The sequence below is a fragment of the Phacochoerus africanus genome, chromosome 12 (assembly GCF_016906955.1).
Source record: "Phacochoerus africanus isolate WHEZ1 chromosome 12, ROS_Pafr_v1, whole genome shotgun sequence".
NCBI classification, from domain to species: Eukaryota; Metazoa; Chordata; class Mammalia; order Artiodactyla; family Suidae; genus Phacochoerus; species Phacochoerus africanus.
Window position 1 is genome coordinate 31,460,158 of NC_062555.1, and position 288,358 is coordinate 31,748,515.

The 288,358-nt window shown below is 40.4% G+C and overlaps 1 protein-coding gene across 3 annotated transcripts; it reads right to left on the bottom strand.

Annotated features, from left to right (window-relative positions):
- Positions 1-42,430: 42,430 nt before the first annotated feature.
- On the bottom strand, positions 42,431-193,175 carry ERCC6L2 (ERCC excision repair 6 like 2). Of its 3 annotated transcripts, XM_047754776.1 has the most exons (20): positions 193,063-193,175; positions 192,246-192,380; positions 164,716-165,140; positions 147,473-147,595; positions 142,149-142,342; positions 133,763-133,924; positions 132,000-132,207; positions 127,366-127,506; positions 126,245-126,358; positions 124,188-124,307; positions 117,915-117,986; positions 117,170-117,315; positions 109,484-109,579; positions 99,416-99,515; positions 88,182-88,334; positions 83,726-83,806; positions 80,910-82,068; positions 75,118-75,284; positions 51,652-51,833; positions 42,431-43,555 (listed from the first exon to the last, which is right to left on the bottom strand). In XM_047754776.1, the coding sequence occupies exons 2-20, from the start codon at positions 192,283-192,285 to the stop codon at positions 42,595-42,597; spliced, it is 4,644 nt and encodes a 1,547-aa protein (XP_047610732.1). In that variant the 5' UTR covers positions 192,286-192,380; positions 193,063-193,175; the 3' UTR covers positions 42,431-42,594. The 3 variants fall into 3 exon arrangements, with proteins under 3 accessions (XP_047610732.1, XP_047610731.1, XP_047610733.1); XM_047754775.1 differs by lacking the exons at positions 192,246-192,380; positions 193,063-193,175 and adding an exon at positions 170,419-170,856; XM_047754777.1 differs by lacking the exons at positions 164,716-165,140; positions 192,246-192,380; positions 193,063-193,175 and having other exon boundaries at positions 42,432-43,555; positions 142,149-142,298.
- Between the last annotated feature and the right edge of the window lie 95,183 nt (positions 193,176-288,358).

Here is a 288,358-nt window from a genome sequence, read left to right on the forward strand (position 1 = left end):
ACTTTATTTTAGCCATAGTGGGTGTGAAGTGGTGACTCAGTGTGGGTTTGATTGGCATTGTCTTGATGACTAATAACATTGAGCATCTTTTCATGTGCTCATTGGCCATTTGTATGTCTTTCTTGGAGAAGTCTATTCAGATGCTTTGATTTGCTTTTTTCTGTTTTTTTTTTTGTTTTGTTTTGTTTTGTTTTGTCTTTTTTTAAGGGCAGTACCTGCGGCATATGGAGGTTCCCAGGCTAGGGGTCAAATTGGAGCTGTAGCTGGTGGCCTACACCACAGCCATAGCAACTCCAGGTCTGAGCTGTGTCTGCAACCTACACCACAGCTCACAGCAATGCCGGGTCCTTAAGCCACTGAGAGAGGCCAAGGATTGAACCCACATCCTTGTGGATCCTAGTCTGGTTCATTACCTTTGAGCCATGACAGGAACTCCTTGCTTTACTCTTTTTTTTTTTTTTTTTTTTGCTTTTTAGGGCCTCACATGGAGGGTCCCAGGCTAGGGGTCCAATCGGAGCTATAGCTGCCGACCTACACCACAGCCACAGCAACATGAGATCCAAGCTGCGTCTTCGACCCACACCATAGCTCATGACAACGCCAGATTCTTAAGCCACTGAGCAAGGTCAGGGATCGAACCTGCAACCTCATGATTTCTAGTCCGATTCATTTCTGCTGGGCCATGATGGGAACTCCCCACTCATTGTTAAATAAGGTTATTTGTTTTTTTTATTTTTGAGTTGTAGGAATTATTTACATATTCTGGATACAAGTCCCTTATCAGACATATGATTTTGAAGTATTTCCTTCCATTCTGTGGACTGTCTTTTCACTTTTTTGACGGTGTCACTTTTCACTTTTTTTTTTAATCACAAAAGTTTACCATTTTATTGATGTCCAATTTCTGTTTTTTTCTTTCGTTGTCTATGATTTTGGTGTTATATCCAAGAATCCATTGCCAAATCCAAGCTCATGAAGATTTACCCCTACGTTTTCTTCTAAGAGTTTTACAGTTGAGCTCTTACATTTAGGTCTTTGATATGTTTTGAGTTCACTTTTATTGGCAGTGTAGGTTCATTTACATGTGGCTATTGACTTGTCTCAGTAGCATTTATTGAAAAGACAATTCTCTCTGCATTGAATTGCCTTGGCATCTTTGTTCAAAATCAATTGAACATAGATACATGAGTTTGTTTCTAGACTCTCAATTCTTTTCCTTTGATCTGTATTGTTATATCAGACCACAATGTCTTAATGTTTAGGGTGCAGCCTTTAATGGCACTCAATCTCCCAACTAATGACCTGCTCAGATCAGGGCCCCACCCCAGGGCCCCACCCCAGGCCCTATCTCCTGCACTTAAGGGTATAGTGAGTGCCTTTTAAAGTAACCGCTGGAGTTCCCATTGTGGCTCAGTGGTTAAAAAACCTGACCAGAATCCATGAGGATGCAGGTTCGATCCTTGGCCTTGCTCAGCGGGTTAAGGATCTGGTGTTGCCATGAGCCATGGTGTAGTTTGCAGCTGCGGCTCAGATCTGGCATTGCTGTGACTGTGGTGTCGGCCAGTGGCTGCAGTTCCCATTCAATCCCTAGCCTGGGAACCTCCATATACTACAGGTGCAGCCCTAAAAAGACAGGGAAAAAAAAAAAGTAGCTGCTCTGCCCTAGGTATCAGGACCTGGTCATATCACTTGCCATGTCCTTTGTTTCTCTGCCTTTCTGTGGTCTTTGTTGACCATTCCATCCCTTGAAGGATTCCCTTCGGACCAAGGGAAGTGGCTCTTGGTGACGTGAAGCAGTAAGAAACTTGGTGTGGGGCGCTGATTGAACTCATAGTCTGCAGGATTTGGGAGCTTCCTCTGCACCCCCTGACACAGGTCTTTGGAGGTGGAGTCCCCTTCACTTTTTCAGTTCTGGTTTGAAAGTACCAAAGCTGAAGCCAAGGTGTGAAACAGCCTGATGAGACATGGAAAAGCTATTCCAGAAGTAGGGAAATAATCCCTGCGAGGGAAAAGACATGGGCCCAGTTCTTCAATCCTTAGGCCTGTAGCCACCAAATGTTTCCTAACCTTCCATCGCTTTGAAGGGAGGTTAAAAAAACAGATGCTGAGCAGTGAATCCATTTGTCATCAGGAGTAACATGGCTTTGAAAACCCTCCTCAACCTGGGACGTTTCCAAAAAGGGAAATTTTACAGACTCTCTAGGGACATTATAGAATCTGAAACTGGAAAGGCAACTAAAAAGAAGCAAAGATCACTGCCCTCAGGAGAGAAATATCAGGGAAAGGAGACATCCCAAGAGAGTATGTTTCATATGGAAAAGGGGCGTGCGGGGAGCTCAGGTCATACATCTCCAGAATGAGGTCACTTCAGGTGCTTTGCTGGGAATCGAGGAGACCTTCTATGATCTGGGAATATCTTTAATGAGAGCATCACTGGCGATGATTTTAGACAGAGGAAATGTTGGTTAATATTTTTCATCTGGAGCCCAGCTGCAATAGGTTGGGGTGCAGGAAGAAGTCCAGAAACATCTAGAACGGCCCCTTTGTTTCCTGGATGAGTAAACAGCCAACACCGTTTTGCAAATAGGAAAGTGAAACATAAAGAAGGCAGAGACCATGCCAGATTTAAGCTGGACGATCCAAATTCCAGAGTCCATATCAGCACTATCACCCCTTGACCCCAGAGAGTATGGGAAGGAGAAATGTAAAAGGCATAGAGTCAAGGCCTGGCTGACCCTGGCCCATCCTGTCCAGGGTAGCTCACCTTGGCCTTCTCTGCTGGGACACTGAGGCCAGTCTTTTTTCCTTGCTGAAAATAGTGCATATTTCTCATCAACACCAGGGTAGCCAAGGGATGGAACGAGGACTCTAAGGGCCTGCTTTGCACACAAATGGGCAAAATATGACGAGAGCCCTATAGAGTTGTGTCTTGTGGGGACCCTGGGCATTTGGTCTGTCTCCAAGGTGTTATAAACTGGATTTTTTTTTAATATCTTAGTAATTTTTTTAACATATTAAGTACATGTCGATTTAAATAGTGCAAGTAACCAAAAAAAAAAAAAAAATGAGGACTACCTGGAATTCTTCCTGATAACTATTGATAATTTTTTTTTTTTTTTGGTCTTTTTGCCTTTTCTAGGGTCACATCCGTGGCGTATGGAGGTTCCCAAGCTAGGGGTCCAATCGGAGCTGTAGCTGCTGGCCTACGCCAGAGCCACAGCAATGCGGGATCCGAGGTGTGTCTGGGGCCTACCCCACAGCTCATGGCCACGCCGGATCCCCAACCCACTGAGCAAAGCCAGGGATCGAACTCGCAATCTCATGGTTCCTAGTCGGATTCGTTAACCACTGAGCCACGATGGGAACTCCAGATAATATTTTTATATCTATTTTCCATGACTTAAAAATATACACTCACAGAGGCACATTGAATTCTTCAAAAATTGAGTCTTCCTGTAAGGTATTTTTCATTCAACTATGTATTACAAATATCTTCCCATCTCTACTATGTATGAGAAATATCTTCCCTTGACAACTGGCATCTTTCACATCATTTTTAGTTCTTGCTTAGTATTCCATCCCATAAATGTATTGCCTTCCAGTGAGTAGTATATTAGATCTATAATTATAATCAGAGTAACACACTTTTTCTTTTTTAAATTTAAACAACAAATTTTATTATATTTGTACAATGATAATCACAACCAAGTGTACAGCATCTCTATCCCAATCCCCCAGCCCATCCCTACCCCGCCAATCTGTCTCCTTTGGTAACCATAAGTTTTTCGAAGTCTGTGAGTCGGTATATGTTCTGCAAAGAAGATCATTGTATCCTTTTTTTAGTTTCCACATGTAAGTGACAGCATATGACATTGGTGTCTCACTGTCTGACTAACTTCACTTATGATGGTCATTTCTAGGTCCATCTATGTTGCCGAAAATGCCATTATTTCATTCCTTTTTATGGCTGAGTAATATTCCATTATGTATATGTACCATATCTTCTTGATCCACTCCTCTGTCGATGGACATTTAGGTTGTTTCCATGTCTTGGCTATTGTAAATAGTGCTGCAATGAACATCAGAGTGCAAGTGTCTTTGTGAGTTGTGGTTTTCTCTGGATAGATAGATGCCCAGGGGTGGGACTGCTGGATCAAATAGTAGTTCTATGTTTAGTTTTCTGAGGAATCTCCATACTGTTTTCCACAGTGGTTGCACCAATTTACAATCCCACCAACAGTACGAGGGTTCCTTTTTCTCCACACCCTCTCCAGCACTTACTGTTTGTAGACTTTTGGATGATGGCCATTCTGGCTGGTGTAAGGTGGTACCTCAGTAGTTTTGATTTGCATTTCTCTAATAATGAGTGATGTTGAACATCTTTTCATGTGTTTTTTGGCCATCTGTATGTCTACTTTGGAGACTAGAGCAACACATTTTTGACTCTCCTGAGAAGATCCAGGACAGGGCTTTCTGTTAGACATCCTTTAGCATCTCCTAAATTTTCTTGAAGAAACAGGAGTCTATAAAAAGGAGGACAAGGGAAAATAGTGATCCCATGCCAGGCAAACTCTGATTCCTATTTGAGAATTCCTTAAAATGATTTCCTTAAGCTCCAGTGAAATTGATGGCTTTCTTGAAATAGACAGTACCTAAGTAAGATAATACATTTAAAATGAACTGTAGGATATAAAATTGCCATATAATTATAATAATCATGATATGATAATGCAATAATCATAGCATTTTTATTAGAAATTAGGCTCGAGCCTTTGTGCCTACAGTGGGAAACTACAGAAACTTCAGAATTATGCAAAGCACTATTATTTCACTTTAGCCATATGTGCTCTTGAAAGATTGGGACAAACCAAATATTTCATAAATTAAATCATATGTTCACACTTGAACTTAAAAAAAGGCTTTATTTTCCTTTCTAATTAGGTGTTCAATGCTCTCTGCTCTTGAAACCTGAGTTTAAAGTTCCCCCAACAGGTTAAGTTTGGGTGAACACTTGAACCTTCCAGGGGAACCTCCTAGAGGACTGGTCCATGTGCAGGGCATCCTGTTTGCCGCCTTCCCCTTCCCACCATCCACCCCCCCACCCTCCTAACCTGCCCCTGCCTTGGGAGTCTGTCTTGTGCGGACTGTGTTTAACAGCTGCTGGGTCTTCAGGCTGCTGGGTGGGCTCGGCCACTGGGGACCCCAAGAGCAGATCGGAGAGAGAGGAGGGGGGTCCTGGGCATTCCTTGCTCTGGCCTCCTCCCTGCAAAGTCACTGCTCAAGGACGCATCCCCCTCACAACTCCTTCCAAGAGATCATCACCTCTCCCTTCCTCAACACATTAAGTCTGGCATTGATAACAGCTCCACTGCCCTGGCCTATACCTTGTAAGCAGACCCTTTATAAAGAAACCCTCTTCTAAGTATGGTGATTTGAGTGTGCCTTCTCTTTCCTGTGAGGGCCCTGCCTGATGAAGTCTGGAGGGCTCAGGAATCTTTTACTAGTTGATTGTGCCCTTCCTTCATTTGGTGGCTAGAAGCCAGTGGAGGCTTTACTGTTTCTTTTAGGACTCTGTGAGTTAAAGAGCAAGTGGCATCGAGGATCTGAGCTAAGCAGAAATGGTGAAGCCCTCAGGGGAAGAAGACCATAGGGCTTAGGTATGTAAGCTTTGAGGCCTCGCTGCCTGGGATCAAGCACAGCACATTTCGAGCTCATTGTGGCAGCCAGACTTGAAGAAGGCCTCCAGGGACCCTGCCTCCTGTACCCTGCCCCTGTGCAATCCCCTTTGAGTGTGGGAACCTGCAAGTGCTTCTAACCAATAGAATATGACAAAGGTAATGAGATGTCATTTCCATGATTATGTTGCATAGGATTGTAACTTCTTTGCTAGCAGACCCTCTCCCCAGCTGGCTTTGGTGATGCAAGCTGCCATGGTGTGAATCATCATAAAAAGAGGCCCATGAGGCAAGGAACTGAGGTGGAGTTTGTCCAACATTCAGCAGGGAACTAAGGCTTTCACTCCATCAGCACCCAAGGATCTGACACCTGCCAATAGCCCTATGAGCTTGGAAGTAGATCCTTCCCTGGTTGAGTCTCCAGATGAAACCCCAGCCCTGGCTGATGCCTGGATTGCAACCTCAGTCAGATTGCTCAGCTAAGTTGTGCCTCAGTTCCTGGCCCACAGAAGCTACGAGATTATTGCTTTGTTTTGAGCCACTAACTTTGTGGCAATTTGTTGGGTAACAAAAAATAACTAATATACTTACTATTTGTGTAACTTCAGGGAAACAAATTTTTTTCATAGTTTCCTCATCTTTAAAACCAAAATTGGAGTTCCTGTCATGGCACAGTGATTAACAAATCCGACTAGGAACCATGAGGTTGCAGGTTCGTTCCCTGGCCTTGCTCAGTGGACTAAGGATCCGGTGTTGCCGTGAGCTGTGGTGTGGGTTGCAGACATGGCTCGGATCCCGCATTGCTGTGGCTCTGGCGTAGGCCGGTGGCTACAGCTCCGATTTGATCCCTAGCCTGGGAACCTCCATAAGCCACAGGAGTGGCTCAAGAAATGGCAAAAAGACAAAAAACAAACAAACAAACAAAACCAAAAAACAAAATTAAGACAGTAATCATATACTTCTGCTTTGTAGGGATGGGATAAGGATGAAATGGGTTCACTGTAACATACTTAAAGCAGAACCTGTGGTGGAGGTGGCTGGTCATATAAACATTTGGCTAATATTTTTCGAGCAGACTCTGTAGCCCCTTCGGGTCTATACCACCTTCCCTGATAGTAAGATTCAATTGACCCTGAACCCCATCTTTTCTCCCTCCTTTGTCTCTTCAGTAAGTCTGGTGTTTAATAACAGGGTGTCACAGAGTAGAAAGCTTTCACAACCTTGAGGAGCCTTAGAACATGAAAGCATTGCCCTGAACCTTTTCCAAGACTCAGTCACACTCTCTGTCATCCTTTCTATGGGCGACTGTGATCTCTGGATTCCTTAGAAAACCAACAGGAGACACAGTTTGGCTGACTTGCAGAGCCCAGGATCAGAGCCCAAATCTGGATGACTCGTGGCAAAATAGAAGGAAAACACAGCTGATCAAAAGAGGGAAAATGATTCCCCAGATTAGCCTCTAGCTAGTGGCCATCACTCTAGGAGTAAAATCCAGGGGTCCTGATCCAGAGTGGACAATCAGATGGCCAAGCTGGCCTGATGGCTGCGTCCAGTCAGCTGTGCCATGGTTTTGGTTACTTTTCCACCTGTCCAGTGGGACAAGCCCAGCGAACTGGAAACCCCATGAGGTAGAGGCTTCCTCAGATTTACATTCATTAGGACAGCTAGCTGGAAGTGGAAAGCATTTGGGAAATACAGGTTGACTGGAATTTGTTGTTTCTTTCAGGAATGAAGAGGCTGGCGCTCATCTGGAAAAACAGCCCACACTTCCGGATGCAGCCTTTCCAGGGGGTGCATTTCATGCATTCACAATAGCTGTTTACCTTTGAGCACGCTGCCAGCCCTCAGGGGCTCTGCTGCATGCGTTTGGTTTCAATGCCAGGAAAAAATGAATCTTTTCATTGCCAACCGTGGTTTTTTAATATGCGAGTAAGTGGCTCCCCTGCATCTTTTAAACCTCCCTCTGCTGAGCGCTGGGCTGCAGCTCTGAGGAGAGGAAGGAGGGGAACATAGACTGGATTTGTCCACAGTGGTATTTATTACTGGCAGCAGAACTGCTCTCTTTTCACCCCCACTAACTACTTTTTTTGGCTGCATTTGAGGCAGGAGGAAGTTCTGGGGCTAGGGATTGAACCTGCGCCACAGCAGTGACAACGCCGGATCCTTAATCCACTGAGCCACCAAGGAAGTCCCTCCCCCATTTTTTGGTGGGGGGTGGTGGGGTAGACGCAACAGTCCTGTGAGTGGGTGGGCAGATGACTGAGTGGATGGATAGACGAAAGAGGAGGGAGTTTCCTTCTTGGGATTCTCCTAATTGGTCTGTGGTTTATATCCCATTCATCTGCAGGGTGCTGATATTAATCAGAAACAGCTTGAGCTGAAATTCCCTCAACTGTTACAAATATGCTGAACTCCAGGCAGGGGTTTTGTTTCCTTCCCACCAATCAACTTCTGCTTTATTTTAAACAAAATTCCCACCAAGTGTCCTTAATCTCAGGTAACCACCATGTACAGTTCTTATTATTTAAAAGAAAAGCAGTTATGGGAGGAAGTGAATGCAGTCAGAAGTCAGGTACCTGTGCCCTGTCCCCACTGCCCACACCAGCGGTCCCCATGGGAAATGGGATCTGAGTGATGGACTGACCATAAGTAGTACAGCCCCTGGTCCCCTGCTGCCATGGAGCCCTGGGCTGTCAGCCAGGCTGTGGGACCTCAACAAAATGCTTCAAGGTTTAAATGAGGCAGCTGTTCATTGGACAGTTACTAGCCATTGGCTAAGCCAGGCCCTTGTCTAAACCCTCATAGCCCTGCAAGTCAGGTTTTTCTTTTTGGTCTTATTAGGGACACCCCTGCGGCATATAGAAATTTTCAGGCTAGGGGTGAATAGAAGCTGCAGCTGCTGGCCACAGCCAGAGCCAGAGCCACAGCCACGTGTGATCCGAGCTGCTTCCACAGCCTACACCACAGCTCACCAATGAGTTTAGCCATCGAGCCCATATCCATATGGATTCTAGTCAGGTTCAAAACCCGCTGAGCCGCAACGGGAACTCCCCTAAAAGTCTGCTATTAATACTCATATTTAGCAGATAGGAAGCAGAAGCTAAAGCTAGGAAACTGTGTTCCAGAACACGGAGGAGCACGTATAAGCCAGGCAGACAAACTGTGAGCCAGGGAGGGAACCTGGGTGGCAGGCTAGGGTGGCTGGGGGATGGCTCCAGCTGGGTCAGGGGAAGCAGTGGCATTATAAGAGCACTTTGGGCCTTGTCTTCCTTGAATGGGGCTATTGAGTGGTGGATCCATCACCCTGGAGCAGACTGGACTCTTGCAAATCCCTTGGCAACCCACTTGGCAGGCTTTCCCTAATGGAACGTCCAGAGAAAAAAAGTCCCCTGTCCTCCTCCGTGTCCTCCGGCCCCGCCCCCGGGGACCCTGTTTGCTCTGGCAGACAGGGAGGCCATTCAGAGCCCTTGGGGTGGCACAGGCAGGATCTGGCCCCGGGGCCTGGACCCCCCGCGTCTGGTTGAGGTAGGTTAGAGGAGCTTCTGGAAGCCTCCTTTGGCTCGAATGCGGGAGGGCGCCGGCTTTATTCTGGCCAATGAGAAGATCCGACTTGACGGTCGCTTCTTGCCCCATAAACCAGAAAGCCATTTCCAGCTGGTGGAACCGGGCCTGGTGGGCGGGTGCCTGAGGCCACCCTGCCAGGGGGAGGGTGGTCAGCGGGGCAGGCTGCGGTCCCTGCCGATCACAGAGAAGGTGTTTCTACAGCTACCAGCAGACCCAGAGGGTGCCAGGCCATGTCCTCAGGGACAATATTTGCTGTCCTAGCCCTGGCTTGGGACACCCACAGCTCCCCAGCTTCATAAGTTAATTCTGGTGCCATTAGAGAGCTTGGGTTTTATAGAAGGAGAAGCAGTTTTCTATTTTTCCAAGGATGGGAAATACGACCTTCCCGCAGGCTCAAACCACAGTGGATTGTGGAGGGGCGGTGAGTGAATTCCACGCAGGCTGCCACCCACCGCCCCAGGGATCCCCCCCTCTCGGAGCCCACCCGCCCTCATTTCCAGCTCCTGGCGCAGCAGCCCAGCCCCCAGAGAGGACGAAGCCTCGCTGCCCCCTGGTCGCCCTTCAGAGGAACGTCGCGGCCACCCCGAGGAAGGACATTTCGCAGCTTTTCTCCCTGCTTCAGCCTTCCCGTGGGTCACGGCTGCGCACTCCTGGCTGAAGGTCGTTAGGTTTAAATATTCCAAATGCTTGGCTGGCTGCGTGGGCCTCTTGGCTTCGCTGATAGGAACAGGCTGCCCGCAGCGCCCTTTCAGCCCTCGGCAGTGGTTTGGAAAGTGGACAAGGGACTCATTCAGGGACGCGCAAGTCTGACCCGAGCCAGGAATGAAGCATGGATTTCATGAAAGGAGGAGCAGCCTCGGACCACACACGGAGACGGCCCCGAACCCGCGCCCGCCCGCGCCGCCCATCACACACACTCTCACACACACACACACACACACACACACACACACACACACACACTCCCTCTCCCTCGCTCACACACACTCACACACGCGCGCGCACACACACATTTTCTCTCTCACACACACTCCCTCCCTCTCATACACTCACACACACATACACACACACTCTCTCCCTCTTTCTCACACCCCCACACTCCCTCTCCCTCGCTTACACACACACACGCATTCTCTCTCACACACACACTCTCTTGCTCACACACACACTCCCTCCCTCTCATACACACTCTTTCTCTCACACACACACACACACACTCTCTCTCTCTCCCTCTTTCTCACACACTCCCCCCCACACTCCCTCCCTCTCATACACTTTTACACACATACACACACTCTCTCCGTCTCTCACACACATACCTTCTCACACACACACACACACACACACACACACTCCCTCTCCCTTGCTCACACACACTCCCTCCCTCTCATACACTCACACACACACTCTCTCCCTCTTTCTCACACACATACTCCCCCCCACACTCCCTCCCTCTCACACACACACTTACACACACATACACATACTCTCTGTCTCTCTCACACAGACACTCTCTCTCACACACACATTCCCTCCCTCTCATTCACTCTCTCCCTTTCTCTTTCTCTCTCACACACACACATTCTCTCACACACTCTCACACACACACACACTCCCTCCCTCTCATAAACACCCCCCACTCTCTCCCTCTCTCACACACAGTCTCTCATACACACACACTCACATACACACTCACACACACATACACGCTCTCTCTCTAGCACACACTCTCACACACACCACACTCTCACACTCATGCATTCTCATAACACACACACACACACATATACACACACTCTCTCTCTCACTCCCTCTCCTCACCCTGACCAACGGCCCTGACTGACAGCAGGAAAGCCCACCGGCTGGGTCCACAGCCCAGCCCAAGGCCAACGGGTGGCCCTTTGTTAGCAACGAGCTGATGAAAAATGGATCACTACAGTGCTTGCATCGCATCCGAGAGAGAGTCACACGAAAGCCAGTGCCACCTAGAACAGCAGGGAATTGTCGACATCACTTTTGTGTGGGGACGCCAGAAACCTTTTGCTGCAGAACGAGAGCTGTTTTGGGGAGACTTGTCCAGAGTTCAGTGAGTCCCAAGGATGCCCCTCCCCTCCCACCCCACTCCCCGAAATGTGAGCTGCCCCCAAATGAGATCATGGGAAGTCTGCTTCTAGGAGACACAGGGACAAAAGGATTTAACCTCTCCTTGCTGTTTCCCTGCCCTTGACTGCAAATTTTGTGTGGGATGAACTGTCTGACTGGGGCCCTGTTTGAAGTTTGGAAGATCTTAGATTTTTTTTCCCCTTTTGAACTTTTATTTAAATGTAGTGTACCCAAGAAGAATGAAGCAGTTACATTCAAGAAGTATAGTTATATATTGTCTTTTTAGGGCCACACCTGCAGCATATGGAAGTTTCCAGGCTAGGGGTCGAATTGGAGCTGCTGGCCTACACCACAGCCACAGCAATGCAGGATCCGAGCAGCATCTGTGACCTACACTGCAACATGGGATCTTTAATCCACTGAGCGAGGCCAGGGATCGAACCCGCATCCTCATGGATACTAGTCAGGTTCATTACTGCTGGGCCACGATGGGAACTCCTCAAGAAATATTTATGGTGTTTCCCTGGTTCAGTGAACTGGGTTATTCGGGGTGGAGGCAGCCTGGATGGGGTGAGGAGGCACAGCGCAGCCCGAGTCCCAGTAGGTCCCTTAGAACAGCTCTTTATAAGGGGTTGCTCCCCACAGCCTCTGCCCAGGCAGACATCTCTACCATATCTCACTTGGCAAAGACTATAAGGATTTTTCATGGTTTTTGTTTTTCTTCTCTATCCACTCCCTCATGCCATGGAGTGACTGTGCCAGGGGAGGTGGGGAGCAGAATTGCTATCACCTTCTAAGGCCGTCCCTGCCTGCCTCTCACTAGGGTGTTTCAAGGAGAGCCACCTGGAGGAGTTCCCGTTGTGGTTCAGTGCTTAAGAAACCGACTAGTGGAGTTCCCGTCATGGCTCAGGGGTTAACATGCCTGACTAGGAACCATGAGGTTGCGGGTTCAATCCCTGGCCTTGCTCAGTGGGTTAAGGATCCATTGTTGCTGTGGCTGTGGCGTAGGCCAGCGACTACAGCTCTGATTAAACTCCTAGCCTGGGAACCTCCATATGCTGCGGGAAGTGGCCCTAGAGAAAGGCAAAAAGACAAAAAAAAAAAAAAAGAAAGAAAAAGAAAAAAGAAACCGACTAGTATCCATAAGGACACGGGTTTGATCCCTGGCCTCGCTTAGTGGGTTAAGGATCTGGCATTGCCATGAGCTGTTGTGTAGGTCGCAGATGGGGCTTGGATCTGCCATTGTTCAGATCTGCCATTGCTGTGACTGTGGCTCTGATTTGACCCCTAGCCTAGGAACTGCTATGTGCCACAGGTGCGGCCCTAAAAAGAAAAAAAAAATAAATAAAATGTTTTTAAAAAGGAGAGCCACCTAGAGAGAAGACTTCTGTGCCTTCTTTCTTCTTACACTCACACTTTTTGAAATGAGGAGAGGACTTTGCCAAGAATAAATACAGGGTTGGATGCCCAGGGGTTCTGGTTTGGGACAGGAAGCACACGGTTCCAGGGGGTCTCAGTGGGGCACACAGAGTCTTAACCTCAAGCAGTGCAGATGGTCAGAAGAATGAATTCTCTCTTCGGAGCTTTCTCGGCCTTTTCCTGGAGCTTCCTCTTAGTCAGTGACCATGCTGGTGAGAGCGTTGACCTCGGCTTCCCTAGCCCAGAGCATGAACCACAGAGATGAGACAAAGGCCGAAGTTTCCTTGCTGAGTGGTCACTTCACATTCAGAAAGATTTCCTTCCTCCATTCCCTTCCTGGGTTGATGGAGCCAGCAGCCCGCTGATGTCAGGATGGTGTCACCTCCCACAGTAAACTCACTCACTCTCTGCCTCAAGAGATGCTCTTTAATCCTTTTGCCCTCTACCCCGGGGAATTCACGTCTTTGCTCCCTTGCTAAACAGATGCCTACCTTCTGCTCTCCTGGTATCTTTGCTCCTGCACCTCTGCTTCCCACTGCCTTCAGGGCACCAAGTGAACAGAGGGCTGGCCTTGTTGCATAGATGTGTCCACCTGGAGACCCAAAGGGGCTACATCCAAGTCAATCCTCCTCCACAGGCTTCCCAAGAGGGGCAGAAAAACACAGCTTCCCCAAGCAGTAATGCAGAGATCGTGATTGTGATCTTGTAGGACAACGTGTCAATCAAGTGAGATCCACCACCACCCCCTGTTTATTTATTTTATTTTATTTCATTTGTCTTTTGTCTTCTTTAGGGCTGAACTCATGGCATATGGAGGTTCCCAGGCTAGGGGTTGAATTGGAGCTGTAGCTGCTGGCCTACACCACAGCCACAACAATGTAGGATCTGAGCCGTGTCTGCAACCTGTGCCACAGCTCATGGCATTGCCAGATCCTTAAGCCACTGAGCAAGGCCAGAGATCATGCGTCCCTGCGTCCTCATGGATGTTAGTCAGATTCATTTCCGCTGAGCCATGATGGGAACTCCAACCACCGCTCCCCTTTTAAAGTCTACAAACGTTACCAAATATCTATGACATTCCAGGTACAGAAACATTTCAAGGTCCCAGTTATTTCGTAAATATTCTGGACCCCATCAGCAGAACAAGGAGTAACTTTCTGGACGCTATAACCAGATGTGAATAGACTACAGTGCTAGCCAATACCTGCTACCTCTGTTTCTCTCCTCCTGCAGCACACACCCTTGGAGGCTACATGTTCCAGTCTCCCTTTCGGTCAGGTGGAGCCATGTGATGGGGTTCCACCAATGAGACCTGAGCAGAATCCTTGTGAGCCCTGGCCAGGCCCCGCCCATAAGAACCTCCCAGCTTTACGAAAACAAACTCAAAATGGATCATAGACTTAAACTGTTTTTTTTTTTTAATTTTTTTATTATTTTTTTTATTATGCTTTTTAGGGCTGCACTTGCAGCATATGGAGGTTCCCAGGCTAGGGGTCGAATGAGAGCTACATCTGCCGGCCTACATGGGATCCAAGCCACATCTGCAATCCCAGATTCTTAACCCACTGAGTGAGGCCAGGGATTGAACACGCATCCTCATGGATCCTAGTTGGATTCGTTTCCATTGCACCACAATGGGAACTTCCAGTAATCTTAATTCTGTCTGCGTCCTGAATTCCCTTCTGGGTGGAAGGTCACACATTCACCGCTTCCTAGGGTTAGGAGGAGACACTCAGACCTAGCATGCCGGTCCACAGCAAAGTGAGAAAACGACAGTGTAGTGATTTTCCCATGAAGCTAATTTGCTTTGAAAATCACTGTTTTGATTTGTAATTTTGGGGAGTGGATGTTAAATAGTATAAAATGTCTTTTTGAGGAAAAAAAAATGAAAAGTTGGCAAAGTGACATTTTCCTGGTCCATGAAGTTTCAACTCGTGGGAAATTATGCTTTGGGCCAAACAGTCCCATGGCCATGCTCCCCCAGAGTGTCACCAGCATGGCAGCCAGAGGCTGGCAAACTTAGGGGGTTGCTGAGGGACCAGGCATCCTGAAGAACTGGCCGCTGACTGAGAATCATGAAGATATGAGGGGTGTCAGTGACAGGTACTTGCTATCCCATCCAGATCAGGTCGTTGTTCGGTACCCACACTGAGCTGAGGATTGGGGGTCCCGGCTGTGAGCAATCACAAGAGGCAAGCTGATGTAACACGTGTCACAAGCCTTCGCTGACAGGTGAGGCAGGAGGATGTATATACACACTTGTCTGAGGCTGATGTGATTCCATGAATGGACTCAGGGGACTGTGTGGTCTTTGAGAAACCACTCAACCTCTCTGATCCTGTTTCCTCTGAGTCATCAATTAAATAGAGAGCACAATACCTTCTTCAAGGTCATTATGAGGTTAAGTGAGATCCTACGTGACAGGAACTTTGTGTAATCTACATACTTACACTATATCAACAAATACAAGTTTTTACCTTGCCGTATGCAGAATACTCTTGACATTTTTGAGGGTTAAAAATAACTGTGATCTTTAACACACTTTGTCTCTTGGGTTTTGCCACTGTCGTTTGTTTTTAGAGAAACAAGTTAAACCAGAAACAACTTTAAAATAGCTTCTAAGTCAGCATTTCAGTTTCAAGATGTTGATAGACAAAATCATTCAAGAGAGAGGCTAAAATCCAGCCATCGACAAGTAGATGAATTTAGTCCAAAAATTGTGTGTTTATAATACTGGCAAAAAGTTTAATAGTCTGTTGGTTCCACCGGTAAGAATTTACCTACTAGTGAGATCTTCTAAAAGATGAGAAAATAATTTTTTTTGGGGGGGGAGGGTGCGCCCACAGCATACGGAGGTTCCCAGGGTAGGGGTACAATCAGAGCTACAGCTGCCAGCCTATACCACAGCCGTAGCAATGTGAGATCTAAGCCATGCCTGCGACCTACACCACAGCTCAGGGCAATGCCAGATCCTCGATCCACTGAGCAAAGCCGGGGGTCAAACCTGCACCCTCATGGATACTAGTGGGATTCATTTCCACTGTGCCACAACAGGTATTCCTAAAAGATCAGAAAATAATTTAAAAGGTTAAAAAGACAGAAAGAAAAAAAGAGAGGGTGAGAAAGAGAGAGAAAGGCTCGTTTTGGCTGACTGGCTTAAAAACCACAACAGCTATTTTATAGTAGCAAAATTAATATATAGTTATTGGTGGATATGTAAACAAATTATATAAAGGAGAAAATAATAGTCACTCTTATTCTCACAACCCAGAAATAAACACTTGCTAATATTTTTTGTATTCCGTTCTTTTGCTTCTTTTTTAATCAGCAAGAATAAAGTGATTTGCATACCATACTGCTATCCTACAGAATCTTCCCAATGAAGATAACTGATTTTATTTGAACAACGGAAGAATTTTGTGAGGTTTTTTTTTTTGTTGTTGTTGTTGCTATTGTTGTTGTGGCTGAACCCTTGGCATATGGAAGTTCCCAGGCCAGGAATTGAATTGGAGCTACAGCTTCGACCTACACCATAGCAGGGGCAATGTCAGAACCTTTAACCCACTGCACAGGGTCAGGGATTGAACCTGTACCTCTGAAGCTACCTAAGCCCCTGCAGTTGGGTTCTTAACATTGTGCCACAATAGGAACTCTGTAAGGTTTTTAATTGTTAAAACACACAAAAAACCAAAAAACTAGGAGTTCCCAGCATGGCTAGTGGTTAACAAATCTGACTAGCAACCATGAGGATGAGGTTCGATCCTGGCCTGGCTCAGTGGGTTAAGGATCTGACGTTGCCATGAGCTGTGGTGTAGGTTGCAGACGAAGCTTGGATCCCGCGTTGCTGTGGCTGTGGTGTAGGCTGGCTGCTATAGCTCTGATTAGACCCCTAGCCTGGGAACCTCCACATGCCTCGGGAGCGGCCCAGAAAAGGCAAAAAGATGGAAAAAAAAATTATTTATTTATTTAGGGCCACACCTGCAGCATACGGATGTTCCCAGGCCAGGGGTCGAATCAGAGCTGCAGCTGCTGGCCTACATCACAGCCACAGCAATGCAGGATCCAAGCTCCATCTGCGACCTATACCACAGCTAATGGCCATGCTGGATCCTTAACCCACTGAGTGAGGCCAGAGATCCAACCCCCATCCTCATGGATACCAGTTGGGTTCATTACCGATTAGCCACGATGGGAACTCTGAACACAGCTTTTAGAAGCACATTGGGATTCATCTATGGCCACAGATGCTGAGGAACCCAAGGACAGTGAAGGTAGGGAGAGGGGAGACACCTGAGTCTTGTTCCCCTTCTTTCTGTCCTTGGGCATTTACCTCCTGAGCACTCCGGGAACATGGTGGCTGGGGCTTAGCCCTGGTCCCATCTTCTACTCACCCTCCTGATCTGCTAAGACTGGAGGGTTAAACAACTTTACAAATTCTCTTGTACCAGCATATCTGCATGTGTTTGAGTTAACCACTTGGGTACCTCTGTGACAGGTTGGAAGATGGGGGAGAGGTGGGGTTGGCACCTGTGGTTTCCGTGCAGGCTTGTGGGTGTCGGGAGGCACGGGGACTTCCACTTAGCTGGGATGGCTGGTAGCAAGCAGATGTTGCACCTGGACCCTGCTGCTGTAATGGTTGTTTCTTTTTGTTGTTGTTGTTGTCTTTTTAGGGCCACACCCATGGCACATGGAAGTTCCCAGGTTAGGGGTTGAATTGGAGCTATGGCTGCCGACCTACACCACAGCCACAGCAACACTGGATCCAAGCCACATCTGCAACCCCCATCACAGCTCACAGCAACACTGGATCCTTAACCCATTGAGCAAGGCCAGGGAAAGAACCTGCATCCTCATGGATACTAGTCAGGTTCATTACTGGTGGGCCGCCATGGGAACTCCTGGAGTGCCTGTTGCTTGATTATAGAAGAAGCAGCAACTCTTTGGTGGCTCAATTCTGCAGAGTGGCTTTGACGATCATTGCTGAAAGCTCTTTCAAGGATGGGTGGTTTTTCAGGTCTCCTACTGATTCTATAAGCCATTTTGCTTAATTAAGCCCAACTCACACTAGCTAGAGTGGATTCTATTCTCTGCAGCTGAGCCCCCGCTATTTTATTGGATTGATCTATTTGAGCACCTGCTATGGGTCCACATTGCACTAGGCAAGAAGGGGCCCATCACCGAAATATGTAATGGCTCGCCGTGTGCTGCACCAAAGTTACATCCGTCCTGTCAACGGCCTTGAGAACTAAGTACTATTATCACTCCTATCAAACAGAAGAGGAACGTGATGGATTAACTAACTTGCCTGAGAGAGATTTTCAAACTGGAACTCAAACAAGGGACCACAAATATCTAGATTCTCTTATGTGTTCCCACATCTTCATGCTCTCTTTCCCACCCCTCCCTCCACACCACAGCCTCAGCAGAACAATATCTCAGAAGATGCCTGTTTAGCTCTTAGAAATTGACCTCTTTGTGTCCTGCATTTGAAGTCTGGAATATTAACCAAATAGCGCCACTGCAAGGAGTTCCTGTTGTGGCTCAACACGTTACAAACCCGACTAGTAGCCGTGAGGATGTCAGTTCCATCCCTGGCCTCGCTCAGTTAAAGATCCAGCGTTGCCGTGAGCTGTGGTGTAGGTTGCAGATGTGGCTCAGATCTGGCGTTGCTATGGCTGTGGTGCAGGCCAGCGGCTACAGCTCCGATTGGAACCCCTAGCCTGGGAACCTCCATATGCAGTGGGTGTGGCCCTAAAAAGCCAAAAAGAAAAAAAAAATAGTGCTACTGCAAAAGACATTTTCAGTCTGTTCCTAAGAGAGTCGGAGTTCTTGCTTTCCTTGTAGGGAAGATTCGCAGTGGGAATTGCTTTTCCTTTCATTCTTCCATAGAGTTAACTTATCACTATTAGATGGGTTGTATATTTCTGGGGTTGCTTGGTTTGGCATTGCATCAGACACCCAGACTTTTGCCAAATTCCATTTACGTTCTGCAGGAAGTGCAGCCAAATATACCAATGTCTTCCAGAGAGCAGGTCATAGTCTTGTTAATAACACTCTCCTTGGGGAGTTCCCGTCGTGGCGCAGTGGTTAATGAATCCAACTAGGAACCAGGAGGTTGCAGGTTCGATCCCTGGCCTTGCTCAGTGGGTTTAGGATCCGGCGTTGCCATGAGCTGTGGTGTAGGTTGCAGACGCGGCTTGGATCCCGTGTTGCTGTGGCCCTGGTGTAGGCCAGTGGCTACAGCTCTGATTCGACCCCTAGCTTGGGAACCTCCATGGGCCGCGGGAGCGGCCCCAGAAATGGCAAAAAGACAAGAAATAAAATAAAATAAATAAAAAACACTCTCCTTGGAGCCCACTTACCTCTGAGCCTGGCCATTGATGGGTTCAGTAGTTCCAGTTCATGATTTCACTCTACGCATCTATGTCACCCCCCACCCCCACCTCTAGCCTGCTCCATCCAGCACCAAAAGAGGCAACTTGACAGAACTGAAAATGCCAACACCACACAAAAGAATGCAGGCCTGGGTATAGCACTCATGCACTAAGTCTGAAATTCCCCCTCCCCATGAGTCCTCTCCAAACAAGACCAGTCCTGAAAGCCAACACTACCTTAGCCAGGGACGGGCCGATGGTGCCATTAGAAATTCTTGCCAGTGGTTATCTCAGACAATGTAAATCCAAAACTGGTGCTTGTGTTTATTTAAAGTTATTGGCATCAGGCTCATTCCTGGTAGACGAAGATTATCTTGTTTACAGCAGCATCCAGATGATGGACAAGACTGTATAACATACATTAAACTATGCGGGGGGAGGGGGGACCCGTTAGCATAAACAAGCTCCCTCAAGCAAAACAAATCCTGCCCGGACAAGCTGGAATTCATTTATTCTATAGCTTCAAGTTGACTTGTTTCAACATTAAACAATTGCTAAAGCAGAGGGATAAGAACTGAAGTCCAAGGGCATTACAAGCCTGTCCTTTCCCTTCTGGATTTTTTTTTTTTTTTTTTTGGAAAAAGTTCTTTCTGGCTTGGACATGTTGCAGGGTTCACTCTGCACATGTGCAAATGTTTCTCTGCAAAAGTGCAAATGTTGTGTCATCACTTCCCAGAATGGCGTGGCTGTGGATTCTGCATGCATGTAGAAGGCAGGAAGGGACAAAGGGGCCACCTGGAGCATTGTCATTGTCCTTTCAAAAGCACTTGGCTTGGTCGATAAACCAGGACGTGGGAACCTTCATGTGTTTAACGATATAGGGAGATATTAGGATTTCAGGGCAACTCTTCCCTAATTTAGTGGGGAGTCAAGGTTGGTGATGAGCTCTGCCTCTTTCTAGGGTCTGGACTTGCTGGAACCCATGAGAGGGTTTGGCTGTGATTTATTCACAGGAGGAACAATGGGGCATCCTCAGAAAGACTCACCTCAGTGAAGAGAGAATCCAGCAGACAAGCCAGCCCTGGAGACAGGAGTGGCTCTAGGTCCTACCTGGTGACTCTGCAGCAGAGACCCTCAGCAGGAAGTCATGCCTGGAGAATGCAGCCATCCCCCCAGAAAAAAGGGGGTGTGGGCAGGGGAAGGAAGAAGGGCAGCGGTGGCTGCTCACCCAGGGGGGCACCCAAGGCAAATAGGACAAGAGAAAGAGAGCAGAACCGTGGAGGAAGGAATGGAGAATCCCTTTGCCCAGCACAGGGCAGGTGCCCCAGGCATGGGAAGGGCCCGTGGGACTTGGCTTCTTTGGGTTTTTCTCCCTTTGCTGTCTGCTTCTCCTCTAGATTTGGGAACCCTTCTTCATCTCAGTGTCCCTGGTGTCCTGCAGATGGTGGGATCCAGCACGGGGTGTGACTCCCCATCAGCCCACCTTCAGTCTGCTGCCCCCTGGCTGTACCATCTTCCTGGCAGCCCTCTTGGGTGGTGGGATGGAGGGGCATCCTGAGTGCAATCCTTGGCTATTTACAGTCTGTTGTGGCTCCACTCTTTGGAAAAATCTCCCCAAACCCTCAAGATACCCAGAGATGCCAGCTTTACCCCTGTCACCTGTGAACCACTCCTTCATCCATGTGAAGACCTCTGGCATCTGAAGGTATGTCCCCCCCCAACACACCATTGTCCTAGGTGGTGTCACTGCCATGAATTTTAACTCCACTGTTCTCACCTTCTCTTAACCTTCACCCTGTCCACCCTGAACCATCCATCCTGAACCAGATCCACCCAAACAGGTTCCCCTCAAACAGGAAATCTGACTCCCCACATGTCACCCACTCACCCCTACACCTACGCATATGCGCTTTGATTCCTCCAGGCTTGTGACTTCTCCATCACCTGTGACGGGCCTTCTGGCCCCACATCATTCTCTTCTCATGCCACCAATCACCCTCACCTCCTGCCTCTTTGACCCCTGCCAGGGCCCACCTGCCAAACCTTAACCCTGGATCTGTTGCACTGTCTGCCCTCTCTGCTCTCACACCTGAGCAGCATATTGGTTATTAGTTGTTTGTAATAAATTACTCCAAAGCTTAAAACCCTAAGAGCACTTATTTTTCTTTGTTTGCTTTTTAGGGACATCCACAGCATATGGAAGTTCCCATGCTAGAGGTTGAATTGGAGCCACAGCAACGCCAGATCCAAGCCACATCTGCAACCTACACCACAGCTCATGGCAACCCTGGATCCTTAACCCATTGAGCGAGGCCAGGGATCAGACCCACATCCTCATGGATCCTAGTCAGGTTCATTAACTGCTGAGCCATGAAGGGAACACCCACTTAGTTTTCTTTATTTGGTTTCTGTGGGCTAAGCTGGGTGGCTCTGGTTCAGGGTCTCTGGTGAGGTTGCAGTGAAGAGGGTGGCCAAGGCTGCAGTCATCCGAAGGCTTGACTGGGGCTGGAGGGTCTGTTTCCAAGGCAGTTCCATGCATGGCTGTTGCCAGGGCTCTCTGCAGGGTGGCTTGAGCATCCTCAGGACCTGACATCTGGCTTCTTCCAGAACAAGTGATCCAAGAAGGAAGAAGGGCAAAGGAGAAGCCACAAGCCTTTTGTGACCTAGAATTAGAAGTCACACACTGTCACCCTCACTTCTGCTGCATTCTATTCCTTTGAAGCAAACTCATGTTGGTTCCTGCCTTTATTTATTTATTTATTTTATTTTATTTTATTTTATTTTATTTTTTTTTTGTCTTTTTGCTATTTCTTTGGGCCGCTCCTGCAGCATATGGAGGTTCCCAGGCTAGGGGTCAAATCGGAGCTGTAGCCACCGGCCTACGCCAGTGCCACAGCAACGTGGGATCCCAGCCGCGTCTGCAACCTACACCACAGCTCATGGCAACGCTGGATCGTTAACCCACTGAGCAAGGGCAGGGACCGAACCCGCAACCTCCTGGTTCCTACTTGGATTCATTAACCACTGCGCCACAACGGGAACTCCTTTTTGTTTTTTTGTTTGTTTGTTTGTTTGTTTGTTTGTTTTTCCTGCCTTTTTTTAAAGACAAAATAAAATAACAATGCATCCTTGGCCCAGTCTCTCCTCCACTACTACAGGTCACACACAACCATCAGGGACTGTCCTGTGTCTCCTCCACTTCACAACTGAGCTTCTAGAAAGGGTGTCTCCCTCCCCGCCCCCACCTCTTAACTCTTGGCAACCTGGCTTCTACCTCCCTGGCCACCACATGGCCAGCTCCACAGGTTATCCTGTGTTGCGTGGCCTCCATGCAGCCCTGGACTCCCTGTCAATCCCTCCCTCCCTCTCTCGGGCACTCACTCCCCATCCCCTCCTGGCTGCTCCCTCCCCTCTGGCTCCTCCACTTCTTTCTAGAGTGTTCTTTGTCTCTCTGAGAAATCTCACCACACTCACGTCATGCTCTCTCTGGCCTTGTACAACTGCCGTTTTAGCTGCATATTCAATTTTTTTTTTTTTTTTTTTTTGCTTTTTAGGGCCGTACCCACGGCATATGGAGGTTCCCAGGCTAGGGGTTGAAATGGAGCTACAGCTGCCGGCCCACACCACAGCCACAGAAACGCAGGATCTGAGCCACATCTGTGACTACACTACAGCTCATGGCAACGCCAGATCCTTAACCCACTGAGCGGGGCCAGGGATCGAACCCACAACCTCATGGGTTCCTATTTGGATTTGTTTCCTCTGTGCCACAATGGGAATTCCAAGCTGCATCCTCATTAAGGAGCTTACAACTTACTGCCCAAGGCCCAAGGCCCTGTTCCACCTGGAGGTCCTTGACCTTGTAGACCTTGACCTTAACGCATCTGAAACTAGACTAACCACATTTCCTCCCAAACTGGGCACCCCTGTCCACGTGGTCCCTCAAACCAGAACCTGGGAGCCTTCCCATTCATCTCCCCCACATGACCAATCAATTAAGTGATCTTGGGCAACAGAACAAAACAACAATAATCACAGAAATGGCTGAGGATATATTGCCTGGGGCTCATGGCTGCATTGGCCACCCCCTGACCTGCTGACATGGGGCAAGGCCCCCAACCTCTGTGCCTCTGCTTTCTCATCAGTAAACTGGGCATAATGACACAACTTCATAGGGATGTCGTGCTGGCTTTGTGAGGAATACATGTAGGACCAGAGAGTAAGAGTGCAGTAAAGCTTGGCTCTGCCCATCACTGCTCTTCAACCCAAGACAGACAAGGCCCAAACATGACCCAGGCAGTGCTACTCAAGGACTGGTCCACAGACTGGGGCCACTTTGGGAAATGCTTGTTAGTGGTCTGCAGTGAGATGAGCGCAGAAGTTGAGAGTAAGCACTTTAAACTGTTATACTGAAAAATTTAAAAATTTTTTTTTTTTTTTTTTAGGGGTGGGATGGGGAGGTGCTGCTCCCACAGGATGCAGAAATTTCCTGGGCCAGTGATTGAACCTGAGCCTCAGCAGTAGCAATGGCAGATCCTTAACCCACTAGGCCACAAGGGAACTCCCCATTTTATTTTATTATTTTTTTTTATGGCCACACTTGCAGCATATGGACGTTCCTGGCCTAGGAGTCAAATTGGAGCTGCAGCTTCTGGCCTACACCACAGCCAAAGAAACACCAGATACAAGCCAAGTCTGTGACATTCACCACAGCTCATGGCAACGTTGGATCCTTAACCCATGGAGCAATGCCAGGGATTGAACCCGCATCCTCATGGATACTAGTTCAGTTCGTAACCCACTGAGCCACAACAGGAACTCCTAAATTTTTTTTTGTTAAAAATTAGGGCTTATAGTTTGTATGGTTTTTTTTTTTTTCCATTTTTTTCCTCTGGTAATACATTTTACAAAAGTATCTGTCCAAGAAGGATTGGGAAAAAACCAAAATGGGTCCTTCACACTACAGATGCTTCCAGAAGCTCTGCCCTGAGTCATGCTCTCCTCCGTTCCTTACTGGTTGGCTTGCCTGCCTGCTCACCCCTTTCAATCCATTCCTCATCCTGTGGCCACCGTGAGGTTTCTAAGGGGCTAATCTAACTCCGTGTCTTTTTTTTTTTTTTGCTAAGAAAATTAGGAAAGCATTTTTTCTCCTCTCTCTTTTTAATTAATTATTATTATTTTATTATTATTATTAATATTTTTAGGGCTATACCCACGGCACATGGAGGTTCCCAGGTTAGGGGTCCAGTTGGAGAGAGCTACAGCTGTCGGCCAACACCACAGCCACAGCAACATCAGATACGAGCCGCGTCTGTGACCTACACCACAGCTCATGGCAACACCAGATCCTTAACCCACTGAGTGAGGCCAAGGATCGAACCTGTAACCTCCTGGTTCTTAGTCGGATTTGTTTCCACTGCACCACGACGGGAACTCCGCTCTGTGTCTGTTTTGGGCAAAGTTCTTCAGTCCTTTTTTTCTTACTTCGAGAAAAACCTCCCACTCCTCAGCTGGGCACCCAGCCCAGCTCATGGCTCCTCGCCCTCTGGAAGACTCTGCCAACTCACTGAGCATCCTGGGGCCTCTGTGTCTCCTGGCAGGGGCCCTGGCCGCCCTTTTACTTGAAATGCTTTTGCCCCTATATCCCATCCATCTAATTTTGGCTCGTCTGTCAAAGGCCACCTTTGCCAGGAAGCCTCCTCTGACGGGCTAGGAAACCACCAGGAGCATGATGAACCATGGGAAAATGAGCTTCCTTGGCACCGACACAAATTGCAGAATCTGTAAAGTCAGAGGTCAGGTACTTTGGTGTCCTAGAGGAGGGAAGCTTTGGGCAAGCCTCTACTTACTCAGCACTCCTCAAATTGTAACCCAGGAGGACCTTATGGGGCTCTCCCAAGACAGACCCCTTCCCTATATCTGCTGTGGCTCCTTGGCTGTTTTTTTTTTTTTTTCTTTCTTTCTTTTCACTTTTAGGGCTGCATCTGCAGCATATGGAAGTTCCCAGGCTAACGGTTGAATTGGAGCTGAAGCTACCGCCCTATACCACAACCCCAGCAATGCCAGATCTGAGCCACATCTGCAACCTACACCACAGCTCATGACAATGCCAGATCCTTAACCCACGGAGCGAGGTCAGGGATCAAATCTGCATCCTCGTGGATACTAGTTGGGTTCATAACCCTTGGAGCCACAGAGGGAACTCCCTGTAGCTTCTTTCTGAAATACCTAGATAATAGTATCTGATGTGTAGTTCCTGAATTTTTCAGATGTTAAAACCACCACCAAATGGAAGAAACTAAACTGCTTGATGATCGTGAGCCCCCAGACCTCCTGGCATCTAAGGGTTGACCCCCATCAACCAATCAGAACTATGTACAAGCGGATCTCACACCCTGGGATGCCCCTCCCTCGCTTGGCCTTTAGAAATGCTTTGCTGAAATCCTTTGGGGAATTTGGGGTTTTTTGAGCAGCAACCACCCGGCTCCTTGCCTGGCTCTGCAGTATGCCTTTCTCTGCTCCAAACTCCAAGGTTTCAATTTATTTGGCCCCACTGTGTGTGGGGCCCCAAACTTGTGTTTAGTAGCAAAATGTTGCCTGAAAGTCCTTGACTGCTTGCCATGCGTTTTTGTGTCTCCCACAGTTCCCTCCTCCAGCTGCTTTAGCAAATCAGGGGTCTTTCCATGCTGGTGGGTGCCAGGCAGCTGGATGGTGTCAGACACAAGCTCTGAGCTTGTGAAGTTCTGGGGAGCCCCAGTCGGGACCGCCCTCTTCCCGTTCTGCAAGGCATGGGGACCACAGTTGGTGAGAAGAGGTGGGGCCTCTCAGGTCTCCAAAGAAGCTCTTGATTCCTTTCCACCTGGGAGAAGAAAGAGAGGCTTCAGGTCAAGTTTCTGATGTGCTTCCCAGTAAGCAGGGAGTGGCCCAGTTGGAACTGGCCAACACAATCCAACCCGCTTGGCTGGGCAGACAGCAGGCCCTTCCGTGGGTGCTTCCTGCTGACCGGTCCTGTGGTGGCCTTGACCTTCCCACCCCATCCTGTGGGGAAAGCCCACATTTCCTGCTGGCGCTGGCCCATATCCGGCTCCAGGCTCCTGGAAGCAATCCATGTGCCCAAACCCACAAATGCATTTTTGTCATCTGCCCAAATGGGAACTGCCGACAGCAAGGGGCATCTCTTTTATTTCACTATGGCTACAAGAAAGGGCAGCTTGGTCCCAACAGCCTTCCTTCCAGCCTCCTCATGTGTGTGCTGGGAGTGAGGGTGGCTTTTTCACATAACAAATATATATACATATATGATTATACACAGATCCAGTGTAGAAACTGGGAATTATTCATGGCTTCCTGTAATCCTCCCAGGTATAATATGTCAGATTCAAACTGGAAACTAGGCCTGGGATGAAATCCTACTTAATAGAGATTATTTGTGGTTGGTATTAATGACTGGTGACTGGCAGGTTTACACAAACAAAATGAATATTATAATTTGGTAGGTAAGCAAATAAATTACATTTATAGGGTTTAGGCACTTTCCATGGAAGCTTTGATTTATCCTAGAGGCGCCTATGCATACAGGTTGTTAAATCACCAACTTCCAATCTTTGACGCCCTGTTTGTTTGTTTTTTGTCTTTTTAGGGTCACATCTGTGGCATGGCATTTGGAGGTTCCCAGGCTCATGGTTGAATCATAGCTGCAGCTGCCGGCCTACACCACAGCCACAGCAACGCCAGATCCAAGCCATGTCTGTGACCTACATCATGACTCACGGCAACACTGGATCCTTAACCCACTGAGCAAGGCCAGGGATGGAACCTGAATCCTCATGGGTACTAGTTGGGTTTGTTACCATTGAGCCACAGTGGGAACTCTGAGGCCTGGTTCTTAAACAGGAGGCTGGGTCTGTACCTCTGAAGACTTCCTGCTTATGTAGGGAAATAGAAAATGCCTAATAAGTAGAAAGATTCTTTGCTGAATTTTAAGCCACTCAGGACCCCTTAAGACTTTGAGAGTTGATCTGTATACAAGGGAATGGAGCTTTTCAGAGGCCATTAAATGTCTGGCAGAGTTTGTGGAGGACAGTGACATTTTACAGATGGCCAACATTGCATCTTTTTAAAAAATTCTTTTTAGGGCCTCACCCACGGCATATGGAAGTTCCCAGGCTAGGGGTCAAATCGGAGCTATAGTGGCTGGCCTACACCACAGCCACAGCAACTCAGGACCCGAGCCAAGTCTGCAACCTGCGTCATTGCTCCCGGCAATGCCAGATCCTCAACTCACTGATCGAGGCCAGGGATTGAACCCACATCCTCATGGATACTATTCAGGTTCTTAACTACTGAACCATAACAAGAACTTCCCAACACAGCATCTTGGCCACACAAAAGCTCTCTCCGGCTCTGCCAATCACAGGGTCTCTGTGAGATCTCTGCTGGTTTGAATTGCTGGGAGGTATGAGCAGGTCCCTGGGAGTTTTCATAGTTCTGGAGCATGACAATACTGACAGATAAAAAGACTCCCTCAGGACAGGTATCAAAGCTGAAGGGCTGTGTTTGTATAAATACCCCAAACAAACCCACCATAGAGATACACTGTGAGAGACAAACTCTCAGAACCTCAGGCAAAGATAAACAAATCATTTTCAGCGACAGAGCCAGATCATCACTGGCTTCCTAGGAAATGTTCTCTGAAGAACTGTCACTGGAGCCAACCCTCTGAGAAGAGAGAGGCTATGGAAGAAGAGCCACTTAGCAGGTCTTGCTTGGCCCAGCCCCAGCTGCCCCAAGTGAGATGGATCTGCTCCATCCTGGAGGAACCAGGGCGGACATGGGAGCGACAGCTGAGACCTGGCGTCTCTGGTCCTTCTTGAATGAGGGGAGGCATGTGTTGCTCAGTGGGTGTGTGGAAGGTTCCCAGTGTGAGATACCCTGGCCCAGCCCAGGAGCTTTGCAGAAGAGCTGTATGGAAGCTGCCACCCCTTCTCTGCCCCGCGGCACATGCATCACTCAGCTGCCTGCCTCCAGGCAGACCTGTGCCCTGTCAGTGACCCCTAATGTGCCACCGATGGGTTGTCCAGGGTAAGTTCTGTTGCTCACAACTAAAAAGTGACATATTCCAGGGCGCAAAAATGTCAGCGGAGGGGCCAGCATCCCAACCTGGGAGTTTCCTAAATGCTCCTTACATTGGAATGGATCAAGAAATTGTGGTGGGAGTTTCTGTCGTGACTCAGTGGTTAATGAAGCCAACTAGCATCCATGAGGATGCCAGTTCGATCCCTGGCCTTGCTCAGTGGGTTGGGGAATCCGATGTTGCCCTGAGCTGTGGTGTAAGTCACAGATGCGGCTCAGATCCTGTGTTGCTGTGGCTGTGGTGTAGACTGGAGGCTTTGGCTCTGATTGGGCCTCTAGCCTGGGAACCTCTATATGCCATGGATTCAGCCCTAAAAAGACAAAAAAAAAAATTGTGGCGTATCCACACCATGGGATACCAATCGGCAATGAGAATCCCCTCTCTTCCGCGTGTGCAATGATATGCATGCATTTCACACATAGAATTAGAGAAAACAGCTAGGTACGATAACGAATCCATTTCCATGAAGGTGAACCCCAGGCAAATCTAACCTAAGCTATTCGTTGAGGGCCTGTGATTTAATTTTTCTATCTTTCTTTGATTCAAAGTAAATGGATCTGGGTCACTTTGCTGTGCAGCAGAAATGGACAGAACATTGTAAATCAACTATAATAAATTAAAAAAAAAAAACCAAGCAAAAAAAAAAAAAGAACCTGGATCTTAAAAAAAAAAGAAAAAATGGTAGAACTGTGTGCTTTTCATGTAGATGAAGCTAGCCGCCTGGCCCTTCTGGAGTGGGTCCACATGAAGGGACCCCAGACCGGGTCTGGTGGAACAGGGATGGGCAGGTGAGGAGGCAGTCAGGTCCCAAGGAAGGCTTGCATTGCTGCTGAGCTGAACCAGGCAGTGGTCCCCAGAGATGGGGAGCAGAGAGGGCCCCGGGCTCTGCTCCCTTTTTATTTGCAAACAGTTATGTAAACACTGTGCAAACTGGTGGCTGCCCTGAGGATTCTGGCATGTAGCCAACCCATCCCCCCCGGGGTTCCGGTGCTTGGGCACCCCAGCTTTACAGCATTTGGAAGGGCAACTTGATTGGAGCAGGCTGTGGAGTTTGATGACGAGGGAGGGGGGATTAATTTCTCTTGGATTCAAGCCTGCCTTTGCTTGTGGAGAAAGTTTATTCTGGGTGAGCACTGGCAGGGGATACGTCATTCTGGTTATTTTGGATGCGTTCAGGCACCCAGCACGGACCTCTGGGTCTCCCTGGTGAACAAGCAGCAATTCAGGCTCTGGGTCAAGTGTCACCTCCTTAGGAGAACTTCCCTGGCCAGTCTTCCTAAAAACTCTCCACTTAAAAAAAATGTACAATGTGAAAGTTGAGAGTAAGGCTTATTTGGGGTGAAATTAGGCCTTAAGCCTAGGAGATAGCATCTCAGGTAGCCCTAAGAAACCCCTCCGAGAAGGTGAGGGGGGAGCTAGGATGTATGAGTTTTTGTAACAAAGGGAAGGTAGTAGGAACAAAAGATTTACAGATAACCAGATATGGAAGCAACATAAGTGTCCATCAACAAGTAAATGGTTAGAAATTCCTGTCATGGCACAGTGATAATGAATCTGACTAGTATCCATGAGGTTGTGGGTTCTATCCCTGGCCTCGTTCAGTGGGTCAAGGATCTGGCATTGCCATGAGCTGTGGTGTAGGTTGCAGAAGTGTCTCAGATCTGGTGTGGCTGCAACTGTGGTGTAGGCTAGTGGCTACAGGTCTGATTAGACCCCTAGCCTGGGAACCTCCATATGCTGTAGGTGTGGCCCTGAAAAGACAAAAAGCCAAAAAACAAAACAAAACAAAACAAAACAAAACACCACACAGACCAAAAAAATGCACAACCTGAAAGTCGAGAATTAAAATTTTCATTTTGGGCAAGATTAGAATCTAAGCCCGGGAGTCAGCATCTCAGGTAGCCCCGAGAAATTGCTCTGAGGAGACGAGAGGGGAAGCTAGGATATATGAGTTCTTGCAACAAAGGGAAGGCGGTAGGAACAAAAGATTTATCGAAAACCAGATTTACAGAAAAAAAGGTTTACCGAAAACCAATTTCTAGGGGAAGAGGTGAAGGTCTGGATTCACGGGAATCCCTCTTCTGATGTGACCCTCAGCTGTGGGCCAGTCTTCTTTGTTTCTTTCCCGAGTTCCCTCAGGGCTCATGGGCCCACCCTTGGGAGTGGCTGTTCTCAGGGGTGACCGTGACATCTTTTGCTTGGCCCACTAACTACAGCCCAGGAGGCAGTATTTCTGACAGCTCTGAAATATGGCCCCAAAGAGGAAAGGGGAATGACAAGATCTAAGTCATAAAGGGCGCAGTTCCCGTCATGGCTCAGTGGTTAACGAATCCGACTAGGAACCATGAGCTTGCAGGTTCGATCCCTGGCCTTGCTCCGTGGGTTAAGGATCCGGAGTTGCCATGAGCTGTGGTGTTGTTTCCAGATGCAGCTTGGATCCTGAGTTGCTGTGGCTTTGGCATAGGCCAGTGGCCACAGCTCTGATTGGACTCCTAGCCTGGGAACCTCCATATGCCGTGGGAGCAGCCTGAGAAACGGCAAAAAGACAAAAAATAAAATAAAATGAGTCATAAAGGGGAAGGGGGAGGGGCCTGCAGCCAGGCACGCATTTCACAGACATTTGCTGCTGTGTCTCGTGAAGGCTCCTACTAGTCACAGACATCACTCAACATTGAGGGATTTTAGTGTTTTTCTAGATATGAGAGGATGCAAGCATGGGGCTCATAAAATCTTCTCCTAAAAATACTTAACTCTCTGAAGATCTGCTCTTCCAGTTTTCCCAGAGCACAGAGTGCCTCCCTCCTGGTCTCCACCCTGAGTTCCAGGCAGGAGCTGCTGACAATCAACAGCTGCCGTGTCTCTTGTTCATACGGTCACCACTCTATCCCCAGGGGCTAAAACTGTGCCTGAAATATAGTTGTTGCTTTAAAAAGTTGTGGAATGAGGAGTTCCCATCGTGGCGCAGTGGTTAACGAATCTGACTAGGAACCATGAGGTTGTGGATTCCATCCCTGGCCTCACTCAGTGGGTGAAGGATCTGGCGTTGCCCTGAGCTGTGGTGTAGGTTGTAGATGTGGCTCTGATCCCGTGTTGCTGTGGCTCTGGCGTAGGCTGGTGGCTACAGATCTGATTAGACCCCTAGCCTGGGAACCTCCATATGCCACAGGAGTGGCCCAAGAAATGGCAAATAGACAAAAAAAAAAAAAAAAAGTTGTGGAACGAATGAATGTATTTTCAAATGTACACAGGATTTGTTTTTAACAGGTGGGTAGGACAGGCAGAAATGCCTTGTATGAAGGAAAGTCTATATTCACAGATCCCTAGAAACTGGAGGCACAGCATATCATGCAGGGCCATGTGGGGAAGCACCAGGATCCATCAGGAGACAGAAGGAGAGAGGATAAAGCTGGGAACAGGGCTTTATGGTGACATTTGTGGGAAGAAATGGATGAGGCAGGATAAACTGCTAAAAGCTTCAAGCTTGGCTAGTTTGAATACTTTCTGGGCTATAGGGGTGGTCCCTCCTTGTCTAGTATTTGGTGATACTGCCACAGGAATACTGCCTCTAGGAACATAAAAGCCAAAGAGCAGGTGGTTTGGAGGGTGGACTCTGGGTGGGTTAGTTTACATAAGAAAGACAGGCAAGCAAGTTGGGAGGGGGGAGGGGAAGTCCCTCACTGCACCCCCCCCCCAAGCCCCTAGATATCAAAGTATCATAAAACATAGACAATAAAATAGGATTAATACAGAATGACTCTCAGACATGCACAGAAATGTGGAAGCTAGAGGTGTGATATTTAGAGAATGTGATAACCAAACACATTTAGAGTAAATTAAGACATCCGGGGCTATCCTATTTCTACTGGTCCTGAAATCAACATGTTCCCTTTGTGCGGTTTTGTCAATGGAACCCTCAGGGGAGAATGATCTTTTCTTTTTCTTTTTGGGGCCACACCGCAGCATGTGGAACTTCCCAGGCTAGAGGTTGAATCGGAGCAGCCGCTGCCAGCCTACACCACAGCCACAGCAATGCAGGATCCAAGCTGTGTGTCTGTGACCTACACCACAGCTCAAGGCCAGATGCTTAACCCACTGAGCGAGGCCAGCAATTGAATCTGAATCCTCATGGATACTAGTTGGATTCTTTTTTTTTTTTTTTTGTCTTTTTAGGGCCGCACCCGCAGCATATGGAGGTTCCCAGGCTAGGGGTCGAATTGGAGCTGCACTTGCCAGCCTACACCACAGCCACAGCAATTCAGGATCCGAGCCATGTTGGTGACCTACACCACAGCTCACAGTAACGCTGGATCCTTAACCCACTGAGAAAGGCCGGGGATCGAACCTGAATCCTCATGGATACCAGTTGGGTTCATTAACCACAGAGCCACAGTGGGAACTCTGAGAATCATTTTTTCTGACGCCACCCCTCCCATACTTTTTATTGGAGTATAACACACATGCAGAGGACTGCATCAACTGTAAGGTACAGATTCATCAATCATAAACCTTCACACACTAAACACCCCCAGGAGGCCAAGTACTCAGATCAAGAAACAGCATTACCAGCAGCTGGAGGCCCTTTTGTCCCCCCATCATTTCCTGTGGCAACCACCACCCTCATGTCTGATAGCTTATGTTAGTCTTGTCTGGTTTTTACCTTCATATAAATGGATTCATATTGTGCCTAACTTTTTTCTCTAATTACATTTGTGAAATTCGTGCAAGTGATGCAAACATGGAAGAGAGTGGATTCTCATTGCCGTCTGGTATCCCGTGGTGCAGATACACCGAAATTTATTGATCCATTCCAATGCAAGGAGCATTTGGGAAACCTTCAGTTTGGGACTCTCGCCGTTCCTCGGACTTTTTACCCACTGGAGTATATATAAGTCAGTCTTTTAGTTGTAGGCAACAGAACTTACCCTGGACATCTTGGTTCAGAAAGATGGGTTTTTCGGGAGTTCCTTCGTAGCACAGTGGGTTAAGGAACAAGCATGGTTAGGGTAGCAGCTTGTGTTGCTGCTATGACACATGTTCCATCCCTGGCCCAGGCACTTCCACGTCGTGGATGCAGCCAAAAAATAAAAATTAAAAAAATACGTGTGTGTGTGTTTGTGTATATATAAGAATATATATATATATATATATATATTCTTAAGAGTTCCCATTATGGCTCAGTGGTAAGGAACCTAACTAGTATCCACGAGGGTGTAGGTTCAATCCCTGGCCCTGCTCAGTGGGCTAAAGATCTGGCATTGCCGTGAGCTGTGGTGCAGGTCACAGATGAGGCTCAGATTTGGTGTTCCTGTGGCTGTGGTGTAGGCCAGCGGCTGCAGATCGGATTCAACCCCTAGCCCGGGAACTTCTATATGCCTCAGGTGAGGCCCTTAAAAAAGCAAAAAACCAAAAACAACAACAACAACAACAACAAAAACAGTGGGTTTACTGGCACAATTCTAAGGAGCTTGCAGAATAGAAGAGAGGGGACAGCCAGGCCTTGGAAAGGATGTGAATCAGGACTCCCTTCCTAGGGGATGTTGATAGCAAGAGAGTGTTTAGATGGAATAGTAAGTTCACCCACCTGCACAAAGCAGGGTTTCCTCCCTGTTGTGTGGAGCCATTAATGAATGGCCCATAGGAATTTTACAGCGTGGCATGCGGTAAAAACAACGCTGTGGCTAAATCAGTTGCAAAAACTGGTTAAAAAGGTTGTCCTTCTCAGGATCTTTATTGTAAAGAGGGTATATTTTAACTTCCAGTAGGGCACCATTTCCCCAACTTGATGTTTTTCCCTCGGAGCATCTTTTATCTTTTTTTTTTTTTTTTGCTTTTTGCTTTTTAGGGCTGCACCCGTGGCATATGGAGGTTCCCAGGCTCGGGGTGGAATTGGAGCCGCAGCTGCCTGCCTACACCACAGCCACAGCAACGCAGGGTCCAAGCCAAGTCTGCAATCTACACCACAGCTCATGGCAATGCCGGATCCCCAACACGCTAAGCAAGGCCAGGGATCGAACCCGCCTCCTCATGGATCCTAGTCAGGTTCGTTAACCGCTGAGCCGTGAAGGGAACTCCACATCAACTTCTATCTTAAGGGGCACTAGTGTTCCAAGGAAGACAATTTTGAGAAAAGCTGATGCAGAGCAGAGAGTGAATAAGGAGGAGCAGTAGAAAATCGGCTTCGGGCTGAGTTTTTAATGCAAAGATGGGGATTTGGGATTTTTTTTTTTTCTCTAGAAAATAGGGGACTTGGAAAATAGATGATCAGTGTTATATTTCATGAGTAACAATCTAGGAGTTCCCACCGTGGCACAGAGGAAATGAATCCGACTAGTATCCATGAGGATGTAGGTTCCATCCCTGGCCTCATTCAGTGCATTCTTCTTTTTTCAGGGGAATCTAATCTGGTACCAGATCTCAGCATGATGCTGCTGGTGGGTCTTCTGGGCTATTGCCTAGAATGATGGTACTTGTGAAAAGAGCATCTTGATCAGAGATGAGAACAAACTAGGAAAGCTTCTGGAAAACATCATGTGCTAATAATCTTTAGCCCACAGGCCGTTGTGCTCAGGGTGCCTAATTTTTAGCTTACGTGGCTGTTTTTAGGGTTCAGTTAAAACAGGGAGAAGCGTAAGGAAGGGCTCCAGGCTGTTCAATTTTAAAGTATTCATTATGTGTAATCCTGAGAGGGAACCAGGATCCTGCCCCAAGGCTGTACCATTGTTTCTTTCTACCCTTGTCTCTGCATCCCCTTCCTTCCCTGAACAGCATCTGTCTGAACCTGCCGCTTGGAACTCAGGGAAGGCCAGGGAGGGTGCATGAGGCCCATTTCCTAAGAAATGGGGGACCCAGAAAGGCTTTTGTGCCCAGGAACCCCATAGAGCCCTGCTTGGTTAAAAACACATTGGGACTGATCAGGCAGATTTTAAATAATCCATGATCCTGGAGTTCCCATCATGGCTCAGCGAAAACGAATCCGACTAGGAACCACGAGGTTGTGGGTTCGATCCCTGGCCTTGCTCAGTGGGTTAGGGATCCGGTGTTGCCATGAGCTGTGGTGTAGGTTGCAGACAAGGCTCAAATCCCGCATTGCTGTGGCTGTGGTGTAGGCCGGTGGTTACAGCTCCAATTGGACCCCTAGCCTGGGAACCTCCATATGCCATGGATGCGGCCCTAAAAAGATAAAAGTAAAAATGAAATCATCCCTGTTCCTGATTTCCCATCATCCACTTTGCTTATACCTTTTCCTCTTCCCAATCAGTGGTGCCTCCACCAAGGGGTGGGAGGGAAAAGAAACCTAGTCAGGGACTCTGACTGGGGAAAGGAAAGCTTTCAGAGGGCTTGGTGATGTGGCTCTGCATAGTCTTTATGAAGTCACTAGATGATGGACAGCCCGGGAGCTGAATCAGCTTGGTTATTGCAGCAATAGTTAGTAGCCCCTTTATAGGTAGTTGCTTCCATAGGTATAGAAGCAACTATCTATAAGCAGTAGGTAGCAATTAGTGTTTAGGGCAACTGAGAATTAGACAGTCTTTGGCATGTAAATGCTGATACTAAACACCCCTCACCAGAAAAGTAAAAAAATTCTATCTTGAGAAAGAGAAAGCTACTCTCGCTTGATTATGCTCCCTGGTTACTTCTGCATCTGATCAACAGACAGATGGTTAGAAGGAGTAGTTACCACAGTTAGAGATTCCTACCCCCAGAAACTCTTCCCATGATGATTAAGTCTTATCTAATCTTATATATTTCACATTCTCCTGGATTTCTTTTCTTTTCTTCACTTTTTCTTTTCTTTTCTCTTCTCTTCTTCCTTTCCTTCCTTTCCTTCCTTTCCTTCCTTCCTTTCCTTCCTTCCTTTCCTTCCTTCCTTCCTTCCTGCCATTTAGGGCTGCACCCACAGCATGTGGAGGTTCCCAGGCTAGGGGTCAAACCAGAGACGTAGCCACCAGCCTACACCACAGCCACAGCAACACAGGATCTGAGCTGCATCTGTGACCTACACCACAGCTCATGGCAACGCCAGATCCTTAAACCCACTGAGCAAGGCCAGGGATCGAACCTGCATCCTCATGGATGCTAGTCAGATTCGTTTCCGCTGAGCCAGGATGGGAATTCCTCTCCTGGATTTCTTGTTCTGCACCCAGAGGTGATTGGGGAAATACTTTGGTCTCTATTTAAGGAGGACACCTCCTCATTTCTGCCCCAGCATCATTTGATTGAGTAATAGAGTGTGTGCCATGGGCACATGGAGAATCTCAGCCCTTTATTCTCACTCTGTGCTGATTCTTTTTCTTTTCTCTTTTCAAAGCATCAAGTAATATATGTTTTAGGTGTTAATAGAGGAAATGTTAAAAATACAGTTAAAAGAAATGAGGCATGTTTATAAATGTGTGGGCTACTTCTGAAAATAGCAAAAAGACAAAAAAAAAAGCAGAGATTCCCTGGAGATGATGCACATCAGGTGGCCCCTGTTTACTGTCTCTGAGTCTCTGCCCATCTTCTCTCAGCCACAGAAGGGCAGGTGGGAGGAATCATCCTAACTCTGAGACAGGCGATGGGAGCTACAGACCCTTGTGGTGCCATCGTGGGTCTCAGAAAGGGAAGCACTGCTGACACCTGATTTCCAGCCACTTATTAATGATAGAATTCCCACCACTCCTGAGACAGAGGCAGGCCAGCCTAGGCTTCCTTTACTCGCAAAGGAAATGGCCAGAGGCTGAAGCTTGGCAGGGCTGGGATGGCAGTATGTGTGTGTGTGTGTGTGTGTGTGTGTGTGTGTGTGTGTGTGTGTGTGTTGGGGGGAATGGGTGTGTGATGAGGGTGGGGAGACAGAGGGGAATGTGTAGGCTGTGGAGGGCTCTGAGGAGCCTGCGTTTGTGGCAGAGTGAGGAGAAAGTCACAAGTCGGTCTTGGGGATAGGACATCTGTCGTGTCTCCAGGATGCTGCCAAGCAAGAGAAGCAGCTTGAGGATGGGTAGCAGAGTGCCATCTGTCAGGTGAGTGCCAGGAAGAAGAGCCAAAAATGGAGACTCTTCTAACTTGTCCACGCCCAGAAACGTAGACCACTATTCAGTAATATCCACCTGCCCCACGCACTTAGTGCAGCTGTGTTAACAGCTGGTGCTGTGGTCAGTCCTTCCCTGTCAGGGATGGAAGTACAACTGAGCAGGACCCTGTGGGGCTCCTGGGCACAGAAGCCTTTCTGGGTCCCCCATTGCTTGGTTTAAGGAAATGGGCCTCCTTCAGCCTCCATGGCCTTCCCTGAGTTCCAAGGGGCAGGTTCAGACAGTTGCTGATCAGGGAAGGAAGGGGATGCGGAGACCAGGGAGGAACAGTCAAGAGACACTAGCACAGCTTGGGGCACGATCCTGGTTCTGCCTCAAAGGGTACACAGAATGACCTAGGCATCTTATACACCTAAGAGAAAAGTTCTATTCCTCGTGCTTCTTTTAGAAATGAATACTTAAAACTGAACAGCTTAGGGCCCTTCCTTGTCCTTCTCCCTGGCTTTATTGCCCCCTAAACACAATCACCCATAAGCTAAAGATTAGGCCCCCTCAGCACAATTGCCTGTGCGTTAAAGATGATGAGCAGGTGATGTTTTTCAGGCACTTTCCTAGTTTGTTCCAACCTCTGATCAACAAGCCCTTTTTGCAAGTCCTGTGATTCTAGGCAATAACCCAGGAGACCACCAGCAGGATCATGCGGAGATCTCCTGACACCAGCTTTGATGACTAAGATTCCCCCAAAGAAAGAAGAATGCGTGTCTGCCCCAATCCTGATTCCTATCTGAAAACCCGTTTTTCTCCCTTTTACTATAAAACTCCCTGCAGTTCTTCCCAAGGGAGGGCACAGTCTTTAAGGCGTTAGTTAGCCTGCTATGGCCTCCTTTGCCCGGCAAAGCAAAAAAAAGCTATCTTTTCCTCCATCGTTCAAATCAGTCTCTGTGTTTCTATGTTGCACCAGTGGACAAAGGCTGCGTTTCAGCAACAATGACTGTACTTTTTTTTTTTTGTCTTTTTGCCTTTTCTAGGGCCGCTCTGGCGGCATATGGAGACCCCCAGGCTAGGGTCTAATCGGAGCTGTAGCCGCCAGCCTTCACAGAGCCACAGCAACACGGGATCCAAGCCGCGTCTGCGACCTACACCACAGCTCAGGGCAACACCGGATCCTTAACCCACTGAGCAAGGCCAGGGATGGAACCTGCAACCTCATGGTTCCTAGTTACATTTATTAACCACTGCGCCACAAGGGGAACTCCAACAATGACCACACTTAATAACACCTACGCCAGAGGGTCGTTGAACAGTCAAATGAGAATATCCACTTGCAATGTTTAACAAACGACGTGGTAAGTGCTCAACAAAAGAGAGCGGATGCCCTCAGAACCTGTGGTCCTTAGCCTGCTTAGGCTAAGGAGGTTTAAAACGTCCTGGGTTCCATGTGCTTTCACAGGCTCTTGGCTGAAGCAGTTTGGAAAATGGACTAGGGAGGAGGAGCAAGTCATTCCCAGGAGGGGCCTGCAGGCATCCACATGGGAGGTGGAGGGGTGGGACCCTGGCCCTTGGCAAGGCCATTCCTCTAGGACTAGATGACAGTCTGGGAACGAGGCCCTGGGCCAAGAGCGGGGCTCTGATGGCGGGAGGAAGGTGGAGGGTAACGCGGGCATTTACAGGAATGATCTTAGAGTCGGGGGTGTGTGCAGCCCTTGAGGCTTGGGACTGGAGACAGAAGCTGCAGGCCCAGAGGCAGGCTGTGAGTACCGGAGTGGAGTTCGGGCTGGACGTGGAGTGTTTTTGCACGTGGGAGGCCTGCTTCCCCGAGCAGCTGGCCCTGGTCTAGGTGCTATGCGAAGAGGTGTTAAGCCTGATTTCCTCCTCGGACAGTCGGCTTCGCGGTTCTTAGGTGTGTCCGGGCCAAGCTGCCCAGGGGCACTCGCTGGCACTGCGCTTGGCACTGGCTGGGAGGAGTTCCATCTCGCCCTGGCTTCTTCCCTCCCTCTCTCCGCACCCAGAGCTCCGGTTCCTCCAACCTCCCAGGCGCCTCCGCCCTTCTGCTTCCCTGACCTCAGTTAGATGCGCTGGGGGTCAAGTTGAGGCTGGTTTTACAGCCGGCCGCCGGCCGGCCAGACGGCCGAAACCGCCACCGTTCACACCAGGCGGGGCTCCGCGGCCCGAGCGGGACGGACGCGGGAGGCGGACACCGGCCCCCGCCTCGGCCTGATCTCTCAGCTCCCGCGTGGCCGGCGGAGGGTCTTGTCTTTCACCACCCGTCGAGGTCTGACCCCGCCGGCCGAAGTGGGGTCTCCGTGCCCAGCGATTGCAGGCTGTGAGCGCGCAAGGGGAGTCCGCGCTGCCGCCAGCCCGCAGGGTCTCAAGGTCCCACTCGGGTTCCCCAGACCAGGGTTGGGGATTATTATGCGCTCCCTGCGCTTGGAACCTCGAGGGGAAGCAGGACCCCACAACGAGCTGCCCCTCTGCCTTCCTTGCCTCATTTTTCACAGTGGACGAGCCCCCTGGGGCCGATGGAGAGCGACCACCCAGCGATTACTGCAAATAGAGGGACTGGGGACTTCACTGAGGTTGGCGGCTGAAGGGAGATACGAACGCGCCCTCGAGGCGAAGTCCCTGGAGGTTGCTTTCCTATTTTCCATCAGTACAGCCAGAGCATGATTTAATTAGCTATTCCCCAAAGGGAGAAAACGAACCTGATTCAAAGGAACAGATCGTCTCCCCTGTGTGGAGGCGGTGAATCCCGGCTTGACTTTTGTGGCACCCAGCGGGGGTTTCCAACCACTCGGCGGCGGGTGGCCTTCTGGACATTGCTTAGAGGAAAATTCAAATGGGCTCTACTTTATTTGAAGCAATGTCTAGATACATACACTCGCTAATATTTGCTTGCCCGGCTGGAGGGGAAAGCTGAGCCAGGAGCGAGGCGGGTTCCCCAAGGGTGATCCCGGGAAAGGGGGCTCCAGGGCAAGGACTCCTGGGCAAGAGCGTTCCTGGGTAGGGGCTTACAGGAGGGTGGAGAAGGCGAGTGGTGGGAAGTGGGGGCAGAGCAGTACATTGGCTCTGCACCTGGGTCAGTGGTCCAACCCTGCAGGGCAAGCTCCTGGTGCCTGACGCTATTCCAGAGTAACAGGAGCAAAAGGGAAAGCCAAAGAAAGGGAAAACTGGGCTGCTAGTTGGACATTCAGTCTCTCCCTCCATCCTTTTGACTCCCGCCCTTCTGGCATATCTTGAAGGTGAATTTAGTTGTCAGAAGCAATTTTTTCTTTTGCTTTTTAGGGCCGCACCTGCAGCATATGGAATTTCTCAGGTTAGGGGTTGAATAGGAGCTGAAGTGGGTTATGAAAGCATTAAAAATCACACATACACAAGAGTCAAAAGGACAACAGAAGAGAAAATACCAAAGGATGTCATGTGCCTTAAATAGTATTTCATAAACACTTTATTTCATTCATATATGTATTAACACATATGTACTGGGTCATGAAAATATACTTCACAGCCCTCAACCTTGCTCTAAAGAAAAACATACTTGGCCATTCAGTCCCTTGAGAAAAAAATTTTCCTTGCTTTTTTTTTTTTTTTCCCATTTCTGAGCAACGGCTCTATTCTGCAATGGCTGGGTACTTCAAAGACCCTCTCCCCTCATCTCAGTCCCAATTCAAAGTGATTTCTGAGCATCACCATTTCCTGATTCACTGCTATCTTCTGGACAGGTCCTCCTAGCATAGCCTGAGGAGCTCAACTGAAGGAAAGCTGTCACACTCTATCTGTGTGTGGGTCAGCAGAAGCCTCAGGTCCTGCTATCATGTGCCAGGGGCTTTAAAACAGACTCAACTCTTTACAGACATGGCTCCTTTGTTTTCCTGGTAGCAGAGCCTCACCTATACACCCCTGGCACCTAGCATGGTGCACACACAGGCTAGGTTTCCAACTAAGTGCACTCAACAATGAGCATGTTCCATTGGTTATAAACCATATAAATTCAATTCAACAAAATATAACAATTTAAAAAAAATCAAATGTTCACTCCTTTCTTCATACTTAAGAAATACAAAAGTACTATGCAAAGCTTTATATAGTTGTATATAAAGTTGAGGCACTGGTGTTCTGTGGCGAATGATAATAATTGTACTACTTCAGTGTCAGATAGTAAAGTTGTTCAACATTAACCCTTTGATTTTGATCACTTATAAACTTTTTTTTTTGTTGTTGTTGCTTTTTAAGGCCACACCCGAGGCGTATGGAGGTTCCCAGGCCGAATTGGAGCTGTAACCACCAGCCCACACCACAGCTACAGCAATGCAGGATCCGAGCCCTGTCGGCAACCTACACCACAGCTCATGGCAACGCCGGATCCTTAATCCACTGAGCGAGGCCAGGGATCGAACCTGCATCCTCATGGATACTAGTCAGATTCGTTTCCGCTGTGCCACAATGGGAACTCCATAAACTTACTTTTTTAATACACATCATATATTCAGTACTAGTTATTACTTTTATACAAATAATTTCATAATTGTAGCACATGACACTGAGGGAAAAGGAAAACAGTTAATAATTTTTCAAATGCTAGTAAAAAAGAAACACATCAATATAATCTTGATTTGGGGACTGAGCATAATTTGGCCTATGACTTAATGGAATCCGGGAGACTGAACCAAACCTTTTTTAAATTGGAAGGACACTCCTGTTGATCAAGTTCAAACCTTTCATATTTCATATCAAGAAATGACTACACACCAGGCTAAATGATTTACTTAAGGTCACATAATTACACAATAACCGAAATGCCCCAGGTCTCCTGATAACAAATCTAGAATCCATTTCATAACAGAGGTTTATACTACAACACAATCATATTAAAAAAAAAAAAAAACAAAACACACACACAACCAAATCAGGTATCAAAGAAAACAAATACATGATAACATTTTTAAACTTAAAAAAAAAAAAAAAAATCCCTAGGAGTTCCTGCTGTGGCTCAATAGGATTGAAAGCATCTCTGCAGCAGCAGGATGCGGGTTTGATCCCTGGTCTGGCACAGTGGATTAAAGAATCTGGCATTGCTGTAGTTGTGGCATAGGCTGGCTACGACTGTGGCTGGGATCTGATCTCTGGCTCAGGAACTCCATATGCCATGGGGTGGCCAAAAAAGAAAACAACAACAACAACAACAACAACAAAAAACCCCGCAAAAAACCCTAAAGCAAGAGTTTATTAAAAATGTATGTTGACAAATATATAACATAATTAGTGTTGTAAACATTAACAGCAGAAGTTCATTGGCTGTAGTAATTCGTTTGTATGTGTATGTATTACTCTTGTATCTTAGTTGTGTTTTCATCTGAAGCACTCGAGTTAAATTTTTTCCACAAAAATTTCTCATTTGATTTCCAAAGAGAAGCTTCGGGATCCTCTTTCCTTTTGGAGGATGAGGCCAAGGGCACTTTTTCACAAAGAGTCTCTATTACTGCCAAGTCGGTGAGTTTCCTGAGACTGTCGTCATTCTGCTCATTCAGGATGTCCCAGACATCTTTTGGTCGCTGTTTTGCTTTCTCCGTGGGCCCTGAAAGAACTTTCTTTGGACTGTTCCCTTGACTTTTAAAGAGGTCATCCAGAATAGAGGTATCACCAAGCAAACCTACCACAGAAGGCTTTTCTAACGCTGGACTTCCTATCTTCTTGTTTTCCCCTTTGAAAAGGGGTCCATTTCTTGAAACACTCAATTCTGTGAGGTCCTGTTGGTCTTTCAGGGTATCTTCTATCTTTTCTAACTCATATGCTCCAGACTTACTACTCAGGGAACAGGATGCTACAGGATCTTTGGAAGCTTGGCTGTTTTTCCCATTGGTAGTCTCTTGGGTAGAGCTTATAGGTAATTTTTTTGTTTCCACATCTTTAGAAAGGACTTCTTCTCTACGGAAACTGTGATTCCGGAACTTAATTGATTTTTCTTTATATATTTTTGGGCTGCAAATTTGCAACTGTCTTTGGGTAGAATTTTTAAATGACAAAGCTTCAGAATCTGACAGCCTTTCTTCTCCAAGAGATTCTCTATTTTCAGACTTATTCCTGACTCTCTCTCTTTCCTCAGAGGCATCTTTAATGAATTGCGAAGGAGCAGCCACCAAAATTTCCTTTACTTCTGGATATTGAGAAGCATAAAAGTCTCTTAGCATGTTCTGTCGTTCTTCTGATGTGGCATTAGTTATTTGGTTAGCAAATTCCTTTACAGAAGGTATCTTAAAGTAGGAAGCCATTTCTTCAAATTGTTTCCTGAAGATTTAACGAACAAAACCAGTGGTTATTTTTTATTACATTTTATTTTTAAGAAACTTGTCAGTCAGTGTGAGGCTATGCAGCGACAAAACAATGCAGTCTTATTCCCTTGGCATATATTAGCCACAATGAACACGCCTTTTGCACTGAGCAGAATATGACCTCTTTCCTCACACTGCTGGAAAAAATACTTGAGCTCATGAAATCACCAGCTTTTCAAGTTATTCTGATTTATACTATGAGGTATTTCCTGGGAACGGTGTGATCTCAGCATGCTACTCCTCCAGTCAACCACTTTATGACTTACCTGAGAATCATAATTTATCTAATCTGTATTTGAAAATCTATATTGAATTCAAGACCTATGAAATAAAACTGTCAAAGAAGGGTCTTGACGACTAGAAAAGAGAAAATGCTGAAAAATTAGGAAAGCATTTTTTCCTCCTCTCTCCTTTTAATTAATTAATTTATTATTTTTTTTTTTTGAGGGCTGCCAGTGTGGCATATGGAGGTTCCCAGACTAGGGGTCCAATCGGAGCTGCAGCTGCTGGCCTACACCACAGCCACAACAATGCCAGATCTGAGCCACGTCTGCAGCTTACATGCAGCTTGTGTCAATGCCATATCCTTAACCAATTGAGCAAGGCCAGGGATGGAACCCGCATCCTCATGGATACTAGTCAGGTTCATTTCTGCTGAGCCATAGTGGGAACTCCTCTCCTCTCTCCACAAATACGGCACAGAAATTTCACACTTTTTGATGAGCTTAAAGGAAAGTTCTAAACTGACAAGCCTAGAGTCATTTTTAGTATTTAATTTTTTTTTGTCTTTTTAGGGCCGCACCCACAGCATATGGAGGTTCTCAGGCTAGGGGCTGAATTGGAGCTGTAGCCTCTGGCCTATGCCACAGCCACAGCAATATCACATCCGAGCCCTGTCTGCGACCTACACCACAGCAATGTCAGATCCTTAACCCATGGAGTGAGGCCAGGGATAGAACCTGTGTCCTCATGGATGCTAGTCAGATTCGTTTCCCCTGAGCCACAACGGGAACTCTCTCTTTTTTAGTATTGATCTGATTGATCTGACTTCAGTGTAGACTGCTAAACTAATATGTCAGGTTGAAGAAATGAGTGTCAGTGTTCATATAGGATAGTAATAAAAGCTGTTATATGCATGCACGAGGAAATGCACCTTCTGAAACCCTGCAAAGATGGAGGTAGAAGAGCTTGTTTAGGAATTGTGGGCGCTAGACTCTGCTCTTTCCCCCCGGGGGAAGATGCTATGGACTGAATTGTGTCCCCCCACCCCCCAATTCTATGTTATAGCCCTAATCCCCAGTGTGACTGTATCTGAAGAGGGGCTTTTAGGGGTAATTAATGTGAAAAGAGGTCTAAAGAAGTCACCAGAGAGCTCTGCCATGTGAGGACACAGTGAGAAGGTGGCCCTCTGCGAGCCAGGAAGAGGGCCCTTGCCAGTAACCAACGCAGCCAGGACCCTGATTGTGGACTTCCCAGGCTCTGGAACAGTGAGAAATAACATTTTTATCTTTTAAGCCCCACTCTGTGGTATTTTGTTAGAGCAGCCCAAGCAGACGAAGATAAGAGGGGGTATTTCTTTGCTGATGCTGAGTCAGGAGAGGCCAATGTTAATAAACTCTTTTTTTTTCTTCTTTTTTTTGCGTTTTCTAGGGCTGCTCCCGTGGCATATGGAGGTTCCCAGGCTAGGGGTCCAATCAGAGCTGTAGTCACCGGCCTACGCCAGAGCCACAGCAACTCGGGATCCGAGCCGCGTCTGCAACCTACACCACAGCTCATGGCAACGCCAGATCCTTAACCCACTGAGCAAGGGCAGGGATCGAACCCGCAACCTCATGGCTCCTAGTCGGATTTGTTAACCACTGAGCCACAACAGGAACTCCAATAAACTCACTTAAACAAAAGCCATAGATGGTGTTATAGCAATGATTACAAGTCCCCCAATTTAGAATTATATCGATTTTTTATATTATTTCCTTAAAACATGCATTTATCCTATGCAACAAATATTTACAGAGCCACTTTTATAGAGCTAAGCACTGTAGAAGGAACTACGCAACAGTGAACAAACCCTAGTTCCCTGTCCTCAAGGAGCGTACAGTTGAGGGAGACAGATACACGAAAATCAAACCAGAAGGGAGTGATAAATCCCAGGCTGGAGGTAAATACGGGCCCTGGTGGCGCCCACAGAAGAGGTACTAAGCCAGTGGTTGGTAGAGGGCAGGGTAGCAGAGAAGGCTTTATCTTTTCTTTTTTTGCTTTTTAGGGCCACACCCGTGGCATAGGGAAGTTCCCAGGCTAGTGGTCGATTCGAAGCTACAGCTGCCAGCCTAGACCATAGCCATAGCAACGTGGGATCTCTGAGCGGCATCTGCGACATGGATCCTAGTCAGATTCCTTAACCTCTGAGCCACAAAGGGAACTCCGAGAAGGCTTTTCTGACAGTAAGCCAGTCAGTGAAGATGAGAGGAAGCCTTCTGGAGAGAGAGGGAACAGAGGCCCAGTTCTGAGAAGACCTGGTGGGAGGGGAAGGAGAAACTGTGGAGGAAGAGCCTGAGAATCATGAGGGGTCCCTGTGCCAATTTCAGAAGTTTGAATTTTATCCTGTACACAACAGAGAATCCTGGGGCGGGGGGGGAAGATAAAATTTTTGATATGTAAACAGGAGCTTTATTTAAAGCCACTGTTATTTTTGCCACCCAGACCACGTTATGTAAAGTTTGTGTTGCCTTTGATTTTAGTGGCAGTCCACACTGCACACTCTTGACTTTCTTTTGTGGCTTCTGATGAGCACCGTGGCTTCGAGTCCTCACCACACTGGTCCGGTTAATTGTTCTAAATCCAGGTACTATCAATCTATGCCTGATCAACAGCGACTCTCATTGCCAACAGAATATGTGATAACACAAAAACAAGTTTCCAAATTTCTGTCCTGGAAATGGCTGATGTTCTTGTTGGAAAGCAACAAGCATGTTTTCAAAGGTTTCAGTTTTCACTTCACATGAAGTAATGAAGTATCGTTACTTTGTTTATTAATCATCTCCAAATCCATTTTCATGGCCTCACTAATAAATATTTGTGCTGTGAAGATTAAGTTATTGGCCAGGTCAGAGACATCCATCAGCCGATGTTTTATTCATCTGAGACTTGGTGGTGTCTCAGTAGTTGCCAAAGCATTTTTGCCTTTGCTGTGCTGACCTCACCCATGACCCTGCGGTTCCACCACCTCTGGGAGGAGAGGTTGGTCAGACCTTATTCTACCCAAGCAGCATGCAAGTAAATTGGGCTGTGTGGCTGCCCTTTACAGGATGAGTTATGATTACAATTCACTTTACTTTTTTGCCTTCTAAATGTGCTTTTGTGATTCTTGGTCTTTAAAAGAATTTTCTCTCAATATTTAAGAAACTGCAAGGTACAACCAGGGGATATAAACTAGCCACTTTGCAAGGAAAATTTTGTAGACACTCATAAGCCACTTAGAGAAAGGGAGAGAAAAAAAGGAAACCAGAGTTAAGGTATCTTTCCGTCTTTGAGCAAGTCTATCAACGGTGGTTATGGATACAACTCACTTTAGCTCCCTTTTTGAGGAACTGGGGGAGAAGGGATGGAACACAGGGAAAATCATCTTCTTTCTGCCTGAGCTTTTGAAGTGAAGGTTGGATCCAAGGGGCTGCAGCATCGTACAGATTCTTCTGCCACATAAGCAGGATGCTTAGCAGGAAAGAGGTGTTAGCGGTTTGGACACTGTTCCCTAGTTCAGATGTTGGCATTCTAATACAGACACCACCCATCTTTTTATTTAGCATGAGGCATTTATTCCCTAAGCTGGGTATAGGAAAAAAAGAGGCAAAAACTAATCACTGTTAATACTTTTACTTTTATATACGGGGGATAAGACACTTGTTCTCCTTAAAAGGCCAGTAAGATGCACACGATCGGCTTCTTAGCCAAATAACTGTCCACAGGAAACTGCCGAAAATTTACCCTAAATCATTGTTGTAAATCTCTTTGTGAGAAGCTGGGAGTGGCTACAGCAGAATGGGGTTATCACTTTTCTGGGCAATGGTGGGACATCTGAGAGGCTGCTCCAGTCAGCTGAGAGGATGGTCCAATCAGCTGAGAGGCTGCTCCAATCAGCTGAGAGGATGGTCCAATCAGCTGAGAGGCCTGCTCCAAAGCTCCAGTCAGCTGAGAGGCTGCTCCAATCAGCTGAAAGGCTGCTCTAATCAGCTGAAAGGTCTGTTCCAATGCTCCAATCAGCTGAGAGGCATGCTCCAAAGCTCCAATCAGCTGAGAGGCTTCTCCAATCAGGTGAGAGGCTGCTCCAGTCAGCTGAGGGCCATGCTCCAATCAGCTGAGAGGCCTGCTCCAAGGCTCTTGTCAGCTGAGTGGCTGCTCCAATCAGCTGAAAGCCTGCTCTAAGCAGCTAAGAGGCCTGTTCCAATGCTCCAGTCAGCTGAGAGGCATGCTCCAAAGCTCCAATCAGCTGAGAGGCTGCTCCAGTCAGCTGAGGGTCATGCTCCAATCAGCTGAGAGGCCTACTCCAAAGCTCCAGTCAGCTAAGAGGCTGCTCCAATCAGCTGAAAGGCTGCTCTAAGCAGCTGAGAGGCCTACTCCAAAGCTCCAGTCAGCTAAGAGGCTGCTCTAATCAGCTGAGAGGCTGCTCTAAGCAGCTGAGTGGCTGCTCCAGTCTACTATGCCAGCACTCAAGAAACTGAGGGACCAGTTCCCTGGGAGTTGCCAAAATCCTGAGGGAAGCGTTTAGAACACCACGATTTTCCTGTTGTCCATAGAAGCATACCATAGAAGCATTTGGAACATAACAATTTTCCTATTGTCCATCAATAGGAAATTGTCCAGGTCTTCTCTCCCTGCTTACCTCAGTTGCTACTCCTCAGCCACCCATTACTACTGGCTTCTCACCCCTTCCCAGTCTCTGCATTCCTGATCTAGCCCCCTCCCCATCCTTCTAGACCATTCGTCAGTGTCCCTGGAACCATGTCCCTCTGTCCCCTCCTGATACTGTCACCTCCCATGGAGCCCTTGCAAGTCAAGACTCTTATACCTCACATCTTAACCTCAGGGTTCATGCTTCCCATTGCTGCATCCAGACCATTTTTTCTTTAAAACTCCTTTCCCTGTTAAGTTTTATGCTATCCAGCTTAACCATTCATACCCCTCATCTTGTTAACTGACTTCCTAGTTGCCTCCTGCTGGTGACTAAACACTCAAGATCCTGGATTAATGCCATCATTTCCCATCTCCTGCCATCATCTTGATAACACTGGTATCCATGTGGATGTCTCACCCAATTCCTGGCCCACCAATTTCTCTACCTGGCCTCCAAAGACCTGATTCCATGTCATGCCCCTACTCCCAAGGCCACATACCATTAACATCATTACATTAACGGCACAACCTCTAAATCCCTGCATTCAAACATACCATAGTCCAATTCAACTTCTCAGTTATTCCAGTGATAACAATGCTGGCATATACCTTTCCTCTCATCAAGTCCTCCAATTCGCAGACTCTTTGGCTTTCTCACTATCCTTGGCCTCCCCTTGTTCCAGCTTAGGTTCAATTTTATAATCACTCCTTTGCAAACATCCTTCAGCTTCCTTGCTTCTCTCTCCTTCTCCTGGTGAAACCCAGCTGTTTCCCCATTCTGTCTGCAACTGAGCAGCTGAAGCTTGCTAAATGAAGTTTGCATAACTGCACAGATGGTTGGTTTTGCTGGAATTACTCTCAAGCAGGGATCTAACATCACCTAGGAATTTTAGTTCCACTAAGCTTGCTTTCCTACTTTATAAACAACTTCTTTCATAATTTCTTCCCAAATCTCTCTGTGTACTGATGACTTTCTCAATTAATTGAAGGAAAAAAAAAATCACCATATCTGTGCCTGTCTTCATCCCTCTCAAAGGCTAGACCTTCACCAGTGGTCTGGATCCCAGCCTCTCCTGCCTCCAGGACTTCACTCTGTCATTATCACCTCTCTGGCATGATCTCTTTTCTCCCCTCAACACTGAAACAGGTTCTATTACCTTACCAACTTAAAAACAAGCTAACCCTTGATTCCACAGTGCTTCCAGCTACTGCTAAGTTTCCAGGTCCAAACTGAAGGAGCAGTCCCAGGGCCTTGCCAACCTCACCCTGGCATCTGCCTACTTAGACTGCAACCAAAGAGGTCTCTAGCTCCAGGGGTATTTTCCTCACTTCATCTGATTCTAGTTCTCAGCAGCATTCACTAAAGTTAATGCTAATGTTAATTCACTAAAGTTAATGCTCTCTTCTTTCTGAAATTCTCAGGACCTTACACTGGGCCTACCACATGGTATGGCATGGTCACCCTCCAGGCTCAGTCCTGGTTGGGGCTCTTCTTCTCTCTGTGCTCTATTCCTAAGCTGTTCATATAGTCCATGGCTCTAAAAATTTATAATCTATGTATAACCTCTATGCTGATAATTTCCAAATTTATATCTCCAGTCCTCATATCTCAGACTAGCATATCCACTGCCTATAGGACATTTCCCTACAATCTCAAATTTAACACAAGTGAAAGAGAACTCTTACGTTTTTTCTTTTTTTTTTTCAAACTCCAAATTCGTGTCTCTCCTAGTTTTTCCCATTCAGTAAATCCACTCTGCTGCTTAAGACAGAAAGTTAAAGTTGGGAGTAATCCTGTCTTCTCTCTTTCTCAACGACCAGTTCAACACCAAACTGAATTCATTCATTCAATTGCCTCTGTCTCCATGGCAACCACTACTGCAAACCACCATCACCTAGTTCCTTATGGTTCCCCCTATCCTCTTCTACACAGAAGCTGGAACAATCCACACAGATTTAGAAACATACATCAGAACAAGTCATGCTTCAATAGCTTTCTACTGCAATTGGAAGAAAATCCAAATTCTTTCCTATCATCTACAAGGCTTTGCATGCTCCAGCCCCATTTTCTCTCCCTTCATCTCACGCCACTCTCTGCTTGATTTATTATCACTAAGTACACCAGTCTTCTCTTAGTTCCAGGAAAAGACCAAACCTCCTCCCTCTTCAGAAAGTTCTTATTCTGGTTCTTTGCCTGATTATCCTTCAGGTCTTAAACATCACTTGTTTAGAAAGGTCCTCCCTGACTACCCAATAGAAAGGGAGTCGTCTCTCTCACAATCCCATTAGTCTCTACAAAGGGCGCCTGTCCATTTCTTTCCTATGACACACCATTTTATAATTCTTTATACTTTTTTTAACTTTTGAAAATTTTATGGCTTGATGCCAGCCCCCACCCCATTGTACCATAAGCTCTATGTCTCTTTTTTTTACTCTGTATATTCAGGACCTAGCACAATGCTTGAGTGCACACTAGGTGCTCAATAAATTTCAATGGCTGAATGACTATAATGTACTTAAGTACTTATTTCATTTATCTATATAAAATGATATTTAAAAAAAAATCAATTCAGGAATTAGCTTTCTTAAAAACACTAAAACATTTGGGATTTTTTTTTTTTTCTTTTTAGGGTCACACCCATGACATGGCATATTGAAGTTCCCAGGCTAGGGGTCAAATTGGAGCTACAGCTGCCGGCCTACGCCACAGCCACACAACACCAGATCCAAGCTGCATCTGTGACTTACACCACAGCTCATGACAACACCAGATCCTTAATCCACTGAGTGAGGCCAGGGATCAAACCCAGATCCTCATGGATACTAGTCGGGTTCGTTACTGCTGAGCCACAACAGGAACTCCCCTAGTCGGTTTCTTAACCTGCTGAGCCACAATGGCTCTAGGAACTATTTTTCAAAGTGTACAAATTTAGATTTTTCTGAAATATTCAGATGCCAGGTATAGTTAAAATCCAATAATTTTATATTTTACTAGGAAATTATAATTCAATTTTTTTTTTTTTTTTTTGCTCTTTAGGAGCACACCCGCAGCCTATCGAGGTTCGTAGTTGTATTTGCTTCTGCTGCGCCACAACGGGAACTCCTAGGAAGTTATATTTCTTTCGAGAATTATTCATAAATTCCAGTGTTGTTATAATGACATACCTTCGGATACCTTTTGGTGTTTCTCCAATAATGAAGGTAGTCTGGTCTGTCCGGTAGACTTTCTTCTTCTTCTGGCTGACGGGGTGTGAGATGTAAAGGGGAAAGGAAATGGCTCCTTCATTTGGTTGTTGACATTCCTTTGTCTGTGTTAATGTGTCTCCCTTCACTTTTACCTTACGTGCCTGAAAAAAGAGATGAAGGCAAAATCTAAGTTGGAAAAAGTAGTGATTTTTTTGGTCAAATAAGGAGATTGTCTTACTTTTTTCCCAATGCTCTTTACAATCTAGTATATCATATTCTCCAACTGGTATCATTGTCAGATCTTGTTAGATCTTTAAAAGGAAAGATATTACTTTTAGGAGTAATATGATGTTTCTATTATATCTATTGCTTAATATATATACTAAGATATGTCTTTTTTATACTTTTTTTTTTGTGTGTGTGTTTGCCTTTTACAGGGCCGCACCTGTGGCATATGGAGGGTCCCAGGCTAGGGTTCCAATCGGAGCTGTAGCCACCTGCCTATGCCAGAGCCACAGCAACGTGGGATCTGAGCCACATCTGTGACCTTTCTTAAAGATATAATGAAAGTAATGCCAAATGATGTTTCATCAAGATTGTGGGTATACTGATATTTATGCTGATATCCATATCCACACTCCTAAATAAGGATAAAAATTTATGATTATATAAATAATGGCATAGAGTGGGATATTTAACATTTTTAATTCAGTAATTTCAATATTATTAAGCAGACTTTCAGTTATATAATTTTAAAGAAGTAGTCAAACTTAAAAAATAATCTTCTTTATATGATACTGAAACCAACTATTTTCATAAATCCTACTTCAATCTCTACTGGGTTGCAAGAATGTTTTAGTGATTAAGATATTAACTATCTTAATAGGTTGAAACTATAGACAGAATCATATTTATTTTACAGACTAAGAGTTTCTTGCTAACATAAATTGTTAAAAGAGTGGATCAAGAAAAAAATAATTTTAAACTATATGGTTCCAATTTCCCTGACAAAATGATATGATGAATATGTGGAAAGTCCCTATCTCAGTCCAAAAAAAGAAATACTGTATGTAATGTGACAAAAACAACAAAAATGTATTTGTCCTCAAAAGTAAGAAAGGAAAATCTCTAGATGCCAAAACCAAAGAAGTAACATAGCGGTAAGTGGTGGCCGAAGGTCTGCAGCCCCCAGGGAGAGGGTCTTAAGTTAGGGTCTGCAGGACTCCATGTGTAGAGGGAAGATGAAAATGATTTAACTCTCTGAATTCAAAAGCAAACCAATCAACCAAAAATATAGCAGGAATTAAGAGGATATCAATTTGCATATTCAAACTAGGAAAGCTCAGACTGGGGACATAAAATAGAAACTGGCTACCTTCTTGCTCTAGGTAGACTCACTGGTGAAAACATAGAAAGCCCAACCTGTGCCATTTATAGAATCTGATTTTGTAGCATTTGCATGGTATGGAGAAATTTAAGCTAGAAACCAACATTAAAACAAACAAACAAAAACTGGTCAGAACCAGTGGAAACACAGATCTCAATGAAAGATGAATACAAAAATAAAATGAAAGAACATCTTTTAAAATGCAGAGAATGCATGCAATTCTAGTGGGGGAAAAAAAAGAGGAGTTCAGGTAAAAATTATAAAACCCACCACCATGAAAGTGGGCAGATAGAACAAATGTGAGAATCCATGTCTGAGGAATTATAGATAACAAAGCAACCTGAAAGAGACTTTAAGTAATTAGCATGTCCAGAAAGATAAAGAAAGAACTAGGTATTGTGAAATACCAGATCTGAGAAAGAACCAAATATAAACTCTAAAAAGGAAATATAGGTTAAAAAAATAGACATAGTAATAGCCTCAACATATAGACTAAAGCAGCAGACTAAATAGCCTTACAATGATAGCTATAGACTGGTACAATAAAGTTACTCAGAATGCAGTTCAGAGATTAAACAAAATTTAAAAAGACAAAGAAAAATAAGAGAGAGAAGACATACCAAAATTTCTAAAATACTAGAAGGAGAGAACAAAGAAAATGGAAGAGATAATGCTGACAAGATAATGGCAGAGAAGTGAAGAAGGCATGAATCCTCAAACTAAAAAAGAGAGAACTTCGAGTGGGAAAAATGAAAATAAATCTGTGCCTTTTTATATCACAGATAAAGAGAATATCTTAAAAACTACGAGAGAAAAAAGGATAAACTACCCCACAAAACATAATAATCAAACTAAAGGCAGACTTGTCATCACCACCACCACCACCACCACCACCACCAGAGGATTGAAGATAATAGTCTTGTCATCAATCTAGAATTCTATCAATCTAGAATTCTACACCCAGTTAAACTATCATTTAAGAAATTTTCAGTCATACAAATACTACAGAAATTTACTAGGCACAGAATGTATTTTTTTTTTCTTTATAGGAGGTCACTGGGATTGAAGTGGCACATATCACTGAATGTGGGTAGGGATCGGCTCTCATTCCATAAATATTTACTAAGTACCTATTATGTTCCTGCCACAATGCTAAGTAGTTGAGAACTAAAATATTTACATATACAAAGAGACTCTACCCTTAAGGGCTTAAAAATGCCAAGCCCAACCTCTTCCCTTTTTAAGGATGGCACAGTTAGTTTTTTTCCTTTTTAAAATAAGTAATTTCTCTTTAATTTTTATTCAAGTTTATTTTATTGAAATAAACTGAATAAGACATAATTATATGTTCTTTAATAGTAAGTCATTTCTACTGAAAAGAAAATGACTTCTTCAAAATCTACTGTGGCTTAGATGGACAAACACAAAATGCCAGGTTGCTGGTTTGAACCAGGGCTTTGTATCAGTCAGTCAAGTTGAAAGTATTTTCCTCAAAGACATCATTTCTTAAATATGAAAAATTATTAATAAAGAGAGGAAAATGCTGATCTTGAAAGATGTTTGATGCATTTATTTTACATCACAAGAAAACAAGATGAAAGTTAAAAGTTCCTAATAAAAAACCTTTGATGATTCCCAAGAAAAAAAAATTATCCATTATTATAAGGAGTCATGGGAATGTTTACAAGAGGATAAAGGGAGTAAACTGAAGAGAAGGAAACAGGCCAACCAAGAACACTCCCTCTTCATATATTGCAATTTCTGAGGTCATGGAGAAATCATGCCAGACAATGGCAATTTTCAATTATTTACATGATTACGCTGGGTCTTTCTGACCCTGGCAGCATTACAAAGCTCATATTTTGAAAAGATAATTTTTTTCTTAAATCACTTAGTTTTATAGATTCTTCAGGAAAATTCAACTTTTCCAATCATAGCTATCAGACATGGAGATCTTTAATTTATGCCAAATGTTCTATACTTTAAAACCTGAATATTTTAGACAATAAAAAAATATATAATTCTTTCACATGGGCTCAATATCCCATCTTTTTTTTTTTTTTTTTTAAATCTGTCTAGGTTTGGATTTCCATTTTAGTAGGTAGTTTAACACTACTCAAACAAGGCTGTGAAACAAAATTTTGTTTACTAATTAGTTTAATAAACACTTTGATACTCTTGTTATAAAAGCTGGTTTCACTATTTTATAGTAAAATAGTATCCTTTATAAGAGCTGATATAAGGAAAATAGTGATAGTGCAGTTGCAATTGGAGAGAGTTATAATTTATTATAAAGCAAAGTACAAGGCCTTTAACCAAGATGAAAAGATTCCAGACTATGTAAGATTGGACTCAAACTCATTGACCACTAATGACAAAGCTGGGAGTCATATGACACCAAGGCAACATTGAAGTAGACAGTAATGAAGGGTCAAGTTATGCAAAACCCAGTAAAATGAGCTGGATTAGGAATTTAAAAGATAATATTATCACTCCTTATTATGGTAGAGGGTAAGAGTGCTTGCTCAAGAAAGCAAAGTAAATCCACTCTTCTTTCCACCGGAGAACAGAATGGCCAACAACTGGAACACTGTCTGTATTTGATAGGAAATTTTGAGATCATAACATAAAGAAAGCAGAAAGCCTAGTGTCTGCAAAAGCCCCTAATTGTTCCTAACTTTTTCCTGAAGAAGTTTCTTCAAAATTATCCAAGATTTGCAATGAGGAAGTACCTCTACACTCCATAATTCTAATGATTTCCTTCATCTTAAGATTTATGGTTATAATAATAAGGAAGGACTCATGAAGACAAGAACTTTGTACAGTATTTGTATAGTCTGCTAATAAGAATTTTAGAAAGCTTCACACTGTTAGAGTATAATTTATAACTCAGTAATTGCTATGTTCATGATTATTTTCATAATTTATTGGATATTAGGTTTTTCTACTATGGTATTTTTATGAAAAAATCAAATTCAACTTATGGAATCTTTATTAAAAATAAAACAAAGTATAAAGATGGCAGTCATTCTTAGGCAATGTAAACATACAGTTAAAAATCAAATGGATTAATATTGGAATAATAATCTGAATTTATGGGTAGTAATATGTCTTCCTCCTTTGGACATATATGTACTATACAGAACAGTCAGTTGAAAATTGAAAAGGAAAAACCCTCCACCTTCAGTCTAGAGTTAAAAAGGTCTAAAAATGTAAAAGGTAGGCCGTGGCTAAAATCTAAGTCCTAATCTGATTTATATAATTGAAATTTTAAAAGATGTTATCTTCACAAAAGTAAAAATAAAAATAAAATTCAGAATTTAAAAATTATTTAATTCAACTAAAACATCAAGTACATATTATTCCTATAAATAGTAATTGTTTAATATATTTTGGCCAAAACAATCTCTTCTCCTATCCACAATTAAAAGTTTAATGTGGAAATGGCTCACCTCAAAGACTTCATGAATATCCTTCTTATTTTAATCAAAGTATAGTTGATTTACAATATTATATTGCTTTTAGGTGTACAATATAGAGTTTCAATATTTTTATAGATTATATTTTACTTAACGTTATTATAAAACCAAGGCTATATTTCTCTGTGCTGCACAAAATATCAATGAATATAGGCTTTGACTTAATTTTTATAAAGCTGTAAAATCATTATTCACTTTTCTCATGTCTCTGAAAAATATATTTGAAAATACATCATAAAAATTACTATTCAAACATGTATAAAATATAATACTATAAAATAAAAGCTATAATTTTAAGTTGTGAAAGATATACATTAGGATTATAATAAATAGGAGGGAAGTTTTACAGGGAAAAATTCCTTCTTTTAGAGTAGCCAAAATGAATTTACACCAGACCCAGTCAACTGTACATAGTCTGTACAACTTATTTCTTACTGTAAAGTTCTAGGTTTATATTAGTTTTAGCAGGAAAGTTTATCTTTAGACCAATAGTATGAGACATTCAAATGACCTCTGCTAATAAATACTTTCTTTTTCTTTTGAACCCAAAATATACTGTATTTCAAGGCATTAGATTTAAGCCAAATAGCATTTTTAAAATGAACCAATTAAAATAATTATTGAGGAGTTCTCACTGTGGCACAGCAGAAATGAATCTGAATAGCATTCATGAGGATTTGGGTTTGAGCCCTGGCCTTGTTCAGTGGGTCAGGGATCTGACGTTGCCATGAGTTGTGGTATAGATCACAGACGTGGCTTGGATCCTGAGTTGCTGTGGCTGAGGCGTAGGCCAGAAGCTGTAGCTCCAATTCAACGCCTAGCCTAGAAATGTCCATACACCAAGGCTGTGGCCCTGAAAAACAAACAAACAGAACAAATAAAATAATTATTGAACTGATAGTTATTTCTTGAAAGGTAGAACTGAAAAAGTAAGATAAGGTATACATACATATTCAATATGAAAGAATAAGAAAAAAATTAAACTGACTCTTAAAGAGTTTTGCAGATAGCAATCTCTGACGTCAGTGTACTGAGAAAAGGAAAAAGGGAATAATACCCTCCCTACCTCACAGCCATATAATTTCCTTAGCATTTTTCCATTTACTCTGCTACATATGAAATTTATCTTTATTTACTAGGAAACTTTATTGGAATAATGCAGAGAATGTTTAAGGAAAGAAACCCTCTATGAATAATTTTTGAAGTAAAAAATAAATTACTACATTTAAATTACTAAATTACTAAAGGTAAATTACTAAAGAATTATAGAGGGCACCTCGGCAGGAATAGCAAGGAAATGAGAAAAGTTGATAGGAATCAGTGTTTCCCATTCCCAACCATCTGTAACAAATTGGGCAGGAAATATCACAATCTGGGAGATTGAGTTTCAAAAACAACCACGAATAGCCTCTAGTTCTCATTTTGGCAGGAGAAACACTTTTGTAATCTCTGCCATCTTTCTCTACCTCTTTGGGGATAATTATTGGAGACATGTCCCAAGCTGATGCAGGTAATGCTGATTCTCTTTCCTCTGCTCATCCATATTCTCTGTAAGTAGAAGAAGCTTGGAGAGAGACAGCCTACAATGAAGAAGGATAACCTGATAGGATGGGTAGCCTGTCCATGGTGGCCACCAGAATTTACTGTAATCTTTACTAAGCAATTTTGGAATGGATTTGTCTGCTGAGCTGGTTTCTCTAGAAAACACCTTACAGGGCATACATTACAACAAGGAGCAGTGTAGATTCAACTGCCTGAATCACTGTTTCTTCAATAACCAGATGGTTACCTTGACTAGTCATTGAGAAAACTGGAAAAAGGAGGATATTTTCAAAAGCAGTGGAAAGTCCCAATGGTTCTGACCCACTAAGAAGCCTGAGTGGAACGATGGATTCTAGGATCACCAGAGCATCTGTCTGCCCATTACAGGAAAGCTCTCTGGTTTACCTTGATCCTGAGAATAGCACAGAGCTTATGGTCACCACCACAAGTGGGCACACTGGGTAGACAAAGACCCTTACACTGGCCTGATAAAGACAAAAACAAACAAACAAACAAACAAACAAAAACCAAAAAAAAACTACAAGCGCTCTTTCATTTTTTCTTCATTAAACCTTAAATAGTGAAGTCTGAGAGGCAGCAATGCTTTTGTTTATACATCTGTTCAAACAAAAGTTTAAAAAGAAATGTCTCTTTGGGTAAGGGCTAAACTCTGTAAACACATAAAAAGCCATAAACTTGCTTGTCTTTGCAAAGCAGGGAATCAGGAGTACTAGAAAAACACAGCACATGTAAATAAATTCACTCAGATGGCATCTGAGAGTCTAAAAGGACAAAAACTTTCAAGGATCTTTGCACAAGTGTGAAAAGGTCCCTATCCTCAAAGTACTCATTCAAGATTTCTGCCCAGAGATAGGAAATATTACCGTAAATGCAGGTTTCCAATACCCAACAAAAACCTAAGGCAACTCTGAGCTATCCCCAAATTGTCTCCACTCAGCCTCTGGAGAAAAGCCAGCTGGTTAGAGGACCCACCACAAATAGATACTGAAGTATAATTTTCCACGTATGTTTAAAAATGTCATGCAGATCTGAAAAAAACAAACACTTAGATTCAAATCCAAAACCTTTTTTTTTTTTTTTTGGTGGGGAAGAGAGATTGAAGTTTGCAATTATGTTCTGTTTTCTTCCTGGAAGAAGTAATAGCTACAATTCAGTTTTATATATATATATACACACACACACACATATATATAACTGTTCTGTGTAACAGCTGTATATGTTATATATGTATATGCAACATATAACTGTTCAGTTATATATATATAATCATTCATATATAATAGTTTTATACATTTATATTTCTTTTTTGATAGTACTTTGCTTTCCCAATGAGCCATGGAAGGACAATTTTATATTGGTCGCTCTGAGCTTCCTCTTTTATGTACAATGGTTCATTTCTCATTGTCCAAGAAACCCATCTTTTAGATAAAAGAACAGTGATGGCCTTGGGAGTGCAGGTGAATACTGTGGGGGCACACGCTACAAACAGAAACATAAAAGCCCTGTCTCCTTGGGATCTGTGAACATGAAAGCACTGCCACAGGAGTCAACCTGTGGGAAAGGGCCAGGTGAGAGGGCGGCAATTACCTTTAATAAAGCCTGCAGACCAGCAACAGGGCGTGTTTGCCACTATACCCTCAATTCTTCCTGGGACAGTGGTCAGGGAGTAAATGCCCTTTAATACTTGCCGCAGACAAAGGCTAGAGTAAGGTCCGGGGCCTTTTGGGGTAGCTGTCAAAGCGCTAGCTAGACTCAGTGCCACAGGCTCTGGGGTCCAGGCCTTACTTGGTCACTTATTGTATAAATTTGGGGAAAGCTCTTTTCTTAAAACAACAACAACAACAAAAACCTTTTGAGCCTCGGATAATGAGGGATTTAGTATGTCAGGATCTAGGGGATAAGAATCTGGATGTGGGACTCCCATCAACCTCTTCCATATTTAAAATTCACAATTCTGCTAGTCTTTTAGGCTCTCCATAAGTAGTAATGAACATCAAGCCTTGACTCAATTTTAAATTTTTATATGTATTATTTATATTATCATAAAAATGTCTCTAAGACTCTTGCAGTTCCTATACTAAATAATACCTGTTAGTGAAAAGACCACGGAAGGGTGGTGCTGATGGAAACATTTTAATTAGTCTTTCTTGGCAGGCACCCACCCCTGCCTGCCCTTCCAGTGGCTGGCACTTCCCACGGGGAGCTTAAGCCCTCACTTCCTTCCTCCAGGCCTCCAGCTGGAGTCAGTGTAGGCTTCCGTGTAGGCTGATTCAGTTACAAGGCCATGGATGGCTCTCCAGTATATAGGGAATAACATTTCAAGCACCCTGCCACGAATGACACAGGGACATTGCAACTAGTTGTGAAGTTTGATGCAGATGATTATTAACGGGAAAGAACTGAAATCTGTGACTGATTCACCTTTTTAGTAAGTTAGAGTGGATTTCCAATAACCACATCATTTTTACTCTCTTCTATTCTGATATGCTTTCCTGAATCATATCTGTGTAGGAGAGGAAGTTAAGTTTTCACACAGAGAAAGGCCAAATGAAAGGCTATTCTACTAGAACTAAATTTAATGATCAGGCGACTCTGTTCATGTGGTCTAAGATGGCAATTCCGAAACTTTTCGGCCTAGAATTCTAATTATTCTTTTCTGATACTTTATTAAAATTCAATTAAGGTTAGTTTCATGTAATATCAGGAACCAAATCAGTGAATTTCTTATATTGTTAAAATTAAAATTCATTGATATATTTTGTATTTTGGCTGAATTTTTTCCCACGTATGATTTTGTAGTATCATTAACTGGTCATTTGGAAAATACTAAGTCAGTTATACAGATCTTCAAAATGTTGACACATTCAATTATGCAACATTGGATAATCATATTCATTGTTATCGTCACCTATTGCATCAAGAATATCTTTAAATATTGGGAAGGGTTCGTGGTCATGGTGGCAGATATGTTTTTCACTATTTTAATTTTCACTTTTTCAAATGAAATTTTATCACTGGCAACCAGTACTGTCTGTTGTTTTCCCTGAAGTGACAGAAAGTAGCTACCAAATACACAAGTCTTAATAACCACAGTTTGTCAGTCATTCTTTCAAGTACAAATTGTGTTCCATTAAAAAAAATGTGGTTAGTTCAGTTTGCAGTTTGGTTAAATAAGTGCTTGTATATACTTCCTATTTCGGCAAACAGAATATTAAGAAGATGAGTGCCAAAGAGTTGAGATTTAATAAAATTAGTAATTTTTACTGATTCATCAAGGATATTCTTAAGAGAAACTAAAACTAGTTTTCTTTTCTACAAGTATGTGGTGGTAAATACTCGTGGCCCAAATAATTTTTATGAACAAAGTGAAAAGTTCTTTCTCACCTGGCCACAGTAACAGGATGCCTTAAATACTGAATAAAAGTCCAATGTGGCTTTCTAATTCCAGTTTTAAGCAGTTAACGCTAAACAGTCATAAAAATTGTTTATGGATTAACTGAAATTGAATTCTGATAGTAACTTGGCTACAAAATGACTGACACCTTTAATAAAACATCACCTTACCAACAATTCTGCTGTAAATGCTGTTGAGAGTGGACTCTGGTTATGTTAAAAGAGATTCTAGCCTCAGCAGGAAATTTGCAAAAATATCACAACTTCTGTATTAGACCAAGGATCACAGTTCAAAAGCCAATCTACACATAAGAATCCATGTTTATACTAATGAATTAGATGAATTCTTCGCATTTCCATGTACAGAATCTCTTTAATATTGACAAGAAACTGAATTAAAATCAGTAAATTCTAACTGATTATCTATGTAGTAGGCATTGTTTTAGGTCCTGGGAATAAAAGATAGAGGAAGATTCAGTTTTTTTGTGTGTGTGTCTTTTTGCCATTTCTTGGGCCACTCCTGCGGCATATGGAGGTTCCCAGGCTAGGGGTCGAATAGGAGCTGTAGCCGCTGGCCTACGCCAGAGCCACAGCAGCGCAGGATCCGAGCTGCGTCTGCAATCTACACCACAGCTCACAGCAACGCTGGATTGTTAACCTACTGAGCAAGGGCAGGGATCGAACCTGTAACCTCATGGTTCCCAGTCAGATTCGTTAACCACTGCGCCACCACGGGAACTCCAAGATTCAGTTCTTAATGCAAAAGAGTTTAACAGTCTAACCAGAAATATAGTGCCAGACACTGTTGATTGTCTACCAGTGCCACTGCCTCCCTTTTTGTTGTCTGAACAAAATTGAGACTCTCTTAGAAATGTGCTCAGGGAAAGTGGACTGCCCTCTCAGTTTTTAGGGGATAATCTGAGATTAGTCAAGCCAATTATGTTCTGCCAGATATATGAAGAAAAGCACTCCTTCCTGTCTTTGGATACATTTGTATGAGGAAACAAGTTCTTGAGATGCAGCAGTCGTCCTGCAACATGAGGCAAAAGGCCTCATGGGACTAAAAGTTAACTTACTAAAAGTGGAGCAGAAAATGAGAGAGCCTTAATACTTATAATGTCATTGGGCTACAGCACAGAACCTGGGGATACCTCCCTCCAGACCTGCTGTCATGTGAATTAGCTCAAGAGCCTACTCCATAGGCCGTTTTTAGATGGTTATTCTATTCCTTGCAGCTGAAAGCATCCTCTAGACATACATAACCACATATTACAATGAGATAAGTGCTATAGCAGAGGACATGCACACACACAAATAAGTAAAGATGAATCTGAAGAAAACACTTAAACTGCTTTGGAGAAGACTTAGGGAGAACTGCCACTGATAATACAGGGGGCAGGAGCTCAATAGGCAGACACAGGTGAAATGGAATTTTAAACAAAAGAACCAAAAGAGCAAAGACATGGAAGGTAAAAAGTACTTGGAGACTGATTCATAAACTGCAGACTGACTTGCAAGAGCCTGTTTATCTTTCTTTTCTTTTCCTTTCTTTATCTTTTTTCTCTTCTCTTGTCTTGTTTCTTCTCTTCTCTTTTTGTCTTTTTAGGGCCGCACTCATGGCATATGGAAGTTCCCAAGTTATGGGTCAAATTGGAGCTGCAGCTGCCAGCCTACACCACAGCCACAGCAAGGCCAGATCTGAGCCACATCTGAGACCTACACCACAGCTCAAGGCAATGCTGGATCCTTAACCCACTGAGCAGGGCCAGGGGTTGAACTGGCATCCTCATGGATACTGCTTGGGCTTGTTATCACTGAGCCACAACGGAAACTCCGAGCCTGCATCTTTCTATCCCTAGGGTCTAGCACAGTGCCTGGCCCACAGTTAGTGTCAAGAATCCCGAATAAGCGTCTTGGAATGAGATTAGAAAAGCTGGCTAGCACCAAACTGAGATAGGCCCCATGTGCCACGGAAAAGAAATGCAGTGAGTATTTTTTTTTTTGCTATTGTTTGGGCTGCTCGAGCAGCATATGGAGGCTCCCAGGCTAGGGGTCAAATTAGAGCTGTAGCCACTGGCCTACGCTAGAGCCACAGCAACTCGTGATCTGAGCCGCGTCTGCAACCTACACCACAGCTCAGGGCAATGCCGGATCGTTAATCCACTGAGAAAGGGCAGGGACCGAACCCGCAACCTCATGGTTCCTAGTCGGATTCGTTAACCACTGTGCCACTCCGAAATGCAGTAAGTACTTTACAGAACTTTGGAAGACAGAAAATTATGCCCCAAAGTGACTGTTCAGATTTGTTACTGCCACCTACACAAAGTCTTGCACGGGTAGGGATACCTTCGGACACCATTCTCCACGTTCTCTCTTCATGAATGGGTTTGCTATACCAGTACTATGGTCAATAGCTGAGAAATAAGGAGTGAAGATGAAGAATACCAGCATTTATGCTGCTATAAAATGACTAACATCTTTACACGATCTGCCAGTATACCATCTTTAACAGATGGAGCTATAACACCTTTAACTTGTGGAGCTAAGAGTTAGGTAGCCTTTACTCATTGTGAAAATTGTTATGGGGAATCTCCCTTATGTAGTACTTTCCTTTTTCTTCTTCTTCTTCTTCTTTTTTTTTTTTTTTTGGTCTTTTAGGGCCTTACCCATGTCCTATGGAAGTTTCCATGCTAGGGGTTGAACTGGAACTGCAGCTGCCAGCCTACACCAAGGCCATAGCAACTCCGGATCCAAGCCACATCTGCCATCTATACCATAGCTCATGGCAATGCCGGATCCTTAACCCAGTGAGCAAAGCCAGGGACTGAACCTGCGTCCTCATGGATACTAGTTGGGTTCATTACTCGAGTCATGACGGGAACTCTTACAGTACTTCCTTGAATTACCCAAAACAAATGTTTTCTGAATTTCTACTCTGTGCTGTTTGTTGGTGAGTGCTGGTACTTATGGATGCGTATGCTATGGTCTGGATCCTTAAGCAGCTTGTAACATACATGAGAAGAGAGCAAATAATAATATGGTGTCTACAATGATGATTGCCATAGAGAATGGGGTGTGAAAGGAACTTGGAATAGAGTGATCTCTGAAGACTGAGGCTTTATGGAGGAAGTAGAACTTGAATTGGGTTCACATGGAGTGGAAGATCAGCCGGTAGATGATAAAGTGTCGACCGAGCAAATTTATCAAAGCCCATGACTTCCAGGCAAACCTGAAAATACTTCTAATTCAGATAAGGAGGGCTTGTTTCCCTGGGCTGATTAAATATATTCAGTAGTAGCTCTGAAAAATGTCAAGTCATTGCCAAAGACTTTTCAGGGAGACTATGAAAATTGTTCATACAAAAGCCAGTTTAAACCACTTAAAAATTTTCAGAACACAGTGATGGGGTTCATCATACTTGACAACAAGTGAAAACATAAATTTATTCAAAAAGCATCAGTTATACACACGATAACTATTTTAGGTCTCTAGAGTTATCAAATGTGAGTCAGAGATAGGACTAGAAAAGAAGAGAAAGATGTATAGTTCCATAACTGTGATACATTTTTGGAAGTCATATGTTAGAACAATAAGCCACATAAAGTACTATCAGGTGAGGCATTAAAAGTGTAAGAAGGAGGGCAGCTTTCTTCCAGCTTGGGGAGGAGGGACTGAGGCAGGCTTTGTGAAGGACTGAGGCATCTGAGGTAGATGCTGTTGAGGTAGAAAGGTTTGGAGATCTGAGAGGTTAGAAAATTAAGGCTGAAGGTTACTTCTGGTTGAGAAAAAACATAAAGAAAGAGAAAAAAAAAGTTAAAAAATCATACCGTTGCCAAATCTTTGACAGAGTAGATACTTTCAAGAGTCTTACTGTATTTCTTGAGTCCAGATAATTTTACCAGCCTAAACAAATATTTTTTAAAGGGAAAGGTGCATTCGGTCCATCTGAATTTTTTGTTTAACTGTGAAAGCAAGGGTAATTTCACAGGCAAGTTACCTTGGAAAATTAGACTGATGTGTCACATTGGAAAAGTAAAGTAGAAGAAGAAAGTCAAACCTCCAAAACAAAACAGAAACCAAAGGAACTGAGGGAAAAGCACAAGAGAGAAGGCTCAAGAGGCTACAGGGATTCAAGCTGACTGCCACTGTTGGACCTCTCATCAAAGAAAAAAAAAAAAAAATCAGTAAAATATTGTATTTGCACTAAACAGTTTCTAAGAACCCTTCAAATTCTGAAATACTATGATTCTCTAACCTTATAATTGTGCTTTATTCGTCCCATAGGAATTCAGAATTCATACGTGTAGAGGCAGGATTCTCAGATGACAAGGCAATAGGTGTTCCATTAAGTGGCCATGTCCAATCGATACCATGGTTTTCATAGGGGGATAAGACATAATTTGAAAAGGGCTGTTAAATGCTTAACATTCTTTAAGTCACTAGGTGGAGTCAATCAGAGTTCATTGAGGCCTTATATCTCTAAGCTTCTATGTTGTTACTTAGAAGGCATTATTTGAAGAAATGCTATTTTAACACTATTTGTAATCTTCCAACTATTCTAAACAGAGAAATTGTTCAAAGAAGCCATGTCAATCTTCTATGCAGTTGGAACAATGATGAGAAGGAGAGTTAGAATCAAGCTACTTCCTAATAAGAAAAAAAGAATATTTTTATCAGTCCAGGCCATTGTCAAATTAGTTTATAATTCCTGTCAAATACATTTTTTTTAATAAATCAGGCATAGTTCAAAGTGGGTCCCTCATTTATAAAATTAGAGGACTGGACTATGTATCTTGTATGGTATTCTAACATATTCTATTACTGGTGCTTCTAACAACAAAAATAATAACAGGTCATGGCAGAGAATAACAGAAAGAGTTCCACTCACTACCCCTACTAATAAGCAATACTTATAAATACAATAGTAAAAATTTATGCCTTTCTTGCCAGGAGTTGAATGTGTTTTGTACACATCAGCTCATCAGTGTCATTACTCCATTAATCCTGTAACATCACTGTGAGGAAGGATGTCACAGCTTCTCATTGCCACCAGCTAGGAAGGGAATAGGTGTATGTGTTTATAGTTAACAGATTCTCCTTCCTCCGACTAGGTAGGTGCTCTTCACAGACGGCATGCCATCTCTCTGAATGATTCCTAGTTCTAAGGATAGAAGCATAAAAGCCTTTTTTATGCCAACACTGGCCACATAATTTCATACACGCACATACACACACATGCAAACAACTGAAAAAATCTGATCACTACTAAAATCACTTGAACATTTCTTTTTTTTCTTTTCTTTTGCTTTTTTTTGGGGGGGGGGGGCACATCCATGGCATGTGGAAGTTCCTAGGCTAGGGGCTGAATTGGAGCTGTAGCCAGCGGCCTACACCACGGCCACAGCAACACAGGATCTGAGCCGCGTCTGCGACCTAATCACAGCTCATGGCAACACCGGATCCTTAATCCACTGAGCAAGGGCAGGGATCAAACCCGCGTCCTCATGGATACTAGCTGGGTTTATTACCGCTGAGTCACCATGGGAACTCCCAAAAGAGTAAATTTCTGATACAAATACCATAAAATTAACATCTAGCTATAGAAAGAAAACTAAGACCAGGAAAAATCCCACTCAGTAAGAGTTAATTCCCCTACATGCTGAAACCACAAACCTTACTTACTGTACTGCTTCATAAACCAGTCATTTGTGCACAATTACTTTAAGCCATCATGCCATCCACCATCCTGAAAAATAGGATAATGGAATGCTCTATCTCCCCAAAGTCTGCTCACTGTAAACAGTCCATCCCTCCTTGCTGACTCCAAAAGCTGTGTCAACATACTGCAATCAAATCCACCCTAGCACATAGAAATCCTTTCTTTAAGTAATCTACAAAATGCCAATCTAATGCAAATACAAGAAAGAGAAGTTCTTACTAAGACAACATGTTGTATTTACAGTATTCTGGAGAGTGCTTAAACCTGCACTGGTTACATAAAAGGCACTCTCCCCCGTGCCACCCCCGCTCCCGCCCCCGCCCCCAGGCTGACGGCATGCTTAGTTCTCTCATTTACACCACACTGCAATAACATAAAGAAGGGTTTACTATTAATCCAGGTTTTACTACAAAGTGACCCGTTATTTCTCTGTCAAACACTGGCAAGAGTGCCAAGTGTCTGTCATCCAACTCAGGGGATTAAGTCTTCTTTTACAGTCTGATACTTGTACCCATTTATAAAAATACAGATATAGTGTCTTCGAGTTGGTCCCAGTCTACATTCTGGCTTGGACTCAGGCAGCAGAGGTTGCCTATGACAGCTGGCAGGAAACTGAGGGGAGAATACATCCTCCCCTTTCAGTCACCAAGTCTCGGTTGCCATAGTGATTAATCCTTAATTGAATGCTGTCTTTGTACAATTCTTTTCAGAAAACTTTAAGTAAACTTCAAGTTGAAAACATGAAGCTGATTGAGAAATGAGGAACCCTATCACACCCAGGTATAGCTTAAGTTTGCTGACATACTTCCATATATGAAAAGGACAAATTAATGCTAATAAAGGCATTGTCAGTTTCTTCCAATGCTTCAAACACTTCCTTTTGGTCTAGGCTTAAACCTAAATGTTACAGGTTTTCCCTCTTGTTATTAGACATGTTTTAAACTAAGCTGTCTTCAGAAATGGCTCTAAAATAGCCACGTACAATTTAAGGCAAAGGAAGTTCTTACTTTATTTAACTTGCATTGTACAATTGATAGGTGTAATTAGAAAATTACTTGTAAGAGAAAGAGGTTTTAAGACATCTATCACATATGTTCTACAAACAGAAATTAATTTATAAAAGTTTAAACTGTAAGAAACCAAAAGAAATATGGAAAAGAGAGATTATTTTAGAACTTTTCTTAGCAGACAGTTGAATTTTATTTGATTCATGGATTTTGTCATTTTAGTTACTAATAATTACACCAAAATGACTGAGAAGTTCTAAAAGACCATACTATTTTATCTATGGTTGCAGAGTATACATTCCTTCTTTTTGTAAGTTTTCCATTTACTATATTCCTTTGCAATTTAGTTAACGGCTCTCACTGAGACCCAACTATAGTATCCCTTGGAAAGTAAAATACTTGCATATTGTAGTCACTGTTAATCTTGTGTTGCCTTCATACAAATAAATGGGATTTGTTTTGTTTTCTTAGGAATTGAGGCAACAGATTTGCATCTGGCGGCAGACACACACACACAGACCACACACAGGCATGCGCGCGCACACACACACACACACACAATCTTTTCAAACACAAAGGTCTCTAATAAAACTTTGATGACAGACGTGAAGCACTCAGAAGAATTTTCAGTAATCAAAAAGATTCTGGATGTGAGCCCCAGATGAAAGATACTGTACTGGAGGGTGGGAGGTCTAGGGATTTTTGGAGACTTCAGAAGCCGGGTTGTAGACATCTCTAACCCTATGGCTGAGTCTTTTTGCCTTCATCTCACTTCATTTCCCTTCACCTTAGTTTATTCTCTTTTCTCCCCATAACCACTTAAAATTTTTTCCAAAACGGCAAATTCACCAGGTCACCCACCACCACTGCAAGCTGCAAAACCTCACTGAGTGACATACATATCTCTAAAGATAATGCTGTGTTTCAGTGATTTACTCACGAAAGATTTTGAAGTATTATCAATGAGATATAATGAAATCAGTGGTTATAAACGATTTTTCCCTAGAAATTCCGTGAGATGGCTTTGAAATGACATCAATATCTCATCTACGAGAGAAGATTATTTTAAAAGTCTCTTTGAAAATTTTTAATTTAATTATCTTTATATATTGTTTTAGTACAGAGAAAAATGATACAAACATCACTCCATCTCCTTGACATTATTAGTTTATGGTTTCCAGGAGAATTATAATGAGGAGAACCCAGAGTACTACGTGTAGAGATGCCAAAGGACTAGTTGGATGGCAGAGTGCTGGCTCACTCATCTGAACGTCTGTCAGCAGCTATGGAGATATGGTGAATGAGAAGCAGTCACCTGAACTGATGACTTTAAGCAGCAAATAAATCTATCAGCTTTAAAGAGAAAAGTTACTATTAACTTCCACCCTAATACAATAAAAGTAATATAAAATACTGAGTGATTTTGTTTTCATAAGCAAAAACGTAATAGTTACATTAAAAAAAAAATCTGAAAAATATGGAGTTCCCATTGTGGCTTAGCAGGTTAAGGACCTGATGTTGTCTCTGTGACGGTGTGGGTTCTATCCCTGGCCTTGCTCAGTGGGGTAAGGATCTGGCTTTGCTGTAAGCTGCTGCAAAGGTCACAGATATGACTTGGATACAGTGTTGCTGTGGTGTAGGCTGGTAGCTGCAGCTCCGATTCAACTGACCCCTAACCTGAAATAGCCATGCCCCAGGGGTGTGACCATAAAAAAAAGAAAAAAAAGGAAAAGAAAAACATTCTACAATAAACATTCTTTTTTTTTTGTCTTTTTTGCTATTTCTTGGGCCGCTCCTGCGGCATATGGAGGTTCCCAGGCTAGGGGTCTAATTGGAGCTGTGGCCGCCAGCCTACGCCAGAGCCACAGCAACGCAGGATCCAAGCCACGTCTGCAACCTACACCACAGCTCATGGCAACGCCGGATCGTTAACCCACTGAGCAAGGGCAGGGACCGAACCCACAACCTCATGGTTCCTAGTCAGATTCGTTAACCACTGCGCCACGACGGGAACTCCTACAATAAACATTCTTCTTCGCTTTTTTTTTTTTTTTTGTCTTATTGCCTTTTCTTGGGCCACTCCCGAGGCATATGGAGGTTCCCAGGCCAGGGGTTGAATTGGATAGGAGTAGAATCAGAGCTGTAGCCACTGGCCTACACCAGAGCCACAGCAATGGGGGATCCGAGCTGCATCTGTGACCTACACCACAGCTCACCACAATGCCAGATCCTTCACCCACTGAGCAAGGCCAGGGGTCGAACCTGCAACCTCATGGTTCCTAGTCGGATTTGTTAACCACTGAACCACGATGGGAACTGTTTTTTTGTTTTTTTTTTTAAAGGAGGTCTAAAGCCCTACATGGACTAGTATCACTCATTTTTTATTCACAGTTCAATATGGTCACAAACAACTGTTTATAGAGTATTTGTCTTTGTTGATCCTTACCCTCTAGGGGAGTTAAAGACTTGACATCAGTCTTATCCACTGGTTGCAATAACAGTATTTATTATTCATTGGCTGCTTACTTTTTGGAGCATTTTACAAGGTATTACCCCATTTAGTCTTCACAACAATCTTGTGAGGTAAGAAGTATAATTATTTGTATTTTTTTTTTGTCTTTTTGTCTTTTGAGGGCCACACCTGCGGCATATGGAGGTTCCCAGGTTAGGGGTCTAATCAGAGCTGTAGCCACAGGCCTACGCCGCAGCCACAGCAGCAGCAACGCCAGATCCGAGCCGCATCTGCCACCTACACCACAGTTCACAGCAACGCCTCATCCTTAACCTACTGAGCGAGGCCAGGGATCGAACCCACAACTTCATGGTTCCTAGTCGGATTCGTTTCCATTGCACCACAACAGGAACTCCTAATTATTTGTATTTTAAGCACGAGAAAATTGAGGCACAGAGAAGGTAAGCAAGTCTTTCATGGTCACACAGAAAGAATAAGGTAGAGTGATAATTCCACCTGATATTCTGAATAAAGTCCATGTTATAACCATCAAAATTCCTGCTGTCTCTAGAAGATTACAGAATTCAATGAAATAAAGATGAGTCTCATTATATGAGCTCTCTTATTTATTTCTAATTAAACTAAAAGGAAGAAATTATGAGATGGGCCTCAGGGTTATAGTTTTGGGTCAAAAATACAGTAGGTTTAGTTGTGGATGTCGGTGAAAAACTAAGAACGTCATAAATACGTATGATCACTATTTTGAACTCTGACTTTCCCATGACAAGACCTTTCTTTTTTGATGGTAAGTTTATAAGACCGTCCTCAAGTGATTTTTGTACGCAGGTAATACAGTTTTCAAGAGGCCAAAGTACAACTATATTATTAACCTGATGTATTAAATGGTATAGGTCAAATCTGAGGAATTGAATCTCATTTTGCAATTATTTTACTATATCAGATTATTGAGTTAAAAGAAGTTAGTCACTGAAATGAGTATGTTTATAGAGATTATTCATGGCCTGCTAGCATTGGGAGCATAAGATTGAATTTCTTGCTTAGTGGCTTTAAAACTTCCCTTAAATATTTTATACCCATCATGATTTAGTCATTAAACACCAGACTTCTTCATATTCCCTGAAAAAGGTCTACAGAGTTGACCTATGTGTGGTGGGGGAGATATAGGGCCTCAAAGGACATACTAAAATTACAGGGGCTGGATATTCCAATTTGTTTCCTGGGAAGAAATGTACCTCACTCTGAAAATCAATGTGAAGAGACAGTTTCTGATGAGACTGTGCTGTCCACCTCAAGAAGGCTGGGGCTGAAAAAGGTTGAAAACTACTGATATTGCTAGTGTAAGGATGAAGGAACTCACTTTGCACCCCTTCATCCTCCATAATAAACACTCTTACCAAGGAAGGGCTATCTACAGTACTGGTTGAGATGTGGTGTGTTCCTCAATCAAATGAGAATGTTAAAAAAGTGGCAGAATTATGAGGCAGGAAAGACAGTGCTGGGTCCAAGGACAGCCTCCTCAGTCATAGACGTTGGGTAAAGAGATAAAACGATCTCCTTGTTGATACTTTTTTTTTTTTGTCTTTTTGCCTTTTCCAGGGCTGCTCCCATGGCATATGGAGGTTCCCAGGATAGGGGTGTAATCAGAGCTGTAGCCCTGGCCTACGCCAGAGCCAGAGCAACTCGGGATCCGAGCCACGTCTACAGTCTACACCACAGCTCACAGCAACACCGAATCCTTAACCCACTGAGCAAGGCCAGGGATTGAACCTGCAACCTCATGGTTCCTAGTCAGGTTCATTAACCACTGCGCCACAACAGGAACTCCCTCCTTGTTTATACTTAGTGAGACCATGAAGAATGGAGGAATAGCGTCAGCAACAAGAACATAAATTAAACTTTGACTAAACTTTGTGACACCTGAATAGGGAAGCCTGATCAGAACACCCAGAGAGCACATCAGAGCATGTGCAATAGAAATGCCCAGCCTGCAAATGACCACTATACAATATGCTGCTTGACTATCAAGGGAAAATATAAGGGAAATGGCTTTTAGAGTGCATGTGTGATGACTTTAGGAAACAGGAGTTCAAAAACAGAAGCTGGTGTAAACACGTGAAATCATAGCCCTGCCTAGACAGTGAATATTCTGTCAGTGCATATTCCAAACTAATGCGAAATAACAAGGGAGGTAGAAAACCCCTCGGGGTGTTCTTCACTGGCGAAGAGAGCTGCATCCTTCTCCAAGTGCTTACTTGTGCTTTTGCATTTTAATAAACGGCTTCTTTGCTTTTCTCTATGCCTCAGCCTCTGTGTGTTTTTCTTTTATAGTCCTCAACTAAATTCTTTAGGGTGAAAAGAGCAAGAGCCTGGACCTTTAATTTAGCCCGCCCAGTATCACTTGGGTCAAGAAAGAATGCTTTGGTGAGTTGCATTTTGGAATCGGGCCTTTGAATTACATTGAAAAATGCTAAAAGCACAGCCTTTCAAAGCTCAATTTTACATTATTAGTATCATAATTATTATTACATTATGATTATCCTTAAAGGAAGGATATCATAAGACAACTGGCTCTTCACTAGTGATGCCCATTTAAAACTCTACGTGACATGGAGTTCCCATCGTGGTTCAGCAGTTGGCAAATCAGACTAGCATCCATGAGGACGCGGGTCCAATCCCTGCCCTCGCTCAGTGGGTTAGGGATCTGGTGATGCCGAGAGCTGTGGTATAGGTCACAGACACGGCTCGGATCCCGGTTGCTGTAGCTGGGGTGTAGGCTGGCAGCTGCAGCTTATATTTGACCCCTAGCCTGGGAACCTCCATATGCCGCAGGTGCGGCCCTTAAAAAAAAAGATTAAAAAAAAAAAACAAAACCCTCCCCAAAACTCTGAGTGACAAGTTTCCATCAAATTAAGTTCTAGGAAAAGATCTGCTCTTCCTTAGAAGAGCTGTTTTGTTTTGTTTTGTTGTTGTTGTTGTTGTTTTCCTTAAGGACAACCATTTAGCCCAGTGCTTCTCAGCAGGGTGTCACAGCATTTTGGGCAGAACAATTCTTGGCATGTGGGATGCTTCCCCATCTCCCAACCCTGGCCCTGCCCCCAACATCTGCCATTTAGCGTCCCTGGTCTCTAGACATTCATACCAGTGGGACCCTCAGTCATTTGACCACCCAAACTGCTCAACATTTCCAAAGGTACTAGTTGACAGAACACTACATTGGTTTCCTTCCTTGGTTTTGTCTGCCGGGAAAAGCAATCAAATTTGTCATTTAAAAAAATACCTATACATTTGGTTAAATACAGTATACCCAATATATCTGCATTCTAACTTTCTTCCACTCTTGAACTTCTTTTTTAATTTATATTTTCCTTCATCCTGTATTCCATTGTGTATTCTGATTTTATTAAGACCATTCAAAATCTGTCAGACTAGACGAGAAGGCACAAATAAATGAAGATAGCTTGACAGTTCAGAGTCGTTTCCCCCTTTAATTATTAAAAGTTGCGCTAACTTGAAACAGAGGCATTGTTATGTACATGGGCATTTTTCACTTCTGTATATAAAGTGGTAGAAAAACTACTCTGCAGACACTTAGCTCTGAGGAATTCAGAAAGAATAATAAGCCAAAGAAGAGAAAAAATTTTTTTAAAGCTTTTGACAAAAGTGTGTAAATAAAATACCACTTCTATATAAGGTTTATTTCTATATAACAGCAATTTTAGATGAGATGAGCTCATAGGAGTATTACTCTTAACATTATAAAAACCCTTTTGTTAAAAATATAAATTCTATTTGAAGTTAGTTTTGGGGTGTGTCTTCATTTTAGATGAATAATTTCAGAGGAACTCTAATGATATACTTTCCTTTCTCCATGTGAGAGAAGCAGTTTTTTTTTGTTTGTTTGTTTTTTTGGTCTTTTTTTGTCTTTTTAGGACCATACCCACGGCACATGGAGGTTCCCAGGCTAGGGTCAAACCAGAGCTGTAGCCGCCAGCCTATGCCACTCGGGATCTGAGCTGCCTCTGTGACCTACACAACAACTCATGGCAATGCTGCATCCTTAACCCACTGAGCGAGGCCAGGGATTGAACCTGAAACCTCATGGTTACTAGCTGGGTTTGTTCACCACTGAGCCATGATAGGAACTCCGTGAAGCAGTTTTGATTTAACTGCATGAGTCCCTCAGATTCCTCAAACTTTCACTGAGGGAAATTATTAAGCAACTCAACATTTTGAGGCATTTACATAGAGATTTGTCTTTTAATATAAAACATCTTCAGTGAATATAGCGCCCCGAATGAAATTCTGTTTTTCACACTTATCTGTGTGTCACTTGTGTCTTGTTGGTACTTTTGAGGGAGAACAGGGAGAAGATCCTATTGAGGAACTGCTGGGAAAATGAGAAAAAACATCCAAAGATACATTACCCTACGTTCTTCCTTAGAAGTGCAAATGGCCACGTTTGCGGGAAGCTGGGAAAACTGCTGCAATTCAAATACATCACGTGCTGCCCATCGGCTCATGTGATTTTCAGCTTTGCTTGATCCAATCACATTCTGGTTTGAGTGAATGTAAGCCACTTCCTGAACACCATCTAGGAGGGAATTGAGGTTTATTAAGTGATGTCTCATGAGGAAGCAAGATAAAGTATACTTTGTCTCATGGTCCAAGGTATACTTTAAAAATGATCAGTAGCACATTCAATACAGGTTATGCTTATTCTATTTTTAATCCTCAAAAAAAAAATTCATCTGTATGTCAATATCACAGTATTTTTTTTTTAATAAAGAGAAAATGTTCAAATAAATTGGTCTAGGTTAAATTAAAAATGACTTTTACCTCTCATTAATATAAGAGCTTCTGGGAGTTCCCGTAGCGGCACAATGGAAACGAACCCAACTAGTATCCATGAGGATATGGACTTGATCCCTGGCCTCGCTCAGTGGCTCGGGATCCAGCATGGCCATGAGCTATGGTGTAGGTCACAGAGGCGGCTCGGATCCCATGTTGCTGTGGCTGTGGCGTATGCTGGCAGGTGCAGTTCCGATATGGCTCCTAGCCTGGGAACTTTCATATGCCCTAAGGAAAAAACAAAAAAACAAAAAACAAAACAAAACAAAACACCAAAAAAAAACCCACTTCTGAGATTAGGTAACAAGTTTTAGATTTAACCCTGAAATGAGGGTTTGGGCCAAGAGGAAAGTCACAGTGGCAGGTTGTCTCTATGAATTTGTTGTCTCTGTGGACTTAAAAAACTGTTTACTAAATTAAAGAGCAGTGCTAGTCTCATCTGCTCCTTTAAACATGTACTCGATTACAATGATGAAGCAGGAGCATAGGGTTTATGACCAGGGAGTTTGGTTTGGTTGGCTTTGTTAAGTTTTACTGTTTGTATACTGTCTTTTTCTGTACTTACGCCCAGACAATGTCAAGATTTGGAGGTTTTTAGGAAATGAAAAAATTAACTTACAGCTTTTATCTGAAAGAAGTTTAAAAAAATAGCTACGTTTTTTATTACTTTGCTTCTAGGCACCTATAATTTACTTTTAAATTGCAGTCATAAAAGGGAAGGCTAGAACTGAGGTCTATAAAATCTCCTAACAGCTCTGGCAATGAACCTCAGTTATGACCTTCAACACTTGTGCTGTTTCGGGCTCAAACCTCTCTCAACCAGAATTGCCAATCATGAGAAAACAAGATACTATTCAATCAGACCACTAAAAGAGCAACTAAGATAATATTCTCCTTATATTTCAAAATACCAGGTAGTGTGTATAGCAACAGTTTAAAACCTTCAAAAGCATTCTTCTGGTAGAAAATCTACTCAGATTTTTCTTAATTTTGATGACATGCTATGCATTATTCAAAAGAGCACCAGGTCCATTCTATTGCCACTTTTTTTTTTTTTTGGTCTTTTTGCAGCTGCATCTGTGGCATATGGAGGGTCCCAGGCTAGGGGTCAAATCAAAGCTGTAGCCACTGGCCTACACCACAGCCACAGCAACACTAGATCCGAGCTACGTCTTCGACCTACACCACAGCTCATGGCAATGCCAGATCCTTAACTCAATGACCAAGGCTAGGGATTGAACCTGCATCCGCATGGATGCTAGTCAGATTTGTTTCCGCTGAGCCATGACGGGAACTCCCTATTGCCACCTTTTATACAGTAAAAAACAAAACAACAAAACAAACCTTAGCTGCTCTTTTAAAAAGAGTTTATGCAGTAATGCCTCAAACCTAAAATCTAATTGTAGCACACAAACCAAAAGACAGTCCAGTACCAGTATCCCCCACTTCTTAAAAGTTTGCTTTATGCCAATTAGCTTTTCCAAAAGACCTGCATTAGTACCTGTTTTTGTTTCAACAGGAAGAAAGCCAAAGAAGACCACTTTTTTGAAAAAGGGCAAAAGGTGAGAAAAGTGTTGCACTATTTATTGTGCAGCTAGCTGTTCAGGAGGCAGCCTGTGCACTGAGCAGCAGGAATGCCATCACCAAGATCCTTCCCTAGAAACGACACTCAGTATCCCGATATCAAGCCATCGTAGCTTTGGACTCCGTCTGTGAGCATCTTGCTTTATCTGGATTTATTTTGTGCAACCCTTAACAAGACCTGATCTAAGGAAATTGCTTCTTTGCTTTACACCATTTCTGCTTACAAAAAGTTAACATAAAAAGGCTCTACTTTTGGATAGCTGGGGAAATCTGTACTTAGTTACAAGGGTATCAAAATATATATCACAATGAACTTTTGTTTTTCTTGGCTGTACCTGTGGCATGTGGAAGTTCCCAGGCTGGGGACTGAACCAGCTCTCCAGCAGCAACCCAAGCCACAGCAGTGACAACACCCGATCCTTGACCTGCTGAACTACAAGGGAACCCCTCATAATGAACTTTTAGATGAGACTACTAATAACCACAAAATAAAGCTTGATTTATAAACAAGTCAAACGCAATTATTAAGGGTTCCACATCAAAATATCCTTGCTTACATGTCAGATTCTTTCATGTAGTTTTTGGGGAATGAGTCAGACACTTTTGAAAGCAATGCTAACTCTTAAAATCACTAAACAGATTCTCAGCAGATGGTGGTAAGGGAAGCGGTTTTTGACTCTCTAAATCTTCCACACGAGAACACCAGCACAGCAACTAGACTGTAAAACCAAAAGCCAAGGACAATACTTACAACAAAGTTAGATGATAAAATACTCTGGTGAGCCCTAAAATACAAGAAGGTAGGTACAACCCACTAATAGGCAGCCACACACTCTGCATGGTGCCTCAGGGACTGTGTGAAGGAAGAAGGAGGGGACAGGGTGGCATCTGATGGGTCTGAGAACATGGCTGCCTAGAAATCAGCAGCTGGGTCTGGGAAGGTTTTCCACTTTCTAAAGCTGAGTACTGGGTACAGGTGTTAAGGGGCTGGGCAAGCTAGCCCCAAAGACCTCCCCCACTGACCACCCAGGGCTCCCAGGCCAGGGCCACACAATGAGGAAAAAGTTCTGGGATGGAATCAAAAGGAGCAGGAAGGCAGAACAGGGATGAAGAAAACAGATGGTCTAGAGCAAAGCAAGGGAAACAGACAGAGATGGGAAATTCCACCATAGTTTTGAACACTATAGAAAAGTTGTAGAAAATTTCTAGAACATTGTAAACCAGCTATAATGGAAAAAAAAATAAAAATCACTATATATATATATATATATATATATATATATATATATATATATAAAAATTGGAGGAATGAGTCTCTGTGAAATTAGAAAAGATTTCCCAAACGCGGCCTCATTTTTAAAAATTCAGGGAAAAGAACTTCTATAAAAAGGAGCAAGAGGTCATATCTCATAAAAATTCCAAGAGAAAAGAGAAATAAGCAGCAGAATAGCCCTACAATAAAAACATGCCAGAAAGATGTGCTTACAAAACAGAATAAAATTGCAACTGATTTCAAAATTCGATAAAAGACTTGAAACTCATACATTGAAGACTTAATTCCCAGTGGGACAGTATTTGGAGGTCAGGCCTTTGGGACTAGGTCGTGAGGGTGAAGTCCTAATGAATGGGGTTGGTGCCCTTATAATAAGAGACATGGGAGAGATGGTTTCTCTCTGCCATGTAAGGACACAGTGAGAAGGCAACCATCTGCGAGCTGGGAAGAGAGCCCTAGTCAAGGACTAATCATGCTGGAATCATGATCTTGCCTCAACTGCCAGCCCCCGGAACTATGAGAGATAAATGTTGTTTACACCACCCAGTGTAGTGTAAGTTGTTACAGCAGCCTGAACTCATACAAACACCCAAATATAATCTAGTAAAATTACTGGAACATAATGAAAGGAAATAAAATGCTTTGGGCATTTAGGGGAAAAAAAAATATTATGCCAGAAGAAAATGAGGCCTCATATTTAAAATACTTAAGATAGGGTACAAAAAAAAAAAAAAAGAAAAAAAAAAGAAAATAAAGTGTAAGTCAAAGGTTTTATACCCAGCAAAAATGACTTTTTTAAGTATAAAGGGCACAAACTGTTATTGATGAGAGTCTCAGGGAATATTACTCTCATTAGTATCTCCTGGGATCTACTAGAAATAAGTGATCTATTATAAGCCTCAGAAAACAACTAGAGATATTGGCATAAGGACTAATGAGAAGCATTAAATTTACAGTTACCTGCAAACCAAGAATAAATGAAGTCTAAGGAGAGGAGAGTGTATAATGCAATATTCATGTGCTCTGACAATGAGGACATGGTATACCCATTTTAAAAATGGGCAGAAATGGGAAAGCATATGCAAAAAACCCCCAAAACTTTAATGTTTCCAGGAATCATACTGCGATAGCATCAATATTTTTATTCTTTGACTTTTCTGTTACATGGACAAAACACGAGTAATTATGGGACATTATAATTAAATCATTCCCTGATTACATGCTGAAGAATCAGGATTATCAGTAGGGAAGAAATAGTATATAATTGTGATAGAGAAGAGGTAAAAGCTCCATAGCCCCAATTAAGTATCAATATACATACAGAAGTGTCAATATGAACACTTTTTTATCATCATATATAAAAATATATTATCTCTCTAACTCTCTATTTACACACACACACACACACACATATATACACACAAGTGTGTATATATGTGGTCTTGAAACACTTTTTCACTAAAAGAAACAAAGACTTCTTGGAGAAATGACTAAATCTAGGTCTGAGGCAGAAAATACATGAAATGATCCTGGAGTATCCTGTAATACTAGATGGGAAACAGAGATGATTAGCATCCACATCAAAGATCTCAGGAATCAAAATGGTCATGCCCAAAGGCTCTCTCTGTCCAAAGAAGGGACAACTGAGCCTCAATAACATTAACCTACACGATTTGGACCCATTAAATGTGTCTGAATCAATTAATTCATAATGATTTTAAGAAAATAATGGGCCATCCTCTTAAGGATGACAGGAAATCAACTTACTACTAAAAGCTGGTAAGGAAATCAATTACTTTCCCTGGCTTCTCTATATGCACTGTACCACTGGGTAAGTAATAGATGAGGGGAAGTATCTCCTTACAGAAGCATCCTAACAAATGAAAAAGAGTAAGAGAAGTAGAAATGAAGGGGATGCAGGAAGAATCCTATACATTAAAATAAACTATACACACATTTTTTTTTGGGGGGGGGTGTCTTTTTTTAGGGCCACACTTGCAGCATATGAAAGTTCCCAGGCTAGAGGTTGAATAGGAGCTGTAGCCGCTGGCCTATACCACCAGTTACTCTGGATCCTTAACCCACTTAGCAAGGCCAGGGATCAGACCCACATCCTCATGGATATCAGTCGAGCTTGTTACTGCTGAGCCATAATGGAACTCCCTATACACATTTTTTAATTGAGTGAGACTAAATTTTAATGTCTAGGGATAGCCATTTGTGTATGCATCAAATGTATACACATTTGATAAAACCATACAAATGCAAAAAAGTTAGAATACTTAGTGTAGGGGGCAGGTTGTGTTCAGATGGGCCACATGGAAGGGGTCCTGGCGTGGATGACAAAGTTCTCTATTTTGACCGAGGAGGGGGTCTTCCCTTTATCCTGCCTCTACCTACTTCCTCACTTGTGTCTCCATGTAGCATCCTGATTAAATGGCTAACTCAAGAATCTCTTACAGAGCTATTTGACTGCACAAAACAAATATGTAACGAAAAGCTTGCTGTTACCTAAAAACTTATCCATTGATTCACACATCTGCTCTTGACTGACAGTGTTCTCATTTGAAAATTTCATGGGTTTTCTTGGTATGGAATTGTTGTTTTTCTCATGGCTAGTTAATTTTGAAGAGAAACTGATTTTGTCCTCCACAGTTTTTAGTCTGTGGTTCTGTTTAGAGAGACTGACGTGGCCAACAGATAAGTCGTCATCTGAGGATGAAAACTCATCAATAGCCTGAGAGTTACAGTCTTGATCTGCTGCACACAGTTGGTTTGTCTTCCTCAGTGTTTTAGTATAAAGTTCCCTTTTATCTTCCTTTTTTCTCTTAAACCTCAGAGAACTAGTAGCTCTTTGCTTTCTTACTTTTGACGTGGAGGCAAGTTCAATGTCATCGGATTCGTCACTAATATCACTACTGCCTTTTCTTTTCGTGATAGAGTTCAGGGCTGGATTCTCAGGATTTGAGTGTTTTGAAATTAGTCCATTTCCTCTGACACTGGTCCTTCTATCATCACCGTTATTTTTTACTTTTACAGGGTTTTCTGTTTCAGAGTCTTCAGAGCCATGCACAGGTAGCTTAAACCTTATATTCTTCTTAGGGAATCCCTGAGGTGTATATTGCGTGGGAAGGATGACATCACTATCTTCTGAGTCACTGATATTCTGTAAAATGCAGTGGCGGTCAGCTGGATTTTTACAAATTTTCTCATCATCAGACTCAGAAGAAATATTCTGTTCTAAAATCTTCTCACTTTTACCCAAAATACATTTTTCACTTGGATTTAGGGGGCTAGCTAATCTCCGAGGTTTTGAAATACCAAGAGAGCCTTGACTTTTCTGACAACCAGCATCTTTCGCTTCTGTTGAAAGGCATGTGGGCTGTTCATCAGAACTTTCATCGTCAGAGGCAGTATCTCCATCACTATCCTCAACTGCTTTATATTTTGTCTCAAACAATTTGGAGAAACCACACTGGAGTAAAGTAAGCTGTCCAGGAGAACCTGACGTTTTATTTGAGTCGGATGCTTTGTTTTTAGCAGTCTTTACTATTGAGTTTCCCAATTCATCTTCACTGAAATCACTGCAGAAGTCACATGCTTCTTTTGCCAGTAGTGGTTCTGCAAGTTGTTCTGGACCTCTGTGTTCCGGACCGTCAGGCTTCCTAGCCTATATGAAGAAGCAATGACAGAAATATTAGGAAAGGTCAAGATACTGATATCGAATCTGTCATACTGGAAGGGAATTAGATTTGAGCAGATAATTTATGTATATCACTTGGTATTTTCTAAAAGTATTATAACATTTAGTAAACAAGTACAAAGGATTTAGTATTACAGTGTGGTACACTCTTGTCTAGGTGAATAACTTCCCAAATAAATAAAAGTTTAAACTAGACTACCAAGTGATCACATTATTTATAAGGAAAACACAGAGCAGAGCTGTCAAGCTTCTAAGATGCAGGGAACGATTCTGGCCTCAAAGGGAAAACCACACAGCTTATTGCTTATTACGTATTACAGTCAGCAGATACTTTTCAATTATGCTTTAAAAACAAAACAGATTTGTAGGAGTTAAAAAATTTGCAACTAGGAAATGGTTCTACTTGATTAAAAATAAATTGGATGGGATCTTAACAACCAGAAATGAAGGCAATATTGAAGCTATTTTGAAGTAAAATTTGCTACAAATTTAAATCCAATTTTTATTTTTTCACATCAATTAGAGCTAAATACCTTCTTCAGTCTGGAAACTGAGACTTTTTTAGTGGAAGATACTGGTATTGATATTCATGTATTTATATAAATTTAGAAAAATATCTCATATTGGGTGATATAAATTTATAGGGGTGGTATAAATTTAGTTTCATTGCATATAGTTACCACAGTTATATAGTTATATAATATGCTGTTTTATATATATATATGTATATATATATATACACACATATATATGAAATGTCATGACACAGTTATCATATAGCCCATTATATCATTTTATCATTGGGCTAGTATAAATTTATGGTTAAATCCCTAAAAAAGAAAAAAATATCAACATCAGTTTTAAAAAAACCTCCTATGTATATTCTTTACTTTTAAAAAACCTTCATCATGGAGTTCCTGTTGTGGCACAGTGGAAACGAATCCGACTCGTATCCATGAGGATTCGGGTTCATCCCTGGCCTCCTTGCTCAGTTGGTTGGGGATCTGACATTGCAGTGAGCTGTGGCGTAGGTCACAGATGTGGTTCGGATCCTGTGTTGCTGTGGCTGTGGTGCATGTGGCAGTTGCAGCTCCGATGATTCTACCTCTAGCCTGGAACTTCCATATGCCTCGGGTGCTGCCCTAAAAAGGAAAAAAAAAAAATTATTTATGATGACAATACAGATTTTGTAGTATGTGACATGACATACTACTAAAAAGATCACAAGAAGGGCTCAAAATATCTGCTTGAGTCAGAGAATGAGTATGATGTTTGGACTTAATCTTCAACACATTGATTGCTATTTTTCCATTTGACTAGTTTAGTAAAACAAATTATTTATTTAGGTTAGATTGGTAATCTACACAGTGTATTTAATTTTGGATATATAGTCTGGTATAGACAAAATCCCAATTTGGATGTAAACATCTGATGATTGCTCCTGATTTTGTTTTTATTATATGAAATGCTAGTCTAAATTATTAATTTTACCAGTAGGCCTCTAACGTTGTGTCCTTGACTTTTTCTTTACACACTGAAAAATGAAGAAAAAAGAAAAGAAACCTAAAATTATCACATATATGTTTCCTAGCAGTTCTAGGCTACAGATTCAAAGGTTACTTACAGTTTCTGGTTTGTGTACTGGAGGTTCCTCTTTCAACCATGTTGAAGCTGTCATGACCCCCGCTTCCACCTGGCCTTCTCGCTACAAAGAATGCAAAAAAAAACTGCATAAAACATGGGGTAAAAACAACCATCTAGACAAAAGCAATGGTATGCTAAAACTGACAAGAAAACTGAGTACAGCTTGCTTTAACTCAAATTTATTTTTCCATTTGCTAATTAAGGAACTCATATTTCAAAACACTCGTAATTTTTAGGTAGTAGAGAGGCACAGTGGAAACCTGCTGGGCCCTAAAATCCTCTTATTTCTTATCATAAGCTTACTTTTTCAGAGAGATAACCAATAACACTTTTCAGAGAACTCCACTAAAAGCCCTAGTAGAGAGGGAGAGTGAAAAAAATGTTACATGTGTATCCAGCAGTGATATCAATAATGACCATATCTATACAATAATCTTATATAGCTATTGTATACATGTAAATATTATATAATAAAGCAATAACTGTAAGGATATACTATCAACACTTCAAACACCACAGATAATGTCAGGTATTGGGAACTTGATATTCTAGCTTCTATTGCTAGTGTGTTTATCATTTACATTCATTAAAATGTTTATTGATTCTTTTGGTGCAGTAGACATCAAAATGAAAACATCCATTTAATATAAAACTAAAAAAAACCCTCAATTATATAAGAGGCTTTCTACATCTTTTAGGTAGGTATGCTTTTAAACTTTTGCTATATCATTTAGCAGAGATATTTAATAGCCTAGATTCTAGCATATTAAATTCTTCTTCAAAAGGATATACATTTACTTCTCTTTTCAAGACTTTATTTGTTGATAGAACAAGAGGAAATAATATTATCATCACTAGAGGTGCAAATATCCAATTTACGAATATTCCAATGTTCACAATATACCAATTCCAACTACCTGGTATCCACGGCAACAAGTGAGCATCTCCCCCATGGAACTTGAAAGAATGACTAAGAGTGCCTGAATTGCCATGAGATCCTTTCTCTCAATCCCTAGAGGCTATTACTATAAGGGAGTGGGGAGCCTCCTTCCTAGTACTGCCTATTATTTCTTCAACAGATGCTGCCTGGCTACAACCTGCAACTGGCAGACCAGAAATCTTCAAGCTGTCAGAGTCCCTCTGTGAAAGATAAATGGCAAGGCCAGACTTCTGTTGCTCAATCTAAAAACCTTGCAATCATTCTTAACTCCTTTTACCCTATATCTGATCCATCAGCAAATCCTGTCAGTGCCACCTGAGTAATACCTACAGAAACTAGCCACTTCTCAGGGCATCTACCACTACACCTCTGGCCCAAACCACCATCTCTTGGCTGGATGGTTGCAGTATCGTCCTACGTGGCTTCTTGCTTCTGCTCTTGTACTTTTATGATCTACTTAATATTTAGACAGTGTAGATTAGAACTCAAATTGCTTTCTGTTCTCCTTCAAAGCCAAAGTTCCTGCGTGACCTTGTTTCCTGTCATCTCTCTGGCCCCCTCTTTTGCTCTCTTGCTTACTCCACTCCAGCTACCTTGGCCTCCTTGCTATTGTGAAATCATGGGGCATGCTCCTCCCTCAGGGCCTTGGCATTTGTTCCTCTGTCTAAAACATCTCTTCCTTCCTTTTCGAAAAATCAAAATCAAATGCAACCTTGCGGTGCGTGCTTCCTTGGCTACTCCATCTAAAATCATAAAGCTTTGGAGTGGATAGGCAATGAGATCTTGCTGTATAGCACAGGGAACTATATCTTGTCCCTGGATGGATGGAACATGATGGAGGATAATGTGAGAAAAAGAATGTATGTATACGTGTGACTGGGTCACTTTGCTGTACAGTAGAAACAGACAGAACACTGTAAACCAATGGAAAAAAAATGGAAAAAAAAATCGTTAAAATAAATAAATAAAATACAATCACAGTGCTCTTTCCTTGACAGTGTCCCTATTCTTTTCCTTGCTCTATTTTTCTAGAGATATAATTTATATACAACACTGTATACATTTAAAGTGCACAAGGTGTTAAATTGATACATTTATATATTGTAATATGATTATCATCATAGCTTTAGCTAACACCTCTAACATATCACATAAGCATAATTTCTTTTATGTGGTGGGTAACATTGAAGATCTAGTCCTTTAGTGATTTTAAGGTATATAATATTGTTGACAATATTCACCATGCTGTGAATTAGGTCTCCAGACCCTATTCATCTTTTACTTGCCCTATTTTTATCTTTAAACTCTGTCAGCATGTATATGCTTCAGTTATTTTTTTCTTTATTATTTGTTTCCCCAAATGGAATGTAAATTTTTCGTAGGCAGGACTTTAGGTGTCTATTTCACTCATTTCTGTATGCTAGCTCTATGTTGTATAGTACTGAATATTTAGCATATACTCAATAAATATTTGTGAAATTAGCTCTCAATATCTATCTCTAAAGGGAAACTATTAATAGAAACCCATTGCAAAATAGAACTAAACTGCTCAGAAATCATCAGATTAAAACTGTTCTATGAATTCGAATTTCTACATCTTAAACCACTTCAAAAGGGATTTTTCTACAACCTTTAAAAACTAAAAATGTATCAGAGGAAATGAAATACTTCCTTTACTTATGATAAATGCTTCCATTATACAGGACTTGGAATAATAATGTTTTATTTATTTATTTATTTTTGTCCTTTTAGGGCCACACCCACGGTATATGGAGGTTCCCCGGCTAGGGGTCTAATCGGAGCTACAGCTGCTGGCCTACGCCACTGCCTCAGCAATGCCAGATCCAAGCCACGTCTGTGACCTACACTACAGCTCGTAGCAACACCAGACCCTTAACCCACTGAGCAAGGCCAGGGATCGAACCTGCATCCTCATGGTTCCTAGCTGGATTTGTTTCCACTGCACCATGACAGGAGCTCCGGAATAATAATATTTTAAAACATCATCTAGCCAAAGCCATAGCATGAATTGACTAAATTTTTGTTGATAAGAAGCAATTTTAATTCAAAATTTAATAACTGAGTGCCAACAATGTGCCTAGCAAGAAGCTAAGCATATTTTCCCAGAAACTAAAATATAAGACATGGAGGATCCTATCATTAATAAATAATCACGGTGGAGGACCACCAGAAAATAAGAGAATTTTCCATTTAATAATTTGTCATATGGAATATCTGATAACAAAGAGAACTACTTGCTATCTAGCAAAAAACAGGAAAATATAATACTAATATATTTTACAGATAATGATTTCAAATTAGAAACTTGAGAGGCTGGTATGTTGGATAGTACTCTGAGATGGAGATAAGATCGGAAGGGGCCTGGAGGACAAACAAGGTTACTGGTTAGAGAAGAGGTATGGGAAAGAACAAGTCCAGGAGAGAAACAGCATATTCAAAACAAGAAAAAGAGAAAAGGGGACTTTAAATGGGCCACTCAATTTAGGATCAAGTAGTTACTATAAAAACTCAGCAATATTTACATTAGACATTGTATAATAGTTGTAATATTCACAACATAACACAAAATATGTACCTTTTCTTCCCCATCCACTGGTGATCACATCTGAACTGATACTGAACTTGCTTATCAACATATGTTACTGCTGCTATGTAAATGCTCTTTTCTACCTTCCACCAGAATGGTCTAGGCTGTTTAAGGACAGGGACCAATTGTTCCTTGAACTGTTTTTATGGTACTTATTAAATAAATGAAGTACATGAAGGTTTAACTACAAAGTCCTGGAAGTTAAGGGAACTAGCCTTAAGTTTTTCAAGACTCAGCTTCCTCAATTGTATGATAAAAAGGGTTGAAAAAGATGATAGTCTGGGATTTTATGATATTCATATCATATTAACTAGAAAATGGGTTAATATTCTTAGTATTCTGGTATATTAAAGAATTGGAAAGATTTTGAAAGGATATAAATATCCTGTTAAGAATAAGAAACATCTGTATGCTGAGGATGAACACAATTGGAAGGTTTGAAATACTGGTGTGGAATTTTTATTGGGAACACAAAACAAAAATCTCTATGAGACATGAGAGTGCATCTCAGGGAGTATTTGGTAACTTTTAATCAAAACACGTTTTATATTTTTATTTAGGAAAGTCTCTTTTTCAGTTCCTGACTTTAACAGCTGTTTTCAAAGCAATAAATTTTTCTTTACCAATCTGAAAATGGCCTTGGAGGTCATACTATCTTGTACACGTATCTGAATCTGTGTATATACATTATTTATAACTGTGCATGGGAAAATCTTAGTTTAGAGGTACAATAATTCATTTACTACTTCTCTAAAAGTAGAAATCCTAAACAGAAGACATTTTTTTTAATGAAGAAAACAGAAAATTTCTCTGCAAAGACACTAGCAATTTTTCTGAGGGAGAAAATCATGTTTAAAATATTGAAAAGATCAGAGAAAAATATCATACCTCCAAAATGTCCCTTGTAAGACAAGACCCTTGGGACCTTAGTTTGAAGAGATTATAGACCCCAAAAAGCTCTCCTTGATGCTTTTTTGATCCTTGAACTGCTTCAAAATATCGCTTGGCATTTTCACTTCCAACCACCACACAGTGAAGTTGCTATAACAGAAAAAAAAAACAAAAACAAAAAAAGCAAGATATTTTTGCAGTGTTTGTTCCAACAAAATGTCAGAATTTCCTGGCATTCCCTGTATATACACAACTTTAGCTGGAGCAAGCAGAAGCTCTGTAAGGAGAAAATTTTATTTTAATTTCCCTGGCAGATGTCACCATTATGAAATAATAATAATCTAGCTAGCCTTATTGAAGAAGAAATCTTACATTTACTAATTTATCTGTTTTCTAAAACTTACTCAAGATTATATCCCTATGGAATAGCTACCTGGTCTAAAATGAAAAAGGCATACATTTGAACACACTTTTCTCCTTTCTAGACTCTTCTTTCAAAAGAAACTATGCCATATGACCCAGCAATCTCACTCTTGGGCAAATATCCAGACAAAACTTTCTTTGAAAAAGACACATGCACCCGTATATTCATTGCAGCACTATTCACAATAGCCAAGACATGGAAACAACCTAAATGTCCATCAACAGATGAATGGATTAAGAAGATGTGGTATATATACACAATGGAATACTACTCAGCCATAAAAAAGAACAAAATAATGCCATTTGCAGCAACATGGATGGAACCAGAGACTCTCATACTAAGTGAAATAAGTCAGAAAGAGAAAGACAAATACCATATGATATCACTTATACCTAGAATCTAATATACAGCACAAATAAACCTTTCCACCAAAAAGAAACTCATGGACTTGGAGAATAGACTTGTGGTTGTCAAGGGGGAGGGGGAGGGAGTGGGGTAGACTAGGAATCTGGAGTTAATAGATGCAAACTGTTGCCTCTGGAATGGATAAGCAATGAGATCCTGTTGCATAGTACTGGGAACTATATCTAGTCACTTATGATGGAACATGATGGAGGATAATATGAGAAAAAGAATGTATATATGTATGTGTGACTGGGTTACTTTACTGTAGAGTAGAAACTGACAGAACACTGTAAACCAAGTATAATGGAAAAAATAAAAATCATTAAAAAAAAACCTACTTATTGAAAATGATTATAATAACGGCACATGCAGTGTATACTGTGTGCCCAGGTCTATTCTAGGCAAAAAAAAAAAAAAAAAAAAAAAAAGGAAAAAGAAAAAGAAAAAAGAAAAAAGAAAAAAAAGGTACAAACTATGAAAACTGGTAGAAATAGTCCTTACATCATCAATGTTAAATTATAATCTAAAGTAACTATATAATAACCATGTTGGTATCAAACTAATTGAGGCCACAGTTACATTGTCAACTAACAGCAAAAACCCAATCATAGTTTAGAAAAATTGCATCCCTGAAACAGTTTTGAATACCTGGAACCCTTAAGGACATATACCATTTTAGCATCAACATTAATGTGCCTATTTACTAGAAATTTTATTAAATACAATGCAAATACAATTTGATTAACCCCATGTACACTTTAACTTTCTTGAAGGAAACAAAGCACATAATGAAAAATAACTTTGGTCAATAGTTAATGGAAGGACTAGTAAGAAGTGATAATTGCGATTCTCACCCTGATGATTTATACTATAATAAATTATGTAGGCAACTAAAATTATTCTTAATAATAGATACTATTTATTGAACATATGTTAACATTTTTACATTCTCATTATTCCTACAAACCTATAAAATATCATCTCCCTTTTAGAAAAAAAAATAAATTTAGAGAAATAAAGTGTCTTGCTCACAGCTGCTCCACTAGGAAGCATCATTTCTAGAATTTATACCTGAGTTAGACAGAATCCAAAATTTATACTTTAAAATTTTTTATTTTTTTAGTTTCTTTTTAAAAAATTACTCAATGAATTTTATTACATTTCTAGTTGTACAGTGATCATCTCAACCCAGTTTTATAGCATTTCCATCCTAATGCTCCCCAGCGCATCCCCCCACCCCACCACCTGTCTCATTTGGAAAACATAAGTTTTTCAAAGTCTGCGAGTCAGTATATGTTCTGCAAAGAAGTTCATTATGTCCTTTTTTTTAGATTCCACATGTAAGTGATAGCATATAATGTTGGTGTCTCACTGTCTGACTGACTTCACTTAGCATGATAATTTCTAGGTCCATCCATATTGTCGCAAATGTTATTTCTTTCCTTTTAATGGCTGAGTAATATTCCATTGTGTATATGTACCACATCTTCTTGATCCACTCCTCTGTTGATGGACATTTAGGTTGTTTCTATGTCTTGGCTATTGCATATAGTGCTGCAATGAACATTGGAGTACATGTATCTTTTCAAGTCATGGTTTTCACTGGATAGATGCCCAGGAGTGGGATTGCCGGATCAAATGGTAATTCTATTTTCAGTTTTCTGAGGACTCCCCATACTGTTTTCCACAGTGGTTGCACCACTTCACATTCCCACCAACAGCGTAATAGGGTTCCCTTTTCTCCACACTCTCTCCAGCATTTATTGTTTGTACACTTTTTGATGATGGCCATTCTGGCTGGTGTAAGGTGGTACCTCATAGTAGTTCTGATTTGCATTTCTCTAACAATTAGGGATGTTGAACATCTTTTCATGTGCTTTTTGGCCATCTGTATGTCTTCTTTGGAGAATTGTCTGTTTATATCTTCTGCCCACTTTTTGATGGGGTTCGTTTGTTTTGGTATTGAGCTGCAGGAGATGTTTATAAATTTTGGAGATTAATCTCTCATCAGCTGATTCATTTGCAAATATTTTCTCCCATTCTGTGGGTTGTCTTTTCGTTTTGTTTAGGGTTTCCTTTGCTGTAAGAATCTTTTAAGTTTAATTAAGTCTCATTTATTTGTCTTTGTTTTCATTGTCACTACTCCAGGAGGTGGGTCTGAGAAGATATTGCTGTGGTTTATGTCGGAGAGTGTTTGGTCTACATTTTCCTCTAAGAGTTTTATAGTGTCTGGTCTTACATCTAGGTCTTTAATCCATTTTGAGTTTATTTTTGCGTATGGTGTTGGAGAGTGTTCTAATTTCATTCTTTTATATGTGGCTGTCCAGTTTTCCCAGCACCACTTATTGAAGGGGATGTCTTTTCTCCATTGTATATTCTTGCCTCCTTTGTCATAGATTAGTTGGCTGTCCAAAATTTATACTTGTATCAATTTCTCATCTCCAGATGTCCCTCTTAAAACAATACCCTTGGGACCTAATTTGGAATAAGTTATGGATCAACATTCAGACTTGGTCAGTTTTATACCACCATCCCAGCAATGTGGGCTATAGTCCTGGGAATACAGAATCACGATGGCAATTGATGGACTTGATGGCTGAGTTACTGATGATTTTACACTTGCTATTGACTCTTCCTTAAACACTGTATTGTCAGACTTCTGGACTATTAAATATAATCACCAAAGTAATTTGTAAGCATTAATCTGAATCTTTATAAATTCCCTACCAAAGTTTTATCACAAAATTTATAAGAGGCATATTATTTTGTACTTAAAATACATTTTCTACAGTGGCTCCAGTAAGAGTGAAGGCCAGATGCATCCATCTGTAGCCTGGCTATAAACAATCAAGTCAGAACTCAAGAAGGCAGGGGGACAAAATCAGTAATTGAAAAATGTAGCTTGGTTTCCAGCTTAAGAAAAAGCCCAAACGAGGCTACAAAGTGCCTGGATTTCTTAACAATATATATGATATACAAGAAGTAAAAGGGAAAGAGGGAATATTCTTCATGTTAGAGTTCATGACCTCTTCTTCCATCTTCAAGGCCAGTAAATGAGGCATCTTCCCATCACTCTCTCTGACCCTCTGCTTGTGCCATCATACTGCCTTCTTTCCTTTTTCTGACCCTACTCCCTACCCTTCCCTTTGGAAGGGCCCTTGTGATTATGCTGGGCCCACCCATATAATCCAAGTGGGTACAGAGGATTAGGAGGTGGATATCTTGGGGGGACCATTATTCAGCCTACCACAGTAAGGAAGAGAAATAAGCATGATGAGAGCTTGTCAAAATAACAAAGCAGTCACTTTGAAGCAGTTCTCACTAGCCAAAAAGTGAGACAGTTTGAACATAAAAATAATTAATGATATTCAATGGGTTCCTGAAATCTGTTACACTATCCCATGAGTGAGTCCATACAGTTTACATAGAAAGGAAAGCTCTTTTTAATTTTTTTTAATTAAAGTATTGTTGATTTACAATGTTGTGCCAATTTCTGCCATATAGCTATGGTAGAATGCCAATAAATATAAAAGAAGCAATAATGGAAATAGAAAAATCACCATCACAGCGGTAGCTGATTCAGTGAATCATCAGTGAATGCTGAGGCTGATGAGAACAGGCTTGATGAGGAAGAGGATACGGTTATCTCTCATCCCCTGAGAAGGATTGGTTCCAGGACCGCCATGGATACCAAAACCCATGCATGCTCAAGTCCCTTTTATTAAATGGCATAGAATTTGCATATAACCTATGCACAACCTCCTATATATTTTTTTATTTTTTGGGGGAGGTGCTTTTATCTTTTTATGGCCACACCCGTGGCATATGGAGGTTCCCAGGCTAGAAGTCAAATCAGAGCTGTACCTGCTGGCCTATGACAGGGCCACAGCAACTCCAGATCCTTAACCCACTGAGCAAGGCCAGGTATCAAACCTGCATCCTCATGGATACTAGTCAGGCTCATTAGCCACTGAGCCATGATGGGAACTCCTCCTATATACTTTAAATCTTTTCTAGATGACTTATGCTACCTAATACAATGTAAATAGCACATAGCAAATTCAAATTTTGCTTTTGGAACTTTCTGGACTTTTTTTTCCTTCATACTTTTGATCTATGGTTGGTTGAATCTGTGGATGCAAACACATGGATACAGAGGGCTAACTATATTGGCATGGCCTCTAAGGATCTCCCTAGAAAATATTTATCACTTTACAAATGAAAAAAAATGGTGACTCTGCAGTGGAGAAGGCTGGCAGACACAAACTTGACAGGTGATCACATTAATATCACCGGTGGTGGGGCAGGTCACCACCAAATGCCTTTGGACCAATGCAATGAGAGAGCACAGCACTCTTTCTGTACTGTTCTTGCCAAACTTTTTGTCATGAGTTGGGACATGAGAAAACATCAAATGGACCTACACTGAGGGAGAGCATACACATGGAAACGCTTTACTTTTTAAACTATCAAAGTTAAGAAGGACCAGGAAAGCTGGGTAAATGTTGCAGGTTGAAGAAAACTAAAATGAAATGTAACTCTGATCCTGGATTAGATCCTGAGCCAGAAAAGAGAAAGGAGACATTGCCAGGAAAGTTGGTGAGATCCGAATGGGTTCCATTCAGATGTAACAGATTACAAGGTAATGTTGTACAAGTGTTAGTTTCTTGATTTAGGTAAGTGCATATTCAAGAGGAGAGTGGGGGAGGGGGAGAGCAAGTTGCAGAACAATATGTAAAATGGAGTGTTGATAATGCATAAAGCTATTTTTATTTTTTTGTCTTTTTTTGGCCTTTTCTTGAGCCACTCCCACAGCATATGGAGGTTCCCAGGCTAGGGGTCCAATCAGAGTTTTGGCCACCGGCCTACACCAGAGCCACAGCAACGCGGGATCCGAGCCGAGTGAGTCTGTGACCCACACTACAGCTCACTGCAACACCAGATCCTTAACCCACTGAGCAAGGGCAGGGATCGAACCCGCAACCTCATGGTTCCTAGTCGGATTTGTTAACCACTGTGCCAGGATGGGAACTCCAAAGCTATTTTTATATGTATGTATAAACAGGAGACTGTCCTCGTTTGGGGGAAATACACACTAGAGAGTTTAGAGGTGATACATCTGCAGCTTTCTCTCAAATGGTTCAGAAAAAGAATAAAGATCATGGCTGAGAGAGAGAGAAAGCAAATGTGGTAAAATGTTAACAACTGAGGAATTTGGGTGAAGTTGATTGGGAGTTCTCTGTGCTGTTCTTGCAACCCTTCTGTAAATACATACTGACTTCTAACTAAATTACACATATGAAAGATGAATTTCTGAATGCCAAACTTACACGCCATGCTCCAAACCTGAAGGAGCACAGTTGCTCTAGATATGATGTTTTTATTTTTAAAAAGTATGAAACATCTGTAGGCATTATCACAACATATGCACACAAAAACATGTAAGTTCAAGTCCCTCCAACAATAGAGACCATCCCTTATCAGTCTAACCAACACTGTATGTTTAGGTTTAATCCTTCCTAGATCTTTTTCGAGGCAGTTAGAACGATTTACATATATATAGAAATAGTTTTATAAATGAACACAATTGATACACTTGTTCCACAAGTTACTTTTTTTTTGCCCTACTTAAAAATGTCTTAAAGATTGTGCCACCGTACATTTGCCCTAAAATTTTTTTTTAAAGGATTTTGGTGCTGAGGAGTATTCCATAATATCAGAATTCATGTAATTATTCTGCTATTCTTGGACGTCTAGGCTGTTTCTTTTTTCAAACAAACGCTAAGAGTTCTGAATATAAATCCTTGTCATCCTTCACCGTGCATGCGTGTGAGTATTCTGCCAAGTAGTTAAAAGTGCCTTTTAAAATGCTGTTACATTAGCTTCTAAAATAAGCGCACCAAGTTGCACTCTCAAAAATACTATATCAGCACCTCTTTAAAAATACTTTAAAAATATCCCCACCAACAATGAACAATGCCAATCTCCCCACCTCCTTAAAGAACCCCCACAGAACCAAACAAAAAAGTCTTTTTGCAGAATGTGCAGAACGCAATCTTATTTTATTTTGTATTTTTCAGTGTGGTCATTGCTGTGGCGTGGGTTTGATCCCTGGCCTGGGAACTTCTACATGCTGCAAGTGCAGCCAAAAAAAAAGTAGTCAAATTTACAGTGTCTGCTTTAGAGGCTCTATCAGTTTCCTAAGGCTACTGTAACAAAGTACCATAAACTGGGTGGTATACAACAACAGAAATTCATTCTCTCAGTACTGGAGGCTAAAAGTCTGAAATCAAGATATTGGCAGGGCTGTGCTCTCTCTGAAGGTTCTAAGGGAAGATCCTTCCTTTCCTCTTCCTAGTTTCTGGGAGTTGCTGACAGTTCTTGGCATTCTTCAGTTTTTAGCTGTATCACTCCCATTTTTGCCTCTGTCATCACATGGCATTCTCGCTCTGTGTCTGTATCCAAATTTCCCTCTTATGGGAATATCAGTTATTGGATTAAGGACCAACCTAATCCAGTGTGACCTCATTTAACTTCATTATATATACAAAGACCTTACTTTCAAATAAGATACCACGCACAGGTACCAGGGGTTTGGGACTTCAACATATGCTTTTAATTTAATTTTTTTGGGGGGGGGCACAATTCAATTTCTGACAGAGGCTTTAAGATTTTTACATTTATGTTCATGAGACATACTTGTCTATAATTTTCTGTTCCTTTTTTTTTTTTTTTCTTTTTAGGGCTACACCTGCTGCATATGGAAGTTCCCAGGCTGGGGGTCAAATCAGTGCTGCAGCTGCTGGCTTACAACCCAGCCACAGCAATGCGGGATCCAAGCAACATCTGCGACCTACACCACAGCCTGCAGCAACACCAACCAGATACTTAATCCACTGAGTGAGGCCAGGGATTGAACCTGCATCCTCATGGATACTAGTTGGGTTCATATCCTGTTGCAGCACAACAGGAACTCCCTATAATTTTCTGTTCTTGTAATATCTTTGCCAATTTTGGCATCAGGATTCTTTTATCCTCCTAGAGTGGGTTGGAAGTGTTCCCTTCTCTGTTCTCAAGAAGAATATTAAATATTTAATAGAATTTATCAGTAAGGTCATCTAGGCTAGGATCTTTCTTTATGGAAAAGTTTTGAATTAAAATTTAATTCATTTTCTTGGACAATATAGAGCTATCACTTTCCCTCCTTTGGAGTTACGGTTCCTAAACATCTAGTATCACTAATAAGAAGTTAGCTATTTATCTAATTCTAATTCTTTTGTAGATATTTTTTTTTTCCCCTCCATAAAGTTTATCTCTGGAAATTTTAAGGATTTTTCCCTTTATCCTTGGTGTTTTACAATTATGGAAAGACAAACTAAGTGTGGATCCATATTTATTTATTCAATTTAGTACTCGGTGGGCCTCTATAATTGTGGACTCTTTGTTTCCTACTTTTAAAATGTTTCTTCCTTTTTTGAGGCTTCTGCCTTCTCTTTCTTCTGTTCCTTCCTTCAGCTGAAAGAGTGATACCGGAAATTCTAGATCAAGCCTTCATTACTCCTAACTTTTCTTACACATGTTCTGTCTCTGCCTTTTTGGTCTGGAATCAAGAACAATTGCTTGGCTCTTATTTTTAGATGAAAACTTTGGCCTTTGCTATTCAGCCTATCATGGGAGTATTTCATTTTCTGAATCTCTTAACGGATTTTTTCCTAGTAGTCTTTTCTTGTTTCCAGCATCTTACAACCTCACTTACTTTTGCATATTTATCTCTTTAAAAATCGCTTTTACTCTTTTCTATTAATTTTGTTTTCTCTGAGGTTAATTTTTTTTTCTAGTGCCTATATTAGTTCCTACGTTTCTTGTAAAAAATCATAAACCTGGTGGTAATTTATTCTCTACAGTTTTTACAGGCCAGATGTCTGATATCAGTATTACTGGAATGAAATAAAGATTTGGCAGAGCCATGTTCTCTCCACAGGCTCTAGGGGGAGATCTCCTCCCCACTTCTTCCCACTTTTGGTGCTGCCAGCATTCCTTAGTCTGTGACCACATCCCTCCACTCTCTGCCTCTGTGGTGACACTGCCTTCTCTCCTGTCTGTGTCAGATTTCCCTTTGCTTCCTATTTTTAATGACTCTTGTGCTTTAGGGCCCACCTAGACATTTCAGGCTAATTTCCTCATCTCAAAAAATCCTTAACTTAATCACATCTGCAATGACCCCTTTTTTCCATATAAAGTAACATTTTACAGGTTCCAAGGATTAGGATCTGGTATCTTTGAGGGCCATGTATATAGTGTTTCCTAAACTGTTCAATACTAATTACTTTTGGGGGAGAGGGGGTTTTTATCTGTCTTCAAATGCCTTACAAGCTTATCTCAGCCAACTGTAGTAAGTATTCAAAGTAAGGGGAGGGGGTGTTTGCAAGTTACTTATTACTCTGGGCAATGGGAGGGACTTTCTGATATCAGCAAAAATCTGGAGCTCTGTCTTGCTTCTTTCAGTATTTCTACTTATTGTTTCTGCTGGAGAGCAGACATTTCCATTGGCTGCAATTTGGTACAATGGGGAAAGAGTGCAAGGATTAAACTATCTCATTAGATCATGAATAATGCCCCAAAGAGGGGGCATCACAGTTAACCCAAGGCGCCTTTCTTTTTTAAGTATCTGTTGACCCTAAGCTTGGAATATCCACAAGTTACACCTACCGTTTTCAGTAGTCTTTTCCTGAATTTAGCTAGTTTTCTTCCTCAGACTGATCTCAACTGCCTTTTGTCTTTCAGGATTTCATATCATTTCCGGTCCACAGAGCAAAATTTTCTTGCTTTCTAACATTTTTATAGGTTTCTTCCAAAACATAATTTTGGATTTTTTTCCTCCTCAAGAGATATAAAGAACAACTGTGAGACTAGAGTGTGTTTGCCATTTGCACCCTTGGTTTATACTCCAATCAATCTTTAAATCACATTCATACCATTTCCTCACATAATTGTCATCTTATCTGGGCCTACCAAGTTGCACAGCTGAATTGCTCCCTAAGAGGCTTATTTTAATAAGCAATTAGATCATAACAAAGTTCTGAAAACTTAAATTACCCTTATCTCCTGAAGACTTTTTATTACATATTATCATAAAATATGTTATATAACAGGCCATTTTATTTCATTAAATGAGTCATGAATAGACAAAAAGGAAATATATATAGTGATGGGATTGAGAAAACTTACTACAAGATTGAGAAAAGACTTACTTGCGACAAGTCAAAGGTAGTATTCTAAGGAGCTGCTCCTAAGATGAAAAAAAAATACTATCCTATATTTTTCAAGATTAGTTAAATATGAGTGAAATAATAATTTTCAAGTAGTTGCACTTACCAAAGAACAAAAAGATTAAAGGTTTCTTATAGAGCTAATTGCTTTAAGAAAAATAAAAACTGCTGTGTACAATTCTATTTTTAGAATTAAGAAAATAGCATAAATTTAAGATTGGATCATTCTTAGGTTAACTACCACCACATGTGGCAGATGTTTGCTCTTAAATAGATTCCAACTGAATATATAGGGAGTAATTCAAATTTAACATTTATAATTAAACTTGAACCTCATTCCAGATCTTCTCAAGTGGGCAATTATAAACTAAATAAACTTTATTTAGAGGCACAGATAGGGTAGTAATTGATACCCTAAGGATATTAAAGAGTTAATGCAATTTTAGATGAATATTAAAAGCACCAGCACAGTAGTCAGTGCACTTGAGTTCTATTCCTATAATTCCATTTAATGGGGTTCCCCAGGTCCCAGTTTCTTTATATACAACATGAAACATTTGCATTAGGTATCTCTAAGGTATTCCTCCCCAGTCTTCTTCATGTCATGACACACAAATGGTAAAACATCAGCATCTACTTGGAGAGGAGGCTGCTCAAGGCTGGAAGCTGGCTTAGTTAATCTTGCTGCCCAGAGCACTAAAGGATGTGTGGGTGCACCTGTACCCATCTGCAGCATATACTTCTGTCTTGGCCCACAGTCTGGGGAGCTGTGACCTTGCTACTCAAATTGTGGTCTGCAGACTAGTCATGCTGGCACTCCCAGGAGCTTTTTAAAAATGCAGAATCTTAGGTTCCACATAGAACTACTGAGTCAGAATCTGTATTTTAAAGATTCCTTAGTAATTCATGTGCACACTGAAGAAATACTGCTCTAGGAAATTTTCGGCTCTAAGATTCAATGAACCTAAAGAAGTAATCTGTTTTATAGAAATGGATTCTAGAGCATATTTCCTAATCTTATTTAGTTCTCATTAGCTAGACTCAAGTAAAATATTTTTACACAAATTCATTACTAATTTTTGAAAACTGAGAAATTATTTACTTTTTAATTAGAGAAAGGGAAATGTATTTACCTGCTTGTATAACTGCCGTAAGTACATGATCTCCTCCACAGTTCCCAAGGATATCAGCCTAAGCACTTTGACATCTCTGCATTGCCCAATCCTATATGCTCTGCAAAAAGATTACAAACAAAAGGCAACTAAGATCAAGCGAAACAACTTTGGGTTCAGGAGGTGGCTTTTTGGATATAAAAATGAAACATTACTAAAATTTTACATTAAAAAGACCTATTTTATGTTGAGATATGCTATATTATTTAGTAATAATATAAAAATAGAAATGCATATAAAAAGGCCAGCCATTAAGGAATAAAGTATCATAGAAAAAATACACATGTCGACTTCATTTCTGTTACCAACATCATGTTCCACTGCCCAGAAACTGTTCCTAAATTCAGATTTTTCTTTTCTGGTGGTCTAGAACCTTATGAAAGATTCCATTTATATCAAACTCTCAAAAATGCAAACTAATCCACAGTGGTTGCTTGGGAACAGAGGTCTTGGGAAGTGCAAGAGGGATGGATTACAAAGTGGGACAAGGATAAATGGGGGGGGTTATGGATATGTTCACTATCTTGATTGTGGAAATGCTTTCATGATGTATACCTATATCAAAACTTAGCAACTGCACACTTTAAATATGTGCAGTTTATTGTATGTTAACTATACCTCCATGAAACTTAAAAAAAAAATTAAAAAAAACAGCTGGGGAACAACAGTCAACCAAATGGCAAGTCTATGGAAGTACAGATTTATATAGCCCTTGTCCACACAGATTTCTGAGCAGTCTGTGACTGGATCACTTAGTTGATTAGTACCCCAGGTGTTTGATACGGACCACAGTGCTAATTAAAACTCTAACCTGACTCACCACATTAGTTAACTATAGGTCTAGTACCTTCAGCTTTTCCCAGGTGGAAGCTTTACTGGATGTTCTGAATGAGGTCACCTGTTTCTAAATACCTGTTACAATCATGGGGGGAATCAAGAGCAAAGCCATACTGCCTCATGCTTGAAAATGCTACAATTTGGGGGAAATTTAATTTTGACCTTATAAAGTCACACTGGGTTGTAATATTTGGTGCTCCCTCTGCCTCCTTCACCCACTCCTCCTCACAGAGAAGGGCTTTTACCAGAGGCAGTTTTAGGGTCCTGGAAACCTTGTATTTCCAGAGAAGAATGGGGGCTCCTGTGACACAGCAAAGCCAGGAGTAAGTTACTGCATTCTCACTTCCATCCTATGGTCTAGAGAGGAGCTCATAATCCCTTTCTCTCTCACAATGGATTTGGGTCTAACAAAATTAAAAATGGATCTAAGGAAATGTCTTTTGGGTGTAAGCCCAATGTTTGCTGAAAGGGATAGATTCTGTTAGAATACATATTATTTAATCTCTACAGAAAAATACTCTATAAAATGTTACACTAGATCTTCATCAATTTCTTTTTTTTTCTTTTTTTTTTTTGTTTTTTTTGTCTTTTTGCTTTTTCTAGGGCCCCTCCTGCAGCATATGGAGATTCCCAGGCTAGGGGTCTAATCAGAGCTGTAGCTCTGGCCTACGCCACAGCCACAGCAATGTGGGATCCGAGACACGTCTGTGACCTACACCACAGCTCATGGCAATGTCAGATCCTCAACTCACTGAGTGAGGTCAGGGATCGAACCTATAACCTCATGGTTCCTAGTCGGATTCATTAACCACTGAGCCACGACGGGAACTCCTTCATCAATTTCTAAGTCCATAAAGTATGGATATGTAAATGGATTTTTATTATGTAAAGACAAGTGTTGAGAAAGTGTTATACAATGTGGAGGTCAGTATCTTTGTTACTCTTTTTGGTTCCTCCTGTCAATCAATAGGAGGTGAGGGATGGGAAGAGAAATGTTGTTCATTTAGTTTTATTGTCAATGAACTTTCACTGAATGCCAAAGCACAGTGAACTGTGTTTTGAGAGAACTCTGAGATAAATAAGATAGGTCTTGATGGTGAGAAAAAGAACAAAATTATGACAAGTGTTGTTAAAACAACATTTGAATTTTGAAACAAAAAGAAATGGAGATACTTTCTGTGGATTTCAACCGACCATTTTCCTGGGCAGTAGTCAGTAGCAAGAGGCTAGTTAAAAATGCAGGTTCCTCAAGGCAGACTGTGTGGATTCAAATGAGTTCTATATTAAATTGACACCAAGTTAATTTCAATTGCATTAAAAAAATACTCCTTTACAGCTCTGCCATCACCTTTTTATCTTATGTCATAAATTGTATCTTTATAAGTCATATATCCATTAAAATAGACTTACACTTATTTCATGCATTTGTCTTTTAAATTCTATAGAAAAAAACCACAATTACAAACCAAAATTATAATAATACTGTTTTTTTAATGTGTTATGTGCTTACCTGTATCGGAGAACTTTATATTTTCATATGGCTTTGAATTAGAGTTTTTCATTTGAAAGTGAAACTTTTTCCCTAACATTTTTCCTTAGTATAGACGAACAGAACAGAATAGAGAGCCCAGAAATAAACCCATGCACCTACAGTCAACTAATCTATTTCAAAGAAGGCAAGAATATGCAATGGAAAAAACAGTCTTTTCAATAAGTGGTTCTGGGAAAACCAGAAAGCCACATGTAAAACAATATGAATAGAACACTTACCAAATACAAAAATAAACTAAAATGTATTAAAGACCAAAATGTAAGAACTAAAACTTAAAACTCATAGAAGAGAACACAGCCAGAACAATCTTTGACATAAATCAAAGCAACAGTTTTAGGATTAGTCTCCTACGACAAAAGAAACAACAGTAAAAATAAGCAAATTGTACCTAACTAAACTTAAAGGCTTTGGCATAGCAAAGGAAACCATCAAAAATCGAGAAGACAACCCAAGGAATGGGAGGAAATACTTGCACATGATATGAGTGCCAAGAGGTTAATATCCAAAATAGCTCATACAGCTCATTAAAACAAAACAAAAAAAGCAATATCCAAGAAAACCCCAAACCCCCAAAGCAAAACAAAAACATCAAAAACCCAAAGCAACACAATCAAAAAATGGGCAGAAGACCTGAAAAGACATTTTTCCTAAGAAGACATATATATAGCTATCTGGGACATGAAAAAATGTTCAATATCACTAATTATTAGAGAAATGCAAATCAAAATCACAGTGAAATTTTACCTCATACCTTTAAGAATGGCTATCATCAAAAATACCACAAATAGCAAATGTTGGCAAGGATGTGGGGGAAATGGAACCCTTGTACACTGTTAGTGGGAATGTAAGTTGGTGCAGCCACTATGGAAAACAGTATGGCGGTTCCTTAAAAAACTAAAAACAGATCCATATGATCTAGCAATTCCACATCTGTTTATATATCTGGAAAAATTGAAAACATTAATTCAAAATTATACATGCACCCCAATGTTCACAGAAGCACTGAAATACAATAGCCTCTCAGTATCCATCAACACACAAATGGATAAAGAATATGTATACATATACAATGGATTATTACTCAGCCATTAAAAGGAATGAAATTATGCCAAGTGCAAGAATGTGGATGGACGTAGAGAATATTATGCTTATTGAAATAAGTCAAACAGAGAAAGACAAATACTATATGATATCATTTATATGTGGTACCTAAAAAATAAAACAAATGAATGCATATAGAAAAGTAGAAACAGAATCAGAGATACAGACAAACAAACTAGTGCTTACCAGTGGGGAGAGGAAGGGGGTATGGGATTAAGAAATACAAACTACTCTGCATAAAATAGATCAGCAACAAGGATATATTATAACATGGTGGAAGACAGTATGAAAAAAAAAGAATGTTCATATATATTTTTAAAAAGGATATACTGTATAATACAGGGAATTACAGCCATTATCTTGTAACTACTTTCAATGGAGTATAATCTATAAAAATATTGAATCATGCTGTATACCCAAAACTAATATAGTACTGAAAATCAACTACATTTCATAAAAAATACTATAAAGTTATGTCAGTCATACCGCAATAATACAAAATAAATAAATAAAACTTTAAAATACATTAGAAGGAGTTAATAGTTGATTATATGAAAGAGAGGAATGGATCATGAATCTGGAAGACATAGCAGTGGAAATCACTGAAGCTGAACAGAAAAAAGAATAAAGAATAAAAAGAAACATGGAAATACATCAAGCATACTTTCACAGCATATAAGTCCCAGAAGAAGAGTGAGAAAGGGGCAGAGAAAATATTTGAAGGCATAACTGAAGACTTCCCTAACCTGGAAAAGGAAACAGACATCCAGATGCAGGAAGCACAGAGTCTCAAAGAGAATCAACCCAAACAGGAGCACACCAAGGAAAATTAAAATTAAAATGGAAAAAATTTAAAATAGAGAATATCAAAAAGCGGCAAAGGAACATCAACAAGCTACATACAGAGGCACTTCCATAATGCTATCGGCTGACTTTTCAGGAGAAACTCTGCAGGCCAAAAGGGAGCAAATATGATTATTTAGTGATGAAAGGGAAAAATCTACAACCAAGAATACTACTTGGCAAGACTTTCATACAGATTTGATGGAGAGGTCAAAAGTTTTATAATCAAGCAAAAGCTAAAAGTGTTTAACACTACCAAACTGGTTCCAAGAAATGACACAGGGATGTTTCTATGTGAAAAAGAAAAGGCCACAACCAGATGTATAAAAATTACAAGTAAAAAGATATCATTGGTAAAAGTAAATATACAGTAAATGTAGCAAATCAACCATGTGGAAAGCTAATAGGAAGATTAAAAGACAAAAATATAAAAATCATGTATACACCTAAAAGAAGTTGGGATACACAAAATAAAAAGAGGTAAAATATGATGTCAAAAACAGTAAACATGGCAAGGGAGGGAATAAAAATTCAGGGTTTCTCAGTGTGTGTGAACTTAAAAGATCAGCAACTTTAAATAAAGATATATATAAATAGAGTGCTAGGTTAAACCTTATGGTAACCACAAATTAAAAATCTAAACACACACAACAAAGAGAAAGGAATGTAAACATAAGACTAAAGATAGTCATCAAATCACAAGAAAGAGAACAAAAAAGGAACAAAAAAGAACTACAAAAACAGCTGTAAAACAAGTAACAAAATGGAAATAAGAACATACCTATCAATAAGAGCTTTAAAAATAAATGGACTAACTGGGAAAATTGGACAGCTGCATGTAAATCAATCAAATTAGAACATACCCTCACACCATGCACAAAAATAAACTCAAAATGAAGACAAACATAAGACATGACACCATAAAATTCTAGGAAAGAACCTAGGCAAAACATGTTCTGATATAAATCATACAAATGTTTCTTATGTCAGTCTGCCAAGGCAATAGAAATAAAAACAAAAATAAACAAATGGGACCTAATCAAAGCAAAGGCAACGATTAAAAAAAAAAGAAATATAGACTAGGAGAAAATAGTTGTAAACAATGTAACCAACAAGGGCTTAATCTCTAAAATATACAAACAACTCATAAAACTCAACAACAACAAAAGCAAAAAACCCAATTGAAAAATGGGCAGAAGACCTAAATGGACATTTCTCCAAAGAAGACATAAGGATGGCCAGTAGGCACATGAAAGGACACACAACATCACTAATTACTAGAGACATGCAAATAAAAACTACAATGAAGTACCACCTCACACCAGTCAGAATGGGCATCATTAATAAGTCTACAAATAACAAATGATGGAGAGAATGTGGAGAAAAGGGATCTTCCTACACTGTTGGTGGAAATGTAAATTGGTAAAACCACTATGCAAAACAATACGGCAGTTCCTCAGAAAACCAAATATAAAACTACCCCATATGATCCAGCAACCCCACTCCTGGATATACATTTGGACAAAATTATAATTCAAAACAATATATTCACCCCTTGTTCATGGCAGCACTATTCACAACAGCCAAGATATAGAAACAAACTAAATCTCCATTGACAGATGAACGAGTTAAGAAGTGGCACATATATACAATGAAATATTACTCAGTCATAAAAAAGAACAAAATAATACCATTTTCAGCAACAGGGATGGAACTAGAGATCCTCATTCTATGTGAATAAAGTCAGAGAAAGACAAATACTATATATTACTTGTATGTGGAATCTAAAATATGGTGCAGATGAACCTATCTACAAAACAGAAACAGATTCACATCCATAGAGAACAGACCATTTGGTTGCCAAGGAGGAGAGGGGAGGGAGCAGGATGAATTGGGAGTTTGGGGTTAGTCGATGCAACTATTACATTTAGAATGGATAAACAACAAGGTCCTATTGTATAGTGCAGGGAACTATATGCAATCTCCTGGGATAGACTATGAGGGAAAAGAATATATGAAAGAAGGTGTGTATATATAAATATACACTGAGGCACTTTGCCATACAGCATAAACTGGCACAACATTAAAAATCAACTATACTTTAATTTTTTAAAAAATTAAAAAATAAATGGAGTTAACACTATAATCAAAAGATATAGAGTAGTTGAATAGATACAAATACGTTGCCTACAAGAGACTCACCCTTGAGCTAAAGACTGAAAGTGAGGGATGGAAAAAAGTATTCCTCAAAAACAAAAATGAAAATAAAACTGGGGTAGCAATATTTATATCAGAAAAAAAAATAGACTTTAAAACAAAGACTGTAGCAAGAGACAAAGAAAGACATACAGAATTATCAGCAGATCAATTCAAGAAGGCATAACAATTGTAAATGCATGTGCACCCAGCATAGGAGTACCTAAATATATAAAGCAGATATTAACAGACATAAAGAAGTGAACAGTAACACAGTAATATTAGGGGACTTTAACCCCCACTTACATTAATGGACAGATCATCCAGACAGAAAATCAAGCAGGAAACATTGGTCTTAAACAACATATTAGCTCAGACAGACTTAGAACCTTCCATCCAAAAGCAGCAAAATGCACATTCTTTTCAAGTTCATATGGAACACTGTCCAGAATAGACCATAGGCTAGGCCACAAAACGAGTTTGTAAATTTAAGATTTGAATCATATTAAGCATCTTTTCTGACCATAATGATATGAGAGTAGAAATCAAGTATATAAAAAAAAAGCTCTGCAAAAACACAAACATGTGACACTAAAGAATATGCTACTAAACAATCAATGGATTGCTGAAGAAATCAAAGAAGAAATAAAAATTGACTTGGAGACAAATGAAAATGGAAGCACAATGGTCCAAAATCCATGGGACTCAATAAGAGCAGTTTAGAAGATTAAAGCATTACAAGCCTTCCTTGGAAAATTTAAAAAACCTCAAATAAACAACATAACCTTCTACCTAAAAGAGCTAGAAAAAGAAAAAACAGAACTGAAAGTTTGTTGAAGGAAAAAAGTCATAAAGGTTAAAGCAGAAATAAATGAAATAGTGATTAAAAAAACAATAGAAAAGATAATGGGAGCTCCCATCGTGGTGCAGCAGAAATGAATCCGACTACAAACCATGAGGTTGTGGGTTCGATCCCTGGCCTCGCTCAGTGGGTTAAAGATCTGGCGTTGCCATGAGTTGTGGTGTAGGTCCCAGATGAGGCTTGGATCTAGTGTTGCTGTGGCTGTGGCATGGGCCAGCAGCTACAGCTCTAATTAGACCCCTAGCCTGGGAACCTCCATGTGCCGTGGGTGCAGTCCTAAAAAGACAAAAAAAAAAAAAAAAGTCAATGAAACCAAGAACTGGTTCTTCAAAAGGATAACCAAGACTGATAAACCTTTAGCCAGATTTTTAAATAAAAAAAAGAGAAAACATTCAAATCAATAAAATCTGAAATGAAATGAGAGAAGTTACAACCAATACCACAGAAATACAAAGCATCATAAAAGATTACTAGAAACAATTATATGCCAATAAAGTGAATAACTTAGAAGAAATGAACAAATTCCTAGAAATGAACAATCTCCAAAGACTGAATCATGAACAAAAAGAAATTTTGAACAGACTAATTACCAGTAGTAAAATTGAACCCGTAATTTTAAAACTACCAAAAAACAAAAGTCCAGGACCAGACTGCTTCGCAGGTAACAACAAACACTTAGAGTTAACACTATACTCAAGTTATTCCAGAAAAAAAAAAATTGTAGAGGATGGAACACTGTCAAAGTCATTCTATGAGGTTAACAATATCCCGATACCAAAATCAGACAAAGATATCATACAAAAAGAAAATTACAGGCTAGTATCACTGATAAACATACATGCAAAAATCCTCAACAAAAAGTAGCAAACTGAATTCAACAATACATTAAAAGGATCATATACTTTGATCAATTGATATTTACCCTAGAGATGCAAGTATGGTTCCATCTCCACAAATCAATCAATGTGATAAAACATATTAACACACTGAAGAATAAAAATCATACGGTCATCTCAATAGATGTGGGAAAAACTTTTGAAAAAATTCAACATCCATTTATGATAAATCTTCCAAAAAAGTGAGTATAGACGGAATACACCTCAACATAATAAAGACCATATATGACAAGTCAACAGCTAACATCCTACTCAACAGTGAAACTGTGAAAGCATTTCGTCTAAGATCAGGAATAAGGCAAGGACTCTCACCCAGTCACTTTTATTCAACATAGTATTGGAAGTCCTAGCCACAGCAATTAGACAAGAGAAAGAAGTAAAAGGAATCCAAATTGGAGACAAAGATTTAAAACTGTCACTGTTCACGGATGACATGGCACTATACTCAGAAAAGCCTAAAAATGCCATCAAAAAGCTACTAGAGCTCATCAATGAATCTGTAAAAATGCAGCCTACAAATTAATATTATAGAAATCTATTGTATATTTATACAGTAACGACAAACTATTAGAAAGAGAAATTAAGACTACAAACCCAGGAGTTCCCATTGTGGCTCAGTGGAAATGAATCTGACTAGGATCCATGAGGACACAGGTTCAATTCCTGGCCTCGTCAGTGTGTTTAAGGATCTGGCGTTGTCGTGAGCTGTGGTGTGGTCACAGATGCGGCTCAGATCTGGCGTTGCTGTGGCTGTGGCTGTGGCTGTGGCCCGTGGCTACAGCTCTGATGGACCCCTAGCCTGGGAACCTCCATATGCTGTGGTAAAGCTCTAAAAAGACAAAAAACAAACAAACAAACAAACAAAAAAAACACAATTCCATTTACATTCATATCAAAAAGAATAGAATACCTAAGAATAAAAACTCTGTTCAGAAAACTAAGGCACTGATGAAATGGATTGTATGAGAAAGCTGGTCTGGGATGCTATGCTTTATGATCTGGTCCTAACATCCACTGGATGTTTGCCTGTCTGATTCTCCCTTGTTTATAAAATTTAGGAAACGATACTTTCAGCTTTGATCAAGGAGCACATGTTATAGGTCAATCCCTCTTTATGTACAGGATGTGGGAGAGGAATTTGTTTTAAAGTCAGTACGTTAATTGACTTCCCAGAAGGATGCACTCCCACAGCCCGAATTTGCTGATCCTATGTTTGAAATTTTGCTGGGCTTTCCTGCTCACTTTGGAATGTGGCTTTTCTCTGATGCTTTCTTGACCAGACAGATTCTTCCATAAGTTTCTCAGAACTTCTACTAATATTGACCTTTTCTGTTTTCCAGCAGTACAGGGGATTTATTCTTTCTTCTAAATCAGTCTCGTGAAAATAATGTGATTGTTGAGAGGAATGAAAAATAAATGATTTCAGCCTAACATGTGGATTCAGAAGTTCAGGGTTATTGTAAATAAAAGTTTTTCATTTTTTTCCAAGGTTTTCTCTATCTTCTAATCACAGTCACATTATAAGCACCCTAACAATTTCAGGACCATTTTTAGATTAAAAGTATTTGGAATTCTCCTTTGGCACAGTGGTTAAGCATCCAGTATTGTCACTGCAGTGGTTTGGGTTTCTGCTGTGACACAGGTTCGATCTCTGGCCTGAGAACTTTCACATGCTACAGGTATGGCCAAAAAAAAAAAAAAAAAATTTTGCAGGTCGCTTTAAATTTTGTCACTAATTATACCTGTCAATTGCTTGAAGATCATTGGCTGGATTCCAAGTAGGATCAAATAGCACAACCACATTGGCACCAACAAAATTGAGGCCTAGTCCACCAGCCCTAGAGTTAACAGAAAAAAGCATGTTAAAACATCAAAAATAAAGTTGTGCTGGTTTTCACATTTGTTTGGATACTCAAATACTGTAAAATTTTCCTAACATAACTTTTAAAAACTGCTAGTATACTCCTGCTAAGTAAATATATCCAATAAAATCAATATAGGAGTAAATGCACTTCTCCTTACTCCTACTAAGTGCAGCTAAAACCCCTGGATGTTATATGTATAATAAAATGTAAGATTCTTAAAGACAGAGAGAACATAGATTGGCTAGAGACCATAAGACCTAAGTAAGGGCATGGCAGTGACTTCCCTGGCTTTGTTTTTTTGCCTAATACATCCCAGACCAGATTCTGGAGAAGCTAACATCCTACAGTAACAGACGAAAAAGGAAAAAAAAAAAAAGCCCCAAGAACATCCTTCTTCCATAGCTAAAAAATCAGAAAGGTACAGAATTTTAAGACGGAAAAACTGTAGATAATAACCAGCCTATTCTTGAAAACATCACAGAAGAAAATCTACGGCCTCAACCCTAACCTGGTCTGCAAAGGCTGAGTGAGGAGACTAAATGTCCATCTTTGCGTGAGAGTAATGAGGCATCTGTCATTTTCAATCAGGTAGTGTCAGAGAAGACTAATTCAGGAGTTAGAACTTTTCATTTATGTCCAGCTATAACCAGGTACCCTCTGTAGTGTATGCAGAGGCCATGCAAAAACAGTAATGAAGTGCCTCAATCTGAGGATGTCAACAGAAGCCAAGCAGGAGACATGGATTTCCACCCCCTTGTGGCTGGCACGGTGTCTGGTTGAAACATACGATTTAAATGAGATACAGAGGTTCATAAACATAATACTCGAAATGTCCAGCATACAATAAAAAATTACTAGTGAAACCAAGATCCAGGGAAATCTCAACTTCAATGCGAAAGGACAAGTAACACATGACACACTGCAAAGAAACAGATGTTAGAGTTCTCTGACAAGGATTTTTAATGCAGCCATAGCAAAAGTGCTTCAAAAAGCGGTTACAGATATGCTTAAAACAAATTAAAAACACAAAGTCTCAGAAAAGAGAGAGAGATTGAAATATTTAGAGGCACTTATATCATTTGGAAAAACTGGCTTTTAGAATAGAGTACCCCAAATCCTTAAATTAATCCTTATAGTATTCACTGTGAAAGGATCATGATTCAAGTAACACCATTTGCTTAGAAAGTTGTTTTTAGTCAATTAGCGTGTGATTCTGAAAGTCAACACAAAGAATAAAGTTGTACCTAGTACTCAGTACTTATGCTGCAAATGGTCTTTTTGCCACTTAGATTGAAAGCAGTAGTTTTTTTTTTTTTTTTTTTTGGCTGTGCCCAAGGCATAGAGAAGTTCCCAGGCCAGGGATCAAACCTGTGCCACACCTATAATGAGAGCCACAGCAGTGACAATGCAGGATCCTTTATTTTATTTTATTTTATTTTATTTTTTTGTCTTTTTGCCATTTCTTGGGCCGCTCCCTCGGCATATGGAGGTTCCCAGGCTAGGGGTACAATCAGAGCTGTAGCCGCCAGCCTATGCCAGAGCCACAGCAACGTGGGATCCAAGCCGCGTCTGTAACCTACACCACAGCTCACGGCAACGCCGGATCCTTAACCCACTGAGCAAGGGCAGGGACCGAACCTGCAACCTCATGGTTCCTAGTCGGATTCCTTAACCACTGCGCCACGACGGGAACTCCGACAATGCAGGATCCTTAACCCACTGAGCCAAAAAAGAACTCTGAAAGCCAAAGTTTTATTGAACTGCAGCTAAAATATACAGTCAACAAAAGTACAAAAGATTTACATATTTTGACAGTTTTTAAAAAATAAAATTTCTTAATGAATTTGTTAGATTCATTTTTCTACTGGCCAAAACATGTCAGATCACAAATAATTCATTTAGGAATAAAATTACTTCTAAAGATATTTTTTCTGGAAGTTCCCGTTATGGGTCAGTGGGTTAAGAACCCAACTAGTATCCATGAGGATGCAGGTGTGATCGCTGACCTTGCTCAGTGGGTTAAGGATTCGACATTTCCATGAGCTGTGTGGTGCAGGTCACAGATGCGGCTCAGATCCAGCATCATTGTGGCTGTGGTATAGGCCGGCAGCTACAGCTCCAATTCAACCCTAAGCCTGGGAACTTCGATATGCTCTAGGTGCAGCCCTAAAAAGAGAAAGAAAGAAGAAGAAAAAGAAAAATTTAAGTTTTCTTTCTTAATTGATAAATCTGATTTAAGCAAACAGATGCAGACAGGAATGTCCACATGCCACAGGTGCAGCTGTATAAAAGCAAAAAAAAAAAAAAAAGATATTTTTTCTAAATATATCTTTTAGCAGAACGGAATATATAAAATGGCTTGTCTACTGAGTTAAAGATTTCAGCTTCCCACATAGCTTATTAGATTTTACCTAATGGTAACTATTATCTTTTCATGTTTTGAATTTTCTGGTATAAACACTCTACATTTAATAATTATTTTATGATATAACTATGATAAAATTTTGTGTTTTTTAAAAGGAAGGCAAAATTAAAATCCAAGAACAAAATCGTTTTCTTTGTTTTTCTCCTCTCAGCCTTCAAAGTCTTTCTCTGAGGCTTTCTCTTGCTTTTCAGATGCTCAGATCATCACACAACTCATTCCTAGGTAATGCTTTACACTGGATGCTAATCATCCAGGGAGACAGTGTTAATTTTCTCTCACAGTTTCTATCAAAACAGAAACTAACATTTATTGAGGATCTACTATATACCAGGAATGGTGCAGGGTATTTTCATGTATTCTATTCTTTTATCCTCGACATGGCTCTATGAGCTATTATTCCCATTTTACAGATGAGGCAATTGAGAATCAGAAAAATTGATTAACCTGCTCAAGGCTGCTAAAGTGGTCAGGGTCTGGATTCAAACCCAAGTATTCTCACTTAAAGCTCAATATTAAATAGAAATTGAATTTTCTCCTTTGGAAAATTACTTATGATAGCATAGAGAAGTCAAAGAGACTTGGACTCAAAGAAAGGAGTGAAAGAGGAGAAAGTTTGGGAAAGAATTAAAAAAAACAATGGATAAGTTACGGGAGTGGATGGGATTTAGACACGAAGGAAGGAGAAGTTAGTTTATCTGTCAATACTGTGATGGAAAAAATTTTGAAGAAACAAGGCTCATAAGATTATATAACTAGATTAATCATGTGAAGAAACAACTAGTTATAACCAAAATAAAACTAGAAATTAAGAAATATTTTCTAACACGTAACATCAAAAATGAATCTAGTTAACTATTCCAGTTAGTTTCTTGTCAGTAAGATCTGACATGAATTTATCTCAGATCCTCTAAATGAGCCACAGGAAGGTGACCACCAGTTGAGGTAACAATCTTCCAAGATATTGTGAAGTTATAACTTAAGACTGGCCGAGTTAAAGCAGTGGCAAAGCTCCTTTTAAAGGAAAAAAAGAATCTTTAAACTCTCTCTACAGATGAGATGATTCTCTGATGATAATACAACTCAGAATCCTAAATATTCAAATCTGTTACTCCTCTCATATGGCTAACAGCAAAGGCTTAACTCTTTAAACAGTAAAAGAGAATATAGCCTTTTTCAAACTGAGGAATAGTATTAAGACTGACCTATAGTGAATACGAAGGTTGTTCATTTCTAGGTCTTCCACATTCTATTCTGTATCAATAAATATATAAAAAATTGCATGTTAACCACATCTTAATGTTCCACAAAAAATGCTGTCAGTGAATTAAATTTTACTGTGTGTATTAACTATTATAAAGGGGCAAATGAAGCAATCACTTAAATATTTCTAGGAAAATGTAAACATATATATAAGATACCATGTTTATAGATTGAAAGGTTAAATATCATTAAAATACCACTTTCCCCCAAAGTAATTTATAAATTCAGTGGTTCCAATAAAAATTCCAACCAAAGGAAAAATGACAGATAACTGTTCCTTCATTAACTGAATGAGATGATTATGGAAAGCTAAGCTTTTAGGTATTGAAATTTCAGAATAAAGAAAATTCAGAGAACAAAAGAGCTTAAAGCAAAAAAAAAAGTCTAAAATGTAGTTATTTCAAATAAAATAACACTGAAAAATGACATTTTTCAGAATATAGAACAAAAAGAAAAACATGAAATAAGACCTAAGTTCAGAGGTTGGGTTCACAGCTATTTTTGAATGCTATATTCTCTTCTTGGATTGATCCCTTTATCATTATGCAGTGCCCTTGTATGTCTTTCATATAGTCAGTGCTGTACAGTTTATTTTGTTTGTTAAGAGTACTGTTACCCCAGCTTTCTTTCTGTTTCCATTGGCATGGATTATCTTTTTCTAACTTTTTACTTTCAGTCTCTGTGTCTTTAGATTAGAAATGAATCTCTTGCAGGCAGCATATAGATGGGTTTGGTTTTTGTATCCATTCAGCCACCCTCATTTTACTGGAGCATTTAGTCCATTTACATTTAAAGTAATTATTGATAGGTGTATACTTACTGCCAGTTTGTTAAGTGTCTTTTGGTTGTTTTTGTAGTTCTTCTCTGCTCATTCTTCACACTACCCCCTTTTAAATGGTTAAACCACTGCCTTTATTATATATTTGCCTTTATTAGCGATATTTTTTCTTTCATATATTTTATTTCTAGTTATGGCCTTTTCTTTCCATTTCAAGAAGGTCCATTCACATTAACTGTAGGACAAGTTTAGTGGCAGTGAGCTCTTTGAGTTTTTGTTTGTGTGGCACACTCTTCTTCTCCCCTTCAATTCTGAATGATAGCCTTGCTAGGTAGAATAGCTTTGGTCATAAGTTATTTTTTTCCTTTGTATGTACTTTAAAGATAGAATGTCACTCCCTTCGTCCTGCACTGTTTTTTTTGTTTTTTGTTTTTTGTTTTTTTTTGCTTAACATAAAAAGTCTTGAAAATAGTCCTTAAAAAATAAAAATTCAATAGATAGATTAAAAAGCTATTTCCAATATAGTTGAAGAGATGGTCATTATAAATTCTCTACAATCTAAACTACTGTTGAGGCATTTATTACTTTAAAAACATTATTTAAAAACTAAAAATTCTGATGTGTGTTTTATAACCGAACTGAAAACTGATGTCATTTAATACTTTGTATTTAAGTACTCATGAGTGGAATTATTTCATTCAGAGGAAAATGGGAACCCAGAGCTTCTCTCCTTGGGCTTCAGCTGCAAGAATTCAAAAATAATTTCAGTTCTCGACAGGTATCTCACTCATTATGTATATCACTTGATTCCTCACTTTAAGTAATTTTTATTTTGACTTAGTTTTTCCTGTTTTGTATTTTATATGTGTATTTTAAAAGTCACGAGATTAATTTTCAAAAGATACAGCTTGTGTAGCTCAATTAAAAAAAAAAAAAAACACACCTCAATCAAAAAATGGGCAGAAGATCCAAACAGACATTTCTCCAAAAACATAGAGATGGCCAACAGGTACATGAAAAAATGCTCAACATTGCTAATTATTAGAGAAATGCAAATCAAAACTACAATGAGGTATCACCTGACACCTAACTCTAGTCAGAATGGCCATTGACCAAAGTCTACAAATTGGAATTCTCTTGTGGTGCAGCGGGTTAAGGATCCAGTGTTGTCACCACAGTCTCACTGCTGTGGAACAGGTTCAATCCCTGGCTTGGGAACCCATATCCTGTGGGGATGGCCAAAAAACAAACAACAAGTCTACAAATATAAATGCTTGAGAGGGTGTGGAGAAAAGGAACCTTCCTACACTGCTGGTGGGAATGTAAATTGATACAGCTAGCATGGGAAACCAGTATGGATGTTCCTAAAAAAACAAAGATAGATTTACCATATGATGCTCAATCCTACTCCTGAGCATATATCCAGAGAAAACTCTAATTTGAAAAGATACATGCACTCCAAAGTTTGCTGCAAGCACTACTTACAATAGCCAAGACATGGAAGCAACCTAAATGCCCATCAACAGATGAATGGATAAAGATGTGTGTACACACACACACACACACACACACACACACACACACACACACGATGGAATATTACTCAGCCAGAAAAAAAGAATGAAATATGCCATTTGCAGCAACATGGATGAACTATCATACTAAGTGAAGAAAGCCAGACAGAAAAAGATAAATATCATATGATACTGCTTACATGTAGAATCTGAATTTTAAAAAAAAAAAGATACAAATGGACTTACAAAACAGAAATAGACCAACATAGAAAACAAACTCATGGTTAACAAAGGGGAAAGGTGAGACAGAGGGATAAATTAGACGGATGGTATTAACATATGCACACTCCTATATATAGGAGTGTATGCTGTATACTCCAACAAGGACGTACACATAGTACAGGAAACTCTACTCAATATTTTGTAATAACCTTTAAAGGAAAAGAATTTGAAAAAGAATATACATATGTGTGTGTGTGTACACATATTTACACATACAACTGAGTCACTAAGAAGTACATGTGAAACTAACAAGACATTGTTAATCGACTATACTTCAACTAAAAACAAACAAATAAATAAAAGTCACTTGAAATTCTTTTTGAAAGATAGTTAGAGCACATCTATAAAACACTTATTACATTAGACATCAAAAGTTATGGATTTGTTACCCACCAAAAGGGGGGTAAATCTTCCTAGGTGTTTATGTTGACTTAAATCTTTTTCTAAAGTGTGTGTATTTTTTAAAACATTTATTGAGAAATTCATAAATATGTGTTAGAACTGATTTAACTTTTATAAAATCTACAAATGTTGGTCTGCTCTGATTGAGATAAGGTAGAGAAAGAAGAGGGCACTCTTGGCCCACTAAGTCCACCAGGTTTTCTAGGGCTCCTTGATCACAGGTTGAAAACCACAGCTGCAAATGATTCTCATCTATTTGATTAATAACTTGATTATTCAATTAAGTCTGACTGTTCTAACCACAAGACATGAGTCAAAACACTACTACAGAAAATTTCTATGGGGAAACATACATATTTTGGAATTTTTAAAAAATAAAGCCAGACATATAAAGAGAATTCAGCGATGATAGGGGAATTGAGAGAAAAATTTAGATAAAACTCAAGATACTGATAGAGTTCCCATAGTGGCTCGGTAGTTAACGAATCCGACTAGGAACCATGAGGTTGTGGGTTTGATCCCTGGCCTTGCTCAGTGGGTTAAGGATCCGGCATTGCGGTGAGCTGTGGTATAGGTGCAGACGTGGCTCAGATCCCACTTTGCTGTGGCTTGGTGTAGGCCAGCAGCTACAGCTCCAATTCAACCCCTAGCCTGGGAACCTCCATATGCCACGGGAACGGCCCAAGAAATGGCCAAAAAAGACAAAAAAAAAACAAAAAACCAAAAACCCAAGATACCGTTTTTTCAGTCAAAATTAATAGCACTATGGCTGCTTCTCCTTAAAGCTAAACGAAACAAAGCAAAGCAACGTAAGTATAGCCATTGAAAATCCAATAATAAAGATTACCTTAATCTTAAAAGCAATTAGATAAAAATCAAGTGATCAAATTTTATTTTCTTACATTGTGGAGACAAGGCAAATATTAACATCTTGTGTGCTGTTGAACTCTTTCACAATCTTGATTCTTTCCTCTGACTTTGTACTTCCATCAAGTCGTCGGTAATCAAGCCCAGACGCCATGCAGTATTGTTGCAGCACATCAAGCAACTAGAGGAAAGATACAGAGATGTGCAAAGACAAATTCATGGTTTAATGTTTCATACCATTACAGAAATGAGCTTTACTAAGTATTAATTGCTGGTGCTCACAATTTCTTTCTTATAAGAGTAGCAAATGTTTTTCTAATTTCTGACCCATATATATCTTCCCATTATACTGAAGCTGACATTAGTGTTCAGCCATCTTTGTTTTTTAAAAAAGTCAACTTTTTAGGGGAAAAAAAAAATCAATCTTCATTGTTTTAAACAAAAACTGAATAAAAAGAAAAGTATTGGCTAACTCATGGAAATATATTTCACTATTTTTGTTCTTTTCACATTCTAAAATGTATGAAATGTCTGAAAGAACACTTTCGTTATTAACAAAAACATCAACAGGGAATTAGAAATCTATCGTGGAGTCTGAGTAAGTAACCCTCATATAACTGAAATTGAAGTATCTGTTTTACAAGTTGCTTACAATATTATCATCTCCTACAGAAGAAACATAAGATGGAAAATGTGCCTGGATGCTGTTTTATCTCTTAGACTTCATACCTCAGGAATTAGGGCTGAAACAATTAAGAAGACACTTCAGACAAAACTCACCTTGGTGGAAAAGGAGAAAAGAAGAACTTTATCTTTGTTTTTCCTGCAATGATTTAAAAGCTGCTGAAGAACCTGGAAGTGAACCACAGAACATCAGTGAACCACTTTTAACAAAAAATATATTTTATACCTATACGCATCACTTGAGAATTTCTTAAAAAACTATTTTTATACAACATAACCTCAGTTATCTTTTATAAGGCCATTCGTTTTTTCCAAGTTAGAGAAATAAAGTATTAGATATTATATGAAATGTTATTCATCAATGTATTGCCAATAATGAGGTAAAGTTCTCAAAGGCTTTTATTTCATCTCATATGGTTTTAATAAAAAGGAAGCATTTTAGATTATGGGATGCATTTAAATGGATTAATTTCCAAAATACACTTTCTTTATACCTATAATATGTTCAGAAACTAAATTAAGAGCAGCATTCCTTTTACGGGGTATTTAAATTTTCTCTAGATAGATGTAATAAAATGTGTTTAATTACATCTAGGTTCTAAAAATCTTGATATTTATTTTCTCAAAATAATCTGTCAGAGATATATCTCGTCTCATTTTCGCCCCTCTGTTTCTCTATTTACAGTAAGCCCTAAATTCCAGATTTGATTGTGACCTCAAAATGCCAATAATCTGCCCCCATACACAGTGCTTTTAGGAAGGAAGCAAATTATCCAAAGCCTTTGTATGATAGTAACACTGTTATTCTTAAACAGGCATTTCCACATCTAGGAAGGACAGCTCCAGAACATTGTGCAAAAAGCAAACCACAAAGGAAAGAAAAGGAATTTTTTGTACTAAGGATAAGGTTTCTCTGAACTATACAATAAATACTAACCATCTTTTTATCAAATAATGATAAATATTTAAATTTTAAAAAAGAATTTATAGTCAATATGAAACTCTTAATAACTGAGCAAGAGAAGACACTGTGCTAACTCTGACCCCTACCCACAAATCCCTCACACACACACACACAAAAAAAGTCACACAGATAACCAATCAAATGGTAAATAAAAATGTCACAGATCAGGTAATACTTGGAGAACATATAAAATAAATTTTATAGAAGTTCCCGTTGTGGATCAGTGGTTAACAAACCCAACTAGTATCCATGAGGATGTGGGTTCCATCCCTGGTCTTGCTCAGTGGGTTAAGGATCTGGCATTGCCATGAGCTATGGTGTGGGTCGCAGATACAGCTTAGATCCCATGTCGCTGTGGGTGTGGTGTAGTCAAGCAGCTGTAGCTCTGATTTGGCCCCTAGCCTGAGAACTTCCATATGCTATGGGTACAGCTCTAAAAACACAAAAGGCAAAAATAAATAAATAAAATTCTATTTGTATTGGTTTTATTTTTAATAAAATAATTGACCTTATATAAAGAATGTGGACTTGAATTTCACATAGTACATTAACTTTTTAAAGTTAATAGACTTCATACTTTAGAGCAACTTTAGACTTAGACAAGAATTGAGTGGAATACACAGAGAACTTTCTTTCAGACTCCCTTCCTCCGCAAACTCCCACTTCTCTCTTGTGTATTGTTTCCTATATTTTTAACATCTTGCATTAGGGTGGTATATTTGGCTGACAAGTAAATACTGATAAAATTACTGTTCATGTAAGTGCACAGTTTACATTAGGGTTCATTTGTGTTGTACAGTTCTATGGGTCCTGACAAATATATAATGACATGAATCCATTACAATATTATACAGAAACTTTCGATGTCCTAGAAATTCCCTGTACTCTGTCTATTCATCCTTCCCCGTAAATCCCTCTCGTACGGATTTTTTTTTTTCCTTTCTCTATAGTTTTGCCTTTTCCAGAATGTCACATAGCTGGAATCATACAGTATGTATGCCTGGCTCCTTTCACTTAGCATTTGATGTGCCTCTGTGCCTTTTTGTAGCTTGATGAATAATATTCTATTGTCTGGAGGTACCATATACCAGTGGTACCTCGTTTATTGTTTGTTTATCCATTCACTTATTGAAGGACATCTTGGATGCTTCCAAGTTTGGGCAATTATGAATAAAGCTGCCATAAACATCTGTGTACAGGCTCTTGTAGGTTTTAAACTAATTTTGGTAGATACCAAGGAGTGCAATTGATAGATCTTGTCATGAGAATATGTTTAACTTTGTGAGAAACTGCCTTCCAAACCATTTCTGCATTCTCGCCAGCAAAAATGAGAGTTTCTATTGCTCCATATCCTTGTCAGCACTTGGTGTTGTCAGCGTTTTGGGTTTAGTCATTCTAACAGGTGTCTAGCGGTATCTCGTTTTAATTCGACATATGATGACATATGACATATAATATTGAGCAGCTTTTCATGTGCTTATTTGCCATCTGTGTATCTTCTTTGGTGAAATATCTGTTCAGATCTTTTGCCTGTTTTTAAATTGGATTGTTTACTTTCTTATTGTTTCAAGTTTTAAGAGTTCCTTGTGTATTTTAGATACCAGTCCCTATTATTTTGCAAATAGTTTCCTCCCAGTCTGTGGCTTCCTCCCAGTCTTTTCATTCTCTTAAATACATTAACACTTTAGGTCAAAGATGTAACGCACAGAAATCCACTCTGATTGAGTGGCATCATACCAATTATGATGTCAGATTTTCTTAAATATCTTAAAGTAAAAACAAAAACAAGAAATAACAAAAGTGAATCCTTTTGGACTGGAGGTCTTCGTTAGGATAGTTAAAAAAAAAAACTTATTAAGTAAATGAATAACTATAAACTAATATCCCTTACTAAAAATTTCAGAAATAACAGTGTGGTCACTATAGGTAGTCTTAATAATACAGACCCAATGTTATGTCACTCAGCTGTCCTCCACAGGACAAGACAATCCACCTGCAAAGGAATCCTAAATTTGAGAAAGTTCACAGCTAATGAATCTTAGATCTAATTTTTCTTGAATTAGTTAGGTCTAGAGATGAACATAACTCTTGTTTGATTCCAACAGCACCAAATAGGGCTTTCTAGTTTTTTGTTTTGTTTTGTTTTTTCATCCCTCACCGTAAGACACTGGCATTTCCCAGAGTATTAAAGGGAGAATGAAGATTCTTATCAGAGGAATGAGTGCAATTTGTGATCACCCCCTTGAATAACAGTTAAGGTCTAAAGACCTTAGCACTTAAGAGAAAGAGCTGGAGTTCATGAGTGTGGCTTTGAGGCTACACTCATGGGTATGGTAGGTATTATGTCTACAAATACACTGCAGCTGCAGGCGAACCTACAATAAACAAAGAACTAAGATCTTTTACCACCTGAATTCAAGAAGTATATACAACTTGGAGTTCTTAACCCCACAGGCATTAATTCCATTACAAGCCTATAAGTTCTGTATTACTAAATCACTAGATGATGTTGCTAATCAAATGATGAAACACAGTCTTAAGAACACATCCCTAACTTAATACTACCAGTCTCTGTTTTGTTGGTGTTCTCCCACAAACCAAGTAAACTAGGGACTTCCTTCACATGTTAAGATATATACCCAGCCCCTGGCAATAATTATCTTCTAAAAATCATAATAAAAATAAATGTAATAATTACCTTAATCAGGTACTATTATTTCTAGATAAATAACTTCAATATGTTTTAAATAATACACTTAATGGGTATATAAGAATATAAAATATAGAGCAATAAAAATCCATTTAATTCCTTTTTTCCTTTTTTGCTGCACTCATGTTATACGGAAGATCCTGGCCAGGGATCAAACCTGGGTCACAGCTGTGACTCATACCCCAGCTGCAGTAATACCAGATCTGATCCTTAACTCACTTTGCTGGGCCAGGATTGAACCCATGCTTTAGCAGCAATTTAAGCTGCTGCAGAGACAATGCAGATCCTTAATCCACTGCACCACAGTGAGAACTCCTCCATTTAATTTCAAGAGTGGTAAATTTTTAATGAAGAGTTACAATGAATAAAATTTAAATAAATAGGCATGTGTAATAAAGTTTTCTGGAAATATGCTATTGGTTTGAACTATGGGATTGTAAGTGCTCAGTTCTAAATTAATTAGGCATTTTCCATTTCTCAGTTTTAAATTAAAGTCAATAAAATGGTTAATAAAAATAGATTTATTATTGTTAGGAAATATTATTAGATATGAATTAATTTTTGTGATAATAAATCGTAGGATGTTCTAATACAAACTTACTTATTTTAACAATATACAACTTTCCGAAAGTGAACATAGAGGGAACACGTTTCAACATAAAAAAGGCTATATATGGTAAGCTCACAGCTAACATCATACTTAATGATGAAAAACTGAAATCTTTTCTTTTAAGATCAGGAATAAGAAAAGGATGTTCACTCTTTCCATTTTCATGTACTGGAAATCCTAGCCAGAGCAATTAGGCAAGGAAAAAAAAGGTATCCAAATAAGAAATGAAAAAGTAAAATTGTCTCTATTTGCATATGGTATGATATTATCTATAGAAAACCCTAAGGACTCCACCAAAAAAAAAGTTATAACTAATAAATAAATTCGGTAAAGTCGCAAGATACAAAATCAATATACAAAACTCAGTTGCATCTCTATATATTAATAAAGAACCATCAGAAAGTAGAATTAAGAAAACAATCCCATTTACAATTACATCAAAAAGAATAAAATAACTAGTAATAAATTTAACCCAGGAGGTGAAAGACATGTGCACCAAAAACTGTAAGACACTGATGAGAGAAACTGAAGACACAAAAGGAAAGATAGTCCATGCTCATGGATTGCAAGAATTAATATTGTTAAAATGTTTATACTACCCAAAGCAATCTATAGATTCAATGGAACCCCTATGAAAAGTCTAATGATGTTTTTCATAGAAGTAAAAAATATATATATCCTAAAATTCATATGAAATCACAAAAAACTCCAAATAGCCCAAGCAATCTTGAGAAAGAAGAACAAAGGTAGAAGCACCACATTTCTTGATTTCAAGCTATATCACAAAGCTATAGCAATCAAAAGAGCATTAGCATAAAAACAGACACATAGATCAATGGAACAAAATAGAGAGCCCAGAAATAAACCCATGCATAAATGGTCAATTAATTTATGACAAAGGAGCCAAGAATATACAATAGGGAAAGGATAGTCTTTTCAAGTTCTTATAACTATGTATGGTGATGAATATCAACTCAACTTATTGTGGTAATCATTTCTCTCTCTCTCCCTCTACATATACATATCAAATTATTATATTTTACACCTAAAACTAACATAATGTCATATGTCAATTATATCTCAATGAAAAAAAATACAAGTTTTTAAGGTAATCTTTCTAGATTTTACTTCATTGAATTTAGAAGTTCAAGGGAAGTAAACTATTTTTTGCTTATGCAAATTATGCATGAAGAATATTAGCAGGATTTTAAAGGAAAAAAATTAGGAAAATAAATACGTGAACATTATCAGAGACATAAAAAATGAGTTATTTTAAGATTAAATTATTCCTTTTTACTTTTTGCCAAAAGAAATACATTTTTTTCTTAATGAAAACATTTACATTGGAAATTAGTCTGAAAAAATCTGAATCCATAAATAAAGATTCTTGATAGTTATTAAGGGCTTGAACAAATGCATTCTATTGCAAGGTGGTTGGGAGCTATCAATATGTCACGCAGCTGTAGAAGCAATGCCCAAAGCCCTGAGACATGACTGGCGAACCAGCCTGTGCTTTTCACACTCCTCCCTCAGTAATACACCACCAAGAACAGCACTAACAGGTCAGTTTCCTGGTATCCAGCAAATGCTCCCTTTCCACAAATGTGATTTAGCAACCTTACAGTCAAGGTGAGCAAGTGAAAACAAGAGCCAGAAAATTCAGTCTTGACACAGAGGCCCTGTCCACCTTGAACTCTTCGAAAAGTTCCTTTCTCTAATTTGGAACTACTGCCTATCTTCATTCTTTTATTTGGCATTAATGTTTATATTGCTGGTAGATTATCTCCTTAAACATTTGAAGACAAGCTATAATATATGTGGAACCGCATACATTTTTAAGAGGGCAAGAATCCAATACATCAAAAAGGAAAGTCTGAAGTAGGTTGATATAACTACAACTAACTAAGAAACTGACCATTCATGTAAGTAAGCTCAGAAATGCAGATACAACTATACCAGTTATGTTTGATTACTATCTCTTGTGAATGCTTGGGCATTTATTCTAATCGGTGTCCCTGTCATACTATTTGATAAGTATATTGCACATCATCCTTGATGTAAGCAACCTGAAAAAAGAATGCTTACCTTCATTTTTCCACTGTATTTTGGGTCAGAAAGTGTTTCAAAGGCTGCATCTTTGCTTTTTTGCACGAAATCTGGGAATCTGGAAAATACTTGATCACATATCCTTTTGATAAGTGTTTCCTTAAGAGGAAGAAGTAGAAGAAAAGAAATCTCAACACATTTAAACCTATATAAACTGAAATTATTTATGGAAATAATTTAGAAGGAATATATCAGTTTGAAGATTTTACCTTCTCTAAAGTCAGACAAATACTTAAAGCGATATGTTAATCACATATGGATTTGATAAGTTCTAAAATAGTGATATGGCTATCATATTACTTTTTTAAGATTTACAAAGTAAGAAACCAAATATTTCCAAAAGAGCAAAGAGTCTTTTAAAATTACCTTTGAATAGCCTCAAGACTATCACACAAAAAGAAAATATAAAATCACCATGTAAAACAGCTTTGAAAAAATCCTTTTAATTATGTTGTGGTTTAGAATAAGACACAGTTGAAAAGACCAAAGTAAATGACTCTATTTATACCTAAATTTTGAAATTATTGATTTTTACCAGTTTGGGAAGTACTTCTAATATTTAACATACAGATTATTATAAATCCTTATTTTAATTCGGTAATTAGATAAATGTAATTAGACACATTATTATTGGAATTAGGACTGACTCATCAAATATCTTTAATTAGTATTCTAACAAAAGATGTTAGGAAAATAAATATATGAACATTATCAGAGACATAAAAAGTGAGTTATTTTAAGGTTAAATTTTTTCACTTTGATAAAAAACTTAAGTGCACAGCAAAGGAAACCATAAAAAAAAACAAAAAGACACCCTACGGAATGGGAAAAAATAGTTTCAAATGATGCAACTGACAAGAGTTTAATCTCTAAAATATACAAACAACTTATACAACTCAACAGCAAAAAAACAAACAGCCCAAATGAAAAATGGGCAGAAGACCTGAATAGACATTTCTCCAAATAAGATATACAGATGGCCAACAGGCACATGAAAAAATGCTTAACATCACTAATTATTAAAGAAAGACAAATCAAAAGTGCTATGAGGTACCACCTCACACCTGCCAGAATGGCCACATTAACAAGTCAACAAATAACAAATGCTGGAGAGGTGTGGAGAAAAGGCTACCCTCCTACACTGCTGGTGGGAATGCAAATTGGTACAACGACTATAGGAAATAGTACAGAGGTACCTCAGAAAATTATAGAACTATCACATGGGCCCAGAAATCCCACTATTGGGCATATATCTGGACAACACTTTCCTTGAAAAAGATACATGCACCCATATGTTCTTTGCAGCACTATTCACTATAGCCAAGACATGGAAACAACCACTATTAACAATAGCCAAGACATTCAACCAAGATGAATGGATTAAGAAGATGTGGTATATATATACAATGGAATACTACTCAGCCATTAAGAAAAACAAAATAATGTCATCTGCAGCAACATGATTGGAACTAGAGACTCTCATACTAAGTGCAGTAAGTCAGAAAGAGAAAGACAAATACCATATGACATTACTTATACCTGGAATCTAATATACAGCACAAATGAACATTTCCAGAGAACAGAAATGTATGGACTTGGAGAACAGATTTGTGGTTGCCAAGGGGGAAGGGGAGGGAGTGGGATGGACTGGGAGCTTGGGGTTAACAGATGCAAACTATTTCAAGTGGAGTGGATAGGCAGTGGAGTCCTGCACAGGGAACAATATCTAGTCACTTGTGATGGAACATGATGGAGGACAATGTGAGAAAAAGAATGTATATATATATACATAGGTGTGACTGGGTCACTTGGCTGTACACTAGAAAACTGACAGAACACTGTAACTCAGCTATAATGGGGAAAAAAATTTCAATGGGGAAAAAAAACTTAAGTGCATATATTTCTTTGACACCTAAAGTAAAAAACAAGCCAGTCAGTTACCTCTTAAATTTCACCCAAAAATAACTTCAGAATATTTGGCTAAGAAATTTTATACCAAATAGTATCACAAAGACATTTAAAAAACCAAACCAAACCTGTTGCTTGGAGGTGCTAGCGGCCTGTAGTAATGCGACATGGTTAGCTACCTTCTGAAGGACTGCGAGGTAACTGAAATACAAGGTTTTCACTGATTCGCCATGTGAATTGGTCTGTAACCAGAAAAGTACAGAAAATAAGAATAAGCAAGGAACTAACATGGCTATGGAACTACTTACATCTCAACATATACCACTATGTTTATTATTATCTAGTTACTACTGGCACAATACATGCTAGAAAATAGTGGCTAACTGATATATAAAATATCCATGAACCACTAATAGGGAATCACACTTTTGGTGAACTATAATGCAATGATGCCTTTAATAAAAGAGAGGAGAAAGTCCTCATACCAGGAAGTATTTATCCTCATGAGACACAATGATAGAAATGCTGCCAGGAGAGGTTCCCCATAAAACTACAGTGCATGGTGGTATTACACAGAAGCCTTTACTCTCTCCACTCGTCTATATTCCAGTTTCCTAGGAAACTGTACTATTACAAAAAAAGTGACGTAGTTAAAAACAGCAAAATAAATGAGATATGGAATAAATAACAAGCTACATAAATATTTATTTAGGGGCCCTCTATGTAGGCGGGTATGGGACAGATAAGTTGATAATAAAATAGAGGTTGAAAAACAGCAGGAAATAGGTTTTAAAAAAAGCTTAAATGAATATTTGTTTCTAAATAAAATGCTTTTTTGTATTGATACATGGTTTCTATGAAATTAACATTCTCTCTCATATCAGAATAATATTTTAAGCCTGCTATCACAGAGGAAGTATTAACCCATTGATAATGAGAAATTTACTGGAAATGAAATGAAATTTCATTACTTTAGTAAGATACTTCCCAATAAATGTTGAAAGGGAGGATATAAAATTAGAGCTACTTTTAAAAACTAGTTTTTTGAAGAGATACTTGAATACTGTATTGTACTGCAATTAGTATTCGATATTATAAAATCTTTTTGAAAATTATTCCTTTTTATAGCAGCTTCTAAAGTTAAAGAACTGTGTAGGAAAAGTTATTTTATTTTCTTCTTACTCTCACTAGGATGGAGTACTATGTCATCAAAAGCAAGATAGTAAAGATATCATACTGAAATGTTTACCTTATAACAACAATTTCTCCTTTTTTGGCCACTACCGCAGGGACAAGGCTCAGAAGACTGAAGTATCAAAGACACATCTTCTGTTTCTAACACTGTTTGATAGACAGCTTTCTGAAAATCTGTCAGAGAACAATACACCATCTGCCAAGATAAAATAAAAGGTATTTATTAGTATCTTTTTTAAGGCAATACTAAACACAATGCACAACAGGTTTCATAGACTATAACTGTGAAAACTACTCTTAAACTAACTTATTTTTCTCCTGGATACATCCTTATATTTGGAGAATACAGGAAAATTTCTCCTAATTCTCCATGCTCTATGCTACCACCCTACCCGAAACCATGCAAATTATAACTTAATTTTCAAATAAATCTATTTGTTTTCTAATTCAAAAAAAATCAAAATATGAAAAAAACAAGTACATGATTTCCTTATATATTTCTCAATATAATACTGTGGGTCTTAACAGGGTTCTATATTCTTAGCCCATCATACAAATAAGTGATTGAAGTTTAAGTCAAATAGGGAGTTTCTGTCATGGCGCAAGCAAAAAACGAATCCGATTAGGAACCATGAGGTTGCGGGTTCAATCCCTGGCCTCGTTCAGTGGGTTAAGGATCTGGCGTTGTGGTGAGCAGTGGTGTAGGTTGCAGACACAGCTCAGATCCTGCATTGCTGTGGCTGTGGTGTAGGCTGGCAGCTATAGCTTCTATTTGACCCCTAGCCTGGGAACCTCCATATGCCACAGGTGCGGCCCTAAAAAACAAAAAATAAAAAAAACAGAAAATAAAGTTTAGGTCAAATAAAAAACTAGATAAGGAAAAGGGGAAGATTTCAGAACAACGGTATGGATAATACTGAATTACTTGAAAATTTAGAAAAAAATAAAAAACTTCCTATTACTAAAAACAAGTTAAAATACCTTGCTATAAATTCCTAAGATTAGTAAAGGTAAGAATTAAGTAAATACACATAAAAGCAAAACTTGTAGAAGTTGCTACTTTGTGCCCCAAATTCAAATTCAAGAAAAGAAGAAAATACTGCCACTAAGTTATGGAGGATACAATTTGTCTTATATTTCTGGTAGTAGTGGAAATTGGAAAATTCTAAATATAGCTGTATGTAACCAGAATCATAAAAGTAAATATATCTATAATAAGACTTCGAGGAATGTGAATAAGAGGGAAAAGCAATTTATTTTAAAATATTTATATGTGTGTATCACTACAATAGAATATTCCTGCAAAAAAAATTGTGCATATAAGAATAAAAAAAGAATACTGAAGATAGGGTTCAAAGATTAAGGTATGGAGGGAAATTGTGAGTTATTATTTTTCCCCAGCTTTTATAATTATCTTTAAGATATAATTAACATATAATATTGTTTAAATTTAAGATGCATGTTATGATTTGATACATGTATTTATAGCAAAATGATTACCACAGCAATAAAGTTAGTTAATGCATTCATCTTTTCACCTAATTACTTTTTGTGTGTATGATGAGAACATTTAAGATCTATTCTCTTAGCAACTTTCAGTATTGCTAACTCTGTCACTATGCTGTACATTACATCCCCAAGCTATTCAACTGGAACTTCGTGGTCTCTAACCAACATCTCCCCATTTCCCCTAAATCTGAGCCTTTCACAACTACCATTCTACTTTCTATGTAGCTTTTTTTTTTTTTAACTCCACACATAAGTGAGATCATAAGTGTCTTTCTCTGACTTATGTCTCTTAACATAATGCCCTCCACATTGTCACAAGTGACAGATTTCCTTCTTTTAAATGGCTGAATAATTTGTCATTCCAGTATATACACATTTTCTTTATCCATTCATCTGTCAACAGAAACGGAGGTTGTTTCCATGTCTTAGCTATGGTGAATAATGCTGAAATAAACATAGTTCATATCTCTTCAAGAGTGATTTCATTTTCTTCAGATACACAATTGTCCCTTGATATGTGAGGGGGAATGGTTCCAGGACCCATCTCTCCCATATGTACCAAAATCTGTGAATACTTAAGATCCTTATACAATACAGTGTAGTATAGTTGACCCTGTGTATGTGGAACCTGAAGATACAAAGGGCCAACTGTATACCCAGAAGTGGGATTGTTGGCAATTCTATTTTAATTTTCTGAGGAACCTTCAAATTGTTTTACATAGTGGTTGCACCAATTTACATTCCTAGCAACAGTGTACTGGGTAGGCTGTATGCTGTCCTCTTCTTCACATCACCACCAACACTTGCTATCTCTTGTCTTTTTGATAAAAGCCATTCTGATGGTGTGAGCTGATATCTAATTGTGACTTTGATTTGCAACTCATGGATGATTAGTGATACTATCTTCTCATGTGTCTGTTGACCATCTGTACGTCTTCTTTGGGAAAAAAAAAATCTGTTTAGGTCTTCTGCCTTTTTTTCTTTTCCTACACCCATAGCATGTGGAAGTTTCTGGGCCAGGGATTGAACCCACTCTGCAGTTATGACCTATGCCACAGCTGCAGCTGAAGCAATGCCAGATCATTAACTTGCAGTGCCAAAAGGAACCCCTGTCCTTTGCCTATTTTTCAATCACCTTGTTTGGTTTTTTGCTATTGAGCTGTATGAGATTTTGTATATTTTAAACATGACCTTGTATCAAATGTATTGTTTACAAATATTTTGTCACATTAGATAGGTTTCTTTTTCATTCTGTTGATTGCTTCTTCTGTTGTATAGAAATTTTTAGTTTGATGTAATCTCACTTGTTTATGATTGTTTTTGTTGCTTTGCTTTTGATGTCACATCCAAAAAATCATTGCGAAGACCAGTGTCAAGGAATTTTTCCCTTATGTTTTATTCTAGGGGTTTATAGCTTCGAGTCTTACATTTAAGTCTTTAATCCATTTTGAGTTAATTTTTGTGAGTGGTATAAAAGGAATCCAATTTCATTCTTTTTCATGTGAGTATCCAATTTTCCTAACGTTGTTTATTGAAGACAGTCTTTTCTCCACTGAGTGCTCTTGTAAACATAGGTTTATTTCTGTGCTCTCTATTCTATGCCATTGATCTATGTGTTTTTATGCCAGTACCATACCATTTTGATTACTGTAGCTTTGTAATACAGTTTAAAGCCAGAAAATGCAATGTCTCTAGCTTCGTTCTTTTTTTAGATTGCTTTGGCTATTTGGGATCTTTTATGGTTTCCTTCAAATTTAAGGGTTGTTTTTTCTATTTCTGTGAAAATGCCATTAGAATTTTGATAGGGGTTGTATCAAATCTGTAGAATGCTTTGGGTAGTATGGGCATTTTAAAAATACTAATTCTTCCAATCTATGAATATGGAATATCTTTCAATTTATTTGTGTCTTCTTCAATTTCTTTCATAAGTGTCTTATAGTTTTCAGTGTATAGGTCTTTCACCTCCTTGGTTAAATGGATTCTTAAGTATTTTATTGTTGCGTTGTTACTAAAACATGTAGCAACATTTAGTGAATACTTTCTACATGTCACTCATTTCAGAGCAACCATGTGAAGGAAGAACTGTTCCCATGATTCCCATTTAAAAGATAAAGAAACTGAGGTTTGAGAGACTTGGCATATTGCTCAAGGCCATAAAACTCATAAGCAGCGCAGCCAGGATTCAAGCTCACGCTGTTAGATTGCAGAGACCAAGTTCCATACCTCTTGCACAATTCTTTCTTCATATAATTACACCTATTATTCCTACTAGAGAGACAACTAAATAATACACATAAAATTGCACAAAACATTTAAAAACTAGGAATTCATGAATTATTCCAATTATTCCAATTCCAATTAATAATACATGCTTTACATCAAAAAGTCAAATGTATCAATTTCTCCAACTTTCATATCAAGATCATATTTTGTTTTTAAATCTCTTTTTTAAAGTAATAATCAACAGAATATCCTAAGATAAGAGGGTATTTGATAGAACTGCCCCTCTTGAGGACAATATTAATTAAATTTACTTCATAGTAATTTAGAGAAACTTTTATACCATTGCTTGAGCCAGAAGAATCACTAGATTAAAAACCATGAAAGAGGACCACTATGTTAAAAAAAAATCCTCTTGAGATCGACTCCTCAAATTTTCTTATATAACTAACAGAATTTAACCATAATTTTCCTATCAATTCTTAAAATTGGGTTAGCTGTATAACTGTACCTTCTATAAGAAATGCACCTATTTTAAAAAGTTTTTAACTACTCCGGTTCCATTGCCAGAATTATGGTACCAAAGAATATACTGGGTTGTACATGGTACTCAGTATAGGAAGATAAAATATGGATAGAAAACACATTAGGGAGAGAAGCTCTTCTTTCTTCATTGAGGAAAAATAATGTCAAAGGCATTCTTGTTCTGAACTAAGAGAAATAAGATGAATGTACACTAACAATAAACCTGTTCATAAACACATTACTAAAGTTAGGAAAATAATCAATTAATAATTTATGAAATTCTGCACATAACAATTTTTTTCAGACTGAGTAAAAGTCAAAAAACTATATTCATAAAATACCATAGGTGACAGATTTCCTGTTCAAAAGAAATATTTTTAGGAAAAAAAAAAAACAGGACAAGAAATTCATAATATATACAAAAGCTGTTCTCACCCGGTCTTCCTTCTTAGGCAACTGATCTTTGATTAGAATCTTGGTACGCCTGAGGAACCATCCAGACATCTTTATTGCAAGTCTTTGCATGGCCTTTCGGCCAGTAGCTAATTCTCTTTTTGTTGCTGTGTGTCTCTGACCATGTTCTACTGGGTCAGAAAAGTGCTTCTTGAAGTGGATCTCACTACCTAAAAGTCCTGGCACAGCCCTTTACAAAGGCAAAAAGAAAATGTCAATGCTTTATTAAATTATCTAAAAAGGTAAACACTCACTACTTGTTGCTTTTAAGAAATAAACTGTGAGACCCTCATACTAAGTGAAGTAAGTCAGAAAGAGAAAGACAAATATATGATCTCACTTATATCTGGAATCTAATACACAGCACAAATGAACCTATCTACAGAAAAGAAACAAACTCATGGACTTGGAGAACAGACTTGTGCTTGCCAAGGGGGAGGGGGAAGGAGTGGGAAGGACTGGAAGTTTGGGGTTAGGAGATGCAAACTATTGCATTTGGAGTGGATAAGCAATGACATCCTGCTGTACAGTACAGGGAACTATATCGAGTCATTTCTGATGGAACATGATGGAGGATAATGTGAGAAAAAAGAAGGTATACACACATGCACACACATATATATGTATGACTGGGTCACTTTGCTATACAGCAGAAATTGACAGAACATTTTAAATCAACTATAATAGAAAAAAATAAAAATCTTAAAAGAAAAAGAAATATACTGTTACTTGTTTTTTGTTTTTTGTTTTTTTTTTGTCTTTTTGCTATTTCTTTGGGCCGCTCCTACGGCATATGGAGGTTCCCAGGCTAGGGGTCGAATCGGAGCTGTAGCCACTGGCCTACGCCAGAGCCACAGCAACGCAGGATCCGAGCCGCATCTGCGACCTACACCACAGCTCACGTCAACGCTGGATCCTTAACCCACTGAGCAAGGGCAGGGACTGAACCTGCAACCTCATGGTTCCTAGTCAGATTTGTTAACCACTGCGCCACGACGGGAACTCCTGTTACTTGTTTATTAATGATAATCATAATAACAAAAGGCAAGAAAGTGGAATGTTCTTTCTTTCTTTCTTTTTTTTTTTTTAAGGGCTGCATCCACAGCATATGGAGGTTCCCAGGCTAGGGGTCGAATCAGAGCTATAGCTGCTGGCCTACACCACAGCCACAGCAACACGAGATCCGAGCTGTATCTGCAACCTACACCACAGTTCACAGTAACGCCAGATCCTTAACCCACTGAGCAAGACCAGGGATTGAACCCACAACCTCATGGTTCCTAGTTGGATTCCTTTCTGCTGCACCACAATGGGAACTCCTTTATTTTTTTTCTTTTTATGGCCGCACCCATGGCCAATGGAAGTTCCCAGGCTAGGGGTCGAATTACAGCTGCAGCTGATAGATCCTTAACTCACTGAGTGAGGCTAAGGATCAAACTGGCATCTCACAGACACTATGTCAGGTTCTTAATTCACTGAGCCACAACTCCTGTTCTTTCTTTATGACAGTTTCAGTGAACAACTATAAGAAGATGATGGAATGGTAAATTAGTTCAGATATTTACTTCATGGACCAAAAGTAATATATAGATAGGTTTTTATGGGACTTTTTATACTCTGTATACTGTATTTGCTATCAATCACTTCTGAAAACAAACAATTTTTTTCCAGAAACAAATAATAAGGAAACAAAGTAACATTGAGTACTTTTCAAAAAAATAAAAATAAAAAGTGTTTTTACTCACCAGTCCATAACACACCACAATTCTTTCATGTTGTTCTGAAGAATGGTTCCAGTGAGGCCAATTCGGACATTACATTTTAAAGCTTTCATAACTTCTGTTATTCTAGCCTTTGGATTCTTGATTCTATGAGCTTCATCTACAATGATAGCTGACCATTCCAAACTATAAAGTGAGAAAAACAGGAGAAAAGATTGAGAAAACGTCCCTTTCTTAGTCTATGTAACTTTTAGAGAGCAGTTTTCCCTACCAAAGTTTTGAAGTGTTTTCCTCTTTACTCTCTGGTGATTCCACAGAATTCTTACCTAGTTATTTAAATGATCACAGATTTGGAAAACTCATGAAAAGAAAATGCTTAGGGAAGCAAAAAGGCATAGAGTAGTAACAATGAAATGAAAAAACTCATTTAAACATCACTAAAATGACAAAAAAAAGCAATCTTCTAAAAGCAAGAAAACATAAATATAAAAGAAGCAAAACTTACTGTGTTAAATATGAATAAAAATATCAGTATAAGCTCATGATTTTTAAAGCTGTACTACATAGTTCTGTCTGCTAAGGTGGTTTAAAACTGATTGTTACCCAAGTAGGAATGGAGAGTCATGTTGGTCAATCTACTATAAGGAAGCAGAGCCTCATGGAGAAATAGTTTTTTTTTCAAGTGTGCAGCAGGAGAAATACTACAGAGTGAGAAAGTACAGATGTATCCAAAGACAAATGATGTTATGTCCAAGAGACACAGTGGCCAGACTAATTGGAAAATTTGAGCATCGTTAAGAATAATGACTATGGGGGAGTTCCCACTGTGGTCCAGCAGGTTAAGAACCCAACATGGTGTCCGTGAGGATGCAGGTTCCATCCTTGGCCTCGCTCAGTGGGTTAATATCTGGCGTTGCCGCAAGCTGCAGCATAGGTTGCAAATGTGACTCAGATCTTGTGTTGCTGTGGTGAGGGTCTGCAGCTGCACCTCCTAGCCTGGGAACTTTTATGTGCTGCAGGAGTGGCCCTATAAAGAAAGTAAATAAATAAAAAAAAATAATTTTTAAAAAGGAATAATGATTATGGGGTGGTATAAAAACACTGACTAAATAAAAGCCTAGGAGTTCCATGAAAAAAAATTGAGACCCTTACCTCACACCATAAAAATTAACTCTAATTGATCACAGACCTAAATATGAGAGCTTAAATGATAGAGGTTATAAAATGTAGGAAAAAAATCTTGTGACTCTGGGTTAGGCAAAAATTTCTTAGGTATGACACCAAAAGCATGGACAATAAAAATTTTCTGATAAGTTGGGCTTCATCAAAGTTAAAAACTTTTGCTCTTCCAAAGGCAACATTAAGAAAACGAAAAGACATGCTACAGACTGGGAGAAAACATTTGCAAACCACTACCTGGTAAAGAATGTGTATACAGAATATATAAAGAATTATCACAATTCAACACAAGTTAAAACGATCTAGTTTAAAGATGGGTTAAAGATTTTAAGACATTTTACGAAGAAGATACACAAAGAGCAAATAAGCACATAAAATGTTCATCATCTTTAGAAAAATGAAAAAACCCCAAGAGTTATCACTACAAAGCCACCTGAATGTCAGTCAAAAATGACTGACAGGGAGTTCCCGTCGTGGCGCAGTGGTTAACGAATCCGACTAGGAACCATGAGGTTGCGGGTTCGGTCCCTGCCCTTGCTCAGTGGGTTAACGATCTGGCGTTGCTGTGAGCTGTGGTGTAGGTTGCAGACGCGGCTCGGATCCCGCGTTGCTGTGGCTCTGGCGTAGGCCGGTGGCTACAGCTCCGATTCAACCCCTAGCCTGGGAACCTACATATGCCGCGGGAGCGGCTCAAGAAATAGCAACAACAACAACAACAACAACAACAACAACAACAAAAAGACAAAAGACAACAACAAAAAAATGACTGACAATATTAAGTGTTGGCACAGGAAACTGGAAATCTAATATAGTGCTTTTGGGAAAGTAGAGCTACTTTTCTAAGACAGTTTGGTAGTTTCTTAAAAAGTTAAATTTCCTCAACCCACCCAGCAACTCCATTCCTAGGTATCTAACAAGAGAAATGAAAATTTACATTCACACAAAGACTTGTATGTAAATGTTCACAGTGGCATTACTCATAACAGACAAAAACTGGAAACAATCCAAATGTCCATCCATTTGATAAACAAAATAAGGTATATACATACAATCATACTGTTTAGCTATAAAAAGGAATAAACTACTGAAATGTTACATGATGAACCTCAAAAACTTAAGGGAAAGAAGCCAGATATAAAAGACTACATGTTATATGAAATTTATATGAAATTTCTAGAAAAGGCAAATCTATAGAGACAGAAAGCAGATTAGTGGTTACCTGGAACTAGAGATGGGACCAGAGATTGACTAAAAACAACAAAAAAATTTGAGGTAATGGATATATTCTTAAACTGGATTATGGTGATAACTGTACAACTTTATAAATTTATTAAAAACTATTTTATACTAAAAGTGGGTAAATTCTATGGCATGTCAATTGTACCTCAAAAATCTAGAATCAAGTCCACAGATAGTGATACTCAAAAAAAGGGGAGGAGGAGCAGGAGAGAAGCTTTGCTACCATTGTAGATGACCAGTGCACCCATGTTTGGTCTGAAAATTAGAAATTAAAGCAAAAGAATCAAGCATTCATCTTGCTTTTCCAGTTGAAATTTCTAATTATAGGAGAATGCTGTTTAGTAAGTGTAGAAGAAATTATAAATTTAGAAAAACATTGTTTTGTAAAACCCAATAAAATAACTGATTCAGGCAGGAATAATTTCTGTATACTAATACCACTAAGTAAATGGATCAAAGGACCAGAATATTCAAATGGTATCAGAGCGTAACCCCATAAATTACTTTTAATTATAAGGGGAGAAATATATCTTTACAATGAAGAGATCTGATGGTCACCTCTTTAGCCTATGGGACAAACTTCTCATCATTAATGGTGGAACAACTTGACGTTAATATCTCTGGAGGTAATGTAATATGAAGCCCGCAACATCATTTATGATGTATTTCTGTCAAAAATGTCTGACCTGAATCTAATTAAGTCTTTAGATCAAAACTAGCTTACAAAAATACAGATGTTAAGAGGAATACACAACTCCTTGAGAAAGCAATCAGCCAAGTCTAATGCGTGAGACATCCTAAAAGACAACTGGCCTGGTCCCCTTAAAATGTAATATAATAAAAAAATTAAGTAGAGGGAATGTTCTAGATTAGAAGAGATGAAATAAACAGATTTAATAGTCAAATCCATCACCTGAACCTTTACTGAATTCTGCTTTGCAAATATTAGATATTAAAGATATTTTTTAAAATAATTAAGGAAGTTTTAATTAATTTTCTTAGATATAACAATGATAATGTGGTATGAGAAAGAGAATCATTAGTTTTAGGAGATCTGTGCTAAAATAGACATAAAACTGTCATATTATATACAACTTGCTGAAATGTCTCAATATCACCACTGTACACAGACACATACACATTAACTTATATCTTGCCAACATACACACACAAAGACACACACACCACTGAGTCTAGGTGAGTCTAGGTGTTGAGAATATAGCTGTTCATCTACTAGGACTTCAGTTTTTTCTACAGGTTTAATTATTTTCTTAATACAAAGTTGAAAAAAGACAAAAAAAATCAAGAACAAAGAAGAGGAAAAATCAACCACAAAATTTTAGAAGCAGGGAAGAAGATAATCAAGATAATTTACAAAAGCAGAGGACTGAGTATCCCATGCCAGTTGTAAAGAAAGGCCAAGGGCAATCTGATTCACGTTACTGAGCTCTTAAATGGTGGCACCAGATGCCTCTAGAGACTGCAGTTAGGTAAATGTTCAACAGTCTACTTAAGAAGTTGTGGGATTGGAGTTCCCGTCGCGGCTCAGTGGTTAACAAATCCAACTAGGAACCAGGAGGTTGTGGGTTCAATCCCTGGCCTTGCTCAGTGGGTTAAGGATTTGGCATTGCCATGAGCTGTGGTGTAGGTTGCAGACGCGGCTTGGATCCCGCGTTGTTGTGGCTCTGGTGTAGACCAATGGCTACAGCTCTGATTTGACCCCTAGCCTGGGAACCTCCATATGCCATGAGAGCGGCCCAAGAAAATGGCAAAAAGACCAAAAAAAAAAAAAAAAAAGAAGAAGTTATGGGATTGCCTATTTACTATTCCCTACTCCACAAAATAGCCCAGCCAGGACAATGTAAAGTAAGCAAGAGAAAGAGAAAATACAGAAAAATCCTCATTTTTCCTTAGGAAGAAATCAACAGGTGATACTGAAAACTTGAAGAACATTTTACTTATTTTTAATTTTTTTAATTTTTTTTTTTTTTTTTTGCTTTTTAGGGCTGCTCCCATGGCATGTGGAGATTCCCAGGCTAGGGGTCCAATGGGAGCTGTAGCTGCCTGCCTAAGCCATAGCCATGGCAACGTAGGATCCAAGTCACATATGCGACCTACACCACAGCTCACGGCAACACTGGATCCTTAACCCACTGAGCAAGGCCAGGGATCAAACCTACGTCCTCATGGATGCTAGTCAGATTTGTTAACCGCTGAGTCACGATGGGAACTCTGAAGAAAAGTTTAAAGTTGCAACATGAACATGTTCTTTAGAGATATGGAAGTAAAAACTAGGAAGATAAATAAAAGAGTTGAAGGTGGTAGTCTCTAAAGAACAGGTAATGGGGGTGGTGGGCAGGAATGTACTGTGCTCATATTTGGCTCTTTAAATAATATGCATATATAACTGATAAAAATAAAAATGAAGAAAAACATAATAGTAATAAGAGAAACAGCTCACTCAGATAGTGTTTATCTACTCTGTGGGTTATCTATGTTAAATGTTTAATCCTGATCTATCATACAGAGCATCATTCTCACAAAAATTATGTAATACTTCCTCAAATCAAATATAAATTAATTTGAATATTTTTTAAAATAAAACCATTCAAACAAGCAAAGGAAAACTAAATATAAAAAAAACTGTAACATTTGGTTTTCCTAATTTTAAACAAAAGCTGATTTACATAATTCTACTTTAGAATTCGTATTTAATATTTGGAGTTCCCGTCCTGGCACAGTGGAAACGAATCCGACGAAGAACCATGAGGACTCAGGTTTGATCCCTGGCCTTGCTCAGTGAGTTAAGGATCTGGCATTGCCGTGAGCTGTAGTATAGGTCGCAGACTCGGCTCGGATCTGGTGTTGCTGTGGCTCTGCGTTGGCCAGGAGCAATAGCTCCGATTAGAGCCCTAGCCTGGGAACCTCCATATGCTGTAAGTGCAGCCCTAAAAAAAGACAAAAGACAAAAAAAAAAGAATTCTTACTCAATATTTATAACAATCACAGAAAATAACCATTTAATGCAAGTATATATCTAATAGGCTAGAAATGAAATACAGAAATTAGCCAAACCAAAGATGTCACAGTCTAAAGGAGTAGGGTGTTAAAAATTAAAACATGATTGGTGCTATAATAAAAGAATTTATTACATTTATCTAAGTGTAGAACATCTCATATAATATACTGAATAAAAGCCCAAGATCAAGGGTTAGATCTCAGATCCACTACTGACTTAGTTGTTGCAGACTAGGCAAGTTACTTAACTTCATGCCTCAGATTGCTCCTGTCTTCTGACAGCATCCAGGAAATAGTAACGGGCAAACTTATGAACTTGTAAGTGTGGTAGAATAAAATCCTAGAGCTTATAGAGATGTTAGCTCTAAATCCAACTTTACCAATTATTACATTAAATATAAATGGACTAAAATGTAAGATCCAACTCTATGCTAACCACAACAGACTGGCTTTAAATATAAAGAACACATATGCTGAAATACAAGAAATAGCAACAACAAAAAGACAAAAGACAAAAAAAAAAGGAGTTCCTGTCGTGGCGCAGTGGTTAACGAATCCGACTAGGAACCATGAGGTTGCGGGTTCGGTCCCTGCCCTTGCTCAGTGGGTTAACGATCCGGTGTTGCTGTGAGCTGTGGTGTAGGTTGCAGACGCGGCTCGGATCCCACGTTGCTGTGGCTCTGGCGTAAGCCGGTGGCTACAGCTCCGATTCAACCCCTAGCCTGGGAACCTACATATGCCGCGGGAGTGGCCCAAGAAATAGCAACAACAACAACAACAACAACAAAAAGACAAAAGACAAAAAAAATAAAATAAAAAAAAATAAAGAACACATATGCTGAAATAAAAAGATGGAAAATGATAAACATACAGATGGTTATAAGAAGACTGTGTCATCTATATTAAAATCGGATAACACCTCAAGATTATTAGATATAAAAAGAAATATTTTTAAAGATAAAAGAGTCAATTCATAAGAAAAAAATACTAATCATCAATGTGTATATACCTAATAACAGAGCTTCAAAATACGTGAATTGAGAGCTGACAGATTTGAAAGGAGAAATAAACAAATCCATAATTACAATTGAATATTTCAACATTTCTCTCTCATAAATTATAAAACAACTAGAAAAAAAATCAGTAAAGACAGAATGCTCGAACAACACCTAAGCCATCTGACTTCACTGATATTTATAGAACATTGTATCCAATAACTATAGAATAAATATTTCTTCAAGTGTACACAGATTAGAAAAATGCAAATTACACTGTAATGGGATACCACTACACCTTCTAAAAACAAAAAGACTGACAATACCAAATATTCGTGAGTATATGAAGCAAATAAAGTCTCATAGGTTGCTAGCTGAAGTAGAATGGTAAAACCACTCTAGAAAATGGCTTATAAGTTTCTTCTAAAGTTAAACCTATACTTACCATATAACCCAGAAATCCTACTCCTCAGTGCTTACCCCCAAAAAATTAAAATATATGTAAAAAATGAATAAATAAAAGGCTTACACATAAATATTCCTTAAAGTTCTACTTATAATACTCAAAAACTGGAAAACTCAGATGTCTATCCTCAAATGAATGGGTAACAAAATGTGATATATTCATAAAATGCAATGTAATGATCATTGATGCATTCAATAACATAGCTGAATCTCAAAAATATTATAATGAGCACAAGATGCCAGACATAACAACTCTGGAGACTAGAATTCCAAGATTAAAGTGTTGGCAAGTTTGGTTCTTTCTGAGGTCTCTCTCTAGGACTTATAGATTGCTGCCCTCTTGCTGTGTCTTCATGTGTCCTTTCCTCTGTGTACATTAGTTCCTGGTATCTTCTTTTCTTTTTCTAAGGACACCAGTCAGATTGGAATTGGGTTCCACCTTAACGGTCTCATTTAACTTAATTACCTTAAATTACATTCTGAGGTTCTTGTGGTTGGGACTTGAAGTTGAGTTTGGAGGGGACACAGTTTAGCTCACAGAGAGCCTCCCAATTGGTGTTTCTCTATTTAATTTGGCTCTCCTGTATGCATACACAGCAACTGAGTTACTTATAAAATGCAAATCTGATCATTTTTTATCATAATAGCAATCTGAAAACAGTTCAGAAACACCATTGCTTTAAGGATAAAAACCAAAATCCTCTAAGTGGGTCAATACTCTTTAAGTCCGTTTCTTACTTATTACCACACTGGTGTTATCTCCTGGCCACTTTCCTCTTACACTCTAGGCTGCAGCCATTAGATGCAAAAAGCATCTGAACTGCTTTTACTTATTCAAAACTGCAGTGATCTTTGTTCTCTAAAGGCCTCTGAAAATGCTGTTTGCTTCCTCTTCCTGTATTACGTTCCTACTCTTCAACACTTACTCCTCCTTCACTTCTCCCTCAGCTCATAGATCATCTCTTGGAAGCTCCCTGGCCACTCTCCTCCCTCTGCAGCAGAGTCAGGTTCCTCATGTGTTCCCATAACATCCTCTGTTCCCCACACAGCACTCACATGATTTTATAATTGCCTGTCTCTAGAGTCCCCACTAAAAGTTTAAAATGTAGTTCATTTCTTTGGGTACTTACAGTCCTGGAATAGTGGTTCTCGATGTGTATATATATTTTTCCCACTCCACATTCATAACAGACTCCCATAATGAAAATCATTTGAGAAAATAACTGTTTTAGTCTACAGGCATTGTACACATAGAAGGTTGTACATGAGAGGACAAGTCTTATTCATTAACAGGCATTGTTTGGAAAGATAACAAAGGAAATAAAGAACTGTAGAAAATCTCACTCAGGTTTTCCTACTTAGAAAATAATTATTAAAAACTGTCTTTTAATAATTATGAAATCAAATTAAGTCATGCTAAAGAATATTTAGAGCCTTAGAAATCAAAGTATAAAAGTATAAATACAGTGATGTAAACAGAATACTAATGCAATCAGTTCTACTATTCACATTACCTGTTAAGTTCATCCAGACATAAGCGCAGTGTTTCATAAGTTGTTAGAGCAATCTCGCATTTCCTCTGTTTTACACGAATCAGTTCATTATCTTTTTTGTTACCATGTAAAATAGTAACTCTGAAATATCCCCAGGTGTCCAATTCATCCCTCCAGTTGTAGAGAACAGAAAGAGGAGCAACTATTAAGAATAGCTATAAGAAGAAAAAAATTGTGATATAATTTTTTAAATGAAAAAGAATGCCAAGGTTAAATCCAGAATATCAATAGCCCTATTCTTTGTTTTTGACACTGCAGTTAATAAGGATAAGTACAACTGAACAATGAAATATATCTGGACTTAGAAGACCATCAAAAAATACTTTGTTGATTACTTAGCTTTTTATTAGGAAAAACTAGATACCCAACCTTATCAAAGAAACAGCTATTTTTAATACTCCCCTAAAAAGGAGTTGAAAGATAAGAAGAAGGTAATTCTCCAAATTAGAGGAAAAAAGAATAATCAGGATCCTAATAATAAGTTTCAAGGGCCACATGGGTAATAGAAATATGCAAGGTAGGCCAGGTTTTTTTCTTGAAATGTGTGGTCTTCCCGAGCTCTCTCTCCTTTTCACTTCTCTAGTTTATTTCCTCTCTCCCCCATTAATTGATGACCTGGAAAATTCACTGGAAATATTAAAAGCAATCAGAAGAAAACCTCCAACCTCCCTTATCATTGGATCAATAACTTATCTATATTTACTACCATATATTCTGTATCTTTTCTGATGACAATGGTATGAAACAAGATGAAAACTGAAAAAAATCCACAAATTTGTGGACGTTAAATAACATGCTACTGAATAACTAGTGAGTCAAAGGAGAAATCAAAAAAAATACCTTAAGATAAATGAAAATGGAAATACAACATACCAAAATTTTACGGCTGCAGCAAAAGCAGTTCTATGAGGAAAGTTCACAGGGATAAATGACTACCTCAAGAAACAAGAAAATTCACAAATAAACTAATATTATATCTCAGGAAACTAGAAAAACACAAAGTAGAAAATGAAGCCCAAAATTAGTAGAAGGAGGGAAATAATAACAATCATAGTGAAAATAAACAAAACAGAGACTAAAAAGACAAAAGAAAAGATTAATGAAACTAAGAGCTAGTTCTTTGACAATACAAACAAAATTGCCAAACCTTTAGCTAGAAACTTAATAGAAGAAAGATAAAGGACTCAAATAAAATCAGAAATAAAAGAGGAGACCTTAGGACTAATACTGCAGATATTAAAAGTATCATAAAAGACTACCATGAACAATTATATGCCAACAAATTAGCAACTAGAAGAAATGGACATACTCTTTGAAACATACAACCTACCAAGACTGAATCATGAACAAATAGTAAATCTGAATATAACAAATACCAGTAAGGAAATTAAATCAGTAACCAAAAATATCCAAACAAAAGTCCAGTACCAGACAGCTTCAGTGGTAAATTATGCCAAACATTCAAAAGAGAATTAATGCCAAACCCTCTCAAACTCTTACAAAAAAAAAAAAATAGAAGAGGAGGGAATGCTTCCAAACTCATTGTATGATGCCTAATACCAAAGCCAGAAAAGGATACCACAAGATACAAAAATTACAGGCTAATATCCCTGATGAGCATAAATGCAAAAACTCTCAATGAAAATATTGGCAAGTCAATTCAACAATGTATTAAAAGGATCATATACCACAATCAAATGAGATTTATTTCAGCTAGCCAGAATGGTTCAATATACTCAAATCAACTACAAGAGACATCAGATGAACAAAAGGAAAAATGAAAATCATATATTCATCTCAATGCAGCAGAAAACACATTTGAGAAAATTCAATATCCATTTATGACAAAAACTGAACAAACTGGGTATAGAAGGAACACACCTCAACATAACAAAGATCATACGTGACAAGCACACAGCTAGCATCATACTCAATGGTGAGAGCTGAAAACTTTTCCTCTAAGGCCAGGACAAGGCAAAACCAAAAGTTGGAGAAGATGGATCTAGTGACATATATAGAGCATTCTATTCAATAGCAGTAGCATACATATTCTCCTCAAATGCATACGGGACATTTTCCAGGATAGATAAAAATGTTAGGTCACAAGACAAATCTTAATAAACTTAAGAAGACTGACATCATATCAAACATCTTTTCTGATCACAATGGCATAAAATCAATCACAAGAAGAAAACTAAAAAACACACAAATATGTGGATATTATATAATATGTTCCTCAACAACCAATAGGTCAAAGAAGAAATCGAAAAGGAAATCAAAAAATACCTTAAGACAAATGAAAATTGAAACACAACATACCAAAACTTAGAGGATGCAGCAAACAGAGTTCTAAGAGGGAAGTTTATAGTGATAAACACCTACATTAAAAGAAAAAAAAATGGTCATATATATATAAACAACCTAATTTTATACCACAAGAATCTAAAAAAAGAAGAACAAATTAAGCCCAAAGTCAACAGAAGGAAAGAAATAACAAAGATCAGAGTGGATAAATGAAATAGAGCATAAAGAGACTATAGAAAAGGTCAATGAAACTAAGTACTGGTTTTTTGAAAGATAAATTTAACATCTTTAACTAGAATAAAAAACAGAGGAGAGTCAAATAGATATAATTAGAAATGAAATGAGACATTACAAATAATAACAGAAATACAAAGGATCATAAGAAAAAGAAACTACGCTATACAATACACTAAAAAATTAGATAACCTAGAAGAAATGAACAAATTCCTATAACCAAACCACCTACCAAGACTGAATCATGAAGAAATAGAAAATCTGAACATAACAATTACTAGTAAGGAGATTGAATCAGTAACCAAAAACCTCAAAGCAAACAAAAATACAGGACCAGACATCTTCACTGGTAAATTCTACCACATTAATACCAATTCTTCCAAATTCTAAAAAAAAAAAAAAAAAGAAAAATAATAGAAGAGAAATACCTCCAAACTCATTTTCATGGCCAGCATTGCCCTGATACCAAAACCGGACAAAGATACCGTAAGAAAGGAAAATTACATGTTAGTACACTTGATGAACATAAATGTAATGAAACATTAGTAAACTAATTCAAAATACATTAAAAGGATCATACACCACACTCAAGCAAGAGTTATTCAAGAGATGCAAGGATGGTCCAATATACTCAAATCAATCACAAGATACATCAGATGAACAAAATGAAGAATAAAAATCATATGATCATTTCAATGGAACAAAAAAAGTATTCAAGAAAATTCAATATCAATTTATGATAAAAACTCCACAAATTGGGTATAGAGAGTACATACCTCAATATAATAAAGGCCATATATGATAAGCACATAGCTAACATCATACTCAATAATTAGAGCTAAAAACTTTTCCTCTAAGATCAGGAAGAAGACAAAGATGCCCACTTTCACAACTTTATTTATTATAGTACTGGAAGTCCTAGCTAGAGCAATTTGTCAAGAAAAACAAATAAAAGACATTCAAATTGGAAAGGAAGAATAATTGCCTCTGTTTTCAGATGACATCATATTACATGTAGAAAATGCCCTCAAAAAACTGTTAGAACTATTAAAGAACTATTAAAGAAATTCAGTAAAGTTGCAGAGCCCTAAAACTTGACAAAGATCAGTTGTATTTCTATATACTACAAATAAAGTATTGGAAAAAAATTAATAAACATAATGAAAAGGAAAAGCAGAGTAATTAATTAAAGGGGGAAAAATTATGCCAATCATGTGCTTCAAAGAAGCTGATTCTGGTGTCATCATTTACTTCCCTTACATAAAGTACAGTGTATATTTCTTTAAAGCAGAAGAACCAGAGTCATAGACAATATAGAAAAAAAATAATGAAAAGACTACATATCAGAAACAATGGAATGCATCCAAAGTAGTGATCAAAGGAACATTTATAGCTCTAATGGAATTTATTAAAATACAAGAAAAATTGAAAATAAATTAGGAATTCAATGAAAGGAGGTAGAAAATTAGCAGTGTATATTATAGCAAAGAATTTAAATGTGTGTGTCTGTGTGTGAATGTAGAGAAGGGTGGGGAAGGAAGGAAGAGAGTGTGGAAGAGGAAGAGGAAGGGAGCAAGGAGGAAGGAAGAAAAATGAGAGGCATCAGTGTCTATTAAGGCAGCTATTAGCATATTTTATTATACCGTCAAATGAATACTTTCTTTACTTTCTTCTCCCTTCTCCCATCCTTAGCTAAAATTATCAGCTCTACACTTCGAACCAAACACCAACTGAAAGCAAAGCTAAAAACAGTACTTGAACTCTTGAGAACTTAATACACACTAAGAATTAAAATGTTTCTTTAGAATCAAATTAAAATTGGCACTCAGAATGTATTTATGCTATTAAAAATAATCATAAATTTAAAGTAATAATAATTATTAATACCTTAAGGCAATACTGAAAATTTTACACTGAAATGCCTGAATTATAGATAAGAGTGAACTTGGACTTCTCAGCAATCTTATACATAAGACAAATATAAGAGACACTGTTTTAAAACTTGTACCAAGTGGTTCATTACCACAATATAATAAGGATTTCCTAAAATACTTCAAATTTATAGAATTTCTATCTAGTTTCCTGAATGCTGAGCACAATATAAAAATCAGACATAACTATAGCACACTTTTTTTGCATTTTGTTATTTTATTAGAAACCTCATTTTTTATAACAATTATGTATAAGATATTTATAAAGGAGAAAGCTGAAGAATGGACTTGAATAGCATTAACAGCCACAAGGTAAGAGGCAGACAAGCCTAGACCTTAGCCTTTCTGACTCCAACTTTAATGTTCCTTCTAAAGGAAGAATTCTTTGTATTTTCAAGAGGTAATTATTCTGCTAAGCAACTATCAGTGACGCACCTTTGTTACCAATATCTACAGCTGTCTGCTTTTCATTCTCATATAAATAAAAAACCATATACTGGACTTCAATTAACTTGACATAAACATTCATGGAAATTTAACAAATTAATCAAAGCTATGTAAATCCAGCCAAGCAAAAGATTGAAAGCCCCCTCAAAATTCAACTTTAAATTATATTCTGCTATTTTGAGAGTCACTCGTATTTAACTTGAGGATAAAATTAATAATCCTTCAAAAATTAGGTATATAGAAGAAATATTTAAATAATGTCTTCAAATTCTTATGTTTTAAGTTGATACTGTAATGTATAAAGTTTAAAAGCTTCCATACACTTTTGGAATACCAGTTTCATGAATTGTACACTTCTAGATTTCTTACCTTTTTTGCTGCAGAAGAAGGAGCTTCCTTTTTCATACTTCTTAGTAAAAACTCCGGCATATTATTTTCAATATCTTCACGAGTTCCTTTTTTACCCAAAACTGCAGCCAAAAATGAAATAACCTAGGGAGAAAAAAAATCCACCTTTTTCAATCACTATGTAGCAGGATACACAAAATTTTAAATCTTACATGACTACTCAATTAGTGACAATTGGAGTTTGTACATATAGATTTGCTTATTGGAAAAGAAATACGAACCACCAGCATTGGGTTTATTTATTTGTATTAACAAACAGAAGTATAATATACAAGTTACCTTTGAATACAGAAAAAAAAAATCTCACATTGCCATTTCTTCGATAGGAATACACAATGAATTCTTTCTTGATCTCATCAGTTGAGGTATGACCTCCATATATATATATTCATGGAAATTAAGTCTTCATGTTCTCTATTAGGATAAATACATAGCAGGATGAAGATGGCAGAGGAGTAAAACATGGTGCTGTGTTCACCTTCTCCCACAAACACATGTAGAACAATTCACACAGAACACCAACTGATTGCTCGCAGAAGACCTCAGACCTCCAGAAAGGGCAAGAAACCTTCCAAATAATTGCATGAAACAAAAGGAAAAAGAGAGAGAGAGGAGAAACGAAGGATTCAGGACAGAACCAGTACTCCTGAGAGGGAGCTGTGAAAGAGGAAAGGAATTTGAACCTTGGTGGGACACCTAACTGACTGAGAGATCAGCCAGGATGGAGGGGAAGCCTCAAAGCTTCAGAGAAAAATACAGTGGCTGGCTGAAGGGGGGCAAAGCAGAGAGAGAGCTGCACAAAGTATCAGTATCACCACCCAGGACACCACAGCCTGAGACACTCAGGCATGGGCTAGGCACTAAGAATTCACTATGGAGGTTAGTTACAGGGAAAGGACTAGGGTTGGCTGTGTGGAGACAGCCTGAGGGAGTTAGGGAGTAGTGTGCCACAGCTGAAGAGGCGTGGGAAGAGGTCTGGGCCTGCAGGAGAAGCAAAGTGCCATTATTGGGGAGGGCAAGAGAAGGACCACTGGGACTGCCATAGAAACTTCATTCTCTGCACACAAGCAGGATCACAGGAGGCAGGGCACCACTTGTGCAAGATACAGAGGTGGATGCAAGCCACCACAATCATCTCAGACTCCTGAGGTGGGCACCACCTGCCACTGCACAGGGTCCCATGAATAGGCACTGTCTGCAGCCCCAATAACCTCAATGGTCACCACTGCAGAGGGCCCTGCAACCACCCATTGCCATCACCCTCCTGTAAATGCTCACGTTCCACTGCTGCTGCTGCCAAGGGCTCTAGGTACCACCCCCACTTCCTTGAGGGTCACTGCCACTGCCCAGAGCCTTGCAACCAGGAGCAGTCTGCATTCTCATCTCCTAATGGGTCCTTGCCACTGCCAGTGGACCAGCAACCAGGTGTCTCCACTGGAAGCACATGCAGGTCATACACTTGCACATCCCCCAATCAAGGGGATAATGGACTGCACACACTGAGGAAAAAGACAGAAAGCATCCAAACCAAAGGCAGCATTTACACCTAAATAAATAAATAGTAAGCCCTCACAAGCTACCCAGAACACTCCTGCACATAAATAGCCCTCCAAGAATACAGTAGATAACCATTTTCCCAAAACTCAAATAGTAAGTAAAATATAAGCAAAATGAACCAACACAGGAATCATTTCCAGTTAAAAGAACAGGAGAATCCTCTGAAGGAGCAAACAATGAAACAGACCTCTACAGTCTAATAGACACTGAGTTCAAAAAGGATTAACGTGAAGATGTAAAAAAAGGGCATCAAATTCATAAAATATGGGGAAGAAGAGTAAGAAAATCTAGACCCTCTTGTTTAGAATGTTTGCGCCTATATGACTATCAGTATGAAGCAAGCAGATATAGGAAGGAGTTAGCATATGTGAGAAACAGGGCAACCACAAATCAAACATACAAAGAAGAACTTATATCTATCCTTCTTAAACTTTTCCAAAAGATTGAAGAAGGAACACTCTCAAAGACACCCTATGAAGCCACCATCACCCTAATCCAAAACCAGAGAAAGATACTACCGAAACGGAAAATAATGCACCAAGATCTTTGATGAATATTGACACAAAAATTCTCAACAAAATTTTAGCCAACTGAATCCAACAACAGCACAACTAAGTGAGATTCATCCCAAGTTCACAAGGATGGTTCAACATAAACAAATCATTATCATAGAGCACATTAACAAAAGAAAAGTCAAAAACCACATGATCATCTCAATAGATGTAGAAAAACCATTTGACAAAATCCAACATTCATTCATAATAAAAACCCTTACAAAAGTGGATACAGAAGGAACATGTCAACACAATAAAATCCATTGATGACAAACCCAGAGGCAATAGAATACTCAATGGAGCAAAGCTAAAAGCCTTCCTGCTTAAATCTGGAACAAGACAAGGATGCCCACTCTCAACACTTTTATTCAATATAATATTGGGAAGTCCTAGTCACAGCAATCAAACAGAAGAAGTAAAAGGTATCCAAATTGTAAGAGAAGAGGTAAAGCTGTCTCTATATGCAGATGGCATGATACTATATATATAGAAGGACTCTACACAAAAACTACTTGAACTGATCAACAAATTCAGTAAAGCAGCAAGATGCAATATCGACCTTCACAAATCGGTTGCATTTCTGTATATTAACAATGAAAATATTATAAAAGGAATATAAAATACAATACCCTTTAAAATCTCACCCCCCAAAAAAAATCAAATGCCTAGGAATAAATCTGACCAAGAAGGGAAAAACTTATACCCTGAGAACTATAAAACACTAATCAAGGAAACTAAGAAGGATTCAACGAAATGGAAAGATAGCCTATGCTCCTGGATTGGAAGGATTAATATTGTTAAAATGGCCATACAGATTTAATGCAATCCCTATCAAATTACTCATGACATTTTTCATAGAGCTAGAATAATCCAAAAATGTATATAGAACCATAAAAGACCCAGAGTTTCCAAAGCAATCCTAAGGAAAAAAAAAAAGTAGGAGACCCAAGTCTCCCAGACTTCAGACAATATTACAAAGCTACAGTAATCAAGACACTGTGGTACTGGTACAAAAACAGACATACAGATCATTGGAAAACAATAGAGAGCCCAGAAATAAACTCAAATAACTAAGTCCAATTAATCTTTGACAAAGGAGGCAAGAATATAAAATGGGAAAAAGTCTCTTCAGCAAGTGGTGTTGGGAAAACTAGAAAGCTGCACGTAAATCAATTAAATTAGAACACACCTTCTCACCATGAACAAAAATAAATTCACAATGGCTTAAAGACTTAAGCATAAGGCATGACACCATAAAACACCTAGAGGAGAACATAGGTAAAACATTCTCTGACATAAACTGTACAAATGTTTTCTTAGGCCAGTCTCTCAAGGCAATAAAATACAAAACAAAATTTAAACAAATGGGACCAAATCAAACTTAAAAGCTTTTGCACAGCAAAGGAAATCATAAAAAAACAAACACACAAAAAAAATCCTAAAAGACAACCTATGGAATGGGAGAAAATAAATGCAAAGGATGCAACCAACAAGGGCTTAGTCTCCAAAATACACAAACAACAAATAGACCTCAACAACAAAAAAACAAACAATCCAATTTTAAAATGGGCAGAACATCTAAATAGACATTTCTCCAAAGAAGACATAAAGATGGCCAGTAAGCACATGAAAAAATGCTCAACATCACTAATTATTAGTGAAATGCAAGTCAAAACTACAATGAAGTACCATGTCACACAGTCACAATGGCCATCATTAACAAGTCTAAAAATAACAAATGCTGGAGGATGTGGAGAAAAGGGGACCCTCCTACACTGTTGTAATTTGACACAAGCATTATGGGAAAAAAATATGGAGGTTCCTCAGAAAGATAGAGACATTTTAACTACCATATGATCCAGCAATCCCATCTTCTTTATTAAAATGTCTATTTAGGTCTGCATCTTTTGTGATTGACTTTTTTTTTTGATGCCGAGTTGTATGAGATATTTGTATACTGTGAATATTAATGCCCTGCTGGTTGCATCATTTTCAAATATTTTCTCCCATTCCATAGAATGTATTTTCGTTTTACTGGTGGTTTCCTTTGCTGTGCAAAGCTTTTAAACTTGATTAGGTCCCATTTTTAAATTTTTGCTTTTATTTATTTTGTGTTGGGAGACTGATCTAAGAAAACATTGCTACAATTTACATCAAAGAATTTTTTGCTCATGTTCTCTTCTACAAGTTTTATGGAATCATATCTTATATTTTGAGTTTATTTTTGTGTGCGGTATGCGGGAATGTTCTAATTTCACTGATTTACAAGCAGTGGTCTGGCACTCCCAACACCACTTGTTGAAGAGAATGTCTTTTCTCTATTGTATATCTTTACCTCTGCAAAGAGAAATTGAATGTGGGCTTATTTCTGGGCTCTCTATTCTTTTCCACTGATATATCTGTCTCTTTTTGTGTCAATACCACACCATTTTGATTTTTGTAGCTTTGTATTAGAGAGTGATGTTTGGAAGGATTAAATGACCAACTTTGTTCTTTTTCCTCAGGACTGCTTTGCAAATCTGGGTCTTCTGCTGTTCAATATAAATTTCCTAATTATTTGTTCTAGTTCTGTGAAAAATGCCATGGGTATTATGATAGGGATTGAAGTAAATCTGTAGATTGCTTTGGGTAGTATGGCCATTTAATAGTATTAAATCTTCCAATCCAAAAGCACAGATAGCTCTCCATTTCTTTGAATTATCTTCAATATTCTTTATCAATGTTTTATACTTTTCAATGCACAGGTCTTTTACCTCCTTGGTTAAGTATATTTCTAGGTAATTTTATGTGAATTTTAAATAGGACTGTTTTATTTTTAAAACTTTCTTTTCTATATTTTATTACCAATGCAAGGAAATACAACAGATTTCTGTATATTAATCTCGTATCCTGCTACCTTGGTGAGCTCACTTATTATTTCTAATTGTTTTGGGGTGGAGACTTGAGGGTTCTTGATATAGGGTATCATTTCATCTGCAAATAGTGATGGTTTTACCTCTTCCCTTCCTATTTGGATATCTTATTTCGTTTTCTTGTCTAACTGCTGTGGCTAAGACTTCTAGCACTACATTGAATAGAAGTGGTGAGAGGGGGAAGGCTTTCAGCTTTACACTGTTGAGTATTATTTTGGCTGTGGATTTGTTGTGAATGGTTATGTTGAGATATATTCCCTCTATTCCCATTTTGTTGAACTTTTTAATCAATGGATGCTGAATTCTATCAAATGCTTTTTTTTTGTCTATTGAGATAAGCATGCGATTTTTTTGTCTTTCCTTCTGTTATTGCAGTGTATCACACTGATTGATTTGGATATTCTGAGCCACCATTGTGACCCCAGAATGGATCTAACTTGATCATGGCATGTGATCCGTTTTGTGTTGTTGGACTGAGTTTGCTAATATTTCGTTGAGGATTTATGTATCCATGTGCATCAAAGATATTGGTCTCCAGTTCCTTTTTTGTAGTGTCTTGTCTGGGTTTGGTATAAAGCTGATGGTGACTTCATAAAGAAAATTTGGGATTATTCCCTCCTCTGCAATTTTTTTTGGAATAGACTGAGAAGAATTTGTACAAGTTCATGTTTGGTAGAATTCCCCAGTGAAGCCATTTAATCTAGGACTTTTGTACGCAAAGGATTTTTTAAATTACAGATTCTACTTCACTTCTAGTGATCAGTCTGTTCAAATTATCTGTGTCTTCTTACTCAGTTTTGGCAGGCTGTATATTTCTAGAAATTTGTCCACTTCTTCTACATTGTCCAATTTGTTGGTACATAACTGTTCACAGCATTCTCTTATGATTTTTTTTATTTCTGTGGTATAGGTTGTTATTTCTTTTTCATTTCTTATTTTGTTTATTTGGCTCTGCTCTCTTTTTGGTAAGCCTGGCTAGAGGTTTATCAATTTTGTTTATCTTTTCAAAAAACAAACTCTTGGCTTTATTAACCTTTTCTATTATTTTTATCTCTATTTTATTTTTTATATATTTATTTTATATAATTTACTTCCTCTCTGACCTTTAATATTTCCATCCTTCTTCAGATTTTGGGTTTTGTTTGTTCTCCTTTTTCTAATTCTTTTAGGTATTAAGTTAGTTTGAGATGTCTCTTGTTCCTTATAGAATACCTGTATTGCTATAAACTTCCTTCTACAAGCCACTTTTGCTATACCCCATAGATTTTATATGGTTGTGTTTTCATTGTCATTTGCCTCAGCATATTTTTTAAAATTTATTCTTCAATTTCATCATTGACACAATGGTTTCTTAGTAGCATGCTGTTTAGTCTCCATGTAATTGTTTCTCAGTTTTCTGTGGTTGATTTCTAGTTTCATGCCATTGTGGTCAGAAAAGATGCTTGAAATAATTTCTATACTCTTATATTTGTTAAGGCTTGTTTTATGACCATTTAACATGTAGTGTATCCTAGAGAATGTTTCATGTGCCCTTGAAAACAAACAGGAGAAAGAATTATCTACTCTGGTCTTGAAAGGGTGTTTTTATGTAGGAGTGCTCCTGTGTAGACTGTGTATCCAGTGTTTTTGGTATAAGAGCTGGCTTAGGTATGGATGGATGCCAGCCATGTCTTTCCTCAGAGTATGATGGCCATTATCCTCTTGATAGGGGGTGTGGTTGGTATTGAAGTATCAAAAGCCTGTGCAGGTGTGAGCTATTACATCCTCTCTGCTCTGTGGCTGTTGCTGCTCTCTCAGGGATGGGATCTGTTTCCCTGTTTCCTGTCCTGAGGGTCAGGTTCAATCAGGCTCTGCTGTCCAAGTGTATGCCCTGTCCCAAAGGAGGTGAATGCTGAAGCAAGTGAGGTTTGTTTGCTCACAGATGACATGTGCACTGCCTGTGTAGGCATCTGTAGCTCTATTTAGAAGCAGTCCAAATTCATGCCCCTTTCTCTGTTGTGTTCATCCCAGATTGAGTGTAAGGCTGGGGTATGGAGCAGGCTGCAGATGGGGCTTAGGGCATTGTGGCTGCAGGAACTCAGGTGGCAGAAGATCTGGCTAAGCTACAGTAAACAACAGATTTTAAATGAAGACAAGACAGCTTTATAGAGAAAGAAGATGCCATTTAGGACTTTCATAGCTAGAAAGGAGAAGTCAATGCCTGGCTTCAAAGCTTCAAAGGACAGGCTGACCCCCTTAGGGGCTAATGTAGCTAGTAAATTTAAGTTGAAGTCAATATTAATTTACCATTCTGAAAATCCTATGGCCCTTAAGAATGATGCCAAATCTACTCTGCCTGTCCTTTACAGATGGAATAACAGAGCCCAGATGACAGCACATCTGTTTACAACACGGTTGACTATTTTAAGCCCACTGTTGAAACCTACTGCTCAGAAAAAAAAAAAAGATTTCTTTCAAAATATTACTGCTCATTGACAATATACCTGGTCACCCAAGAGCTCTGATGGAGATGTACAATGAAATTAGTGTTGTTTTCATGCCTGCTAACACAACATCCATTCTGCAGCCCATAGATCAGAAGTCATTTCAATTATCAAGTCTTATTATTTAAAAAATACACTACACAAAGCTATAGCTGCCATAGATAGTGACTCCTCTAATGGATCTGGGCAAAGGAAATTGAAAACCTTCTGGAAAGGATTCACCACTCTAGATGCCATTAAGAACATCTGTGATTCATGCAAAGAGATCAAAATGTCAATATTAACAGGAATTTGGAAGTTGACTCCAACACTCCTGGATGACTTTTGTAAGGTTCAAGACTTCACTGCAGGAAGTAACTGCAGATGTAGCAGAAACAGCAACAGAACTAAAACTAGAGCCTGAAGATGTAACTGCATTACTGCAACATCATGAGAAAAACAAAAGAGATGAGGAGTGGCTCCTTATTCATAGGCAAAGAAAGTGGTTTCTTGAGATGGAATCTACTCCTGGTGAAGATGTTATGAAATTATTGAAATGACAAAGGATTTAGAATACTACATAAACTTAGTTGATAAAGCAATGGCAGAGCATTTTTAAAATTAAGGTATGTGTATTGGTTTTTTAGACATGATGCTATTGCACACTTAATAGACTATAGAACTATGTAAATATAAATTTTATGTGCACTGGGAAACAAAGAAATTCATGTGACAATTTATTATGATATCACTTTATTGCAGTGGTACGGAAATGAACCCGCAATATCTCTGGGTTATGCCTATATGTTCCTAATTACGATAATTCATAATTCAATCTGTTCATCTATCCAAGATGATATACAGTCATAGCTCTAACATAACCTGTCAAATTCTATGAAACAAAGATATGTGATATGTCTATTTTATTGAAGAATCTCGTCTAACTTCCATAAACCATGACTAAATTTATAAGCTCTAATTATGGATTAGCTTTACTTAATTCACTAAATCCACTAACAAATTTAAAGAAAAATCCTTACATCCATTTTAAATAATCTACGCTACCTCCTAACAGATTATTCACCTATCCCCCAAAACGTAAGCTGAAATGAAAATAAATTTGAATTTAGTTGAGAATACGTACTAACTAGAGGGGCTAACTAAAAACCACTGACAATATTTTAGCTCATTATATTAAGGTAATACTAGCAGTAATGTGTCAACATCCAAAAGGCAGAAGAGAGAGAGAGAGAAAGAATGTAAAGAACAGTACGAATGGATTTTATGTGCCAGGACTGTACATAAATGGCATTCATCACTTCCACCCTCATTTCTGTTAACAAGTTCAAGACATGCAAGGGGGACTGGGAAATATTCTTTGTCATTTGGCCACAACTCCGAGAAGGCAATGAGAATACATAATTTTGGGATAGATTTAGCCATCTCTATCACTCATACTAGCATAGTAGAGGTCTAGCAAAATCTTAATTCACTGAAAGAGAACAACATATTTACCATGCACCTTATAAAACTAATCTGAAAAAAACAGAAGATGCTTTGATGTGGAATAGTTCTAAAATTATGGTTAAAGATGAACAGAACAACAACAGGGAGTTCCTTTCATGGCTCAGCAGGAAGGAACCCAACTAACATTCATGAGGACACGGTTTCCATCCCTGGTTTTGCTCAGTGGGCTAAGGATCCAGCATTGCCATGAGCTGTGGTGTAGGTTGCAGATATGGCTCAGATCCTGTGTTGCTATGGCTGTGGTGTAGGCTGGCAACTACAGCTTCAACTGGTCCCCTGGCCTGGGAACTTCCATATGCCGTGGGTGTAGCCCTAAAAAGGAAAAAAAAAAAAAAAAAAAAAAAGAACAACAAAAAAAACCCCTAAATTTAAATCAGCCACCTGAAAGAATAGCAAAAGACCAAAAACTGCATTTCAGAAATGAAATATCACTCTGGGAAAGCTTTGTTTTTACAGGCATTCCTTTCTAAACTCTGTCAGGCAAACATTTTTATAGGCTATCTTTCCTCACACACAGTCAAGTTCATGATATACAACAAAAATCAGAGACAGGGAAATAATGCAACAAACCTTTTCTTAGACCAATAGGAAAGGCATAGCAAAAATTGTCTATTTCTTACAGGATTAAAAAAAAAAAAAACCCTACATTTTTATTTTTCATCTCCCTGGGAGATAAAAAGGTACAAGTACTTTGGAATAATACTTCAAAAGGTATATTTTTGCTTGCTTTAAACAACAGAAACAACAAAGTCCTATTTTGAAAGGGGGCCTAGCCCATTTATCTTTACAAAATGTGGGTTCTAAAACCTGAACTACATGCCAAAACAAGAAAAGTAACTTATCTTTAAAAGGCTAGGATATTTTTGTTTCTGTTTTAAAGGGTTTGTGGCTCTGGAGGTTGATTTGCCTTTCACATTGGATATTATGGCATTTTCTCCATGAATGAAAACAAAGATGATGGTTTTCTTTATTACTATATTCCTAAATGAACAACATGGCTTGTGACTTAAAGAAGCTTTAAATGTTAGTGTAGCTTTTGAATCAACTGAAGATCATATTATCCAAAAAACAGTATTGCTGATAACCTAAAAAGCTATAATTACCAGCAATGCTACCATTTCTCAGGATTGAGGTTTACTAGCCCTATATTTTAAAAACATTATTTATAATATCAAATTATATAAAAACAAAAATTCAAAGAAAATCTTCATAGTTTGCAAAATTCTCTCTATGCTCAAAAACTACTAATACTATCTTTTTTCACATAGTAGATGGGGAAATAAATATGTAAAAATATCTGTACTTATTTAAAAGTCGTGTTTTAAGACTGTGTCTGTGAAAACTAATTACCAAATCAATATTTAAAAAATCATTTTGATTCAATGAATGAATTCTCCTTTTACGATAAATCTTTTAAACATTGTACCGGAGCTATAGTATCAATGAAAAAAGAAACAAAAAAAATCTCAATGTCCTAACTGATTTCACTCAAAGTAGTTCTAAATTTCAGTGAATTTTCAAAAGCAAACCCAACAGACAGCAAAGAATGAAAATACCAACTTCCCTGACACCCCAGGGTAGCCTTGCTTCCCCACTTAATTCCACTGGAATATCAGACTGGATGATAGCCCCTTGACTACATTTCTTTTCATCATCATTTGTGAACTCTGTGAGGGTAGTGACCATGCTAAGTAGTTACATTAGGCTCTTCAGTGCCTATCACAGGGCCTGGCCCACACTAAGCGCTTAATAAATGTCAACTAATTGAACAAATGAATAAAGTTAATTAAAAGCTGAGCAAAAGTTCTAAGAGGAAGGCAGCAAAGGGTAGAGAAAGAAGGGGGAAAAAGTACTAGAACGGAAACGAAAATAGTTACTTCCTGTAAATGACCTTAGACAGGGAAGCCATTTAGTAGTCCTGTGCCTCCATTTCTTCATTTAGTATATAAGGAAGCTGAACAAGATTATCTCCAATATCACTTCCATTTCTGAAATTTTACCAAAAATGATCATCTTATGTATAAATATTCCCATAGACTAAACACACTCTTAACCAACCTTCATCGTACCAACTTCATTGTATTAACAAGTTTTCCGTCCCTTCTGAAAAACATACAGTCTGAGCAAAGGTTCTCAAACTTTAGTGGGACTCAAATTGCCTGTGTTTGTTAAATCACAGATTGTTAGGCCCCACTCCCGCTGCTTCTCATTCAGTACATCTTGGATAAGACCCAAGAACTTACAATCCTGAATAAGTTTCAGGGGATGTTGATGCTGCTGGTCCAGAAATTACACTTTTGAGAAACACTGCCCCATAGTAAATGCCCATTCAACTCTCTTCCCATCACCTGAGCTATTTGATTATCAAAGGTCAGTTTCCCGGAGTTCCTGTCGTGGCACAGTGATTAACAAATTTGACTAGGAACCATGAGGTTGTGGGTTCGATCCCTGGCCTTGCTCAGTGGGTTAAGGATCCAGCGTTGCTGTAAGCTGTGGTGTAGGTCACAGACGTGGCTCGGATCCCCCGTTGCTGTGGCCCTGGTATAGGCAGGCGACTACAGCTCCGATTAGACCCCTAGCCTGGGAACCTCCATGTGCTGCAGGAAGCGGCCCTAGAAAAGGCAAAAAGACAGGAAAAAAAAAAGGTCAGTTTCCAAAATTTATATATTCTAGTTGAAACAGTTGAATATTATGCAAATGTACAGAGGAAAGTCACTTCAAATTACCTGCTGGAGTTCCCATCATGGCTCACAGGTTATGAACCTGACTAGTGTCCATGAGGATGCAGGTTCGATCCTTGGCCTTGCTCAGTGGGTTAAGGATGAGAAGCTGCTGTGAGCCATGGTGTAGGTCACAGACGTGGCTCGGATCCCGAGTTGCTGTGGCTATGGCATAGGTCAGCAGCTACAGCTCTGATTGGACCCCTAGCCTGGGAACATCCATATGCTGCAGGTGTGGCTGCCGCCCCCACCCCCAAATTACATGTTGAATTAGGTGTGAGAATTCTGTAAAATACTCAGAAATTTTGATAAAAATCCGTAATTTTGTATTCTTTCCCAATTTAACTTCTTAGTTCAATTAAAAACTAAAAGTGAAAATAGTAGTGATAAATTATAGGTGTTAAAAAAGCCACAGGCACAAATGGACATGAGGAAACTTTTGGAGTGATATATTATCTTGATTGTGGTACTTCTGTGTCATTTCATGGGTGCATATACATGTAAAACTTATCAAATTGTACACTATACATTTATGCATTTTATTGTATGTCAATTATACCTTAATAAAATATATAAACAACCTACAAACTTACACATATACGCACACTCAAAAAACCAAATTTTGTGAGAATATGGAGCAATCCTAATTTTCATACCTTGTTGATAGGAATGCAAAATAGCTCAAACACTTTAGAAAAAGGTTTGGCAATTTCATATAACCTAAACGAAAACAGCATATGACCAAGTAATTCCATTCCTAATTTTTTTTTTTTTGTCTTTTTCCCATTTCTTGGGCCACTTCCGTGGCATATGGAGGTTCCTAGGCTAGGGGTCCAATCGGAGCTGTAGCTGCCGGCCTACACCACAGCCACAGCAACTCGGGATCTGAGCCACGTCTTCGACCTATACCACAGCTCACGGCAACGCTGGATCCTTAACCCACTGAGCAAGGCCAGGGATCGAACCTGCAACCTCACGGTCCCTAGTTGGACTCGTTAACCACTGAGCCACGATGGGAACTCCTCCATTCCTAATTATTACCAAAGAGACATGAATACACAAGAGCTTGTTCAAGAAAATTCTTAACAGTTTTATTTCTAATAGCTAAAAACTAGGAATAGCCCAGGTATCCGCAAGCAGGAGAATGGGTCAACAGAATACAGCATTCATACAACTCAGAAATACTACCCAGTAATAACAAGAAACAAGCTACCTACGAACTCAATAACAAGATAAATCTCAAAATATTATGCTAAGTAAAAGAAGCCTTTTTAAAGAGTACATCTTTATGATCCCATTTATATGAAAAGGTAAAACTAAATTACGGTATAAAAAATAGAAAAAGAGGAGTTCCCGTAGTGGCGCAGTGGTTAACGAATCTGACTAGGAACCATGAGGTTGGGGGTTCGATCCCTGCTCTTGCTCAGTGGGTTAACAATCCGGCGTTGCCGTGAGCTGTGGTGTAGGTTGCAGACGCAGCTCGGATCCCACATTGCTGTGGCTCTGGCGTAGGCCGGTGGCTACAGCTCCGATTCCACCCCTAGCCTGGGAACCTCCATATGCCGCGGGAGCGGCCCAAGAAATAGCAACAACAACAATAACAACAACAACAAAAAAGACAAAAAAAAAAAAAAAAGATTGGCTCTTGGGTGTGGTGTCAGGAAGGAACTTGAAGATATTTTCTGGAGTGATGGTAATGCTATCTTGAAAGAGCTTACACAGATCAGCTGGCTTACACAGATATATGTATTTGTCAAAACTCATGGAATTGTGGGTACACTTAAGATTTGTGCATTTCACGAGTTCCTGTCATGGTTCAGCGGAAATGAATCTGACTAGTATCCATGAGGATGCAGGTTAGATCCCTGGCCTCGCTCAGTTAAGGATCCGGCAATGCTGTGAGGTGTGGTGTAGGTCACAGATGTGACTCGGATCCTGTGTTGCTGTGGCTCTGGTGTAGGCCGGCGGCCATGGCTCCAACTGAACCCCTAGCCTGGGAACCTCCATATGCTGCAGATGTGGTCGTAAGATTAAAAAAAAAAAAAAAAGATTTGTGCCTTTCATTGTAAATCTCACTTCAAGATGAAAAAAAAAAAAAAAAAAGAATTATAATTAAACCCTAGCTAACAATATGCATGCTCTCAAATATTTATACATAAAACACAGAGTTCCCATTGTGGTTCATCGAGTTAAGAACCCGACATAGTCGCCTCCGTGAGGATGCAAGTTTGATCTCTGGCCTCAGTGTAGGCTGCAAATGCAGCTTGGGTCCAGTGCAGCCACGGCTGCAGCAGAGGCCTGCAGCTACAGCTCCAATTCGACCCCTAGCCCAGGAACTTCCATATGCCATAGGGTGGCCCTAAAAAGAAAAAAGAAAGAAAAAAATACTAACATCTGTCACTTTAAAATTCAACAAAAGATGGTGGAATAAATGGACAAATATATGATAAAGCCATGTATAATGAAAGGTTAACAGAATCTAGGTGGTGAGTATAGGGTATTCATTGCATAATTCTTCCAGTTCTTTTATATGGTTGAAAAACTTCATATAAAGATGTTGAGGAAAAATCACTTTGCAATACTAGGGATTCCAATTTTTGCATATTTATGCATGTCTGTGTATTCATGGATCTTTAAGCCAATGAGCAAGGCCAGGGATTGAACCCGTATCCTTATGGATACTAGCTGGGTTCTTAGCCTGCTGAACCACAACAGGAACTGCAAGAATGTAAAATACAAAATTTACCTACTTTTCAATTAGAAATGAGGAGAGCAAACATTTTTAGTACATAAAACAAGCTTTTTGAGAAAGAAAAAAAGCTCAATTTCATACAATGTCCAAGTTAGAATATAAGACGGGGAAAACTTAAGGGATGAGATCAGAAAAAAAGGAAAAAGAAATGAAAAAAGTTAACAGCATAGGCAAAGAGTAATTGCCAATGGTCTATTTTTATAGACCATTTTCACCTAACGCTACCGCATCTTGAAACTCGGGTGCACTCAATAACTAAGGTTCACATCTCTTCAATTGGCTTGGTCATTCCATCTATAGAAGCTCTATCTGAAACAGATCTCCCAAAACCACCTGTTCACAGAGAAATTATTCTGAGTTACAAGAATAATAACTAGAGAACCAGTCCCGAAGGATAAGACAAATCCAGCTATGTATCAAATTAGTATAAAAACTATTTCCTAATCTTCAGAAGATGAGCCCTCAGACTTTCATGGCAGCACATAACTCAAAGCCTTCCAATGATTTGGAAGTGTGTCAGTTAATATACAATTGTGCAGGGGAATAACTTTTAAAAGAACCTTATAAAATGTAAAATATAAGGAATTTCTTTGTAATATAAGCTTCAGAGATGAAAGCTTAATTTGAGCCTAAAATGTGCAGAGGATTTGAACTGTATTTAGTAATTTTAGGGGGGGGGTTCCCAAACTGCAAGTCACTTTTTGTAAGCACCTGCATATTTCTGTGAAGAAGAACCGGCATTACTAGTTAAAGGTGTGTGGCAAAGAACATTCTAGCATAGGCAAAAACAGTAAAAGTATATGTAAAGATAGAAGGGCTTTATGATTTACTTTCCTCTAGTATCCATCTGCATATCCTGGTCACAGATGGTAGTTTCCAAAAGCCTCCTTTCTTTATTCTTGGAAAAGGATTCTGAGAAAGTAAATTTGTTTATTCCACAAGCAATTATTTAACAGCTTCAGTGTGCAAGCCTAGAACCATGTACATTGCCTGAGCATAAAGCAACAGAGATTACAGCTAATATTAATACACTGATTACTGAGGGACTTAAATTTTACCCTAGCTTTTTACATGAGAGCTTTCTTTATACACAGTTCCATTACAAGTCTATTTTCAAATGTTAATTTTCTACTTACCTTTGAATTCTACTAATGGCAGAAGTATCATGAAGAATAAAATAGCTTAAATTCAATCATAAAGAAGGAAACACAGAAGGACTTAATCGCAAACTAGACACACACTCCTGAAAATTCAGAGTAATTATTTAGTATAAAGTCAAGATTCAGAAATCTAATCTTTTTGGATTAAAAACCTTTGTAGTAGACATCTTCTGACAGGACTCCCAATAATTGTCACTTCTTCCCCAACCCTATTTAATCCCCCCGCCCTTGAGTAGGGGCTAAAACTTGCAACCTGCCTCTAATAGAGTGAACATGGCAAAAGTGAAGGGCTGATTCTTTTGTGATTAGGTTACAAAAGACTATGACTTCTGTCTCACTAGGACTCTCATTTGTTCTCCCTGTTAAATCTGCTTCCACGTTGTGAGACACTCCATGAAGAGGCCCATGTGGCGAGGAACCATGGAACAGCTTCACGGGTAGCTCCCAAGAAACCGAGGCCTCAGTCTAACATCCCACAAGGAACTGAATCCTGCAACAATCAAATGAGCTTGGAAAGGAATTCTCCCAAGCCCAAACATGAAACGACTGTGGTCTTGTGAGCAGCAGAGCCAAAAGACCCAACTAAAAGGTACCTGGATTCCTCACCCACAGAAAGCATAATACGACAAACGTGTATTGTTTTAAGCTGCTACACTTGGGGATAATTTGTTATATAGCAATAGATAATGAACATAGAGCCCATCTGCAGAAAAGTCTCTACATGCACAAATTCAGGCACACATTTTAGAGAACCAGAAGGCGAAGCCCACCAATACAACTCCTAGTGGGCCAGAGATCCCAGACTGAGAAACTTCTGCTATGATAAACTGCAAACAATATGCACAAAAGGCCTGCAGTAAGTCAATTTAACCATGCTATGTAGCTTAACAAATGTCAGAATGCTTTCCTTCCATGCGGTAGTACTAAAAAAGTTAAATTATTCTAGATAGAATTGATATCTTAATACTAGTATCACCAAAGGTAAAATCAAGTCAAATTACAATAAAACATTATTTTAAATAACATATTTTATAGGTACAAATAAGTATTAAGGATAAAATACTGACGAAACACCATCCTTAAGTAGTGAGACATCCTTAAGTGGGTAGGTGAGATATACACAAACATACACACCCACACAAAACAGTTATAAGAAGATCGGGCGGGACTTCCCAGTGTGGCTCAGTGGTTAACAAATCCGACTAGGAACCATGAGGTTGCGGGTTCAATCCCTGGCCTTGCTCAGTGGGTTAAGGATCCGGCGTTGCCATGAGCTGTGGCGTAGGTTGCAGACTCGGCTCGGATCCCGAGTTGCTGTGGCTGTGGTGTAGGCCGGCAGCTATAGCTCCGATTTGACCCCTAGTCTGGGAACCCCCATATGACGTGGGAAGCAGCCCAAGAAATAGCAAAAAGACCAAAAAAAAAAAAAAAAAAGAAGAAGAAGAAGATCGGGGCTACAAACAGAAATTTGAATATGGTATCCATTCGTGTACATGATATGCATGACATAATATGTATGACTTTACTGAGTTTTAATAATAAAGTAATAAAAATAAATACCTGTACTGTTTTTCCAAGTCCCATGTCATCACCAAGAATACACCCTCTTCCTTGGATGAAGTGTCCATAGAGAAACTGGGCTCCTTCCCGTTGGTAGTCTCTCAAATACCTATTAATAGTGTAAGGAATAGAGGCTCCATCTTCAGATAATTGAAAAGCAACAGCAGATGATGGAAATTGCCGGTCTGGGAAATAAGGTTTTTCCAAATCTTCATCATCAAATATAAAATTCCTAGAGTACTCTTTAACAGATTTTACTTCTTGAAGTCTTTTAAGAGGCACTTTCCTTTCTTGAAAATCTGAATATAAGATGACTGCAAATGACTCGCCATTTTCATCCACTGTGATAGATTTTATGCTTGCTTCACAAAGTTTTTCATTATTTGGAGACGGGGCAAGACATCTTTCTCCTGGATGCCATATAGCTATAATAATAAAGAAGAAAATAAGGTTTCCAAATCTAACTTATAAAGGAACACCTCCTTTATCTGCTGCTTTGAGGAAAAAAAAAAAAGTACCTCACATAAATATCCTTTCCAAAATCTGAAACAAGATAAATTATACTCATAATATGTACAGCTATTTTCCTAAAATATATTATCAGATGTCCTCCTATAATAACAGAATAAAGGGTACATAATTAATGTCCAGTTGTTCTCGCTCTGGCTGTATGTCATAATCTCCCCATACACGCTTAGATGTCTGTTGATACTGATTCAGTGGGTGTGAGCAATGGACATTTGGTTTTATTATGTGTTTGGTTGTTATCGTTGAATTCAAAGGCTGGCTCTGATGCACAGCCAGGGTTGAGAACCACTGACTTAAAGATTCATGGTGACTCATGAACATGATGTATACCATTACTGACATGGCAGAGTAATAGTGAAAGAATTTGGTAATAAGTAAGCTAAAATCCTCTGAACAGCAATATTTTCTGTGAGTCTTCTGTCTACCCTTTTAGTTATTTCTTCTTTCTCTGAAGACAGATGTTTCTTCTCACTGTCAACATTGCTGCTTTTAAAACATGGCTTGGATACAACTAACCAGGGGAATCTCCGGTACAACTACAGAGTGACACGTACTAGCCTTTTCCCTTCTAGATTTTGAAGAGTTGAGGGTCTTAAAAAAAGAGATGAATTCCAAGATCTCCTTCTGCTAAGGTTCTTTTATTCTTTGAAGAGTCTAACTTCTCTCTATCTATGAATTTATTCTGTGCTTAATTATACAGCTATTTCATTTTCTATTTAGAAAATACAACACTATGAATGGGGAGAGGAGTCTCTACAGAGTATACTATTGGTACAATTAAAAGGTACCAAATAGGGTGTTTCCCATCGTGGTTCAGTGGGTTATGCACCTGACTAGTATCCATAAAGGATGTGGGTTCAATTCCTGGCCTCGCTCAGTTAAGGATAGGTCACAGATGTCATGGCTCTGGCTGGCAGCTGGAGCTCCAATTTGACCCCTAGCCTGGGAACTCCCATATGCCACAGGTGCGGCCCTAAGAAAATTTTTTTTTAATTTTTAAAAGTACCAAATAGAGGAAATTAAGTAAAAATAATTTCCCAAATGGGATTTCTTATAGCAAGAATCCCAGAGGAATTGCATGACTACAATTTTAAGAATACTAGGAATTATTTTTTCGACATATTTCTCATTGAGATCATATCACTGGTAGTTTCCTGGGGCCTTCCTAATGATTTTGAACTAGGTTTTTAAAACACTCATGATTATATTATGACAAGTATGTCTACACTCTCTTTGGCAAGAACAGCTCACTATGCTACTCGTCATCACTTGTTCCTCAAAAGTAAAACCATTATTTTAACTTCAGTGAGGTTGTTTTTACATAACAATCTTTAGTACAGAGAAAAAAAATCTCTTCTCCCACTTTAATCTTTGCATCCAAACTGAGAATTATTACACTATTCTAAAAGACATAGTTTTAATGTGAAAATAAAACCCTGATTCATTGTACAGAGATAACAGGTCAGTGGGCCCTATTTCCATAATAGTACTGTTTAGGCCTTAAAGGCCCTTACAGTAATTATTAACACATTATTTCTGTTTCACATGAGTTGTCGCCTGCCCAGTGGAAATGCCTTATAAATTTTAGACTTCATTCATTCATTTATCATTCAACATACATGAAATAACACTAATTATTTACCAGAGACTGTACCACACAGCGAGCATAAAACGAAGAAAATCAATGTCAAAAATGATAGTGATTAAAACTTGCTCAGAACTAGTCTTTCTAAAGCTCATTAAAAGGCATCACCGTCTAACCAACTTTTCAAGGTAGCAAACTTTTAGTCAGCTCCTATCCCTCTTTTTATATTAATCCCTAATCCAATCCATCAGAATGTCCTGCTGGTTCTTATAAAAAACAAAAACAAAAAAACAAACATAAAAAAAAAATCCCTTTCCTCCCTGATACAATTTCTCTAAACAACTGCTGACAAACTTTTTCTGTAGAGTTAGATTTTAGTTATGTGTTAGTTTAGCTTTTGCAGGCTATACTGTCTTTTGCCCTTATAACAGCAGCCACAGACACATGAACAAAAGAGTCTGACTGTGTTCCAGTAAAACTATCTACTAAGAAACAACTGTCAGGCTGATCATAGTTTCCTATGATCTCTGGCTTCCTCCTAAAGTCCTGCTATAGACTTCTAACCATTTTCTCTGCTGACACTATTTCCCCCGACAATCAATTTTCCACATAGCAGCAAAATTGACTGACTACTTTATCTTTGTCTTTTTTCTTTTTTTCTTTTCTTTTTTTTTTTTTTTTTGGCTTTTTGCCTTTTCTAGGGCCGCTCCCAGGGCATATGGAGGTTTCCAGGCTAGGGGGTCTAATCGGAGCTGTAGCTGCCAGCCTATGCCAGAGTCACAGCAACATGGGATCTGAGACACCTCTGAGACCTACACCACAGCTCTCAGCAGCGCTGGATCCTTAACCCACTGAACAAGGCCAGGGACCGAACCCGTAACCTCATGGTTCCTAGGTGGACTCGTTAACCACTGAGCTACAACAGGAACTCCAAAAATTGACTATTTTAAAATATAAATTATTAGTAAATCTTTAACTTAAAATCTTTTCGTAATTACCCGCTGTTCAAAGAATAAAATCCAAACTCCTAACTATGGCCTATAAACCTCTGTATGATCTTCCCCTACTTATTCTCCAACTTAATCTGTCAATTTTTCCCTTGACTCACACATACTGAGGTCTTCTCTCAGCTACTTTTATGTCATCTCCTCAGAGATTTTGTCTCTGACCACCTTATTTAAAGTAGGGAATCCCACTATTCCATATCCCAGTATTCTATTGCCTCCCTAGCACATATCACAAATATTTAATTATGTTTACTTTTTAAACTCTGCCTCTCCCCTATAAAGTATCTTTTCCAAGAAAATGTCTGTATTGTTCAAAATGTTATCCCCAGGACCAGAACACTCAATAAATGTGAATTTGTTAATGAAAATATCTCCTGGATCTCACAGACCTTGATATCTAACAAGAGAAACAGATACTAAAAAGTTCATAAAGGTGAAATTATAGTAAGCGCTTTGGCAGAACAGGGTGCAAAGAGGTACCAAGGAAAGAGTTCAAAAGGGAAAGAGATCTAAGAAGAGCATCTTGGTCAAAGGGCACATGCAGCATGTGTAAAAACCTCCCCTTCATGTAATTTACAGAAATCTACTTGGTTCCTGAGTTTGGGTTAATTTCTAGAACTAAACAGACTCAGTTGAGTTTGAGCAAAGGCTGAATCTCTCAGTATTCAAACTCCAGAACAAACAGCTGAAAATAGGATCACTGCCTTTTGGACTGAATGGGGATAAGGCTCCTTATGATCTGGTCCCTGTGTTCCTCTTTAACTTCATTTCCTACCCTCTCTCCTGATTTCATTCCAAACTGGCTTCCTTGAGTTAAGCCTGCTCCCATCTTAGGCCCCTGAGATTTCTGTCCCTTTTATCATCATTCTCCCTAAATACAAAAGGGATTCTTTCAGTTCACTCAGATCTCTGCTCATGTGGCATCTCCTCAGAAGTATCTTCTCGGACCACCCAATCTAAAATAGCACTCCCTGCCACTCTCCCTTCTTTCATCCTGCTTGATTCCATTTTCAGAGAAAAACATGAAATATCTATTACTGTTGGTCTCCTCAACTTAAATTTAAGTTTCTCAGAGGAGGGACTTAATTTGTGTTCACTGCTATACCTGAGGCACCTAGGACAATGTTTGACACTCAAACACTTGTCAAATTAACAAATATTTATATATAGCTAATATTTGAGGGCTTAGGTGTGCCAGACATGTGCTTTAGATGTAGTAGTTCATGCAGGCCTTTCGGCAACCATTTCATTACTTCATATATATAATATCATTAGGAATTCCTATTGTGGCTCAGCAGGTTAAGAACTTGACTAGTATCCATGAGGATGCAGGTTGGATCCCTGGCCTCACTCAGTGGGTTAAGGATCTGGCATTGCTATGGCTATGGCGTAGACTAGAAGCGGTAGCTCTGATTCAACCCCTAGCCTGGGAACTTACATATGCTGCAGTGTGGCCCTAAAAAGACAATAATAATAACAATAATAATAATGATGATAATAATTGTTCCATTTTACAAATGGTGAAACAGATAAAGATAACCATGGTCACACAGCTAAAAAGTGACAGAGCTTGGATTTGAACCAAGCTATCTGAAATCGTAGCTACCATGCTGTACCAAGTCACACATGAATGAACAATTAATTCCCTAGAATTGATTACCCCTACCCCTTTTAAATGAGGTTTGAGCATCCCAATTACTCTAATCTCCACTGAGAAACTTCATCTATTTATTTCACCTGCCAGGTTCCTATAGGTATTTATATTTATGATCCCTGAGTTAGTGCCATCAATCCTTAGCCTTCAGAGTTGTGCCTTGCTACTTAAGTCTCTCTGAATTTTAACTCTGAATTCCTCATCTATTTAATGAAATCAATTATCTTCCTCAAAGCAAAACATGTAAATAAGCAATCAGCATATTTCTGGGCACAGAACAGAACCTCAATATCTGGTAGCTTATATCACTATTCATAGTGAAAGCTATTAATTAGGAGGCAAGAAGGCATCCCAGACGACTTGTGGCTGATAACCATACCCTCCTTAAACCCTCTCTCTATTGGTGATCCATTAAAGGTGATCCTGACTGAGTACATCATATATTAAGCTTTTTGTGTAATAAACTGAAATATCTCAGCCTTTTCATCTATTTAATAACAAACTTCTTCCATTCACTGAGAACTAAGACATACAAGAATAAACAATAACAATATCAAACATTTACTTTGTGCTTATTTTGAGCCACTCACTGGGTTGCGTAAGTGCTTGGCCTAACACCATCTCAGCTAATAATCACAAGAACTCAGCCATGATTTCAATTTTACAGATGAGGAAACTACCAAAGTTGCTCAGCAAATGACCGTCATAGTCAACACCAGATCCAAGGGCAGTCTGGCTTCAGAGCGCAGGTTCTCAACACTGAATCGCAAACTGGTTCCAGCCCTGGGGGATGGTGCACAACCTCCACCTGTCACCCAGAGGAGCCACGGCGTAAAACCCCACCCCCCCAAGGGAGCTGGGAGGAAGAAGTCCAACCCCACGCAGTAAAGACAGGTGTCTGGGCGGAGAGGCGAGCTCGGAGGTTATACCTTTGCTGGTGGTTTCCGCGCGGGGTTTCGGGGCAGAGGGATCCATCTGCCCAGGGGGAGGGGCCTGGCAGCCTGGTTGCATTTAACACCTGACAGGCGGCGGAGGACGGCGAGGAGGAGGAGGAGGGGGGCGGGCAGACGGCGACCAACTCCACCTCCAGCCTCCCTCCGTACATCGCTCCCCCGAAGCCCGACGTCACGGGAGAAGAGAGAGCAAATGTGGAGCTTGAGGTGGTCCAGGGATACGGGACGGTGGCGTCCGAGACTGCATCAGAGCCGGAAGCTAGCAAGGCGGCGCTCACCTAGCCGGGGGAGAAGGACAACCGGCGGGAAAATCTCCCCCTTACCCTCCCTCTCAGTATCGGGCCTCCCTTACAGCCCACTGCAACTTCCAACCCGGACTCGGAAAATCCCGCGAGAACGGGCTTCCGAACTGTCATCGAGATCTCACGAGAACCAAAATCTTGGTTCAAGGGGCGGAGCGATCTTCGGGCGTCTTTCCTCTAGGAGGCCTGTAACACAAAGATCCGCGATAGTTGCAAGTATCGCGAGATTTGGTATCGCTGGGCCAGGGGAAGAGCTTGTGCCTTCCGAGAGAGGGAGGAAGGTTTGTTCGTCGGCTTGGACCTAACTGTGGGTCTTATAAGAACGGGGAAGAAAGGTGACGGCCCAGCAGGAGACTGTCGTCCCGGAGATCGTAACCCTCTGGCTTTCATTACGCATTTGGTTTCCTCGTCTTGTTTCCAGCTGCCTAGGAACTTGAGAAAGCGAGCAGTTCCCTTCTGCAGTGCCACCCTAACCGTGTGGACAACCGACGTCAGGACACCCACGAGAGGCATGTTTTCCTAGTCTTATGCTAAAATGGTGTAAATCATAAATAAGTGAATACAAAACATGTGACACATGCCTAAGTTCAAGATAAAGGTATAAATGCTGTAAAAGTGTTTTTTCCATGTACCAGTGGTTTGTGTAACACATTATGGGAAAACACCTAGCAAACCATCGGGCTATTTTGGTAAGGATCTTCAGAGCAGCATACCACTCAGGAGTTAATGGGGACTACTCATGTAATACTTTTACAGATATTGTGCAAAGATTAATCCAAAAATGGTTTCCGCACATGTTATGTACTGTAGGAAATTTCATTGAACTAGATTAGCCTGAATGGGCCTGTATTAATTTCCTATGGCTGTTGTAACCAGTTACCACAAACTTAATGGCTTAAAACAGCTCCAAAGTGTTACAGTTCTGTAAGGCAGAAGCTCTACATGGATCTCATTAGGCTAAAATCAAAGTGTCAGCTGGACTGCCTTTTCCGGAGGCTCTACAGGGGAATGTTTCCTTGTCTCTTCCAGCTTCTAGAGGCTATGCACATTTCTTGGCTCCTGGCCCCCTTCCTTCTGTCTCCAAATCCAGCCGTGTTGCATCTCTCTGACCTTTCCATAGTCACATCTCCCTCTAATTGTAGCTGGGATTATTTGATTTTAAGGTCTTATGTGATAAAATTGAGTCCACTAATAATCCAAGATAATCTTCCCATATCAAGGTCAATACCCTTAATACATCAACAAAGTCCTTTTGCCATATGAAGTAACATATTCATGGGTTCCAAGGATTAGGGTGTGAACATCTTTGGGGGAATCATTCTGCCTACCATAGAGTCTTACTAGGAAGACTATATGGCTCTTTGATCTACAAAGACAGACAAAAAATGAGCATGTTTTCATAAATGCTTCATCTAGAATAGCACTTATTTCTGTTTACCAGCAGCTAAAAATGTTGTATCTAAGAGAAACAAATAGATGCTGGCCCTCACACATAGTTAAGAGGTTAACTCATTTAACCTCAGTGCTTCAATGTCCTCACTCATGACAGCAGAGAGACAAATAATACTAATCTACCCAAAAAGGGTTATTGTAAGAATTAAATAAATAAAACATCTAAAACAATGCCTCATCATAGTAAGGACTTAGTAGTGAATAGCATACATAATTGCAGTATACTGTTGTTATCAATGGAACGCATCTGCTTGAAACCTACATTCTGCATAGCCATTGCTTCAGTAAATTTTGGCTAATAGTTGGAAGTGCATTATAACTTAGAGTTTTAGACTAGGTTCTAACTTAAACACAGTGTATTGTAAGACATATTTTTTAGGCACAGCTTAAAAAAAAAAAAAACCCTGCTCATTATCATTGTAACTTGAATTTAACATGCATTCTGACATTGGAAAATTTTAAATGTAGGAAAAAATATTGGAATTGCTGAAATATATCTGTTTTACTGCCTCAAGAAGTTTGATTCCCCTCACACACACTGGAATTACTAGTCGTGTAATGTTTTATTTTTCCAGAGGTCCACTGATTTAAGATGTTTATCCCTAAAGAACTGACCTCTGAATAAGATATATAGATGGCCAAAAGGCACATGAAAAGATGCTCAGCATTACTATTAGAGAAATGCCAATCAAAACTACAATGAGGTATCACCTCACACCATCAGAATGGCCATCATCAAAAAATCTACAAATAATAAATGCTGGAGAGGGTGTGGAGAAATAGGAACCCTCCTACGCTATTGGTGGTCATGTAAATTGATACCACTACTATGAAGCATGTATGGAGATTCCTTAAAAAACAAACAAACAAAAAAATAGAACTACCATATAATCTTGCAATCCCTTTCCTGGACATATATCTAGAGAAAACCATAATTCAAAAAGTTACTGTTGATTGTTCACTGCAACACTTCTTAAAACAGCCAAGACATGGAAGCTACCTAAATGTTTGCTGACAGAAGAATGGATAAAGAAGAGGTGCTATATATATATATGTGTGTGTGTATATATATATATATATATCTCACACACACACAATGGACTATCACTCAGCTATAAAAAAAAGAACAAAATCATGCCATTTATGAACTTGTTTAGGAAACAGAACCACATAGAAAACAAACTTATGGTTACCAAAGGGGAAAGGAGCAAAGGGATAAATTAGAAGTTTGAGATTAACATATACATGCTACTATATATAAAATAGGTGACCAACAAAGACCTACAGTAGAGCACAAGAAACTATACTCAATGTTTTATGATAACCTATAAAGGAAAATAACCTGAAAAAAAGTGCGTGTATCTGAATCACTTTATATCTGAAACTAGTACAACATTGTAAATCAGTTATACTTAAATTTAGAAGTATCATTATAGTGTTGAAAATTACATTGAAAAAAGTGATGATAAGACAAATCACATACACAGGACTTCCCATGTGGCTCACAACGTAACTACTTGGTGTTGCTTCTACAGTGGCTGTGGCTCGACCCCTGGCTGGGGAGCTTCCATGTACCGCAGATGCGCCACTTGTTTAAAAAAAAAAAAAAGAAAAATCACATAAAAATATTATTTTAAATGAAGGAGACCATCAGAAGCAGAAGGATGCCTCAGTTTCTGAGTATTTCTTCTTTGATCTCACCCCAAGATTATGATGCATCTAGTGAAGCAGAAACAATCATGATAAAATATATTTGATTGAATTAGATGCCTCACAAGATTAGACATCCTCAAACATTCCTTCCCCCACTTAACAGTAGCTTCTTTCTGATCCCATTATGGTAACATCCTTGTACAGGTCCTGATATTGTAAACATCCAGTTCTGTAATGCTATATACACTGCAAAGTGAAATTGAAAGTCTTGCAAACTCTAAAGGAATTCCTAAAGTCACTATAAATGATATTGGATAACTAAATCACATCCAAAACATTTGGCAAGGGAGGACCTAGCAAAATTAAGCCAGTGAAAACTACAAAAAAAAAAAAAAGATGATGATAGTATAGGCATTTCAAAAGAAAAATACTTGAATATCATGCCTTTGAGAAAGATGATTAAGCCTTTTGTTATTTTGCACAAAAGCAGTCTGCCTTTATATTCACACTGCAAAAGTCAAATACTTGTACGAGGTTCATGGACCTCCAAAATTGTTAGTTAATCCATCAAAACGGCTCAAGAAAAAAAAAATAGGTTTGGGTCTTAAACCATTTTGACTGTTGTAACAAAATGCGATAGACTGGGTAGTGTATAAATAGCAGAAATTTATTTCTCACAATTCTGGAGGTTGAAAAGTCCAAGATCAAGACGTCAGTGTGATTGCATTCTGGTGAAGGCCTCCTTCCAGTTCATAGCTGGTGCTTTCTTACTGTGTCCTCACATGGTGGAATGGGCTAGAGAACTCTTATCTCTTTTTAAGAGCATTAATCCTAGCAATGAGGCTCCAGCCCATGATCTAGTCACCTCCCAAAGACCTCACCTTCTAATATCACCATATTGACATTAGGATTTCAACATATGAACTTTGAGGACACACAAATATTCAGACTATAGCAATATGAAAACATAAGACAACAGAAGAAATCGAGACAAGGGTTTTAATTAGCCAATTTGAGACTGTAGCATTTCTCCCTTGATAACAGTTTCAGAGCCATTGTGTTAAGAAAAAGGAAAGAAGAAGTGATGAGGGCAAGGTACAGATGGTAGAAATAAATGTATCCTCTTTTGCCAATAAGCAAGCTAAACCTTAAAGTTTAAAAGTTGATGTTATGCAACAGTGTGAATGTACTCAACACTACTGAACTGTGCACTTAAAAACGAAGTTAAATTTTATATTATTTATTTATTTATTTTTGTCTTTTTAGGGCCACACCTGTGGCATATAGAGGTTCCCAGGCTAGGGGTCTAATCAGAGCTACAGCTGCTGGCCTACGCCACAACCACAGCAACTCAGGATCCAAGCCGCATCTGCAGCCTACACCACAGCTAACGGCAACACCAGATCCTTAACCCACTGAGCGAGGCCAAGGATCGAAATTGTGTCCTCATGGATGCTAGTGAGATTCATTTCCACTGCGCCAAGACAGGAACTCCTAAATTTTATGCTGTGTTTTTTATACCATTAAAAAAGAAAAGAAAAGAAAAAAAGAAAAAAAACTTGGGTCAATGAAAGGACAATTTGATGCTTGAGTCAGGTATGGTGAAATATACATGGTGAATGGCAGGTTAGTATTGGGAATATGCTGAGTATTATTACCTCTTGAACCGTCACCAATGTTGTTTTTACTTCATAGACTCTGAATGTTAGAACTTGAAGAAATCTTAGGGATTCATTGATCCTCTGCTCTAATTTAAAGACAATGAAATAGTTTTGAGAATATTAAATTAGTTGCCCCAGGTCACAAATAGCAAGTTAGGACTAGAACATGATTCCTGATACTCATTCCTGATAGTTGTGATAGATATATAAAAATATTTCACAGAAGATATTTTTAGATTTGAAAAATTATATCCTGTGGTTCAATTTCATATCATGTGTCAAATAATAAGCCTAAAAATTCAGCAGCAAAACACAAGAAACTGCAGGTTGAAATAATTTTATAAAAGTAATCAAAATGCATGCTTAAACTTGTAAAACAAGTATGTAAAATACTTATAGGCCAAAAAAAAAAAAGTAAGGAGGTGAAAACTAGCTTATTAAGCTGGCAGTCATGCCACTGCTGTCCTGAAGGCATTTCCCCATCCCAGTTACCAAAAGGTCTGAGTTTTAACAGTCTTCTGCAGACAGAAAACATAGACTTAGTCACTCATGAGGTCCCAAATTGGAACTGAGACTTTCATTTGAAATCAGAAACCTTGAAAGGTAACATCCTCAATGAAATAGTGGGCTAGAAGAAAAATATGGAGAACAGAAAACAAGGAGGATGAAGAGAGACTTATCTTTCCTGACACAGGCTCTTTGGACAGTGGTATGTGTGTGTTTCCTCTGACATTTTGAAATCATAGTCATACCCCCAAATGGATTAAAAATTGAATTCACATAATCTGTATGATCTAGGAAACCCCAAATCACAATAGTAGCGTGATATAATGCCAGGTTAATTACATCCAGGTTGGTAGAAAGAAAATAGCACATCCTCTCTAAAGGAAAATGAGTTAAAACAAAGACTCCTAAAAATCCCCAGAGATGAAGTCTTATAAAATGGTTCATAATCCCCAAACTGCAAAACACAAAAACAAGCTGCCATGAACAAGAGCCAGTGGGAAAAATATGCAACAAAATAGACCCCTAGTAATTTCAGTTATTTGAAATATTAGATAAAAGGGTTTTTTTGTTTTGTAGATAAAATATTTACTGATTTTTTTTAAAAAATGAAGCTCAAAACATGAGAGAAAAAAGACATTGTGAAAAAACAGCAAATAGGTTTTTTAAAAAAGAACTGGAACTTCTAGAAATACTGAAATTAAAAGCTTAATAGTAGGAGTTCCCATTGTGGCGCAGCAGAAATGAATCTGACAAGGAACCATGAGGTTTCTGGTTTGATCCCTGGCCTCACACAGTGGGTTAAGGATCTGGTGTTGGTCACAGATGTAACTTGGATCTGGCATTGATGTGGCTGTGGTGTAGGCTGGCAGCTGTAGTTCCAACTGGACACCTAGCCTGGGAACCTTCATATGCCACAACTACAGCCTTAAATAGCAAAAAACAAACAAACAAACAAAAAAACCCCAAAAAAAAAACCTCAATAGTAAGTTAATAGCAGATTAAACACACCTCTAATAGAGAATTCATAAACTGGAAGGCCTATAGAAATAACCCCAAATGCAGAACAAAAAGTCAAGTAGATGAAAAGTACAAAAGGTTAAGAGAAATGGAGGCTAGAATTGGATTTCCAGAAGTAATGAAGAGAGAGCATGAGGGAAGAAAATGTTCAAAGAAATAATAGCTGAAATTCTCATATTCTAGAACCCCAATGAATTTGGCACAATAGAAAGAAAAATAAACCAGTAGTTAGACACATCGAAGTAAAATTTCAGAAGAAAGTAATAAAAGATCTTGAAAAAAGCCATTAGAAAAGATGGATTACCCAGCTAGAATAGAATGACAATTTAACTGATCGAAATGGAATTCTCAGTAGTAAAAAGGAAGCCAAGGGACAATGGGATAGTCACTTCAAAGTGCAAAAAAAAACAAAAAACAAAAAACAAAACCTGTCAATTTAGAGTTTTATAGTCTGCTACACCACCATGAGAGCAAAATAAGAATATTTTCAGACAAAACCAAAGGCATAACACTAGTGGACTCTCACTACAAGACAGATCTTTTTAAGGATTTTTGAACTCAGAAAACAGATCTGAAATGTAAGAAGAATGATTAGTCTAACAAAATTAGCAAACAACCATTAACTGTGTAAAATCATAATGATATAATCTGGATATATACAAAATAAAAGAAAATTAAAAACTGGACAAAAAAATTTTAATATAACAGTGAAAGGCTTTAAAGTATATGTTTCTGTTGGGAAAGACGAGAGTAGAGATATTGATAACTTTTACTAACTGAAGTATTCATATTAAATATCAGGGTATATGTAATGAAATATTAAAGGAATATATACGTTCTTAAGAAGAAGATAATAAAATTCAACAATCCAGTACAAGGCAGAAAAGGAGAATAATAAAACCATGATTAATAGCTCAAAATGGTAAAACTAATCCATATGGTTTAGTAAAAGCAATCATTGTATTTGAAAGAGTAATTTTCCTGAAAAAAGTTACTTTCAGGAGTTCCCGTCGAGGTGCAGTGGTTAACGAATTTGACTAGAAACCATGAGGTTGCAGGTTCAATCGCTGGCCTTGCTCAGTGGGTTAAGGATCCGGCGTTGCCGTGAGCTGTGGTATAGGTCGAAGACTCAGCTCGGATCCCTCATTGCTGTGGCTCTGGCGTAGGCCGGCAGCTGCAGCTCTGATTCAACCCCTAGCCTGGGAACCTCCACATGCTGCGAGAGCAGCCCTAGAAAAGGCAAAAAGACAAAAAAAAAAGTTACTTTCAGATTGGATAAAAACTAAATCCAGCTAATGTCAGTTACAAGACATACACTTAAAAAATAAAGACAAGTTTGAAAGTAAAGTAAAAAGATAAAATAGAGACATAGTAAAGGGGAAAAAACAGAATAGCTCAGAATATTAATACGACTTTTAATGTGAAAATTCTTAAGGGCAAAGAAATTAGCCACATGAATGATAAAAGGCATAGTTTACCAAGGAGATAAAAAAGTTCTCAACTTAGTACCATCCACTAATAGTCTCAAATATATGAAAGTTGTCAGAATTTCAGTAAGTAGCTGGTAAGGCCACAAACATTGTAAAAACAGTTAATACCCTTCACAGTAATTGTCAGATTAAAAAGAAAAGTAAAATCAAGCCACACAATTAACAGTCCCAATCCAATGGACGTATGTAGAATATTCTATTATTAGAGACTAAACATCTACACAAGCACATAGGAAAAGTTTATAAAAATTGACTGTGAACTGTCATGTGGCAAGTCTCAACAGCTTCCCAGCAATCTGCTTCAGACAAATCATGTTCTCTGGTCCCATGAATTAAGCTAGAAATTGATATTTTAAAAATATTTTAAAAAGATGATATATTTTAAAACACTTCTAAATAATTTATGGATCAGAGAAAGAATCGTGATGGATATTAGATAATAAATATTTAATAGTTAAAAGGAAAGTTTTTAGACTTTTTCAGCTGAGACCTTAAAGTGGAAAACACCACATATATGGTAAAATAGTTTTCCACCTAAGATTTCCAGAGGAAGTAATCAACATAGATTTTATGATCCTAACTCCTCATCTGTGTTGAAAATATGAAAGGGTTGGATGGAAGGTATTAGAGGATAGGGATGAGAGATTAAAGGAAGAGGAAAAAAAATTTTTTGTTGTTTCTTTTGAGGGCGCAGCTGCAGCATATGGAAATTCCCAGGCTAGGGGTTGAATGGGAGCTACAGCTGCCAACCTACACCACAGCCACAGCAATGCAGGATCCTCAACCTACTGAGCGAGGCCAGAGATGGAACCTGGAACCTCATGGTTACTATTTGGATTCACTTCTACTCATTGTTCCACTATAGGAACTCAAAAAAAAAAAAAAAGTGTTTTTGATAGAGCTATTGTAGTGCTAAGTTCCACACCTCAAAACAAAAGAAGCAACAGAGGAATCACTTGGAAAATTTAATACGCAGCTCCTGGAATTTGTGGAACATGGTGGACTATTTAACTCAAATCTAAAAAATCAGGACAGCAAGTACTGTGGCTGGCTAACTGCACTGAAGCTAAGAAAGGTTGAAGCATTTGGCACCACCTTATTCCTAGAGTTTATTGTGACAAAAGGATGCACATATCCTCAAGCAGATGTAAGTCTTAGGTGAAGGAAAGACAGCAGAGACTTCAAGGTGACCCTAAAAGGGGACAAACCTGAACAACTGGATGCCTAGGGGTAAAATAGTAACTGAAGAACACAGGAAAGCACTTTATGAAAGATGTCTAAGGAAGGCCTATGCATTTCATGGCAGTACTAGTTAAAAATACATTTCCTGTTTTTTTAATTTATCTTCTTTCCCCAAAACAATTCTGGAAATGTCAGAAGGAGCTTAGTAAGTAGAAGAGGAAAGCAGAAGCATAAGCCATATAAAAGAAGCAATCACTACTTTTTCCACTGCAGCAATTCCTCTGTAGCATTTGTAAGTTCTGTTAGCAGAAGAACTTTATGTTTGAAGGAGTATTGAAGTCTTACTTTTAATATTACAGTGGACTTACTAACTGCCAAACTAAGACTTTCTGCTTATTTGTCTAGCAGCTAGAAGTAACCACAGAATTTTTTTATTATTGAGAGAGACCAGAAGATTCATGTGATTTCTCTATATCCTTCCTTTAAAGGGTATGGAGAAAAACTGACCCTCAAAGTGGGATTGAATGAACAGTGTAGCAATAAATGAATTTATATTATGATTTCCTCTCAGGAGTCTTGATTTCCAATGTCCAATAGCACCGAATAATCATATGAGTATTGCATATCAAAGTGAAAATCTGTGAAAAACTCATTCTTAGGGAGATACCATCAAGCAGACCAACATATACATCTGTGGGAGTCCCAGAAAGAGAGAGAAAGGGACAGAGAGAATTTTGAAGAAAAAAATGTCTGAAAATGTTCCAAATTTTATGAAAGACGTGAGTACACCCATCCAGATCAACAAATTCCAAGTAGGGTGAACTCTTGGAAGAGACTCACACCAAAACACATTACAATTAAACTTTAAAAGCCATTGCTAAAGAGAGAATCTTGAAAGCAACGAGAGGTACAGAACACTCTACCCAACAACAATAGCATACACATTATTCTCAAGTGCAGATAAGACATTTTCCAGGATAGAACATGTTTAGGTCACAAATTAAGTCTTAAAGATTTTTTTTTTAAATATCTATCATACAAACTATGAAGTATCTTCTCTGACTACAATGGGATAAAGTTAGAAAGCAATAGCAAAAGTAAAATAGAAAACCTTTCAAAATTGTGGAATGTAAACAATACATTTTTAACCAATGCACCAAAGAAGAAAAACAAGGAAAATCAGCATATACTTAGAGACAAATGAAAACAAAAATATAATGTCCCAAAGCATAAGAGATACAACAGAAGCAGTGCTAAGTGGGAAATTTAAAAAAGAAGATCTCAAATCAGCCACATTAACTTTGCCATTTAAGGAACTAGAAAAAGAACAAACTAAACTCAAAGCTAGCAGAAACCTAAAACAATATTTATTTATATTCTAAAACCTATTATTTAAAAAACAATATGATCATTCACATAAAATAAGAGAATAAGCAGATAATTTTTTAGAATAAGAACATTCAACAAGATTTGTAGATACAAGCGCAGTTTATAAAAATCAACTACATTCCTATATATTAACAGTACAAATTAGAAAATACAATTTTTAAAATATACTATTTATGGTAGCAACCAAAAAATATGCAAGGACAGTTAATAATTATCTTTAAAAATGTATGCAAGGTATTTGTAGAAGGAATAATAGAACTTTATTGGAAAATTACATGAAAAAGAGATATACTATGTTCATTATAAAAATTTAATATACTAAAAATGTCAACTTTACCCCCAAATTAATCAATACATTTAATGACATTCCCTATCAAATTACTGGCAGGGTTGTTTTCGGTGTGTGTGTGGACCTTGACAAGGAGATCATAAAGAAAAAGGGTAAAGTGATGGAAATGATCAAGACAGTTTTGATAAGATATCAAAAAGAAAGAAGGAACTGTTCAATAAATAACCATTCAAAACTGGAATAATTGAATTTTCACAGAAGTGAGAAGTGGAATTGAATTCCTATCTAACACTGCACACAAAATTAAATTCCAAGTAAAGGAAAAACAAAATGTAAAATGAAAAGCTTGAAAACTTTTAGAAAGTTGTACATTTAAAAGGAAAGAAAAAAATCAGTCCAACAGATTCTTTTGACACATTCAGAATTTCTGGTCAGCCTAGCACAGCTATCAAACACCACATGAGTGGTAAAGTAACAGAATGATAAAAGGAAGAGGTATAATTATACCATTTGTTGGCCTGCATACAAGGTAGTTGCCTTACTAGACATGGCTTTATTCTTAAACTCTTCAAATGACTAACTGCATTTTATTGTTTGCATGTTAACATTTGCATATTAATGATACATAGATGATTATGTTTGAAGTACTTCTTTTAGCATCCTTTTATTTAACATAAGATGTTAATTACATCATATATGATTAACTTACTCTGAAAATAATCAGCATAAAACACTAGTAGTATCCATTTATAAACCTGCTGCTCAACTTTGTTGTCATTTTAAAAAGTTGTTTGAAATATAAATGTAAATTGATAAGCTAATATTGCTTTAAATAAATACATCAATTAAAGGCTTAATTGCAATGACATTTTAAAATGCCAAAATTAAGTTTTAAAAACTAAATTGAAAATTGAATAGAAATTTAGATAAGTTATTGAAAAACAGTATTTGGATTTAATCTATAGTTTCCTTCCCTCATGTTCATAGAAAATTAAGTGATATAAATGTCATGGAAAGACTTTTTGCCCAAAGAAAAATACTAATGAAGATGTAGTTTTCAAAAGAATAAATAGGAGTTTCCTTCGTGGCTCAGAAGTTAACAACCCCAGTTAGGACCCATGAGGATTCAATCCCTGGCCTCGCTCAGTGAGCTGTGGTGTAGATCACAGATGCAGCTTAGATCCCGCATTGCTGTGGCTGTGGCATAGGCTGGCAGCTATACCTCTGATTTGACCCTTAGCCTGGGGACTTCCATATGCCATGGGTGTGACCGCAAAAAAAAAAAAAAATTAAGTAAAGTTCAAAAATCCATTATATATTCATAATGGAATCCGTTTTCCCTCAAAAGATTCCAGTTAAAGTAATGTGAATTACATTTGAATAACATTTAAATAATGCAAAAAAATGTAGATGTGCCTTCACTAAGCAGGATAGAGACTTTAAATATTTGAACTGCATTAAAAATGTTAGAGTGAAAGATACTTTCAGTCCTTACTGTAGGCTCCCAAATGGCTTTTAGAAGACATGATCCGTCCAGTTCAAGTCTAAAATTCTGTGTGATTTCTGTTAAAGGTAACTTTTCTTTGATTTATTTTAAACCACATGGTCTCATTGTTGGTGACTTTACCTGAATTTTCATTGCTTGAATTCATCAAACAAGGCAACTGTTTCAAAAGAGAAGCTGTATACACATGGTTTAAAATGTTAAAGTTCAAATTTTAAAGTATACCAATGTGCTTTGTAAAGATGGTTGCCAAATTTCACTTTTCAAATATATTCCCAAAGGAAATAGTACCTTAGGAATCACGAAACAATGTTAAAAGGGAATTCTGTGGTCATTATAGGATGTACAAACTTGAATAAGGGTTTATTCTAAAAGCAAATACAATATTATGCATTCTTCATGAGAATTACTTTTACCACCTTGCTCAGTATTTATCAATATATTCTAATGAAATGGTGTGAGCTGGTTGAAATATCTCATACCACTTTTGCACAGTAGAAACCCAAATAATTCATATTTTTAAGTCTGCTAACACCGCAAATTTGATGATTCATTCAATTTTTGTAAAAAAAAAGGGGGGGGCTTTGTTTTTCTTACTGTTAGTTATTTATATAGTTCAATGTTACAGATTCTAAATATCTAAAAGTAAGAATGCCACCATCCAAAGCATCTTCTTAAGATCTTTTTGCATTTACCAATGTTGTCACAATAATGCCTTTTACGGCTATGAATTATCATTAGACTTTCTACATTCATAACTATAAGAGTATCTGTCTTTTTTTTTTTTTTTTTGTCTTTTTGCCATTTCTTGGGCCGCTCCAGCGGCATATGGAGGTTCCCAGGCTAGGGGTCGAATCGAGCTGTAGCCGCTGGCCTACGCAAGAGCGACAGCAACTCGGGATCCGAGCCGCGTCTGCAACCTACACCACTGCTCACGGCAACGCCGGATCGTTAACCCACTGAGCAAGGGCAGGGATCGAACCCGCACCCTCATGGTTCCTAGTCGGATTCATTAACTACTGCGCCACGATGGGAACTCCTAGAGTATCTGTCTTTTCTTTTTCCATCGACCTTTTATAATTTTTCTTCAGGAAATATATCTATTTCTAAATCTGACAACTTGCAAATTTATATGGCTGTTAAAGGTGGACATTATTGCTATTATTTTAGATGGCAGTTAAGAGAAGCAGAGAATATGATTGTGGGGACTCACACATGGTTGTTTATCATTAGGGAAAAAAATCACACTTCTAAGCAAAATAAGTCTAGAACCATAAGAAAGATGATTTAAGCAAGGAAAATCCCCCATTCTCTCTTACATTTTTTTTAACTTAGCATTCACTGATATAAGTGGATATTCTTTTTTTATTCATTGAGATGTAGTTGACATAAACTACATTACTTTTCAGGTGTGTGACATAATGATTCAATATTTGTATATATTGAGAAATGATCACTACAGTAAGTCTAAATAACATGTACCACCATATAAACTTACAATTTTTTTTTTTTTTGTGACAAGAACTTTCAAGATCTACTCTCTTAGCAACTTCTAAATATACAAAATGGTAATATAAACTGTGGCCACCATGCTGTACATTAAATCCTAAGTGGAAATTCTTGAAGGGAAGAAAAGAATACCACTTTTTCCCACTTTTAAGTATTCAAATTAATATAAAGCCATACATATCACTAGTCCAAAGAAGTACAGTATATGTTGTCATCTACATTATTCCTTCAAAACCAGGTTGTCCCTCCAAGTTGCTCACAGTTTATTAGGGGAGAAAGGACTGTAGAACAAATGTACAAAGGGCTGCTGCATTTTTTACTGAGATTACTATCTTTCGGGCTCTAGATATGCATAGAACCATTTGCATGGTTCTATTCCTGACTATGTGTTTCTTACATTTCATACAATCCATAGATCATTTGATGGAACTAATTCAGTTTTAACATTATATTCTATTAAATATATATTTCTTACTTTTCTGCTATAAGAATCCCCTATCAAGAATATTACAGAAGAAATATTACTAAATTTTATAGAATCTTATAAAAATTGGGAATTCCCTTAATGTCTATTCATTTAGTTTTTCATTCATTCAACAAATGTTTATTTAGAGCACCTATCACATGCCAGGAATACTGCTTGGCAAAGATACAGGCATGAACCTATGGCCCCTGCCCTCATAAAACTCAAAGTTAATAACATGCCCCAAATTCTTAGCTTAAAACATGGAGAGTATATAGACATTTACACAGTTAAATAAGACAGATTGCTATTACTTGGATAATTTTCATGCTTTGGCTGATTACAGTAAAATTTAAGAATATCAAAAATAAAGAAAAACTTCCAGAAGTGAAATAGCAAAGCACTTACATATGAATAGGTAACATACTCATTTTAGACACTACAAAAAATTCTGTAAGAGGATAACTGAGTTATACTTTTTTATTATTATTATAGGGGAGAAAAAATTTTGAAGCTAGAATTGTGTACTTATCCACATTATCATTTAAATATGACAGTATAATAAACCTCATCTCATTTAAACCTCAGAAACATTGCCACACAAAATCTCTCTTAAAAAAAAAAAAAAAGCTCTCTCCTACAATAATAGTAGGGAACATTAATGGCCTGTTTTCAATGATGGATAGAACAACTAGGCAGAAGATCAATAAAGGAAGAGTGGAACTGAATCACATTATAGACAAATTGGACCTAGTAGACATGGACAGAACTCTCCTTCCAGTATAATGTACATTTTTCTCAAATGCACAAGGTCTCTCCAGGAGAGACCATATGTTAAGGCCAAAAAAAAAAAAGTCTTAATAAATTTTAAAAAATTAAAATCATACCAAGTATCTTTTCTAATCACAATGGAATGAAACTAGAAATAAACAGTACAAGGGAAACTAAAAATTCATAAATATGTAGTCATTAAGCAACACACTCTTAAATCATCAATAAGAAATCACAAGGGAAATTTAAAATGTCTTGAGAAAATTAAATAAAAGTACAACATAGGTAAACATTTGAGATTCAACAAAAATAATGCCAAGTGGGAAGTTCATAGTTACAAAACCTTGCATGAGAGAATATAGGTCTAAAATAAACGACTTAACTTTACAACTTAAGAAATGAGAAAAAAGAAAAAACTGAACCCAAAGTTAACAAAAGTAAATAACAAAGATTAGAGCAGATATAAATAGAGAATATTTATTAAATAGAGAAAATGAAAACGAGTTAGTTTTTTGAAAAAAAATCAATAAAATTGACACATTTAGCTATATCAACTAAGAAAGAGAGAGAAGACTGGAATAACGAATATCAGAAATAAGAATGGGGACATTACTATTGATTTCGTAGAAATAAATAGAATTCTAAAAAAAGTAAACAATTGTACATCAACAAACTGCATAACCTAGATGAAATGGATGAATTCCTAGAAATACAACCTACCAAGATTGAATCATCAAGAAGAAAATCTGAATAAACCAGTAAGGAGATTGAATCAGTAATCAAAAATGTTAATAAACAAAAGCCCAGATGAGATGGCTTCACTGGTGAATTCTACTAAATAGTTAAAGAATTAAATCCTTCTGAAACACTTCCAAAAACTTGAAGAGAAAGAAACATTTCCAACTCAGGAGGCCAGAATTAGCCTGATATCAAACTCAGAAAAAGAAACTATCAATCGTTATTCTTTATGAAAATTGATGTGAAAGTCCTCAACCAAAAGCTAGCAAACAGAATTCAGCAGCATAGTAAAAGGATTTACACCATAAGTACACCTGAAATTCAAGTATGGTTCAAAATAAAAAGTCAATCGATGTATCACACCATATTAAAGAATGAAAGTCAAAAAACAAAAACAAAAACCCAAAATGAAACATGACCATCTCAATGCAGAGAAAACATTTGACAAAATTCAATACCATTTCATGACAAAAACACACAAGCTAGGGTTAGAAGGAAATGACTTCAGCATAGTAAAGCCTATTTATGGAATACACAGAGCTAACACTATACTCAATGGTGAAAGCCTGAACACTTTCCCTCTAAGATCAGGACCAAGGCTAAGACCATTTTTAACCCTTTCTGTTCAACACAGTTCTGGAAGTCCTAGCTAGAGAAATAAGGCAAGAAAAAGAAATAAAAGGCATCCGAGTTGGAAAGGAAGAAGTAAAATTATCTGTTTGCAAATGATATGATTTTATGTGTAATAAACCCTAAAAGCTACACACACATACACACACACACACACACACACACACACACATTAAAAGCGTTAAAACTAATAAATGAATGCAGCAAGGTAGCAAGACACAAATCAACATGCCAAAATCAGTTGCATTTCCATACACTAGCAATGAACAATCTGAAAACAACCCAACTCAAAAATGGGCAAAGGACTTGAATAGACATTTCTCCAAAGACAATATATGAATGGCCAATCAGTGTCACTCATCATTAGGGAAATGCAAGTCAAAACCACAATAAGATGCCTCTGTTCACACCCACTCAGATGACTATTATAAACAAAAAACAAACAGACAAAAAAACTCAGGAAACACTGTTAGTGAGAGCATGGAGAAAATGGAACTGTTGTGCATTGGTGGGAAGACTATAGTTATAAAATGGTACAGCTGCTACATAAAATAGTATGTCAATTCCTTGAAAACTTAAACATAGAATTAGATTAGCATAGAGCCAGCAATTCTACTTTTGTGTATACACTCCAAATAATTGAAAGCAAAGACTCAAACAGATTTGTACACTCATGTTCATAACAACATTATTTACAGCAACAGAAGATGGAAACCACCCAAGTATCCATTGATGGATAAACAAAAATGGTATATACATACCATAGAATATCATTCAGGCCTAAAAAGGAAAGGAATTCTGACATATTCCACAACTTTGAACTCTGAAGACACTATGCTAAGTGAAGTATGCCAGACACAAAAGAAAAAATACTAGATGATCCTACTCATGTGCGGTATCTGAAATAGCCAAGTCCATAGAGACAAAGTAGAATGGTCATTGCCAGGACTTGGAGGGAGGAGGGGGAGGGGACTTATTTTTTAATTGGTAAAAGTTTCAGTTTGGAAAAATGAAAAAAGTTCTTGAGACAGAGTTGTGATGGTTGCATAACAATGTGAATGTCCTTAACACTACTGCACTATACACTTAAAAACAATTAAGATAAGTTTTATGTTATGTATATTTTATCACACTTTAAAAATATATAAAAGCTTTTGGAAGAAGAACTCTAATAAGAGAAATAAATTCAGTATGATATACAGATATGGGAAGAAAGAGTGGGCAAAAAACTTTAAAAGATTTATTATCTTAAATGTAAGAACAAAAAATAAATATTAACATGGAGAAAATGATAGAAAATGGAGAAAAACAGATTTACAACAATCCAAAACTAAAATTCTGGATGACGTGAACAAAAACATTTCAGGGAGAAACTAACAGAGATGAGAGAATACTAAATTATTTGTCTTGTTTGAGGGAAGATGATTTTAAACTTAGGAAATAGAAAAAGTGTAACAATTAGTCTTAATAAGTTAGGGATAACCCATTAAAAGAATAAAATTAGAATGTAACTCTCAATTTTTGGTATTTGAAGATATTTGATAATAGAACAAATATTTATCTGTTTGTTAGACAGAAGGAATAGGAAGAAGAAAAAGAAGTAGCATAGCAAAGGGAAACATGAAAGCAGAGATAAATCTGATATAACAGTAATTACAGTAAATGTAAATGTTAGTCATATGATTACAAAACACATACTAAATGAAAAAAATAGATTTAAAACAAAAAGGTACAGAAAGATGGAATTTTAAAGCATTAATAGAACATACTAAAGAATATACAAACTTCAAAGTGCTAGAGTACCAATCTTAATACCTATCAAAGGAAAATTCAAGGCAAAATATTATAAAGCCAGAGAAAAATATTATATATGGATATTATAACAGTTCAAGAAAATAAAAAAACCCAGTAAGTTCAGCAAAACTGCTGGGTACAAGATCAGTTTTGAAAAGTCAGTAACATTTCTCTATACTGGCAATAATAATCTAGAAAACACAATATAAAATAAGCTTCTATATAGAGCAGTAGAAAAACTATGAAGTGCCTAGTAATAAAATTTTAAAATAATATGCGAGACATCGATGGAGAAAGTTTAAAAACCCCATTACAGGACATAAAAATATAAATAATTAGAGAAATAGATTATCCTCATGGATCAGATAATTTAACATTCTAAAATATATTAAGTATATTAAGCACATGTGTTCATGAGATCATTTTAAGGAATATTTGACTGGTAGCAAGTGAGGGCATAGCCAGTCCAGGGTTCTTATGACCATTTTCTTCTAGTCCAGTTTTTTAAAATAAATATTAAGGAATTTATCTTTAGAGTCTTTGTATTTGCATTTCCTTCAGCCTAGATATTCTCATGGCTCACTTAGCCAGCGTGGGGACCATGGGTCCACATGTGACTATATTGGCATCACTCCCTTTCTTGGCTGCTTGCCAGGGAATGGACACCAGCTCTAGACCACTGACATCTAGTATCATGAAGTAAAAGAGTCTCTAAAAATTTTGATTAATCCAATTTCTAGTTGGGAAAGACATGAAGAGGAGGTATGATTGCAACTCTATAGCATTTATCATTACTTGATGTTTCATTTTATGTATTTTATGTGTTCATTGTCCCTCTCCCTTAACCACCATGAGGGCAGCGACATTTTGTTATTGATGCTCAATGTTATGGGCACAACATTATAAAACAGTCCTGTTCATGGTGAGCACTCAATAAATATTTGTTAAATGAATTAATTGAATACAAGAATAATCTGTTCCCTTGTGGGCAAGAAGTCTATCAGCTAAAATTAAGTTTGGAAAATTGGTAAATTAACTTTTAATAAACTCATTTTCAGAACACTGGCCTCTTCTGCCAGATAATGTACTACAAGATCTTGCTAGCTGCCTATTTAATTCTCAACTTAAATGGCTAATTAAATGGATGAAAAATCTCCTTTTCTGGCTTTAATCTTTTTTCTGTACTATATATAATGAGTTTCTGATTCAAGGTGTTGTATAGTAACAGATTATACATTTTACAGTCTTTTTGTAATTGAATTTGTGCTGCACAGAAACATGTGTGCTCTCTATAAGTTTAATTTATCCCTGGTATATAGTTCAAAGGTAAGTTTTGAAAAGACTAAATTGTTGCCCCAAAATACATATTGGGCATAAATAGTCAAATCAATCGTAAATATTCCACTTTTATCTTCTCTTAAGAAAAACTTAAAGTACTAACTTACGAATTGTAATAGATTCATAACTAGTTTAAATTGCAGTCACTCTGAAACATTCAGACATTAGTTTTCCAGATATTCATAACTTGGATTAATCAAAAGTTTTAGAGATTATTTTATTTCATGATACTTATTATAGAAATAGCATACAGATTTCCCTCACAGTTAGTGCACTAAATAATTTACTTTTGTAATATGTGTTCATTCTTATATATTCATAATATATATGGTTTTTCTAGAAGCAAATAACCATTTGTCTAGACTTTAACTGCCTATCACTACAAAAGAATATATTTAATCAAAAATTACAAATCAGATAATACTAAGAAAAAAATGGCACACTGACAGGAAAAGAATAATTTGTACTGTAGTATATCACATTCTAAATAAAAATGTTTGGATGAGAATGCAAAGAGGTTGAATATGAATGGCATGATTCAACTGTTAAATGTATAGTTTATGATTTGCTAAGAAATTATGAAGCACAAGAGACTGGTCTCACTAAGTGGTACTTATATTTTATGAAATCAGAAAGGTTTTAGTTTGTTGGATAAGGCCAAGTCTTATGTACATGCAATGATTTAAAAAAATCAACCTAAGTGACTGTAACTCAGATCAAATATTTAAGACGAACTTAAAGGACTCTCCTTAGAGTTCATAAGCAATACACAGGAGAGATAACAAGTTAAATGACATTATGAAAAAATAATCTAACATATTTGGAATGTAGGACATTATACAAAACAACTGGCCTGAACACTTTAAAAGTCCAATACCAAAGAAAAGAAAAAGTGTGTGTTGAGAGGTGGGGCATGCTGGAGAGAGAACTGCTCTAATTAAAAGTGACTAAGAAGACAAAAAAAAAAAAAAGAAAACCTAGGTACACGATATATTACATAAAATGTAATTGGGAACAAAGACATTTGCATATTTTCTGGGGGTTAGATATTATTATAGAATCAGGTTAGTTTTCTTGGGTGTGTTAAAATGTGATCAGGTAGTGGAATACCCTGTTTTTAGGAGATATAGCTGAAATATTTAAGGAAGAGTATCATGAAGTCTGCAACTTACTTGGAAATGGGTTCAGCAAACACACATACAAACACACACATGCACAAGCTTATGTAGCAAAATATTAACAATCATTGAACCTAGATGGTAGGAACACAAGTGAAGAGTGTTTTTTGGTTTTTTTTTTTTTGTATTTTTCTCCAAAAATTTTCAATATGCTTCAAAATGTTCATAATAAGAAGTTGGAAAAACAAAAATTATTTAAGCATTTATAATAAAAGACAAATCTTTTTAGAAGGTTTAAAAATGGTCTAAAGGAATTCTCTACTAAAGATACAGCACTAAGTTCAAGAATGAAGTAGTTCTCTTTACAAAGAATGCCATTAACCTATTACTAAATAAAATGCCGAGAAAATAATAGTAATCACCCTTAACACAGGCAATTGGTGGCATAATACCAATTATCTGTGTTTCTATATATTATGTATGCTCTCAGGATAAACAAGAATGCTAATGGCTTAGAGCACCATACAACTTGAAGCTGCTGGTAGAGGTCAGTGTATTTTTAATTATTTTTAATATCATAGACATCCACTTTTTTTTTTTTTTGTCTTTTGTCCTTTTAGGGCTGGCCTCACCCGTGGGCATATGGAGGTCCCCAGGCTAGAGGTCTAATCAGAGCTACAGTTGCCGGCTTACACCACAGTCACAGCAATGCCAGATCCCAGCTGCGTCTGCGTCCTACACAACAGCTCAAGGCAATGCCGGATCCTTAACCCCTGAGCAAGGCCAGGGATTGAACCTTCAACCTCATGGTTCCTAGTCGGATTGGTTTCCTCTGCGCCACGATGGAACTCCTACATCCACTTTTACATAAGTTTCAGATAGGAGTTCAGTGAAATTCTGACCTGATCTAACAATCTAACAATCTTTGTAAGCAGAATGACTGAGTAAATATTTTACTATTTAGCTCACGGCACACATGAATTAATTGAAACTTACCTGAGTAACTGCGGATCTCACTGAAGTTGTGTCTTGGCATTTCTGTAATACTGCTTTAATTGCAATGCTTTCCAGAAGATGCTGCTTTTTCACAACTCAGGTTGAAGAAACAAACTTAGGAGAAAGTTGGTTTATCTGTTAAATGGAAAAGTGAAATATTGATCTGAAGATATATCTCTAAGTATCGTGCAATGGCGATAAAAATTAATCCCTTAATATCTGACATTGACATTTATTTATATAATAGTAAGCAATGTGATCAGGGATATGTTTCTTATTAATTCAGAGGCTCTGACAAAATGTAAAGATAATCACATTAATTTAAAATAAGGTTTATGCATCAATTATGTCATGTGCTATAACCTAAATTAACATGAAAAAGTTAAAATGAAATAAGGGATGGTAAATAATTTTAATTATCTTCTCTGTCCCTACAATTAATACTCAATTACTCCTTTTTAAAAAATGTATCTTGCTTTTATTCTACCACCCAGGATAACTTTCACTTCTCTTTGCTTTTTCCCTTTAATACACGTGTTGAAAATCCGTCATGATATCCTGTGATTTCCAGCAAGCCATGGGAACACCACCAAGAACTAAATCATGATCCCTCCATCATATTCTCAAACCCAGTCCATCATTAAAGTTTTATCTTATAACAGAGCTCCCATAAGGTCAACTCCTTCTCAAATGCCTTGATGATCCAGGTCTGTTTTGAAATCTACCATGGATAATATACAGGGTTCCTCAGAGTGGTTAGGAGGATGGGACCTGGATTTTATAGCAGCTTAATGTTAAATATTAGCTTTCTAGTTACCTTCAACGGATTGTAGATTTCCACCTTGCATGCAAAACCCCACGTTTCAGTCAGCAACATTCAGATGACAGCTTCTTAGGAAGAATGTTTTTATTTTTCCTAAAAATCTGAAACACAAGAAAAAAATTATTCTTGGGTGCCAAGTAAAAAATTCTTTTAAAAATCCCTAGAGCAACAGAAAATCGTTGCCTTCTACCATTTTAAGAGGTAGAACTTGGCAGCAGTAAGCACTTTGCATTCATAATTCATTCTGATCTTTTGAAAAGAAAGTCTTCCAATATAGAATTGGTCAAGTTATTAGTTATTGAGGTAAAGACCACCTGAAAGGAAACTCCTACACAGCAACGCATTTCTTCTGCTGGAAGATATAAAAAGTAGAAGCTGGTTAGTCATAGTGAGATTGTTTATTACTATGAACATGTCAACTGAGTCATACAAGGAACATCTAAAATGGACTTTTGAGAAGTTGAAAACTTTTCTTTTCAGTAGTGCAGGGTGGGGAGAAATAGCATTCAATGACTCACCTGTCAACACCCCTTCCCATAGACTCAGGACAACCAAAGAAGCCCACGAATAAATAAATCAGGGGGAAAAAAACACCCGATGTCAATAACAAAAGAGAATCATTTCTTTTCTTCTTAGCTCTACGAAGAATGTCTTTTTGTCTGAGGATCTTCATCCCTGCAACAATCCAGAGAATAGAGGAAGTTTTGCCGAAGAATAAAATAAAACTTTAAGAATCACCCTAGGTGTATAATTACGGTTTTATAAATTCTCCATCTCGATTTGCTAGAAGTTGAGACCCAAGTTCTTTGCAAAAGGGTGAAACAGGGCCAGTTTGTAACAACCTTCCCTTCCTCTTTGTGGTTGCTCTTATTGACACTGTCTCTCCTTCACTAGTTTTCTTTCTGGTCATTTTCCCTTCTGTGCTCATCTGTGTTCTCTCAAGGATGCACTGAGTGGCTTGATTATCTGCCCCACAGAAGATTTGACACCCTTCGTTTGTAGTTTGTGGCATAGACTTACAGCTTGTGGACTGACTACCTGAATTTTGGCTAGAAAAAAAACCAAAACCAGTAAAGCATATCTTTCAAGTGAATTCTATTTTGTGATGTAGTTGTTGACCTTCATGATAAAATCAGAAATATATTATCCTGGAAGTAACTTAATAGCTGGATAACGCTCTTAGTGCAACAGCTGTTGATACCACATAAATAAACAATTATAGGTAAAATATAAGTGGTTCTTGAAAATATTAATAACTTCTAAAACAGTAAGAACATACCATTCAGGAGTTCCCGCCATGGCTCGGTGGTTAACGAGTCTGACTAGCCTCCATGAGGATGCAAGTTCGATCCCTGGCCTTGCTCAGTGGGTTAAGGATCCAGCATTGTTGTGAGCTGGGGTGTAGGTTGCAGATGCAGTTCAGATCCTGTGTTGCTGTGGCTGTGATGTAGCCCAGAGGCTACAGCTCTCATTAGACCCCTAACCTGGGAACTTCCATATGCTGTGGGTGTGGCCCTAAAAAGCAAAAAAAAAAAGAAAGTAAGTATATATATATATATATATATATATATATATATATATATATATACACCATCCAGTAAGAACAGCGAATAAGATGTCCCAGAACAATATTTGTAAAGTACCTAAAGTTTGGTACTTTTCACACATGGCTCACATGATCATGGCCATTCTATATCTTTACCTTTAAAACTTTGCTAGGCACTTAGTTCACCTTCTCCCAGCTTGACATGATCTTAGACTTTCAAGCTTATTTTCTGCAGGAAAGCATGCATCTTTTGGAGCACATTGAGATTTTTCCCTGCTTTATAACTGGAGCCCTACCCCCAGAAGATCATTTCAGATGAGAGAGGGGTTAGGTTTGACCTCTTCATCGCTGTCCAGATGAAAGACCTCTGAGCATATTATCTTCTCCTTCCACAGGCCCAGCTCATAGGAAGAAGGAATAGTCTTTTTACTGTTACCTTGGGGCAAGAGGCATCTAGAGTTGTGAAAATTACATTCTGATCCAAATCTATGGCTGCCTCTTTATTTTCTTCTCATTAATAGACAAAAACATTTCATCTTTCTCCTCTTGTCTCCTGATACCCTCTCAGGACCCTGACATAATAGGATGACCACCACATGTCATCACCAAATGTAGGCATTCAGGGTATGGCTTTTTTTTTTTTTTTTTTTTCAATATAATTCCAAGGCCATATCATCATGTGACTGAAAACAGACCATAGTTATAATGACAACTCCCTGTTTGCTCGGTAGAAACTCAGGAAACTCATATTCCTGCCAGATGTTTGGGGGCAGCTGTTGGAAACACTCATTCCCCATTCCTGAGGTTTCCAGGTAGAGGACATGTGTTTGTGTGTCACAATGTGGCCTCACTCGATCTTCCTCTGAAAGGTAGTGACTTATCTGAGGAGGGAACTGCAGATAATGAGCTTGGCACTTGTAGCTTAGCTCCTTCCTCTTTCTTTATTACTGGTGTACACTTGCCTGGACCATTTTAGGCTGCTTGTGATCAGGTAAATGATAAAGGCTTTAGCATTGCAAGGGGACAGGTGGCTGTGGTTTCTTGGCACTGCCTTTAATGCGCGAATAAACTTGTCTAATTGTGAGGTTAAGTATTGGGAATCTAATTCTTCTCATATTTCTATAACTTCTTCCATTGATTGATCAATAATGAGGCTGACAGAGTTGCTGGTGACTCAGTGGGTTAAGGGGGTTAGGATCTGGCATTGTTGGTGCTGTGGTGCAGGTTCGATCCCTGGCCCAGGAACTTCCTCATCCTGTGGGTTTGGCCAAAAAAAAAAAATGCATTTGAAAAATAGCTGACATTTTGCATTCCATTTGTCTGGTTCCACTTTCTATCTCAAATGGTTCAGAAATCTAATGGAAGAGGGCATAAATGCATTGACTTCCTTGTGTGAGACCAATCTTCAGAACGAGTGGGTTCCATGAACTGGTCCGCTTGGCTGTCACAAAGTAGCCTCCATTTTTCTCTTTCTACTTCGATGGGGAAATGTTCAGTCCCTGTAAATATCAAGAACAGCTGTAATGCTCTGAATATCACAACAGCTTTAACTAATTGTGCTGCTCCTTCTGTTGATGTGAGAACCAAAGCTGTAAATGCCGAAAGGTGAGGACACTGCTTTCTATACAGAGGACCCTCTCCACTGCTGCTGGTGGTGCTACCTCCTGTTATTACCAATGCTGCCGGCACCTTGGGTTCTCAACATCCCCTAGGATTTCAACTAATGAGCTCCATATAGTCTTCATCCTGGAACCCAGGCGGAAGGACATGAGAACCAGCATGATGGGCAGTCTGAGGGAAAGAGGCCATGCTGTACAGCAAAGTGCAAATATCTGAACTATACAGCTCAATGAATTTTAGACATGGATACATCTGCATAAATACCACCCAGATCAAAATACAGAACATTTTCAGCATTCTAGAAGATTCTCTCATTCTTCCTTTTAGCTCAGCCCTCCCCTCAGTCAAAGATAATCATGATACTGATTCCTATCATGTTCTTAAATGATGTAAATAGAATATTAAAATATACACGCTCTGTGTCTTTTATGTGAAACTCATCTATGTTGTGGCATGTAGGTAGAGTTTGTCCTTTTTCATTGTATTGCATTGTGTGCAAATGCCATCATTTTTATTTCTATTCTACTGCTTTGATTGATTTAAAATATGTCTTTTGATGGGCACGTGTGTTTTTTGTTTTGTTTTGTTTTGTGTTATTAGACTTTATTTTTAGAGCAGTTTTAGATTCACAACGGAATTGAGCAGAAGGTATAGAGATTTCCCATCCAGCTCCTGCCCTGCCCCCATGCACATCCTTCCCAAGCTCAACATCCTCTGCTAGAGTTATACATTAGTTAACAGGCAATGAACCTATACTGACATATTGCTATCACCTAAAGTCCATAGCTTCCCCTAGGGTTTACTCTTGGTGTTAAACATCCTGTGAGTTTTAATAAATATATAATGACATGTATCCACCATTACAATATCATACAGAATAGGTTCACTGTCCTAAAAAATCCTTTGTGTCCGGTGTGTCCACCTCTGCCTCTTCCCTAGTTTCTAGCAATCACTGATTCCTTTACTGTCTTCTTACTGTTGCCTTTTCCAGAATGTTATATGGTTGGAATCATATATGTAGCCTTTTCAGATTAGCTTCTTATGCATGGTAACATGCATTTATTTCCTCCATAGTTCTTCATGGCTTATTGGCTCATTTTCTTTTTAGAAATATCCTACTGTCTGGATGGACCACAGTGTATTTATCTATTCACCTACTGAAGAACATCTTGGTTACTCCTAAGTTTGACGATTATGAATAAAGTTGCTAGAAACCTGTGTGCAGGTTTTGGTGTGGATATAGGTTTTCAACTTCTTTAGGTACATACTAAGAAGTACAATAGCTGGATTTCATAGTAAGAGTAGGTTTAGTTTTGTAAGAAATTACGAACTAGCTCCCCAGATGACTACCATTTAGCATTCGCAACAGCAATGAATGAGTTTCTGATGCTCCACATTCTCATGAACGTTTGGTGATGTCAGTGTTTGAGATTTTGGCCATTCCAATAGGTGTATTGTGATATCTCGTTGTCTTAATTTACAAATTCCCAGTGACTTATGGTGTGGAATACCTATTCATAGGCTTATTTGTCATCTTTATATCTTCTTTGGTAAGGTGGCTGTTCTGATTTTTGGTCCATTTTTTAATCTAGTGGTTTTCTTATTGTTGAGTTTTGAGAATATTTGTATATTTGGGGTAAAAGTTCTTTATCAGATTTTGGCTTCATTGATTTTTCTTCTATTAATTTCCTGTTTAAATTTTATTAATTTCTGCTCTATTTTTTATTTCTTTTTTTCTGCTTATGTTGGACTTCATTTGCTCTTCTTTTTCTGGTTTCCTAAGGTGGAAATTTGAGTGATTGACTTTAGATCTTCTTTTCTAACGTACACATTCAATGCTATAAATTTCCATCTAAGCACTGCTTTTGGTGGAATCCCACAAAATTTGATAAGTCATATTTTCATCTTAATTTAGTTCAAATTATTTTAAAATTTCTCTTGAGATTTCATCTTTGACCTCTGTTTTATTTAGAAGTATGCTGTTTAATCTCTAGTTATTTGGGGATTTTCCATCTACCTTTCTACTATTGATTTCTAGTTTAATTCTATTGTGATCAGAGCAGACATTATATGATTTGTATTCTTTTAAACTTGTTAAAATGTGTTTTATGTGTCACGGTGTGGTCTGTTTTGGTGAATGTTCTACGTGAACTTGAGAATATGTATTCTGCTGTTGTTGGACTAGGTAGTTTATAGATGTTATTTATTTATGTTTGATTGAGGGTTCTGTTGAGTTTAACTGTGCCCTTAGCAATTTTCTGGCTCTAGATCTGCCCATTCTTGTTGGAGAAGTGTTGAGTCTCCAAACAAAACTATGGACTCATCAATTTCTTCTTGCATTTCTACCAGTTTTTGCCTCATGTATTCTGAACCTCTATTGTTAGGCACATACATATTAAAGATAATCTTATCTTCCTGGAGAACTGACCCCTTCATAATTATGGATTGCTCCTCTTAATTTCCGATTTCTTTCTTTGCTCCAAAATCTATTCTTCCTAAAGTTAATATAGCTACTCCTGCTTTCTTTGGATTAGTGATAGCATGGTATATCTTTTTCCATCTATTTATTTTTCATCTGTATATGTTTTTATAATTAGACTGGTTTTCTTATGACAATATGTAGCTGAGTTTTGTTTTTTGATCCATTCTTTTTTCCCATTTTCTTTCAAGTTTTATTGAAGTATAGTTGATTTACAATGTTGGGCCATTTTCTGCTGTACAGCAAAGTGCCCCAGTCATATATATATATATATATACATTCTCTTTTTATTCATTCTTTTTTTTTTTTTCCTCTTTTGGCTGCCCTGTGGCACATGGAGTTCCTGGGCCAGGGATCAGATCCAAGCTGCAGTAGTTACCTAGGCTGCAGCTGTGGCAACACCAGATCCTTAACCCACTGTGCTGGGTCAGGATTGAACCTGCATTCCATTGTGCTGACCCCATTGCTTCACAGTGGAAACTCTTCTTTTTGATCCATTCTGATGATCTGTTTTTTAATGGTATATTTTAGCCATTGATGTTTAAAATGATTGTTGATATAGTTGGATTAATATCTACTATATTTGTTACTATTTTAAATTTGATCTTTTTGTTCCATGTTATTGAGGTATAATTGACATATAACATTATATTAATTTCAAAAATAGGACCACCATATAAACCAGCAATTCCACTCCTGAGTATATATCTGGAAAAAAATGAAAACACTAAATCAAGAAGATACATGCATCTTAATGTTCATAACAGCATTATTTAAAATTGCCAGGACGGAGTTCCCATCATGGCCCAGTGGTAATGAACCCAACTAGCATCCATGAGGACATAGGTTTGATCCCTGGCCTCACTCAGTGTGTTAAGGATCGGGCATTGCTGTGAGCTGAGGTGTAGGTTGCAGACGTGGCTTGTATCCAGCATTGCTTTGGCTGTGAAGTAGGCCGGCAGCTATAGATAGTTCCGATTCAATCCCTAGCCTGGGAACTTCCATTTGCTGCAGTGCAGACCACCCCCCCCCCCAAAAAAAAATTGTCAGGATATGGAAACAACAGAAGTGTCCATCAACAAATAAATGGACAAAGAAGGTATAGTGTCTACACACATGCACAATTGAATATTACTCAGCCATGAAAAAAGAATGAAATTTTGCTGTTTGTAGCAACATGGATGGGGGCTTGGAGAGCATTATGCTGAGTAAAATAAGTCAGACAGAAAAAGACAAATACTTTATGATATCTATATGTGAGATTTAAAAAACACAACAAATTAGTGAATATAACATAAAAGAAGCAGGCTTACACATATAGAGAATAAACTAGTAGTTACCAGTGGGGATGGCAAAATAAGGAATTAAAGGTACAAACTATTAGGTATAAAATAAGCTACAAGGATATATTGTACAATGTGGAAATTATAGCCAATACTTTATAATAACTATATATGGAGTATAACTTTAAAAATTTGTGAATCGTTATATTGTATACCAGTAACTTACATAATACTGCACATCTTCTATACTTCAAAAACTAAACAAATAGTAGAAAATTTAAAGCAAAAAAACAAAAAAAGCAAAACATCATATTACTTTCCGCTATACAACATAATGATGTGATATTTGTATATTCTGCAAAATGATCACCCTAATAAGTCTAGTTAGCATTCGTCCCTATGCATAGTTACAATTTTTTTCTTGTGAAGAGGGTTTTTAAGATCTACTCTCATAGTGACTTTCATTTTACTCCTATCTTTAATTTCCGTTCTTTTTCAGTCTTTTATGGTTTTAATCGAGTACTTTATATAGTTCCATTTTTCTCCTTTCTTAGCATATTGATTATACTTCTTTTTTTTACTCTCAGTTAATTATGATTAAAACCATAAAACTTATCAAGAACATGCAGAGTATATCAATATAAGCTGAAAGAAATAGAAAACACCATGAGTTTTTAACATAAGTTAGCAAAATAGTTTTAAAAGTTTTATTCTTGATCTAAAACCTGTTGCCAAAAGTAAATGGCTCAAATTTTTTCCATGTAGTATTGAACTAGTTTCTGAGTAAAAATTCAAAAATTGTTCTCAAAGCCGTAATAGTGAATTTTTTGTCTTTTAACAAGTCTGGAACAAAACCCACAAAAATTAATCATTACTCATCTTCGAAATGTAGAAAATTATTGTTATGAAATTTGAAATGAAGTCTTAAGGACTTCAGCAGATCTCTTTTTAACATATAAATTGTAGCACTGGCTTCCCAATTCGAGTTCTAAAATAGGTTATCAAACACCTATTTATATGTACTTGGGGAACTTGTTAAAATATAGGTTTTGATTCATTCAATCTGGCATGGGGCTTGAACTTCTGCATTTTAGCAAACTCTCAAGAAATACGAATACTAATGGTCTATAGATCACACTTTTAGAAGGAAGGATAGGCTCTGAGGAGCCCTCATTATTTATGAAAACACAGCTGGGGAAGGGGTAGGAAGGTAATATGTTGCAATAGGAAAAATAATGCCCCAGAGTCAAATGACAGTACTTCAAGTCCTGCCACTTGCTAGCTATGTATTCCTAAACAAATTCATGCAACGATTCTGAGATTTAAGTTTCCTTATCTATTACATTGTGTAATACTTGCCTTCCATAGCTCAAAACACAGTGTAGTTTCTTCTGATTTGAAGGTTAGGTTCTAAGTAAATGTGTAAAGCAGAAATGTATGTATGTAAGTGACTATGATGAATGTGGTATATTGCATATTGTATATATATCACATATGTTGGGGAAATGAAATGACTCTGGCTCGGGTCCTCAGTGTCAGAAAGTGAGTCACGTGGACAAGGAGAAATCTTAACAAGGCTCTTTACTTCTGCAGAAGGGCAAGGGTACCCCAAAAAGCACGTGCTAGGAAGAAAAGACCCTCCCTATTTATTCCTAATTCAGGTGATGTACCTGTCCCCTTCCCATTGGTCAGGTCAGGGTGCACATTCTTCTCCGTTGGCTAATTGAAACAAACTGTTGCTGGGAGAAGAGGAAAAGAGGAGGGGGTTGCAGGAGGGCGTTTCAGCCAAAACCGGAGCAAAATGGAGTAACCAAGATTTCCTTTGCTAGAAAAGATGTTAGGTTAGTTTCCATGTATACAATATTTTAAGTACCTTTTAAGTACTTTTAAGGGCCTTTAAGTACTTAAGTAGTTTTAAGTACCTTTAAATCTCTCATTAAATATACCATTTCATTAAATCCAACACAGAAATTCCCACTGTGGCACAGTGGAAACAAATCCTCAGTGTTCATGAAGATGGGGGTTTGATCCCTGGCCTCGCTCAGTAGGTGGTGGATCCGGTGTTGTGGTGACCTGTGGTTTAGGTGCAGACACGGCTTGGATCCCTCATTGCTGTGGCTCTGGTGTAGGCCGGCAGTTGTAGCTCCAATTCCACCCCTAGCCTGGGAACTTCCATATGCCGGTGGGTGCGGCCCTAAAAAGCAAAATAAATAAAAATAAATAAATAAATAAATAAATCCAACACAGATATAGGCCTTAAATACTAATGTAGACAGTAATACCTTCCTAGAAAGTTGGCATCATGGTTTGCTGTAACTTCTTTCAGTCCCATGAAGTTCAAATTCCCTTCTTTCACCCAGAAGAGGTGGAGAGTACAGTAATAGCACAAATTACCTACAGATCATCGATCCCTGGTCTCCAAATACACAAGAGTAATTTCAAATTAACTTTCAATACATTTGTGTAAACGATTATGTCCCTTTTCAGAAAGAATAATCCGGAACATTCACTTATAAACAGAAACTTAAATTGCAACAGATGTTTCTCTTTTTGAAAAGGTTCTTGAATTCATTGACAGACCTTTGCCTAAACTGATGAATTAATTTGTTTGGGCCAGATTTCATAAATCCCCTAATAACTCTTCCCTTTACACATACTGACTTGATTTTTTTAGATCTATAGCATGTGTTTTAAATGTTTTAACTTTTACTACTTTAATCAGCTAACATTTATTTCAGGGTTGAATGATGACCAACCATTGAAAGATACACCCAACTAAAATATAAAGTCCAATTTGTCAGTTAAATAAACCTGGATATCTAAATAATAAGTAGAAATCAATCTATGTCACAGAATTTGCAAACGTTTGATGTAACTCTTTCTTTTCCAGGGCTATGTTGAAGAAACATTTCTTGGTATTTCTATGAAGCTTGGACATGCCTATCATTGCCACACTTAGATGCGGCTGGTTTAGCTTGGCTGCATAAAAGCAGGGTTTTAACTATACAAGTAGATTTATTTATGATGTGTTAGAGTATTTTTTCATTAATACATGAAAGCTAAGTACCAATTTACCATGGTTCAAACCAGGCTTTAATACAAAATCCAGCAGAGCTTTTAAAATTTTATTCTTGTTAATGCACCCCACTAAACTTGAGATGCACATTGCTTATCATGAACAAGCTTAAAATCAAGTTTGGCAAAAATTTTCCAAAGACTGTTATATGAGCCTTTTTTAAGAGTGTCTGTTAGGTAACTACTTTTAGAGCCCAATTAACCAAATATCATGGGTCTTGTGGTTAATTGCCACAGGGCAACGAGAGAAATTCAGTGGCTCACTTACTGCTCATTAACAAGTATAGATTTAAGTTGGTCATATTTTCCTTTTTGATATGAGCTCTCTCATTGTCTAGGATTTCCATTAGGTTATTGCAGTGAGATTGGTCATAATTTCCAGGATAAAATGCCTTCTGTGCCTTGGGAAGTCTATTTGGTTATGACTATTCCAATCTTGGGTTGATTAAGCGTAAGGTAAAGGATTAAGCACAGTTAGAATGGTAGTTCTCAAATGAGTATGCATTAGAGTTATAGTAATAGTCTTTCTAACAATGATGTTGAAAAAATTGACTATCTGCATATAAAAGAATAATGCTGGACTCTTACTTTCAACCATAAGCAAAAAATAACTCAAAATGAATCAAGGACTTAAACATAAGAGCTAAAAACTATAAAGCTCTAGAAGAAAACATAGGGGGAAATTTTCATGAAATTGGATTTGCCAATGATTTCTTGGACGTAACACCAAAAGCACAAGAAAAAGAAAAAGAAAAAAATAGATAATCAAACTTCATGAAAATGTAAAACAGGAGTTCCTATTGTAGCTCAGTGGGTTAAGAAACTGACTGGTATCCATGAGGATCTGGGTTTGATCCCTGGCCTTGCTCAGTGGGTTAAATGATCTGGCCTTGCTGTTAACTGCAGTGTACATTGCAGACACAGCTCAGATATGGCACTGTTTTGGCTGTGGCTATGGCTGGCAGCTGCAGCTCCAATTAGACCCCTAGCCCAGGAACTTCCATATGCTGCAGGTGTGGCCCTAAAAGACAAAAGAAAAAAAAAAAAGGAAAACATCTATGCATCAAAGGACACTATCAAGAGAATAAAAATAGAACCCACAGAATGGGAGAAAATATTTGCATATCATATATTTGATAGGGATTAATATCCAGAATATAATATTATATATGTAAAGAGAACTCCTAACTCAATACAAAAAATTAACAAACCAATTTTTAAAAAGTGAGAAAAGAATTTGAATAGCTATTTCTCCAAAGAAGATATATGAATGATTAATAAGCATATGAAAAGATGCTTACATCACTAGTCATTAGGGAAATGCTTATCAAAATCACATTGAACTCGAAAAGATACATGTACTTCATTGCAGCACTATATACAATAGCCAAGACATGGAAACAACCTAAATGTCCAATGACGGAGGAGTGGATAAAGATGTGCTACATATAGACAATAGAATATTACTAGCCATTAAAAGGAAAGAAATACTGGCATTTTTAGCAACATGGATGGACCTAGAAATCATCATACTAAGTGAAGTCAGTCAGACAGTGAGACACCAACATCATATGCTATCACTCACATGTGGAATCTAAAAAAAAGACACAATGAACTTTGTAGAACACATACTGACTCATAGACTTTGAAAAGCTTAAGTTTTTCAAATGAGACAGGTTGGGGGTAGGGGGGAATGCACTGGGGGTTTGGGATGGAAATGCTATAAGACTGGGTTGTGGTGATCATTGTACAACTATAAATGTAGTAAAATTCATTGCATAATTAAAAAAATAAAAAATAAAAAAACACATGCATAAAAAAATCAAACAAAAAATTACAGTGAGATACCAATCCACATTCATTAGGATGGAGATTACTTTTTAAAAAAGATTAAACAACAAGTATTGATAAGGACACAGAAATTAGAACATATACACACTGCTGGTAGAAATGTAAAATGGTGCAGCCAGTGTAGAAAAGAGTTTGGTGGTTCTTCAAAGAGTTAACAAAAAATTACCATATGATCCAGCAATTCCAATTCTCAGTGTATACTCACAAGAATTGAAAGCAGAGATCCATATACTGCACACCAATGTTCATAGCAGTATTATCCAAAATAGTTAAAAAGTGGAAACAACCCAAACATCCATTAACAGATCCCTGGCTAAAGAAAATGTGTTCTATACATAAAATGGAATACTAGTCAATTTTAAAAAAAAATAAAAAATAAAAAAAGTAAAAGGAATGACATTCAGATATACGCTGCAACATGGATGAGCCTTTAAAACAGCATGCTAAGTGAAATAAGCCAGACACAGAAAGGCATATATTGTATGATTCCATTAAATCAAGTTTCTAGAGTAGGCAAATTCATATGAATAGAAAGTGGAATAGAGAATTTGGGGAATTATATGGAGGAAATGGGGAGTCATTATTTAATGAGTACAAAGTTTCTGTTTCAAGTAATAGAAAAAGTTCTGGAAATGGATAATAGCAAGGGTTACACAACAGTGTCAACACACTTAACACTATTGAATTGTACATGATACAAATGGTTTAAGGGGCATATTATCTCATGTATATTTTGTCACATATGCAAAAAACCCCACAGATTCCTGGGTCCCATCCCAGAGTCTCTGAAGCCAGAGAATTTACATTTCTAGCAAGTTCCCCGGTGATGCTTATGCTGCTGGTCTAGAAAACACACTTGAAGAAATCTCTCCTCTAAACACTAGTTTTTCCCATCTAAAAAGAGAAGAAATTCAAGAGAGGGGGAAAAAAAAATTTCGAATTTTAGGCCAAGTCTGGTTGAAAGTAGTAGATGCCAGAAATTATGTGTTAAGAAAGATTCTTCTTTTTTTGATACCATTGCTTCAACTTTAAATTTTTTATTATAGTTACAATGTTCTGTCAATTTCTGCTGTATAGCAAATTGACCCAGTCATACATATATATATATACATATATATATATGCATTCTTTTTATCACATTATCTTCTATCGCAAGAGACTGTATATAGTTCCCTGTGCTACATAGCAGGACTTCATTGCTTATCCATTCTAAATTTAATAGTTTGCATCTAATTACTAATCCCAAACTCCCAGTCCATCCCACTACCTCCCCTTCCCCCTTGGCAACCACAACTCTGTTCTCCATGTCTATAAGCCTGTTTCTGTTCTGTAGATAGGTTCATTTGTGCCTCATTTTAGGTTCCACACATAAGTGATATCATATGGTATTGGTCTTTCTCTATCTAACTTACTTCACTCAGTATGAGAATCTCTAGTTGCATCTGTGTCGTTGGAAATAGCATTATTTTGTTGTTTTTAATGGCCGAGTAGGATTCCATTGTGTATATGTACCAGTTCTTAATCCATTCATCTGTTGATGGGCATCTAGGTTGTTTCCATATCTTGGCTGTTGAGAATAGTGCTGCAATGAACATAGGTGTATGAATCTTTTTGAATGAAAGTTTTGTCCAGTTATACGCCTAGGAGTAGGATTGCTGGATCATATGGTAGTTCCATATTTAGTTTTCTGAGGAACCTCCATGCTGTTTTCCATAGTGACTGTACAAATTTACATTCTCATTAATAGTGTAGAAGGGTTCCCTTTTCTCCACACCCTCTCCAGCATTTGTTATTTGTAGACTTATTAATGATAGCCATTCTGATTGATGTAAAGTGATACCTCATTGTAGTTTTTTTGTTTGTTTGTTTTTTGCTTTTTAGAGCCACACCCGCAGCATACGGAGGTTTCCAGGCTAGGGGTCTAATCGGAGCTACAGCTGCTGACCTACACCATTGCCACAGCCATGGAGGATCCTTAACCTACTGAGCGAGTCCAGGGATCAAACCCACAACCTCATGGTTCCTAGTTGGATTCATTTCCGCTGCGCCATGACGGGAACTCCCACATTATAGTTTTGATTTGCATTTCTCTAATAACAAGAAAGATTCTTGAATCATCTTCTATTGCAGTGGAAGAGAGCTCCAAGACAGAGTAAAAATGCACACCATAGGTAAAGGAGGAGCAACTGACAACACAAATGCCACCATTCATCATGCACAGGGTTGGCTGGTTTTCATCCTGTTTTTGTTACATCTATTTTACAGTACAATCTCACTCTTACATTTGAGTTTAATTCATGTCATAGGATTATATCTCTTTGGTGTAAGGCTTCAGCAAAAGTTAAGTCAATGTGTCCCAGACAGGGTGTTAGGTTTTTTTTTTTTTTTTTGGTGGGGGGGGGGATGCTGCAGGGAAGAGAGTGTGAGATAGGGAAACAGAGGAGGAGAGGAGAGGACTGGAACAAAGACAAGGAAGCGCATGGGCAAAAGCTGACAGAATCAAGTTGGAGAATAGAGTGGCAAACAGAAAAGCGTGTGCAAAGATTTCTTCTGGATTCCCAAGGGTTCAATGAAAAGCAGCTCGAAGCTTGAGAATTGGATTGAAGGCTAAAGACTATGAGGGGTCTAAGCGTGGGCAATGTATTTTCCAGGGACCAGCCCCACCACTGGCTCAGCATCTCTTAGGCATGGCTCTTCTTAAGCAAGTCATACCAGAAGGCTGGGTTTCATCTGGAATTCAAGAACTCCGTGTTTTGAATACGGCTTAGAGAACACATGTGGTCCACAGGCTGCATTTTTGCCACCCACAACTTTGGGCCACATTTATAGCAGCCAGTGAAAGAATCAATTTGCTGAGTCAGAATAAAATAAAACACTTGAAAACTATTATCCAAATAGGCATTTTTAAATGTTGCCAAATTAAGCACTCAAGGGGTCCCATTAATAATAAACTCTTTAGACACAAAAGGCATTACATCACATGTTATAAGTTATAAATAGAGGGTAAAGCAGTTGAGAATATGAAGTCAGGAATCCTAAATTCTGTTGCTAGTTTAAGCACAGTCTTAAAAAAAGAAAAAAAGGCATTCATTCTCAATGTATTTCAGTTCAACACTTTTTTTGGAGTATCTATTAGGCACATATACAACCAATATATAAGGAAGACCAAGTGTTTAAAATCTAATGAAGAGGGTAAGATAAACACACAAATCAATACATGCAAGACATGGTGATAAAGACATTGTGAGAGAGATAGAAGCAAAACATTGACTAAGGTTAAAAAAAAAAAAATACACCTCAACAACAATAAAGAATGTCTCCATATTCCATTCGACTACTCCTAGTATATTCAGTTCCCAATACAAGTAGGCGTTTGATAAATGGCCCTATTTTTTTTCTTTTTCAGCCACACCCATGGATGTTCCCAAGCCAGAATCCGAGCTGCATCTGCAACCTATGCCATAGCTGCAGCAACGCACCAGGGCAAGGATGGAACTGGCACATCCACAGAGACAGGCCAGATCATTAACCCTCTGTGCCACAGCGGGAACTCCTGATAAATGGCTTTTTGAGTGAACTAAATGACCATGTCTCTTCCCAGGCCTAAACAGTCTGCTAATGGCCTACTCTGCAATTTATTCATTCTTAATTTCCATAATTAGACTCAGTATCAACTTCTGTGCCACAAAATCATACGCCGATTAGTTAATCATCTCAAAGTGCTTTGTAGTCCTGGGCTTCTCAGGTAGAAGATGAGCAACTTTTGTACTACTAAATTAAAAATAATTCAAAGAGAGATGTAAATAGAAGAGGATATTGAGAGAACCAAAAATATAAATATAATAAAGGAGGGGTTAAAAGCTATATTCATGGTCAGTAGAGGTGGAAGAAGTGATAACTTACTGTTTACCTTCAAAACTCACATTTGTTTCTACCAGAGGAACATGGAACAATTTTTTTTTTTTTTTACTTTTTTGAATTAGAGCTGATTTACAATGTTCTATCAATTTCTGTTGTACAGCAAAGTGACCCAGTCACACATATATGTACCTTCTTTTTTTCATAATATTGGAGTTCCCCTCGTGGCTCAGTGGTTAATGAATCCGACTAGAAACCATGAGGGTTGCGTGTTTGATCCCTGGCCTCACTCAGTGGGTTAAGGATCTGGCGTTGCCGTGAGCTGTGGTGTAGGCTGGCAGCTGCAGCTCCGATTTGCAGGTGCAGCCATATGCCACAGGCACAGCCTTAAAAAGACAGAAGAAGAAGAAGAAAAAAAAGGAATAGCCCAAGACTGATGAATTTATTTCTGCTCTACTGAGGAATATAATAAATATGTTATGGTTCTTAATCTTACTAGGTAAAATTAATCTTGCTGATCCCATGAGTACAGACAAGTCTAGTGAAACTGATGCAGCAAAGTAATGAATGGCAAGACATCAGGCCTTTTGGCAGAATATTATGACATAATGCTGTAATACAGGATTTTAATATCTGCTTCACTGTGTTTATAATAATAAAATTATAATTCCTTTCATTTTTCTGTATAAAGTAGTAGGTATTTAATGCATTACTATTTGACAACGAAGTGAAAAGTCAAAGTAACATAATAATGTCACATCTTACCATATGATTTATTAGGTAATACTAAGGCTTTCTTTCAGCCACTGACCAAGTGTCCATATCTAAGGAATTAACCTAGTCTATTTTCTGTCTTCCTTTGTGTTCCCCCAGAAACAGACCCTGAAAAAGTCTTTGCGTGCAATCAGTTCATTTAAGAGGGACATGGAGTGATGTGTTGGAGGAGGCTCATATACCAGGTGGGAATTAACTGTACACATCTCTTCTCAGTCCTGTGCTTCATGATGTCACCCTAGGAGCTTGGAATAGGTAGAAGCAGCCCTCTTCACACCATGGAAATCAGCAGGTGCTATGCCTCACAGCTGTTTTTGTTTTGTTTTCTTAATGTTTTGAGCACCGGTTTACCAGCACACCATTGATAGAGAAAACACAGTAGCAGAGTGAAGTAGTAAAACAGGAAAGCGATACATTATTAAGAGCATATTGTCAAGCCTGTTACCCCTAACATTAAGCAGGAACTTAATTCTGTAGAGAAACTGTGGGAAACGGGGCAGGACATACTGCAAAGGTGTAACACACAGTAAACATGTAACACCGCTGAGGGTGGTGGGAGCTGGGGAATATATACACCAACACAATAGGTCATTGAAAAGCCTGTAGAGGTGGGGTGGTGAATTCCTCTTGTGCTTCTGCCTCCAGTGGGTGGGGAAAAGTAGCTTTGCCTGGTCCCAGCAAAGAGATACAGCTGCGGGTAGCTGGAAAGTGGCTGTCAAGCATTGAAATGATAGGACCCTGGATGGATGGGACAGAACAGCATCTGCTACAATTTCTATGCTTGTAGAATAAAAATAAAGACATCTACTATGGCATCTCTCTTTGACATAATGGAAATATTCTAATAAAAAATATATAATACACATGTTTTATATATAATTATATGTTTTTTATGGGACGGACTCGGCATTTCTTGGAACTTCATTCATTGTATTATCATCATAAACTAATAATGAATAATAATAATAATCCATCAATCTATAAAACATGAGGAAGTTTAAAAATTCTTAAGCAGAAAGTCTAGTTTATTATTTTTTTTTCATAAATAGAATGTCACTGCTATGTCATAGCAGTCTGTGAAGCTGAGGGTGACAGGTACATAGCATACAATTTGGGGCAGAGGAAAAGATCTACTTAAAATTACCTTCTCCTCTGGACTATTCTGATTACAACCATTTCCTCTACTGGTTCTCTCTCTGGTTGGGCACATGAAAAGCCCTTGGTGATGACTAAGTAGGTCATTTCAAAGTAATACATGAGTCCACAAGCTTTCCTGATATCCTTACATTTTATCAAAATACTGGATGCTAGAGTTCCCTCTACAGTGCAACGGGATTGGCAGCCTCTTGGGAGCACTGGGATGTAGGCTTGATCCCCAGCCCTGGCACCATGGGTTAAGGACACCATGTTGCCACATCTGTGGCATAGTTCACAGCTGTGGCTCGGATCTGATCCCTGGTCCGGGAACTCCAAATGCCTCGGGGCGGTCAATAAAGAAAAAAAAAAATAGGAATATTGAATGCTAAGAAAATGAACAGTAAAAGGAAGTTTTACAGTAGTTAAAGTCAGGAGGAGTTCAGAGCCTGGAATACTGGGCAAGCACAGAATGGAGAAATCAGAAAACAAATGGCACTCCTTTCCCAGATTTGCTGGGAGTGTCCCCCCTGTCTCTACATGCCCCCCTGCTAATGGGGTACCACTGCCACAGGCTGGCCTTTAATAGGTTATATTAAAGTAGCTTGGTGGCACTACTAACGGACCCTAAAATCCCTCTCTGACTCGTTGGTATGCCTAAAGTTCTATTTGTTAGAACTTCATCTGGGGGGCTTAACATAGAAATCCCATGGAGACTGTAAGCCACTGGACCTTCCCAATAAGTTAACAGTTTGCTCTTGGATGTGGGAGTGAGGTGAGAAGGCAAAGGAGAGGAGAGAACTGAGAAACAGGAGATGAGAGCGCAGGATCCCTGCTAGGTCTGTATGGTTTGAAGAAGATGCAGAGAGAGAGGATAAAAGGAAGGACGCTAGGAAAAGAAGAAATAGACCACAAACCAGGTGGTGGTGTGTGTGCCACAAGGACCAAAGCCAATTTGGCCACCCACCACCCACCATTAGGTTCCCCTTGGTCTTGGATAACAGCAGCTGAGGAAGCCGTTTTCTGTGGAGAAGGGTTAGTGACTTCACTACAGCCTCACTCTCAGGTTACAGTGAAAGCAAGTCTCATCAAATTCTACTACCTTACAAAAATGTATCAAGCACACATTCTCAGATCAGCAAGCCCCAAATACTTCTTCCCACCTGTTTCATAGACTTCACAGAGTCCCAGCTTCTTACTTTTTTTTTTTTCCTTGACTTTTCTAGGGCCGCACAGGCAGCACACAGAAGGTCCCAGGCTAGGGGCTGAAATGGAGCCGCAGTTACTGGCCTATACCACAGCCCCAGCAACGTGGAATCCAAGCCTCATCTGTGACCTACACGGCAGTTCACAACAACGATGGATCCTTAGCCCACGGAGAGGGGCCAGGGATGGAACCTGAGTATTCATGGATACTAGTTGGGTTCTTTACCACTGAGCCACAATGGGAACTCCCCAGCTTCTTACCTTTATAATGCTCTGACCACTACATTGCATGAAAGGCTTACATGAGAAAAAGAAGACAATGATCCAGAAGCAGGATTTTGTTAACCTTACAGGTTTGCTCATCAAAACCCTTAACCAGGACACAGGACTGTTTAGGGATCTAGTGTGGGAACTGTTGCAAAGGACATGGGCTACTCATTAGATTCTTATATCCCTTACATTTTCAAGGGGGGGGGTGTTTTAAAAAAATAAAAACTTTTAGTTAATCCATGCACCTTGAAATGCCTTTAAATTCAACATTTAGAGCTCATGATAGGCAACAAGCCACCCTTTTCATCCTAATAAAAACTTGTTTTCAACATTCACTCTGCTAATTAGAAAAGCCCCATTTTCCTATCCTGGCTCAGCAGAAATGAATCTGACTGGCATCCATGAGGATGCACGTTCAATCCTTGGCCTCGCTCAGTGGGTTAAGGATCTGGCGTTGCTGCGAGCTGCAGTGGCAGATGTGGCTCGGATCCTGTGTTGCTGCGGCAGCTCTGATTCAACCCCTAGCCTGAGAACCTCCATATACCTCGGGTGCAGCCCTAAAAAGACAAAAAAGAAAACAAAAAGAAAAGCCCCCAGGTGTGGATCAAGGAGTGGCCCCTGAATTTAGCCTTTCTGGAAGAATACGAGGTCATCGCCTTAGATTACGGATGCTTGGTTAGAGCAACCGACAGTACATAGCTCTGCTCAACTATTTTGTGGTCAGTTGTAGAGATTGGAATCATCTGCATTTGGAGGAGTCTGGGAGTGAGGGCACAAATTCCACATACTTTACAGTTTTGAGTAAAACTAACAAAGAGACTAGAGTTTCCCAGCCAAGTATTTTTCTGTTATTTCATTAAACACATCCTATCAATTGTGATTCCTCGGGCCTTGTATTTTCTAGGAAAATGCAATTTATTCTTCATTTCTTCAATAAAGAAAAATATTTAGTCTTTTCCTATCACCACTGGAGACATGCACTTTTCTTACCTCGCTCCTCCAGTAAGCCTAAAAGATAAAAAGTTGAAATGATAGCACACTTCAAAGGATGCATTTTAATCTTACCTCCTGCCTGGAGAGCAATTGTAGGTTAACTAGCTGATTTTTAGAAAACAGTCTGTAATATATCTTTCAATAACAATTTGAAATTAGGGATTGTTTTTCTTTGCTATGTTTTCTTGGAGCTAAGAAAAAAAGCAGAAATGGACTAAAATATGCCAGGCTGGAGGCATTCTGGACAAACAGACTTCCAAACTTTACTAATTTGGGCAATGGTTCTACAAAGGTTCTACCAATAATAATAATAATAACCTAAATGGAAAAACTGGGGAGAGAATCAGAAGAAGAGGAGTCAGAGAAGAAAATAATTATCCAAATTCGTGTGTAATCACAAAGAAATACTGTTTATTGGCACACAAGGGCAAGAAGACTTACTGTCACCTCTCATCAATAGATTAGATTTAGGGATTATTTGTAATGAGCCAATAGATTGGGCAGCAAAATCATCAATTCCTTCTTAAAATATCCTGAGCATTCAGGCTCCTAAGTCTAACCAGTCGTATATGTGGAATAAAAACAAAAGTTAATGAAACTGAAACAAAGGGAGGGTGTCATCAAGTTCATAAAATTTATTTGGTGGAGCAAAGAATTCATGAGCCTCGGTTTGGCTGTTTTGTGGGAGCAGCTTCCCTGAAAGCCATGTGAATGGACAGTTTAATAGTTTAAAACAAACTGTGACTACCCCACGCCTGGCCAGCATGTCCTAGGTTTAATAGACACTGCTGGAATAAAGAGTCTGGCTAAGTCAAAAAGTCGGCATCTTAATTAAAACTCTCAGAAAGAAACAAAAACCCACTTCATTTTGAAAATAAAGTAGTCTTTTAAAAAATGGAAGTAAATTAAATCTCAGCAGGAGACAGCCCCAGAGGCCACCAACGAATGAAGACCAGGGGACACAGGGGTGACAGGGATCCAGTGTGAGATTCGATGATTCCTAGTTAGAGCTGGGTAACTCTCTCCTATACCCAAGCTCAGTGCAAATATTATTAGGAATCACTTGCAAAACAGCACTCACTGAAGCTCTTTATGCCTCTGTGGACCTTGATCTTTATTTAATAACTACTTATAATGAAAGAGCATGTATCACTCCTTCAAGATAGATTCCATCATATTTTTGGAAAAGCTCCTTTCCATCTCCCTGAATCACACATGACTCAGCATCTCCACACCCAAAGCGGCAGGTATCTCCACCCAATATTTTCTACGAGGCTTGAATGGACTAGTGACGAGTTTCCTAAATACCTTTTCTATACTCAGCTTTTTCTTACTGAGAAAGTACTTGAAATGTTTCTCAGTGTGTATGAATCTGATGCCACAGACTAAGCCATATGATCTCAGAAGATTCCAGAATACAAATTGTCAAAGCCTGTTGGTAAAACTACAGATAGAAGAACAGAGTAATAAAAATAGATTCTAATTTTAAGTGGTCTAAAATAGGATACTATCCAATCCTAGCTCTCCTTTCTGGTAAGCTTAAATCTATATAATGATACAACATGTCACTGTCATGGTTTTTAAACTTTTTTTTTTTTTTTGTCTTTTTAGGGCCGCATCTGTGGCATAAGGAGATTCCCAGGCTAGGGGTCAAATCAGAGCTATAGCTGCTGGCCTATACCACAGCCACAGCCACGCCAGATTCGAGCCGCATCTGTGACCTACACCACAGCTCACGGCAGTGCCAGATCCTTAACCCACTGAGCAAGGCCAGGGATGGAACCTGTGTCCTCACGGATGCTAGTCAGATTTGCTAACCACTGAAACATGACGGGAACTCCCGGATTTTTTTTTTTTTTTTTTAATGCCCAAAGTGTGCACATTAGTTTGCTAGAGCTACCATAACAAAGTACCGACAGAAATTAATGTCTAAACATTTCTAGAGGCTACAAGTCAGGCAGCAAGGTGTCAGCAGGACTGGTTTTACCGGAGGCCCTCTCTTTGGCTTATAGATGGCCATCTTCTCCTGTGTCTTCACATGATCTACCCTCTGTGCAAGTGTCTGATTCCTAATCTCCAATTCTTAGAAAAACATCAGTTGTATTGGATTAGAGCTCCCCCTCCTTGATCTCATTTTATTTTTTTTGACCTCTTTAAAGATCCCATCTCCCAATACAGCCATGTTCAGGCACTGGGGCTTGGGCTTCAAAATATGAATTTGGGGGGGAACACAAGTCAGCCCATGACAGTGAGCAATTAGAAACTCTTGCCCTGCATGGAGTTCCTGTCGTGGCTCTGCGGTAACAAACCCGACTAGTATCCAAGAGGACTTGGGTTCCATCCTCGCTCAGTGGGTTAAGGATCAAGCATTGCCATGAGCTGTGGTGTAGGTTGCAGATGTGGCTCGGATCTGGCTTTGCTGTGGCTGTGGCTTAGGCCGGCTGTAGCTCGGAATCGATCCCTAGTCTGGGAGCTTCCATATGCCGCAAGTGCAGCCCTAAAAAGACAAAAAAAAATCTTGCCCTGCAAATTCTAAGCAATCAATCCTTTCATGTTCTGTAGTATTGAACTCTGAGGCGCCTAAACAAATGCAAAGCCACTCTCTGAGGAAACGTACCTGCTTCTGACCACCTAATTGGCCTAATCCCCATGTTTAAAACAGAATTCTCAGAGTTCCCATTGTGGCACAGTGGTTAACGAATCTGACCAGGAACCAAGAGGTTGAGTGTTCGATCCCTGGCCTTGCTCAGTGGGTTGAGGATCCGGCGTTGCCATGAGATGTGATGTAGGTTGCAGACGTGGCTCAGATACTGCGTTGCTGTGGTTCTGGTGTAGTGTAGGCATGGCTACGATTAGACCCCTAGCCTGGGAATCTCCATATGCTGCAGGAGCGGCCCTAGAAAAGGCAAAAAGACAAAAAACAAACAAACAAAAAAAACCAGAATTCTTTTCCTGCCACCCTGATCTATATTTCCTCCTCTACCCTTTTCCTCCCAGTGTTCCCATTCAGCACCCAGTAACTTTGTAGAAATCTAAGCATCATTCTTGCTTTTCTCTTCCTTTCACACCCCATATCCCATCCTACAGAAAATCCTGTCTGCCTAATTTCACTGTGGGCTCTTAGTCATCCCCTGCCTTGCTGCCTCCACCACTCGAACGTTTGCCGGGGTTCCTGCAATCCTTCTTTTGGTCTCCGGCTTCCACTCTTGGCCCTATCCATCTATTTTCCCTGTAGTAGCTAAAGTCATTCTTTTGAAACGTACATCAGACCCTATCACATCACTCTCAGGAAATACAATCCCAATGAAATTCTTGCTCTCATCCCTGGGGCTGAGCATCATCTGGCCCCTGGTTAACACTTTGACCTCCATTTCTGCCAGTTTTCCCTTCACTTGGTCTCTTTAAGTTCACCATTCTCTCAATGCCCGCCATGTAGTATTTGATTAATAATACCAATTGTTCGAATATGTAGAGGAGTAAATAAAAGGAGGTTTGCAAGCCCCTTTCTATGAGGACGCTGGATGGCCCTCCATCTGGGGGGGGGAAAGAGAAAGTCAAGTTGCTTAAATTTACTAACAAGGAGTTCCTGTTGTGACTTAGCTAAGAACCCAACTAGTATCCATAAGGATGTGGGTTCGATCCCTGGCCTTGCTCAATGGGTTAAGGATCCGACATTGCTGCAAGTCGTGGTGTAGGTCACAGATGTGGCTTGAATCTGGTGTTGCCATTGCTATTCCTGTGGCTGTGCCAGCAGCTGCAGCTCTGATTCAACCCCTAGCCTGGGAACTTCCATATGTTGCGGGTATGGCCCTAAAAAGAAAATAGTAATAATAACAATAAATAAAATAAAATTTCTAACAAGATTCTATTTTTTTTTGTCTTTTTGCCTTTTCTAGGGCTGCTCCCGAGGCATATGGAGGTTCCCAGGCTAGGGGGTCTAATCGGACCTGTTGCTGCTGGCCTATGCCAGAGCCACAGCAACGCGGGATCCGAGCCGCGTCTGCGACCTACACCACAGCTCAGGGCAACGCCAGATCCTTAACCCACTGAGCAAGGCCAGGGATCAAACCCGCAACCTCATGGTTCCTAGTCAGATTCATTAACCACTGCGCCACAACAGGAACTCCACAAAATTCTATTCTAATCCATACATAGAATAGCCAAGGTGTAGGAATCTTTCTACCCAGGCAACAATATTGCCTCCTCACTCTCAAGCACTTGGCATTGAGTGGGGGACAAGAACTGGTTCCTCAGTAGCCCATGCCTAAACCTGTGCGTGACCATTTCTGTTTGCAAAACATGTGCTGTGAGAGATCCTAACTCCTCACTTCTCTACATCTTCGAAGCTCTACCTGTATACCAAGTTAGAATGTTAAAAATTTCTATGTCACAACCACGTAATCTCATAGAAGTGTAGTGTGGGGTTTCTTGACCTCATTTGGTATTGCGCACAGCAGAGTGACAGAGTGTATCTTTTATAGGAATTAACAATATAAATATGTTCTTGATTTTTTTAGTTGTTAATTGAAGATATCCATGATGTTTCTCAAATACCTTTTCCCTCTGGGTTTTTGTGACAAATTTGATTTTGAGATATTGTTCCAGGAAGGTTCTTCTCTTCCTCCATCAGACAGTGAAGACCACATAACATGGATTTTCCTCCTTATTGTGCTGGCCAGGAAGCTTTCTTCTGCCTTAGCCAAGGCATCTCTTGTGACATCCTAGCAGAGTTGACTGAATAGTTAGCAGTTATCCAGTTAGACCTATCCATTAAAAAATCTACCTAATTCAATTGGAAATCACAAGTTTTAACTTGTCATTGGTCAAAATATTCAAGGTGGTTTGAATGTATAGAAAACCTAATAAAATATGGGTTAGCACAACAAAGAGAGCACATAATTTTATATGAGTGGTATCTGGTTTTGAATCAGAATTAAATAAAATCAAGCTTTAGATTTGAAAAGTAAAATCTTAATTTGTGTCTGATTGGAAGTAAAGATTGTATTTGTTTTCCATTTCACATTAATTCTTTTTATGTGGATTAACTCCTCCTAATATAACTATTTATTTATGGCCTCGTCCATGGCATATGGAAGTTCCTAGACCAGGGGTTGAATCCAAGCCATAGTTGCAACCTATGCCACAGCTGCAGCAATGCTGGACCCTTTAACCCACTATGCCAGACCAGGAATTGAACCCTCACCTCCGCAACTACCTGAGCCACTGCAGCCAGATCCTTAACCCACTGCACCACAGTGGGAATTCCCTCTAATGTTATTTATTATTAGTAGTAATATATTCTTTATAGGGATTGGCCCCTTTTATTATTATTATTATTATTATTTATTATTTTTGCTTTTCAGGGCTGTACCCACAGCATATAGAAATTCCCAGGCTAGGGGTCTAATCGGAGCTACAGCTGCTGGCCTACACCACAGCCATAGCAATGCCAGATCCAAGCTGCATCTGTGACCTACACCAAAGCTCACCGAAATACCAGATCCTTAAGCCACTGAATAATGCCAGGGATTGAACTCTGCTGGCCTACACCACAGCTATAGCAACACGGGATCCAAGCCACATCTGCAAATTACACCACAGCTCATGGCAATGCTGGATCCTTAACCCACTGAGTGAGGCCAGGGATCAAACCACAACCTCATGGTTCCTAGTCAGATTCATTTCTGCTACACCAGAATGGGAACTCCTAATATTATTTTTAATATTGACAAATTGAATATTCAATTATAAATACAACTAACATTCATTTCTTCTCAGTCACAAAAATTTCTACCTGACATGGGAAATAGAAACATTTTTTTTCCATGTCTTATCCAGGTCATCATTGCGGTTCCACCCCCTATTTTATAATGCCATGCATTAAACTGATAAACCACATGAGGATACTGTATATATCTAGGAAAACATACAAAATTATATGATTATAAAATTATAAAATTCAGTTGAAAAAAATCCTTAAGCACCAATCACATTAGGCAATACTTATTGAAACCTCATGAAGGACAAGGTAATTTAGATGAATACAATGTCTCTGAAGGTCCTGATTTAAGGTGATGCTCTCATTTATGGAACACTAGATTCTGGGCTGCTCATTTGCCTCATTTCAGTTCCACTCCTCACTCTTCCCCATCTTCTGTTTCACACCAGGATGACCCACATAAATTTCTCTCCCAAAATCTCCCTTACTAAATAGCTTCCTTTTGAATTTGGGCAATGATAGATAGACACTGGTTAGAGATGGGAGGGCAGGAAGGAGAAAAGCAGAATATTCCTCCTCTTTCATTTCTGCTCAAGGCTACATTTCCTCCGTGCTCCCCCTGACAACTCCAGCCATCAGGCTCTACTCCTGGCAGAAGTTCCCCTTCTGTTGAAAGTCTGGTGACACCACACTCCTAGGTTTGCCCTTCCTTCCTTTAGGGTGATGGCAGCTTCCTGATGATGCTAATATCTGAGTTTTCCTCCATGTTTCTGTATCTTTCAATGCTCACAACACCTTTGTAAGTAGCATTTTATTCTCTCTGTTGAACTCCTTGTTACCTATAAACCTAGCAAACCCTTTGGCATGGCTATTGCTTTCATGATGAGACTCAGATTTATATGATTCCCACTACTAAGCTGGGTTCACATGAGAACTCAGCCAAATCTGAGGGCTTGACAGTGTGTGGAGGGGCCTATTCCTAGGAAGATTCAAAGAGCTTCTAGAACAGCAGTTAACTTCAGGAAAGAAAAAAAAGGGACATTGTATGCATGAGAGAGAGGAAGGGCTTTAGCAGGGGTACCCCACCCCCCAAAAGAGCTTTATTGGAAGGTAGTAAGAATAAAGAAAAAAGAAAAAAAAGGAGATGAGGAAAATGGAATTAAATAAAACTTTGCTAAAATGACTACACCTGCACAGAAAGATACAGAGGTCTTCCAGCAAGGAACCACTGTGCCTATGAAAGAGTCTGTCACTGGAAGTAGGGAGTAGAGGGGAAAAGTATTTATCTATGGTGAGGAATTTATCCACTGGCTCCTTCCCACCTCTCCATCTCTTTTTAAAATTAAATTATTTTTATTGAAGAGTAAATGTCATATAACATTATGTTAGTTTCAGGTGTACAACATAATAGTTCAATATTTGTATAGTGCAAAATGATCACCCCAAGTCTAGTTAACATCTGTCACCAAACACAGTTAAGAAAAAATTTTTTTCTTATGATAACTTCTAAGATCTACTCTCTTAGCAACTTTCAAATATGCAATATAGTATTACTGATGATACTCAACTTGCTATATTTTACATCCCTATGATTTATTTATTTTAAAACTAGAAATTTGTACCTTCTGACACTCCTCCCAAATCTCTGCCTCTGGTAATCATCAATATGTTCTCTTTATCTATGAGTCCTGTCCTGTTTTTTGTTTTGTTTTGTTTTGTTGTTTGTTTAAGATTCCACATGTGAGATCATAACGTATTTGTCTTTCTCTGTCTGATATTTCTTTTAGCATAATGCTCTCAAAGTCCACCCATGTTGTCACAAATGGAAGGATTTTCTTCTTTTTGTATGGCTGAGTAATATTCCATTGTGTATATGTGTGTGTGTGACATTTTCTTTATAGACACTTGCTTCAGGGAGTATGTGCTTTGGGTGGTATTTTCTCCCATCTAATAGGTTGTCTTTTCATATTGTTCATGGTACCTTTGCTGTGCAGAATTTCTTTCATTGGATATAGTTCCTATTTGTCTATTTTTGCTTTTGTTGCCTTTGCTTTTGGCATCAACTCCAAAAAAAAAATCATTGTCAAAAAAAATTATTGTAAGAGAGTGTACTGCCTATGGTTCCTTCAAGGAGTTTTATGATTTCAGGTCTTACTTTCCAGTCTTTAATATATTTTAGGTTAATTTTCATGTATGGTGTAAGATAGTGACTCGATTTCGTTTTTTTTTTTTTTTTTTTTTTGCAGGTGGTTGTCCAGTTTTGACAGCACCTTTTATTGAAAAGACTATTTTTCCCCATTGCATCCTTCTTGACTGATTTTCCATAAATTAACTGACTGTATATCTGTGGATTTATTTCTGGGTTCTCTATTCTGTTCCATTGATCTATTTGTCTATTTTTAGGCCAATGCCATACTGTTTTGATTCCTACAGCTTTATAGTATCATTTGACATTAGGGAGAATGATGTCTCCAGTTTTGTTGCTCTTTGTCAAGATTGCTTTGGCTATTTGGGTTCTTTTGTGGTTCATACAATTTTAAGATGGTTTGTTTTCTATCCATGAAAAAAAAATGCCATTGGAATTTTGACAGGGATTTTATTGAATCTATAGTAAATAGCATGTTCTTTAATCCTCTTCTGCATGATGTGATTTATTCTTCATGTTAACATTATTAGTCAAAGATACTGAAGGAATGGTTTAGCTTTAGTCCTTTTTTGCTTGATTCTCAGATTTTCGAAAGAAGGTAGAGAGAACACTTAACTGGAAAAGCATTTTTTTTTAAGGGCCACATGTAAGACATATGTAAGTTCCCAGGCAAAGAGTTGAATTGGAGCTGCAGCTGCTGGCCTATACCACAGCCACAACACCGCCAGATCTGAGGATCATCTGTGACTTACACCACAGCTCATGGGAACACCAGATCATTAACCCACTGAGTGAGGCCAGGGACTGAACTGGAATCATCATGGACACTAGTTGGGTTCTTAACCCATTGAGCCACAAATTCCTTAAAATAAAAAAAAATTTTTAGGCATTTCATAGTCAAAAATGAGATTGATGCTTGAATTTACTTACTCTAAGTAACACCTAAGTAAGGCAAGTACATTTTAGGGGTGGAAGCAGACTGTTCTGTAGCATTTCATTTACCTATTCCAGATCTGGATGAAGGGGTGGGGCACCTGGGCAGTTGTGCAAAATGCCAAGTTATAGGGAGGCTGAAATGTCCTTGGAAATGCATAGGATCAACAAGTGCACTTACCAGTACTCCTTAAGGAGAGTGTGACGTGTGGCAAGCAGGTGAGGTGGGCTGGAGGAGACCCATCCATGGCTTAGCTCATGGAGAAAGAGATGGCCAGTAATTTGCCTTCTACTATTTTTCTTTTTTTTTCTTTTTTTGGGGGGCTGCATCCATGGCATATGGAAGTTCTCAGGCTAGGGGCTGAATCCCATCTATAGCTGACGGCCCTACACTGCAGCCACAGCAATGCCAGATTGGAGCTGAGTCTGCGACCTACGCCATAGCTCATGGCAGTCCTGGATCCTTAGCCCACTGAGCTAGGCCAGGGATCGAACCTGCATCCTCATAGATACTAGTAGGGTTCTTAACCTGCTAAGCCACAATTGGAATTCCTAATTTTGCCTTCTAAAAGGGAATCCCTTTACCTAAGGAACGCTGGCCCTGCCACCATAGAGCTTCTTCTGGTCTTTGTCTACACAGTGCTTTGATTCTCTTTTAGAGCATCTTACATGCTAAGGGGCAACTGTTGAAAAGGATGAACATTTTGGGACAAACAAATGATGGGTCCGCCCTGGTCTCTCTCCACTTTCACCTCAACCCTGGTACTACCAGGCATGTCTGGCTCTGGTCTTTTTGGCCTCTCTCTCAGACTATTGCTATAGTTCTCAGCCTGCCTTCTCTGATTCTTCTTAAGCAGTGTTTCAAGACTGCAGTTCTCCAGAGTTCCCTCTGTGGTGCAACAGGATCAGTGGCATCTTGGGAGCATTGGGACACAGGTTTGATCCCTGGCCTGGCACTGTGGGTTCAAGATTTGGTGTTGCTGAAGCTGTGGCAATGGTCGCAACTGTGGCTCAGATCTGATCAGTGGCTCAGGAACTCCATATGCCTCAGGACAGCCCAAAATGATTTTAAAAAAAGGGAGAGGAAAGAAAAAGATTCTTCTAGTCATCTCACTTCCATGTTTCAAAGCCTCCAGTGTTTTCCCATCTACCTCAATGAGGCCCAACACCTTAGCAGGGAGTTCTGGCGTGTCCAGAATCTGGACCCAGGACCATTTTAACTCCGTTTTCTGCTATCATCTTTCCTTATCTCTATTCTAACCAAACTGAAATACCCGCTACTTTGTCTTACAGCATGTGCTGCAGTTTTTTATACTTCGGCTCTTGAAATTCCCTCGGGTTACATAGCTCTTGTCCCTGTTCTTTCTTACATTGACCTCTCAGACATTCTGTGTCCTATGCAAACCCTTTCCAGCCTCCACATCCAAACCCTTTCCAGCCTTTAAGTTTCAACCAGAGCCATCTCCTCCCTGGAGTGGAATGGTACATTTCTATTGTTTTAAGCCTCCTAGTTTGTGGATCCTTAAAACTTAATAGATCATCAACACATGAGGAAAGGGAGCCTGGGGAGTCTGCCACCTGCCCACCATCAAAGTCACATGTGTCACGGCCCTAGCACCCAGCACCCTGCAGTGGGTCCAAGACGCATCCCACTACCCCCGAACCCACATCCAAACCCTTTCCAGCCTTTAAGTTTCAACCAGAGCCATCTCCTCCCTGGAGTCTTCTATGATGTTCTAAGTCTAAGAGGTAAACTTCAGAGGCATTTCATCTATGCCATGCCTCCCGCATGGAGTGCTTATGTACCTTTAGTTAGAGTGGATGGAGGCATAGCTTATCCTCCCTGTAATGAAGCTGTCAGCTCCTGGAGAACACCTATCCCCCCAAGGGACCTATCTGACTTCTCTGTACCCATCTAGTCCAGGACTAGTAAGGCATCTTGCATTTGCTTATTGGAAAAATATTGGCCTTTTAAAAATGTTTAAGAAGAAACAACTACATGTAGTTTCCCCTCTCCTACTACCAAAATAAATTTATCACAGTGCGTATCAATGGAACCCGTCATAATAATATATAAGCATCATTTAAAAAACAATCATATGAGTTCCTATCGTGGCTCAGTGGTTAACGAATCCGACTAGGAACCATGAGGTTTTGAGTTCAATCCCTGGCTTCACTCAGTGGGTTAAGGATCAGGCGTTGCCCTGAGCTGTGGTGTAGGTCACAGACGCAGCTTGGATCTAATGTTGCTGTGGCTCTGGCATAGGCTGGTGGCTACAGCTCCGATTTGACCCCTAGCTTGGGAACCTCTGTATGCAGTGGGTGCGGCCCTAGAAAAGACACACACATAAATAAAATGAAATAAAAATAAAAAAATAAAAAACAATCATAGTCCTAGGCATACTCATAGGACACAGAATGTCTGAGAGATCAATGAAGGAAATTACAATCCTACATTTAAAATGTATCTTCTCTTGCTCAGGTCTGAAATGATATGAACAACAGGAGTGGAGGAAAAGTTGAACATGATCAAGAAAGAACTGACTAGAATGTTGTCATTAAAAAAACACCAAATCTAGGAGTTCCTGTCATGGCTCAGTGGTAACAAACCCGACTAGTATCCATGAGAACTCGGGTTTGATGCCTGGCCTCACTCAGTGGGTTAGGATCTGGCATTGCTGTGAGCTGTGGTGTAACTCACAGACACAGCTCAGATTCTGCATTGCTGTGGCTGTGGCATAGGCTCGCAGCGGCAGCTCCGATTTGACCCCTAGCCTGGGAACTTCCATATGCTACATGAGTGGCCCTAAAAAGCAAAAAATGAACAAACAAAGCAAGCAAACAAAACCACTGAGTCTATATGTCAAAAGGAATATTTTCCATCCCGAACTGGGACAATCAGAAGTGTGATTTTGATCTCCAGGTGTGTGAATAGCTAAATAGATAAAGCAAAGTAGCAAGCCCCTAATGCATAGAGAAAAGCAGTATTTTGCACTCATGTAGGAGTTTTGCAGATATCTGTGCCTTGTCTTTGTCCATTTATTCATGGTACACACATTTACTGAGCTCCTGCTAAGTGTCAGTCACTTCTGTTAGCATTGGGAACATAACCATGAACATGATGCCTGCTTTCATTATGTTTCCATTCACAGAAGAAAAACAAGAAACAACGAGCAGACACATAAGTGAAAAAGTCAACTTTGGGGTGGTGAAAAGTGTGATGAAAATAAAATGAAATAAGGTGAGCTGATGGCGGGTGATTGGGTGGGATGTACAGATAGAGTCAGAGAAAACCTCGAGAAGGAGGTGTCTTATTCTGAGAATTGGATTGGCAAGGAGCCAGCCATGAGACGCTCTGACAGAAGCGCATTCTAGGCAGAGGGAATAACTGGGGTCACTCAGCCTTAATACCACTGACATTTCAGACCAGATAGTTCATTCTTTGGGGCCACTGTCCTGTGCATTGTAGGATGCTTATTTAGTAGCATCCTTGGGTGCTACCCATCAACCACCAGTAGCACCTCCCTCACCCTATCCCCCCAGCCCCCTGCCAGTTGTGACAATCAAAATGTCTCCACACTTTGCCCAATGTTTGCTGAGGGCAAAATTGGGGGTAAGAACCACTGAGCTGGAGGGAAGGCTCACAGTCATGATCTTTGCTGTTGTCCAAAGAAACAAAGGAAGATCAGGAGGCATTTTTAACACTTGCTTCCTCCATATAACAAAATTATTTTCTATAATAATCATGTGGCAATCCATAACAGTCATTTTTATTCATTCTTACGTTATATGATAAGCAGCACTTTTTTTGTTGTTGTTCCCACAGCACATGGAAGTTCCTAGGCTGGGGGTCTGTTGAATTGGAGCTGGAGCTGGAGCTGCAGCTGCTAGCCTGCACCACAGCTGCAGCAACACCAGATCCAAGCATTGTCTTTGACCTACACCACAGCTCACTGCAACACCGGATCCTTAACCCACTGATTGGGGTCATGGAGCAAACCTGAGTCTTCATGGATGCTGGTAGGGTTGGTTACTGTCGTGCCACAGTAGGAAATCTGATAGCAATTTAAAAAGAAGAAATTTCTCCCACTGTTTCTGAGAGAACTCCAAATTAACTTTGACATTGAACACAATGTCTATGAAAGGACAGGGAATAAAAAAGTCCTCACTGGAGTTCGCGTTGTGGCGCAGTGGTTAATGAATCCGACTAGGAACCATGAGATTGTGGGTTCGATCCCTGGCCTTGCTCAGTGGGTTAAGGATCTGGCGTTGCCATGAGCTGTTGTATAGGTCACAGACGTGGCTCAGATCCCGAGTTGCTATGGCTCTGGCGTAGGCCAGTGGCTACAGCTCCGATTAGACCCCCTAGCCTGGGAACCTCCATATACCACTGGAGCAGCCCAAGAAAAGACAAAAAGACAAAAAAGAAAAAAAAAAAAGAAAAAAGTCCTCATTTAAATTTATCTATATGTTATTAAAACTCTAGGTACTTTCAGCAATTGTTCAACGACTGCTTTTTTTTTTTTTTTTTTTTTCCCAACGAAGGAGTATTTTATCACTGATGTAGTTTGGAATTGCTGGTTCAGGGTGATAATAAAAAGCAGAGTATGTGGGCTTTGCCATGGTTTTGTGTTTTTCTGTGGCCAATGCATCCTTTATTGCCTGCACCCAGAGGTGACCAGACCCATCACTCTGTCTTGATTGGCCAATGAGGTTAGCCCAGAGGGACAGGTGGGACGAGAGCATGAATAAAAGTGGAAGGATTGGGGATGTTATTTTATTTGAATTTTACATGCAGAAGGAAGCCAGTAGAGACTATGGAGCAAAGGAGTAACTAAGTCTAGACTTTTTCCTAATATGATCATTCTGGCAGGAGTGGACTCAGAGAGATGAGTGGTGAGTCTGATGAAGGAGCCAAGTGAGCCCTCTCAGTACCTGAGATGAGGGATGGGGGGGCAGGCAGAGCAACGGGAGCCAAGCAGGAAATGTTTGAAGGTAAAATCTACATAGCTGGGCTAAGTCACTGGATTTTTCCATTGTCCTGGCCTCCCTAGGAGATCTGGGGGATATTAGCCTGAAACAGAAAATTAAAAAAAAAAGCAATTAAGAAATAAATTGAGGGAGTTCCAGTTGTGGTACATCGGAAATGAATCTGACTAGGAACCTTGAGGTTGCAGGTTCGATCCCTGGCCTGGCTCAGTGGGTTAAAGATCTGGCATTGCCGTGAGCTGTGGTGTGGGTCATAGACACAGCTCGGATCCTGCGTTGCTGTGGCCGGATTCGATCCCTTTCCTGGGAACTTCCACATGCCTCAGGAGTGGCCCTAAAAAGCAAAAAAAAAAAAAAAAGACATAAATTGAGAGTTTGGGATTAACAGATATGTCTACTATATATAAAATAGTTAATCAACAAGGACCTATTGTATTGCACAGGGAACAATATCCAGCATCTTGTCATAACCTATAATGGAGAAGAATCTGAGAAAGAATAGAGATATGTATTACATATGTATTGCTGAGACTTTTTGCTGTACACCTGAAACAAACACTTTATAAATCAACTGTATTTCAATTAAAAACATTTAAAAAGGGGAGTTCCTGTCGTGGCACAGTGGTTAACGAATCCGACTAGGAACCATGAGGTTGCCGGTTCAGTCCCTGCCCTTGCTCAGTGGGTTAACGATCCGGCGTTGCCATGATCTGTGGTGTGGGTCGCAGACTTGGCTTGGATCCTGCATTGCTGTGGCTCTGGCGTAGGCTGGTGGCTACAGCTCTGATTGGACCCTTAGCCTGGGAACCTCCATATGCTGTGGGAGCGGTCCAAGAAATGGCAAAAAGACAAAAATAGAAAAAAAATTTTTTAAAGGAATTGACATTTATGACAGTCAATTAGAAACCTAGAGAGATAGGTAGCCTGAAAGAACCTGCGTTTCCATAGCACGGAACCCAAGGAGAGACTCTAAATTGGTACATCATTCTTAGAGCTTTTATCTCTTTTTGGGGATTGCACTCTCATGATTACAAATACTTCTTCTGCATATCAAAAATTCAGCCCCAAGGTGCACTTAATGGAGAATGCCAATATCAAAAGCTTACACCCAATAATTGAAATTAGAAAAGAAGGACAATTCCTAAAATATTGCTGATTTAAAACCAAAAAAAAATCTGTTGGAGTTCCCATGAGACTAAGCAAGTGAAGGATCTGGTATTGTCACTGCAGCAGCTCAGGTCACTGCTATGGTTTGGGTTTGATCCCTGGCCTCAGAATTTCTGCATGCTGTAGGCATGAGCAAACATTAATTGATTGATTGATTAATTAATTAAAGTGCAAAGATCCTTATAAAAATAATTTGTTTTATGTGAGAATCATGTGCTCAGAGGCTAAAATTCAGGAAAAGTCCAAGAAGAGCAGACAATCAACTTAAAAGATCATAATCATCCGCAGGGTAAAACCCATAACCTTGAGGCATGGTTTACATGGAAATTTTGATTTAGAGCTGGAGGGAGAGGAGTCTGAACATGCTTGCATCTTGTGGGCTCTGATTCTTTAGAATAAGTGAAAGAAAAATTGGGAAGTTGATAATATTTCTAAAAGTATTGGAGTTTCTGTTGGGGCTCAGCAGATGAAGAACCCAACTATTATCCATGAGGATGCAGCTTTGAACCCTGGCCTCGCTCAGTGGGTTAAGTATCCAGCATTGCTGCGAGCTGTGGTGTAAGTCGCAGATACATCTTGGATCTGGCATTGCTGTAGCTGTGGTGGAGGCCGGCAGCTGGAGCTTTGATTTTACCCCTAGCCTGGGAACTTCCATATGCCGCAAGTGTGGCCCTAAAAAGAACAAGCAAGCAAGCAAGCAAGCAAGCAAGCAAGCAAGAAAAATAAAGGGAGAGAGGAAGGAAGGAAGGGAGGGAGGATGGAAGAAAGGGAGAAAAGCATAGATCCCCAGGAAATGTAACCAATGAGAATTCATTATACGTAGCAAAGTTTTCAGGAAGCTCCTCAGTAGGGCTCCTGCCTACCTTTCCAGCCTGATGTCTCCTTTAATCCTTCCCAGGCTCTGTTCCGGGGATGTTGACCCATTTACAGACAAGAACTTTTGTTCCTTTGTATCTCCAAAGCTTTGCATGACACCTGCACCACAGAAGGCACACAATAGCAATTTGTTGAATCGGTGGCTGAATGAATGAATGAACCATAGATTGGATCCCATTTATTCTTTCTGATTTCTTTGTACCACAGGGAGAATCGTTGTGATGGAAAGTAACAATGATAACTGAAAACATAAGGGGCATCATTTTCTGGAATAATTAGGACCTGACAAACCTTCTTAGTTCAATCGTGTACAGGATTCTTTAACTTCAAGGTTGAAGAGGGAGGAGCAACCTGGAAGGCCTGAGGCATTTGGAACCATCGACTCCTAATGGGAACTGAAATGCTCACCTACACTTTCCCATGTGTGAACATTTGTGTGGCAGCTGATGAAAAATGAGCTCCCAAATCCTTTTCCAGATCTTTAGTCCTGGGAGTTCCCGTTGTGGCTCAGTGGGTTAAGAACCCGACTAGTATTCATGAGGACAGTTTCAATCCCTGGCCTCTCTCAGTGGGTTAAGGCTCCAGTGTTGCCACGAGCTGTGGCATAGGTCACAGATGAGGCTCGGATCTGGCATTGCTGTGTGGCATAGGCTGGCAGCTGCAGCTCCGATTCAACCCCTAGCCCAGGAACTTCCATATGCTGCCGGTGCAGCCCTAAAAAGGAGGAAAAAAAAAATCTTTCATCCCACCTAAATTATATTTACATTGGAGAATTTTTATTGTGCTTACTTCCCAGGGTCTCTTATGCTTACAGACTAGGAAAGCCCAGCTCCTTTGCTGCCAGGTGGGGCAAACTCTGATCTGTAACATCCACTTCCGGTCCCCTTGCTGGATCAGGCTGTCACCACCACCCCAGGATTCAGCCCGAGACAGCACACTTGTTTGACTTCCTCCCTTACGTTTACCTGAAGAACGGGCTTCACCTCTTGGTGGGTGTGCAGCCCAAAGACACCACCAAGCCAAAGAGCAGGAGAAGGAAGCGTTTATTATTATTATTAGCAGCCAGTAAGGCAAACCCTGGGAGATGGTTCCCAAAACAGTGTCTCCCCAGTAGCAACCCTGCGGAAGTTTTAAGCTAAGGGTACATGCATGTTCATGAAGGGGCTTGAGTGGTCCACAGAGTCCAAGTGTCAGCTGATTGAAGTCACGAGGGTCCGATAAAGTCAACATCATCCTCCCTTCAATTCAGTTGATCTGAGTGCTTCCGGCTATGCTTTGCCATTGAAACAGACCTGCAACTTACAACTGATATATGATCTTTGCTGTGGTTTCTTCTCTTGCCTGATAATGGTTATTTATTTCTACATTCTTTTGTTCCCTCACCAGCCTTCATTTCTGTGACCTGTGCAAGAATTATCAGGGTGGCCAGGCTCAGATCACAAACTGGCTTAGGCCAGGCATGGGTGCTGTTATGTCAAGAAAGCCATGCCTGGTTCTCTTTCTCCGGGGACCTCGCGACCTATCAGTTTACATGTACTTTCTTGCTTCTCTCACTCCTGACTGGCTCCCCGGCAGAACTTTCCTTAGTAAATCCCTCCTACACAAATCTTCATCCCAAGCAAATGGTTTCTGGAGGATCTGAGCTTACACGAGTGTTTACTAAATGTGGACTAGGAACACGCATAAAATTTGTAGTGACCATTCTCAAGGCATTTTCAACCAAGTGGAACTTGATTTGAAGCTGCGTGTGTATTTCTCATTGGAAGAGAACCTCCAACAGGTTTGGAAACAGCATGATTACATAGACATTCTTGGCATCCTGAAGACAATCCTTCTGTTTTTATAAAAAGTGGCCTGACCTCTGCATGGTGGTAGGTTTGACCATTTGGCCTTGCTTCACTAAATTAAACAAAAACAAGCATTATCAAATGTTTGGATTTACTGGAGTCTCCGGCTTCGAGTCGCTTGATGAGTCATTCCTGACAAGCGCACAAGCAGATCTCCAGCTATATTCAGGCTATAACTTTTGCGGCGGTGAGGTGGGCTTCCTTCGTTTTATTTTTAATCGAACACCGCAAGCGATGCTAGCCGCCTCAATTAAAACAAGCAGAGAGTTAACCTTCAAAATGATCACAGCAGCATGGAAGTCATCAGAGTCATTTAATCTTCCAGCAGATTTATCACTGCACTAACCCGTGTCTCTTTCATGTGAGTTTCTGCCACAATCCTTCCTGTGCGCACACAAAAAGAATCTGGCGCTCATGGGTATGACATAGCACCATGAACATGGATTTGTGCAATAAACAGGACCCTAGAGATGGAAGGGCTGTGGGGAGAAGCATGCAGCCTCTGCTATCAGGGTTTTTGACGATGGTCTCTTTGGTGACAAGGACCTTCAGAGCTCTTGGTGTTACTCTCCAATCAGCCGCTGTTCACTCTTACTCTTTCCCCTTCTCTTGTCCTCACTCTTAGCTACTGCCAAGTGCATACGTAGAATACTACATATTCTTCTTCTTTCTTCTGGTTCTGGTTCCCAGATCTTTCCCAGGTTCTATTCAAAAAGCCTCAGGTTTGGAGTTCCCCTTGTGGCTCTGTGGGTTAAGAACCTGACTCGTAGCCATGAGGATGAGGGTTCAGTTCCTGGCCTCGTTCAGTGGGTTGAAGATTCAGCATTGCCACAGGCCACAGGTCTGTTTCAATGGCAAAGCATAGCTGGAAGCACTCAGATCAACTGAATTGAAGGGAGGATGATGTTGACTATTACGGTTTTGGCAAGACGGAAAAAAAATACCGGGTTGACTCTGAGTCCTGATTCCCTCCATTTCTAAATGAGATCTGGCATTGCTGTGGCTGTGGTGTAGGTTGCAGATGAGGCCTCCGATCTGGCGCCGCTGTGGCTGTGGTGTAGGCCGGCAGCTGCAGGTCTGATTTGATTCCCAGCCTGGGAACTTTCACAGGCCGCAGGTGCAGCCTTAAAATTTAAAAAAAAAAAAAAAAAAAAAAAAAGCCTCCCTTTCAAGGAGTTCCCTGATGGCTCAGTGGGCTAACGATTTGGCATTGTCACTGCTGTGGCTTGGGTTCAATCCCTGGCCTGGGAACTTCTGCATGCGGCAAAAAAAAAAAAAAGCCTCAGTTTCCAACCTGAAAGTTGTTTCTCAAGAATTATCCCCCCTACCCCTACTCCCAACCCAAGAAATCCCAAGCTGTTGAGTCCTACGTTGTTGCACTGAAAGCCTGAAGGACCTGAATGGGTTGCCTGGTTCCTTGGCACAAGGACAGCCCCCTCATGTCTTCCCACTCAAATCCTGTTTCAGACACCCTGGAATCAAGTTCAAGAGCTCATTCTCTATGGTCATGACATTTTGCAAAATGCTACAGAGAGTTGAATTTACATGATGCAACCACTTTATTTTCAGTACAATTGTGTTTGTGGCTGAAGGGGCTTTTCAGAGGAAAGCCATATCTTTTACAGGGTATCGTGCTTGTCAAAAGCAATTAAATAGTACACAGAGCCCTTCAAGGAATGTCGACTGTAATCTGGATATGGTTTGGGTATCAGAATAAATGTAAATTTGACCCAAACCTTCTTGTAAATGAAATAGAGCCTAAAACATATTACTTTTGAAAAAAAAATGGGAGTTATTCGCATGCTTTGATTTAAAATTGCTTCTACCAGCCATTGATTTAGAAATGTCACATGCCATTCCAAATGAATTTGCAGACTACAGAGCATGGGATTATTGCATTAAAAGGAGACTTTAATGATCTCACATAAACCAGAAAGAGTTTAATTACAATTTATATGAAAGATATATCAATTGTGTGGCCTAAGAACCTCTTGTTTCGCACACCTATGGTTTAAATGATAGAGATAACAGAATATATGACATTTATAGAAATTGGATCAAAGTTAGAGTCCTCAAGGATTAGCTTGGTGTTTCTGCAATCAAGATATTTCAAAGCCATGGCATATATTGAGGCTATGAGACTATGAGACACGGGATCTTAGGTCCAAGTCAGCGCAAAGCAAAATGATTCATCTCATTGCCTATGGCTGCATAAACAAACAGCTATCCCAAACTTAGTGGCCTAAAGCAGCAACCATCAAACTCTGCTTACTCCATATTCTGTGGGTCAAGAATTTGGAAAGGGCACGGTAGAGCTGGTTCAGTTACCCCTCTGTGATGTCTGCGGCCTCAGCGGAAAAGCCTGGACCAGCTGAGCCTGGAGGAGTCACTCCCAAGAGGGCTTCTTCCTTCACAAGCCGGGCTCCCTGGGGCCCTTGTCCAGGGCACCTTGATGTGGCCTCTCCATATGCCTTGGGCTTCTCACAGTATGGCTGGTAGGATCCAAGAGGGAACATTCCAACAGCAAGCATTCCAAGAGAACCAGATGGAAGCTGTCTAGCCTTTTCTGACCTCGTCTTGGAAGTGATACAGCATCCCTTCGGCCATATTCATTGTTTAAAGCCCTCGTAAGCCCACACAGATTCAACAAGAGGAGGGTCCAAGGATCTTTGGCCATTTCTCTCTCTCCCTTTCTTTTTTTTTTCTTTTTATGGCCTTACCCGTGGCATATGGAAGTTCTCAGGCTAGGGGTCAAATAGGAGTTGCAGCTGCTGGCCTATGCCACAGCCATAGCACGCATCTGTGAATCACACCACAGCTTATGGCAATGCCAGATCCTTAACCCACTGAGCAAGGCCAGTGATGGAGCCTGCATCCTCACGGAACCAAATCATGTCCTGAGCCTACGGAGCCACAATGGGAAATCCAGAGCTATTTTTTAAAACCACCACTATTACGGTTTTGGCAAGACGGAAAAAAAATACCGGGTTGACTCTGAGTCCTGATTCCCTCCATTTCTAAATGAGATCTGGCATTGCTGTGGCTGTGGTGTAGGCCGGTGGCTACAGCTCCGATTAGACCCCTAGCCTGGGAACCTCCACATGCCGCGGGTGCAGTCCTAAAAAAGAACAAAATATACACACACACACACACACACAAAAGAACACAGAGAATATTCCAAATGTGAGGTGTGAGGAGGACAATACTGCACCCATCATGACTCAAAAGGCCATACTGAGTAATTTCTTTGTTTATTGGCATGGTTACAATTCTTTTTTTCTTTTTTTTTTTTTTTTTTTTTTTTGCTTCTTAGGGCTCCTTGTGCAGCATAGAAAAAGCTCTGACTCTGTGGAGATGAGCCTGGGGAGACCAGGAATGACCACAGGGCCAGTGAGGTGGCTAAAGAATTGGAACAATGCCGAGAGTTCTTGTCGTGGTGCAGTGGAAAGGAATCTGACTCAGGTCACACCTTACGTCCTCAGAACACACGATGGCTTCCTATTGTGCCTGGAGTAAAATCTAAGCTCCCTGCAGGGTCTTACCAGGCCAAGCACAATCAGCTATAAGTACTTCTCACATCTCATTTCCCACTTTAGAGCCAGCCAGGCCTGCAGTGAGTTTAGAAGGACCCTGTGTCTGATTCAGTGCTCTGCTGACGCCGTTTCAAAGGTTTTAATGATGTTTGTTTCTTGTTCTTCGTTTTTGGGGGGGTTTTTTGTTTTTGTTTGTTTGTTTGTTTGTTTTTCTCTCTCTCTCTTTTTAAGGCCACACTTGCAGCATATGAAGTTCCTGGGCTAGAAGTCGAATCGGAGCTGCAGCTGAGGCTCTGCCACAGCCACAGCAATGCCAGGTCCAAGCCACATCTACGACCTACACCGCAGCTCTTGGCGACACTGGATCCTTAACCCACTGAGAGAGGCCAGGGATCAAACCTGCATCCTCATGGATACGGGTTACTGCTGAACCATGATAGGAATTCTCTGATTTTCTCTTTGATGTTAAATGTCCTTTAATTGAAGAAAGGATCTTTGACATCGGAATTTCTAATATTCATATTAGAAATTATTACTATCCTTCTCTACGTTCATATTTTTTCTTTTTTTTTTTAATTTTTTTTTGTTTGCCACCTGGCAGCATATGGAGTTCCTGGGCCAGGGATCAGATCCAAGTCATCAGATCCACACTGCAGCAATGCCAGATCCTTTGACCCACTGTGCCGGGCTGGGGATCGAACTCGCCTCCTGGCACTGCAGCGATGCCACCCATCCTGTTGCATCACAGCGGGAACTCCTCCATGTTCATCTTCAATTCTCATTGCCCATATATTTAGTTGAGGACTGTGCTTTCTCTGCATGTGGGCCTCAGCGACCCCATGTCCTGAAAAGACAGCAGATGGCAGGTGCCAGGTTCTTCAGGCTGAGTGCCAGGGCCTCTAGGTGTCCTAGCATAGGAGTGCCTTGGCAGAGTCCTGGCAATAGCACAGCTTTTGCTTTCTTGTTCTTTTTGCACCTCAGGTGGACAGAAATGAATGAATTATGATCTTAGGTTTTTGACCTACTCTCATCATGAATCCATGCATGCCCCTCTAATGGTTTATGTGTAGATCTGTTAGTTTTTTATAATTTTATCAACTCCCATAAACTCACTACTTGACTCAGAGACTGGAGCACTGACAACACTGCAGCCATCTAGGTGGTCCTCCCTTTCCTGGCCCCTAACCTCCCTGAAACCCAAACTTTCAGTAGCTGTTACCCTAAATCTTGTGTTGCTTATCCCCTTTGCCTTTTTTTTTTCCCTCTGCTTTTTGCTTTTTAGGGCCACACTTGCCATGTACGGAGGTTCCCAGGCTAGGGGCTGAATGGGCGTTGCAGCTGCTAGCTTATGCCACAGCCATTGCAACACCAGATCTGAGCCATATCTGCAACCTACAGCACAGCTCACGGTAACGCTGGATCCTTAAACCCCTGAGCAAGGCCAGGGATCGAACCTGCACCCTCATGGATACTAGCCAGTGTCTTAACCCACTGGGCCACAACAGGAACACCCCCTTTGCTTCTAAATAATTCCCTTCTTTGAAATGTGTGACATTCCGATATGCATTCTCAAAGGCATATCTAGTTGGGGTTTTTCAAACTAGATATGCAAAGTTATACATCCAACCATAGATCATTTTTTAGCACTTGCTCAGAGAGGGGAACTGACCTCATGCCAGGACCAAATCCTTCTGCCTGGGGCGGGGGAGAGGAGAGAGCCTCCCACCAGTAGTCAGACCTGGCCTTGGACATGGCCTTGGAATGACCCACCTACGTGGGGAGGCCTGCTGGTCCACACCTCCCTCCGTGTGGGGGGCTGACAGCACCAGAGCACCCGAGCATCTTCCTAGGTTTGCTTTTCCTCTGCTAGCCCACCTGTGCTCCGGGCAGGGCTTCCAGCCACCCACTTTGCGAGGCTGCTCGAATCCCCCACCTGTACAAACACAGAGCTTCCTGTCACCACGTGGCCAGAGCTGCGCAAGGCAGTGCGGATGGGGAACTTCGGGTTTTTAATTTCCTAATGAGAACAATTATGGACCTGAAAAACAGCTGTTATCCCAGGGGCCACGGCACCACGTAATTCAATTGCGCCTTTATGATTTCTGTCTTGTCCTTCGCAATTTCCCACAAGCCTGCAACATGTTTCGCTACTCACTTTCCATCTCACGGCGATCACAAGACTTGGCCCTTAGGGAAACTCTGCAGTGTGGAATGGTTTTTCACTCCCCAGATCCCAAGTGGAAAGAAGAGGATATTAAGTGACTCAGGAAGTCACGGTCCAACATAAGGACACCGAGGTTTCGAGGCTAACCCAGTCCTAGGTAAAGTCCCCTTCCATATCCTCTGTCACCGATTAGCCAGGATTAAAAACAGGAGGCTTGGAGTTCCCATTGTGGCTCATTGGGTTAAGAACCTAACTAGTATCCATGAGAACTCAGGTTCCATCCCTGGCCTCACGCAGTAGGTTAAGGATCTCGTGTTGCTGCGAGCTGCAGTGTAGGTTGCAGATGAGGCTATGATCTGGCGTTGCTGTGGCTGTGGTGTAGGCTGCAGACACAGCTCCAACTCGACCCCTAGACTGAGAACTTCCATATGCTGCAGGTGTGGCCTTAAAAAGAAAAAACAAAACAAAAACAAGAGCCTGGGGAGTTCCCATTGTGGTGCAGCGAAAAAGAATCTGACTAGTATCCATGAAGATGAGGGTTCTTATCCCTGGCTTCGCTCAGTGGGTCGGTGATCTGGCATTGCCGTGAGCTGTGGTGTAGGTTGCAGATGAGGCTTGGATCCTGAGTTGCTGTGGCTGTGGTGTAGACCAGCAGCTGTAGCTCCGACTTGATCCCTAGCCAGGGAGCTTCCATATGCCACGGGCACAGCCTAAAAAGCAAAACAAACAAACAAGAGGCTGATGTGTCAGAGTAGAAACATGGGATTGGACATCAGAAAGAAAAAAAAAAAAAAAGAACTCAAATCCCACCTGTCACTTGCTCGTTGTGTGACCTTGAACCTCTCAGAGTTAGTTTCCTGATCCGTAAGATGGAGCTGGATACCTATTCCATGGGGCCTTGTGAAGGTTACCTGAGATCAGGTTGGGGGCTCACACAGCCTGGAACAAAGATTACAGCCAAGATGCTTAATAACTGGTAGCCTCAGGCCTGGTTCGCATTTCCTTGCCCTGAGTCCACCACAGTCCCCAACTCCCAGGCCTCGCTCTCTCTCCATTCTGATCAGTCACCACGATCAGCTGAATCATCCCAATGCGCTGCTTGTATATATCATATTTCCTCCCCTTCCTAACCAAACCCACACCCCTAAACAACAGCAGAAAACTTCTGTGGTTTCCCAATGCCTTCAAGATGTGCAAATGCCTTAAGTTGGCATTTCAGCTCAACCACAGTTAAGAATAAATATACCCGTTCACAATGGTCTTTTATTATTCCACACCTGAGTCCTGGCTTCTAGGCAAACGTGTTGCACCCTGAACATGCCAGACGCATGTCAGGTCCATCTCTACCTCTGTACCCCACATTCCTAGACGCCTGCTTGCATAGACAGCTTGCCTTCTCCTTCTCATCGGTGGCTAATATTATGATTATTTTGCCCATACCCACCGCATGCAGAAGTTCTGGGGCCAAGGATCGAACCTGAGCCACAACAGTGACCCAAGCTGCTTGCAGGAACAATGCCAGATCCTTAACCCCCTGAACCGCCTGGGAATTGTCCTGTTGGTTATTTAATGTATCTCACCGTTCTTTGTCTTTAGGCATCTGTGTATGCGGCAGCCAGCACCTGATGTGAATTCTGCAGAGGATGTTCAGAAATGTGTGGATGATGGTTGCAAAGATAAAAGCACACATTTCAAAGACATTTCCAGTTAGAAATGGCTTCTTAAATTCTCCTGGAATTCAGCTCATGACAATTTCCTTCCAAATGGTTTTTTTTTTTTCCCTAAATTTCTATCAATAGCCAGATTGAAATGATCAAACCTCGAGTCTGTGCATCACTTTTTTGTGTATTTGCGGTTTTTGACATTAGGGTGTGTGTGTATGTGTGTGCTTGTGCAGAACTGCATGTGCCTTTTAGGGAGGAGCTGCGCTGAGCTGTTTAGCCTCACTTCCGCCCCAGTGGGAAATGGTTACTTCATTCCCTTCTCCAGGGCTGCTCTCAGCTGATAAGCTTTCATCAGACCACAGTGGTTGCTCAAATGCCCCAAATCATCCTGGAATTTGGGAAAGATAACTGAAAATCACTGACAATTGAGGACCAGTGTCTCTTCTGAAATTTTCTCCAAGTCTCCCTGCATGGTTTACGCTTGCAAAAAATATACAAAGTGAGTTGTCTTCCCAGAATTCCCTGGCAGTTGCAAGGCAGAGGTGGGTGTGGGGAAGATGGAGGATGTATCTGGCTCTGTTGGCAGTAAAAGGATATTGATGAAGGGGTTCTGTTTAAGCTCGAAACTTGGCTGTTCAGATTCCAGGCATTCTCAGTAAGAGTTATACCTAAACCTGAACTTGGACAAAGCCCAAAAGATTATGCATTAATACCGTGCCCCAAATATTTGGGAAATCTGTCAGAATGAAGATTGGCCATCATCCAGGTGCCAGGGTCTGCACATGAACAGTATTGGATTGGAAACGAATAAACAGTGATATCTTGAGTTAGAGGAATTTTTTAAGGAGGCTGTCCATTGGCGCCCATGTTTCTGCCTAATGCAGAAAGAGTTTTGAAGTCTGAACTCCAAGAAGGAAGTCATTGACCCAAGTGGGAGATTTCCAGTCTCTTCATTGGGCAGGGGATTGCTAAATGATCTCAGGAGAAAGCTTCCAATGAGGAGAACCCTTACATATGGGGCTTTCTCAGGTTAGACTGAAGGAGACTTGCTATGTCACAGAGCCAACAGGCTTGCAACCCATGGAAGGGCTTAAGACCTGCATAGCAATCCAAAGTTCTAGAACTGGCACTGAAGTCCAGTTAAGGATGGCAGATCAAACATACGCACATCAGGCTTAGCAAACAAGTCCAGATGGAGCTGGTCAGAAAGGTCTGGGAAAATTTCTTCAAAGAAATGAAACTGATTACATCCCAATTACACTTGGACATACTGTAAGGAGGTCATACAATAGTTTTTAGGTTGGAACTAAAGATAAGTCAATGGAAAGCCAAGAAAATGAAAAAATAAATAGTTCATTAGCATCTCCAGGGAAAACTAAAATGTTATTTAAGGGGGAAAAAAAATGGAGTTCCTGTTGTGGCTCAGTGGAAACAAATCCGACTAGTATTCATGAAGACGTAGGTTCGGTCCCTGGCTTCTCTCAGTGGGTCAGGGATCCAGCGTTGCTGTGGCTGTGGTGTAGGCTGGCAGCTGCAGCTCTATTCCACCCCTAGACTGGGAACTTCCTTATGCCACACCTGTGGCCCTAAAAAGCATACATAGTGTACTGCAGAAGTCAGTCTGATATGCCATTTGCATTGTTATAATTATATAAATACTAAATATCTATCTATCCAAAATTATAAAATAACTATTTTTTTGAGGTTGGAGGGGTAGGTAGCAAGTGAGAGTGAGAGTGGGAAAGAAGGAGAAAGAGAGTGGAATATTCACCTTCCAGAGTTCCCGTCTTGGCTCAGTTGTTAATGAATCCGACTAGGAACCATGAAGTTGCTGGTTCCATCTCTGGCCTCGCTTGGTGGGTTAGGGATCTGGCGTTGCTGTGAGCTGTGGTGTGGGCGCAGATGTGGCTCAGATCCCATGTTGCTATGGCTCTGGGGTAGGCTGGTGGCTATAACTCCAATTAGACCCTAGCTCAGGAACCTCCACATGCCTCGGGTGTGGCCCTAGAAAAGACAGGAAGACAAAAAAATAAAAAAGTAAAGTAAAGTAACCTTAAAAAAAAAAAATTCATCTTCCAAATTGGAACCCCAGGAGTTCCCATTGTGGCTCAGGGCATACGAACCCAATTAGTATCCATGAGGACGTAGATTCAATCCCTGGCCCCATTCAGTGGGTTAAGGATCTGGCATTGCTGTGGCTGTGGCATAGGAAGGCAGCTCCAGCTCCAATTCGACCCCTAGCCTGGGAACTTCCATATGCTGCACCTGCAGCCCTAAAAACCCAATTGAAAATGCCTAAAGGTGGAATACCAGATAGAAGCATGTGATTTAAACTTAAACATATTGTGGTTGCTTCTGGGAAAAAGAAAAGAGGATGGGGAAGATTTTCCTTAAAAAAAAAAAATGTGAATGAAAGTACAGGTTAAGCTGCTTTAACAAAACGACCCCAATACATGGAGGTTTAACTAAATGAGACAGGTATATGTGTCTTGTTTGATGTAGTCCAGAGAGAAACAATCTGGGTTGGAAGATCGACCTTATAACCTTCAAAATCTAGCTTCCATCTCTGGGACCAAGTCAGCCATTCTAGTTCTTCCCATCACAGCCTGTGGGACGAGGGAATGGGTCAGTGGAGCCCATGTACCTACCTTGTCAGGAACATGCCCCAGAAGTGACACAGAGCCATTGACCAGTGAGCACATGGTCCTTCCAAGCTGCAAGGATGGCTGGGAAGTGCATTGACTAGCTACTGGTCATGTGCTCCACTGAAACTCAGAAGTCCGGTTAGTAAAGATGGTGAAAAGGTAGTCAACCAGCAGTCTCTGTCAAATAAGCTTTGTAGAATTACCTGAGTCTTTCAGCTAGGTGCATGCAGAACTTCTATACAAATAAAAACTAAATGTAAGGAGTTCCCTTTGTGACTCAGTGGGTTAAGAACATGACTAGTTGGAATTCCATTGTGGCTCAGTGGTTCATGAACCCAACTAGGATCCATGAGGACGCAGGTTTGATCCCTGGCCTCGCTCAGTGGGTTAAGGATCCAGTATTGCCATGAGCTGTGGTGTAGGTCACAGATGCCGCTCGGATCTGGCATTGCTGCGGCTGTGGTGTAGGCCGGTGGCTACAGCTCCAATTTGACCCATAGCCTGGGAACTTCCATATGCTGCAGGTACAGCCCTAAAAAGACAAAATAATAATTATAGTAAAATAGATTTAAGACATAATAAAGATTGTCTTTTGAGCAACTGAACAAGGGATGGACAGCTAGAAATTCAGGTCCTGAAGCAGAATGCATATACCCCCAGAACACACAGTGCAGGTGGTGTGGAGCCCAGAGGATTTAGGCCTGTTTGATACTATTCTTTTGTGCCTCCCTTTTCAGGATACTTACAGGTCCTTTCCTGTATGCGTATATGCTACCCATGGGGCAAGGATGCATGGCCACCCTTGCAAACCGATGATTTTAGAGTAAATTATTGGAAAGAAACAGACTCTGAGATGGAGGTTAGTGCATAGGAAGTTTATTGAGGAGCACTCTTGGGGTCAAAAACCTGTGGGCAAAGGGAAGGAAGCAGGATTGGATAGGGGCAAATTAGGGAGTTTTGGAGCCAGGATGGACCTTCCAAAGTATTGTGGCAAGGGGACCAGACCTTCATATCCCATGACTGATGTGGATGCAAACTGTCCCAGGAACACGCAACATTGAGGAGGTTTTTTTTTTTTCTTTTTGTCTTTATAGGGCCGCACTGAGGCATATGGAGGTTCCCAGGCTAGGGGTCGAATCGGAGCTATAACTGCAGGCCTATACCACAGCCACAGCAACGCAGGATCCAAGCCACATCTGTGACCTACACCACAGCTCATGGCAACTCGGGATCCCCAAACCCACTGAGCGAGGCCAGGGATCAAACCTGTATCCTCAAGGATGCTAATCAGATTCACTTCAGCTGAGCCATGAACGACAGGAGCTCCCTGAGGAGTAATCTTGAAGGAAGTAGCTATCTTCAACTTGGGCAACTCCAAGGGCTGGGGCCCGGGGGCCCTAAGTGAGGCCTGCTTTCAGCAGAACCCCTAGCAGTTTGGGGAACAAGTTCTTTATTCCAGAAGGGGGATCTGAGCGATGCTTCACCACACCTGCTATACATGGATCCAAGGAGCTCATCTGTGGGTCTCTGTGAAATCAATCCTTTGAATTTGGATTCCAGCCGTGGTGGCTTTTGTATTTCTCTATAGGAAAAATTCAGTGGTGTCTATCTCACAAGGATGATAGGGGGCCTGGGAAGTGCGTGAGGATTTGTGTGGAGGCTTGCTGCATATAGCAAGCATGCTATTTGACTTAGGTTATATTTTTACTTCAGGACAGCTGTTAGAGATTAAAGGGAGGAGGACCTAAAATACAGGCAAACCAGATGATATCTGTGTTTATACTTTATTTTCATCTAGGCCTTAGGGTGATTAGTCAGCAGTTGTTGGTTAACATATAAAGAACCCTTATCAGGAATTTAAGCTCCAGAGGGGACCAAGGCAAGGGCTTTCAATAATCCTATCTCCATCTGCCTCAGGGGGTTTATTTGCTATCGCAGGGAGTGTTAGAAGTAATTTTTGCTGGAGAAATGAATAGTAGTATTAAGACATGTGGTTGGCTAGGAAGATTTCTGCTGGCACCTGTTCCCTGGATCTGACAAGCTCAAGAGCCCGGCACCTTTGGAAGGATGCCTTACAGTCATGGAGGGTGGTCTCCATCACTTCTGTCACCTGAGGCTGATGTCTGAATTTTGTTGTGACCACATCAAACTGAAGATTTCCTGTAAGACACTTGTCAGAATACCAAAAAAGATAAGAGAATGGAGGAAAGAGGTTGAGTGAGTATTTTTGTGCCTACCTGCTCATACATGTTTGTGGGGTATATGGCAGAATTTGATCTAAGAGGTGCTTTCATTGAAGCAGATGTCCTGGTGGTGAGTTGAAGGAGAGAGGCCAGTTAGGACTTCTAAGTAGGAGAGGCTCAAAGGAATCTCATAATCGTGAATAGCCAAATTAGCCTAGAGGCTAAGAAAGTGAATGTTGCCTCCTCTTTTTGCTGGTTAACTGTTACAACAATTGATCCTTTGAATAATGATACCTGAGATAAATGTGATGATCCACAAATTGTTTGGCACAAAGATTGATCATAAAGCTAAGCTATCCTTAGGGCAGCACTTGCAACATTGTAAATCAACTATAGGTCAATAAAACTTTAAAAATGAAAAAAATAATAAAGACCTTCAAAAAATAATCTGTCTTGCTTAGAGATTCAGTGCACGATATACAATAATGACAAAGTCAAAGTAATGCAAAATCAAAGTAAACTTGAATTTTTTTTCTTTTCTTTTTTTTTCTTTTTTTTTTTTTTTTTTTGCTTTTCAGGGCTGTTGCACCTGCAGCATACGGAGGTTCCCAGGCTAGGGATCTAATCAGAGCTATAGCTGCCGTCCTACACCACAACCACAGCAACGTCTGCTTGCAACGTCCAAGCCTTGTCTGCTTGGATTACGTGGTCTCCTCTCTTGGACTTGGCCTTTGGCTGACTTGGTATATGGCTCAGACTCCAGAGTGAAGTACCTGATAGCATGGTTTTGGAAAGACCTCCTAGGTGAAAAGCTGGAGGATTCTAATGGGAGAAGACCACAGAAGAGGAAACTCAAAGTCTTGTTTTGGTTGACAGGGTTTGGAAGAGGGACTTGGCAGTGCAATTAGGCAAACTCGTACCATTAAATAGTCAATACAAGAATATTAAGAGGTGGAGTTCCTGCTGTGGCTCAATGGAAACGAACACGACTAGTATCCATGAGGATGTGGGTTCGATCCCTGGCCTCACTTAGTGGGTCAAGGATCCAGCATTGCCACGAGCTGTGGTGTGGGTTGCAGATGCAGCTTGGATCTGGTGTTCCCATGGCTGTGTTGTAGGCCAGCAGCTGTAGCTCTGATTTTACCCCTAGCCTAGAATATTCCATATTCTTTGGGTGAGGCCCTAAGTTTAAAAAAGAAAAAAGAAAGAATATTAAGAGGAGACAGAGAATAAAACCCATGGTCAATGCAATAGGAATCTGCAACTCCTGGGCTTAAATACGATTTTCCACTGCTCCTTCACATAAACCCCTGACTGAGGCAAGGCTCTCCTTCTCCTATACCCCCAAGTGTTTTCTGGTGGCTGTTGGGTGAGAACACTAAACCTTAAATACTTGATGTAGGTCCCTGGAACTTTGTCCCTTTGGAGAAAGAATTCAGCAAAGAGACTGAGGGTAGTGAGGCGAATAAATCTTTATTTAAAGAGAGACGAGAGAAAAGAAAGAGTGGAGAAAATACAGGTAGGGTTTATTAAGAGAGGAGAGAGAGAAGACAGGTGTAGAAAAAGCACAGGCACAGGCAGGCTGGGTGAGTTGTGGAGAGGGAGAGAGAAAGACAGAGATAGGCAGAGAGAAAGAGCAAGAGAGGAAGAGAGCAACACGTGCTTTGGAGGTGGTTTAAATCCCTTGTATGGAGGAAGTCCTTCCAGGGTTCCTCTGGCCAATCATCTTGCTTTATCTGGCTTCGTTCAGACTCAGGGCCCTCCCCTGTGTGCCTGTGCATCCTTCAACCAGGATGGATTCTAACACCAGGGTTTCTGGGAAGTTGACGGGATGTACTATGATCTGGTGCCCCTCCTTTCTCTGACCCCTGAGGAACTTTTCTGCGAGTATGTAGTTCCGGAGGTCTCCTTGACCTCAAGAAGAAGAAATGGGTAGTCTCTTCTTTATCCAAGCAGGATACAGCTTTTATCTTGAAGATATCTGTCCACAGGGAACAGATTACAGTAGCTCAGCATGGGACCTACCTAATCTCCTGCTTCACAAGGATCTGCCCACAGATTACATCTTGGCTCACAAGTCTTTGCCTGCCCTTCTCCAGTCACAAACTCTCCCTACACCTCAACAATGCCTTCTTCATATACAAAGATGCTTCCCCAGATTCGCTGGCTAACGTTGCTTCCTTTGTCCAAATACTCTAAAAACTTGCCACTTATTTTTCTTTATTTTTTCCTTATTTTTCTATGTAAAGGGATCACCCCCAGACTATGCGAAGGCATCCCACTATAAAAGGGCTCAGGGAAATAATGCCCTCGCATCTCACCTTGACCCTGAGCCCAGCTCCTTTTCTTTGAGTCTAAGCCAGGCTCTGCTTGGGTGTGGTCTTCCATGTGAGCTGGGGGTGAGGCGGTGTTGAAGGGCAGGTTGATAAAGGGTGGAAATTGATGCTGAAACGCAATCTCTGTGCACTGACATCAACTCAAATCTTGGAGACAGAGGTTTGGGTGAAGTAGAAAAGAATAGCTTTATTGTTTTGCTAGGCAACGGAGGGCATTGGAGGCCACAGCAGGCTAATGCCCTCGAAACGGTGGGTCTCAATCTCTGGAGGTTTGTGAGACTTCTCATAGTCCAGGGTTCAAGGTTCACGTTTGCTGATAAGGATCAGGGTGTGTACAAGGTCTGCCTTCCTTCAGTTTAGGGGCCATCTGGCCTTGGGTGGTTGCCTGACGGTCTTCTGTGGTTCTAGAGGTTATCAAACTGTGACCTTCTCTCTGGAATGGAGAAAGCTCCATCACATAGTTAACATCTTCCATTTCTTGGGGTTTTAGTTCTGCAAAGATATTGTTCTGTGCATCCCTTGAGGAGGAACCAGGATCCTGCCCCTAGGCTGTCTCTTGTCTCTTGACTGTTCCTCCCTGGTCTCTGCATCCCCTCTCTTCCTTGATGAGCAGCTGTTTGAACCTGCCCCTGGGGACACATGGAATGAAGCCTATTTCCTACAAAAATGAAATGGAGGACACAGAAAGGGTTTTGTGCCCAGGAGCAACCCCCCCCACCCCACCCTGGGTCCTGCTTGGTTTTAAAATCAATGGAATTCTTCCTCCCCATAATGTGCTCTTTGGAGGCAGAAACCCACGTGTGCTCCTTTCCTGAGGATTCAGGATTGGCATTTGGAAAAGCAGAGGAAACTAGGTCAAAAGCCAATTGCGCAAGAAATATCTTTCTTCTGAAACAAGGCTATACATGGAAACATAACTCCAAAGGCGTGAGGAAATGGGAGTCTTTACACTTGGTGAAAACAAAAAATGAAGATAATTGAAAGACAATGCAAAGTCTCAGTCATCTTACTCTTTTGAAGATGTTCATCTAAAAATAAGATCATATGGAGGAGAAATGACATGTCTGTTGCAACCCACACTCTTTGGGAGCCAGGAGATATGGAGGAAAATGAGTTTAGAAAGAGATTTCTCGGCGTTCCCATCGTGGCGCAGGGGTTAACGAATCCAACTAGGAACCATGAGGTTGCGGATTTGATCCCTGGCCTCGCTCAGTGGGTTAAGGATCCGGTGTTGCCGAGAGCTGTGGTGTAGGTCACGGATGCAGCTTGGATCCCATGTTGCTGTGGCTGTGGTGTAGGCCAGTGGCTACAGCTCCGATTAGACCCCTAGCCTGGGAACCTCCATATGCCATGGGTGCGGCCCCAGAAAAGACATAAAAAAAAGGAGAGATTTCTCTCTGAAAACCATTACTCGCTGCCATGCTGCCAAGCTTATTGAGAGCTGGAGTTTTGCTGCTGCAAAATTGTTTATATACAAGGACACACAGGGACAGGGGGTCATGGGAGGTGAGCAAGCCTGGAGTCCTCAAAGTCAAAAGACAATAAACACACCAACTTTCACGACTTTTAAAAAAACTCAAGGGGGCCAAGCAAATTCCCACTTCGGATATAGTCACAGCATCTTGTAGCAGGAGTGGGGCAGACCTCGAACTGAAGTCATACGAAGGTTATTGCCAACAAAACAGGCAACAGAGGGGCGAGGCTGAACGAGAATGAAAACGGAAGGAATTCCCTGGTGGCCTAGTGGTTAAGGATTCCGCGGTGTCACTGCTGTGGCTTGGGTTTGATCCCTGGCCTCAGGTGCTGCCAACAAACAAACAACAACAACAACAAAACACAACCGGCCTTGAGGGGAAGATAATAAGTCATGAGCAAGGTTCCAGGAAGACCACTAAGACCCAGAGAGAGAAAAAACCTTTTTCTGAAAATTCCTCACCACTCTGATGTAACGGAGAGAGCATTCAGTGATGTGACCAGCAGTGGGCTCTGGGGTCTCAGGTGTAGACTCCCAACTACAACCTGAGCAAACTGAGCAAATATTTGGGTGTATTTAACTGAAATGCATTTGTAGCAAGTCAACTCCTCCAAGATATTTTTCAAATATGCTCCCTGGAAATAACGTTGAGTTATTTAGCAGCTAAGTGTAACTACTCATGTTAAGCAGTCTGAATAAGAATGTGGGACTTGACCCCCACGCCCCCACCTGCAGATGAGGTATTGATTGTTTGCTAATAGGGGAATGCTTATAAATCTTCTAGAAGTCTGAGAAAAGGGACAGATCCCTTGGTTTTGTGGAAGCTCCCCATCCAGCCAAGGCAAGTTCCATTTTCTCCCACCCCCAGGCATTGAAGTTCTTCATCAGTCACAAATGCAAATCCGATTCACCTCTTTCTTACTGAGCAACGATAGCAACTGGACTTTGAAATTCAAGTTCAGGGAAAAGAAGAAAGTCTACTTTTTTTTTTTTTCTTTTGGCTTTTTAGGGCTGCACCTGCAGCATACTTGGAAGTTCCCAGGCTAGGGGGTCGAATCAGAGCTGTAGCCACTGGCCTAGCCACAGCCACAGCAACTCCGGATCTGAGCCGCATCTGTGACCTACACCACAGCTCACAGCAATGCCTGATTCTTAACCCACTGAGCTAGGCCAGGGGTTGAACCCACATCCTTATACCAGTCAGATTCGTTTCTGCTGTGCCACAACAGGAACTCCAGCAAAGTCTATTTTCGATCTGAGAAAAACCTGAGGCTGCGTGAAAATCACTTGGCAGGTCCTGCTGAATGAGGACTAAAAGCACTTTTGAGGTGATCATCAATTTCATGGCAGTGATAGACACCAGAATCAACTTTCATCCCACTTTATAATCAATCAGTTAATCAGCAAGTCCAAGGGGAGTGTGGGCGCTCTGCGTCTCTTGAGTGCTATGCGAGGTTATGAGAAAAGAGTGTCACTGTGTCCTAAGTCAATGATCAGGGCTGGGTCTGAGTAATTTTAACCCCAGAATTGAAAATATCAGGTAGAGAGGAAGGAAATGCAAATGATGTATTTATTTTTATTTGTATTTTTTTGTCTTTCTAGGACTGTGCGTGCAGCATATGGAAGTTCCCAGGCTAGGGGTTGAATTGGAGCTGCAGCTGCCCACCTACACCACAGCCACAGCAACGCCAGATTTGAGCCACATCTGTGACCCACATCACAGCTCAGGGCAATGCTGGATCCTTAACTCACTGACCGGGGCCTCATGGATACTAGTCAGGTTCGCTACTGCTGAGCCACCACGGGAACTCCCAGAACGATTTAAACAACTACTTCATGAAAGGAAAAAATCCAGTTCCTGTTTCAATGTCCTCTTTTAGTGGTATTTCTTCTTAAGGATTGTGGCAAATTATATCTTTGAGACGATCGTTAAATTTAACAGATGTTTCTGAACAATATGTCTGCAACTAAAGGAAAACACTGGGAAATGCATTTTTCTATAGTTTATTAATTTTATGCATTTTCCTGAAATAATTATGCATTAATATTCTTCAAAGAGTTCTATTTTTTTTTTTTTTGGTCTTTTTAGGGCCGCACCCGTGTCATATGGAGTTTCCCAGGCTAGGGGTTGAATGGGAGCTGCAGCTGCTGGCCTATATCACAGCCACAGCAACACCAGATCCGAGCTTTGTCTGCGACCTACACCACAGCTCACAGCAATGCCAGATCCTTAACCCACTGAGCAAGGCCAGGGATCGAACCGACAACCTCATGGTTCCTAGTTGTATCGTTTCTGCTGCACCAGGACAGGAACTCCTATTTTTTTTAAATCCTAATTCTAGATGATGATCACATTCGGAAACCCCTTTCTCTTCCAGAGCCTATTTCACACATCAAAAGTTTTCTCCCAAAAGCCTCATCTGTTAGACCCGAAGAGCTTGAACTTGAAAGTTGTATTAAAGAAACAATTTATGGTTGAAATTTAACCACCTTATTTTTTGTTGTTTAGACTCTAAGATGCCCATAATTGGGCTTTTAAAAATAACACTTGCTAGTGTTTCTTCAATGCATAAATCTATAAAGAAGACACCAATAATGTTCTATAACCCCGCCCATAGGTAACTTCTGAAAACATGTATTTAAAAAAAATCACTTCATGTACATAAAGAAAAACTCAAACAGCACAGACAGTTATAGAATGAAAAGTAATATTCTACTTCCTCATCCGGTCATTTTACCATTTTTATTGGCATTTTCTTATAGTTCTTTCAGAAAATATTTTGCTCATATCTGAAAATGTGCATTGAGCATATATGAATACACACATATGCAGATATTTAAATGTTTTTCTTAGAGGGGATCACAATCTCATCTGCCTTTTGTTCCATATAATAAGATGTCTTGAAGAATGTCCTATGTTAACACAAATAGATCAATCTCATTCCCTTTAATAGCTGCAAAGCATCCAGTTCTGTCAGATGCTATATATATCCAATATATTCCATAATACATTTCAGTAGCTCTTTGTTAATTGGCATTTAAGTAATTTCCAGGGTTCTTTTTTTTTTTTTTCCATTAAAAGAAAATGCTGACTGAAGATCCTTTTATCGCTTGGTTTTTTTAAAAAACTATATCAGCCGACTAAATTTCTGGAAGTAGAATTTTTAAAAAACTAAGCTTTCTTTTTCAGTCTATTCTAACCTTTTATGTTGCCTGCAATTTAGAGGAAGGAAACTTTCTAATTTTGCTTAGGTTAGGAAGAAAAAATTGGAAAACATCAGTGACACTGAGTGTACTGGCCCAGATGCCTTGATCTGTTTCAAATTTAAGTGTGGAAGTGCTTTCTTGAACAGATGCTTAGAATGAGATTCAGGACAAAGTTCTTCTTGCTCCAGAATAATACAGAATGAGCTATCAAGTGAGTAGCATCTCCCATCCAGCAGACTATGGAGTTTATTAAGAAATATGACCATCTCAGAGTTCCCTGGTGGCTCAGCAATTTAAGGACCTGGCACTGTCACTGCTGTCACTCCGGTCACTGCTGTGGCTCTGGTTACTGCTGTGGCATGGGTTTAATCCCTGACCTGGGAACTTCCACATGCTGTGGGTATGGCCAAAAAGGGAAAAAAAAAGAAAAAAGAAAAAAGAAAAAAGAACTAATGCCATCTACAGTCTCCCAAGGCAATAGAAATAAAAACAAAAATAAGCTAATGGGGCCTAATCAAACTTACAAGGTTTTGCATAGCAAAGGAAAACAATTTTTAAAAAATGAAAAGACAAACTATGGAATGGGAGAAAATAGTTGTAAATGAGGCAACCAACAAGGGCTTAATCTCCAAAATATGAAAAAAAAAACCTCATAAAACTCAAAAACAAAACAAACAACCCAATTAAAAGATGGGCAGAAAACCTAAATAGACATTTCTCCAAATAAGACATACATATGGACAGTAGGCATATTAAAAAATGCTCAACATCACTAATTATTAGAGAAATGTAAATCAAAACTACTATGAGGTACCACCTCACACCAGTCAGAATGGCCATCATTAATAAGTCCACAAATCACAAATGCTAGAGAGGATGTGGAGAAAGGGAAACCTCTTACACTGTTGGTGGGAATGTAAAATGGTACAACCCCTATGGAAAACAGTATGGAATTTCCTCAGAAAACTAAATATAGAACTACCATATGATCCAGCAATCCCACTGCTGGGCATATATCTGGACAAAATTTTCCTTGAGAAACACACATGCACTCCTGTGCTCATAGCAACACTATCACAATAGCCAAGATGTGAGAACAACTTAAATGTCCCTTGACAGATGAATGGATTAAGAATATGTACCTCCAGGTACATATGTACAATGGAATACTACTTAGCCACAAAACAGAATGAAATAATGCCATTTGCTGTAACATGGATACAACTAGAGATTCTCATACTAAGTGAAGTCAGTCAGAAAGAGAAAGACAAATATCATATTATATCACTTACATATGTAATCTAAAATATGACACGCATGAACCTATCCACAAAATAAACAGACTCACAGACGTAGAGAACTGATTTGTGGTTGCCAAGGAGAATGGGGGATGGGCCGGGAGGTTGGGGGTTGTAGATGCAAACTATGACATTTAGAATGGATAAGCATTGAGGTCCTTATCTATACACAGGGAACTATATCCAATCTCTTAAGATAGACCATGATGGAAAATAATATAAAGAAGAATGCGTGTGTGTGTATATATATATATATATATATATATATGATTAAGTCACTTTGCTGTTTAGCAGACACTAGCATGATGTTGTAAATCAACTATACTTTAATTTTTAAAAAGTTAGAAACACACACGCAAAAGAAATGGGACCATCTAAAAGTTGATACTTGATCATATCTTTGTTACTAAGTCACACTATCAAGAATATCATTGGCCACACAGAACACACGAATGCTGACCTAAGGGAAGAGCTTACCTTAGGTCTCTCTCGGATGAGATTTATGTGATGCTGTTAGCCCTGGACTTCAGTTGGAATCACTAAAGACGATTTCTTTGGATAAAAGAGCTCACCTCGATATACCATCCAGGTGGTCTTGGAGCCGAATACGATTTTTGAGACCTAGATGTTGGAGAAGCCAATTTTTAAAATCTTGCTTTCATTAAATGCAGAATGTTCATCCTACTGGGAAAAAAAAAAAAAGAACTCAACTTCTTTTGCCAGCATGAGCAGCCAGACCAAACCTTCTGTCATTTAGCACCATAGGACAATTCAACTTATGACTAAGTCCCTGGGGGTGGGGAGACGCTGAAGGGGCCAGTGTTCTTAACCAAAGAATAAAATTGCTGATGTAAGTCTGAATACAGAAGTGTCATTTTATTTTATTTTATTTTACTTATTTATTTATTTTTGTCTTTTTGCCATTTCTTGGGCCACTCCCTGGCATATGGAGGTTCCCAGACTAGGGGTCCAATCTGAGCTATAGCTTCCTGCCTATGCCAGAGCCACAGCAACTTGGGATCTGAGCCATGTCTGTGACCTACACCACAGCTCACGGCAATGCTGGATCCTTAACCCACTGAGTGAGGCCAGGGATCGAACCCGCAACCTCATGGTTCCTAGTTGGATTTGTTAACCGCTGAGCCACGATGGGAACTCCAAGAAGTGTCATTTTCTAAAATGACAAGGCAAGAGAAACTTTTCTGCATGAGGTTAGATTTGCTCTATAACCAAGCCGGACCATTTTTCAAAAGATCAGGCCCTTGGGTGATATTTCTAAGGAGAGAGGAGCACCGAAACTCCAGAACTGTTGTCATCGCTCCTTGTCCTCTTGTTCTGTATCCTGGAGCTGTCAACAGGAGAGAGGCCTCCTACCCACTACAGAAATCCCACCATGCTTGTGAGCACAAGTGGGGGGGGGGGGTGTCCCATTTAGGACATTCCAGGGGGCTTGAGAAAACAGACGCTCAGTGCGTTCCTTTCATTTGGTTGTGAATTCTACAGGTTTTCTGCACTCTCAGTCAGTGAAGAGAGAGGAGTTGGGTGGATAAAAAAGCAGGCTAAAAATCTGGTCAGTGGTGTATTTCCGTCTTTGAGAGATTCTCACTGAAAAGTAGATATTGATTTCAAACAGCTAAAGGGAATAAAAAATAAAGCAAACGGAAAATTGCAGAAACGGATGGAAACACCTGTGAAGCAGAGTTTTCACTAGACATGTTCTTTCATTTTATTCATTAATGCATATCTTTGAGTACCCATGCACCCGACTCTTCTGGGTATAGGCATAGAGATATTCCACACCACAAATAGTCTTAAGTAACTGTTTAGGTTTAAAAAGGGTTCTTTTTCTTTCTTTTTACTTTGTCTTTTTCTTTTTTGGTCCTTTTAGGGCTGCACCTGAGGCATATGGAAGTTCCCAGGCTAGGGATCAAATCAGAGCTGCAGCTGCCCGCCTACACCACAGCCACAGCAATGTGAGATCCAAGCCACATCTGTGGCGTAGACCACAGCTCGTGGCAATGCGGGATCCATAACCCACTGAGCGAGGCTGGGGATTGAACCCACATCTTCATGGATACTAGTCGGGTTTGTGACTGCTGAGCCACAACGGGAACTCCCTCCTCTTTTTTTATACCATGTTTTCTGACACTCACAATAAAAATATTCTAATATTACTATCTGGAAATTCTATACTCAGTCTAATCATAAATTGTGATGAAATCATGAAGATGTTTTCAGACCGAGTGCAGTGCTATAGAACCTTTCTCAGGCAGTTCTGCTGAAAGATGAGCAATTTCAGAATCTGAGACATAGTGAATTGAACCCAGGAGAATGACAAAAGGAAGTTCAAGAATGCAGCTGTGTAGCAACCTGGGAAAGAATCAGTGTAATGGAGCTAGATGTCCAAGAAGGTGTCTCGTAAATGGAGATTTCACAGTATACTTTGGAGAATGAGAAACGATGTGAAGTTGCAATAAAACTGACAAAGCCAGAATACATAAGCAATTAGAAGCTCCAGAAGGAACAAGAAAAGGAAATATAAACATAGCACGTAACTTGGATCTGCAGTGAACAGTATTTACATGGTCACAGTAACCTAAGGATTTTACTGAGCTTCAGCTTTTAGCATCGAACTATTGACACAGCACAGACGCATTTACCGTTTCAAGTAAATGATAAATAACATCAGCATAAATGATAAATAACATCAGTCTTGATAATGTGGAAGTTGTCAAGTATAGATGACAGAACATGGCAAGTGGAAAATGACAGAAGTGGGGAAGACTATGAGCCTAAGCTTCTTGCTTTAGTAATTGACAAAAAAAGGGAAGAAATATGTGAAGTATATTATTCAAAGTGACACCAGCAACTGATAAAGAGAAAAAGAATGACACAACTATATGGAAGAGAGGAGAGAAGATGAGCTAAATCCTTACAGTGATAGGATGTCCAGAGATGGCTTTTTAAAGGGATAAGTCAAGAAATAGGGATTTATGAAACAAACAGCCCGATTGAAAAATGGGCAGAAGACCTAAGTAGACGTATCTCCAAAGAAGACACAAGGAAGGCCAGTCGGTACATGAAAAGATGCTCAACATCACTAATTCTTAGAGAAATGCAAATCAAAGATACAATGAGGTACCGCCTCACACCAGTCAGACTGGCCATCATTAATAAGTCTACAGATAACAAACCCCGCAGAGGGTATGGAGGAAAGGGAACCCTCCTACGCTGTTGGTGGGCATGTAACTTGGAACAACCACTATGAAAAACAGTATGGAGGTTCCTCAGAAAACTTAATATAGAACTACCATATGATCCAGCAATCCTACTCCTGGGCATATATCTGGACAAGACAATAATTCGAAAGATACATGCACCCCTATGTTCATAGCAGCATTATTCATGATAGCCAAGACATGGAAACAACCTAAATGTCCATCAACGGATGAATGGATTAAGAAGATGTGATACTTTATGCAATGCAATCAACGATCCATAATCAGGGCTGGCAAACAGAATTTCCCTAGTGTATTGGGGAGGAGGTAAAGCAGAACAGGCAAAGACCACATTTCTCCTTGGGTCTGGGATAGAAAGGAAACTGGGAATGCCCCACATCAAGGAACCTTGTGTCTATGACATTAGTGTAGCATATAGTACTTTTCCTAGCATAGTTCTTGATAAGCACAAGGGTTTTCTTGCTTCTTCGGCCATTGGACTGTGAGTTTCTTGGGGTCAGGGACTTGTCCAAAATTGTTTCTCCAGGCCTTAGCAGAGTAGATGGCAGACAAAATAGGCACTCACACATTTGTTGCATATTGTCATGTGTCAAATGACAGTTAACTCAAATCAGATGATACATGCGGGAAATGACAATAATTTTAAGGGCCTGTAAATATGATACTTTAGGGTTTTTTGGGGGGCTGCATGCATGGCATGCAGAACTTCCCAGGCCAGAGATTGAACCCATACCACAGCGGTAGCCAGAGGCACAGCAGTGACAACACAAGATCCTTAACCTACTGAGCCACCAGGGAACTCCACACATCAGTTTTGCAAAAAAATTTTTGAGAGAAACAAAACATGAGTAGGATATCACCTGAATTTTCTGGTGGTGTTAGAAATACTTCCCCTGAGCAAGAAATGAGAACATTGGTTCAAGCAAAATATGATTATAAACACACTGAATTCAAAATTTTCGTGGTTCCTATGATGCCTCATGGAGAGTCCCAGTTTCAAAGTGTTGTTTAAATAAATGACAAATGATCATATCTTTTATGACAAAGCATTTATAAGCATGTCTATTTTAAGTCTTATCTTCTCTGGACTCTCTTTTCATACAAGTTTGTTTTGATTGGACCACTAGCAGCAAATTCCTACAATTTTAGGTCCACGTGACATTGTTGTCATTGCTTTTCACACAGGCTTCTGTTAGTAAAGAGACCAAAAGTATTCTCTTATGAGTCACTAATACACTCGCCAAAACCAATTAAACTAGTGCCAAATATGACAAGTCACCAGAAGACTTTTAACAATTTACAATGTTTTTGCTGGGGAAGGGAAATAAAGAAGAGAGAGAAGTAAATTGGCATAAACTGTTTTTTTTTTTTTCTGGTGAGTTTCAAACATTATAAGCATGGACATTAAGTAATGCTGACTACATTATTTCTTCTGGTGTTTTTTACACCATAGAGTAGAGATATAATTGATATTTTTGGTGGCTGATCTTTTCCTTGTCTGCTGTACGAAATATGCCTTGTTCATGCTAAGCTGGAATTGTTAACCCAAAGTGAATGAGCAAAGTAGGAAAGAAGCAATGGCTGGGTTTTAAATTTATGAAGAATCAAGGGTTGGCGTTCCTGTCGTGGTGCAGCGGAAACGAATCTGATGAGGAACCATGAGGTTGTAGGTTTGATCCCTGGCCTTGCTCAGTGGGTTGAGGATCCAGCGTTGCCCTGAACTGTGGTATGGTTCGCAGATGCAGCTCGGATCTGGCGTTGCTGGGGCTCTGGCGTAGGCTGGTGGCTACAGCTCCGATGACACCCTTAGCCTGGGAACCTCCATACGCTGCAGATGCAGCCCTAAAAAAGACAAAAAAAAAGGCAAAAAAAAAAAAAAGAAAAAGAATCAGGCGTTGGCCATATACTTCACAAGAAATAAGGTAAACCAAGAGAGGGAAATTCTGCATATGAAACCATCTGCTGGTAGGAAATGTAGCTCAAATAAAGGCTTGGGATAAAGTAAAGAGGACCACCAGAGGAGGTAGTTCTCCTCACCTCACCAAGTTCAAGAGCAATAACTAGCTGGCAAGAGTTTGAGGAAATGGAACTTCTCACCAAACATAAACCTTAAAGGAAACAGTATAAACTTATCATACTGTGGAATGTTAAAAACCTACCAGGTGACCTGATTTTGCCTTGCATTTTCCCACTGAGATCTTGGCAGACTCATCAAGTGGAGAATTGGGGCAGGTATTTCGACAAAAGTTGGGGCTCTAAGGGTCTTTTTTTCCAAAATATTTTGAAAATATAGGAAAATAGTCTGAAAAAGCAATGCTTTACTCAATTTTATTTTACCTATGAAAACATGGCTTTCCTCGCTATTTTTCATGTAGACCACATGGAGAAGTAATTTTTCTAATTAGCAAATTCCTTCTAAGAAACAGAGGCTACTTTGTCTTACAAATGATGTATATATATATATTTTTTTTTGGTCTTTCTAGAGACTCACCCACAGCATATGGAATCAGAGCTACAGCTGCTGGCTGACATCACAGCCACAGCAATGCAGGATCCGAGCCACGTCTGTGACCTACACTGCAGCTCGTGGCAACGCCAGATCCTTAACCCTCCGGGTGAGGCCAGGGATGGAACCTGTGTTCTCATGGATGCTAGTCGGATTCATTTCCACTGCGCCACATCGAGAACTCCAAATGATGTATTATTAACATCCATGGTACAGATGGTCCCATAAGAAATGCAAAATGAGTGTCTTAGTCTTAGAGCTTATATATCAGGCCCTAAGCCTATCAGAAATGACTAATGTTTTACTGTTATCTTTACCACATATTAAATAGAAATCCAGTAGTTCACATATCAAAGACTCATTTGATGTGTGAGGAAGGTTACCTTAGGAGTTTTTGTTAGGGAGCTAAGAAATGGTCATGTTTTAACTTAAAATATACGTTATTAAAATAAATGTCAATGTAAGTTTTCTTCCTGATTTATGATGCTATAGAAAGTTTTTTTATGGCATGGAGAATATTCATGATGTATTGTTGAGGGGGAAAAAAACACAGATAAACAATATTATTACACACGCACGCATGTGCATGCACACACAAACACATAGACACGAGCACATGTGTGCGCAGAAGTGATATTTATCAAAATGTTAATGAAAATTAAACCTACAGATTGCTAACTGTGGGTACTGTTGCTTGCCTCCCCAGAATCCATTTTCCCTATTTTCCTTCAGAATAACTTGCTGCTTTTTTTTTTTTTTTTTTTTAGGGCCGCACCCAAGGCATATGGAGATTTCCAGGCTAGGAGTCCAATCAGAGCTACAGCTGCCGGCCTATACCGGATCCTAGCTGTGTCTGCAACGTACACCACAGCTCATGGTAACAGCAGATCCTTAACCCACTGCAAGGCCAGGGATCGAACCCGCAACCTCACAGGTCCTAGTCAGATTTGTTTCCACTGTGCTACGTCGGGAACTCCAACTTGCTACTTTTTAAAAAATATCCCCCCAAGTCCCATTTACTTATGAATCTCAGGGGCACCTGACCAACCCCATCACTTCAAAGGCTCAGAACAGAATGCAATACTCCTTAGAAGTCCTTGCCAACATCGTTTGAGGACAAGTCCAATAAGAAGCTTTATGAGAAGTTTTGCCTTTTTTTTTTTTTTTTTTTTTTTTTTTTGGCCACCCTCATGGCAAAACTGGGGACCTTCAGTTTTGTCCTTTGTACACGGGACGAAGGAAGTCTGTCTCCTTTTTTTCAACATAGTTTTGTCTGGATGTGACACCCTGAGCTACTGCGGTCATCGTCTTGTCACGAGACCTGGTGATAAATCCACACTGAAGATGGCAGATCAGAGAGGGAAAAGGAAGCTGGATGTTTTTTAAAAACTGAGGTATGATTGACATGTAACATTTTATTTTATTTATTTATTTATTTATTTATTTATTTGCTTTTTAGGGCCGCACTTGTGGCACATGGAGGTTTCCGGGCCAGGTGTTGACTCAGAGTTACGACTGCCAGCCTACACCAGAGCCGCAGCAACGCAGGATCCGAGCTGCGTCTGCAAACTACACCACAGCTCACAGCAATGCCGGATCCTTAATCCTCTGAGCAAGGCCAGGGATCGAACCTGCAACCTCATGGTTTCTAGTCGGATTCATTTCCGCTGCGCCACAATGGGAACTCTGACATTTAATGTTTTATTAGTTTCAGGTGTACAACATAATGAAGGAATCTGGATTTTAATGACATCAATGGGCCACTGAATGAGCCAGCCCTGAAAGCTCCCCTTACCCTGGACTTCCTGTTCTGTCAGGAAACAAGGACCTTTGTTGGTTAAGCCAGGGCTTCTTTCCCTGGAGCTGAAACTCACAAACAGATATCATGGATAATTTGAATTTCTTCTTTTCACTCTGTGAGTTTTCTAAATCCATTGTCATGAAAATGTATTTCTTTTGTAAGGTCATCAAGAAAACACTAAAATTATTTCTTTGACGTAAGGGGAAAACAAGAAGAAATAATAACTTTTCATCGTCCCACCGAAGAGGTACTCTTTCTATTTCAAGTGAAAAATCAGCCAAATGCCTTTTGCTTTGGTGCTACCAAAAATGGGGGGGAACCTTGCAGGTAAGCAGACCCACACATGGACGTGTCATGACTGAGACCCCGCCAACGCCTAAGCTACGTTAGAGGAACAAATATGGTGAGGAGCCCGCATGGCTTCTTATGGGAATCCTGCCAAATGACAGCTCTCAGGACGTACTCAGTAAGGTCTCCAGGTCCACTTGAGGCTCTTAAATGCAGATGCCACCTTGTCAGAGGTTCTTCAGATTCAACTATTTATTACATGCCTGTCAGGTACAATTGTTCCTCTCACATTTGCTTATATAGTTGAATTTCTTAAAAAAGACCTTCGACGCTCATCAGTTCTAGTTCCTAACCCCTCCTCAATTTTGGAGTCTCGGGAGTTTCCATCGTGGCTCAGAGGTAACAAACCCCACTAGTATCCAGGAGGATCCCTGGCCTCGCTCAGTGGGTTAAGGATCCTGTGTTTCTGTGGCTGTGGGATGGGCTGGCAGGTGCAGCTCCTATTCGACCCCTAGCATGGGAACTTCCACATGCCATGGGTACAGACCTAAATAGACAAAAGAAAAAAAAAATTGGAGTCTGGCCCCACCATTCTGCTCTTCCCAAGACCTCAGGCGATCTTCTCATTCACAAAGTCAGTGAATAATGTTTCATTATTGTCTCACGTGTTCTCTCCGTGGCATTCTCGTCCCCTGACTGTGTCTGAAACTCTTTCCTCCCTTGATTTCTGAGACTCTTGGTGCCCCCTATTTTTTCTGTCTGCTTCCAAGGCTTCAGACCTCTCTTGTTCTGCTCACCTCTTATGGGTTGGAGTTCCTAAGGACTTTTCCTTCTGTGCTCTCTGCTTTTTTCAGGGAACAAAATCCCCTTGATCAGCACTGTCCAATAGAAATTTCTGCAGTGATGGAAATGTTTTATACCTGCATTGTCCAAAAGGATAGCCATGAGGAGTTCCTTCTGTGGTGCAACAGGATCAGTGGCGTCTCTGCAGCACCAAGACACAGGTTCGATTCTGGGCCTGACACACTGGGTTAAAGGATCCAGTGTGGCCACAGCTGCCGCATATGTTGAAACTGCATCTCAGATCCGACCCCCAGCCCAGGAACTCCATATGCCATGGGATGGCTAAAAAATAAAAAAATAATAATAATAATAAATAAAAATGAAATGATAGGAGTTCCCTTTGTGGCTCAGCAGGTTAAGAACCTGACTAGTATTCATGAAGATGTGAGTTCAGTCCCTGGCCTCACTCAGTGGATTAATGCTCCAGTGTTGCCATGAGCTGCAATGTAGGTCAAAGACGTGTTTTGGATCTGGCGTTGCTGTGGCTGTGGTGTAGGCTAGCACTGCAGCTCTGATTTTCCACCCCAGGCCTGGGAACTTCCATATGCCTCAGGTAGGGTCCTGAAAAGCAAAAAAATCAAACAAAAATAATAAAAATAAAATGATAGCCATGGAACACACCTATCTATTTTCATACTTGAGATGTAGATGTTACAACTGATTGTCTGAATTTTAAACTTTTTCAAACAACTTTAAAATGAAATGGTCTCATGGGACTAGTGGCTACATCTTGGAAAGTGTAGCTCTAGAAAATTCCATCCTTCCCAAGTGCATCTATCCTGGAATGCCCCCCTTTTCTAGATTTTTTATAATGTCACTTGAATGACCCCAGGCTCCTGAAATTAGCCATGTTTCAATGGAAGTCCAGCTTGGACTTAACGTTTTCACCCGCCAGGCCTCCTCTTCCTGAGCCGTCCCATCTTGGGGGATGACATCACGAGCTGCCCAGTTGACAAAGTCTCTTTCTTCTCCCCAGCTTTAGATGCCAACCCATCACCAATTCTGTGGAATGGGCTCTCAAGAAGAGGTCCAGTCAAGGAGGACCTCAGTTGAGGCAGGAGAGCGAGCCATCGGTGACCCCACAGAACGCCAGGACAGATGACACAGCCCGATGCAGATGGCAGCCACCAGAATGCCAGGGCACCTCCCCTCAGCCACAAGGTCACAACCACTCCTTCCCCCATCCGCCTCGCCCAGTACCCTCTGTGGAAGAGCAAGGCGGAAAGAGGAAATATGAAAGCCCAAATTACCCACTTACCTCCAAAGATACTCTTTTTTTTTTTTTTTGTCTTTCATCTTTTGTCTTTTTAGGGCCGCACCTGCCACATATGGAGGTTCCCGGGCTAGGGGTCCAATCAGAGCTGCTGGCCTACGCCACAGCCACAGCAACGCCAGATCCAAGCCATGTCTGCAACCTACAGCATAGCTCATGGCAATGCCAGATCCTTAACCCACTGAGCAAAGCTAGGGATCGAACCCGCAACCTCATGGTTCCTAGTTGGATTCGTTTCCGCTGAGCCACAGCGGGAGCTTCCCAAAGAGACTCTTTAAATGAGAAGAAACAGATACACGAAAAGATGTGGCCAACGAGTAGTGCCCATCACCTTTCTCCTCTCCCTGTATCCCATCCTTACAGGTGTGCAGGAAGGGGAGGACTTGCCAGGACAATTAGGTCCCTTCAGAAAATAAAGCGGCTGTATCTTTGCTCATCGGAAATAATGTAGGTAAATTTGAGCCTCACAGAATAAGACCTACAGAAGTCACACAAGTGCAGCAGGAATTGAAAACAGGCAACATAACTTGGAACCCCTGCTGCCTCCACTACTCTGTTGGGTACAGGATGCAAATATCTGGCCTATGTGCTGCCTCTCTCCTCTATAGGGACCCATAAGGGGCCACACTGGCCAATCATCCCACTTTATCATCCAGAGCCCAGGCAAAGCCTCAGCGCCTTCTCAGCACAGTGCTCCACAAAACCACCCCCAATTGATCAGGGAGGGAAATAAATGGAAAACTATTTACAAAGAGTGATTTGATGAGCATCAGAATCAAGATGCTTAACTTCCATTTCTTTTTTGTTTTTTCGTTCTTTCTTTCTTTCGGGCCACACCTGCAGCATATGGAGGTTCCCAGGCTAGAGGTCGAATCAGAGCTACAGCTGCCAGCTGACACCACAGCCACAGCAACTTGGGATCCAAGTCAAGTCTGTGCCTTACACCTCAGCTCATGGCAACACCAGATCCTTAACCCATGGAGCGAAGCCAGGGATCAAACCCATGTCCTCCTGGATGCTCTTTAGGTTCATAACCTGCTGAGCCACAACAGGAGCTCCTCATACTTCCATGTCTGATTAGATGGAAGTCCTTCTGAAGGAAAGACTCCAAGACTCATTTTGAAGGACACCAGAGCTTCTCCAACACAGAGAGAAACGTCTCTGAAACTCTGAGCTTTGCTGAAAGAACATACTGAGTCTTTTTTTTTTTAATCCCAGCCATGAGCAGGCCTTTTATTTCTCCTTCCTCCCGCCTTGTCCCTAGGCGTCATAAAGCACACAGGGTAAGCTCTTCTTCAGCGCTTTTCAACTGGTTCCAGAACCATACATCACACGGCTGTTTTTAAAACACCTCGCTGCAGCCAAAAGTTTAGCCTTCTGGTGTGGGCTTTCCTTGCCTTTCAGCATGGTTGAACATCTGACAACCATTTGGTGGAATAAGTGAAGGGATTAGAACAAGAAACACAACCTTTTGTTGACTTTTCTGCTGATCCATTGGAAATTCATTTAGGCCCACACAAGCTTGCAGGTTCTTCCTTTAATAGTAAAGATACAATTTCTGCAGGAGCTGGTTCTCCCTGTAGATACCGCCCATGGTTGTCAACATAAGATTCCTATAGCAAATCCTCTCTCACCCTTGCCTCTACCCCACCATCTTTTAAAATGACCCCAGCATTTTTGAGAAAGTGCCAAATAGATGGCCTCAGCCAATGACATCATTTGTTCACCAGGTTGGAGTGAGCAATTTGCCAGGTACTGTGTCACAGCACAGAAAGCCACCTTGCTGGAGGATACAGTCTCAAGACCGCCCCCAGGGTGGTTCAAGTCCAAGAGAGTCTGATTCCACCAGGCCTGCCCAAGGCCTTGAACTGTCTACACTGCGGGCATTCCAAGACAATTGGTCTCTTCCACCCCACTCCCTCCTTATCCTCTCTGATGGAATCTGCAGAACTTGTGCAAACCAAATTGTCAAGCTGCTGAGCATATTAAGTCTGAACACCTTTATAAGTCTCTTGGCCCTTCTGTAACTCCAAAGGCTGCACAGGAATCTAGTACAAGTTCTCCAGTATTTTCCCAGCCAATGTGGCATGTCCGCAGAGAGAGGCGGTGCCAGATGGAGCCTGAAATCAAACAGGCATACGCAGGAACCTCAGCTCTGTCCCTTCTGCTGTGTGTCCTTGGATGGTGTTCTTAATCTTCTAGAGCCTCAGTTTCCACATCTCTAAGAAGTAGGGCACAGGAGTTCCTGCTGTGGCTCAGCGGTAAAGAAGCCCACTAGTATCCATGAGGATGTGGGTTTCATCCCTGGCCATGCTCAGTGGGTTAAGGATCCAGGGTTGCCATGAGCTGTGGTGTAGTCACAGATGCAGCTCGGATCTGGTGTTGCTGTGGCTGTGACATAGGCTGGCACTTGCAGCTCCGATTCTACCCCTAGCCTGGGAACTTCCATATGCTACAGGAACAGCCTTAAAAAGAGAAAAAAAAAAAAAAAAGTAGGGCAAGAAAATGTTCTGCTCCTTTTAGGTTTTTTGGGGTTTTTTGTTTGTTTTCTGTGGTTTTGTTTTTTGTTTTTTAGCCCTGCACACACAGCATATGGAAGTTCTAGGCTAGGGGTCGAATCGGAGCTGCAGCTGCTGGCCTATGCCACAGCAATGCCAGATCCGAGCCTCATCAGCACAACTCACGGCAATGCTGGATCTTAACCCACTGAGCAAACCCACATCCTCATGGATACTGCTGAGCCGCAACAGGAACTCCGGGTTTTAGGTTTTTAGAATAACTGGGAAAATGAGGGGAACAAATCTCTTTTCATGGTGCTTTGCTTCCCTCTTCTTCCATCCTTTGCTCCTAAACACAGGGCAGAAAACCCCAGATCACTTCCCTATCGTTACTTTCTGGATCAGAAGCAGGAATTGCTGTGGGATGAAGAGGATGTATTTGCAGGAAAACGGGTCACAGAACCTCCACCCGGAGCTGACTCAGGGCACAGCTGATATACTGGCTTCCTAAGCCTCACAGCCTCTGCCAGGGGGCACTGCCCAGCTTTCCACCAGCTGCCCTCGAGGAAGGGTGCCTCCCGCGCCACCTACCCTGGGAGCCCACCCTGGGCAGCACAGCCACTTGGCCCTGGCCATGTGGGGCAGCCAGGGAAACGTAAAACCGACTGTGCTATCAAGTTTTGCTGTGGGATTTTCACGCAGGCCCAGGGAATACCAACCTGGGAGCCAGTTGAACTGGTGACCAGAACAGCTGGAAAGGCTCAGGTCGAATTACTGGCCCTCCCCAGCCCTCTTCCTCCAATGCCCCCGAGTGGCAAACCCCTCGCCATCAGTGTGGAAAGTAACACAATGTCTTTTCTATCAAAGGAAATCTCGGTAGAAGATTTTGCTTCATTTGGCTCCGGTTTTGGCTGAAATGCCCTCCTGCAACTCCCTCCTTTTTCCCTCTTCTCCCAGTAACAATTTGTTTCAAATTAGCCAATCAGGAAGAATGTGTGCCCTGACCTGACCAATGGGAAGGGGACAAGTACATCACCTGCATTAGGGATAAATAGGGAGGGGCTTTTTTTCTGTGCATGCGCATTTTGAGTACCCTTGCCCTGCTGCAGAAGTAAAGAGCCTTGTCGAGATCACCCTGTGTTCCTGTGTCTCATTATCTGACACTGATCCGAGCCATTTCCCCAACATCAGTGGTCCTGGTTGAGGAGGGACAGTGGGAAGAACAAGTGCAGGCAAACTAGAAAAAATAGAGTGAAAAAAATCAGTTGATGGGAATTCCGTTTGTGGCTCAGCAGTAACAAACCTGACTAGTATCCATGAGGACACGGGTTTGATCCCTGGCCTCACTCAGTGGGTTAAGGATCCAGAATTGCTGCAAGCTGTGGTGTAGGTCGAAGATAAGTCTCGGGTCTGACGTTGCTGTGGTTCTGGCACAGGCTGGCAGCTGCAGCTCAGATTTGACCCCTAGCCTGGGAACTTCCATATGATGCATGCGCAGCCCTAAAAAGCAAAAAACAGAAACAAAAACAAAAAACAAAACAAAACAAAAAACCAACAACAAAATAAACAGTTGATGCCTAGGTGGGTTTTCAGTGTTGCTGTCATCTGGTCTAAGGCACACCTTATAGGTACCACCTCAGAAGTGCAAAGACTTTACTGGTGGCTGATAGGTGGGTGACAAGGGCTGGTGCAGGGGCCCTGGGTGCACAGATAGTAAGTGCTCATGTTGCCAAAACTTGGCCCCAGTCCACTGTGCCAAACAGAAACTTGGAGACAGAGTTTGGGGTGAAGGAGGAAAAGATGGCTTTCATTGCTTTGCCAGGCATAGGAGGCCACAGCCGGCTAATGCCTTCAAGACTGTGTGCCCCCCATTGGGAAGAATTCCAGGGATTTTTACAGTACAAAGGAGAAAAACATGTTTTCAGATAGGAATCAGGATTGGGGCAGACACGCATTCTTCTTTCTTTGGGGGAATCTTAGTCATCAAAGCTGGTGTCAGGAGATCTCCGCATGATCCTGCTGGTGGTCTCCTGGGTTATTGCCTAGAATCACAGTACTTGCAAAAAGGGCTTGTTGATCAGAGGTTGGAACAAACTAGGAAAGTTCCTGAAAAACATCACCTGCTCATCATCTTTAATCCACAGCCAATTGTGCTGAGGGGACCTAATCTTTAGCTTATGGGTGATTGTGTTCAGGGTGCAATTAACCCAGGGAGAAGGACAAGGAAGGACTCTAAGCTGTTCAATGGTAAAGTATTCATCTTTTTTCTAGGGCTGCACCCATGGCATATGGAGGTTCCCAAACTAGGGGTCTAATCAGAGGCATAGCCACTGGCCTACACCAGAGCCACAGCAATGCCGGATCCTTAACCCACTGAGCGAGGCCAGGGATTGAACCCGAAACCTCATGGTTTCTAGTTGGATTCATTAACCACTGAGCCACAATGGGAACTCCAAAGTATTCATCATTAAAAGAAGCATAAGGAATATCACTTTTCTCTTAGGTGTATAAGATGCCTAGATCATTCTGTATATCCCTTGAAGGGAACCAGGATCCTGCCCCAAGCTGTGCTATTGTCTCTTGACTGTTCCTCCCTGGTCTCTGCATCCCCTTCCTTCCCTGATCAGCATCTGTCTGAACCTGCCCCTTGGAACTTAGGGAAGTCCATGGTGGCTGAATGAGACCCATTTCCTAAGAACAAGAAATGGGGGACACAGAAAGGCTTTTGTGCCCAGGAGCCCCACAAGGCCCTGCTCAGTTTCTCTCAGAGCTGGTGATGGAGGAGAGAGGTGATGGAGCCCCTCATCTTCCAGATGGCACAGCTGGGACATAAAGGGCCAGATTAGTGAGGGAACAGGTCTGGGATGCATTGTCTGCTTCTCTCTCTCGGTCCCTTGGCACAAGCTTTTCCCGAGGAGTGCTCTGTGGAGTATACACTGCTGGTGAGGGATGGAGAGAGTTGTTCTTAGAAACAGACCCAGTGGTCAAATGGCTGCACATTAACGCTGCCTGGGGATCAATGGGGCACCTTCAGATCAAAAGAGGAGTGGCTTTTCAGAACAAACGAGATCTGCCACAAGCCAGGAAACCAGGAGGAAACAAAGTAAATGGAGGCCCCTGGAGGCTGCATTAGGTTTCCAAGCAGTTCAAACCATGAGGAATATATATATATACATATATTTTTTTTTCTTTTTTTTGGCCTCTTTAAGGCCATACTTGTAGCCTATGGAGGTTCCTGGGCTAGAGGCTGAATCAGAGCTGCAGCTGTGGGCCTACACTACAGCCACAGCAATGCTGGATCCAAGTCACATCTGTTTTCCACACCACAGATCATCCAATGCCAGATCCTTAACCCACTGAGTGAGACCAGGGGTCACACCCCCATTCTCACGGATACTAGTTGAGTTCGTGACCCAATGAGCCAAATGGGAACTCCTCAAACTATGGGGATATTTGTTGACAATAGCAAGATCTCAGTGGTAGGTGGCTCCAGAGACAGCTCAGCAGCTCCGTGGGCTCAGGCACTGGCTTGGCTTCTCCTGTCTCAGTCCTCATGCCCCTCGCCTCATGGTCACAACATGGCAGCCCCAGCTCCTGGTATTGTATTTTCTCTCACAACCTCATACAAATGCAGAATGCAAGGAGGTGTCAAAAAGGAAGCACACCTTTGTATGTATTTCTTTTTTTCATTCCCAGAATCCCCAAAGACCCCTCCCCAAAGTAAGTCTCATTGACCAGGAGAACTGAGTCATGCTCACCCCTTCGAAGGAGGCTACATAGAAATATTATGATTTCCATAGACATATTATGATTCAATCTGTGGGGATGGGCTCAATATCTCTTGAACAAAATCACAGTTCTGATGGCAAAAATGAGGAACGGCTATTTGGAAGTTACCATGAGGGATTTCTGAACTCTTTTGTATGTGAATGTGCACTATTTATCTCAAGAGGCACAGTTCATGTAGTTTCCCAAACTTATCTGACCACAGAACCCCTCTGTCATCACTCATCTCATGAGACTTGGATTCCATGGAACACACTTTGGGAAACCCTATCCAATGCATCCCCTTAGCATTTTCCTTCTTAATTTGCATGACATCACTTTTAGACTAGACAGAAACTTTCTCTTTAGCCTTGAGTCAACACAATTTTCATAAATTTCTGTCTTCCTGATGTTTTTTTAAGTCACTCCCCATCCAAGTCAAACCTGGATTCAGAATGACCAATTTTCTGTTTCTGCCAAAAGCCTTGCATGTAGACATTTATCCTAAAATGTTTTCAGTCCCCACAAAACTCTCCAAAATGTTTAAAGAAAAAAAAAAAAAAGCAAGATGAAGCCCTGAAACCTAAATTCCAATGCCTGTTCTAAAACGTTCTCACGATCCATCCACCCGTGAATATCAAGTTCACGCTGGTGTATGTTCCGTGTGTCTCTGCCTTTTCTCTCTAATTAGCTGTTCAGGTTTCCTTTCCTGCAGGAGCCTGACCATGGTGTAGATTCCAAAATAGTGGCTAAAAGCTCTATAGCTTAGGCCTAGAGGAAGACTTCGGCTTGTATTGAATTCGAACATTTTTTCATCTGCTGAGCCATGATTGTGAACTATTATTGCAGCTGCCCCTTACCAGGCAGTGCCCAGAAACAGTGCTAAACATTTCCCCGTGTGAGTTCCTTTCTTACCCTGCGTTGAGCCAGGGAGCACTATCATTCCCAGTTTTTACAGATGAGAACACTGTGAATTAGGAAAGCCCACACCCAAGTCTGCCTGACTCCAGAGCCTATGCTGGTGCTGGCCATCAAACCTGCTGGCTCCCTGGGAAGATGATCTGCCAGTTGCTGGTGGTGGAGGAAGCGGGGGAGGACTTGGGGTGAAACCTTTTCTATTCAGGAGTGAACCTGGGCTCCCTGCGTGAAGCTATAACCACATGACTAGTAACATTTGCTCTTTACTTTACAGAATGTGTGTGCGTGCACACACACACGTTTGAGGCTGGACTTAGTACAAATTGCAAAGAGTGTAACCAAGCTGTCCTTGGGGAGGTGGTGTCTGTATATGCGTGTATTTAGAGGAATGAAATGTAATCACATTTTTCCCCTATTAGGTAAATCCGCTTAAAATGTGCATTAAAGGCAATCGTCAAAGAAGAACGCATCTCTCAAAGAGGACCTTGGTATTTGCAAAGCAGCAGAGCACCAATCCCACTTATTAAAAAAATACAAATACTGGCGTTTCCATTGTGGCTCAGGGGTAATGAAACCGACTAGTATCCCTGAGGTTGCGGGTTTGATCCCTGGCCTCGCTCGGTGGGTTCAGGATCCAGTGTTGCCACGAGCTGTGGTGTAGGTTGTGGATGCAGCTCGGATCTGGCGTTGCTGTGGCTATGGTGTAGCCAGGCAGCTACAACTCTGACTCGATCCCTGTCTTGGGAACTTCCATATGCTGCAGGTACGGCCCTAAAAAGCCAAAAAAAAAAAAAAAAAGAAAAAGAAAAAGATAAAAGAAAACAAATACATACAACCAACATTTTCCCTCTATATCTCCTATACGAGAGACACGGTGCTGTGTGCTTTCCATATTTTCTCCAAGTTCTTACAGTCATCTTGGGAAGTGTGTGTTATTGCTTCTAATTTATTAATCAGGAAAACAGGGCTTTGAGAGATTACAGTTAGGAAGGTGAAGTCACAGAGCTGGATTTGGTGGCAACTGTGGAGTTGAGAAATAAGGGGTGATCAGGCAGAGGTGTCTAGGCCCTCATGGCTAAAGGCACCACCTTCTCCTGCCAGAGGTGGTGGCCTCCATGGGGCACTGGGCAGCAGCTGGACAGTGAGGCTGTGGCCCCTCAGCTTGGGTGAAGACTGGGCAGGATCAGCCTGGCCTGTCACATTTCTGTACCTTCAGGCCAAGGTGCCAGGAGCTTTGATGGCACCATCTGCACAGGGCAGTCGCAGCTGCTTATTCAGTCTGGTGACCAGGGGCTTGCCTGGTCAATTACCAAGTGCTTGCTTGTGAATTAACAATGCTTATATATCACCGTGAGCTCCTTGGAGAAAGGTGCCATGCCACCTGTCATTTTTTGACTATTACTTTCCTTGCCTTTACTATACGGCCAGTGTTATTTATTTGTTTGTTTGGTTTTTCTTTTTTTTCTTTCTTTTTTTTTTTTTTTTTGGTCTTTTCCCCTTTTCTAGGGCCACTCCTGTGGCACATGGAGGTTCCCGGGCTAGGGGTCTAATCGGAACTGTAGCCATGGGCCTACACCAGAGCCACAGCAACGTGGAATCCGAGCTGTGTCTGCGACCTACACCACAGCTCACAGCAACACCGGATCCTTAACCCACTGAGCAAGGCCAGGGATCGAACCTGCAACCTCATGGTTCCTAGTCGGATTCATTAACCACGTGCCACGATAGGAACTCCTGTTTGTTTTTGCTTTTATGGACACACCTGCAGCATATGGAGGTTCCCAGGCTAGGGGTCTAATAGGAGCTGCAACTGCCAGCCTACACCACAGCCACAGCAATGCCAGATCCAAGCCACGTCTGTGACCTATACCATGGCTCACGGCAACATCGGATCCTTAACCCTCTGAGTGAGGCCAGGGATCAAATCCACGATCTCGTGGATACTAGTTGGGTTTGTAACCCACCGAGCCACAAAGGGAACTCCCTAGCCTGTGTTATTAAAACATAGTCTGAAATCCATTTGAGTTGGAGTATCCCTTTCAGCGGATCACTGGGAAAGCCCACTGTCTTGATTTCTGGAGGAGCTCTGTCTGTGCCACAAAAATCTCTTTTTAAAAAAAAAAAGAAAGAAAGAAAGTAAATTCAATGCGACATGGTGAAATAAAAGAGAACGTTTCTTTCACATGATCATGCCTAGGCTTGGCTGCTTTTAAGATGTTTCGAGGGATTTTCTTTCTTTCTTTTTCTTCCTTTCCCCAAACTACCTTCTTTGTTTAGGGAGCCCCATTTGTGCCCCTGGCTTTTTTACAGTGTCACTTATGGCTGTGCGAGAGACTGACTGAATTCAAGGACACAAAAGGACAATGAGACTTGTTACCGGAGGCAAGAAGCCACCTGCATGCATTTAGAGAGGCTCCTTCTCACATATCTTGCCAGTTTGTACTGAAGGCATTAACAGAAGGGCTACCACCCAGCTCTGTGACTCCGGGTGGGTGAGGGAGGGGTTGTGCCCTCAGCACTCCCAAACTGAGTTCTCAGGGAGCCAGGCGGAAAAGCACTAGGATTATTATTATTAGTGTGATAGTTATTCATTCCATCCTTTTTACTACAAAGAAAGCAAGGCAATGCGTCCATCCTGATTCACATTAAATGTTTCTGATTAGAATTCATTTTTAGGCAGCAAGAGACCAGTGCCACTTAGGCTAGAGCAAAAGGGCAGAGATGTGACGTGACCGTCCCGGCCATCACTCGCCACCTTTACCCACCGTTAACCTGGAAAGTCAAAACAATATGAACAAGTTAAGATGTTTTGTTCCCAACTTAGCTAAGGAGATTGCAGACGGTTTTGTTTCTCAGTTCAACAATTGGCTCTGTTTTGCTCTTTCTTTCCTTATTATCTCCCCTCTGCACTCCTTGCCAAATTCTACAGCAAAGAAGACGTAGGCAGAAAACACCGCACAAAGGCCACACACTAAATATATTCATAACTGCTGCTTTCAAAGGCCAAACAGAAAGGGTGAGTTGGCAGGGAAGTAAGATTCAACATAATGAAAGACCCATCTGGGCAGTGACTCGTTATCCTATAACAGGGTAGGAAGCAGCCAACGACGATTGTTGACATGGAATAAATAAATGAACTATTTATGCATCCAACTGAGAAGAAAGACACACAGAGAGAAAGCCTGCACAGTTGGCTCGCTTCAGATGTTGCCAAGCATGAAACACACCTGCGAGGTCAGATCCTGAGGGGCTCGTGTGGTGGGGAGGGGCAGGTGGTAGAAGCAAGAGTGCTCAGGATCCATCACATGGGGAGAGTGCCTCCAGCACAGCCTCTTTTGGCCCCTGTCCAAGGTGCCTCGTTACTGAATGACCAAGAGGACTCTTGATCAGGCATGTTCTTCCATAAGGTCAGCTGTGGCACCACCCCAAGGATGGTATAACACCAAGACCCCATTCCTGCTTTCCTTTGGAAGCTAAGTTGTATCCCAAATGACTGGTGTATAGGATGCATCAATGACCAGAGCCATATGGCATCTAGCTCACAGTAGGCATTTGATATTTATTGAATGAATGAACGAATGGCCACAACCCCAGTGGTGACCTGTGTGAGATTTAGTGTCATGTTCCCACGATGCCCACTGTTCGGCAAAGCATAGGTCTTAGAAATTGCAATGTCTTCCTTCCTCATTCTCTAAGCTGTCATATAGCTGCTCTAGGCTAAGGGGCTCAAAGTCAAGAAAGAAGGGAGGAAGGACCGGTGGGGAGGTAGGGAGGGAGGGAGGACAAAATAGTCTTCCAGATGTTGAACAAAAGATGGAGCTCAGTTCAGCAGGTGAGGGAAGGGAGAGGGGAGCCTGCCCCAACAGTCAATCCAATGTCCCCAAGAGGAGCCTGGATTGTCTCATACGTAGAGTCAGAGCAGGGCAGCACCTATAGGAAGGGGCCCAAGCAGGCAATTCAAGCCTGAGACACCAGAAGCCATATATTATGGCCCAGGCACAGACCCAAACAAAACCAGAAAGTAAAGGGACTGGGAAATGACAGATGGGGGAAAGGAGGTTGGGGGTGTCAGGGGAAGTAAGTTACAACATGAAGAATTAGAGGAGGTCTATAAAAGACTTGTGGACTTGAGCGGAAGGATAGGAGTGGCCAAGCTCCCAGGTCAGATGTGCTGTGAATTTTCAAAATCATTTACAAAAATTATTGATATTTTGTGATAAAAATTTTCAAATAGGAGTTCTCTTCGTGGCTCAGTGGAACCAAATCTGACTAGCATCCATGAGGATGCAGGTTCGATCCCTGGCCTTGCTCAGTGGGTTAAGGATCCAGTGTTGTGGTGAGCTGTGGTATAGATCTGGCATTGCTGTGGCTGTGATGTAAGCCGGCAGCTACAGCTGCGATTCGACCCCTGGACTGAGGGCCTCCATATGCTGAGGGTGTGGCCCTGAAAAGACAACAACAACAACAAAAAAAAAAAAAAAAAAAAAGAAAAGAAAAAATTAAATATACAGAGCAATTGAAAATGCTACAGCAAACACAACCACTACCTAGATTTTACAATGAGCGTTTCATTATAATTGCTTTATCACACATCAATTTATCCATCCCTGCCTCCTTTCATCAATCCATTCGAGTTTTCTTTAAATTTTTGTTCCCAGCATTTTCTTATGAAAATGTAGCTCTTTTATGAAACACTTGTGATTTTTGTTGTTATTTACATCAAGGGAAGTATAGCTGAGCTGGCTAAAGGTCCCAAAATATGTATTCTCTTTTCCCATAGCAATAGATATTTAAAATATGTACGTGGAAATTTAACACAGTGACTACATTTCTCAACCTCCTTTGCAGCTAAGTGTAGCCACGTGGCTAAGTTCTGACCAGTAAATTGTAATGGAAAGTGTCAGGTGACAGGACTCCTCTCTAAGAGGAGGAATCTCTCTGCCCACTTTGGCCTCTCTTTCTTTTTTTCTTTTTCTTTAAATATAAAAAGTATTCTCATGTTTATTTTATTTTTATTTATTTACTTTTTGTCTTTTTAGGGCCACACCTGTGGCACATGGAGGTTCCCAGGCTAGAGGTTCAATGGGAGCTATAGCTGCCGGCCTACACCACAGCCACAGCAACACTGGATCCAAGCCCCATCTGTGACCCATACCACAGATCAGGGCAACACCAGATCCCCAGCCCACTGAGCAAGGCCAGGGATCGAACCCACGTCCTCATGGTTGCTAGTCAGGTTTGTTAACCACTGAGCCACAACGGGAACTCCTGGCCTCTCTTTCATTTTGCTACCTGGAACACGGATGTGGCCAGCTTGGACCATGAGGCTAAGGACCACATCTTAGGGATGGCATTGCTAAGTCTGAAGTCTGTGGTCATGATGACTCCATGGAGAAGAATCATCACAGCAGACTGCTCACCTCTGGACTAAATTTGCAGGAGGGAAATAAGCCTCATTCTTGTTTATGTTACTATTTTGTTTTGTTATGTTTTACATTTTTTGTTTGTTTGCTTGCTTTTTAGGGCCGCACCTGCAGCATATGGAAGTTCCCAGGCTAGGGGTTGAATCAGAGCTGCAGCTGCCAGCCTACGCCACAGCCACAGCCACACTGAATCCTTAACCTACTGATCAAGGCCAGGGATCGAACCTGCATTCTCGCGGATAATGGTTGGGTTCTTAACCCGCTGGGCCACCATAGGAACTCCCTATGCTACTGTTATTTTGAGTATTCTGTCACTTGAAACTAAACTTAATTTTAACAAATGCAAAAAGACTTAAAAATCAAATAATACAGAAGCGCTCATAATGAAAAGCAAGTTACATACCCTCATGTTTCCCCAGCCCTAGTTGAGCTCCCCAGAGGTACCCTTTTAAGTGGCTGCTTCCTATGTCTAGATAATGTTTCTAGTTTTTCTGTTTATCCATTTGAGATACTGACTTCAGCTCACTCAGGCCCCGCTTCCACTTCTGCTTCCTTCTTCCTAAAGGCACATCAATATCTTGACTTGTCAACCATGTGTGTTTGGAAATGTAGTGTTATTTACACAGTCATTTCTCTTTCTCCATCACCTAAAGATGAAATCTCTTGTCTTCCTGCTTTGTAAGAAGGGATCACTAGCCCACCTGTCTCCAGGTGTCCCCCCTTCTCCCCTGCCCCTCTATCATCTCGACCTGTATTGTGTTTATGTTTTCATTGTCCAGTATCATCTTTATGCTTTGTCAGACAGCTTCACTTAAAAAAAATTTTTTTTTCTTTCTTTTTTTTTCAATGGCCGCACCTGCAGCATATGGAGGTTTCTAGGCTAGGGGTCGAATCAGAGCTGCAGCTGCCAGCCTCTGCTACAGCCACAACAACTCCAGATCCGAGCAGCATCTGTGACCTACGCCTCAGCTGTGGCAATGCCAATCCTTAACCCACTGAGCAAGGACAGAGATTGAACCTGCGTCCTCACAGGGACTATGCCGTGTTCTTAACCCACTGAGCTACAAGGGGAACTCCACCAGCTTCACTTTTGAGTGACGGGAGTCTTCCTTTGTTCTTTTGATTTTTGAAGTGCCAGAATGTAGAGGGCTGTGCTCTTGGGAATCAAATCCCACCTTGGTGCCCTAATTTGGCTGTAGCCCTATAGTCTTCAATCTACAAGTCACATGGTATATTGTAATTATGTGTTTACAGGTCTATCACCTCCAGCCCTTATCTTTAGCAACACACAAGTGTCTGGCACACTAAAATGAACTGCCAAAGTTTTTTTGTTTTTATTTTTGTTTTTTGTCTTTTTGCCATTTCTAGGGCCATTCCCGTGGCATATGGAGGTTCCCAGGCTAGGGGTCGAATCGGAACTGTAGCCACTGGCCTACGCCACAGCCATAGCAACATGGGATCTGAGCCACACCTGCAACCTGCACCACAGCTCACGGCAACACCGGATCCTTAACCGACTGAGCAAGGCCAGGGATCGAACCCACAACCTCATGGTTCCTAGTCGGATTCGTTAACCACTGAGCCACGATGGGAACTCCTACCAAAGTATTTTGAGTGACAAGGCTAAACCAGAACCCAGGTAACTTCATTTGTATCCATTACTCCTAGAGATTTCTTGAAAAGTCAGTGCTTAAGGATGAATATTACAGGCCCACCTTCTATAAGTCAATGAGCCATATTGCTTCTTGGCAGATACAAGTCGTGTTTGCAAAGGCACATTTAGCCTGTTTCTCTTTCTCCAAGTCTCAGAGGCTTTAGCAATACTCAGGGCACCCTGGACATACCACCTACATCTGAGCCACGGTACCACATCTCTGTAAAGTGAGGTTGAAGCTGAGAGCACAGAGGGCCTACCAGGAATGCCTGTGTGGTAGCTCACAGACAGAGGCCTTTGAGGTCGTAAGATACTGCTCCCAACATGTTGGTTCTTTCAGTCCACAGAGAAGCAGATGAGACTGCAGGACGTGTTCACTTGCATTTAGCTGGGAAGAATGGCAGTCCTGGTGTGTGTATTCTCAGCGCAAAAATCCAAAGCGTAATAAAATCAAGAAGTCCATGTTTACAAGGATCACTTTTAGCTTGATACCATCTTGCTCATATCATCCTCAAAAATCAAGACGAAGGAGTTCCCGTCGTGGCTCAGTGGTTAAAGAACTAGCATCCATGAGGACGTGGGTTCACTCCCTAGCCTCGCTCAGTGGGCTAAGGATCTGGCGTTGCTGTGAGCTGTGGTGTAGGTCGCAGATGTGGCTCAGATCCCGAGATGCTGTGGCTCTGGCACAGGCTGGCGGCTACAGCTCCAAATGGACCCCTAGCCTGGGAACCTCCATATGTTGCAGGTGCAGCTCTAAAAGACAAAAAGACAAAAAAAAAGAGAGAGAGAGGAGGAAGATTGGAACTATAGAATTAAAATCATATACATTAATATGCCTTCCCTACATTGTGCCATGCAAATTCAAATCTGACTTTTCTTTTTTTTTTTAAGGGCCACACCAGTAGCATATGGAAGTTCCCTAGCTAGGGGTCAGATCAGTAATGCAGCTGAGGTCTATGCCACAGCCGCAGCAACTTGGGATCTGAGCTGCATCTGTGGCCTACACTGCGGCTCACAGCAACACTAGATCCTTGACCCACTAAGCGCGAGGTGCAGGGATCGAACCCACATCCTCATGGAGACTAGTCACGTTCTTAATCTGTTGAGCCACAACAGGAACTCCCCGGTCTAACTTCTTAGACTGAGTTTTCAACAGCTCAGTTGGAGATCTCAGGATAGTAAATTTGTAGCTCATGAAAGGGGATTGCATCCATTCTTCTCATCCCAGGTTAGTGAGCATCTGAACCACTGCAGGAAGCCCTTAGTCTCATCCTCCGTCTTTTCCTGTTGCCGTTGTTATATCCAGGCCATGACCATAGGCAGTAGTCTTTAGTGGATAGAGCTCATACAAAAAAGTAGAAACTTGGGAGTTCACACTGTGGCTCAGCAGTAATGAACCTGCCTAGTATCCATGAGGACGAGAGGTTCAATCCCTGATTTCGATTAGTGGGTTAAGGATCTGTGGCTGTGGTGTAGCCTGCGATCTTCCATATGCCACACCTGCTGCCCTAAAAAGACCAAAAAAAAAAAAAAAAGGTAGACACTTGAGTGAAAAGTCAGTGAGGTGACACCACAATGAATGAGCAAATAATTTGAGTAGCAGAGAAAAATCCCAGATAGAATCAGACTGTCCCAGAAAAGGCAGGTACATAATGATGGGCCAGTCCTCAAATCATGCTTTTTTCAGCAAGCTCTCAATGGTCAGCATGCCCCGCATACTGCAGCCACCTGCACAGACGCTCTACGCTTTGCCACACTGCCCTCTTTACGGCCACCAGCCTACAGGGTCCTCAGTGCCCCCCAGGCCATCAGCCATCAGGCTCCCAGCTTCTCACGACCCACTCTCCCTTATTTTGCAAAACGGTTCATTTACAGTGGGGTCTACTGTGTGGCTCTCCTCTCCTGCTTGAAGTAATAGAATCCCCACCTTCGAGCTAGTCCCATGGCAGCCTGGCATTAAGACTACATTTCCCAGTGTCCCTTGCTATCTGTGACCACGTGATGAAGTTATGGTAGGAATATGTGTGATTTCTAGGTCATGTCCTTAAAGGCAGGGGTTGTGCCTTCTTTTTTCTCCTTTGCTGGCTGTAATGCAAAGCCATCATCCATGTCAGGGACCAAATGGGCCAGATGAACAACCTAGGAGAAGGCAGAATAACAAGGGGGAGAGAGCCTTGCTCCCTGATGCCACCAGACCACTCCTGCAGCCCTGGCTGGCCTACCCAACCCTGGAGGAAGAGAGAAAAAAGCTTCTATCTCATTTCAGCCACTGTCTTGAATCCCTTTCCTATGGTCATCTATCCTCTATCTGAAGGCATCACTGCTTCAGATTGTTTTTACCATGCTTGCAACCGACCCCAATGGCCAAAGTTCTGCTCACAGAGGCCCTCCTCCTTTAGCCTCCACCAAGTCCCAACTTCTCCTGTGTTCATCTTCCTTTGGTGCACTGCAATGGGAGTTCTCGGCGCTAGAAGAGTGGTAGTATTAGGCCCAGGTTGTAGCTCTTCATTAAACTAAATCAAAAGGCGGAGTTCCCGTCTTGGCCCAGAGGTGAGCAAACCCGACTGGCATCCATGGGGACTCGGGTTCGATCCCTGGCCTTGCTCAGTGGGTTAAGGATCCGGCATTGCCGTGAGCTGTGGTGTGGGTCACAGCTGCAGCTCAGATCCTGCATTGCTGTGGCTGTGGTGTAGGCTGGCAGCTGTGGCTCTGATTTGACCCCTAGCCCTTGAACCTCCATATGCTGCGGGTGCAGCCCTAAAAAGACAAAAGACAAAAATCAAAATGAAATAAAATAAATAAACTGAGCCAAAAGGTATGCTTGGGCTCATAGGCAGTATTTAGCCAATGCGCGTCAACGTAGGAGCAGAGGAAAGTTCTACCACTCAAGGCAAAAGAACCAGCTAATGGAAACGTTCTCCTTCAGTCTTTAAAATAATTATCATCGCCATCATCTTCCATTCATTTAATCAATGTGCTAGATACTGAACTAGTTAGCAATTTGATCCTAGGGGTTGAATCGGAGCTATAGCTGTTGGCTTACACCATAGCAAGAGCAACGCCAGATCCAAGCCATGTCTGTGACCTACACCACAGCTCATGGCAATGCTGGATCCTTAACACATTGAGCGAGGCCAGGGATCAAACCCGCCACCTTATGGATACTAGTCAGGTTCATACCCACTGAGCCACGAAAGAAACTGCATGATGCACTGTCTTTTAATTTCATAAGAACTCTATGAGCTATGTATTATTATTTTTTTTATTATTATTGTTATTATTAGCCATGCCTGGGGCATGTGGAAGTTCTTGGGCCAGGGATCAAGCCCCAGCCACAGCAGTGACAACACTGGATCTTTTTTTGTTTAGTTTAGTTTTGTTTTTGTTTTAAATACTGGATCTTTAAGTGCTAGGCCACAAGGGAACTCCTCCTGTTTAAAAAAATATGTAATTAATATATTTATTATACATAATTATATAATAATAATTGTTGTTATTATTATTCCCACTTTACAGATGAGGAAACTGGGCTCAGAGAAGCTAAGAAACTTGGCTCCCACAAGTTAAGTGGCAGAGCCAGACTCAGAGCCATGTCAGTCTTGTTCCAATGCCCCATGTATCCTTACCCATGGTGCAACTGTGATGGTTTCAGACAAAGAAACAGGTAAGTGAAGAATGAGTTTCTAGAGCTCTTACTATCCTGTTTGCTGCATGGGGAGGTCCCCCAAAACCCAAGCCCTGGAGAAAGCACTGGGAGCCTGGAGGACAGATCCTGCAGTGACCATCATTTGCCATTTGAGACTTCAGGACCCAGGGTTCTGGGTATCTAGACTTCCAGAAAATCTTACTACTTCTTAATACTTTTGTCCAACAATTTTTTTTTTTTTTTTTTTACAACCACACCTGTGGCATATGGGAGTTCCCAGGCCAGTTCAAATCAGAGCTACAGCTGCCAGCCTACGCCAGAGCAACAGCCACAGCCACACGGATCGGAGCCACATCTGTGACCTACACCCCAGTTTGAGGCAACACCAGATCCTCAAGCCCTGAGTGAGGCCTGGGATCGAACCCTCATCCTCATGGATACAAGTTGAGTCTTTAACCCCCTGCGCCACGAGGGGAACTCCCTCAAATTATTTTTTCACGCACAGGAGTTCTTACTTGTGTCACACTTTTACGGTAAATTAATTCTCTTACAAACAGTAGCCCATTTGATTCATAAAACCCTTTTGTAAGGTAATTAGGCCTATAATATTCTTTTTCCCATTCTCCAGAGGAGGAAACTGAGACCCGGAACGACTGTGACTGGGCTGAAGAGACAGCCAAACCCAGGATTTTCGTTTTCTTCACATCTCATGCTCTTCCGAGCTACCACGTCACCTCCCCTCTGTCCCTCCCTGCACCCCCCTTCCCCAAAGCATGCCATGGAGAAATGATAGCCTTGTCTTTCCAGAGGGAAGAACAAACAATGCTAGGTTTTAAAATATTATTTTGAAAAGTTACTTTTTTAGAGGCATCCATCCAGTCTTGTTAGCTAGGAAAGCTCTAAAAAAAAAAAAAAAAAAACCCGCAAGCGTTTAGTGGTTTGAATTCAGCTGCGTCTGGGAAAAATGCCATTAGTGGGTTTTCCTTAGGTGGCCAACCTGCCTACATTTTTCTAGTACCTTCGGGAGTTGCCCCACGTCGTCTGAAAAACTGTCTTGAGCTCTGAGAAATCTACTGCTCGCCCTCCACTTGAGACAACAAGATAGGTGGCTGAGATCAAGGTAAGGAAAACCAGCAGAGCAGGTGGTGGGCTGCATTCTGTGATGCCAGTGGGGACCTGCCCTGGGCGCCAACAGGATGCTGGTTTCCAGGGGTGCCAAAGGCACATTAAACACCCTCTTTGGGTGGGTAGGGGGGCACACATGGGGCATATGGAAGTTCCCAGGCTAGGGGTCCAATCAGAGCTACAGCTGCCAGCCTACACCATAGACACATCGATGTGGGATCCAAGCCACATCTGCAACCTACACCACAGCTCATGGCTATGCCGGATCTCCAACCCACTGAGTGAGCCCAGGGATCGAACCTGTGTCCTCGTGTGATACCAGTCAGGTTTGTTACTGCTGAGCCACAACGGGAACTCTGGAATGGGCCTTTTTTATTTTTCAGCATGCACATAGTCAGATCCAGAGCCCACTCCCCCCGGAAGCTGAGCTTTTCAGTGGAGAATTCACCCGATGCAGAGAGGGATTTTTTATCCTGGGTGTTTTCCCTGGACCACAGGTTTGTGGGCATGGGAGGGGGAATGACAAGGCTGCAGACAAAAGGCTTTGTGGCCTGGGCCTGCTGGAGAATTCTAGCAGGGCGATGCTCGGCATGACTGAGATGCCTGTGGTGACAACCCAGTCTGCTGGGAAGAGCGTGCCCAGTGGCTCCAGCGAGCCAGCCCGAGGGGAGTGGCAGAGGGCGCCCAGCTCAGTGGGGAGACAGGAGTGGTCAGAGGTGTTGGGGTTGTTTTCCAAGCGGCTGCTCCGACACGGCTGGCCTGCTTTCGGGACCCACCACGAAACAGGGCAATGGGACCAACCGGCCTGGCCCGCCAAACAGCCCTCGTAAAATCCAAGTCCTGCTAAAGAGAAAGGACAGGGGCTGGGCCCACAACACCAGACCAGGGCAGGACCTGGGGGGGAAGATGTGAAACGGGGGAAGAGATGGAGAGGAAACAGCTCCCAGATGGGAGGGGGAGAGGGATCAAAGGAGGGGGAGGGGAGAGGGTGGGGACAGTCCTTCCATTTGTCCCCTCGCCCTCCTTGCGTCTGTCTAGGTCCTTTGGCCACTGCAAAGAACCACCCCTCCTGCTCCCCAACCTTGCCTTCCAGACACCCTCCCCACCTCCCACCCTCCATCCCGCCATCCCCCCCATCCTCCCATCCCCCACCCCAGGCTCCCCAGATTGCTCAGCTCTTTGTCCCTCCTCCCAAGGGCCAGCAGCCACCTCTTCTGATGTCCCAGGGATGCTGGAGAGGGTGGGACAGAGCAGTCCTTTGCGCACTTCTGAAACTCTGTATCTGAAAAGAGTTTAAAAGAGCCCTTTTCCAAGGGGGGCTCCCTTGCCTCTGCTGAGCTGAATCAGACAGAGAAATCCGGGCGGCTCACTGCCCTTGGTCCCTGGAGAGAGGTGTTTTCCCGGCTGTCTGCCGGCGGGGAGGGAGGTTTGGAAAGGCTTCAGGATAAGCAACAGCGGGAACACTGCGCTTTCACCCCGGAGGAGGCCACACACGGAGACTGCACTCAAACACGCGCGCGCGCGCGCGCACACACACACACACACACACACACACACACAAATACGTGCAAACAAAAAGAAATCTCCATTCAGTTCATCTTTCAACACAGAGCAAACACATGGCAAACATTGCAAAATCTGGGCTTGGCAGGCGGTGGCCACAGGGTCTTTAGGTGGGTAGTACAGCCAAGAGTAGACGTTAACCCATCATGTGCCACCTGCCATTTTAGTCCTCACCTGAGAATGAAGAAACTGGGCTTTAAGAGTCTCCATGTATTTTTTTTAGGGCTGCACCCATGGCATATGGAGGTTCCCAGGCTAGGGGTCGAATCAGAGCTACAGCTGCCGGCCTACACCACAGGCACAGCAACATGGGGTCTGAGCCATATCTGGGATCGAGGTCGAAGCTTGCAGCACCACCGGATTCTTAACCCGGGGGCGAGAGAGGCCGGGGATCGAACCCACATCCTCGTGGATACTAGTCGGGTTCTTAACCTGCTGGGCCACAATGGGAACTCCAAGAATCTCCATGTAATATTAAAAAGACCTTTTAAAAGTCAGTGGTCACAATATTGATTTAATATTTATCATTTATCAGCTTTAATACATGCACAGGAGACTATAAAGGCTATACACTCAAACCGTGGTGGGTTGTGGGATGAGCCAGGTCGGGGCTTCTCAAATTTGAATAAGCTTGTAATCACTGGGGCCTGGTAAAAAATGCAGATTCTGAGTCAGGAGGTCAGGAGTGGGCCCGGGTGACGGTCAAGGCAGCTAGCAACGATGTACATGGTATTTTTAATCTTCTATAATAAATATAATTACTTACTTTGAGACCTAGGAACCTATCTTCCTTTTGAAGAAAAGGCATTTGTAGATTAAGCCCAGTGCCCCATCGGCCCAGATGCTGGCAAGATGAAACTTCTGAAGGAGAAGGTAATTCAGAGCTTTTGAGTCTCAGCCTGGAGGGGTGGGGGTGGGGGACTGGAGGGGTGGGGGTGGGGGAGTCGAGAGGGATTCCCTGGGGAAGCTTTACAAAGCATCTGCCCCCTGGGGACTTGTCGGAATGGGGCTGGGGCTGTGTAATTGGAGAGCTCCTGGACCACACACAGCGCAGGTCCTGGGACGGGGAGCTGCCGCTGCAGCGGTCTGTGCAGACTTTGCTCTTTACTGTCATTCAGATCCAGGCTGCGTGTGGCTATGGCTGCTGTGGCCTGCAGTGGCAAAGCCAGAGACACGCTACGTTTTATGTTCTCCACCAGTAAAACCCAACTTTTCTATGCTTATCTCGAGGCAATAGAGCCATTTACCGCTCTAAAGAAACCCCTCCGCAGGTAACTTTTATCGATCTGATTGAGAAATGATAAAGAATCTGGGAGGACCTTGTCGCTGTCTTAAAGACATTGGGTGGGTTGATGCAGGTAACCCAACAGGACTCTCAGACTATGGGTTCGGCCAAAGTGGGGCTGAGAATCTGACAATCAAAAATGTCAGATAATTAGCATCTTGGTAAGTCCTTCTGTCAGTGGGATAACAGTCAGAACCACCACTACTCAAAATGTCCCTCTTCTACAGCATCACAGAGAACTCATATCATTCAAAATGCTGTCATAGATACAGTGATATTAATTTATTCATCATTAATATGTACATTTGTATCTTTTGGTTGTCTTGCTTCAAGAATAAGGAAAAGGAGATGGACTGGTGTGTGTGTGCTATATCCTCTGTGTATTATTTGATTAGTCAGGACTCTTTCAGTTCAAACCGGTATAAGCAGGAAAATGGGTATTTATGGAATTATGTAATGGAAAAGTCTGTCTTCAGGCATAGCTGGATCCAGGCGCTCCAGTGATGCTGTCAGAACTTAGCCTCAGTCTTTCCCTCTCAGTTCAGCTCACCTCCATTTTGGCTCCTTTATCTGGCAGGCTCAAGACTGGGGACAGATGCTAGGAGGTTCAGGCTTATTCATCGTCCTCACTGAAACCCCAGAAAAAGAAGGGTCTTTGTCATAACAATTTAAACAGACTCTTATTAGCTGGACTTGGATCACATACAGGAATCTGGACCAATTCGTGGGATGTGTGGGAGGGGTCCATTCCTCCTGGGGCAGGTGCCCACCCCTCAGCCAATCCCTAAAGCCACAAAGTCTGCCTCTGATAGACCAGGCCTGGGGCAGTTGCCCAGCACTGGATCCAGACATGAATGTAGTCAGAGATTTAAGATCAGAGAAGAGCCTTCTAGAGAAATGTGGATTATATGATTGAAAGAAGGGAGATTATGGAATTCCTATTGTGGTGCAGCAGAAATGAATCCAACTAGGAACCATGAGGTTGCCAGTTCGATCCCTGGCCTCGCTCAGTGGGTTAAGGGTCTGGTGTTGCCGTGAGCTGTGGTGTAGGTCACAGACACGGTTGGATCTGGTGTTGCTGTGGCTATGGTATAGGCCAGCAGCTACAGTTCCGATTAGACCCCTAGCTTGGGAACCTCCAAATGCCACAAGTGCCCTAAAAAGGAAAAAAAAAAAAAAAAGACAGGAGAATAAACCTTAAGCAGGAAAAAAATTGTGTCCAATTCAGCATATGGTTATCAACAGAATAATAATCACAAATGGTCTATCTTGAACTTCACAATTCAGTTGATTAGCAACCTTTTGTATGTCTTGGTTCACATACAAGAATTATAATATGTGGAGTTCCCGTCATGGCTCAATGGAAATGAATCTGACTAGCATTCATGAGGAAGCAGGTTCAATCCCTGGCCTTGCTCTTTGGGTTAAGGATCTGATGTTGCCGTGAGCTGTGATGTAGGTTGCAGACATGGCTTGGATCCTGCATTGCTGTGCCTGTGGCATAGGCTGGCAGCTGCAGCTCCGATTCTGTCCCTAGCCTGGGAACTTCCACATGCCTCTGGTTTGGCCCTAAAAAGCAAAAAAAAAAAAAAAAAAATTATAGTATGTCTAGGCAGCCTGGGACGGGCAGGGGGCAAGGGGTGCAGGTGTGTGAAGGGTAGTTGGGCAGAGATGGAGTGGAGCTGGATTTGGGATCCCTGCAGAGACTGCTGTAGGATTAATTGGCCAGGGGCTCTAGGTGTCCCAATGTCCTGTGTTCTGAGAGGAAAAAGAACTCGTGTTAGGGTCGCCTCTAGGGAGTCTCTATGTTTAGGGCATAATACTGGTACTTAAGGCCCCATGTGGCCATTTTTTAATTGAAAGTATATTGCAGCCTGGTTCAAAATTTATTGTGATCTGTATCCTTTCTCTCCTCACCACATCCACCTCACCTCCAAAAAGGCAATTCTTTATTGAGCAGTTATTAATTGAGCACATTATATGTGCCAAATGCTGTTTTTTCATTTTTGTTTTTGGGTTTTTTTTTTTTTTGCCATTTCTTAGGCCGCTCCTGCGGCATATGGAGGTTCCCAGGCTAGGGGTTGAATCGGAGCTGTAGCCACCAGCCTACACCAGAGCCACAGCAACGCTGGATCCAAACTGCATCTGTGACCTACACCACAGCTCACGGCAATGCCAGATCCTTAACCCACTGAGCAAAGCCAGGAATTGAACCTGCCACCTCATGGTTCCTAGTCGGATTCGTTAACCACTGCACCAGGACGGGAACTCCGCCAAACACTATTTTAAGGCCCTCAAAACACATCAGTGAATAAAACAAAGATCCTTGTCCTGCAGTGTTTCCCTCAAGTACATGTAGGTCAGTAGAGACAGACAATAAGCAATACACATAATAAATCAGTAAAGTATAAAATGTATTAGAAGATGCTAAGTGTTGGAGGAAGAAAGAAAAATTAAAGCAAGGGAAAAGACTGTTTCAAGAAGGGGTCATGAGGAGTCCCCGTTGTGGTTCAGCAGGTTAAGAACCTGATAGATTATCTGTGAGGCTGCAGGTTCGATCTCTGGCCTCGCTCAGTGGATTAAGGATCCTGTGTTGCCCCGAGCTGCATTGGAGGTCACAGATGAGGCTTGGATCTGGCATTGCTGTGGCTGTGGTGTAGGCTGGCACCTGCAGCTCTGATTCAGTTCCTAGCCCAGGAACTTCCATATGCTGTAGGTGTGGCCATTAAAAAAAAAAAAAAAAAGGATTCATGAAATGCCTCTGCCTCCAGTAGTTTCAGAGCCATTCCTTGTCTACACATTTCAGTAGACTTCGAATTGGGTCATATCCTTTACAAAGGATGTCTGGAGCTCTGAGCAAAGCTGGAAGTTCCAGGTCTGGTTCTGCAATGGTGAGGAAGGCCAAGGCTTTTGCACAGGAGAAGCGCAGCTAGTGTCAAATACCAACGTGGAAATACCAACACATTCTCAAACTTCAGACCTGGAAGGACATTCAAGACTCGATTACCACAGCTCATGGCAATTCTGGATCCCTAACCCACTCAGCGAGGCCAGGGATCGAACCCACGTCCTCATGGATACTCGTTAACTCTGTGCTACCACTGGAACTCCCCTTCATTTTAACTTAATCGCCCCCTCTAAAGGCTCCCATCTCCAAATATAGTCAGATTCAGTGGTCCTGGGATTTGGACTTCAACATATGAGGGATTTTTTTTTTTGGGGGGGAGACACATTTCAGCCTGTAACAGCCATAAAATACAGATAAGCAAAAAGGAATAAAAAGGCACATATAAGAAGTTCTCGGAGTTCCCGTCGTGGCGCAGTGGTTAACGAATCCGACTAGGAACCATGAGGTTGCGGGTTCGGTCCCTGCCCTTGCTCAGTGGGTTAACGATCCGGCGTTGCCGTGAGCTGTGGTGTAGGTTGCAGAAGCGGGTCGGATCCCGCGTTGCTGTGGCTCTGGTGTAGGCCGGTGGCTACGGCTCCAATTAGACCCTTAGCCTGGGAACCTCCATATGCCGCGGGAGCGGCCCAAGAAATAGCAACAACAACAACAACAACAACAACAACAACAACAACAACAACAACAACAACAAAAAAAGAAGTTCTCGTTGTGGCGCAGCGGAAACAAATCTGACTAGTATCCATGAGGATGCGGGTTTGATTCCTGGCCTGGCTCAGAGGGTCGGGGATCCAGTGTTGACATGAGCTATGGTGTAAGTTGCAGACGTGGCTCAGATCCCCCATTGCTGTGGCTGTGGTGTAGGCCAGCAGCTGCAACTACAACTCTGATTTCACCCCTAGCCTGGGAACTTCCCTATGCCACAGATGTGGCCCTAAAATGCAAAAAAAAAAAAAAGGCACATATAATCTCCCAACGTTCGGCTCTGGTCTTTTTGCTTTTTAGGGCCACACCTGCAACACATGGAAGTTCCCAGGCTAGGGGTCTGATCGGAACTGTAGCTACCGGTCTATACCACAGCCACAGCAATGCCAGATTCTAGACAAGTCTGTGACATTACCCTCCCCTCCCCCCGCCGTTCTCGACAACGCCAGATCCTTAGGGTGATCATTGTTAATAATGGAGTTCCCATTGTGGCTCAGCAGTAATGAACCTGACTAGTATCCATGAGGATGCGGGTTCAATCCCTGGCCTCGCCCAGTGGGTTGAGGATCTGGCGTTGCCGCAAGCTGTGGTGTAGACATGGCTCGGATCCAGCATTGCTGTGGCTGTGGCTGGAAGCTGTAGCTCTGATTTGATCCCTAGCCTGGGAACTTCCATATGCCCCGGGATCAGCCCTAAATATATATATATATTTATATATATATTAGTAATATGTAACCCATTTAATGTGACTTAATTTAGTTAATAAGAGATAGATTGGTGTGAGGACCCAATGAGACTATAGCCTTTCAGCTCCAGACCCAGAGCAGGACTTCAAGGAGCCTTAGCTGCTGTTATTCTCTCTTATGATGCTGATGTTTTCCCACATGTGTTTATTAGTCTGTAAATGCCACAAAGGCAGGTGCCACCACTGCACAGCCCATAGTAGGTGCTCAGTAACTGCCTGTGGAAGGCATGGCCCTGCTGGAACAGAAGGCTGCTGTCCATTGTGTTCAGGGAAATACCTCTAGTGTAGGCAGCACGTGGCACCATGGCGCATTGCACGTGTTCAGTAAACATGTGTTGACTTGTTGAATGTGTTGAGCAAATAAAGATTTATTGCAAACTGGCCCATGCAGGTGTATATTTCCCCGGCTTCTCCTTATTGATCAATCATCTTCCATCCTTTCCTTTTTTTCCCCAGGACGTTTTTTTTTTGTTTTGGGGGGAGTTTTTTTGTTTGTTTTTTGGGTTCTTTTTTTTTTTTTTTTTTGCTTTTTAGGGCCTCACCCACAGCACATGGAGGTTCCCAGGCTAGGGGTCGAATCGGAGCTACAGCTGCCGACCTGTGCCACAGCCACAGCAACGCAGAATCCGAGCTGCATCTGTGACCTACACCACAGCTCACAGCAACGCCGGATCCTTAACCTACTGAGTGAGTCCAGGGATCAAACCCGCAACTTCATGTTTCCTAGTCGGATTCGTTTCCACTGCGCCATGATGGGAATTCCACCCCGTGAACTTTTGAGAAAATCGGAGAACAGGCCTGGCCCCTTTTCCTTCTCTGATATGATTCCCATATCCAAGCG

Excerpts from the sequence above, each read along its gene's own strand:
- ERCC6L2 (XM_047754775.1), bottom strand. The coding sequence starts at position 170,500 with ATGCAACCAGGCTGCCAGGCCCCTCCCCCTGGGCAGATGGATCCCTCT. Across the intron at positions 132,208-133,762 it reads TTGTGGTGTGTTATGGACTG|GGCTGTGCCAGGACTTTTAG; the intron begins GTGAGTAAAAAC and ends GCCTTTGTAAAG. Across the intron at positions 83,807-88,181 it reads TTACAAGGGACATTTTGGAG|CGAGAAGGCCAGGTGGAAGC; the intron begins GTATGATATTTT and ends CATTCTTTGTAG.